General features: G+C 42.2%; 10 protein-coding genes across 29 annotated transcripts; 5 read left to right on the plus strand and 5 right to left on the minus strand.

The window, feature by feature from the left end:
• Window positions 1-31,350: 31,350 nt before the first annotated feature.
• On the minus strand, window positions 31,351-60,843 carry ATP7B (ATPase copper transporting beta). 12 transcript variants are annotated; one of them, XM_061353145.1, is made up of 22 exons: window positions 60,334-60,449; window positions 56,517-56,630; window positions 55,609-55,822; window positions 52,492-53,719; window positions 50,662-50,919; window positions 49,119-49,282; window positions 48,084-48,245; window positions 46,551-46,627; window positions 46,030-46,204; window positions 45,217-45,450; window positions 44,936-45,027; window positions 44,676-44,803; window positions 43,383-43,537; window positions 43,037-43,171; window positions 42,120-42,314; window positions 40,383-40,565; window positions 38,329-38,527; window positions 36,864-37,010; window positions 35,415-35,557; window positions 34,385-34,588; window positions 34,157-34,274; window positions 32,713-33,397 (listed from the first exon to the last, which is right to left on the minus strand). In XM_061353145.1, the coding sequence occupies exons 2-22, from the start codon at window positions 56,585-56,587 to the stop codon at window positions 33,258-33,260; spliced, it is 4,422 nt and encodes a 1,473-aa protein (XP_061209129.1). In that variant the 5' UTR covers window positions 56,588-56,630; window positions 60,334-60,449; the 3' UTR covers window positions 32,713-33,257. The 12 variants fall into 12 exon arrangements, with proteins under 12 accessions (XP_061209138.1, XP_061209139.1, XP_061209133.1 ...); XM_061353144.1 differs by lacking the exon at window positions 60,334-60,449 and adding an exon at window positions 59,917-60,305; XM_061353146.1 differs by lacking the exon at window positions 60,334-60,449 and adding an exon at window positions 59,917-60,304 and having other exon boundaries at window positions 32,714-33,397; window positions 50,662-50,898.
• Window positions 60,844-72,909: 12,066 nt separating this feature from the next.
• Window positions 72,910-78,682, plus strand: ALG11 (ALG11 alpha-1,2-mannosyltransferase). Its single transcript, XM_061353159.1, has 4 exons — window positions 72,910-73,027; window positions 74,321-74,554; window positions 75,232-76,163; window positions 78,292-78,682. Exons 1-4 carry the CDS (start codon window positions 72,990-72,992, stop codon window positions 78,561-78,563), a joined length of 1,476 nt encoding a protein of 491 aa, XP_061209143.1. The 5' UTR covers window positions 72,910-72,989; the 3' UTR covers window positions 78,564-78,682.
• Window positions 78,683-79,219: 537 nt separating this feature from the next.
• NEK5 (NIMA related kinase 5) lies at window positions 79,220-103,557 on the minus strand. 3 transcript variants are annotated; one of them, XM_061353158.1, is made up of 22 exons: window positions 103,374-103,557; window positions 100,771-100,867; window positions 99,651-99,748; window positions 97,945-98,028; window positions 97,767-97,837; window positions 96,988-97,074; window positions 95,831-95,885; window positions 94,169-94,369; window positions 93,997-94,078; window positions 92,299-92,432; window positions 90,799-90,998; window positions 89,482-89,548; window positions 89,052-89,171; window positions 87,669-87,752; window positions 87,466-87,570; window positions 86,316-86,396; window positions 85,440-85,508; window positions 84,519-84,663; window positions 84,185-84,316; window positions 82,737-82,874; window positions 81,136-81,250; window positions 79,220-80,723 (listed from the first exon to the last, which is right to left on the minus strand). In XM_061353158.1, exons 2-22 carry the CDS (start codon window positions 100,865-100,867, stop codon window positions 80,468-80,470), a joined length of 2,421 nt encoding a protein of 806 aa, XP_061209142.1. In that variant the 5' UTR covers window positions 103,374-103,557; the 3' UTR covers window positions 79,220-80,467. The 3 variants fall into 3 exon arrangements, with proteins under 3 accessions (XP_061209142.1, XP_061209141.1, XP_061209140.1); XM_061353157.1 differs by lacking the exon at window positions 103,374-103,557 and adding an exon at window positions 101,786-101,955 and having other exon boundaries at window positions 84,519-84,642; XM_061353156.1 differs by lacking the exon at window positions 103,374-103,557 and adding an exon at window positions 101,786-101,955.
• A 2,342-nt stretch (window positions 103,558-105,899) lies between these two features.
• Window positions 105,900-118,143, minus strand: CKAP2 (cytoskeleton associated protein 2). 2 transcript variants are annotated; one of them, XM_061353161.1, is made up of 9 exons: window positions 117,983-118,143; window positions 116,253-116,340; window positions 113,635-113,710; window positions 110,986-111,803; window positions 109,946-110,120; window positions 109,259-109,426; window positions 108,656-108,728; window positions 107,590-107,980; window positions 105,900-106,718 (listed from the first exon to the last, which is right to left on the minus strand). In XM_061353161.1, the coding sequence occupies exons 1-9, from the start codon at window positions 118,041-118,043 to the stop codon at window positions 106,484-106,486; spliced, it is 2,085 nt and encodes a 694-aa protein (XP_061209145.1). In that variant the 5' UTR covers window positions 118,044-118,143; the 3' UTR covers window positions 105,900-106,483. The 2 variants fall into 2 exon arrangements, with proteins under 2 accessions (XP_061209145.1, XP_061209144.1); XM_061353160.1 differs by having other exon boundaries at window positions 113,635-113,713.
• A 116-nt stretch (window positions 118,144-118,259) lies between these two features.
• Window positions 118,260-138,606, plus strand: VPS36 (vacuolar protein sorting 36 homolog). Its single transcript, XM_061353162.1, has 14 exons — window positions 118,260-118,453; window positions 119,715-119,783; window positions 123,456-123,526; window positions 124,558-124,672; window positions 126,092-126,181; window positions 127,482-127,568; window positions 130,736-130,768; window positions 130,879-130,956; window positions 131,361-131,495; window positions 132,435-132,500; window positions 133,032-133,096; window positions 133,539-133,623; window positions 136,319-136,395; window positions 136,478-138,606. Exons 1-14 carry the CDS (start codon window positions 118,358-118,360, stop codon window positions 136,569-136,571), a joined length of 1,161 nt encoding a protein of 386 aa, XP_061209146.1. The 5' UTR covers window positions 118,260-118,357; the 3' UTR covers window positions 136,572-138,606.
• A 10,908-nt stretch (window positions 138,607-149,514) lies between these two features.
• Window positions 149,515-177,123, plus strand: THSD1 (thrombospondin type 1 domain containing 1). The gene is made up of 5 exons (XM_061353168.1): window positions 149,515-149,780; window positions 155,828-155,967; window positions 161,202-162,167; window positions 170,758-170,916; window positions 174,816-177,123. Exons 2-5 carry the CDS (start codon window positions 155,910-155,912, stop codon window positions 176,189-176,191), a joined length of 2,559 nt encoding a protein of 852 aa, XP_061209152.1. The 5' UTR covers window positions 149,515-149,780; window positions 155,828-155,909; the 3' UTR covers window positions 176,192-177,123.
• A 2,943-nt stretch (window positions 177,124-180,066) lies between these two features.
• LOC133212115 (fibrinogen-like protein 1) lies at window positions 180,067-193,353 on the minus strand. 3 transcript variants are annotated; one of them, XM_061353173.1, is made up of 10 exons: window positions 193,151-193,353; window positions 191,439-191,677; window positions 188,391-188,449; window positions 187,358-187,439; window positions 186,766-186,976; window positions 185,530-185,689; window positions 183,911-184,008; window positions 183,745-183,833; window positions 182,798-182,988; window positions 180,067-181,062 (listed from the first exon to the last, which is right to left on the minus strand). In XM_061353173.1, exons 4-10 carry the CDS (start codon window positions 187,418-187,420, stop codon window positions 180,873-180,875), a joined length of 1,002 nt encoding a protein of 333 aa, XP_061209157.1. In that variant the 5' UTR covers window positions 187,421-187,439; window positions 188,391-188,449; window positions 191,439-191,677; window positions 193,151-193,353; the 3' UTR covers window positions 180,067-180,872. The 3 variants fall into 3 exon arrangements, with proteins under 3 accessions (XP_061209157.1, XP_061209156.1, XP_061209155.1); XM_061353172.1 differs by lacking the exons at window positions 191,439-191,677; window positions 193,151-193,353 and adding an exon at window positions 188,739-189,411; XM_061353171.1 differs by lacking the exons at window positions 191,439-191,677; window positions 193,151-193,353 and having other exon boundaries at window positions 188,391-189,411.
• A 2,663-nt stretch (window positions 193,354-196,016) lies between these two features.
• Window positions 196,017-215,695, plus strand: LOC133212110 (phosphatidylinositol 3,4,5-trisphosphate 3-phosphatase TPTE2-like). Of its 3 annotated transcripts, none has more exons than XM_061353164.1 (19): window positions 196,017-196,144; window positions 196,826-196,915; window positions 198,853-198,930; window positions 201,192-201,239; window positions 201,978-202,136; window positions 202,722-202,841; window positions 204,820-204,919; window positions 205,723-205,786; window positions 206,308-206,372; window positions 206,948-207,008; window positions 207,896-207,977; window positions 208,060-208,148; window positions 210,216-210,277; window positions 211,193-211,273; window positions 212,302-212,407; window positions 213,011-213,108; window positions 213,479-213,574; window positions 214,203-214,273; window positions 215,566-215,695. In XM_061353164.1, exons 2-19 carry the CDS (start codon window positions 196,866-196,868, stop codon window positions 215,666-215,668), a joined length of 1,533 nt encoding a protein of 510 aa, XP_061209148.1. In that variant the 5' UTR covers window positions 196,017-196,144; window positions 196,826-196,865; the 3' UTR covers window positions 215,669-215,695. The 3 variants fall into 3 exon arrangements, with proteins under 3 accessions (XP_061209148.1, XP_061209147.1, XP_061209149.1); XM_061353163.1 differs by lacking the exon at window positions 196,017-196,144 and adding an exon at window positions 196,358-196,395; XM_061353165.1 differs by lacking the exons at window positions 196,017-196,144; window positions 214,203-214,273 and adding an exon at window positions 196,358-196,395 and having other exon boundaries at window positions 215,566-215,679.
• Window positions 215,696-218,015: 2,320 nt separating this feature from the next.
• SLC25A15 (solute carrier family 25 member 15) lies at window positions 218,016-233,488 on the minus strand. Of its 2 annotated transcripts, XM_061353166.1 has the most exons (7): window positions 233,367-233,488; window positions 231,223-231,343; window positions 227,848-228,106; window positions 222,850-222,987; window positions 222,362-222,531; window positions 221,188-221,346; window positions 218,016-220,317 (listed from the first exon to the last, which is right to left on the minus strand). In XM_061353166.1, exons 2-7 carry the CDS (start codon window positions 231,275-231,277, stop codon window positions 220,193-220,195), a joined length of 906 nt encoding a protein of 301 aa, XP_061209150.1. In that variant the 5' UTR covers window positions 231,278-231,343; window positions 233,367-233,488; the 3' UTR covers window positions 218,016-220,192. The 2 variants fall into 2 exon arrangements, with proteins under 2 accessions (XP_061209150.1, XP_061209151.1); XM_061353167.1 differs by lacking the exon at window positions 233,367-233,488 and having other exon boundaries at window positions 231,223-231,346.
• A 4,556-nt stretch (window positions 233,489-238,044) lies between these two features.
• MRPS31 (mitochondrial ribosomal protein S31) lies at window positions 238,045-257,637 on the plus strand. The gene is made up of 7 exons (XM_061353169.1): window positions 238,045-238,322; window positions 240,598-240,888; window positions 241,437-241,595; window positions 246,426-246,572; window positions 249,007-249,080; window positions 252,740-252,883; window positions 257,291-257,637. Exons 1-7 carry the CDS (start codon window positions 238,060-238,062, stop codon window positions 257,500-257,502), a joined length of 1,290 nt encoding a protein of 429 aa, XP_061209153.1. The 5' UTR covers window positions 238,045-238,059; the 3' UTR covers window positions 257,503-257,637.
• The last annotated feature ends 24,737 nt before the right edge of the window (window positions 257,638-282,374 follow it).

Genomic DNA, 282,374 nt, shown 5'->3' on the forward strand with positions numbered 1-282,374 from the left:
CCTATATCTCCTAGCCCTGGATAGATGTCCAGGGTTAACTGAAGCACCTCTAGAAGCCTATTTATCAAAACAGCTCTTGTATTGGCTAGGTCTGCACTAATGTGATGTGGGGCTGGGCACCTGCATTGTGTGTGTAGATGCCCATATCACTGACAGCCTCGTTCAGTTATCTGCAGTCTGGATCACAATGCCACCTCTGTAGTCCGTGCAGACAGGAAAGGCAGGATTTGGTTAAGTTTGTGGTTATTTCTTCTGTAGGGCTGTGTCAGGAGGTATGTGCTAGAGCCCCCCATGCACAGAGAAATAACCCTCCCCTCTGTGTATCTATATATATGTATGTTTATGTAACACATTCAAATCTCTGTGTTTGGAGATGAAATCTTGCCTCATGCAGTGCCTCCCATAAATTAGGACACACCCCACTGGCTCCTGATCCCCATCACCTGCTCAAAGGGACCAGGTTGTAGCTGAGAGGTTTGAGGTGGGAGTCCAGACTCATGGGATGCTTGTGAGAGAGAAGGCTGTGAGTGATGTGATGTTTGGTTGCACGAGTGTCTCAAGTCTCACCAGATGGCACTATGCTCAAAGGTTGACTCTGGATGGCTCAGGGGAGGGCAAGGTGTCCAAGCAGGACAGGTAGAGGTGTTCATACGGAGTGTAGATACACAAGCAAGTTTCCAGGACCTCCCTTGCAAACTGCAGCTCCTGGTGCTCAATCTTAGCATGCCCAACGTGAGACTCCACTCATAAGAAAACATCAAAGCTAAGTCATGTTCCCTTCAGGTGGGGTGGGCTCCAAGTGCTTCCAGACCAGCATTTAGGGGAAGCACCATGTCCTGAGCACCATAGATGGCAATCCCATTCACAAGCTGTCCCATTCACAAGGTGTTTTCATACTATCTCATTGGGGCAGTATGTCCAAAAGACCTTTTGGGCTGAAATGGGCAGAACCTCACACAGGTTAACATGTGAGGTGCAGTGACTTAGTGACTTAGTGCTGTCAGAGCACTAGCCACAGAGCTCTGCTCACAGCCATGCCCCTTGGGGTTAATGGGTATGAGAGGTCTGAACAGAGGTCTCTGCACTGGGGACAGTGCTTGTCCCAGTAGATGGGGCCTGTCCTCCACTGCAGTGGCATGGGCCAGCTGGCTGCAACTGTGCTGTAGCTGCCTGGCCATGAAGCTGTATCCAGCGGGCCCCTGGTTGTAACCAGCCATATCCAGATGCTGGAGAAGGCTGAGAAGGAGGGGAGGGGACTGAGGAAATGCTGTGCTGAGGAGCTACAGTGATGCTGAAATACCAGTGCGTGTCTGATGTCAGACATCAGAGCGCTTACCCATCCCTGTGCTGCCCCAGCTTCCTGCACATTCCCCTCTGCAACGAGAGTTTGGTGAGAGGCTTCATTCCCTTTCCCGCATGGCACAAACCGAACAACTGTCTCAAGAGTGGTGATTCTCATTAAGGAAGAAGAAATCAATTCAAAATTCAGCAGGATCCTTAATTTGTATGGAGAAATAAAAACTGAGAAGAAGGAAAGGAAAAGAGCAGAAGAGATGGGGGCATGAAACAGAGGTGCTGGACATGTTGCTGTTAACACCACTGTTCTCTGTAGCTGCCTGTGGTTTGCTTTTTGTTTTGGTTTGAGAGTAAGTAGAAGACTGAAACAGCTAAGGTGTTAATGTATCTTGGTCCTTTTTTATTTATGCTTGGAAAAGAGAAAAGCTGCAAAGAAGATATTTTATATACCTGCTAGTGACTTCAAACAGCACAGTCAAAGCCAGTTTTAAGGGTTACCAGGTTTGATACAAGCTTCAAGTAAGGTCACCAACCATAACCCAGCACAGAAAGATGATTTCAGTGTGCTTTTGCTCTGATGCAGGATAGAACCAGATTTTTCTATTCTATTTGGTATTACTCCCTAGCCTTCAGAAAGAGTGTGCAAGTGAGGCCTGAAGTGTTGATTTGCAGGAAGTTGTATGTTCCATGCCGTTCCTTTGAATTACAGTTGGGGTTACAGGATCCTCAGATCTGAAAGACCGGAACTTGGCAATCTGAGAATTAGCTAAAAATAATTTAGGACTAGAGTTTCCATCACCTGTAGACAAATCAGTTAAGAAAGCATGTCACAATGCGGACTTACTATTGCTGGGGGATAGAAAAGGTGCGCCAAAGACAAAGCGTGACACTTTTGCTGGCTCTACTTATCTCTGTGCAGCAAGGAGATGCAAGCAGTAATTGAAAGAAGAGGTCTTTGTGCTTTTTGGAGTCTGCTGAGCTCGAACCCTTCCTGTGTATAACAGGTACCTGGCTGACCTCAGCCTAAAACCTGGGAAAATGATGTGTGGGGTTTTTTAAATCCTATCATTCTGTGTGTTCACCTTTGAGGTGTTACAGCAGAGCAACTGCTTTGGAAGATGTTCACAAGGATGGTCTCATGCGGTGGGTCACTGTCTGCAGCCTGAGGTCATTTTAGTGATCTCCTCCTGCAGTTCATTGATCACCTCAGGTCACTTACAGCCTAACAGTTAACACTTTATTTCTAGGAGATCTCGCCCATGTTTTACTGGACATTTCTTCTGCAGAATGTATTCACTGCTAATTGCTAATGCTGTTCTTTCACGTGTGCCCAGTTCATTAAGCCATGCAAGGTGCTTCTTGCTAGCAGCAACAGGAAAGGCCAAGAGAGAAGTCACAGCATCCTGCTCTGAGCAGGACAAGACAGATCTCTCCACTTAGTGTCTCCTCTTCCACACATATTTAGCACTTGCTGGTGGAAGAGAGGATGATGATAAAGTTTAAAGACGCCCATCACTTTTGCAGACTGTCTGGAACAAATCAAGGGGTTTAAGCTGGTGGGGAAGAATGCAAAGAGCTTTTTCCCTTTGCTTCACTAGACAGTGGATCAGATTCCAAGTTTTCCATCATCAGTGTGCAAATCTACTATTCGAGAACATGAATTTTAATATGTACTGAGCTTATATTTAATGAATGTAAAGCTTTGCTGGTCAGTCTTGCACGGTGACATATCAGTTATTTAATAGTTCTGAAGCCACTTCTCATCTGATCTTGGATTCTGAGCTGTGAAATAGAGGTGGTGATGCATTATTATTCTCTATTGAATGTCTGTTTAGTCTGTTTTGGCTAAATTCTCCAGGGTGGTCACTGTTCTGTTTTGTATAAGCAACACTCAGTCTGAACTCCAAGGCTGGTGGGGCCCCCATGGGTCACTGTCATGAATAATAGTAATAAAAACATGTGGTGAATGTTTTAGTAAACACTGATGACTTAAATTTATTCATCATTAGGAAAATAACAATATTGGTATTTGGTGAAAGATGGAACAGATTTTGCTAAATCTGTTTTACTATAGCAACAGTAAAGAAGAAGAAACTGAAAAAAATGGGAGAAAAGCCATTAGAAAAGACAGAGGTGTGGGGAATCTGTTTTTTTAGATGAATTTACAGGATTCAGATAGCTTAGCCTACTAAGGCAAAGGCTAAAGGCATATACTTACATATACCAGGGATATATTTACCAAGAAAATAATTACATATACAAAATAAATTCAAATTAAAAAAAAAAAAAGAGTATAAAGAGGCTATGAGATAAAAGTTGATTTCTAACCATCAGAGCAACAAGGGTCAGAAACATATTCTGTCTACAGAAAATGTCTTTTATTAATCAGGAGAACAATCAGACACTCTTCATCTGATCTTAAACAAACCAGGCTGAAAATTCTGACTATTTACAGTTTCTCTGAGCTTAAATTCATTAAATGAATCAACTGAATGTCTTGGGGGGGGGAGGGGGGTGTTTAGGTTTTTTTTTGCTGGCATTGATGTGTTTGGGGTAGGTTTGTTAAGATGATCCCTCACTATTTCTGGACATGCATGGCTGTACAGTGTAGGCAGGGCTGTGTGCAGTGGTCAGAAGGCTGCCAGGGAAAGGCCTCTCTGCACCATATTACTGCTTTTGTAAGGTGATGACACGATGGAGTAACTGTGAGAGAAGAACACTGAAACAGAGAAGTCCAGAGGGCTTTATTTTTTGCTAAAGCTGAGTCTTACAGAACGAAATTGTAACCAAAACTTGGCTTGATTCACTGGAAGGTGCCACAAGACATATGGTATATATCACATATGCAGAGCTCTGCTTAAAGTTGAGTAAGATATTTTGTGATTCTGTAACTCCTGCCATCTCATTTTCTCTCTAAAAATGCCTGCTTCCCTCAGCACTTGCAGCAATAACAGATGGGCCCTCCTGTGCGCAGTAACATTTCCAGGAACACAGATTCTCCCTTAATGATTTATCTCCACGTGGGCAGAAATTAAAGCCTTTGGACAGGTGAGGAAATCTGGCCAGACAGATGCGGCATTGGTCAGAAAGTGATTGCTGCTATTTAGTGACAGATGAAGGACCACTGGGGCAGAGTACTTAGAGACCTGCTTTGAAGACCCTGCTCATTGGTGCATAGCGGAAATGGCAGTGTCACCAAAGAGCAAAGCCTTTCCTCTCTGGGACAGCACACACACACACGCACATACAAGTTTAACTGTTGCCATTTAATGGGTGGCATCTAATGATATATGTAGGGCATAGACTCAAGTCCCACCTCTGCTGGACTTCTTGTCTGGGAATCCCATCCAAATTGCAGGCACCAAAATGATGCTGCTCAGACATCCCACCTCTCATTAAGGCCAATGGAGAGTTGCTCAGGACAGCCAGTGGGGTCTGTGGTGGGATTCAAGTCACTGTAAAGTAGCACATGCCTTTGGCCAGATGAATTGCTCTCCAGACATTGCTGGCATGTAGACAGCAGCACTCGGACACCTACATGCAGTATGAACCTGAACTGCACCCCCGTCTCATGACTTCGAAGGTTGTTACTGGCAGGAGTGATGTTGAAAGCACTTTTGAATGAAATCCATCTTCACATTTTACCAGGAAATTTGTATTGAATTGCAAAAGATGGGGAATTGAAAGCTTTGACCTCTTTGGCAAGAGAATTTACTTTGTGAGGAGGAAAGAGGCTATTGAAGAAAATCAGAAGAGAAAGAAATAATATATCCTGCTGCTGCAACTCCATGGATTAGTGGAAAGAGCTGGAATGCCAAATTTATACCCAAAGGTTTCACCATATCAGTGCTGCACACAGTGTTTATTGTGCTGTTTGCTGCAGTTACATCACAAAAACTTCTTGTGTTTTCCTTAACATTCAGAAAGCACTTGACTAAGTAGTATTATTTCCATCACCAGTGTTTTACAGCTATAGTGTCACATAGGGAGCTATAACAGGAACATACAGCACGTAAAAACATTCTGGAAAGAAGAAACAGCCCCTGGAGGCAGGGAACCAAACTGAGAGAAGGAAAAACCTTTCTACAACCCAAGGCAAAACCTTTCTACAAACCCATTTGCAAAGAGGGAAATATCTCATCTGAGAACAGGAGGCTTCCCTGAGCAGGAAGACGTTCCTGCTGAATGGGATTGTATCTATCTGAACTATTCCTATTTAAAAAAAAAAGAATAATTTCTGAACTTCAGACAAAAACATCAGAGCCATCCCACAAGGAAGAAGTGTTTTGGTAGAAGCTGCTTCTAGCTATAGCACTGTGACCTTTGAAGGGCTGAAAAAGCCTTGAAACACAAAAAGCTGGAACAGATTTCCAAGGGTTATCTCCTACCAGTCATGGTGCTTTTTAATGTTGGTTTCTCCTACATTCTTCTCAAAGTATCTCATTCTTTCTGCCTGTCCTCACCTGCTAGCTGGGTAGTTGTTTTTGTCATCAAGCAAGCTGGGTTGCTGAGGTGAATTTGTATCAAGGCCTCACAAACAGAGGTAGCTGCGACAGAGCTCTACAACCAAACAGAAATCAAGCAACCTTCTCTAAATTTTAATACAATTTCAACAGAAAAAAAGAGACAACTTTGTCTGTCAGTAAAGCACCTCTTTCACATCCTGCAGTGTCAGTGGCTAACTTGCACTAATGTATTTCCAGTGTATATAATTAAACTCTTCCACAGTAGAATTTTGACTGACCAAAATTTCAAAGACTAGGAAAATAAATCCATGTTAAAATACCTATTATAAAGACAGGCCTGATTTTCAAATACAGTCATCCACCACTTGATTTTGATGGCTTTAGTAGGAGCATCCCATTTAAAAGTCAAGCACCTCTTCTAAAGCAAGCTTTCAGGTAGATCTAGGATCACAGATTCACTTCTGAAAACCATCTGGTCTTGGCTGTACCTGTGCTCAGCTTTAGCTCCATCACTTGCACAACACAAGATGCAGTAGCACTTACCTTGAGTGCCAAATTTAGGCATGCAATCGTAACAACATAATTTAAGCGTCTGCCTGATATTTAGTGTAAGGACTATTCATGTCTTTCAGACAGTTTCCCTAAACCAGGAGGGGGGCTGGTGAGGGTGGTATAACCCACAGACCGGTGTTCTTCAGAAACAACCAGCATGAAAATGAAACAAAGCACCAGTTGTGGCTCATACTCGGCCAGCAGCCCAGAGACTCCTTCCCGCGTCACTTGACTTTCAGTCAATGGTTTCAGACTTCATGAAGTTGTATCACTGCAGGTGACCAATGGATCACAGTCACCAGTGGGTATCAGAGACCCAGCTGCCATAAGGACTGCACTTCTTTAAGTATTGCATGTCTCTGTCACAGAGTTTTACAGATGCTGACTTTTCCAGTAGCATGACCACAATTACTAGATGGCTTTGGGTTTGGTTTTTTCTGATGGTAAGAAATGGTAAAGAGCAAGAATACCAAGAATTGTACCAAGCAAAGACACAATTTTTTCAATTTCATTTTATGTCTATACATAAGACCTTACTCTAGTAAGAGAACAGACCTAAACCGACATCAGTCTTGTTAGCCATTAGCTCTGCACTCTTAGACATATCTGCAGAAACCCAATGACTATTATTTTGATGACAGTTGAAAGAGTATTTGCTGACTTGTGGAACAAAATGATACAATTTAGTCATTTTCTGTGAGCTAGTAATGATGTTCTAATTGAAAAACATACTCTGGTATAATTATCCTACATCTTTATAAGCCTGCCACAGGAGCGCGGTAAAAGAACAAATGGGAATATTTTTACTGTGCCATGTGAGAGAGGCTCTCAAAGTTTTATTTGTACCACTTGATGCACGTTCAGCAGACAGAAGACTCATAAAAGCAAAATGAGTTTCTGATTTGGTGTGGTAACCTCTTGAGGCAGGATCCAGAGGAAGCTTTAGCCACATAAATCAGAGACAGGCTTGAGGTGGGACTCAAAGTATGGGTGCCCTGTGCCCTGGTATACAGTGGGATATCTCCCCCCACTTCCACCTGCAACACACACAAAAAAAGACCTCAAAGATCATTAGTCCAATCCCCCTGCCGGAGCAGGAACACCTAGATAAGGTTACACAGGAAGTGTCCAGGCGGGTTTGAATCTCCAGAGAAGGAGACTCCACAACCTCCTGGGCAGCCTGTTCCATGTCACCTCACTAGAAGTTTCTTCCAAGTTTAATGGAACCTTGTGTTCCAGTTTGTACCCATTCCCTTGTCCTACATTGTTTGCCACTGAGAAGAGCCTGGCTCCATCCTCGTGACACTCCCCCTTTATATATTTATATACACTAATAAGGTCACCCCTCAATCTCCTCTTCTCCAAACTATAGAGACCCAGCTCCCTCAGTCTTTCCTCATAAGGGAGATGCTGCACTCCCTTAATCATCTTAGTTGCCCTTGTCTCCTCAAAGTCTCCTATGTGTTATCTTCTGCCAGACCATCTGCAGATAGGTTATATATTCATGAGTGTCTCAAGTGCCCATCCTGTCACTGTGCCCTGAAGGCATCACGCAGGAACGGGACCCTCCCTGCTCTCTCCTTCCTCAGGCAGAGCAGAACAATGTTGCCATTAGCAGCATCGCATTCGCAAAAGCCCCTGGGGCCTCTCCCGACTACAGCAAGGGATGGATGGGCAAGCTCATAATATATTAATAATCAAGAGGGTTTTACTTATAAGACAACCTGCTCCCTGCTGTGGAGCTGGAGGCACTGTGTAATAAGTCATAATAAAACTAATAAAACTGTATAAATAAGTAACCAGCTTTAATCCTAGCTGTGGAATTACCAGGTAGATTAGTGAACAGAAAATTAGCTTCTTGTTTTCATTGCTCAAGATTTGCATGATCCTGGAAGCTGTACACTTCTGGGGAGGATCTGTGAAGGGTCAGGAGGCTCAGCCAAGGCTCAGAGGTGAGAGTGCCTCGAGCACCAGGGGAAAAAGGGCAGAGTTTGTCCTCAGATTGGGACCTGCTGACTGGGGCTGGTGGAAGCAGTACGGTGCCAAAGGCTGGTCCTGGCAGAGCCGCTCTCCAAACCAGCAGCACCCAGAGTCACAGTGGGAAATGACTTAGGGAAATGCTGTCCTTTGCCCTGCGTGGCACAGGCTGACATTCAGGTGCCGTTGCAGTTCATGCTGGCTGAGTCCTGGGCAAGGGTTTTCTGGTTTTCTGGCCACTTCAACAGGAGTCATTGGAAAAGCCATGAGAAAGTGAGGGCTTCCTGGATGAGAAGGTAATCTGACTCTGCAGTTTCTGTCAACTCAGTCAGTGCCAAATAAGGCACTGATAAATTAACCCCTCAGATCCCCCATTTTTAAGAGTGACACTTAACATTCCTGACTCTTAGTGAGACAACTGGTGCTGTCCCACCAGGTTTGGGCTTTGACTTCCCATTTTACTTCCTGTTGCTCTTGGAAGCATGAGGGCATTTACCTGCTTGGGTGAGCCCCCTGCATCCACTGTGTGTCTGAAAGGAGCTTTGACATCAGCCTTGCTGATATGGGCAGAAGATGGGGAAAGAAGTGGGAAGGATTACAGAAGTCAGCAGCATGTGGGAAAAGATGCATGATAGAGGGAAAGTTGGCAGCAAGTCCCTCAGCAAGGGACTAATTAAACTTAGCAGTGTGTGTATATATGTGTGTGTGTGTGTGTGTGTGTGTGAAGAGCAATGGAGGGCTCACACAGGGACTGGGATTATTCTTCACCTGCTGAGCTCCCATTGTGGGTGCAGTTACGGGAGCTTCTAACAGAAAATCCTTGATAAGTGCAGTGCAACAGGAGGTCAATATTCAGCAGTATTTTCTGGAAGCACGGAGCTGGTTCCCTGTGCTGAGCTGGGCCACAGGAGCTGCAGATTTTCTCCCATCTTGTGGAACTGAGCTCAGATGCATCACGTTTTTCAAGCCTGACCTGTAAAGGCTGGTCTAGAGGCAGATCTACATTTGACCCTCTGAACCATCCAGGCGTGTGGGGGGAGAGGAGCGATAGTGAGAAGCATTCATCTGAGTCAAACCAGGCACTGAATTTTTCTGTGGTATGCTAGCATTAGTAACTCATTCTCCTTCAAGACAGGATTTTAACATTGAAAAGGCTCAAGGACACAATGTAAGAAGCCTTTACAATTGCTGTTGAAGAGTCTGATGACTTCTGCAACTGTCAGGCATACTAGGCTGTCACTCAAGCCTGTCACTCAAATTCAGTCCTTTGTGATCTGCTCTAGGATAAGGCTGCCTGTCCTGTTTAATTTCGCTCAAGTGAAATTATGTACCATGTCTTTCCTAAAAACCTCCATGAATATTCATTGCTCAGTGAATAACCAGCCCATAAAAAAAGCCAGATGATTCAGCCAGGGTAGGAATGCTTTGCAACCTCTGTTATCATTATTCTATTATTACCATGTAAGCCAGAGATGAAAATGACCTATTAGACCATTCAGTGCAATTTCCTGCAAATTCAGGACTCTTACGCATTAGAGCTTTACCATTAGATGCTAAAGAGAAAAGAACCTTTCAGAAAATAACAGTATGCAAAAAGCAGTTGTCACTTACTATATTTTAATGTCAAAAAGCCAATAATTTATCCCAGTTATTCAAATCCATATGTCAAATTAACATCCTTTTAAACTAAAATTAGGTGCTCTTTCTCTTTCAAAGAACTTGAAGCACATGAAATGCTCTTAGGAGAGCTCCTAGTGTTTTCTTCTTTCACAGCAGAGCAGAACAGTGTTTCCCTGGTGAGAGTGCCGTCAGTATAATACAACTGTGAAATGTAAAGCATTACACGATGCAGCACAGAGGAGCCAGAAATTTAGCCAGAGAAATGCCTGTACCAATATGGGTTTAGACTGTTGGCAGCTCCCTTGAAAATACTCCATTCACTTAATAGCTTCATAATGGTCCCTGCTTGGGTGCACTGCTGGAGAGACACCACATGCAAAAGGGCTGGTGGGAGATTGGAGGGCACCTGCTCTGCATCCAGCAGCTCTGAACCAAGGATGAATTCCAGTGACAAAGCAAGTCTCTGCGAACTCTCTGGAGTGGTAAAGTAACAAGGAGAACAAATAAACTGCTGTAAGGAAAAGCTGGGTTACATTTATCACTTCTGCAACATGCACATGGTGGCTTTCAACACATGAAATTCAGAGTGAAAAAATACATAAATACGTCTACTGGAAAAGCAGGTCTGCTGATCTGGTGTAGGTTGGCTGTTGAGACCAGGAAACAATAGGGCATCATTGAAGAATTACAGGGTTTTGAAGCATGTATTCACCTGGAGTTGGAAGACCTAAAGAAGCTGCTAAGACCATGTGTGCCTCAAAAGCAGCCATAGCTGTAACACTTTGTGCAAACACTCCTCTGAGCTGTTCTGATTAATTCCCAGCACTGTTGCTGCACAACCATCACCTTCTATCTAGGGCTTTACTTATATTGGGGTTTTTTTGTGATGTCTGAGGTGAATCTCTCTAACTGCAGTTTTGAACTATCTGTAGTCCTATCCACAGTGGAGACGGTGAATAACTCTTCCATTTGCCACATGGTTGTCTATCTGAAGCTCCACATTATCTTTAACCAAGTCTCCCTAGACTACTCCACCCCAACTCCTTTTAGCGTCCTTCACTGGCCGAGTGCTTTAGGTATCTGAGGGCTTCCGTCCTCCCTCCTGGTCCCCCTTAAAAAGACTGAAAAATCAGGGTAATTTGCAGCATCCAGCCACAATCCCTGAAGATGCTGGAAGTCCAGGTTGCAGTACTTGTTTCTCAAAAGAGATTTAGCCAGGAGTGAGGCAGTTGAGCCCTTCAGAGACTAAGTATCAGTGCTGAACTGCACTGTCGTTGCCTGTGTGTCCTTCTGCAGACCAATGCCACCACAAGAGCTCTGTTCTGTGCCCAAGAATGTCTCAGCCCCATGTGCATGGAAAGCAAACGTGGAACTTAGTGGCACAAAGTCAAGCAGAACAGGCACCGATGCAGCTTTATACCACAATCAAACTTCCTGTGGCTGCTAGTCAAATAAAGAAGCATTAAAGCAGAACAATTAGTGTAATTTCAGGGTAAACACAGGGATAAAACCCAAACACAGGGAAACGTGGTGAACCTGAACAAACGTTATATGTTGGCAGTGCAATTAATTTAAAGTCAATGAGGTGTGTGTGCTCAGTAAGGTTTTGAAGGCTGAGCAAGTCCTGCACAGAGTGATCTGACAAAGGCACACAGAAATCTGATGGACTGGCTGTGCCGCACACCCAGAGATTCCCCGCTTTCTGCTGCAGGCAATGCACTCCTTGCACTCCTTCCCTGGGCAAAAACATGGACAACATTACAGAAAATGTGTGTTAAGGCAGAAGGGTCCCGCTTTATCCATAGTGAAAGGCAGCCCTGGGCTCAGGCAGAAGCCAGTGAAGATGCCAATCAATCTGATATCCATATTTCTAGGTGATACTTAGGAGTCTTTTCTCTCCAAGTTTCTGCTCAAGCAACTCACAGCAGGCTATTTGCTGGTCAAGGCCACAACAAAGGTGGAAATTATGGACTGCAGCTTTGTACTAGAAACACCTAACAGCCCAAAGCCCAGTGTGTCTTACACTTGCAAGTGTAAGTAGCAACTCCCCCACAGAGCAATAAAGAGATCGAGTCAGTCATGCCAAATCAGCATGAACATTTGAGTGGGAGAAAGAATTAGCTCCTGAGCTCACCTGCACGTATTTAAAATGCAGTATCGTCATTGGAGAGTATTCCCAGCACAGCTGTGGAGCTAACTCGTGGGAGAGGCAGAACATGGAAAATGGTAGAGTCATTTAAATCAACTAAACATGTCTACATGTGTCATAAACCGGAATGGTAAGAGTGACAGGAGGAAATCTAATTTACTCAGTATATGTATGTATATGTATGTGTGTGTATATATAGCTGTAATTTCCTGTTCTGTGTGTCAGTCATTGCATAGGAGGCATGTCAAGAAGCTGGGAGGCAGGACTGTGACTCATGGAAATTGGAGGCGTGGACAGCATGCAGTACAAATGCCAATGCTGCTGCTGTTCTCCCAGGAAGTATGGCTGAATTCTTGAGAAGTTAGTGCAGAGGGTTCTGTGGAAATTGAAGAAGGACATAGAATCTGTGGCTGAAAATATCAGATGGGGGAAAAACAACCACACTTTCACCCGTCAGAGGTTAACGTCTAATGAGGGTCAAAGGAGAGAGGAACCACAAAGAAACTGTATTTTTAAAACAATTCTAGAGTCATATCAATCCACTAGACCAGGTTGCTCCAAGCCCTGTCCAGCCTGGCCTTGAACACTGCCAGGGATGGGGCAGCCACAGCTTCTCTGGGCAGCCTGTGCCAGGGCCTCACCACCCTCGCAGGAAATAACTTCTTCCAAATATCTAACCTGAATCTACTTTCAGTTTAAACCCATCCCCCCTTGTCCTGTCACTACGTGGTCTTAGAAAAAGTCCCTCTTGAGATTTCTTGTAGGACCCTTTAGGCACTGGAAGCTGCTCTAAGGTCTCCCCAAAGCCTTCTCTTCTCCAGGCTGAGCAAGCCCAACCAATAGTGCTGAAAATCAATCTGTTTCTCCCTTTCTCTCTCTGTCTCTGCCTTTCTTTCTTTCTTTCTCTTTCTTTCTTCCTTCCTTCCTTCCTTCCTTCCTTCCTTCCTTCCTTCCTTCCTTCCTTTCTTTCTTCCTTTCTTTCTTTTTCTTTCTTTCTTTCTTTCTTTCTTTTTTTTTCTTTCCATTTTCTCATGTTTATTGATTAACCAGCAGCATGATCTGCAGAAAGGGAGGGAATTCCGGATTGTTGACATTTGGTGATTTGGTGGAAGATTTTGGTCCTGATCCAGCAATTCGTTCACTCTGTGCTGTCCCTCAGAGTACCTGAAATGTTTCAAAGTCCCATAGAAACGCATATTTAGAATGAAAAGAGGGATTCCGCTATCATGGTTCACAGGCAGTATGAGAAGCAGGCAAGGGGAGCACTCAGATGGTGAAGTTGAGCACAAGCTGACAGGGTTGATGATGTGGGCTTTTGTCAAAATAAAATGCAGATTTGTGGCTGGGATCTTCAGAAACCCTGGTGGCAGTGCTGGAGTTGTGAAGATAAGCACAGCTTGTATTTTGGATCTTCGGGTTTGCAACACAGGACACAGGACCACCAAGCAAGCAACCAGCTTGGCTGCAAATTGTCCTCTTTTTGTGATATCCATGTGTGTGCCAGGGCATGTGTATGTACACACTGACACGTACTGAGAGAGAAAAGGTGGCCAGGAACCGGTCAGTGTGTGCAGTGCAGGCAGAACACTGTGCCCCTGCCCTAGCCATCCCCTGCACTGCCTCTGCTATTAGAAACGTTGCTTCAATCACTAACAGCAGGAGCCGTGCAGTAACAGGCTTACCACAGTGTTAATGCTGTGGAAGCAGGTGACCTCACCGTGGGGTTGTGAGAACATACTTCTTATGCCATCACCTGCATCAGCATCTCGTGCCTTGCCATGCTGCTTAAGAATGGGATGGGAAAATTAATCAAAGAGCATACATCTTTGGTCTGAATGAAAACACAACTGTCCACCCTCCACATTTTTTAACATGAATGAAAGCGTCATGATGTTGTTATCCCTCAGCACAGCTTTCTCAGTGCTTTGGCGTGGGAGCTTTGCAAGCAGAATTACTGTTGTTATTATTATTATTATGATTCTTCATGTGAAAGCCATGAGCTAGCCTGAGAACACCGACATAGAAATTGGGTTAAAAAGCTGTTATTTGGCTGCTCACCCTGCCAGTAAATTTCCCATTTGTGCATGGGTTTTCTTCCCTGTTCTTCCAGATCATTCCGAGTGTTTGTGGCCTGACAGCTGTACTGCAGGTGGGAGGGAAGACTGTGAACCAAAGTAGCATCTTGCTGCAAGCACAGCGGGTGCCTCTTTTGTGAACATGCTCTCTCCCTGCTGACTCACAAAAAGCAGCTTTCTCTGCAGACTCTGTTGCAATTTCAAGCTGCAGCCCAAACATGTGAAGTCCCACTGAAGAGAAAGGGATACATCCCCTGGTTGCTACTTACCTGCCATATATGCACTTAATTTTTGAAGTGACCTACACTGGCTTTACATCGTATCACAGCACACAACATCTTCTTCTCAGTGGCACTAAGATTTGAACCTATGCAATTAGCAGGAATGTTTGATTTAAAAAGCCAGCACAAACAGCAGCCTGATGGGAAGTCATTAACACTGGAATAATTGAGAGGTGAAGAAGCGATTCTATGACCTGACCCTTTGCGCTGATCAACTGGGGAGCAGCGTTTCCTTGGGAGCAGATGCAATCAAGGACTGATAGAGGTGGAACTGATTAATTGGGCAGATATCGCTTGAAGCACCCAAGGATGAAGAGAGGGAATTTGTGTAAACTGATATTCTTTCTAATGAAGGCATAAATAACAGAGCCTCAAAGCATCCCTCCACAGGGAACCATCAGCCCTGCAGCAGCCTGCTGAAACGCAGCAGCAGCAGGGTTCTTTGCACTTCTGTGGTACTTCTATACTTATGTGGTATACATATATGGTGTGTGGTACTTCCTATTCAGAGTGTGCCATTTACCCCACAATTCTCTCAAGAGCTGTGCAGAGGATGTTGTTGCCATTTTAAAGAAGAGGACACAAACAGAGGCTGAGAGGTTAAGGATGAAAAAGGACTTTGTGGCAAATCCAGGAAATAGAACTCCTTTGAGATCTCCACCCCATCCGTGACACCAGCTGCCAACAGCACTTAAAACACCCACTGATACCTTTTTATAAAGCCTGGTGACAACTGAGCATCCTATACAATACCACTGGCTCTTACAGCTCCTGGCACATGTATCTCTGTGATAGATAAAAATTGGTGCTTTTTACTTTTGACCCACCCTGTTAGCTGACATTTATCAATCGGGAACTTACAGTGTATCACAGGTGAATAGGTTCCACCTCCCTCCTTAGTCTCATGCTTAGACATTAATTATGGTATATACTTAATTTCCATTTAAACAGGCCAGTTTCTTGCTAATTCAGCTTTTTCATGAGACTGGATCAGTTTTTCAACACCTGGAATTTTCTCTTGCCAGGATGCCAGTTAACTGCAGCCCACACTGGAGTCATGGTCCATGGCTTCCCCTGAGGAGTCTTTTGCAGAGCCCTGCTTTCCAGAGCACAGATCTCTTGATCCTGAGGGAGTAGTGATGCTTTCCTCCTGCAGGCCCAGCTCTGGAGAGGACTGTAGGGTTTTTCATGTGCATCCATGGCTGGGTGGGTTCGGGGTGGTGAGGAGCAGCTCCTGGTGCTTTTGTTCAGGTCTCCACACTTAACTTGCCCCACGGAACATACAAGTAATCTGCTACTCACCTCTTGGGTTGTGTTCCAGGTGGTCTTAATTGTCATTTCAAGACCCCAGCCCTTGCACTCAATCTGCACTATAAACCTTAGGTCTGGACTGAGGTCCAGAGCTTTAACCGTTGATGTTCAGGCACCAGTGTGGTTAATGTCACTGTGCATGAAACTCCTGCACATGTCCACAGGTCTCTGGGTTGGGGTGGCCTGTCTGACAGCAAATGGCTCTCAGAGGCATTTTGGAGGCATTTCTTAGGGCATGACCATGGTCACCTTCTCCACTCCTTGGATGCAGTCACAGTGGAGGTCACAGAAACAGCAGTAAGAGCAAAGCAGTGCTGTACAAACCTCTTAAACGTGACACAGTGATTTCCGATTTCCAGGCTCATGTCTGACCAAGTGATAACCCCTGACTTCAGACACCTGCACACCATTAAACCATACACTTAACACGTTCACACACGACGTGCTCATGTACTTACTGCCAGCAACGGGGCCAACGTCTCTTGTGACAACCGTGGCAAGAGGAATGCTATTTTTAACCCCATTACTGTTGATAGCACACTGTTGATTCCCATGTTATGGGAAACCTGTGGGCTGGACTCCCTCCAGAACAGCTCAGTCGTCAGGCAGAGGGCTGTGCTCCAGCAGCAGGATAATCTGCTCGCACCCCTCTGAGACCCACTTTGGCAGCAGGAGCCACCAGCTTCGCCCCTCTGGGCCCCCTGCTATACCTTGTGTCCTGTCCCTGTCCCATCTCCTCCCCTTGCTGGAGCTGCCCAGCCTAGCTCAATCCCAACCTTCCTCCTCTATGCATAGCAGGCTGCCTGGAGGCAGTGACAGGTTATCATACAACCTATAGATACATGCTTTGAGAAACAGAGATAAAAAAACAACAAAATGAAGCAGGCAGAAGTACTGGCTGGAAAGGGAGGACACTAGAAGAAAAACCCAAACGAGTGGCAGCTGCGGTCAGCACAACCCTCTTCACTGTGTGCCTATTTCTCACTGAATAACAAACAACAGTGACAAAAACATGTGATGTTTCATTGCTAGAATGGCTTATATTTTAGGTAGAGATGTTGGACTCCTCAGTTTGATGCTGGCATGTGAAATTATCAGCTTGCATCCTCGAGAACAGAGACAATAACTGGTATGGCACACATTGTCAGTGCTCCTTATATTTAGACTCTTGTAGGCGTTTGTAGTCATTTCAAAGCGCCTTGATGATTTTTCCTGTGTTTTCCCAGCAGGAATGAAGCTTGCTTCCTGCCCTGGGGTATAATAACCAGTGGGAAAAAAAAAATGACCAAGTGACTGTGTTTTCCCCCCAAGTCGGGGCAGGTTCTGCAGCCACAAGAGCAATTCTGAAGCTGCACAGCCGTTTCTTCTGCTTTCTCTCTGAAGGGCTTTGTGATATCAGCCAGAAATACTCTGCTCATTTTACCATGCTCTCAAGCAGGGACGTGCTCCTCAGGGGTTGCAGGAAGATTTCACTCTCAGATGTTGAGGCAGGAGCTGGTTTACTCCCTTGCATTCCTTGAAGGCGTGATGTCCCTGGGACAGCATCGATTGAACTCAGGTGCTTTCATTTCACTGAATAAGAAAACCTGTGAAATAATGCTTTTAGTGGGTAGCAGGCTCACAGCTCCTGTGAGATCTGTGCTGGGTGGTTCAGGGAATGATGCTGGTCTTCCACAGGACTGTGTCAGGGCTGAGCCAAACTCTGAAGGGACTGAGGAGCCGTGTGAGAGCTGGAGTGTGTAATCACACCCACAATCAGATTCAGACCTGTCTGACACATACGCTTTGAAAAGTGCTTTTCACTCAAAGGTCTCTAAAATCTGGATGAAATTTCTAGCACCATCTCCTGCAGTGCTTGGATGCTTTTTGTGGCCTGAATTTGGGCTCCTTTAATGGGACGGGGTGAGTGTTCAGAGATACAGAGGGAAAAAACAATTCATCTTTTAATAGAGTCAACCAATTCTTAGACCAAACATGCGCGCCTGGCTGTTCATGCACATTGTCCATATTTATTTTTGGCTGGTGCATAGAGAGCCCTGGGCTTTAAGAAGATGGTATTGGAAGACAGTAGAGCAAGATTTCAGGTGCCTAAATTGGCCTGTACAGAGCAGCTGGCACTACCAAGATGGAAACATGTATGTGCACAGGGTTACAAGCACAGCATTTTCACTGCATTGTAATTTGATGGCTCCAAAAGGTGTGGTGGGATGATTTAACTCTAATCAACACTCCCCAGCCTGTCAGTCCACCTCATTTTTGGCTCTCTTGGGAGAGAGGACTGCCAGCAATATGGTTCTGCTCACTTCTGTCAAAGTGGTTTTACTGATATGAATTAAATGTGCCGTGTGATGCTTGGAAAGGGCTTGGACATTGTCTGTATTGGGTTTGGGTGGCAAAGTTTTGGTAGCAAGGAGGTTACAGGGGTGGCTTCTGTGGGAAGCTGCTAGAAGCTTCCCCATATCTGATAGAGCCAGTGCCAGCTGTCTCCAACATGGACCCAATGCTGGGCAAGGCCAAGCCCATCAATACAGTGGTACCACCTCTGGGATAACTGATTTAAGAAGGGGGAAGAAATCTGTGCAACAACCTGCAGTGGGAGAGAGGAGTGAGAATATGTGAGAGAAATAACCTGCAGACACCCAGGGCAATGCAGAAGGAGGGCAGGAGGTGCTCCAGAGCAGAGATTGCCCTGCATGCCATAGTGAAATTAAAAAGGTCTGTGAACTCCTGAGGGGCACAGATGTAGCAGTTGCCACTACCACAAAATTCAGGCATGAGCAGTATTCCCTGGTTTAAGTGTTCAGCATTTCCTGGCTTCCAGAAATCTAGTTTTAACCACTAGCCCTTTCCAAGTCTTCAGATGTTTGAAGTATGTGACCATGAACACAATGTACCAGAGAAAAACTCAGTTCCCCTTTACCCAAGTTCTGCTGCAGGGTTTTGCTCTGCGTGCCATCCCAACAGCCATTTCCAAGAGACTGGAAGTGCCTTTTAGGTTACTGTACTGTGAAAATCCTCCCACACTAAAGGATCACTTCCGTAACTGTGAGGGATGTCAAACACCACAACCAGCTCCACTGTATGCCCACAAAAAGAAAAGCCAGCACAAAGCAGGCAAAGAAGGAAGCATCCACACAAAATCACGCTACCGTTGTGCAGTACCAGGTCCCTGCTCCCAGTGGCCACATCAGTGTCAAGGCTGGCATGAGTCACGGCCATGCAAGGACATTGAACACAAGAAACACAAGAAGCTCATTATGGAATCTGAGTATCCAGTATTGCATTTACAATCAAAGATAGAGATCATCTGTAGCGTGATTTTTCTCTCATTATCCAGGGTCAGCCAGAAGAAAACAGCAATGAGAGACAAAATCACCCTCTTGCTGCTTTTAAACATCAGCCACAGCCCCCCAAGGAGCTGGAGAAGCAGAGCTCTCTTTATTAAACTGTAAATTGCTGGTGCCATCTCTAAGGGATGACATTGGACTGTTTACATTCCACTATATTAGATTGGCATTGTCCTTCTCTTTTTTTCACCCAGTTTGACTAAAGAGCTGGATCTGGACTGCTTGTACCAGTTAAAGTCTTCAGCACACGAGGAGAATGTCCAACCAGCCATGCTCACCTGTCTCTCTATGATAAGGTATCGCTGCAGAGGTGGGATCCCTTCCCTACCCCAAAACACTCTCTAGAAACCAGGCTGGAAGCTGGTTACTACCCTAACTAGTACTGCTAGCTTCTGCTGTTGTTGAAGAGTTCATAGATGTTTTTGTTTGTAGTGAGGGGCAAGAGGCAAGTGCTTACAAGTACTTACTGTGTGGGAAGGTCCAGATGGCAAAATACTACATCAGCTATAAAGCCTCAGGAGCAACATGGCTATCCCATAACACAGTTAACAATACAGTGGAACTGGGATCTTACATTTTATGGGTTTTCTCAAATACCTGAGAATAGTAACTATGGGCACAGAGAGAGATTCTAGCAGGGTTTAGACGTGACCTTAACCCACTGTTTTTTTCTCATTATTATATTCATTCTTAAAAAGGACTTCTAGAGGATTTCAGGAATACTTAAGTGTTTTCAACACATGCACCATCTGCCTGTGGAAGTCTGCAGCAGGCATCCTGCTGTTCTGGCCATGCTATCTCAAGATGATGCCATCCCAGAGTTTTCTAGTGGGAAAGACCAGGGGAAGAGATCATTCAAAAAGGGAAAAGCTGTGTAAACACTTTCTAAAGCAAAGTGCGTGGTTGCCTAGAAAAAACATTTCTTTGCTATGCTGGTGAGTGTTAAAAGAAAGCTTGCACTGCTCATCATGGCAGTGTCACCTCATGCTCCTCTACATTGTGGTGGTCAAAGCCCAAGCCCTTCTGGGCTCTGTAACAAGGATGCACCTGGGTGATGTGGCAGAGAGTGGGCTGAACTGTACTGTTTAAAGGCAACCAGCACAGTCGGGCAACCCTTAAGTAATGCCTGGGAATCCAGATGAAGACTGAGGGGCTGCACACTCCTCCTGGTGGGAGAAGCATGGCTAAGCTCCACGATCACCAAGCTTTCAGGAAGCAGATGTCTCTGCTAGAAGTGTGAAGCCTCCAAGCATGCTGGAAAGAGCAGAGACAAGCAGGTCTGTGTCACTTGGGTGCTCCCTCCCACCACTGTGGTCTCTTAACACATTACTCTTTCTCATTAGGTCTTTCTTAGCAATGAAGTGACGTAGAGGAAAGCTGGTAAATGTTGGTTGACATTCATGACCTTTTGTCAGTTCTCAGCTTCTGGAGGCAGGGAAAAGCAGCACATTCTTGGATGGCGACAGGAGTGGCTTTGGGAAATGCTTATTCCCAACAGTGCCACACGGTCCCAGGCACAGGACCAGCCATGATAACAACAGCACATCTGATGTGAACAGAAAAACATGATGTCCACATGAGCTTTTGTGGCTGAAACAGATTCCCCTGCTTTCTGAGGCCATGGGGAATGTTGGCTCCAGCTTCTGCATGTAGCCAAACCAATCTCATTGAGCAGAATAGCCATCTCCCACCTCCCTGGTAACTGCTTTTGTGGTAAATAAATTTGGGGCTGAATAACACCGATAAGGATAGCTTTCCTCAATTAATTATCTTCAAAATGAGCTGGGATTCAGCCAAATGTTGAAGTCAGAGGGAAACTGGAGCTGGGCCATGAAGCAATGGAAATGCTTTATCAGCACTTTAAGAGCTGTATCATTTTCTTCACGAAACCAGATGGATACATCTTTCTGCAGCCATTTGCAGTCACTTCTCACACCTGAGCTCTCTATTCCTTCTGCAATTGGTATCACCTAAATCCTGCAATGGTCTTTTAAACAGAAACTAATACAAGATGAAAAACCGCCATGCAGTAGGAAAGCCTGAGCCAGAACTTGAAAATATTAATAGAGTGAATGAGAAATAGCTTGTTTAGTCTGAAATAACTTGCTTTGTTGGAAAATAAGATGGGGAGAAAGGCAAAATGGAAAGAAACACATGCAAGAGGGACTGCCTAATATTTTTTAAGCACCAGATAGAAAAAGAGATGTAGGGGCATCACTAATGACCGGTTGCCAACTAGGTGTAATACCATTTATCACCACTCTCCGGGCTCTGCCATTCAGCCATTTTTTAACCCAGCAGAGTCCTCCTATGCAGGCCATGAGCTGCAAGTTTCTCCAGGAAAACACTGTGGGAGACAGTGTTAAATGCTTTACTGAAGTTCAAATAGACAATGTCTACAGTCTTTACAGGTGGAGAACAGGTTGGGAAGGTATGCCATGTAGATGCTCATGTATCCCAAAAGTCTATGAGGTTGTTCCAGAAATAAGTCCCATTGTCCGACTGAAACTGGATGACATCTTCCAATGCCATCCCAAGTTTCTAGGCAGAAAAAGAAACCATGTGGGAAAGACCCAGGCGTATGTCAGCCACCATTGCATGTCTGGGAGTAATATACCTGAGTCCTGCTCTTCTGAACAGCACACACTAGTCCACTTCAACCTTAGCAGGGTGAAGAAAGGGGAGATGGATCTGAAGTCAGTGCATGGTGACCCAGGCCACGGTCTCAGCACCACGCGGAACTGAAAAAATAAACATGACCCTGTGATCTGCTAAAAGTGCCCATCACGCACTGGTGATGGTGGAATCCACCTGGAGAGGCAGCACAGGGGCTTTTTCTCTGTTGTTAAAACAAGAGAGGTGGTATAAGACCCTGGTGACTTAGGCCTGGTTTCTCCCGACTCTGCCCTTGAGCTGCTGTGTGTGTGGCCTGTTCTGCTTCCACACACGAATACCAAAGCACGTTACATATGAGACACAGCTGAACCTGCAGGGGAAGATGAGAAACAGAGAAGTCAAGTACTGGCATAAGTGGCAAATTTAAATGACCTATGTGCATTCTCTTGCCAGGCCAATGGCTTAAGCTTGGAGTGGCCTTATTAAGTAAATGGAAAGATAATTTCCAATAGGAGACTCTCAGCTGAGAAGAAACCATGGTCATCAAAGAACCAAACTCTGTAAACAGGAACCTTGGGATCAATAGAAAGGCAGGAAGAAAACAAAGAGAAGGACTAATGTTCTCTCAGAGCAACAGAGGATAAATTGGGATAGCAGCTGATGCAGGGGAAGCAGCTGTCAGGGGAAATGTGCTAGCACTTCCTAGTTATTGCTTTGGTACTGCCCTGTATGCAAGTGATGGTGGCAAGAGCTGGAATTGCCTGGAATATCATGGCTTGCTTTGTGCCCCAGTGCCTGTCTGAACAACTCACCAGAATAAAGGGAATATATCATTTGATGTGGTTTGCCATTTCTGTCTGGTTTTTTTGGTTCTTGGATGTTAAAAGCCCTTTTTTTGCTGAAACCAGCATATGTGTTGCAAAATGTTGTGCCATTCACAGCACCAAATCTATGTGTGCACAGCACAGTTCATGAAAGGGGAAGAGTGTTAATAATGGTAAAATTCTCAGTACACCTACTGACATTTCTAAACATGTTTTAATTAAAGAAGTAAGCAGAAGAAGAGTATTCAGAGGAAGCACTGTCATCAACTCCGATGGGTAAATGTGACACACGGATAATACACACACCTTGGCAGAGCTTGTAACCTGCTCTTTTCATTACTCTTCAAGTATCTTATTATAGGGTTTTCCAACGTGTCTCTTTTCTGACTTATACAAGATGCTGAACGCGAGCTGGTGAGACTGGAGAGGGGGAAGAAGTTGTTGGGAAAACAGTCATATGTGTCTGATTCAGAGACCAGTCACCTGTCTGCTGGTGAGTTATGGTTTTGGTCATTTGTTTTTACAAAACTAGAAGTGAGTTCTTTTAAATTCCATTGTAATTTTGTTTGTTTTTTCACAAACAAGCCAAGCAATCAGGAGAATAGCGGAAGATGGTGGTGAAGAGACAGGGATGAAATGTAAAACATTTCGGACCTTGATGGCGTCAGAAACCACTCAGGTCACTTCACCTGTGCCTCAGCTCAGCCTCTTGTAAGATGCCATCAATGCTTTCCTTGTGGAAGTGGCTTAATGTTTTAATCACCTTTATCTCAGGGTTTGCATTTAATAAATGGTCAGGGAGTTAAGTAACAACATCAGTGACAGTGTTATCAAATCAGTGGTGCACTTTTCTGTAGAATTTGGCACTTTTCAAAGGAGGAAAATAGAGAGGCTGCTTTGAGCTCAGCCTTGATTCACCTTTGTCCTCAGCTCTCCCTCTCATCAATGCTGTAGAGGCCCTGCCTGATCTGGGCTAAGATCCCAGACTGAAAATCTCTGAGCAAAGCTGCTTTGCTTGTTACTTTGAAGATCTCTCAAGAGCAAGGCTCTTTTTCTGCTGCCTTATATTTGTTCAACATGCTTATTATTTAATCAAGAGGGTCTTTTTCTACATCTTAGCATACTCAGAAGTGTGCTCCCATTTCCTCCCTTCACTTTAAGCACATGGAGTTATTGCTGTAGTCATTAACTTGTTAATGGCTTCTGCAGGACAAGGAACTTCATCTGCCACCTCTTTCACTGAGGAGGTGCTGTGTGGAACCTGCCTTGGGCTTGAAGGTCTTGGGGTACTCCCAACTCATACCCCAGCACCCCTCTGAGTGGCTGAGGCTTCCTACACTCTGGGATCCCCCAGCAAAGTGCCATGGTGGTCTGAAAATCTGGGTGCCTCCTCCCTACAAAAGCAACTCTCACACCCCAGTTTCTCCCTCTGTTCATTACAGGTCCTGGTGAGCAGCTCCTACCGTGTAAGATACCTGTGTGCCTTGCAGATATTTCCTCTCCCTGAAGTTTCTATTTCTCACCTTACGCAATAGCACCATATAAACCCATATTTTATGGCCCACAGACCATATAAGTCATACTTTCCTGGCTACAGAGCTGTCATCCACCACAGTAGTCACGAGTGAGAATCACACCCTGTTTTCAGGATAGACAGGAGTTGCCTCATGTCCCCAGCCCTGCCAGTGAGGCCAGACCAGGCTACAGCAAACCTGCATGGAGGAGAGAAACGCGTTACGGCAAAATAGCTCTGCCCAGAGCATCCCTCAGTGAGTGCTGCTGTGGGAGCTTACACCTACCACCCGCCGCCGGCTTTCTCAGCCCACCCATCCCAGTGGTGAGTACCTACACTGTCATGGTTTGAGCTCAGCCGGCAACCCAGAACCACACAGCCCTCGCCCACTCCCCCTTCCTCCTCTCCCCACTCCCGGAGGGATGAGGAGGAGAATTGAAAGAGCATCACTCCCATGGGTTGAGATAAGAACAGTCCAGTAACTAAGGTATAACACAAACCACTGCTGCTACCACCAATAATAATAATGATAAGGGAAATAACAAGGGAAGAGAATACAACCGCTCACCACCCACTGACCAATACCCAGCCCAACCAAGCAGTGAACTCACCCTTCCAGATAACTGCCCCCAGTTGCTATACCAGGCATGACATGCTGTGGTATGGAATACCCCTCTGGCTAGTTTAGGTCAGGTGTCCTGTCTCTGCTTCCTCCCGGCTTCCCCTCCTCCCTGGCAGAGCATGAGACTCAGAAAGTCCTTGGTCAGAGTAAACATTACTGAGCAACAACTAAAAACATCGGTGTTATCAGCACTGTTCCCAGGCTGAAAGTCAAAAACACAGCACTGCACCAGCTACTAAGAAGGAGAAAAATGACTGCTACTGCTGAACCCAGGACACACAACAAGAGAGTGCAGGCCTCTCCCACCAAAACTTCCCTTTCAGCACTTCCTGCGAGCTAAGGGTACACACTTTCTCACTGCAACATGGCCTTGGCCAGTGCGGTGTTAGCCAGGTCACCTTTACAGACAAAATCTGCCTTTGCCACGGGTGTGAAGCAAGCAGCACACTACCCAAAAGCGTTGTCTACCTCCCCTCCTCCCTAAGATGGTGGTACACTTAATGAGCTACATGGTCTGTAAACAAAGCAATCAAACAGCAGCTTCTGAGTAAGTTCCTTGTGGCACGAATATATTGGCAGGTGTATGTGTTTTTTTTAATCCTCTTGCCATAGTGAGAGGATAAAATTCCCAACACAAACAGCAACTCTGCAGCAAGAATCTGACATAATTACAGTAATTATATTGTCTCCCCACTCTCTTGTATATCAGTGACAGTGTGTATTTAATGAGCTCTTTTGTGTTCAGCAGGTTGCTCCCAGCCACTCAGATTTGCAACTGCAATGCAGAGCTATCTTAAAATAACACTAACACCTTTTTTGGGGGACACAGTGGGTCTGTTGGAGCAGGATCTGACTCTGCACATCCCTTCTGGTACCACTGGAAAGCACAGGTAGGCTTCAGAGAAAGCCCCTGTACAGGTCTGATTTGCCCTGGTGAGTAAAATGTTGTCAGTTCTGCCCGACTGAGCTGGATGTGGTCAACGTGAGCACTGTCAGGACACAACTTGCTTGTAGCCTTGTGTCTCAGCCCACAGTGGTTTATATTGTACAGTCTAATTCCATGCCCTGTAGGAAAGCCAAGGTTTTCTTTGTCTCTTCACAGTAACCAAATACTTTTGCAGCCCGTGGATGTTCAGAAAACAATCAGCTTTGCCCATGCAGAGGCACCTCTGGAGGCACAACAGGACACGTATGGCAGTGTCTATGCTCTCTGTGCATGGAGCGTGCACCTGGCCTGGGCTGCTCAACACATCCCACACATCCTAATCAATAGAGAGGTCATGGGGATGTGACACATCTGGGCCATCTAAAATTCATCATTCTTCTGCAAAGTGCCTGCTACATTTTCACTCCAGGGGCAGAGTTTATTGGAAGGTGTCCACGCCATCGCAGGGGAGTTGGAACTAGATGATCTTTAAGGTCCCTTCCAACCCAAACCACTCTGTGATTTATCATGTCTATCACTGGGAGCACATGATGAAGCAATCCCCTACCTGGCAGGAAAGCCAGCACAGACTCATGCACTACAACATTTGCACCTGATCTTCACTGCAAACTCAGAAGACCTGTGCCTCCCTGGCTGAGACCCTTGGCTGTGTTCCTTGCTTCAGCCCCATAAACTGTCCTGCTGACAAGCAGGGACTTTGTAAGCCAGCTCTAAAAACAGAAAATGTGTGACACAAGAGGACCACACCACTCCTTTGTACCCAGTGCCCTCCCACATGAGGCTTCCCCCAGCCTTTCCCAGCAGAAGGCTTGGCACAGCTTGGCAGGGACATGCTGGGTACCCCATGGGGCCTGATTAAACCCACAGGCTTGAGTGTGGATGAACAGACCCATGACTAAACCCAATTAAAATCAGCACAGAGTGGCCACTCGATCTGCCTCCTTGCTGCCAGCCCACACCATGTGTGTGCTATACATCTGCCCCTCTGCACTCTCTGCTGCCTGCTGGGCAAGCAGAAAAGCCTCAGAGCTGCAGAACAGCTGGGAATGACAAGCTTTGCTGTGCAGTCCCCTTGTGTTTGCTCACAGACAGAGGAGATCTTGCCTTCCACCTGCCACACATCCCAGGGTGCCTCCATTAGCCCTCACTCTAATGCTGTAAGGGTAGAACAGAGGTGAAGAGCTTAGGGGACATGGACACGCAGCCAGCTGTTCCTGAAAAACAGGAATATCTAAAAAATAATTAGAGAAACAGAGAGAAAAATTATAATTTTAAAGCAATTTGCTTTAAGAAAAAGTGCCACAAACCATCCTCTACCAAAGTAACAGCATGGGTCATCCCACTGATCATTGATCCCCAAAAGCACTGGTCCCGAGCTTCACCTAATGGGTGTCCCAAGGCCTTGCATTGCCTGGAGACTGCTCCTTTTCATCAGCGGGTATCACCTCACAGCTCCTCATCTGCCAGGGACTGCAGCACCAGGGGAAACTTGAGAAATCGTCCTTCTGTGCATGAAGATAAACAACTGGTGAAATCAGATCACTGCATGGAAAGCCTGTGGATGGGCCATAGTTACCTGCAAAGCCTGGGTGCTTCTAGCTCAAGACAAGGAGAGGCATTAATCTGCCTCCTCCTGTGTTTGTGCCTGTCTGAGGCATGCGAGCAGGATGCTTTAAGCTTCACCACTTCTTCTTTTGTTGTGATTCTCAAATGATTTCCCACTGAAAACCAACACGCTTGCTGTTGGCAAGTAGAGGAAATTCAATACGACACGTCTATGTTATCCGATTTCCCATCCCTGTACACTGTTGTATAATTTCACCACCTACTCATTTGTTTTCTTCACACACAGGTGCACTTAGAGAAAATATAATCCATGGAAGAATATTTAGCTAGAGAAAGGTTGTAATCAGCTTTGACAGAAATCAGACAGTTGAAATGCTTTAAAATGTGGTAAGGGAGGAGGAAATGAAATGGAATAATTTCTTTCCCATGAACTTCAGGCACCAAAAAATTTTATGGCAAAACTACAGCATAAGAATGAAAAACTTCACAGGAAACACTGCTCCTGAGCTATTGTACTAAAATAACATGAAAGTCAAAGATCAGATTCATTAGACGTCTTCTCTGTTGTTCCTCCAGCCCGTTTACTGGACCTGGCTGAGAAGCACCAGTAACAGGCTGAGAAGCACCAGTAACAGGCCAGCACCTGGCTCTGCCAGGGGCTCTGCAGGCAGATGGACCTGGTGAAGACAAGTCCATAATTACGTGATGCAGAAATGCAGACTCTGTCCTCCATTTCATATGCCACACCAATGAATCAGCTCAAGCTTAACAAGAGCACATGGTCACAAGTCTTATGAGGAACATCTGAGGAAACTGGGGTTGTTTAGTCTGTAGAAGAGAAGGCTCAGGGAGGACCTTATTGCTTTCTACAGCTACCTGAAAGGAGAATGAAATGAGGAAGTGTCTGGTCTCTTCTCCCAAGTAACAAGTGATAGGACAAGAGGTAACAGCCTCAAGCTGCACCAAGGGAGGTTTAGATTGAATAATAGGAAAAAATTCTTCACAGAGAGGGTTGTCAGGCATTGGAACAGACTGCCCAGGGAAGTGGTGGAATCATCGTCCCTGGAAGTGTTCAAAAACTGTGTAGATGAGGCCCTCAGTGACATGGTTTAGTGGTGGACTTGGCAGTCCTGGGGTAAAGGTTGAACTTCAGGATCTTAAAGGTCTTTTCCAACCTAGCTGAGTCCATGATTTCTATGTTTCAAAGTGTCAGGACTAGCACTTATATTTCTTTTTTTTTAACTATGTGTAGCTGTTCTAACTACCATATAGGCATTTATGCACATTTCACAGCAGTTTACAACCTAAGACAGTATGCAAATACAGTTAGGAAATCTTAACATATTTTCCAGTTCATTTCAGGATGTTAAACAAAGTCAAATCCAATCTTTCTTCCACTCCTTTGGCACCTCTTTGGAGCAGGACAGTGTGATCAGTCCTCTAATTCAGTAGTTTCACAGTTCATAGTATGTTCACAGAAGCAAGAGAAAGCCAGGCTGGAGAGGTCAGGAGATTGTCCAGGTGAGCAGCCAGGCAGGATTCACCTCTGGCCTAACACATTGTCATCAGATATGTGTCTGTTTGCCGTGTGCTTCTGAAGAGCCTCCTTTTCAATCTCTTCCAGCACTCCACAATCTTTCCTGTTACAGGGTTCCTCCCTAGTGACTAATCTAAATCTTCTTTGATTCAATAAGCCTATTATTTCTTGTTCTAGCCACCACAAACATAAGAGACACTGGAAAGATGAAAGGAATCAATTGTGCTCTTTGTGTTTGGAGACTTGTACTTCAAGTATTCTGTAGGCAAACCTACTCAAACTCCTTCCATTTATCTTCTTATGTTTCTCATTTTCATGTACTTAAGTGCTCTGGTTTTCTAGATTTCTGTTAAATCTCATTGCTCTTCTCTGAACTGTTGCCAGTTTTTCCAGACAAGCATGACATACAGAACTAGACCTGATACTCCAGTTGATGCCTCCCCAGATCTGAACAGAAAGAGGTATTTCATGTTCTGTGGGTGATACAGTTTTTGTAGATCTCACTCATTGTTTCTGTTCATTTTGCAGCATCACTATCTGGTTAGAATGGGTCACAAAATGAATGCCAGCCAACTATTCGACCTTTTTCTGCCAAGCTTTAATTCCTCCCTTTCCTGTTTTGCAAAGTTTGTCAGTTCTGTCCAATACCTCAAGACAGATTTTGAATCCTAAGTCAAAAATCAGGATTATCTATTTGCAGTCTCACCTACCCCAACATACAGTACAGGACTGTTTATTTTTCCTTGCTATATCTCCTGCCTGAAATAAATTACAAAGCAGTCACAAAATCTCTCTTGTACATGTACCCTGCATTCCAACAGTCACTGCTTCTGCTTTCCTTTTTGCTGCTGCTTTCTTTTTTTGCTATACCCCTCCAAAAACAGAAAAGCAAAGACATAGTGTTATTTTCTTATTTGTTTGTTTTAAAAAAAATAACAGTATTTTTACTGTGAGCACTGGTAAGACATAAAACAGTGAAACAGTAGACCATCTTCCCCACAGGGACAGGTATAGGCACCTATGGCATACTTGAAGTGTGTGTGCTGTGAAAGTAATCTCTACACATATAAAGAGATTTTACAGTTTTAAAACTGATTTGTAATTATATTTAAATAGTGCTGTTGAAGTTTGCTATGGAGACCTCAAATATACCATGAGGAAGAGAGAATAGGAAGACCTGCCAAATGCTCCAAGCACAGTTCTTTTCCTCTCTGACTTGTTTTTCATTTTTACATTAGGAAGAGCACAATTTGAACCCGTGTTGCAAACAGCTCTATCTTTAAATCAATGAAAATAAGTGTTTATTTCACATTGTTTAGCATAGTAATTCCTCTTTTTTCATTTTTTTAGATTAGATTATAAAACTCTGGTCTGCTTAATTCAGAGTCCCACAGCTGAGCAAAGCGGCACCCTGGGACTAGATTCAGGGCACCAAAGCCACTGATTCCTATTGTCCTAACTCTGAAAAGTGTTAAGGGATGAAACTGACATTCACAGTGATAAAGTTACTGCAAGCTTTGGTAAATATGCTAAAGTGAAAACAGGGCTGTTCAGCACCTTAATTTCTTATTAAACTAGAGCAAAGAGGGAAATTAAAACAAATTCAAAACATTAATACAGATTTACATTAAAATTCAAGCTATTACAAATCTTCTTAGTTTAAGTCCTTCTGTCATCAGAAAAGGTTATTTATATAATAGCAAATAGAAGTCCCACATTTTAAGGCCCTTTGTCCACCATTACCATTTAAACATTTGTCTCCCTTTTAAGCAAACTGGGGTTAACTTATGCAATAAACCCACTCCATTCAGCCATGTTTGGGTGACATGGTTTAGTGGGATAAATTCTTCACTCTGTCAGAGGGAAGAGACAGACAACTGCCCAATTCTCAGGAGCTTCATGGGGTCCTTCAAAGTATCCACAGGAAAATGATATGCTAATTTGGATAAGGAATTTTGTGGACTTCAATAGGAAAGGAAAAGTTTCTGGTGACTTAAAGAAATTTGTCCCAAACAGGTTTATCTGTAAACATAGTAATAACTCATAGAAGATATCTTGTGCAACAATAGGGGAAAGAAAAAAAAGAGCTTGCATGGAGCAAAAGAGAAAATCCAGGAGAGCAGAGGGAATGACAGAACAAGTTCAGAAATGAAAATGTGCATCAAACAGATGCAATACTTGAAAACACATGAAAATCTTTGAAAGAGACATTTCAGAACGTTATAGTCAGTGAAACACTGAAGCATTTTCAGTCCAAGGAGATGCACATAAATCCTAAAGACAAAGTGCTCTCACAGTGATGTGACTAGTTAGGATTCAGTGAAAAAATACAGCTTCCTACCAGAGAGCCACTTATGACGTGTCTGTTTTCATTTAGACACAGAAATTATTATTTGGCAGCTCTGAAAATATTTTTGCTTCAGGTGCTCTTGAAATAATAAAGTTAGAAAGAACGAAAAGTATGAGATCTGCTGCCCAGCAAACACCAAAGTCCAGAAGAAAGAAACTCTTTTAGACCCTGAAAATTACAATTTTACATTATTTCACTAATTGCTGTGTGCAAAGGAGCCAGTTCATTATAGAGCCACAGATCTTTTCTGTGATTAGAAATAACTGGTGACTTGAAAAAAAATCCACAATCCAACATTGAGCTGAGCAGCAATTGTTTTATGAGCTGAATGAATGACTTCATTTGAAGTCTGGAAGCTCTTGGTGAAATAAATTAGTCCCTGCCATCACTAGTGGGGAGGAATGTTTCCTCCTGTACTAAGAATACAGTGCTTCAGATGTACTGTTCTTCATCTCTTCCATTAATGAGCAATGACCACTTGTCCCCCTCTTCCTCAACAAACCCATTATGTTTCGGCAGCTTGTCTGCCGTCAAGGAAGAGAGAGATACTTGGCTAATCTCATCCCAAGGAGCTGGTCTGGATGAATCCCTCCTCCTATCATCCATTCCAATATGAACACTGATTTGGGAAGGAGTAAGTGGCTTCATGTGGCCTTGAGCTTGTGCTTCATAACTTTCCGTGTCTGGCTTCTTATAACTAAGAAGAGAAAGAGAAAACATATTTACTACCAAACGATGAATGTGTAGACGTGTCTTCACATCAGAACAAATCAGAAACTTCTGATAACCCAAATGTTACTTGCACTTCAGACACAATGTTAATGGCTAAAAGTACCGGTCATACAGCATTAAGACATTTCAACAGTAGAAGAGAGGGACTTTCAAAGTGAGATTCTTTAAGACTTTTTATGAGTTTGCTGAATTATGAAAGGGCTCATAGTAGACAATTGCAGAGGAATGGATTCAATAACCCAAAATCACTTTCCGATTCAATGTATTCTAGGTCAAAAAAAGCCCAGCAATGACAAGTATGCACAGCCTTCTTCACATACATGTATTATCTTGCTCTTTGGAATCTGAAGCTGTGTTCAGCTGATACAAAGCTTCAAAAAAGATTATTGTCCCACAGAGTATACTGTAATACAGCTTCCATAAGCCTGAAGCCAAATATGTTTTGGGGGGTTCTCAATATCTGAACACAGTGGATATTTAATGTAATCAGCACAAAATCAAAAGATCATTAATCCCTTCCATGAAATTTCTCATCCTTTGCATAATTACACACAGAAAAACTTCAGGATTAAAATCCTGTAGTGGTAAGGCTGATTCTGCAAACAGACATGAGTATGTATGTAGATTTTATTCTAGATAGCCATCTCATTGAGCATTTGCAGGATCAGAAACATGATGAAGCAACAGATTTTCTATATTAGTTTATACTATACTACACTACACTATACAGAGGATGCCAGCTACCGTAGAAATAGTTGGAGGCTTGGACTAATTTCAGACACTGTGAAAAGTCTTTTTTTTTAAAGGTGGCTACTCACAAAGCTGTTAAAAACAGATTCACTGTAACTGCAACCAAAATGGGCACCCAAAAAATGTAGCATAAAAAAATTACTAGAATTGCTAAGAAATTTTTTTTATAGTTGAGAAACTGTGTCCCTTCCAAAAATACAGAGCAAGATACTTTATCTGTAGCAAGCTGCAAAAGAATAAATACACTGCTTCTCTCTCAGGTGTGGTGTCCCTGCCCATGGCAGGGGGGCTGGAACTAGATGATCTTAAGGTCCTTTCCAACCCCAACTATTCTATGATTCTTTCTCTCTGGCTAGATTAAATAGACCAAAAAAAAAAAAAATCAGGTACAAATCTAAAACACATCTAATGGTACATTATGGAGAACTATCTTTTAAATTATTTTTTTCACTTGATACTCGCAGCAAAAGCAGTGCTGATCATTATTGCACTTCCTATTGAACTAGATTTCCAACACAGTTGTCCGCATGGCATCTGGTGACACTTTTAGCTGCTAGTTAAGGAATGCTCAGTACTGTCTTAGTCCAGGTGTGTTCATAACAGTGACACCCATCTCTTTTGGAGCCAAGGATTAGAAATTACAACCCCAAGCTAAAAGACTGTCACATACTCATATGCAGTCAAAGCCCAAAATAACATTTCACTTGAGGCTCAGCAACAGTGCCGCCTATGGTGTCCCAGTTGATGAGTATAAGAGAACTTGCCATTTCAGCTGCAGGGAAGACAGCACGACAGACACAGAAGAAGCTGCCATTGCAGCTGATCCCATCCAAGGCTGAAGCACAAGGCCAATAGGCATGAACACACCTAGCGAAAAAACATATGGACATGAGTCAGAACCGCCTGTCTCAATACAGACATTTCTGTCCATGCATATCCTAGATCAGCAATTCTACAACATGACTTGCTGAGACCTCCATAAACACAACTGGATTGATATACATATATTCACTTATTTTTAAATATGTCCCTTTCACTGCAGAGGATGACCTTTGCACCAATTCAGCTACAAGACAGGGGCCACAAGGCAAGACTATTTGTCCCTTCCAGCTATTCTGCGCATAGGAAACAAAGCAAAAGCAATAGAAAGACAAGGTAAACGCCCAGGCAAAGCAGGGAGAAGTTAGTCATAAAGAAAAAGAACTCTTGAAGTAAGATTTAAGGATGAATTTGGAGCATACTTAACAGAAGCAGAGAGAATGCAAGTAGTGGGAGAGAAAATGTGTGATTTGGGGCCAATAAAAGAGGAAGCACTAGAAGTGGAATGGTACCTCTGGTTAGAGCTGTGTTTGAATATACAGAAACTAATCCCCAAGTACTGCTGTGTGAAATAAAAGCATGCTTTTAATTTCATCATGTAAGAATTTATTCCCAAGAGTTTACAACTTGTTTTTTTCCAAAACATGTTAAAAAAAAAAAAGTGGTTTTTTTTTTTTTTGGCTTCCTGACAAGGTTTAAATACTCTAGGATTCTCTTTGGTTCTTTGAACAGGAAATCCTGCGAGAGGCACCACAGAACTCAACAGTGCTTCTGTCTTTAATAAACTGAGCTCTGGCAGTCACATACCTGCTGCTATGGGTATTCCAAGCAGATTATAAATTAAGGCGAGAACCAGATTTATTCGTATTCTCCGAACTGTTCTCTTTGATAAGTGAATACTGGCAACTACATCCAGCAAGTCATTCTGCAAGACAGAAGAGCATTGAAAGTTTTCAACATGCAATCTTCCAAATACCAAATCATATATAAGAGTGTCAGTAATAAAAAAGTACAAGCCAAGACTGTAGTGCTCACTCGAATAAGAACAACATCAGCTGCTTCAATTGCAACATCAGTGCCTGTTCCAATTGCAATTCCAACATCGGCCCTGGCTAGTGCAGGAGAATCATTGACTCCATCACCAACCATTGCAACCTTCACCCTCCCATTTTGGAGCTCCTGGACCTTTGCAACCTTGTGAGAAGGAAGAACCTCAGCAAAGACTTTTTTGATCCCAACCTATGTATAAAGAAAGAAACAAAGAAAGAAAGTTGGTGATATGCTTCCATGCTGGAATGAATGTTCTGTTTGAAGGGAAAATGAAGATCAACCAGAGTAATTGTGGTGGAGACAACACTTGCAAGCTACAGGGAAAGCTTAAGAACAACATGCCTTTGGCATAAAAAAAGGACTGATTACACCCCCCTCCATCTTTACTGCAGACATGCTGGCAAACCATACTCTGCTATTAGTGTCATGCCCCACAAGGCATGTAGAAGTAGAGCTTCAGGCTCTACAGCCCTGGCAATAAAGGTTTAATGGTTAGAATAGCCAGTTTTCAGCTACACATGCTGCTTAATGCACCAAAAATTTTCAGTGAAATCACAGAATCATAGAATCATTTAGGTTGGAAAAGACCTTTAAGACCAAAAAGTCCAACCCTTAAGCTGGCAGTGCGAAATCCATCACTAAACCCTGTGCCCAAGTGCCCCATTTACACAACTTTTAAATATCTCCATGGGTGGAGACTCTGCAACTTCCCTGCGCAGCCTCTTCCAATACTCGATGACCCTTTCAGTGAAGAAATTGATCCTAATATCTAATCTAAACCTCCCGTGGCACAACTTGAGACCATTTCCTCTTGTTTTATTTTCTGTTTCTTGGGAGAAGAGATCAACACCCACCTTGCTGCAACCTCCTTTCAGGTAGATGTAGAGAACAATATTTCCCCCTGAGTTACTTCTCCAAATTCACCAAGGTGAACAGAGTTTTAGAAAGTCACCATGTTTTGTTTTGGGTTTTTGCTTTTTGGTTGTTTTTTTTTTCAACACAGAGAAGCAAATACCTGAGTAGCAATGGCTTTTGCAGTTTTCCTGTTGTCCCCCGTTATCAGCACCACATCTATTCCCATGTTTTTCAGTGTGTGCACAGCAAGTGCTGCCTCCTGCTTGACAGTGTCTGCTATTGCAATCATTCCACACAACGTGCCTGCATAAAGAAATGTCCTCTATCAGAGAGAACTGTGGAGGCAAAGTGACAGCAAAAGAACAGGACTTCCCCTCCATCTATCACACCGTGGCATCTTGTCAAATAACACATTCTGGGCAATACTGACACTCATAAGCCTAAAAAACTGTCTACAGTTTTATAGGTTATGAACTCTTTCTTGCACACACATGCATACTTTGTCATTTATCTCTTTCAGATCAAACAGCAAACAAATGTGATACCTGGGCACAGGGAAGAAGGGGAGGAGGGTATCCTTTAAGCGTGCCTGCCTAGCTTTCATGATATAGACAAATACAATAGTGGGCCAGAGAAAGTTCTCATATCTGTGCCCAGGTCAGATGTTGAAGCCACTCCTCCAGGAGGAAGAATATAGAGTATCTGCTTTTATGTCCCCTAATCTTTCAGGGTTGAATCTCTATTATAATTAATTACTTTCCCACACAAGTGTTGTATCTGCCTTCCAATGCATTGATTCAATCGTGCATCCACATTTCCTTTATATGGCTTACAAACTCTCACATTGTTTTATCACTGCATGTTACATTTCAAAAGTAAGCACTTAACTAAGTTTTGTACCCCATATCTCTATTTGCTGTCAATAGCAGCAATAGGAACACCAGCTGTATACCAGGGCCCTTATTTCCATGTTAAGAGGACTTTATTTTGCTGGCCTACTAAGGGAGCCCAGGCAGAGGACATGCAAATGCTTCTCAAAATTGCTCTCTAGGCGCATCAGGAGTATTTATTCAGTAGTTGGATCAGAGGCCCCATTTCCAGATCACAGATGCACTGACAATCTATCATCATTACTGTGGTGTCTCATAGTAAGGTATTGTCTGGGATCTCTTTCTGCTTAGCACAGAACCCCTCTGGCAAAACTCATTTAGTCTAATCTATTATACCTGAATGATGTAATGAGTCATAATGTTTAGTCATGAAACGTTTTGAAATCAGTGATGCAATAGGTTGGCCTGTGATCCTAAGTGATGTCAAGTTAGGGTGGGACATGGCACTGCTTTTCTGAGCAACAGTCCTAGGCACCAGGAGATTCATAAAATAAAATTTAAAAAATTTTAAACTACCCAAAAAAATCTTATAAACACTGTTCTGAGGTGAAAGCTTCTTTTAAGAACACCTTGATACTTGGCAGTTCAGAAGCAGTTCTGCACTAAAAGATTAGTAATTTCTTGACACTAAGCATCAATGAATTGCTCCAGTTTGTTTTTATCCATTCCATGGTAGGATTAACTGTTGTTAGTAAGTCACACCAAAGAAAAGCAGTTACCATCTATAGCCACTAGTACGGCAGTCTGTCCTTTTGTTTCATGATCTGTCATTGCATCATCTATGTCATTTGCAATATGCATGCCATTGCGTCGCATCCACTCACGATTCCCAATCAACACTGAGTATGTGTGAGAAGCTGATGGACCTTTGTGCACAGACAGAAAACAAAATGAGAAACTCAAAAACAGTGAACACAAGCCAGAGATGTTTGAGGATGACAATGTCAGGGTGCATTAGCTAGGAAAACCTCTTCTTCAGGGGTTCTTTTGTGTGCCAGATTGGCATGGTCACACCCTGGACACAAACAGAATTAGTCTTGTTCAAGTGCTGCTATCATGGCCAAACAGAAACGCATGGGCACTACCTGAGACAGCCTCACAAAACTTTTCTCCCTCAAGCCTCAGTCTGTACCTGTTTATACACAGAACTGCATCATGAACTTAATGGAAGTATTTGCGTTTGCCAGTTGGCGTTTTTTTTCTGAGTAAGTGCAGTATTCATGTTTTGTAAAGGCCATGCTGCTTTGTTCTCACAACTAATGGCTTCTTTCAAATATAAAGGCTATTTCTGGTGAGAAAAATGTAGTTTTGCTCTAACAAAGAATGAAACTATACATAGGGCACCTCATTATGAATTCAATCCAACTTCACAAGAGCTGTATGAAGCAGGTGAGAAAATATTACATTAACACCATTCACAAATGGCAGAGTTCTGATGATTAAAGTTCTTATTTCATTTAATTCTTCTAATAGCTTTCTCAAAAAGGTCAGGAGAGCCACAGCTTTCTGAAGAGAACTGATGAGCTTCTTAAGGAAGGCTTTAAATACTTTTCCTTTCCCTCCTACACTACAAAAGTGGCTTCCACAGAGCTTGAAACAAACCCAAATGTATTGGCTTAATCAAAGCCATGAGGCACTGAAACTCAGTTTTCAGATAAATCATGCTTCATTGTGCATCTGCTGAAAAGATTATTATTTTTTTAATTAAGTGCCTTGAGAGATATATGAACAGAAAACAAAAGGTCCAAGTTAATATGGAACTAAAGGGTAGGATATAAAAAGTTGCAGTAAGATATATGCTAAATATATGCTAGAAGTAACTGCTATAAATGGGGAGATAATGCTAATTGGCCAACTTAGCTCTCTGCTGGACAATTCTTCTATCCAAAAGGAACACTGCTGAGTATGCCTTGGGCCTTTGTATTGTATGGACTTTTTGAGTACCTGTCATTGTAGCATCTAAATTCTTATTTCGGTTTCTGAATTGCAGAGAGATTCAGAGTAGGGGAAAGAGAGCTTTGATTTTTGTTAAGGCCCATTTTTGTGCCATGTTCTTTGTCTCTTTCTGCCATAAATCCACCTGTCTGTTGTTCCTAGCCCTATGGGATTGTTTTACAGTTGTCAGCACTGTTGATTGACTAGCTCTCACACTGTGACTGGCAGCCACTTTGGTGGCAGACATACCATGTGATTCTGAGAGCATGACCAGCATATTATCTCCCAGAGGAGCACTGCTGTCCCCACTCCTGTTAGCGTCCAGCTTATCGAGACCCTCCTCGGCCATATCCAGGACAGCCTCCACACCTCCGACCTTGCAGCTGATGCCACAGCCTGGGACTGCCTGGAAGTCGGTGCAGTACCCCAAGCTCTGAGTACCAAGCTCCTGCAGATGTAACCAGAGGTCATAATCAGTCTGTGCTACCCACGTGGGGTACAAATATTAGATAACCCCTGCTGAAAAGAGGCCTCATTTGTCCTCTTGACAATGACTGACTGACTGTAAAGCAGTATGAAGTATCCAGTAGCACAGAAGTTAAAATAAGGATGTTCTGGACATGGTGTGGTTTAGATTTCTAGAAAGCGGCAGCCATGCAGATCACATCCAGGTCTCAGCCCTAGCACCAGCAAACTATAAAGGGCAGCTTTTCCTCATAGCTGAAAGATGAAGTAGTTACACTGGGGGTTCATGGCCTCACACAAGACTAGGAAGTAAAGACAAACACTGTAACCATACAGCCACACAGCTTCTCAAGAGGTGTAACTTCTAATTAACCTAACATACAACTGGCTGTGGGGGATCAGGCCTTTTATATAAGGGCAACAATACAGCAGAAAAACTGTATCATATTCCTAGAGTAATCTGTCTGGATGATAAAGGAACTAGGTCTTTCTGCTGAGTTTAGAGAGAAGCCAGTGAGAACCTTCAAGATGAGAAAAGGGATTACCAGGATCCTATGAATTACCAAAAGAATGAAAAAAAATCATAGAATCATAGAATGGTTTGTGTTGGAAGGAACCTCAAAGACCACCCAGTTCCAACCCCCCTGCCACGGGCAGCAGCACTTTCCACTAGACCAGGTTGTTAAAAGCCCCATCCAGCCTGGCCTTGAATGCTTCCATATATGGGGCAGCCACCATTTCCTTGGGCAACCTGTGCCATCACCTCACCACCCTCACAGTGAAGAATTTTCTCCTAATGTCTAATCTAAATATCCCCTCTTTCAGTTTACAGCCATTATAAAGCTTAAAGCCAAAATATTCATTTATAAACAAGTTATTCTGGGTTGTCTCTGAAAGCTGGAAATACAACTCTGGAAGCTGGAATTTCAGTGATCTTCTTACAACACAGGGATGATAAGGCAGGTGCTAAGAATATTAGCAAACATTGTAATGCTGAGCAGCCTGCAACTCATATAAGCCATGACCCAGTAATAACTGGTGCATGGGATGACTACAGAAGTGTCAGCATACTAAGACAAATTTGAAAACAGAAAATGTAAAATATGAGAAAGGCAACTGAAACATTACCCATATTCTCTTCTTCCTGTTGTTAACTTCTAAATTTTATCACTGAAAGATGTATCACTAGTAAGTTTGATATGTTCTTGCCCATAAATTTTTCCATAAATCAATTAATGACGTGTCTTTGCAAACCAAAATTTTCTATTTAAACCACGCTTCCTATTTTGGTTACTATTTGTGCTTTCATTCTTCCTGAAACATTTGAGGAACACATGCAATATATAAATGACCTTTGAGGATTTGCAAAATTTGCAAAGACTGGAGTAATCTACTAATTCATTTGTGAAACTCACAAGTATCAGTTTAATAGGGAGGATTTAAGGCTTTTTGCCTAATCTATCCAGATAAGCAACCGACTAATAAAAGTGACTAGTCGGGTAACATGAAATGTCACCACACAAATTTGCTTCACGGTGCTGTTTTAAGCGTAAGTATCCCTCCTGCACATACATATTCCACAGTCCTTATTTCCCTACTGGTTCAGGAAAAATGTTGTAAGATCTTGTTTGAGAACTCCACAGCATTATCAGAAAAGCAAAGCTTAGAATATGCTTTCTGCTATTGTCCAGACTAAGATGCACAATCATAAAATCTCCCAGTTTTCCAGTCTGTTACTATTCAGGCAGGCCTGTCCCTCTGGGACTTGCTCATTTTATACAACATTGCTGCATTTGCACAGATGCCTTCAGGCCTTAGTGAATTGGAAAGGTAAGTACCTCTTTGCAGTATTTAGTAACTGCCACTCCTAGAGGATGCTCGCTGCTGGCTTCTGCAGTGCCAACCACTGCCAGTACCTTCTTCAGAGAGAGCACAGCTGTGTCTCCTAGCAAAAGCACCCTCGTGACTTTAGGAACTCCACAGGTGATGGTCCCAGTTTTATCAAACATTATAGTCTTGATCTGCAAGAAATAAAAAAAAATAGGAGTTACTGCCTAAGTCCTGCAAGCATGGAGATGCTCATATGCTTTAGGCACATAGGCACAGGCAAAACCTTAATAATCACTGGATTATACCCACATCAAGACAGGATAAACCTGCAAAAGTAGGGATTCGTGTATGTACCTGGAACTATCTGTACAGTAGGTCTCCTTATGCTTTCTTATTCAATCCCCAAACAGTGATTTCACCAAAGCTACAGCATCATCCTGTACCTATGCCAGGATCTCAGACAACACTTATTACAGGACTTGTACTGTCCTCTGTGTGAGCATGTATGTATCTACATGCAGGATTCACATAATCTGCCTTAATCACTTTTACGACAAGGTAGATGATCAAAGGAGGGCTTTTACAAGTACTGTTCTAAACAATTAACAATAGCACTGGGAAGAGAGGACTCATTAATTTATTTGGTAATAGAGCAGGTGGGAAGAGTGCAAGAAGCTGCAACAAGTTCTGGAAACAACAATCTAACCAAAATCAACCTTGTAATATTCACCAAATTCAGCAATCCCTTCTTGTTAGCCAGCTGAAGGGGTCTTGACAATCGGGAATGAACCAAACAACACAGTACCAAATACAGTGAAACCCAAAGCTAAAGTCAATTCTAACCCTGAAGATAACACAGTACAGAGAAACACACAAACCAGAAAACAAAGTAGTCACTAATTCTATTCCCAGTTATTCCAACCCACCAACTTTGCATAATCCAACAGTTCACCTGATATTCCAAGCCCTGATCCTAGTCTTGCTTAGATGCAAAAGGTAGAAGGTCATGACACTAATCAGCAGTCAGTTTTTGCTTGAGTTTTTTTTTCTCCAGAGAGTTGGGAAAACTTCTGGTCTGTGCTTTATAATGTCCAGCAAGAACAAGAATTACCATACTGTTTAACTTATTCTTAATATCCTTTTCAGTTCAAGGATATTGCTGTTTTCTGTGTGTCTAATCCAGCCTACCATAACATGGTTTAAACACATATTCTTTTGACTGGCTGTGGACATGTCAAACCCGTTCCTCCTTCAATCTCCCCATCTTTTCATCAGTTTCCTTCCTTTGAAGGGCTTTTTCTAACTCCTTTCTATCTTTTTTCTCTGTTCTAAACCAACTTCAAATCATTCAGTTTTTCTCTCACATCCTACGTTTTAAACTGCTGATCATGAACAATATACATTTCATGACAGCCCTCTGAGGAAAGAAGGAGAACACTGGATTAATATTGGGCTCTTTTGCAGAAGAGGTAAAGAGAGTGCAAAATGCAGAAACTTCTGTGATCATGCAGAAGATTAGCAGCCTCACTGTCATGAGATTACAGGAACTGCTGGCTCTCAGCATTTTGCTACGACTGCTTTGAAGAAAGAAGGTCAGATCTGCCTTCTTTCCCCTCATGAGCAGCAGCCAATAGAAAAGAATCGACATTCTTTAGTCTTTTTCTAGACCAGCAGGATTTTCTAGGAAATCCTTGCTGTGTAGCAACAACTGGGTGAGCTGCAAAAGTATAGAATGAACTATTAACCTTGTGTGCCATTTCCAGGGGTTTTCCACCTTTGATGAGGATACCATTCTGTGCAGCAACGCCTGTGCCCACCATCACAGCTGTGGGGGTAGCCAAGCCTAAAGAACACGGGCATGCAATGCTCAGCACAGTGATTGAGGTTTGAAACGCAAACCTCAGTATTAGTTCAGCTTTTGAAACATCTTTGTTCTGATTCTGCAAGAGAGAAGGGGCAGGGGGGAAGAAAGAGATGTATGATTGCTGATAGAAGACCACAGTTGTACAATGAATCATAGTCATTTCAAAAAACACATCTGCATGGAAACCTCCAGAAGAGGAAAGCAATATGTTATTGTTACTGTAACAGTACAAAAAGTTCAATGTTATGAATTGTTTATGGCAATATTTTCTATATGGTTTGCTGCTCAAGCACACTTATGTTTGACTCTGCTCTTGGGCTTCTGGGTGAAAAAATAACTTTCCCTTATAGCTTAATAAAGGACAACCCTATTTCTGGGTACACAGATTCCCCCAGTTCCTGAGCATAGCAAACACACATCCTAAAGATAACAGAAGCTCATCTTTCTAAAGCCAAACCCACTGTCTGCAATCAGGAATAAGGATGTCCAAAAAAATTTAGGCACGATAGAAATGGCTCAGCTCCTTGCAATGCAGCTATAGATAATGTTTAGTCCACAAAGACTGCCAGTAATTTCAGTTTGTAGATACCACATGCAGAACTAAGGGGTAAATGAAAAGATATATTTATACCTGCAGACAGATTTTTATTAGTGTAATTATTTGCTCTGTGTAGAAAACACCATATTGTATAAAAGTATTTACCAAATTGCAACATCAAACCCTACACACAGAAGGTATGTTAATTACACTGGAAGATATTCTAACACCCAAATTCATCTCTTACTGAAATCACTTACAGGAAAATATTTTTGAATAACATCAAAATTTATAAACCCAATTGTGATCCATACTATCAATGTCACTGTTGAAATGATGATGATAAATGGTACAAAATATCCACTAAACTTGTCTGCCAGTTGTTGGATGGGTGCCTATGAGAAAGAAAAAAATAGATATTTGCATGTTTATGGTCAAAACACATAAATGTGCAAAGTTCGTGAAGATGTCTGATTTATAGTCTATCTCATTCTTTTTTGAATTCTGGAGAAACACATAGTTTGCTGAACAAGTAAATATAGCAAAATATAGAATCTTTTTCTCATTTTATCAAAACCTATGAATAAAGTTTTCTTTTATTTTTACCTTTGACATTTGAGCTTCTTCCACTAATTTCACAATCTGTGCCAGAGTGGTATCATTACCAACATGAGTTGCATTAACAAGAACTGAGCCATGTGCATTTATAGAACCAGCAATCACTGTGCTCCCAGGCTTTTTAGTGACTGGCATAGCTTCCCCTAGAAAGAAAACATAAAATAAATAAACAAATGCTTCTAATAACAGTGAATATAGTCCATTAGGCCACAGCTCATCGTATGCTAGCAAAATCCGTATGCTAAGCAATAATGATTAGAAAACTTGTATTATCTGTCTCTACCTAGTCAAGACATGTTAAGTGGTGTAATACTTTTATAAACATTTTTCTAGGTTTGCTTCCAAAGAAAATGCTGTTTCTTTGGTCCTAACTCTCCTGTTCATCACCCCTTAAAAGGGCTAGGAGCAAATTGGTTGTAAAAGGAACTTCTAGGAATTTCTCCAGGTAATGCTTTGCATAGCCATGGGTAGTGGAAATAAAGTTGTAAATCTGTCTTTATTTCTACCACCCTCAGTTTTCAAAGACTAGAAAAGTTGTCTTTGTGGCAAAGCTCCTCTTCTCACACTGCTTCTCAAAAAAAAAAAAAAAAAGAAAAAAAAAAGCTCTATGCAATCTTTATTTTCTTCATTTTTTGGGTTAGTGATAATGACTGGTTCTCTTAAACTAAGGGTGTTCTTGCTCACCAAGCAAAGTAAATACGTAACTAAAACAAGTAACCAATACCAATGTAAAGTTTTCATATCCTTTACTTATTTATGAGAATTGAACAATGCAGTTAATCCTTATTACATTTATAAAATGAAATGAAAATTTCAGAGGCTGTGAAAAAGTCCCAGGACCTTTAATGAGCATCATGTTATGAGGCTTTCTTTCCATCTCTTTGCAGTGGGAGAAGTCCTGTTCAGTGCCCATGCATACACCCCCCGACATCTCAGCAATATTTCCCCATCACCCTTTAGAAGTTATTTGTGAGAAGGTACCATCTCTACAAACACATTCCAGTGGAAATTCCTACAAGATCTTTGGAATAATGACAATAGTATTTAGACTCTACTCATCTAATCAGTAAGTTATTAAAAGTAACAAAACTGAACAGAAATTCCTCAGTTTTTTAGGCTGTGCGCAGACACAGATTTGCCTTCAAGCTCACAAATGCTGGGCGCAGCATCCATTAAGGTGGGAGGTTATGCACACACCAGCTTTTGGGTTGTGTCTGCTCTATTTTCTTGTAAGAAAGAATTCTAGAGCATTCCACTTTTTTGTGTAAGTGTGGAAGTTACCAGTAATGAGAGACTCATCTGCCATAGAAGTGCCTTCAATGACCTTTCCATCCACTGGGAACTTTCCACCAGGAACAACCTTTACGATATCACCCCTTTGAACCAGTTCTACAGCTACCTGCTCCTCCCTACAAAAGACACAAGTAGAACAGGCAGATTATTAACCCATCAAAAAAATAATAATGCTTTCACACTGACTACATCAAGCCTAGTCTTTGCACCAAGGCAGGCTGAAGCGGTTTTGTTTCACAAATATATACCTGATGATAGAGTGATCAGGTCCAAGAGTCACCACAGTGGCTTCTGTGGCTTGAAGAGATATAAGTTTAGCAAGAGCTTCTGAGGTCCTACTCTAAGAAAGAGAGATGAATGTTTAAGATATATTGAGATATATAAATGCTGATGCCTAATTAACAAAATGAATTCTAAATGACCTTGTATAATACAAGCTACAGCAGAAACATCTGACTCAAAATTCCTCTGAAGAGTTTTGTTCTACTCTCATCATAAATACACAGTAATTAATGTGAAGCTGAGTTACCTTTGCTATGTGTTCCAGCCATCTCCCAAGGGCAATGAATACAAACAGCATCGGAGGAGTGTCAAAGAAAGTGATGGGGCTTTTCTCTGCTTTTTCTACTATTGCTACCATGAGGATAACACAGGAATACACATAGGCAGTCGTTGTGGCTAGTACGATGAGCACATCCATATTGGCCATCTTGTGCTTCAGTGACTTGTAAGCTTGTATGTAAAAATACCACCCACCAAGAAACTGTTGGTGCAAGCATGGACAGATTCGTATTTAGATCACAGCAGTGAAAACAAAGAGTACATAATACTGTCTACTGCAGCATTATAAACACATAGTAGGTAAGGAAAAGCATTGCTGTCCCATGCAAATTTTGTATTGACATAACTTCAGTTATCTACTAGCAGACTGACTCCATTGTCACCCTTTCACTTGCCCTTCCTTGTTCTTAAAACAGCTCTGCCAGTTAAATGTCATCCTTTCCCTTAGCAATGCAAGGTAAACAAGGCACTGAAGTTGAAGGTATTTTCCTACAGCTACCAAATTAGTTTGCAGCTGATCAGGTATTTCTTCATTTTAATATTCATAATCTTCATCTTCCCCACTTGGATAATTATCTGATGCAACTTTGTCAGAAGTAAATACTGCAAGCTATTACAGAATGGATGATTTGCAGAAAAGCGCCACTTCGTTCTGCATAGGTGGTACAGATAAGACAGCAGGCCTAATCCACTAAACCCTTCCAGTCTCGTTTTTATCACATCAGATTACATAAATAGGAGATTAATAGAAAGTAAACCCCTATGAAGTCTGTGGACATACCTGAACAAAAGTGCACAGGACAAAGAAGAGAAGATTTAAAACAGATAATCCAGGAATGATGTTCTGTTCCAGCACCATAGACCCATGGTGCTCACCATTAGGTATTATCATATAAATCATTAGGATTAAGACCGGGATACCAAACAGCAGGCTGCACAAGAAAGATTTCCTCCACCTGAAAAGTAGAAGCTGTAAATGCCTGGTTGTCATACACCTCACAATACCAAGGCCTATGCCAACACTATGCTTGCTGTGCCAAACATGGAGTATTAGTAATGTACTAACAGCTTCAGGATATATGGGAAAGAACCAACATTTTGAGACAGTTTCAAGTGTCTGTTATATGTTTAACTGTATAGACTTCTATCAGTTAAAAACCAAAACTAATGAAAGTAACAAAAGTACTTGAACCAAGTAGCAAATAGTAAAATTAAATAAGCTAAATTAACTGGGAAGGGAGAGGGAGTTACAGAAGATGATCTATACACGTTCATTAATGAGAGAGAAAGAGAAATACTTACTGCTGGATTTCCTTTTTATGATCTAGGTTATGTGCATTTGGAACTCTTCTAGCCACAGAAGCATGAAAGCCAATTTCCTTTTTATTGAAAGGGGAGGGAAGATGAGTTAGTTTTGATTAAATTACCCATATTACTTATCACACGCTTAAATGATCCTACTTTTAGAAGAAATGTCAGAAAGGGACACTATTTTGTATTTAATAAATTCCAACTTCTTATTTTTAGATCCTCCCAACATAAGAGGATATTTCAGACAGTACTCAAAATGTGGACTGCAAAGGCTTTTCGATACCTATACATAAACACAGTGTATAGATGCAGTGAATGTCGCAGGTTTCTTAGGCATAGGAACCTCCTACTGACAGCTGGAGTTTCACTGCCCTCCTCCTCCAGGGAAATTTATGACCTTTCATCTCCACCGGAAAACTATGAGAGACTGGAAAAACCACAAAGGAAGGTAAAAGTATACAAGCCACGGGGCTAGTCAATCTTGTGAGCATCTCCTTAACACTGCAGTTGAGTAGGCCAACCTGAAGTTGAACATCAGAGTGGATAGAATTTGTTTAAACCTGTAAAACAACAAACTACAAGGCAAAGCATCCCCAAAACAAATAAAAGCAAATAGCCAGTTTTGACAGATGCTTCAATGTGTTATGGCAGTAGAATCATGCTCCCTCTCCCTAACCCCCACAAAAACCCCAAAGCATACTTGCAAGAATGATACATTTGAACTTCATACCTGCACCATGAGATGCTCCTGCGACAAAATACACTTTAGAGAACTACTTTGCCAGCCTAAACAGTCTAATAGTTAATATTTTAACCACTGCTGCCCCACCAATTCTGTGTCTAAGGGGCTTTTTCCTGCGTAAATACTCTAGAACACAAATGGCAATTTCTGCTGTCCACCTGACTACTCAATCGCATGTTCCTCACACACATGCACTCTTCTGGTGGGACAGAGAAAGAAAAAATTTTGTCCACAACTTGGCCATGGTAATGACAGATTTTGTGATCTGTCCGTTAAGCCAGGATTCTTTTCGTTTAGTGGCTGTATCACAAGTTCTTTCAGTTTAAAAAGTTCTCCTCTGAACTGCTGTGGGAATAAATGCCAATGAAAACAGATGTGTAATACTTGTGGTATGAGCTGTTGTAAAACTCCTTTTACAGCCTCTTTCACTGGCAAGAGAAAGTAGTATTTTTTTCTGAAGTATCAACACTTCACTGAAATGACAGGGAATCAGACACACATGAGTTTATACACAGAATTGCAAAGAATGAATATATGACACTTTTACCAGATATAGATAAGAAAGGTTTGGTTTTGCAGTTTTAAGGGTGTGTTTTCAGAGCAACAACCTGGGTGACTATGCACTATGGTGGAGCACAGCTGCTTCACCACAACAGCATAAAAACATATGGCAATAACTGTCATCTGCAAAAGTCAGTGAAACTTCTCAAATATCAACTGCTTTGTTTCCTTTTTAACTTCACCTTACAACTGTTCTTACATAAAACATTTCTAAAGCCTACCTTAATTATTTTTATAATATCTCGAGGTCCAGTAATCTCAGGATCAAATTGGATGTGAGCTTTGCATGTGGCAAGTGCAACTGAGGCGTATAATATGCCATTTGTTCTCATGAGTTTGGATTCAATATTGTGAACACAAGAAGCACAAGTCATCCCTGTAATCTAAAGAAAAGACAAATTGAGGTACAGTTAGCAGTCCCCAACATTCGTCCAATATTTGTGGATGAATATAAGACTCACCCTCCTGGTGTCACAAAGGTACTACTCAAGCTCTGCTGGTACTGACCCAAGCCCTCAGCATGAAGATTTTTATAGAGCTGTCTTAAATGAAACAATGCTGAGAACATAACTATACACTTTTATCACAAAATTCTGGAAGCAGCAGTTATAGTCACAGCTGTATATTTGTGTAGCAGCACTTGTACACTGCATTAACTGTTACAGTATTGCTAATATAGTTCTGTCAGCAACAATATTAACATTACCAAAATCAAACTCTGCATGTGTGACTTTCTTGCTTACTTAAATTTTCTTGTGGCTTCAATAACACATGTTCCTACTTTCTTCTCTGTTAGCACAACTGTTGACTGTTGCTGTCTTTGAGTAGGTGTGTGTCAGAGACTAAAAATAGACTTTTGAAGGATCTGTCCTTCGTATAAGCAATTTACTAATTTTACCCAAAGTACTCAGACCTCTATACAAAGCCCCAGGTATTATTAACACATATTTGGTGCTACATTCTCAGTTGCTCAGAGTCTGTAGTGTTGACTGAAGTGCCTTCACAGAAAAGTTCAATTTCATTTCTCTTTTCTATGGAAAGCCTATTCAGTACATACAACTGTCACTTTTCATTTCAACACCTTTGGACAGGTTCTTCCAAGACAAATTGATTTTGTCTTTTCAGCAATTAAGAAAAAACAGTGTCACCAGCCAGACTGATCTGCTGTAGCCACAACTCCTTAACCAGAAGCATTTGCAAGAAAATTATTTTTCCAGACCAAACCCAACACATAATTTCAAATATGCATGACTTACTAGAAGCTCCACATTCCCTTCTGTTTCTGCATGATCTTCTATGACAGTAGCACCAAAACCCAAATTCTGGATCAGCTGTGCTATTTCAGGAGGCTGTATCAGTTCTGGCTTGTATTTTATCTCTGCTTTACCTGCCATCAGTGCTACCAACACTGAAACAATCCCTGCAGTGGCAATAATAAAAAATATTAGATAATGTAGCTCCTTTGAGAGGAAAAAAATAAAACATTACCAGTAAATGTCAGCGAGGGCTGTAACAACTTAACAGATGTTATAAGCCTAATGATTTCTCTCTGCCTCCTTCTAGTGTTGTTCCCTAGTCACAACAGCAATTTTTTCCTTGAGATCCAGGCACACTGCAGCTCCCTTCAGCAATGAGAACAGCAACAGTTACACACAGAGGGAGGTGAGCTTTGCTATGATCTAATGAGAAAAAAAAGAAGATGTACAGAAACAACCTTTACACTCATTGCTGCAAGCTCTACCCTGGACTCTCTAAGTTTGGAAAGCCCTAAACAAACCCCACAGCACAATGCTAGGCCTTTATTTATTTTTCCCTTTGAGTCGTTTTTTCATCTTCTTTTTGGGTTTTGGTTTGGCTTTCTTTTGTTTGTTTTTTTTTCTGTTTATCTGGGGGGTTTGGTGGGGGGGGTGTTTGGTTTTTTTGTTTGTTTTTTTTAATAAATCAATACACATAAATCTACATTTAGAATTGAAAAGTGAAACATAAAAATCACAGGCAAAAACAACAGTTCTGGAGTGCTAATGGTTTCTTAGATTTTTAAATCAAGGCAGTGAGACCAGCACTGGGAGACTGAGGGAACAGTAATCAATAAGCAAAATCCTCCAAAGGCATCCCCACACAAATTAAATCAGACATTGCTGGGGCTCATCTGTTCATCTTCTATATGGCCAGAGGAAAGGCAGCTTCAGTGTGCAGACTTCTAACCTAATAAGCTTTGCTGTGCCTAGGTTAATATAATTACCCAGGCACTGGAGCCGTACATTTGCTTATATCTGCTTTTGCAAATGTGACCTGAAGGGTAAGTTTCACATCACAAACATGCCAGAGCTCTCAATAGCTCTGGAAGAGATGGATTGATTTGTAAAGCAATAAAGCCCTGAAAACTAAATGAGAACCATTTTCATGCCTTGAGCCTTAGTTGAAATTTTTATCACATTGCAGCAACTTACTGTTACAGTACAACTATGCCCATTGGGTTCGCACACCAGTGCAGTAGGACAGTTAAACAGTGATACAGTTACATTAGTCCTAAAAGAGAACATTAAGCCTATTTAACCTTCAGATGTTGTACCACAGACTCTTCCATTAATCACATGGAATACCTTTTCCATCCTATAGTCCCTTACAGACTCATTATTGTCATAGAATCATAGAATGCTTTGGGTCAGAAGTGACATTAAAGATAATGTAGTTCCACCCCCTTGCTATGGGCAGGGACACCTTCCACTAGACAAGGTTGCTCAAGGCCCCATCCAACCTGGCCATCAATTAAGATTACAGGAAACTGAAATTTATTACCATCTTGTTTCTGCAAATTCCTCTCAATGGTAGACACACAGGATGCACAGGTCATGCCCGTGATTTGTAAAAAACACTTCGCAGCTGTCGCTCCACTGGGCTGGTTTGGCTCATCAGGATGTGGTCTATCTGGAGCAGCATCTGAGGAACAGCCTTGGAGAGGAGGATCTGGAGCTTGAGGCTGCACAGCAGCTTTGCTGGTGTCAGGCTGGTGCTTATGTTCTCCAGTGGCAGTATCTTGAATAAATGCACAATACACTGAACAAGCACTATTTACAGTGAGATTGGGTGATGCAAAATTACAAACAGGTCACATTTATCAATCAAGCAAAGTCTCTTGGTTGTTTGAAAGGTTACATAGTAATCTTGGTCTCTTCATGGAAACAATACATCTATGTAACAATATATTCACCAGTAGCACTTGCATGACCATTTAACTCTACAGTACCAGTTTTCCACTTCAGATGGCAAATGATTCCCTCCAATTTCAATGCCTAGACCTGACAGACACCTCCACTCAACAAAGATATACTGCTATCTAGAGGGTCCTTATCCAGCACAGAGAATGCAGTCCAGTCATATCCCTTCTGTCCCTGTTGTCGTCTGTACACAACATGTAGCACTTCATCTCAAACAAGGAAAAGGACAAGTTTCTCAACATGTTTCTCTTTATGGCACAATATTTACACTGCAAGTACTGCTAAATGAGTAGTGGAAGGATTTGCAGCACCCAGATGACCTCAACACATACAGGTCTGTTGCACTAATTTTTGTTCTTTACCAGATACTAAACAGACACCCAAAAACTCCAGCTGTGTCCACAAACTGCCTCCCTTTAGCAGAGGTTTGTATAAAGCAGCAAGAGCTGCTTCTGAACACATTAAACACAGGGGATCCCCTCCTTTTCCACAGATAAATCAGGTTCCACCAACAAATTATAAACCAAACAAATCATAATGAAAGACCACATATGGGTTCCTCCTCCTATGTAGTAGTACCACAGATTCAGAGGGATTGGACTCATGAGAAAAGCAAACAGGATGTGATCTACTGTGATCAAACTAAATCATTCTAGGTAAAGTACACCAGTATCTGAAAGCAAATCTGTTGAGGTGAAGCAGATAAATATTGCCACATCTGAAATTCACTAAAGAGGAGATTGTGCACCATAGCAAGTTCTTAAATATTGAGCACATATACAAAACATACAAACCATCCTGCAGCTACACGCTACACGTGTCACAGCTACATGTGGAAGCACCTGCTCCCACCAAAGAGTACCTGTATCTTGCTACTAACATCACTTAAAGTAAGGCTTAGTAAAGTAAGGCTAGTAAAAATAATAAATAAAGGTCAATGGATTCTGTCTTTCCACATTTTAAAATAATAATATGAACTTGTATACAGAAAAAAGGTGATTTTAAATTAAAGGGATTTCAATAAGTTTGTGAGGTTTAGTATTTTAGAAATGAAATGAACATAAATGAAAACATTTGGTTTGATGTATCTACTTACAGCAGCCTGTAGACATAAGAGGAAACCTCCTCCCTTATCTCCTGATAAGGGGATCAGCTATTTAAAGATCTTGTACCAACTTTCAAACCTTTGGGTTCATAATTTAACTCAACTTTTCCACCAGCCAGTACAGTTATTAAGGGCTGAAATAAGGTACACCACAACTGAACTCTCTCTCCCTTGCTAAGTGAGGTCTGATCAGGTCAGTCCCTTAGAAAAGACAATGCCAAGAGTTTCTCTCCAGAAGAGAATCTCAACACGGGTGTCTCATGGCCCGGCTTGGCACGCTACCCATGGAAGAAAGAACACTGTTACCTGTCAGTACAGAAGCATCAAACCCCATGTCTTCTATGGCAACTCTTAACTCTTCTCCGTTAGTGACAGATGGATCATAATGTATGGTCCCAGTTCTGCCAGCTAAAGAAACTGCTATACATTGAACTCCTTGTCTCTGTGATATGATCCCTTCTATGGACTGTACGCAAGAATTGCAGGTCATGCCATCAATCCTAATGACAGCCGTGCATGTCGTGTCCTGCAGTGGCTCTCTGAAAAGATCGTGTTGGGAAGCAGGTGATGGAGATGCTCCTTTATTTGTTTCTGAACCATTAAGGAGGCATACTTTAAAGTTTCCAGGTGGAAGGGATTCAATAGCTTGCTGCAAAGCTGGCAGGGTAATTAAATTTGGGCTATACTGTACCACAGCATGTTTATGCTCCAACGACACTTTAATACTTTGTATGCCAGGAATATTAGATATGTTTCCTTCGATGTTTCTGACACAGGAGTTGCAGTGCATGCCTTCTACCTGTAGAGCCACTGTAGCTGTGCTACTCATCTTGGTGAACCGTGGATCTACTCCATTGCTCTCAAGACTTGCTGGTGTCTCTTTGGGGTTTGCATTCTGCAAGCGCTCAAGATCGAGGACACCCAGCTTCAAAGGGGCCGATTTACTTTTGATGGTGCAGTCATACCCCAGGTTACTTATATGACTCTTGAGGTCATCAGGCTGAATGATGTAAGGATAGTACACAATAATAGCTTCCTGGTTACCAAGTGACACCTTGATTTTTGCCACACCGTGCAGCTTCCTAATCTTTCCTTCAATGTTGGTGGCACAGGACTGGCATGTCATGCCTTCTACCCGAAGCTTAACTACTGCTTCCTTCAAGCATGACAAATTTACAGTTGCTGTTGTCGACCTCTCTTCTGCTATGTTGGCATCAAAGCCCATATCCTGAATTTCTTTGCAAATCTGCTCAGGACTTATGTCTGACTGCAGATACTTTATTACAGCATTGTTCTGTTCAAGGGAGACTTTAATACTCACAATGCCCTTCACCTTGGAAATTCGGCCTTCTATAGACTGCACACATGATTGGCAAGTCATTCCCACAACATTGACTGCCACAGTGTGTTCTTGGGAAGATGAAGAGGGCCCAGTTTCAAAGCTGTCCTCATAGCCCATGTTGTCAAAAGCAAAACTGTGTTTCATTGTAGGCTCCAGCTCACAGCCAGGGGGAGAATCAGTGGTGGACAAAGCCTAAGGAACAAGAGGCAAAATAAAATATCGTGAGCCCTGTGAAAGCAGCAATATTCTGCATGTGCTTTCAAGTCAGGCTATACCACCAAAAAGCTTCACAATGTTAACTTACACTTTGAATATATTACCACTGATCTATGCCTACAATGATGAATCACATCTCCAATGATTCTCTTGAGCAGCAATTTAAAAAAATATTCACCTGGGACATAAAAGCAAAATTATCTCAGTATTTCCACCCCAATGCAATTATTTAAAACCTGAGCTTTCTGCAGCCACAGGGCACTTTCACTATCTAGCCTGAGCCCTGCTCTCCAAGGGCGCATTGGCACAAAGGGTCACAGCAGGAAGTGGGCTGATCGTCTGTCCACAAATGTCAGAAGCTGGCTCAGTCTGGCCAACCTGCTGCTGCAGGAGTTCAAACCAAACCAAACCGAACTGCCTACAGAAAACAGAATCAAGGATCTCCCAAAAGCCTGAAACAAGCTGGCACAGGGAGGACCTGTTGCCTGATATGTGAAGAGCTGTCTGCATGCAGATCTTCGAAGTTAAAATCTGTATCCGACAAAGATTTTAAGACAAAGAACAATATTCAGATACTTCCACCATGGTTTAGTTTAATCTACCTCCTTGTGAGGCACCTAAGGAAGACCATATATGAAGATACAAGAACTCACTGATGTGATCGAAGACTCATTTTCAGGATGTAGTGACCAGTACTGAAGTAGATCAGTCACAAGTGGACTATCTCTCAGTGAGATCATGGGCTCTGCCTTATTGGCTCTCTACAGTTTAATGCACTCAATTTAATTCAAAATGAATTATTAAATAAAAAAAGGTAAGTTATAAAGGCAATGCTTCTTACAGAATAGGTAATTGAAGCCCAGAAGCTGTTGCCTAAGGAAATTGTTAGCACAAAGTGATGAGAAAGATTGAGAAGGGGATGGACAAGTCCCACATTGTCAGATTTCGTGGAAAGACCATCAAAATTCATGTCTGTGACTTAAGTAGCTTTAATTACTAAAAATTCAAATGCAGGCTACTACGACAAATCTGTTCTCTTGCCTGCAAAGCCAGGGGCTCTCCAGCATTCAGTAAAGCACCTGATGCTGGGAATTATTGCAGGGAGGGGCAGGAGAAGGGAGCCACTAGATCATTCTCAGTACCACAAATCTTGTTCCTACCACTGACAAGAAAACTCCCTCCTTAGTACCACAGAGCAGATGAGAAGTATTTAGGCTGCTTATTAACACTAGGCTGTACCCAGTTCATTTGCTGCAGTATTCAAAATTCATTAACTTGATTTTGTTTCATGCTTGGAGAGCTTGAGAATAATGAGGTCTGGGGTCATGACCAAAATGGTAAAACATTAAGACAAATTTGCTTTCAGCCTTCTCTGTATTGTACTTATTAAAACAGGAGGAATGAGAAACTTCAGTTCTTCAGCATTACAGTGCAGCTCCTCATTATCCCAAACAGGAGCTCCCCCTGCACTCCCCTCTTTGCTCCCTCCATCTCCACTGAACCTCAAGGTTTTGGGGATGCTGGGGAAGAAGTCATGAGAATGTTTTGGCCCTGACATTCCCTTTTACCTCCCCTTCCAACAGGCCTGGCAGCACCCAGGGCATGTATTGCTCTCCTTGCACTTCCCTTCCCAGAAGCTGCTGAAATCCCCAACACACAGGAAAATGCACAGCCAGCCCCTCCTTTCAAAACAAAACTTAAACAGTTCATTGGACGCCCCTGCAAATACAGTTCCCTGCTTAAGCACACACAAAGACAACCACATGCCTATTTCCTCCTATTCATGCCTTTCCACAGTTTAAAATAATAATATGGCCTTGAGTATAGGAAAGAAGCTCATCTGATAAATGAAAACAGTCTCTCACCCACCCATTTTGCTTGTGGTGGCCAGCTCTTTTTATCACAAACACCCAGTAAAGAAAACCTTTGCATGGGATTTCCAGGAGCTTATCCTGCATATTTACTTTAACTCGTGTAACAAAAGCCTTCTGCACTCTTTGGCAAAACAGAGCATGGGAGAGGAGCAAGACGAACATCCTCCACTCTCCTACTCCACTCCACCATGTTTCTGGCAGCCACCTGGAGATGAAACCCAGGAACCATTACAAGCCTTATGTCCTCCACTGCATTCCTCCACTCCTACACCCAGCCATCTCAGTTTTCCCATGTACCCAGTGACATAAAAGCAATTCAAATTAAATGTATAAAAGGATTAAAGGGTATTTTTCATCCTCCACTCTCTTGAAAAACATAAAAGCAATGACTGATTCTACTACTTCAATGCATTATAAGCCACAGAAACATCAAAACCTGGCATCACTTTATATTTTGGCTAAACAGCTATCCAAACATTCAGGATAGTTGGCAAAAATATTTTCTTTGTTACTTGACCAAACCAGATGTTTATGCTCTGTAGGAAAAAAATCCTTGCACACGAATTTTTAAATGACAAGGAGAAAATAGAGGGGATGTGGATATATTAAAAAGAAAAACACTTACTTCCCTTAAACACACACCGCCCCCCCCAAAAAAAAAGCCCCAAATGCCAAATCATTGAGAATCTACCTTCCAGAAAACACAGAAACGTGCACAGGTTCAAATACAGTGTTTGCAAAGCCTTTAGTATTGCTTAACAGCTTTAAAAAAAAAAAAAAGAAAAAAAAAGGCACAGATACATCTATGTGAATTTTCTAGAAGGGGTGTTGCTACACTAGATCAGAGCAAAACAGCAGGTTCATGTGAAGACACAAAGATGAAACATGCAGAAATGCACCCATAATTTGCCTCAGGGCACATGGCAGGTGTCAGAAAAGGGTTTCCTGATAGCAGCGAACACCCACACATAAAATGGTATCAATGAAGCTGTATAGGAATTGAGGGACACCATCTGCAAGAGGATCAGAGAAGCAATTGCCTTCAAAAAATGCCGAAAAAATGTGCCTGGAATTCCCAGGAATTACCCCTCCTGCTTGCTTCTGCCTAAATAGAAATCCCAATGAAATAATGAAAATGCATCTGACTCTTCATCCATAAGGGAGTGCAAAAGAACCAGATACATTTACCAACTATTTGTCTCACACACAAAAGGAGGCCTGCTTACTTTGAAGGGCAGGTGTACTCCAAATCTGTTTGCTCTACCAGTCCCACACGTATTTCTACAGTGACTATACAAAAACTATGTAAATAATGAAAGCATGACATTATGACAATTCTTTTCCTCCCTTGCTCTGCACGTAAAAGTTGCAACTGAACACACACAGCAGAGTGAGGCTCTAGTCTGAAAGCTACGAATTCCTGTGGAAAGCAGTGTTATGGAGCCCATTTAAACAATGTAAAATTAAAAAAAAAAAAAAGAAGGAAATTGATAAGAAACACACTGACATAGAAGCAGTGGTAGCTGGAGAGAGCTTTAAAGGAAGCACCAGAGTAGGATCAAAAACATTTGCATCTACAGAAGACAGCTCTGAACCAGACCCAAGGTGAGCAGTAACTGAAACTGCTGATGTGCATGAACATGGAACCTGAAGCTCAGCTCCCCGTATGGGAATTTCAGAGCATGAAGAAACAGCATGAGGAACCCTTGATGTCCCACGTAGGAGCTGGAGCACTCATGCCTGCCTTGGGGCAAAGCAGGGCTTGAAGAAGCAGAAAGGGGCAGAGGATCCTGCTTGCCATCCTGACTACCTCCAGCCAGCATGAGGGAGATCATTCAACAGGATTGTGCCCTGGGGCTGGACTAATTTTCTGGAAAGCGTTGAGGTGGAGCAGGGCAGGGAAAGACTGCTGGATTGGGAGCACCAAGGCCTGAGCCCCAGCTTGGCACGCAGCTCTTGGCATTACAGCATCCAGAGCTCGGCAGCAGGTCTGGTTGGAAAGTTGGTCATGGTCCATGGCCTGTGCAACTGGTCAACAAAACCACCCCACTGAGTGCTGCCCTCAAAGGCCTAGTGCCCCACTTTCCCCACAGATGGGCTATTTCTTCTGGGTACTCCCATTCAGAAGTGTAAAGGCTGAGAGTTTAACAGCAGTGAGGGAATACAGAATAAATGCAAGAAAAGCAACTGAAAATAAAAAACAAAACAAAACAAAACCAAAAACCAAACGAAAACCCAAAAACAAAGAAGAAGAAACTCCTGCACTGGGCAAGACCCTCATGTGAACACATGGTGACTGGTGTCTTGATGATGGATGGAACACCATGGCTGTCAAGTCAACAAGGTTGGTGCCCTCCTTGGCTTCATGCCCCAGCCATCAGTTGCCTCTGGCTGAGTCCCCATGCTGCCTCCACCCCTGTGCTCCACGGTCACCTCACAGAGTGGCTTGCCACCAGGAAAGCCATCCCTCTCCCCCTGAAGGGGTGCAGCCACCTCCAGAATACCAGTGTAACACTCTTGGCCTCTGCAGCTGAAAGCTGAGGCTGAGGCAGGCACACCCCACAGCTCCCAGAGCATCACCCACATGGAGATCCTACACAGCTGCTGTGCCCCTCTGGTGGTCCACCAAGGCTTTCCCCCAGAGCTGGCTCTGCTGCTCTCCACCTCCTTCACCTGGCCTACAGGGTTGCCAAATTTAACTTCCTGAAATTCAAGCACCAGACTCCTCACCATGATGCCAGGCAGTCAACTAGCGAGGAGGCAGGGCCCAGCCCATTCATAGAATCATAGGATAGCACCTTCCCCTCTTCCTCTCCCCATCTGCTCATCCAAGAATGCCAATCCCACTGAATCTCATGCCCAGTATCTCCAGTGATTTTGGGCTGCTCTTCTCCCTTTACCTCTGCAGACTGAAACCAGCTATCGCCCTCTCACCTTCAAGCACTGCCAAAGATTTGTCTTACCTGTGTCACTGTTTTACCTTTCTTGCTTTGTTCTTTCACAACCCACTGATTCATGGCTTTGGATTCAGGCAGGCAGTAACACACAACTGAAAAGCCACACACTATTAATTAAATGCTTCAGATGCTTTCCCAGTTTGTTATGGGCGGCCAGTGAACAACAAAATGAGGACAGAGCAGACTCAGGAACATCAAAGGTCTCAAGTCTTCACTTTCATACCTGTACTTCTGAGTGGGCAGAAATTCAACCCTCATCCTCCTTGACAAATTTCTGTGCAGCTTGTGAATCCATCTTGTTAGCTCATAATGTTTAAACATATTAAATCTTAACTGGTTATTCTTCCTTCCCTCTTCACCCATGTTTAGTGAAGATTAACAAGTGTCAGTAGCTACTATTTTCAGTAACTACTTGCAACACAACTTGTTATTTTTCAAACAGTTGCTGAGTTTTGAATGAGGGAAAAACCACCCTCTCCACCTGGATATTGAGATTCAATGAAAACATTACTTTAAAGCAGTCTTTATGTGCTTTTGTTTTCAAAATATTACATTAGTTCCCTAATGTTTCTGCCAAGTGACTGCTATTCCATGTCTAAGAACAAGTTTCCCTAACAGTACAGATGCTGGGGAAATATTTATGCATTTGCAGGTACTTTTAGTGAAATGAAACCTACACCATAGTTTAACACACCTTAGAGACCTTAACGGGTACTTTCAAATTGTAAACCAAGCTCACTTTACTGGGAAAGGAGAAAACCTTGTTGTAAATGGATTATTTCCTATTTAGAATTAAAACAGAACACTTCACGATATTCAGGATGACTCCAATACAAGCAAAATGCATATCCCAGTGAACTGAACACAGAAGAGAGATCCTTTGATAGGAAGAAGTAATTTATGTCATGATTGTTTTCTAGCAAACATTTATAATATAAGTAACTCAAGTCAGAAAAAGCTTTCAGCTACATTTGGTCTGTCCTGGCTGTTATTTTATTCCAGTCTGACAGTAATTATTTAAGCTATTCTAAGCATATGCAGTTTCAAAGGACACAAAATTTGTTCAGAGAGTTTCTTTTCCTTAAATGTTCACAATATTCACTGATTCAAACTACACTGTTGTCATTTACAGGTCTTTCAAATAACAAAACCTCTTTTAAAAATAATAAATCTCATCATATTTTTATCCACACTGATCTTTCTAAGCCTCTTCACAAAACTTAATCTCCAAAAATACCATAGTTATATACACCAATGAATTTAAAAAAAAACAAAGATGTTGCCACAAATGTATTATCAAGAACTTCCACTAGCATCCACTTAGTAGCTATGAACTACTTACCTATGGTTAGGACCTTTTAATGTTTCTGCAACTTCTGTTATTCCAGAGAATATCTGGTATGAGCTGCTGTCAAACTACTCAAGCAATTGCAGTTCAAAAGGAGAAATACTAATAGGTTTCCTTACTAAGAATGCCTAGGCTATATTATTAGAGGTGGAGCTGAAAAAAAATGCTCATTAATTACTACAGCATAACCCATCATTAACATCTGCTTTCAAAGGTTACTTTCTGAGGACTTTGCATTTGTGTACTGCTTCTTTTGGGGCAGGCATCCATGCTGGGGATTGAGACAATTTAGATAAAGAAGGCTTAACCTCCTTTAATATACAATCTGCATCCAACATGCTCTGTTTTAAATTCTCCAGCTCAGAAACACTTCTTTCCTCCCAACACACACACACACACCAGCTCACTGACCTGTCTTTCAACTGCATTGACTTCTGGCATTCCCATGGAGTAACTCTGCAAAACTTTCTCTTCTTTCTGCAAGTTACTGCTTGCTTTTATCGGAGATCCTGTCTTGGACTTTTCACCAATAATCAGTAGTTCAGGCACATCATGAGCTGCCTGCCGCTTCCGAATAGACACCAGGGTTATGTTTTTGTTGTTCAAAGTAGCTAAGCAGGACAGTTCCCTTTTCATTTTATTGTCCAGATTTCTCTCCATTATCTTTCTGGACTTTAAATATTGCAGCCCCAAAGGAAAGTTTTACAAGAGTGGTTATTCAGTGTCTTATCAGCCCCACTTCTTTCAGCTACATTTACAAGGGCTTGAAGAGTTCTGCCAGTCTAATCAACATGCTCATTAGGCATTCATCATGAAATCCCAGATGTAACCTGTGATCCCTGTGTACACTGCTTGCTGCACTCAGCCACCTGCTCTTCCTGCCAGTTTAAATGCTTCCCACCAATTGGCATCCCTCGTGCTTACCAAACTGCGTTCTGCACTGTTAATCTTTGCACACGGCATAGCAGCAAGCTCAGCCAAGGCTGCCTTTCACAAGCTAGTCAAACATGACCTGTGTGCACCAGTGCATAATTAACTCAGCCAGCCAGGCATTAGTTCCTTGTGGCCATGTGCATAATCACAGCTCCTACAAAGGGCAATGCTATTCCATATCCTTCTATGAAACTACCAGGGATTTCTTGGATAAAATGTGGCCCATTCTAACACTGAAAACATGCCTATGATTATATCATTAGATATGGTTCCTAGATCAAAGTTCTTTCACTCATTTAGGGCATGAGAATATTCATTCTTTGTTTCAAGGGGATGGGGGGGGGGGGTGTGAAAGAATAAGTACAATATTTGTACTTTTTGAAAACTGCCTCTTTACCATCAGCAAGCTTTATTAAAAAACAAACAACATTAAACCAGCAATTAGTGCCAGAAAGTAAAGAAAAAAGAAGATATTCCCCTTGGCAAATTCAGTTCCCCTTAAAACCTCTGGGCGATTACAGGAACATCTAGTTCAGACAGCCATACACAGGATGGGTACAGCTACCAGTAGTGCCTAGAGCCAAGCTTGAATATATTTCTCTACTATTGCCCACAGCAAATTTGCAGTGCTGTGCTAACCTGGTGAACACATCTCTAGTTCCCTAAGCTCACAGTAGCACAGCCCACTCCCGAAGACACCTGTGAACAGGGGCACCCAAAGAACCGATATAATACAGCTGATGTATCAGCAGTTCACATCATCCCTGGCTGTGCAGTGACCTCACTGCAAAGGCAAGCCTTAAAATTATTGGTTTGCATTTAATCAGAATCTCTTGGGTTTGTCCCAGAATTTAGTCCTATGCGGAGGTTAGCATACAGGGTAAAATCTGAGGGAATCAATGACAAACACTCCACCTGTCTGGCAGGACAAATTCAGATTCTTTTTACTTCCAAAAGCAGTACATCCCTCACACCCCTGCCACAAACACAGTAGTCCAGAAAGCCACCATGCAGGACATTGGCATCCTACCTTGTTTTCCTGCCATAACTTAGCCACAAGGATGAATCCTCAGCTCTGCTCACACCATCCAGTTCTTGACTCCACTTCAGAGTCAGGAACATCTTTGGAAAAATAAGGTCTTCTGCCAGTGAAGCAAACCTCAAAATACTGTTGTAGCACTATTTTGCATCATTATCTTAGTATACATGAGTGGTGATAGCATTACACTTTAAAAAAGGGTTATTTTGAAAGCATTTTGAGAAATGGCCCTTCTAAAGAGCATTGCTACAAAGAGTAAAACATCTGTTTGTTTTGTATATATCAATGAAACTCACTAGAAACACACCTGTCTTCAGCTGGAACACTCTTCTGTAAAACAAAACTGTGTTAAAGATGAAATATCTTCATTAATTACTGGTTTTGAAACAAGCAACTGAAAATCATATAATTTAGCTCACATGAAAATATTTCACTACAGTATCTTTAAATACTAAAGCTACAACTACATACTAAATAGATATGTATATATCAAGTTAAAAACTATTTTCTATCTTTCTAAAACAAAATCTGATCCCAAACCAAAGCTAGTCAGCTCTGCATCCTAATTCCTAGTAATGGAAATTTCAAACTCTAGATCATCTTAGGGAAAAGAACTTCCAGTTTCTGGCCAGCCCTAAAATCTATGCCTGATCCACACATCTCTGACAGTACCGTTACTATTAAAAATATCTCAAACCCTACCTAGCACATTTCTACAAGTAACTAGTATTCATTAAATTATTCTGTGATGAAACATACTGCAAAAACAAGTTAGCATTTTTTCTTCTTCATTTCAGGTTCACCAGCAAAGGTCAGATTGGGCTGACAGAATAAAGAGTTATTTAGTAAGCATCTTCTCTACAATCCCCTTCAAACATCATCCTTTTTTTTTTTTCCTTCCAACTTCTGAATAACTCTGAGGTAAAAATCTGTTTGCTTCCAAAAGCAGTGGAGATAAGTTCCTATTTAGTGCCCATAGTCCTTTGCCTTTGGTAGAGCCCAAAAAAACCATTTGGAGGTAGACAAGAAATATACAAGGTTCTGCTTTTAATACGTTCAGTCTTACAAGATACTTACCCACATTAAAAGAATTATTTGGCTGGGAAAGAAGTTTGCTATAGTTCTTCATATGAAAGGGGCACAAGATATATTTCAACCAGTCTAGCTGATCTGAAAAACCTAGTTTAGTTGCAGGTTCAAGCAGAGCTATATGGCAATAGCAAATGAAACCTGTGCAGCTCACCAAATTACAAGCAGCCCTTGGAGAAGAGGTACCATTCACAAAGTAGAAACCACTGAGCAACTTATAAAACTGAACCATTTCTATTTAACCTTAGTACACCAGACTGAAAGCTCAGAGATCCTGCCCCATTCCAACAACTCCACAACTCTCTCATGGTTCAGGAGGAAGTTCAGGAAGGGACCTGATGTTGGCGGCACCTCAAGGGTGGCTATGTCTGTCAGGGCAGTGAGGCAGCTGTTGGGATTTAACAGCTTGCAATCACCTGGTGCTGAACTCTGACAGACTGCTACTGTTTTCCAAATTATTTTCCCCATTCTAGCTCAATTAATTGCCCCTTAGAGTTAACAGAGTTAATGCTAATTGTGTAACCTGCTAACTGGGGGAGAGCAGTTTAGTTAGGGCCTGTTGCCCTAAGTTAAGACAATGTTGCCTGTCTGATAAAATAATATCATTCTCTGGGTCAAGGTTAGATTTTGCACAGCTTAGTTTTGCCAGGAGGAAATCACTCAGGTTGGGTAACCCACCCAACCTGAGATTTAGGCGGCAAATAGCAAATATGCCCGCTGCTTCTGCAGCTTTTAGCATACGGCAGAGATGCTTGCATTTCCATATGAGAAAATGAAGAACATCCCAAGAAAATTAAACCCCTTTGACTTAAAGTGTCCAGAGATGGTAAAACACAAGGTTTCCTCTTTATATTGCCAGCTAATATCAGAGAATATTATAAACACACAAGAACTTTGTGTTTTCAGATTGTTTTTTTTCTGGATGCATTCATTCCTGGCTTTATAGGATGCTCTGGCCTGAACTTAATCCCTCTGGCTCCTATTTTAAGATGCCCAGAGGAAGCATCTTAGAATAGCCTTAATAATACCTTGAAAGATGAGTCACTTGGGTTCCAGGGAAAAACTGAGGCCTGGAAGTAAGAGGGTCATATTGCCTTAATCTGACAGACAGACAAGAGGAACTGATTCTGATAGTGCACATCGCATCAATGCAAAGAGCGATGTAGCAGCATCACTCTACAAATCCAGTCTGCCTTTGAATGTTAACTGTTTTCCTGTTCTCCTCCTCAGATATAATTTTAAACCACTGAAATACAATGAACCTTGAGGCATACGAATAATGATAGGCTAAACCCCCAGCAATTTCACATTTGTCAGGATTTTGAGTTCTTTTTAATTTGTCTTCAGGATGCAGTCAGATAAAAGTTTTGAATTTTTCTCCCCCATCAAAACAGTTAGATTAACTTTGGGTTTTATGCATATAACGTGACTGCTGGAACTGGAGCTTCAAGAAGAGAAGGGGGGGCAGTGAGGGAAAGCAAAAGGGGTGTGTTGCAAAGCTCCTAGTAACATCACAAACAGTGCTGGTAACTCACAGTTATCAAGAAATTGTTAACAGCATTGCTTGGGCAGGAATCCGTGAAAAACCCAGCCCTTGTGTGAACAACTATTTCTCCTCTTTAAGCCATAAGTAGCTAGTAAAGGTATGCACTTTTTCTTCAAGCAAATCTCTGTCCTTGCTCAGCAGTCAGTTTTCAGTCTTGCTAAGCAACACAAGCCTCACATTTTCCCTACCAAGTCAATTAGCTGCAGCTGAAAGTTCAGTGAAAGATTGGCAAGATTCATGGTACATAACTACCAGCCTGAATTCTCCTAATTAACTGACATACTTCTTACATAACATAAAATAAAATAACTTTGTACCATCAAAGAGGCAACAAAACTGTCTCTACCTACATTTTCCCTAGTTTTGAGCCATGAAATCAGGAAGATAACTCTTTGGCTACAGTCGTAAGAAAACAGGCAGCTATCAGATACACAAGAATTTCTACATCATGAGTGGTATATATATATTTCTTTTAAGAGATTAAAAAGCATGAATATTATTTCTTACACTATAAGAAAATAGGAAACTGTGCAGAACTGAAATACAAGGAATCAAATTCCTACCTGCCACAAATAATATTGCTTCAAATCAAACAGTTCAGACTTTGGCTTCAGTTTTTCAGGAAGCAGCCTCAATCTTCTCTAAATATTTAAAAAAGCTTTGTTTGCTCTACACCAGCACAACCCAGCAGAATATCTCTTTTGTAATAGGGTCCCCAAATGCATACTAATTCTTTTTCATTCCACAGCTTCTAATATGATTTCAGATTGTGTGGACTTGGTACTTTGCTTTCAGTAGTGTGGATTTCATTATGACCCTTTCTCTTATCTGTCTATTTATACTGCAGGAATCTGTTGTGAAGAGCCTGTAAACTACCAAGCTCATCATAATACTACAGGAAGAGGCACACCTTTTGGGTCAGGGTTTAAGTGCAAAGAACAATTGCAGTCTGCATGATTAATTTGTGTCCAGGTCTCAGTAACATTCATTCACCTAGCAGGGGCAGAGGAACAGCAGAACTCATCAGGCAGCGCCAAAATGAAACCAGTATTTTCAATTTTGTGTTTCCAAAGCAGGTTTCTGCTATTGTCTACGATTTGCTCTTGCTCAGAGCTGGGTTTTGGCTTGTAAGTTTGAGCAGAAGCTTTTTTGAATTCCATACAGAGAAAAAAGACCCATATTTTATCCATCTAGACTGCCATATTTCAAATATAACTTGAGAATAAGTAATATTACAGAAGTAACTTTTTAAAGATGAATTTTAGAGGGCAAAAATACCTACTACTTGTGAATTGTATCAGTTGCTGTTAAAGATCATAGCTTTTGTCACCTACATTTGTTACCCACATTTAGAAATAAGACTCAAATTCTCAGTTCCAGTTTTATTTTGCAACTTCCTCAGTATTTGTTGTGACATTTTAAAAATACATTTTACACTTGTTTTGAATAAATAAAGTGCGAAGTTTCTGAACTGTGATTTAAGTAAATGGGAAGACTGATATTTTTTTCCCTCAAGTAAGCAGCCATTTAGTATGCAGAATGCAAACAAGCAGCAGACTCTAAGATGCCCTGCCAAATCTACAGATCAGGAATGTAAGCCTATGTCTTAAGTGACCTCCACATATTACAGATAACCTCTAAACTGTCCTTCACTCTAGAGTCCACACCATTTAGATACACTGCTAGTTCCTTGCCAGCACGTGTTTCAAATCATTCTTGTGGTCATGTTTGACAGCCAGAGATTTAATTTTGATGAGCCACTTGACACTATGTAAGTACCATAAAGCACATCATGTTTATAAGCATGCCAAAAAAGAAAAATCATCAAAAAAAATGTAACTCCGATTTAAGCAAGTATTTCTGGTTCTATGACCAGTGCTTAATCCCAAATTAAACTGCTCGGCCTCTGAATATAAGGTTGTGTAATCCCATTTAATTTATACACACCACAGTTGCCTTCAATTCAAGAAAAACAGACAAAACAGTAACTGGTGTTTGCATTAGAGATGCCATATCTAAAATACAAACATAGTGCCTTTGTTAGGACAGGCTAGCTATGTGAAGGCAAGCCCAAATTCAATTCCTTTCAACTGAAGCTTTGCTGTTCCCAGTTGGCGGAGATCCAAACTGTAACATACGTGAGCTGCTGTTTAGCTAACTGATATTTTTACACAAATCCCATTAGTTACTTGCTTTTTAGGACTAGGATCTATTACAGTACTGCCCTGCCCAGGTCTAATATCTCTCATGAGCTTACATTCAACCCTCAAGCAAGATGCACAGTCAGAGAGGTGCCGGTTTCTATCAGCAGACAAAACATATTTGCAAGTGACCATGAAAATGCATCAAGTTTGCCTGGATAGAGCTGTACTGATTCACTACAGAGGCTTACAGAAACTAAGCAGAAAGATTAAAAATAGAGATTAAAACATATTTGCAGTTTGTTTGTTGGTGGTTGGTTTTGTTGTTTTTTTTCTGCTGGAATACTCTGGAGACATTCAAAAACCCCCTGGACATGTTCCTGTGTAACCTGCTCTAGGTGGCCCTGCCTTGGCAGGGGGATTGGACCAGATGATCTCCAGAGGTCCCTTCCAACCCTAATGATTCTGTGATAACAATTCCCTATTACTTCAAATAACACCTGCAGCCTGCAACAAGTACTGGGGAAGAATTCAGGTGGAAATGTCAGAATTAAAGTGACAGTCAAGAGAAGAAAGTATCAACACAGGAAAATCTGCTACTAATTTTACACAATCTCTTCCATATGAACAGATGCTCCAAAAAACATCTAAGCGAAAAGGCAATACAGAGTAAAGCTCTTTCTGTTTACAAGCATCTTTATCTGAAATATTTAACATCTGAATTGAAACACACAGCTAAAATCCTGCTTTCAAATGCAGATGGGTTTTCTTGGGTTGTTTTCTGTGGCATGCATACCAGCTCATCAAACATAAACTCATTGTAAAAATAGTGTTTGCTTATTGCATGAGCATACAGGAGAAACTGGAGACATTTAATACCTAGAGTTCATGGGAACCTGCAGTTCTGAGAAAAAGCAAATACAAAAAAAGCTTTCCAACAGTGAAATGGGTTTTTTTTTCAGCTGCTGGAAATTCTGCCATTTCCACAGTTCACCCCAGTTTGCTCTCCAGACAAAGAGTTTCTTCCAAGGACATGTTTAGTCAAAGCCGATGCATTCTGCAGCTCAGTATAAAAGAAGATAATCATCCTGAGAGTTGCTGAGCAACCTCCTGAGATTTCAGAATTCAGGCTCAGTTCATTTATCATTCCCTCCTGGTACTTCTGCTTTTTGACAAAAAGAGGCAGGGCAACAGGGAACTACTTTTAAGCAGCCCTAGTTCACCCCCCAGAGGAGAACCTTCGATTGAATCTACCCCAGGGGAAAATCACCAACCCTTCAAGCTTTCTTCATCCCCTGAATAGAAAAAAGTCAGAGGAGGTGATGAGGCACAGCATCTGTATTTCTCATGTCTGGAGTAGCCAAACCATCTCCTCCAATAATCGTAACTCCCTTCTGTTCTGCTTCACAGCCAGTTTCTGGCTCCTTTCTCTTTCCTGATCAGTGTCACGATGTGAGCACAGAATGCTCAATCGTGCTTCATCCTGGACTCATGTGAAACAATTTGGATTTTCATCCAAATAGCATCTCCCTCACTGTCTTAAATATGCAAAGAGAAGCACGCACAAACACATGGTCAAAAATGCACCTTGAACAAGTTAGTGCAAGGTGTTTCCTTTTCAGTATGTGAACCCTTTGAAGTCTGACGATGAAGGTACCTAACTCAATAAAAATTTCACACTGTGAAGTTTTGCAGCTTCCTGAACAGTTTCATAGTTGATTTAAACATACGTTAAGGTATTACTGTGAAAGAGGTAGCCTTTCATGACCCCCTTCATGTTCTAGCTAGGTGCAAATGGTAACAAAGACATTAGTATCTGCGTAAGGGAGAAAGAAAAGCAGGAAGAGTCTGGGTCTGCTATCACAGATTCTCAAAAATAGCCCTCAGCCCCTCAAGAATCCCTGACTTCCAGCTGGAAAAGCTGGGATTTAAGGTGAGTCTATGTGTTATTTTGCAAGCTCAGCAATGTTATCGGTAGGGCTACATCATTTTTCATCTCATTTTTGCCTCTGCTGCATGTCCTTCAGTCTACCTAAACAATGGCAGACATGACTTTTCTTGCTGATGCCTGTTTAGGAGAACTGACAGAAGAGTCAATGCGAGGTTAAAACACTGGGATGATCTATAGGATTAAACTCCAACAGTGGAACTGGTTTTCCTACATGGTCCTTGCCCAACTGGACAGTTTGTGTGAAAATAATCTGTTAATCAAAAAAATCAAACTTATATCGCCTGGTGATACAAATAAACGTGGTTTATAGGAGCTCTTGCAAAAATACTGTGTAGGTCAAAGCTGCTTAATTATTTATTGCTTCTGTCAAACAAAAAAAAAGGGCAGCTTTTGCTCACAGCTACTTGGTGTGAGCACCCATCACTAGAACATCTAGCTCAAAAGTAAAACTGACTGCTAAATTTTACTAGAATTGTTTATATTTAGCAACTCAATATTACAACATATCAGTGCAAACAAGCCCATAGTGTTTTGTCCTAGAAATATTAGTGCCACAAATTATTTCAAATACTTGGTTTTTGCTTCACAAATATTAAGCACAGAATCAGTGCAACTTTATTTCTGTCTCCTGTTACTACGCAGTAATATTTAACAGCCTATCATAAGACGTGCAAAAAGGAAAAACTTACTGTGTATGTGAATGATTTAAGATTCCTTCTGCTAAAAACAGTCCCAGGCATTTTGGTAGGTAAGACAGCAGCCCTGAATGAGAGACTGCTACACAATGCATGTTTCTGAAAAAAATGAACCAACTCTACAAGAAAGTATGAAAGACCACATGACTGTCATATGAATACCCTTACACAATATTAATCCAGTTTCTTTGTGTTATTACTTGCCAGTGGGTTTATCTTACCAAGTTACTCATACATGGAGTACACAGCAAGAATGAAAGTTACAAATATATACTTTAAAACTGTCTCAAATGCCTTACAGGCTTGCGGAGAACTTACTCTGCTATTTGTTCTGAATACTCCTGACTTCAGAAGTCCTGTTTGATTTTTCTTCAGAGTAAGGACCTTAAGAAGAAAGCAATTAAAGCAGGTCAAAAATGCTTACAGAGGCAGCAAGAGATTAAAAACTTGGTAGATCTCTGAGAAGGTGAAATCAAAGCCAACGTCATGACAAGACTAGTTTAATTTCATTGGCATGTCAGCCACATGTCATTTCTACAGACAAGGCTTTTCATAGCATTCTCACTGCTGGAGTGGGAACACCAGAGACAGCTCAGCCCTGCTCTTGCTGAAATTCTTGCCGATATCCTAGATGCATGCACATGATATCATCTGCTACATATGCATTCAGGTGGAGAACTTGTTAAGTGGTCACAAGTCAATTAGTCTGTGCTGGACATTCGCACATTAAAGGCATCCCTTGCAGCCCGTAAGGCTGTCAGCAACACTGTTTTCATACTGCTCACGTCAGACACTGAATACCCTGTCATTAAAAAAGAGTTAACAAAAGAACTATGAATGTATGAATATGTTTGTGTTTTAATTACCACTAGAGGGACTAACTAAAAATAAAACAACTATGGTGATCAAGGTACTGGAGCATCTCTCCTATGGGGAAAGGCTGAGAAAGCTGGGACCATTCAGCCCAGAGAAGGCTCAGGGAGGATCTCATTCTGAAGTGAGGGTGCAAAGGACATGGAGCTGAGCTCTATCAGTGGTGCCTAGTGGCAGGACCAGAGGCAATTGGCACGAACTGAAACACAGGAAGTTCCCTCTGAACATCAGGAAACACTTTTTCACTGTGGGAGTGACTAAGCACTGGCACAGGTTGTCCAGGGGGGTGGAGTCTCCATCCTTGGAGGTGCTCAGAAGCAGTCTGGATATGGTCCTGGGCAGCCAGCTGTAGATAACGCAGCTTGGGCAGGGAGGTTAGAAAAGATGCCCTCAAGAGGTCCCTGCCAACCTCAACCCTTCTGTGATTCTGTGAACTGTAGGTGATTAGAAATGAGAAAACTAGTTGATACTTCCACCATCGTGCAGCTTTCTCCGTACAAGCAGCAAGTGAAACTCAAAAAACAGGTCAGTAGGTGTCTTCCTCACTAATTACTCTTCTTGCTTCCTGGAACTCTTCACCATTACTTAATTCTCATCTTAATTAAGCCATGACTAGCCTGCTGACAGGTTAGCTTCATGAGCTAAGGAAGATCCTGCAGCTTCATAAATAAACTTCACCTAACATTCATACTTTCCAAGGGAGTAGCCATAAGCACCTTTTCAAGTCAGTGGGCAGGCACACAAATTTCATTGTCTAAAATAGACCAGATTTCTTGTTCCCTAGAAGAACTGTGCCTCCTCTCTGAACCCAGGCAATTATCTTCAAATATTGACACTATGAGAGAGGTGATTTGAGTTGAGAGATGTGAATCCAGTGAAGATCTCTTCTGCAAACATCCCACATGCTTCTCAGGAAACTGCTCTGTTGGGGAACATAAAAAAGATTAGGGGAGAGAAACCAATGTGAGTGGCACTCTGTTTATGAGAGCTGTTGATTCAGAAACAAAATGCTAGGTCATACTTGCTGAACCTCCAAACAGAACACTTCCGATTTACCTACTTACCAAAAGGCAGAGATGCCCTGGTAAAAACTACAGACAGTGGTATTTAGGACAGTTTAAATAAAAACACCAGTCAAATAACCAATAAAACTCTAACTTTGAGGGCCTGACACATTTCCAGTTTGATTCCCATAGGGTGAGTCTTCATAAATGGCAAACTCGATCCGGGCAGGTCAGAATCAAATAGCCATTACTTAAGCTGAACTCTCCTGGACTTCGCTCCTCTGCTTCAGGCCATAGCAATGGCCAAACAAACTACAATTCAGCAGTCTCCAACCAGCACTGTTCTGACAAAGAAGACACAAGGTGACCTTCATAACCATCCCTAGCAGCTTCAAGACCTCAAAATGCTCGGGTGGCTATGACATGAAAGAGATCACACTGACCTCAAAGAGGCTGAAAGGATGACAGGTTCTGGAAAGCTCCTGTTCAAAGAAACAGGACTTGAAATGCCCGCAGATTTTGGACAAGTTAAATTTTGCAGAGACTGGAGACTGAGTTATATGGATCAAATTTGTCACATTGAGCATTTCAGTGGTTTAAAATGGAGAATGTGGTGAGAGGAAAAAAGCATCTAGCAATATGACAGGAGATCAGAAACGTTTTGGCCAGTTCTGCCTAAACGCCTCGTCACTTATAGTCTGGTAGTTTCACTAAACATGTCCCAGAGCAGGATGAGCTACTTACATTGTTCCATGGGAAGCTATTTTAGAATTACAAAGCCTTGCTGCTTACTGACACATCATTAGTAGCATTTTTAAAACCAGCACTGTTCAGTCTTATCTCTATACTAATCCTCCGATTCAGCCTATATTCCAAATTAAGACAAATCAGGAGACAAAGTGTATTAGATAGAGACAGCCTGGACATCCTCCAGTGGAAACTGTCCCCCGTGAGTGTGTTCATGGGGATCCTTTCAGGGCCAGCAGCAAGTGCAGGGTTATTTTGGACATCCTGTCCTGGGCACCGCAGCGTTGAAGTGCGCACATCGGCAGAGAGCAGACAGGAACCTCTCTGTAAAGAGGGATTCAGTTACAAGCAGGAGACTGGGGCAGAGCTGGAAGACAGGACATCGAATACCATCCTCTTATGTCCGGTATTTAAAGACAAATTCTGCACGTGGTGAGTGCCGCGCTGCCTCCTCACCTACCGCACCGTGTACCCCCTGCGGCAGGGCTGCCCTGCCCCCGTCGGGCTCCGAGCCCTGCCTGGGGCTCCGGGGAAGGCGATGGACCCTGAGAACAAGAAGAGGACGAGGAGGAGCAGCAGCAAGAGGAGATGATGGCCAGAGCCGGGGTGCGACAGGGAGAGGGAGACGGGGGCAGCCATGAGGGGTGAAGGAAGATCGTGAGGGGAGATCGTGCGGGGATATGAGGAGTAGCCATGATAGGTGAGGGGCGGCCATAAGGCGTGAGGGACCATGAGGAAAGATCAGTTTGCCCTCAGTGACATGGTTTAGCGGTGGACTTGATCCTAAACGCGTTTTCCGACCTGGCTGATTCTATGGCGACAGCTCCACTCCCGCCCGCCAGGGGGCGCTGATAGCCCGCGTCAGACACGGCCACGCCCCACTCGCCGCTCCCGCCCACCCGCCAGGACCGTCCCGCCCCTTAGCCTTGTCCCTTTTCCCTCCCCTCCGTCTGTCTCCCGAGAGAACCAATGAGAGGGCGCCAGTGCCCGGCTGGTCCCGCCTCCGCCCGGCTGGTCCCGCCTCTTCCGGCGTGGTGGTGCTGTCCAAGATGGTGGCGGGTGGGCTGTGTCTGTGCGGGCTGATCAGGTACTGGGGGCGCGTGTGGCCGCCTATGGTGTGGCGCTGCGCGGCGCGTCCTGCCCTGCCCTGCCCTGCCCTGCCCTGCCCTGCCCTGCCAGCGGAGAGGGAGGGCAGAAGGACACCTCGCTCCTCCGCGGCCCCTGCCAGGCCGCAGCCGCGCTCCCCCAGCCCCCCGAGCCTGCCCCATGCCCTCACATCAGGAGAGCAGGGCGAAGTGGGACGGGTCCCTGCCTGGCTCTGCAGCCGGGCTCGGATGGGTTAATGTGCTTTTCCGCTGCTTCATGGCGAGAATGAGAGCGTTCTCTTACGTGTCAGGTGTGACGCGGGGCCCGCCGTGGGCAACTCCTTCAGGGTCGAGTAAATTAACTTTGTTATAACGCGTAGCACTGCGTCCGGAACCAGGTGCTGTGGCGCGCTGTAAACGGAGACTCCTGTGAGAGACGTCCCGTTCCTGGATTAGGAGAGCTGTGCAGGGAGGTAGTGGTGAGCAAAGGGAGTACCCATGTCAGTATCTCAGATAACCCAAAACACGGGTCTCTACAGACAGAAACTGCTCAGAGCTTTTTTGACAGTTGACATACCTCTTCAAATCCCAGGAAAATGGAAAATACAGGCTCTGGACCTCATAGCAGCCTTCCAGTATCTGAGGGGGGCCTATAGGGATGCTGGGGTATAAGGAAGAAATTCTTTACTGTTAGGGTGGTGAGGCACTGGAATGGGTTGCCCAGAGAAGTTGTGAATGCTCCGTCCGTGGCAGTGTTCAAGGCCAGGTTGGACAAGAGCCTTGGGTGACATGGTTTAGTGTGAGGCATCCCTGCCCATGGCAGGGGAGTTGGAACTGGATGATCATAAGGTCCTTTCCAGTCCAAACCACTCTATGATTCTGTGCACTGCAGGCTGGCCTGAGTAACTGCACCAAGGCAACTCAAAAACGAAGGCCAAACAGGAGCTTGGACTGAAAAAAACTTACAAATCTTTCTAATTGTGTTGTGCCAGATTGCTAAGGGCAACCTGTACAGTGTCCAAAGCACATGGAGATAGATACAGATATATGACATGAATAAACAGTAAAAACATTGTAGTTAACTGTAGGAAAAAAAAAAAATCTGTTTCTAAGCAATGTAGAATATTTTTTTTCCATAATTGCTGAAATGATGCATAAATAATTGATTTCTGAGTTTAGAACTGAAGAACTTGTTGAACTCCATGTAGCTCTACCTGTCAGCCTCTGTTTCTCAGTTTCATACACAGTATTTCTTTAAAGCAATTTTATAGTTTAAAATTTCCGGCTTGTTTCAGATTGCTGTGCTCATTGTTAATCCCTGCGTTATTTCTAAGTGGAATCTTATGTGTCTGCGTGGTGGTTCTACTGTGGGGAATACGGTTCTGGATACAGCAAAGGAAGAAACAGCTCACCTCAGCAGGAAGAGACGGGAAGCGGCAATTGCTGGTTGCCTTTTTTCACCCCTATTGCAATGCAGGTGGCGGAGGGGAGAGAGTCCTGTGGTGTGCCATAAGGACACTCCAGAAAAAGTAAGCATGTATGTTTATCAGGTACCATATTATTCTGACATACTGATGGTGTTATTTTTGCACATTTTGGCATTTTACATATTGAAGTAGGTATCATTAGTCTACCTGTCCTACATTTTATTTACATCCAAGTTTCACCCGGTTGCACCACTTCATCCTTTTACCCAGATCTTTCCTGCTGGGGCATCTCTCACTTCTCTCTCTCCCTGGGAGAACCACTCCTTCATCATCCGTTTTCCAGTACTGGTGTGGAACATTGTATAGGCATAGCTCATAGCTTATACTTGCCTCTTGGTGCAGGAGGCAAAATGTTTTAATATGTGAATTGAATGTAACATTGGCACACACATTGGCTTGCAGAGTCTCACGCATTTTACTCGTGCACTAAACAGACATCTAGTGTGGGGCAATGCATTCTTAAGTCTGTAGAATAATGCTCAACTCCTTTTATGTTTTTACTAAAAATAACTATTCTCCAAGTCCTCAGCCATATATTTTTCTGCAGATTAGAAAAATCCCATGGAAATATAAGGAAAAGTGTAATTTAGTTAAAATAATTTCAGAGCTAGGCCAGTCCTTTGTTTTCACATACTTCTTGAGTAATTTTGAAAGGATATTTTACTTTCATGCTAAAAAATGTGAAGAGTGTACGAAATTCTTTTCCTTTACTGTTGCAGGTACAGAAATGTGACGTGTGTGGTTTACACTGGTGATAGAGGTGTCACTGGAGAAGAAATAGTAGAAGGTGCTTTCAGAAGATTCAGTATTAAATTGACTCACCCCGTGAAGTTTGTGTTTCTAGAAAAACGCTACCTTTTGGAAGCTTCTCTTTACCCTCACTTCACTTTGCTGGGACAAAGTTTAGGATCAGTGTTTCTCGGCTGGGAAGCTCTGCTAAAGTGTGTTCCTGATATTTATATTGACTCAATGGGTTATGCCTTCACCCTTCCCCTCTTTAAATACTTAGGTGGTTGCCACATTGGGTGCTATGTCCATTACCCCACTATCAGCACCGATATGCTCTCTGTCGTTAGGAATCAGGATACTAGATTTAACAATGCAGCTTTCATTACAAACAGCCCTCTTTTCAGCAGATTTAAACTTGTCTACTACTACTTCTTTGCTTTCATGTATGGATTGGTCGGGTCCTGCAGTGATGTGATAATGGTTAATTCTTCTTGGACACTAAATCATATCCTTTCCCTCTGGAAAGCTGCGGCTTGCACTAGCATTGTGTATCCACCATGCGATGTTCAGACCTTCCTGGATATTCCACTGGAAGCGGAAAAGAGCACCTGTGAATATTCCATTGTTTCCATTGGCCAGTTCAGGCCTGAAAAAGATCATCCTTTGCAAATCAGAGCCTTCGCTAAATTGCTAAAAGAGAAGAGACTGGGGCAGCAGTCATCATTGAAACTTGTCTTAATTGGAGGCTGTCGTAACCAGCAAGATGAAGAGCGTGTAGATAACCTTAAAGATCTTTGTGAAGAGCTGGGAGTTAGTAACAATGTGACATTCAGAATAAACATTCCCTTTGAGGAGCTAAAGAGACATCTGGCAGAGGCCACCATTGGCCTGCATACAATGTGGAATGAGCACTTCGGGATCGGTCAGTATCTTTCATCAGTGTTCAGCCATTTATCCCAGCTGGGGACACAGTTGGGGAGGGCTTCAGTTCATGATTAAGGCTTCTCAGTGTAGGTGTCTTAAGTGTAGAGGCCTGTGTACCAAGCAGGTGGTCAGCTCCTGGGCTTGTCAGAGGCATCCTAGCTGAAGTAAAGCCTACAGGACGAATTCAGATGAGTAACCACTAGGTGCTACTGTAGCACAAGCTGAAGGCTGTAAATGTAGTAGATTCTTACTTATGGGCAAGCTCTAGGAGCCTGAACAGGGAGGGAATCCCATCTGTGCTGCCCAGGATGTCCTGCCTCAACTGCAGCTATCAGTCTGCGAAGTCAGGTCACCCTCTGGTCCTGAGTTAGGTTTGTCAGACTTCTGTACCCAGCAGAGCCTCAAAAGGCAGTGGGTGCTTCTGTTTTACCGCCTTAGATTGTGCCCTGTTAGCTCCACTGTCTTCAGGGAGAGCTTAGACACAGTTCACGTGCAGACATACATCCATGTGTGGAGATTTTAATTGTGTTTCACCTGTCTCAACTGCCATATGAAATGCCTAATTTATGTCATGGAGCTCTAGCTGCTGTTTCAGAGCTGTGAGTCTCCCATATATCCTGTCTTTTATTTGTAAGCCCCATATAGATGCTACCATGCAGCCTTGGTTATCTCATTGCACTAGGCACCTGTGCTAAGGTAGGTAAATCAACTCCTTAAATCAGTCACTGTAACATGAAGCAGAACACCAAAGAGGAGCTGGCACATCGTTTACAGTGTGCTGTCTTACAGCAGAAAGTTATTTGGCTCAGTTTACTGGGATTGGTTGAGTCCTGACCTTGAAAGGGAATGCAAGATTGCCCATCTGCCATAAATCTACAAGAGGGGAAGTTAGCAAACTAGCAGCTGGATACTGTACTTGCCTATAATATGACTAAACTGCAGTTAATGTCACCAGACTTTTATTAGAGTACAAGTTAAGTATCAGGAGTAGTAGTTTATAGCAACTTGGTATAAGAAAATGTACTCTGAAGTACCTCTTAGCAGCACCTCCAAAAAAATGGAAATAATGGTTTCTCATATTTCCCCCAAAAAAACAGTTTAAGTAAATTTAAAAGAGTGTTAGAATCACACTGTGATTTTTGCATTCCAACATGATTTCACCTTCACCTCCACTGGCTTTTTTCCTGTAAAAAACATGTTCTAAAACTTTGGGGCATTATTTATAGTTGGTGATTTTTGAGCTAGGGGGTACTTCTTAAAAATCAAATCAGACCTGGGAAGAACCAGCAACTAAAGTGATTTCTGAGGTATGTTCTGGAGCCATGGAGGAGAGTTGAAGTTGACATGCACGTTATACGCTATTCTAATCCCACTGCGTTTGAGGAAAACTTGCTGTCAGATTTCCATTTCATTAAAACTTCTTGCATCAAAAATACAGATTTTTACAAACGTAACATCTTCTACAAGTTTGTTGTGCTGAGTTGTCAAAGGCTGTAAACTTTTGTTAATCTGCAAAATACTGAATTTCTAAATGTCATCTGATTGAGATGTGCAGTCAGCTTTTCTCTCAGTATCCAAGTGCTAAAGTTCTTCAGTGTGAATGAGATGATGAATACAGTTATGATCAGCTCTGATTTTTAATTGTTTTTTTTGCAGCTGCCACCATGTCATGAAGTTGAAACAACAATCACCAGTTAAAACCACTGCCACCAGTGTTGCAGCATTCTGTCACAGCAGGACAGAACTATGCAGGGTTCAGTCACAGAGCTACCTTCCATGTTTATCTACCTTTGTTTCAATATCTAGCTTTTTTTCTTCTCCCCGCTCTTTATACTGGTGATAAAATATCTTGGATGAGATGTTACAGAACCACAACTTAATTATATCCGATTTCTAATTTCAGTTTTGTGTGCTTAAGAGAAACATGTTTCAGTCCTTAGGACTGAAAAACTTCAGTATGTGTTTTTGTTACAAGACCACTGACTCTGTGTTTTTCAAATTGCTCTAGAACAGCACCCTACAGTAACTTACAATTCTGGGTGAATTTAAGGTGGTTTCCAGTGCCTTACAGAAAGGCAGAGTCCGTGACGTGCACATTCATATCAAGTGTTCTGTGTCTTTTACAGGAGTCGTTGAATGTATGGCAGCTGGCACAGTTATCCTGGCTCACAACTCTGGAGGCCCCAAGTTAGATATTGTGGTACCCTTTGAAGGACACATAACAGGCTTCCTAGCAGAAAATGAGGACAGTTATGCTGAAAGGATGGCTCATATCCTCTCTTTGTCTCCTGAAAAAAGGTTAGAGATCAGAGAAAATGCCCGTCGCTCTGTGCACAGGTTTTCTGACCAGCATTTTGAAGAAACATTCCTGTTATCCGTGGAGCCACTATTTAAATAAATGTCTATGGATAAAACTGTATGTGAGTAAAATTAACTTTTTATATTTGACTAGGTGTTACCTGTAAATATGTCCATGACCCCTTCATCCTGTTCAATAAAGAGATTTGGTTTTCTTTCTGTCAGAGTATCTGCTTTATGTAATAGATTTTTCTTTCACTGGGAAGGAAATGCTCCTGGAAATTCTCTGTTGACTACATGACAGTATGGTGCACTGCAAAACCCGTTAAGTTTCCTTGTAGCAGGACTACATCTCTTAAGTTCTCTTATTTATTGAATACTTGCAGTCTCCACTCATTTCATGGCTCTTCTCCCACAGTCACACTTTTTAAAGTCAGCACTCCTGCTGGATGGCTTTTTTATCTAGAAGACTCCTTTCCCAGGATCTGCAGCACATTTTCAATTTGCTGTCCCCCATTGTGTGGCAAACTCTATTATGTGGGATTTTAATTGTGACTGTGGAGATTTCATTACCTACAGTGATTCCTTTAGGTTAATCATATGGTGGGTTTGCTAACTTGCTTTTTAATAAGTGGCCCTTCATGCTATGACACTTAATGGTATTTTTCCAGCCCTACTCTGCTGAAAGGTTTGTTTTCTGTTTCTAGGGAACAGAATGGTCTAGATTAGAGGGCATAATTAAATGCTACACAAACATGAATGTTAAAGCCCTAAGCTACTGTTTATTATAAAACGGAATGCTGTGCAAAAAATGTTAAGAAATTGGACATCTGCTTTTGTATCAGAAATGAAAAAAACATAGAGTCCTTTTCTGAGCCATTGAAGCAGTATATTTTAGCAAACTAAGAAAAGCTTTGTTGTCTCCCTGAGACTTGCACATACCCTGCATTTCTCTTTCCCCTGGAGTAACTGATCACACGTTTCCTGTGTTGCATTATCTGCTATTGGGTAGGAAGGCTCTACAGAGGGATCTGGACAGACCGGATCCATGGGCTGTGGCCAATGGGATAAGGTTCAACAAGGCAAAGTGCTGGGTCCTGTACTTAGGCTACAACAACCCCATGCAATGCTCCAGGCTTGGGGAAGAGTGGCTGGAAAGCTGCTCAGTGGAAAAGGACCTTCAGGTGCTGACTGATGACCACTGAGCATGAGCAGCTAGTGCCCAGGCAGCCAAGAAGGTCAACAGCATCCTGGCCTGTATCATAAATAGTGTGGCCAGCAGGGCCAGGTCAGTGATTACCCCCCTCCCCAAAATGATTCTGCAAGTCTATGAAAAAGCTACGGAAATTATACTTTAGAATGTGGTTTTCCTTCTTTTTGTGCTTTGTCTGGATTATATGAAATTTTGTATATGAAAAGATAAGGTGGGAAGAACCTACTGTCCCATATTTTCATAGGAACTGGGTAATGCACAAGTCTCAGGGTGCTAATAAACCCGTTAACTGCTACTGTATAAAACTGCTGAGCAGTTGGTGATACTTATGTACAGTCAGTACCATGTAAACGAAATTATAGATTACAAAACTGTATTGGCAGTACAGAGAGATTATGAAAAGCTAGAAGAGCTTCTTAAAATAACTTGATTGAGCTGGGGAAATACAGTATACTGACTAGGAGATTTTCTTACATGATACAAAAATGAGAGTATGCAATCAGGAATTTGCTCAAGCAAGTGTTGACGGAGATGTCCCAGGAAGTTTAGAACAGATGAAAATGCATTTCAGTCTGGAAGAGGATTTTTCAACATTTAGACACCTGAAAAGTAGCCTGATTTTTTTTCCTTTTAAACAAATAGTAACAATCTTCTATTAACTTTAATTGAGCATTTAGCACTGTTGAAAAGCAGCTGATTTACTTGGCATTTAATATCTGCTATCCTTAAATTTTGTCACTGATGTGGCTAAAATTTCAAGCAAGTTTTGAAAGAGTAACAGTGCCAGTGTTCTAGGTAGTGCTGGCTTCCTGCTTGCCTTTTTCATTATGTATGTCAACACTAAGTGACCCATGATTATTTTCTAAATCATCATCATCAGATCCTCCAAGTAGTTTGTGAGGTAAACTCATCTTTTCTTCATCTGCTTGATCTTTATTTACTGAAAGAATGGAAGATTCCATGTTTCTCTCTGCTGGAGAAGCTGCCACTTTTTCCGGAGATTCCTGCAGCTCGTGTCTGAGTTCATCTTCAGAATCTTCAAAATTTCTGTAAAGTAAACCAAGATAATTCTATGAATTCAATATATCTTTGTTACAAAGCTTTCTCCTTTTGAGGCCTTTCAGTTATCTTTTAAACACTTTATAAAGACCCTACAAGCGACACATATAATGTGAATGTTTCTTCTTTCTGTGAGATTGTTTACCTGTCTTTGTAAGATGGGAGAACATGAGCTGCAAAGCTACATTAATACTTCTGCATAGCATTTTTAATGACAACCTTAGCATGTCACATAATCATTTATAGAATTAAAAGTTAAATTAGCAGAGTCTGTAAAATAAGTAAGTCTTACTCATGTATGAAATTAAAACAACAGAAGAAAAGCTTTAGGCAATGCAATTTGTCATTTCATTAAAACTGTTCAGTTACATGAATTTTTCTTCTGATGAGCTTGACTTACGTGTCTTCATCATCTGATCTTGGCTCAAGTCGGTCTTCATCAATAGTAATAGCAGAGTACGGTTCTGAATCATCTTCCTTGTTTTCTTTCAGAGGCAACATAGTTAACCTCCCTTCTGGAGAGGAAGAGAAACATTCATATGTGTATTGGCTACCTATAAAAGTGTATGTAAAGTAATAGCAAATAGGTAACTGCTTGAATGTTTTTGTTGTTCAAATCACAATAATGTAAATACCAGGCTTCTGTTATTCTTGATCACACTTTTTAGTTAGTGGTTTGTAACTTCTGCTTAGTGGAACCTGGTGTGTTTGGTAGACCATAACCATGGAACCATAAAAGTTAAGTAAGAAAGGCAATCAGATGTTGGTATGTTTAAGTTCCCAACACAGGGATCTGCATTGTCAGTGGAAAACTTAGGGGAGTACTGCTTGGGAAAAACCGAAAATCATAGTTGAATGTAGTTATGGTTACCTAAAAATGCTCACTTTCAGAGACTGAAGGGCAACCCTACCCTGAAGGTGGGACAACAGTGCTAAGAGTTGTTTCAGTATAAAGACTAATTTCTGTGTGTGATCCAACAGAAATCTGTCAGTCTGGGTAACACTGTACTCCACAATGTCAGCCTGAGTAGCAGGGCAGAACTCGGTTTGAGAGAGTGCTGTGTTTGAATAAATCTAACTGATAAAAGCAACAGCAGTTTGTTTCTGTTTTTAATTTATAAGCAATAAAGCTAGTCCTAGGAGAGGAATTTAGCTGGCACGTTTAGCTGGTTTAGCCTTCAGAATAGTGCAGTTTTGTAAGAGCTTGTTATGCTATGAGAAGATGTATGTGAGGCATAATTAGCAGGAGAGTGCTAACTACACAGTTGCAAATGAAAGGTATTTCTCATGATCCATTAAAATTGTTGAAACTTGGCATGTTCGGCTGCCTTAAAAGTCCCATCATGCAATTACATATTCAAGTAGATTGGCAACTATGCATAAAACCATAATGTCTGGTTACATTTACAGTGTCTTTCTGTGGAAAATATTCTAGGATTTTTAGCTAACAACTTTGATGCAAAGTAAATGTCATTTTTAAACCAATCTGCTACTTTGGGAAAGTGCATTGTAGTGTGAGTTCAAATCTGTTTTAGTGTCAGCTGTATCAGCATGGACCACCTTGTAAAGTAAGACATCACTGTAGTTTCAGTCACCATATACTACAGTTTACAGCTCTTCTACAGAAATACATGTATTTGTATAAATGTTTTTTACAGGCTTCTTCAACCTTAACCTTAACAGTTGCAGGGGCTAGATCCTGATTTGTGGTACCTGCCAACATGCCAGCTGTAGTAGCTCACCTCTGTCTACCCAAGCAAATAAAAGAATTACATATGAAAGTAATAACTAGTAAGTACGGCTTGTCCTTTTCCCTGCTACTGAAAACAGTGACATCCTGAAAGAGGCCTTTCTCTGCTACAGGACTGAGCAGTGGCTGCAGGGACAGGCTGCCTTTGTTCTACTTAGCCAACTGCTTCTCATCACAGACCATCTGCCAGTGGTAGAAGAAATAACACAGTAAAGTAAAACTTGCAAAACTTACAGTAACAAACATCCTACCTGTTTCTTCTCCAAGGTGCATGAAGGAATCATTAGATAGCTCTGCTTTGACTAATATGTTCAGGAGTGTCCCTGCTGGTGTTCGTTTCCATTGCTTCCTGTTTCGTGGGATGTCTTCAGGCAGAACAGCATGGTCTGCTGAAGAATAGCAAGGTTCTCAGGTCACTAAAGCATGAATGTAGCTTGATACTGTCTTCTGTCAGGTTCACACTTTCTAGTTTTGACACTAATTTCTTCCCCTTGGGTAATGCTGAAACCTAGGGTTTGCAGTTTTTTTAGCTTTATGGAATACTCCTGTATTTGATCTGATTAATACTGTAGAGAAAAAATAGTTGGGACTATTTAGCCCAAAAAATTTTTAACGTCAGTTTTAATGTTCAAGTAACTGCTTATTAAGCCTGGAATAGACAGACCTAAGTCATTGAGCAGTCCTTGCTCTCAAACTTGTTGGCTTCCTGGGGCTGAAAAAGCTTCTCTTTTTGCCTAAGACAGAATGAACAAGAAGTGGCATATTAACAATAAGATGGGGAAAGACTTTTTAGCAGGGCCTGTTACAATAGGACAAGGGGTAAATGAGGGGAGATTCATTCTTTACAATAAGGATGGTAAAATACTGGCACAGGTTGCCCAGAGAGGTGATGGATGCACCATCCCTGAAGACACTCAAGGTCAGGTTGGATGTGGTTCTGGGCAATCTCATCTAGATGAAGATGTCCCTGTTCATTGCAGTGGGGTTGGACTAGATGACATTTGAAGGTCCCTTCCAGCCCAGACTATTCTATGATTCTAATATTCTGCTTTGTCTTCACTGTATGTGTAAACTCCTCAGATTATTTCTGTGTATCTGGGGTTCTGGGAGAATGCTAAATGCTGAAAGAGCTCCTTGGTTGCAGCAAACAGTCACTAGAGATGCCTGGCTGCCTGAGAAGATATGCACTGGTACTGTAAGAAACCTGCTGTCAGCCTCTTCTGAAATGGAGCATCCCCACAGTCTCAGCTGTGTGAGCATGCACCTGGGGCTGTGTGGCAACACTAGTTTAGAGTAGCCGTATTAATAGGAGAGTGGGAAAACAGAACTCCATCACATCCTGGGACAGCTTTGGCAGCTGGCTGCCCTAATTCTTGTGTGTCAACTCAAGGCCTGAGGAAGTTGCACAGACTGGCTTTTTTAGCTGTTGTTACCCAGCCCACAGAGTGATTCATTAAATTCAGACCTTTTAATATGTATGAGCAGCACAACATGATTGCGATATTAGACAGACGGGAAAATGACAACTGCATTCTATGGTTTAACACATACAATAACTTCAGTTGTTATGAAGTCCTACAATTAAAAGCTTGCCAGATCATGTGAATATTCTGGTATGGAATTGTTTTGGCCAAGGTCTTTAAGTAGCCTGGCTGAATTTGAGCAGCTCCCTACTTTCTGAAAACCAAAACTTTCTTACCAAGTTCATTTGCAGCCATAGCAGGTAATACAGATGTGACATCAGCATCGGCTAAAAAATTCATTGGTGTCTGAGGGGCTCCAGCTTGCCAATGTTTTCTGTTTTCTTTCCTATCATCTGTGTCTTTGTACTCTTATGGGAATTAAAAAAAGGAGGCAAAGTTATTTCTTTTTAAATAGATTTAAGTGTAATTATAATAGTGTGTGGTATCAAGAAACAGCTCATCAGATAAAGTTGCTGTTTATCTGATAAATTCTATAGCTTAAGTTACTGAATTTACCTAACTTCTATATAATTTTTCAGGATAGTCATGGTTGTATTCACCAAGGAATACCTGTTTGGTATGCAGAGAGTTCTTCCAAAGCTCTTTCCACATGATCCTCATAAACTTCCACCAAGTTCTCCTTAAGATTCTCACCATCCACAAAAGTTAAAGTCTGACCGAGTTTATCTGGTACCTGAAAAAACAATAAGTTACTCTGGAAAGAGAAAACACGTAGAGTACATTAATCACTTTTCACTTTACTGTGCGTGCCAGCTATCCTCATGTATGCAGAGGAAATATGTGTAATAAAAAGTGAACCAGCAGAACTCAAAAGTCATGTTGTGATTTGTGTATCAGAAGGCTGCACAGGACTGAAGAGATGTGAAACCACAGAATGCCAAATAGTGCTTTAGAAATTAAGAATATACATACTAGAAAGAAATTGTATTTTTGACATTGCTAGTACAAATACTTAATTCTAATACACTAATAAAAATCTTCATAGGCAGCTATTACATGTCAATCAGCCACAAATGCCATTTTAATAAATTAAATCCATAATGTCTGTGGTCTCACTTCCACGTTTTCTAAATACCATCTGGTTCATCACAATATTATTCTAGCTATGTGACACAGTACTAGTGGAAAGAAACAGAAGTATATTAAAACAATTTACAAATTAAATTTGGCATTTGCAGACTAACTGAATTTTTAGATGAGTTCTTCCCCTAAAGGCCAGTTTACAAAATTTAAATATCTGCACTCTTTCATCTTTTACCATATGAAAGATTGACCCAGATATCATACAATTTTCTTCTAAGCAATTATCCTCTTGAGCAAGGTCAGATCTATGCAATATGTCAACAAATCCTCCATAGGAAGCTTCATTGTAATGAAAGAAGAAGATGAAAGTAATAGAAACAAAATCTAGATCATGGAGCTACTGTTGTGGTTTCAGATTACTAATGTAAATCCTTTGAATATAACTACCTCTGCTTCTTGAACGCTGTCCTCTTCAGGAACACATACATCTAAATTAATTTCAAACTTTACTCCTCCCTAAAGAAAAATCACACACTTAAGTAATTTATTTTATTAAATAAAAACATTTAAATAAATGTACACAACTTGTATGGGAGTACGAACTTGAAAAGTTATTCTTGTATTGAAAATAACTTTTATTTAACAATATTTTTCTTCTATTTAACAAGATCAGAGTAGAACAAACTGGACAAAAGGAGACTTCTGTATAGTTTATGGCTATTTTCAAAGGATTGCGCCCACTTTTGATTTAAAGGAAAGGTGTCCTTGATAATCATTTAATTCAAATCCTTGCAATAAACAGCAGTTGGTTCTTAGAGCTGGTTCTCAATGAGTATTAAAATTTGAATACTGTACTGCTTCTCTGCAATATTTCACAAAAGACCTTTAGTCCACTTCACAATGATCTTTTGGTCAGAAACCTTCCTGGTATCTTATGTGCATTTCTATTAAATTCCCATCCCCTTCTAGAATTTAAAAAGCACTATAGAGAATAATGTTTTATAACAAAATGTTAGAAATTTAGCATACTGACTTTGACTAAACTTGAGTTCCCATATACTACTAGTGGAGTTTGGTATAAAGATGAGAGGTAGCGATTGATTACTGTCTGGGGGTATCTAAAGGGAGCCTCCCTCAAATTATGAGAAAATCTCATTTATTTTTTTGATTCTATCTTCTCATACAAACTTTAAACAAACAGTAGACCCCTCCGATTGACTCTCAGATAACTTGATTTCCAGAGCTACCGTGATAACACAGTCATTTGAAATGTACAGACATAAGAAGAAAATGGAAAAAAAATACAGCAGTAAGGATGGATACCTTTGTGTTGTGTTTCTTTTCTAAGATTTTTTGGTCTTGCCTATCCTGGAGTCTGACTTGTTTGAAGTTTTTCTCCATGTCCTGGAAGGAGAAAAAAAGCCCAACTTTAAAATGCACTCTTTGGCACCAGAATATGTGTATACCGTGTGAAAAAAAGACTTGTGCAAGTCATAAATTTAGTCACTGATTCCCTTGTACATATATTTGTAAGAATATTCCATTCTTTGTCAATTCTGGCTTATCTGGCAAAAATAAAAATAGGCCACCTTGCAAAAAGTGTAAAACTGATATATTAGAAACCTGTGTTTGGACAATACAGTACTGTGTCAAGAAATAAATGCTACATCTTTTATTTTTTATGACCATATTCAAAATGACTCAGGCTGAACAGTGCAGTCATCCTACACCATGTAAGGCAAATCTTGACTGAAGAATCCTGATAGCTAGATCAGAGCTGCCTTCTCTTCAGATTAGACTGGGAATTTGCACACTGAGATTAATTTGCATCAATTCAGACTTTTATTCATTTCACTTGAAGAGAAGAGGACTTCTTGTTGCAGAAGGGCATGTGTCTGCAAACATCATCTCGTGTTCACAATGCCGGTATTGCAAAGTGAAAGTGGAACAACTCTGAAACTCCATTCCAGTAGCTGCTTTGGTAGTATTTGATGAGAAAGAAATGAAGGAGTACTGTAGCTGGAGAGCTTTCATTCTGCCTCTTCCTCTTGCTTCCCCCCAATTTTTTGTTTAAGTAAGGACTCCACATAAAACTGGATTCTAACTTTGGACATGGACTGTCATGAAGTGCTATATTTTCTGCACAGAATTCTTGTAGAGGTTTGCACTGTGAGTGGCTTCTTCTAAAGTTCACTCAGAGAATAAGGAAAAGAAAAATACCACAAAAAGAAATCAAGTAAAATTACATCCTAACATTTACAGATGAAAAATAATTACCAGAACAACTCAGGACTCAGCCAAAAAAACTTTCCAAGCTACTCGTGAAGGGAACCTAGGGAGACTTTCCCACACGGTGCAAATATCAGGTGAGATTTGAGCTTTACCAGTCTCCAGATTTGTCACAGAGAGTGAATCAAAGACCTTTAAGGACTTGCACAAAAAATCTGTTTAGACTAGGAAATAGTACCTATACCTGAAGAGATTCTTTTCCTGTTCCAGCTGCATCCTCAATTTCAGACTGGTCCTCAGCTTTCCCTTGCCTCACAAGATAAGTTTTATCTTGTATTTTTCGATTCTCCTAGGGAACATTTTTACAAAATTTTAATTTCTAATTAAGTGTACTGGCTTAAAATAGAAAAAGGAAGTACGAGTGTGTGTATGTTTGAGCTCTGTTACCTGGTGCACTCCTGCTCTAACTCTGAAATCTTTTATACCACGGTGGTATTCTTCTCGAATTCTCTGCAATTGTTTCAGGTACTCCTGTTATAAAACAGTGAGGTAGAACACATGTATTAGAAATACATAGAGAAATAACAGTAGCTAAACAAAATATTCTATGAATAGCACACTCTGTATGTATGAGAAAAAGGGATGTACCCTTTCCTGCCAATTTTAAAGACTCCTTGCTACTTCATATTAGAGGACATTTTTGAGTTATAACTTTTCCAGAGTTTAACCTTTTTGAAGCTTTTCAGACTGTATCTTTCTATCTTAACTGTAGAATTATATCTAAACCAGCTAATTCCAAGATTAACCTAAGGACTGCCTGATGCTAAGGCTGCAATTCAGAAAGAGAGGACGGGAAATCAGAAGAACAAAAAAATTATGTAGCACATTTTGTATTGCAACCTGCTCCCCAAAATGAAATAAAACCTGGAAATCTTTTATTCTAGAAGCTTCAACATTCATATAGATGCTCCTTCCTTTTTGCTTTGTTGCAAAACCTTCAAATTTGGCCAAAATATCATTTCTGTGTTAAGTACATCTCAGTTTATGAAGAGTCATAACATAGCGTTTTATGAGAGTCTATCCCAATTTGCTCATCTTACAATTGGACTAATCTGTAAAATTTCTTCGTTTTTTTTGGCATGTTTAGTACAGACTTTGCTGAACTAAACAGCAATAGTTGCTGAGGAATGTGTACATGATGAGTATATTGCTGTTCCAAAGTCTGACCATTATGTACAAGTTATTATGTTCACCCTTATTTTGGCATTTTTTAATAAATCAAACAGAAAGATTAAAAGTATTTATGTGTGTTCATGTAAGAAAGAAGTGTCAGTTTGTTTTCTCTGTCACCCAAAAGCAAAACCAGGAAAGCATATAGCTTCTGTATATAATAATCTCCCAAAGTTACAATATGCCAGCAAAGCAGTATGCATCACATGGTATTATATCACATTCTAAATGTCATCGTATGACTTATGAACAACGAATATACATACATGAATAATGCATGCATGACTATTTTATCTGATACGTAAATGTGAGGCTCTATTGTCCTCCAGCAATAGAGGACCTGTTTTCCTCTGTTCAGTGACATATCTCCTCTGATCTCAGTCAAAGTGAAACTAAAAACAAGGCCATGGTTTATGTAATTATTATGGACATCAACTTTTGTGCTTGTCTTTGGTAGTTTATGCAAGATGGAACCAGATGAAAACAGCTTACATTATCCTAGTGTTCAGATGGAAAAGAATCAGATCTGACATATAGAACGCTACTGTCAAGGAGTGTAAGAGGACATCTTTAAGCAGCTAAGGAAGATATTTCATTTACCTGTTCTTTCATTTCTTTCTTTCTAGATATGTCCTGCTGATGGTTTTTGAGATGTTCTTTCTTTACTTTCTGCTGCTCTATTTGGTCATGATACACGTCAGCAGAGGATGGTCGCAGTCCCTGTGGATGTACAAATATATCCCAGTGCAAAGGACTTTCTTCACTGCTCACTCAATTCAGCCTCCCTCTCCCACTGGAGTGAAGTAAGTCAAGTGTGTATTTTTTGAAAGAAAAAGTTACAGTAGAATTTTATATTGCTGCATTTTTCTATTAGAAGACGAAACCTCAATATGAGCATTGTGGAGCAGATCAGTGAGTTCGCTAGAGCAGAACTTTCTACCTGTCAGTATTACAGTCTGCTGTTAGAAATCCATCTTTTGGATTTTCATTCCTTTTACAGATTTTATTCTATGATTCAGTATTTACTTACCAGCTGTTTTTCCACTTTAATCTTGTACTGTTGAGCTTCAAGACGCCTTTGAAGATATTCTGCAGGCCTGAGAGATGTTCATATACATTTTATTTCACAGACTCACTATCTTCTGCACAAATAATTCTCTATAGGTTCTATCACATACAAAAAAAAAAACCCAGACCTCTCTTTGAACTACAAATATGGATAAAATATGGATAAATATGGGTAAATATGGCACAGCAGTAAAATCAGAAAAAGTAAACATCCATTTCAGGCATTCCCCTTCCTATGACTTCAGTTACATTTGCCTTCTGAAGAGTGCAAAGTTGTTCTCCACCTTTTATTGATAGATGGTATGTGAAAGTGTTAACGAAAATAAAGGTGGTGTTCCTGATCCTCAAAATAAGTGAAAACTGTCACAGTGGAAGTTGTATATTCAACTTTTCTATTTCTTTCTCCCCTGTTTTGTGGTTACTAAATATTTACTTTTTTTTTTTTTTTAATACAATAACCCGCAGTCACTTGTAAGCCCCCTGATTTATTTGGTTTATTTCCTATCTTCAGAATCCATTTGTGCTCCAGAAGACTTTGCCCTTAAATAAGGCACTAGAAAACTCAGCTCAGACAAGACGTTCTAAAGCTTAACAGAAACATTCTAAATACTGTTGTCATTGAATGAAAACTAATGATTTGGCCAACCTTAAAAGAAGTATCCAAAAGTGGGCAGTATTAAAGGTACTTTACCTTCCTTTCTCAAGGTTTTCAAAACTCATCCAGACCAATGGCCAATCTTGGAATGAACGGGCTATCTCAAATTTAATAAAGTACCTTTACTTTGTAAGAGAAAGGCTTTGGAGTAAACAAACTGCTAGAGAAAGGGACATTATATCTGAAACTGAAATATAAGCTCTGCAGGGAAAAAAACAACAACATTTTCATGGCCTGCATTTCACTCTGTTCCCTCAAGTGGAGAATTGCTTGTGGTCTTTATATTGATCTGATCCCCCTGGGAAAGACAGTGTTTATCCTTAGTATAATTAGAAAGTCTACAAAAAGCCTGTGCTTTACTTCTCACATAACAAAATGCTGAGATTGGGGAGATATTTTGGTAATGAATGTCAAACATCAGGACAATATATTCAGATGGCACGTCTGGATACGCAGAAACAGTAGTTATGTTGTTGCGCAATTAACCTTATTTAAGAAAAATAACGAAGACTACGAAAGAAGGAATTATACTGGTTGATCCATGTCCAGTGTTACCTAATCAGGAAGGCTGGTAACTGAAAACATGCATGACAGCTCACCACTAATAAACAGAGAAAAGTTTACCAGTCAAGTGGTGGTGGTGGAGTTGCAATGTGTCCTTTTACTTTGTAATATTCCTCAACTCTTTGGCTGATACGAGAAAGCTCATAAGGTGCATTAGCTTTCCTCTGCAAGTTGTCAAGCTTATCATAGTAATGACCATAATGGCCATGTGCTCTAGTACTTTCTGGCTCCTCTGCCATCTTAAATCTGGAGGTCTGTGGCTGAAAGTATAATTGAGCATGTTAATTTACCTGCCTTCATTTGCATCATTACAAGCTTGAATTAACTTCCTGCCCTCCCCAGTGTAAGTTGCACAGTAATACACACTGGTACAGTACAGTTAGTGTAAGTTTTTCCAAATCCTTTCACATATAAACCAGAAACTTCCTAACTTTTCAGGGCTTTATATAATCTTACGATTGTCATTCCCTTCTCCCCTGTTCCATCAACTCCTGTCATTAAGCAGCAGCCCATACTGTTGTTAGAGTCAATCAACTTTTTACTCTGTAGTGTCATTGCCCCAGAGTCACTTCATTGTTCTGAAGCCTAAAGCACTGAATTTATTTCAGGGAATCTCATTTTTATATGTGAGAGCAAGGGGAACCTGGGATGTAGTTTGGGGCAGTGTATGCATTGATTGGTGCTTTCAGGGGATGCAGTTTGGGGCAGTGTATGCATTGATTGCTGCTTTCAGGGGAGCACTGTGGTACTCCACCATCTCTTTCATTATATGCCTGTGGGAGCTTGCCTTTCATTTCTCAACATCCTTACTGTGAGAAAACATCCCTGTGTTTCCACTGTCTTTTCTATTTGCCATAGGAACAAAGGAGAGAAGGTGCCACTGAATGATATAAGCATGGTAAGGCATTCACAAATATTTCCATGGTAGAAACACTATACGGTGTATGACAAAAATGCTGAATTTTGCTTATTTTCTTAAATAAAATAAAAAAAATCTAAGTATCCCATCCATAGATGATAAATACAGTAACTATTCCTCCCTGCTTTCCCTTTTAGAAACACTAAAACCAGGCTTACCTACCCATGGTACAGTCCAGATTACAGTAGAATATAAATTCCTATCTTTGTAAGAAAATTTTCCACTGGCAGTAATGTTCCCAAGGAAGAGGTAACCTCAAGAAGTGTTTATCATATCCCTTATTGAAATAAGTTTTACAGGATGGCATCCAGAAGTATGGCAACTCCAAGCAATAGGGAGTACAAATCAGGCCATCCGAATAAATGTAAAAGGATTGAGAGGACTGAGAACTATGACCAGTGGAGCAGGTGCCCTGGTGACTCAGGCCATGGAAAAGTCTGGGGCACTAAATGCCTTTTTTGCCTCAGTCTTTACTAGCAAGACTGGCCTCCAGGAATTTCAGGCTGCTGTGACCAGGGTGGGGAGTCTGAAGCAAGGAAGTTGTACCCTTGGTGTAGAAGTATCAGATTAGAGAATACATAAGCAAATTGCCCTGCCTTCTGAAGATGATTAACTATTATGAGAATGTAGATGCACAGTACCTGAAAAATAGGCTGTTGCCCTCTTGAAGGAGTTTTCAATTCATTTCTCTGAAATAATTCCTGTTTCTTGACAGGCACCACCATTCCAGATTCTGGAGAAACTTGGTCCTGGGCTCTCCTTTTTTGAAGTGTATCTGTTTTTTAACAATGAAATATGAAAAAGTTACATTTTTTCTTCTCTATATGATTAGTGATTATGTAGTTGCAAAACATAGTAATGTGCATACACACAACAGGTTGGGCTAATAAGCTGTCCTTTCACCATCATCACTATGATCATCATGCTTCACACCTCCTAGGAATCCTGCCTTTCATTCTTAGAATGACAGGCTTTTGAAAGCATTATGATTTGTCACACTCATGTGAAGTGTATCTTATTGACTAGTTCTGCAAAGCACAATGAATAAAAAGGAGACATCTATAAACTAAACTGCTGATTTCATGCTAGTGCCAAGAACAGAAAACAGGTCTGATTCATTGGAGGCTAGGTGACTACCTGCTTAGGCATTCCCTTTCTAAACCTTGGTACTCTACAAATCATTAGACAATGTTACAGTACTTGTGAAATTTGGAAAGAAAGGATGAAAAGTGAAAAATTCACCTTATGAGTTCCCCATGTAGGAGAATACAATTACACACCATTCCCGTTTGGTCAGTCAGTATTCTGCGAATACTTAAGCTGCAGTAAGGAAAAATAGTGTCTCTGCTAGCATGAAGTCATTTCTAACCAAGGTTTAAAACTTTCCTCAGTAATGACTGTGAGAGTATCATGTCTGGGAGATAAAATATATACAAATTATGAGTAGTATAGAACCATAGATATTTTTTAAAATTACTGATTTAGATGTCCAGGTGCCTCTGTCCAAATTGAATTAGTCCTCAAGGCAGATAAATCTTAACTGAAAATAAGCTGCAAAATAACACGGGTTGCTACACTACAAAAGAACTTCTTTTTTTGGAGGGGGAGGAGGGGAAAGTCCATAGTGTAGTTAAGTAACTACAAAGGTTTATTTTCACAAATCTCTTTGAACTGCTTTGACATCCAAAGATAAATTTAAGGAATAATTATGACATACTGAAGAATATAAAATTAGGAAAAGTTCATGCTCCCAGAACTATGCCAGATGTTCAGCAGTTCATACAGAGTTAGAATTTAGTCTCATTCATGTTTTCTAAGAATGTACATACATAATTTGGTCTATCAATGAGCACTAAATCCAAACACAGTTAATTGTCCCTCGCAATTTAATCTAATTTATAATATTTTGTAAAATATTTTTATTATTTTGTAAAAACATGTTTTGCACAGATTTTTGCATTTTTGCACATAGCTTGGTAAAATTAAGTCAGGGTATTTTTCATGTGACAGACCTAAAGTGCATCTAGACCAAATCCTCTCAGTTTTGTAAATTTTATTCTCAAAATAATTAAGGCTAATGTTTCAGCACTTTCCCACAGCAGCTTTTCTAGCTGAAAGCTGCTAATGAGTTAGTCTTAAAGCTGTCTTTTTCTGAACAGGACAGCAATGCACTGTCTGGTGTGTTTCTGCTCTTGCACTTCTCTTTTTATTTTTAAGTTTGTGCAAAAGTCTTGTATCCAAATATGCAATAAAGACTACTGGAAAAAGTTATAGCCATCACATGCATCATAACTAAGAAATGCTAGTGTAGAATTAATGTTAAATAATACTATCATTACCTTGTATCAGCTTGGCTCCAGACTGTGATGACGAAGGCCATTTTCTATATATCACAGTGTGACTGAGTTCTTCCTGTATTAGCTATGAGAAAAAAGGTATCTGATTGATAGAACTGTTTATACTTCTTTGATGCAGAGTGTTCCCTCAGCAAGCAGCAGTAGAGGCACTTACCTCAGGGGGCAAATATCTGAGAATGAGCTTCTGCAAGAAGGGCTTCCTTAGAATAGAATTAATAGACGGTCGATCTCTTGGAGATACTTTAAACAACTGGGAAATTAATATCCTCAGATCATACGAATAGTTCGGAGACACTGGGTGAAAATGGCCTCTGCAAATCTTCAGCACCAGCTGGTGCAAACTATTGCCTTCAAACTTAATCAATGAAAACAGTAAAAAGAGGACAGAAGTACTGTTGGTTGAAAATGATGGACTAGACACTTGAACTTGAAAAAAAGGTACTTGCTGACAGAAGACCTGTGCCATGCAATCTCCTCACAATTTTTTCTTAACTATAGTTTGCTGTGTAAAATTAATATATACACTATCTGATTGTATTTTCTGATTACATTCTCCTTGTTTCAATTGCACAACTTAGAAGGTCCAATGGCTTTTGGACCTGGAAAAGTTTTATTCCTACTTTGCTGTCATACAAGAACAGAGAAGCAATTTTTCCAGAATGAAACAAGTTTTATTTTACTAAAACCTGTCAACAGAGACCTGCATACATAGCCTTCACCTTCAACCACACATAGCGTTCACCTTCAAAACCTCCCTCTGCTTCTGCATTCTGTGTTCTCCCAGGCACTAATCCTGACTTTTAGCAACTGAAGCCGCTCAGATAGATAAATCAGTGCTCTGAATTCAGCAGATCTCCTTGTAGGTCAGCAAAAATAATTTTCAAAGCAAATTCTCATTTGATTGACATAACTGTTTTGAAGGAAGTGTAGCCAAAATTTGCCTTAGCTTCACTTGCATTTCCTGTCTACATCAGCATCTGGTCCCTGCCTTCAAATAAATGGGCAGCAATACAGAATAAACAACCTAATATTTGTAAGAGTAACATTAGTGTTTTCTCACTTTGTGAAATCTGAAATTTTCTTCAACAGTACTCCCTTGCTCTCAGCTCAGCACAACTGCTCTCCCTATTAGTACTGCTCTTCCTTCAACATCCAAGCTCAGTAAATCATCAGCTTCTGCTTCGTGGAGGACTGACCCTTTTCCTGTTGTTGGGATTAGTCTTCACTGTGTTTCCTTCTCCACATAATACTCATAGGCTGAGAATTATCTGAGCATCAGATCAGGCTAAGGAAAACACAGCTTCCTAAAAATACTATGTCAGTTATATTCTTACATGTACGTGCTTCCAAGGAAAACAATATGTTTAGGAAAATATTTCTGGGGACACAAACTGCTTTCTGGGGTAATACAGGTTTCAAACTCTTTAATACATATAGACTGCTAATTTTAAATAAAAGTAAGTGAAATTATATGCTGAAAGCCTAACCTTGAAGTATGGCTTTAGTTCTTTTTATTGTTCATCTGCCTTTTGAAAGATGTTAGTATTTATTGAAATACTAAATATATATTTGATGTGTGTGTACACACATACATATATGCAAGTTGCAGAAATGCAGTGCAATGCTTTGTACTTTAATATGCACAAAACAGACACACTGTGAAAAATTAAGCACTAGCAGTCATTCTTTAATATCAATAAATAAGCTGAAAGAAAGCCTAGCAGCTGACTATGAATACTACTATTACTATAGTTTTTCTAGGCTGCCCAATATCTGTTTTAATAATATGATAATGATCTGAATCTATGATACTTACAGGATGCTTCAGTGCACATAGCTCATAAAGCACACAGCCAAGAGACCAAATATCTCTGTGAATAAAAAGGAATTAAAGTTTCAAGGAAAAGACTATAATATTTCCATACACGTAATCAGTGCCTCTTCTCAGCTCTCAAATTTTATTAACTTTATTCCATCAGAGATTAATAGTCGTGCAAATTCTAATTTTGCTTAAGATGCACTGAAAAGGACAACTGGACATTTCTTTTTAACTGTGGTACCAATGATCCTATGATACCTAACTAGGTATTGCCGTTACCACTGGAAAAGGCACATGATGTAAAGAATGCCTGCTTCATATTCCTAGCAGGATGAAGGGCAAAGCTATCTCTAGATGAGCTCCTAGTTAAGGAGACAATAAGGGAGTAAACTTGTGAGAACAGCAATTAGAGCTGAGATGCTAGTCTTGGCTCCAGAACATTTGGTGTTCACCACATCCCCACACACAGAGAAAAGGGTGTAGCTAATCAGCTCCTGACTTTTCAGTGTTTCTCATCTGGTATTTTGTGTTAAGCCTGAGGAAGCCTTTAAAATTCTCAGACATATTTGTCTTTCCTGCAAGTAGCTACTGTTGAGTTCCAGAATTGCCAACCTAGCAGCTTTCCTTCTAGTGTACTTTTATAAATCACAAGTAAGTGTACCAAAAATTCATAACCTTGGAACTAAAAAAATCCATACTTGCATTGGTCACTACATGTTGGAAACACAGAAGGAAATTCAGTATTTGATGGAGAACCAGATAAAGCAAAGGAAAAAAAATAAACTACTTTACATTTCACATCACTACTAACAAGGAGTATTAAAAGAGAATTAGATTTAAGCTTAAAGTACAAGTAATTTTATAAAAACAAAAAATATATTTATGTTAAGTCTTTAGATGAATCGTAGCAGATTCGTGATTATTCTAGACACTGTGAGTTAAAATATTGCTGACAGTGTTGTACAATATAACACAGTTATTGTATATGGTTGATGCACCTAAATATTGTACACAGTAATACAAAACTTCACAAGGGTGACACGTGAAATTCCCAGTGCCCTGCAAAATACTGATTTAAACCATGACATTGCTAAAATAAGTTATCTTGTGCCTGCATGCCCTCATGCATAAGCACATGAAGGAAAGAGACTTACGTTTTATTGTTGTATGGTTGATTTTCACAGATCTCAGGTGACAGGTAATAGGGGGTCCCTACACAGGTATGAGCAAACTCTGTAGTGCTAATGAAACACAAAGAACAAAAAAGTTTATACACGGAATACATCCTATACCTAACAAAAGTCTAGTTGCTAGAATCATAGAATAGTTAGGGTTGGAAAAGACCTTAAGATCATCTAGTTCCAACCCCCCTGCCATGGGCAGGGACACCTACCCTAGACCATGTCACCCAAGGCTCTGTCCAACCTGACTTTGAACACCGCCAGGGATGGAGCATTTACCACTTCTTTGGGCAACCCACTTCAGTGCCTCACCTCACTCACAATAAAGAACTTCCTCCTTATATCTAACCTAAAATTCCCCTGTTTAAACCCACTGCCTGTTGTCCTATCGCTACAGGCCCTGATGAAGAGTCCCTTCCCAGCATCCTTGTAGACCCCCTTCAGATATTGGAAGTCTGCTATGAGGTCTCCACACAGCCTTCTCTTCTCCAGGCTGAAGAGCCCAAACTTTCTCAGCCTCTCTTCATATGGGAGGTGCTCCAGCCCCCTTAGTGTCGTACTAGGCTAGACACATCTCTTATTTCGTGGCATGTGTTAGCATAACAGAAAAATCATAGTGTGAGACATTTTGTATCCCAGACCTTTTGAACAAGCCCAATCCACAAGCAATTTGCATGCTCAGATTACACTCAGACTACTCATAACCAGCCCTACCTAGTGTAGGTCACACACTAATTGAAAAAGGTGCTTACCTGTTCAACTGTCTTGCTATGCCAAAGTCCCCAAGCTTTGCTACCTTTCCATTATTGCTAAGAAAAACATTCTGAAAAAAAACCCAAAACTCACATGTGAAAATTAAACATGGCAGAGCTTCTTAAGCATATTTTTTTCAAGACAAAAAGTACGACCTCTCAGTACCAGTTTTACTACCTGTGCTTTTATATCTCTGTGTAAAATCTTCTTGTCGTGAATATGCTTCAAACCCAAAGAGATCTGCACAAACCAACTCAGAATCTGGAGTGAAAGTTAAAGGGAAAAGATACCTATAAATTCGTGTGAATTTAACGTCCAATAGGGCATCTTACTGAAATACATGAAAAAGATACTATAAAATCTAAAATATGTACAGCATATACATGTGAAATAGTAAAAATAATATTTTTACAATTAATGCCATAGACTTTTCCTTTCCTTTTTTAGTGTTATCACAAAACTAAACAGAAAGAGATACCTGTTCCACTTTCACCACCCCCATCAGGTTTTCACTGGCTGTGACAGGACAAGTACTTGAACAAAGACTCACATCAAAGAACAGAAAGAATACTAGACCTTTATTTAGAAATGAGTGAGTTCAAATAACAACTAAGACAGAATTGAGAAATGTCTTCTTAATCCACAGTGGCGGAAGTCATACCACCCAGTTATCACATTTGTACACTTACTGAATGTGGTTCACTAAAAAACAGTGAGTGGTGACTGAAGGGAGCTATGAACATACCTGTATACTAAGTAAGCACAAAGGTTTATCCTTTGTTGTTGACACAGTACAGCTCTTAAACATATATTTAACTTTAAATATACACGTGTTTTATTTCACAAGGGCCTTTGGACTTAATTTAGAAACAAAATTACAATGTGATTATATCCTTCTCTATTTAGGAAAATTGATGGTCATGAAAGACTTTGATTCAAGTAATAATCTTCTGTTCAGTAATGCTTCTCATTAAGCGTATGATTTCCTGAATAGGGAAGATGCCACAAATGAGACTTTCTTAAGCATACACTTGAAAATATGAAGATATTTTAATGACATAATGTTATATTGGGCAATTTGCTTTCCTTTCTTAATTAGCAAATGCTATCTTTAGTTTCTATAATCTGATTTTATGTCTGTTCTTCATTTGCGTTTCTTTGAACATATATTATCTCATTGTCGAGGGCATTGTGTGTATTGGTTTTCTCTTGTGCTTTCATGATCTGTAGTTTTGTCCTATCTATTTTCTCTCACGTTCTTCCTACCTCTAGTGTGACTCCCAATAGGATCTTAAAATTCATTATTACTGAAGTAATTCACTTCCAATTGTCTTCTACAGTAAGGAGTTCCTCTTTTACAATTGAAGCAAAAAGAAAAGTCACAATACTACTTCCTTTTTTTTTTTCCACTTCTGTGCTTTAGAGTATATTTCCACTAACAGACTGGATACTATTTATGTAGTTTCTACATACATTTTCATTATGGCTGCAAAAGTAGAAAACTATGCATGATTAAATAACCTCAGAATTCAGTACACTAAGTCAAATACATAAGAGAAAATTTCCTTCAGAAAGCTATGCTACCATTTAAAAGAAAGTCTTTATGGCTTATTAAGTATACTACAAAGAAAAAGTGCAGCCACAATGGAAGGAGCAGTGAGAGGAAAAGGGGATAAAAATGTCACCAAAATTATAGTAATGAATTAACTTAAGGTCTTAAAGTAGTATAAAAAGCAAGCTGTAAAATTCCATTAAAATTACCAGTTTCTTTAAAGCGTTCAGTTATTTTAACAGGCCAGAAAAGAAACAGTAGCTAGTACTGGGTAAATCAAACCATGTGTTTTACATAGTAAGTCCTTTCCTCTAAAGAGAAGTTCTTTTACCTGGTCCTCGTCAAACAGCACTCCATGCTGCATATTTATCCGTGTCATTAAGTCTCCACCATCACAGTATTCCATCACAATATAAAGCTTGTTCTTTTCTGAAAGGAAAAGTATAATTTTTCCTTTATTACTCATTAATACAGCAATAAATTATTTTTATTTTATATGGTACTTGTTTCAAACAGGAGTAGCTAATCTTCTATCTACTCCTCTCTTTCAAAGAGTAAATGAGAAAAAATGGATACTTCCAGTGAAGCTTGATGCAAAAACTAAGATACAAATATATGTTTAAATGGAGACTTACCAAAATATTAAATACATGCGAAAACCTCCAAGAGACCACACTGATAGACAGATATTCTTACAGGCAATGCTTAGCATAATGCCTCATAGTTGGGATTGTTCCCCAATAATTACTAAGTATAGAGTTAGGCTTAGGGGAAAGGTTAAAAGCAGACAGTGTCCAAACAGTAGAAATAAACAACAGGGACCATTTTATATGGAAAATCACCCTATTCTTACCACTCTGAGATCCAGAAAACCACCAGATTTATGTGTCCCTTCAAAAATTTACAGTCCTGATCACAGAAAACAATCTGAACACAAACCATAACATTAATTACATAAGGCATTGCTTATGACAGTCATCAGCAAGAAAAATAAATACAGGGAAATAGCTCTTATGGAGAACAGACTTTGTTCCGTCTCTTTCAGTCCTGAAGAATTGTGTATCCTTGAGTGATACCTCAAAATATTGCTCAAGAAAACAGGCCAACAGGACTTATTTCTTGCTATACTCAAAAGCTCTCTTCTTTTATTGAATCTCCCAAAAAAATTCTCATTAAATTCTGGAGTCCTATGACGATCAAGACTAAAGTTCAACTTAAACTATGCAGACACTGCAGGATGTAGCGTTTATGCCATGATACCTTAGGTCCCCCGCACACACAAGAAAAGGGCAAGCAATGACTGAATTTGATACCTCATGGTCATTTTTAGGACTTGGAAACTGTCCCCAATGGTAAGCAAGAGGCTGAATATAGGCTTAAGTTTGGGCAAAATTAGGAAGGTTGGTTTCGCTCCTTTAATCACAAATCTAACAAAAATTTTAAGAATAAACCTTGAAAAGAAGCATAGAAGGTTACAATATTTGCATGCTTCATCTTGGCCAGAAGAATAACTTCCTTCTGAGAGGCTTCTTTTTCTTTCACAGGCATCTGCAAAGAATTAATAAACTACATGCTAGCAATGATATATTTAACTCTTTTCAAAAACAGTTACATTGTTATCAAACCATTTCCATAAATACAAAAAGACAGTGTACCAAGGTGATGCAAAAGCAGGTGTATGCTTCGAAATATATTGAAAGGAGCAAAATCAAGCCAAATTATGACATTATACAAGCAGGCAAATATCTACATTTCAACTTTTTATACAAATGCTATTGCTAAGCCAGCTGATGGATAGAGTTCAACCCTGAAGTTGAACTTCCTTTAAGTACTTGAAGAATAAGGATCTAGATGATTGTATTTCTAGTATGGGTGTTGTCAAAAGAACAAAAAAAAAAAAAAATTATTCATTTTACTGGTGTTACAAGTTTCTGTAACATTTCGGGCAAACTTTGCCCTGTTATGTTAAAAGGAAAACTTCTATTTGGTTCATCGTGATCACATTTTCATTAATATAACTTCTTAAAAATTCACGTCTCTCAGTATCCATCCATCAAAATGTCCTCTTATATTTATAATAAGTTTCTTACCCTCAGAAAATTAAAAGGTTTAGGTAAATGTATCACAGGATTGTGATTTGTTATTTCAGTGGCAATAGTTTCATTGCAGTTGAATCCTTTACAATAAAATCTGAATTAGATAGTGTCTGGCATTGAACATAGAGAAAAGTGTTTGAAAGAACAAAAATGAAGTAAAAAGTAAACACAATATCAAAACATGTATTTTGTCTATGCTTGTAAAATCCTTATATTAGCACAGAGTACAGTCTTCAGAAAGTTTAACTCTATATTATGAAGACAGAACTACAAAGGAGATAAAACATAACCCAAATTCATACCCCTGCTGAATGCAATTAACACAATCAGGTAAATAACTGCTGTTACCATCCAGGGTTTGTTGTTTTACCTTAGTTAAATTGATCTCTTTAATAACACACTGCTCATTATCCACTTTTACTTTTGCCAAGAATATTTTGCCAAAAGATCCTTCTCCAATTTTTTTAATGATTTCATATTTATCCATGATGTCTTCACCTTAAAGCAGTGGCTAAAATGAAGAAGTCCCCAAATTAGTATTGTACAATTAGTGCTCTAACGTTCGTTTGTGCTGTTGAAATAGACACTACCTTTAAAACTGTCATTTTATCACTGTCTTTTATATTTTATCACATTTTTATTACTGCTACTGATCCTTCCTAAAAATGGCATCTCCTGGAAGTCTGCAAATTATTGTGGATCTGAACTTTCCTTAAGCAGCAAGTTTATGAGTGTCTCATAAAGAGAAGCTTGAAGCTTAGTTTTAGGTACACCCTAAAGTTAAAACATGAGGCAGTAGAAAGTACTATGTGAAGATTATATGGTTTTGGGACTCATTATTTTCTGAAGTTAACAATACTGTAGAGTTGTTCTTTTAATGAAGGAAAAAATTAAGTAATGTGCTATTTCATGTTGATTCAGTTGAAACTGATGTGATCTAATGTTGGCAGTAAGATAAACAGCCACTGCATTCTGCAGACCACAGCCAAACGCAGCTGGGCACCAGGAGTCCTCTAGAAGCCTATGACAGAAATTACAATGTCACTGGGTACCTGCAACATACCCATACGCAAACCTACGCAGCTAAACATAAGCAAACACTTTAAACTGTTCTTATTGGTTGGCCTGAGTTTTAGAAAGGGAGGTTTGCTAAGATCTAGGCTTTTCCTGGCAGGAAGGCCAGGCAACCTCGGGAGCCTGTGCAGGCCCTAACAGGTGGTTTCTGAGGATCACTTCGGGGTGCTGGCAGGGTGACCCCCAGGCAGTTACAGTTTAGGTGTTTGGGTCCAAGCCAGCTCCTGTTCGCAGTCGCCGGTGAGAAGCAGCACATCGGCATAGCTTTGTCCCTCACCCGCCCGGCTGCCCGCAGTACGGCAAGGAGGCAAGGCCAGGCCCCGGGCGCGGTGATGGGGCTCGACAGACGTCACCCGCCGAGGTGATGGTGGAGGCAGCCACCGCCTCCTTCGCAGCGGGACCTACACGCGAATGGTGGTGTACAACCTCCTGCTCTGGAGATGCGGGACAGGCACCGCGGGTGGCCGGGGAGGGGAATCCACGGGGAATACCGCCGTGCTCGCCGCGCTGGGGAATCGCACTCTGCCGCTCTGCCGCTCTCCCGCCCTGGCTGTGGTGCCGTCGCCATGGCGACGAGCCGCGCCAGGCGGGCTGGCCTTGTCTGGGCCTCCCTTACTTGTGTCCCTGCCCGGCTCCGGGGGTCGCGGTACCTGCCTGCGCTCGGCCGCGTCCGGGACCCCAACGCCCGGAGGAGAGGCGCCCGGACCCTCGCACCCCCGACGGAGGCTGGCGTTTGGAGCGGCGCAGCGGCGGGGAGGAAGAGGAGCGCTATTTCCCTCAGGCAAACCGCAACCACCTCCCTGCTTCGAGTGGCCAGCAACAGGAGTTGGATGTCCCAAAAGAAAAGCCCGACTGCCTTGAATGCTCGGCGGAGCCTCGCTTACCAACCTACGTGTAACAACCGATTTTCCTAAATCCAGTCTGTCCTGGCGGTGACAGTAACTGGTAAATGATCTCTCCCTGTCCTTATCTCGACCCACGACCCTTTCATTGCATTTTCTCTCCTCTGTCCAGCCGAGGAAGGGAATGATAGAGCATCTTTGGTGGGCACCTGACGTCCACCCACCGCGATGTGGTTTTCCAGTACACAGTCACAAAGAAAAACTTCAGATATTCCCATAGTGCTGCATTATCTCTTTGAAATAGAAGGGGGCAATCAGAACAGCACTATTGGCACTAACATTTCTGCAGTTCTCTTACCAACTCCAAATACATTTGATATCTAGATTTACTTAGTTATTAGCAAGTGTTCTAGGTTAAAAAGTTGTCTATGCATTTTACACCCTCAGTTTTGTGATACAGAAAAGACTGAAATAATTTAATAACCACAACTACTAACAACAATAATTTAGATTACAAATACTGACAAGCCTAACTTCACTTACTGTAGGTAAATCTGAGCATTCAGTCACTGTGTTTCAATAACATTTTCAGAATGGCAACATGTTTTGAAAAATATACTCAATATAGCTGAGCCAGTCTGTGCTATAATGTATGTACCCATAGGTGATATCTGGGGCACTGTGACTTTATTTTCCTCACCTGAAATCTCACAAGGACTCTAAAAGCTAGAATTATGCCCAGACTAGATTGTTTCCACAACAGCCTGTTGAAAATGTGTCCCTGAAGCAAGAAAATGCATTAATTTTTTGCAGTGTCCCAAACCATAGAAAAACAGGAGATGGTTTTCAGTGGGTTTTGTTTTTGACAAAACTATAAGGTAGTCCACTTTGGAACTAAACTGAATATGGAAAGCATCAAAATGTTACACGGCAGGGTTTTCTTGTGCACTTCCCACCAATCTGAATACAGATGACAGCTGATTTAGTAGGCTGATCTATGGATTAGCATACTAATGATTTTCCGTATGAACTTTTCTATAATACAGAACATTCTAAATTACTAAAACACTAATACTGCACTTATATTTGGATACTTACCATATTTTCTATTTGAGCTTCCACCAGCCACAACATGGCGTGATACATTAAAGAACAGGTTCAAGAGTTAATACCTTTAGCAGACATTTGTGGTAAATTGGTACTGCAGAGGTATGACAGCACCACTGAACCAAGCAGTAAAAATTATGTGAAAGCTTCTTCCTGCTTCTGTCAACATAGCTCATTTTGGTGTAGCTAAATTTTGGTGTAGCTAAATTTATTCAGAAGAATCTAACATTTTCTATAAAAATTAAATTATGAAAATAACTTGCTTCACCATATTCTGAGAAGGAAAACACTGTCCTATTTAACATATATGAAACACCTAAAAGTTTTGATTATTTTAAAATTAAAAAGTTTAATTCCAGCACAAACCTTAAGACTTAAAATGTATGTACTGCAGCTTTGCAGTGTACTCATGTTGGAATATAATATATACTCTTCAAGTTTTCTTCCATACATGATTGATATTAGATTTTAAAATAATTAAGACCTGAACTTTCTGGCTGTATTTAAGATCTTACAATTCCTACTCATTTTGTCATTCCTTATATCACCAAACAAGTTGCTGACTTACCCTTTGGTATTGCTGCCTTGCCTTCATGTTTTGGGTATTCCATACAACAGCATGTCAAGCCTAGTATATAAACTGGAGGGAGCTACCTGGAAGGGACTGATCACTGCTCAGGTCTGGCTGGGTATCGATCAGCAGGTGGTGAGCAATTGTACTGTGCTTCACTTGTGTTTATTGGTTTTATACTTTCCCCTTTCAGTTGCATATTCTCACCCCCTATTATTTCCCTTATTATTTATAGTATTATATTATACTTTAGTTATTAAACTACTCTTAGCCCATGGGTTTTACATTTTTTCAATTCTCCTCCCCATCCCACCCAGCGAGAAGGGCTGAGCAGCTCTGTGTTATTGAGTTACCAGCTGAGTTTAAATCACAAACCCTGGTCAGCACATGAACCAGAAAATGCAGCACTTAAATCTTCCACAACAGAGAACGAGAAGGCCCTGCTTAGACCATGTGCTGAATTGGACACATTCAATGTGTGACTCATTTTAGTACTGCAAATGGATGCTTCGGCTAGCATGTCAGTGATCAGGATTCTTAAAGTGCAATAGTAAACTTTGTTTTCTTGTCAGATGCATCCTGTTATGTGCAAAGAGCTTGTTCCTTCTGCAAATAGAATATTCTAGCTAGCCGTAAGGCTGAGATCTGTTTAACACTGAAATCTGAATACTCAGCTAGGATTTAAGCTACAGTTCATGTAAATGCAGCATACTGAAGTTATGAAACACTCCGCATCTGCAGAACATGAAAAATTTCACATTCTGCTCTGACAGTTCATTTAAGAACAGACTAAAATAATGTTCAAAATTCCAGTCTCAGGCCTATATATAGCTATATTCTATAGCCTTTAGTTTCCAGCCTGAAGCCCATAAATAAAGAACAAATACAACTCAGTTGATTAGTTTAATAAGTCTACCATATTACAGACTAATTTAAAACCAATGTTAGAACAGTCACATAGTAATTAGTGTATCAGACCTTAGCTAAGCAATACAACAGTTTCAATTTAGTGTACACCTTACTAGCTGGTTTCAGTTTTCAAAACTAAATGTTGTAGCAGACGTTACCCTATTGGAATGACTATGTTATTGTTGTTTTTGAAGCTAAAAGTTAGACCATGCAATCCTAAAATATTTATAGAAATTGCAATAGGGAAACAGTAGGTATTAGCAATATACTACGACCTGTTATGTGAAGTGTTATGCCTAGTCCTTAATTCAGTATTTAATGAATCATATTTAACATGAAGACACTGATGTTTATGAGTACTAAACCAGACCAGATTTGCCAAGATTTTGAAGAGGCAGAAACTTGTAAATTCAAAAGTTTTGTAACTCCGGCAGTATAATTCAATCCTAAGTTATCTATGCAAGTTTTAGGTAGCTCCTCTCAAAGCTGCTAAAAACAAACACCCCCCCCACCTCTTCTTAAAAAGGATCAATCTTTAACCCCCATGTAGCATTAATGCTACTTTTTACTCTACTTCAGCACTTGTCTTTTCAATCACATTGCTCTCTTTGTGGACAAATGCAATAGCTTTTGATTCCAGTTCTCCCAGCTGTTCAAATGAAGAGACACATGGATCTTGATCTTTAGCTGTATCTGACAGCTTGCACATCTTCTCTCGAATGCGCTGAGAATATCGCAGAGGGGTTACAATTTTCAGGTCTTTAGCACTGGCATCATTTTCCTCATGGTGCATCTTCACACTTGGGAAAAGAAGAAAAGAAATCATCACTGAACATAGGCACACCGTCATATAAACTACTTCTGTAGCATCTAGCAGGTGCTAACAAACAGCAAATCGTGATTCCATTTAGCTCGTTTCCATAGCCAAAGGAAACAGGCTCTTTCCCAGTCATACAGTTAAAACAGATATACAACTCTTCTTGGGAAAAATATTTTCAGGGAAACTTCCTGAAATGAGTTTCAAAAGGAAGAATGCCTCCTATTCCGCCAGGGGGAAACTATTCTTCCTGCTATGAGGGACAGCAGACAGCTAACGGAAGTCCATCTATAGCAGATGCCCAAGCTGAGCACAACTTTAAGTCTTCAATCTTAGAAGAAACTTTGTGGCAAAAAAGGAATTTAAATATCATCTGTTTTGTCCTGAGATTACTACCAAGATTTTTACCCCAAGATACAATTAAGAATCATTACAGGACAGTTACATCTTGTTCATTTCCATGCTATATGACATATAACCACATCTGCATTTGAACAGGGGAGGACTAGAGTCACCTTTATTTTTACCTATCTTAGTGTAGAACTGCTACTGCCATGTTGCCTCTAGGAGGGGATTCTAATACTGGAATTTATGTCTCTGCCACAGAGGTTGGATTATTCTATAGTGAGGCATTCAAATAGCAAATTAGCTTGAATAAGGAGGAATTTATTTTTAAAAAAGGCTTCTCCCTGAAGGAAGAAGAAACAATCTTAAAAAAAACACCCCAAACCCTTAAATTCTTGAAAGCTTTTAACCAGGTGTTCATAGATGCAGTGCCTCCCTGTTTCAAGAGGACAAAGTGCCTGTTACCCCAAACACTGATAATTTTCCATAGTGACCTGAAGTAATCTTACCTTTTCAAGTACGGAGTGGTAGGTGGATTGCATCTCATTATAGAAGATGTGTCATTCTCCTTCTCAGGAGTATTAACTGCTTGGACTATATCTTTTACCTTATCCTCATGCTTCTCTTCTGCTTCAGATTTTCCTTTCTTTTTCGCACGTTCTTTAGTCTTGTGCTTTTTAGTCTTTTTTGACAAGATCTCTTCCCTTGGTTTCAAGTCTAAATCCATTTCTTTTTTGTTCACTTCACTGCTAATCTCTGTTTTCCTGTCATCACTCTCTGCTTTTTGGCCATCATCAGAGCAGATATCCTTGCAGGCCTCCTGAACCTGCTCTACAGATGGATTTGGTTCCTTGCTGACTTCCACTGCCTTACTTAAATGAAGGTCTATCACAGTTCCCCCTAAAATTGAAATGTTGAAGAAGTACAGCTGTGATTAGTTACAACTAAAGAGAAATTAATGTTTTAGAGATCTACAAAATCTTAAAGCTCTACATGAGAATGAAAGTTAAGTATGCTTTGAGTCGGAGCCACAGCAATGTAAGTTACTAATAATGCAACCTGAGTACATCCTGATGAGTCATTCTCAGCACAGCAGGTCTGAACAAGTATTTCAGTCAGTTTCTGTTATTAAATGCTTGTCAGGTTATGTTATATTCAACAGGAATGTACATAGCTACTTTGCCTCCAAAATCAGAACATATGCCACCTTTAACTGACACTATGACATAACAAACATGCATCTGCTAGTGAAGTTTACATGTCAAACCAGCAACTGATATTTAGCTCACAAAAATGTTTTATTTACTTTTGATTATCAGGCTAAGATGGGCAGAAACATTGCTTTGATAGAATTTAAGCAGAAAGTTTGAATATGAAAGCATCTCCGCTAATCTTTTTAACATGCTTGCAATTGAAAAGGATTGGTCAATGTTGTTTTCAAAGACAAGTAAATATAAAATATCACAGAAGTGTCCATGAAATAGAATACACTATAAGCACAAACAGTTTCAACAGATACCTTGTGTTAGCTTTGTCATGCCAAACATTTAACTAGAATGGATTACTTGGACTTACCATCCTCAGACTTAAAAAGGCTTTTGTTACTTTTCATAATTTCTATTAGTGTGCTTCGCAGTTCATCTTTAGGCTGGGAAAAAAAGTGGTATTGTTTTAGGAAAAAATACCTCCAAAATGAAACATAATTTCAACTTTCTTGGTGTAACAGGTATTACAGGAAAAGCTGTATAGACCATATGATATCCGTGTTACAAACCCTATTTAATGCTGTTTAGACACGAGTTGGAACAAAAGTGATCCCTATATTTTCTGTATTGGGTGCACTACGGCTGTATTCAATGCCCTGAAATCTTTCTGGTAATAAAGTATAGAATTAAGCCCATCAATGTAAAATTAAGTTCTGTTCTGGGTTTCTAGTGATACTGGAACTCTTCTAGGTCATACGGTATTTTGATGATCCTAAACCTTTCTCCTTGAAAGTAGTAAGTATTTACAGCGGTTACAGAGCAAACTAAATCTGATTTTTTATGTTCAACTAGGTCACATGGCTCTTCTTCTAAAATGAAAGGATTTACTAAAATCAGAAATAGCTGTATTTTATATACCACACTTCTATGCATTTATATTCATTAATCTCAAAGTTCAAGACAAGCTGCTCACCACTGCTCCTGCCAAAATGGCTTCCTCATAGACAGCAATAAGCTTTTCAAGAGGACCCATCTGTTCAAGACGCATACAGCAGATCCAGTACTTTGCAAGCTTTTTAGCCTCAGGAATGCTCTGCGTTAGACATTCCAGCATGGCACGTACTTCATCACCTTGACATTCCTAAAGTCAACACAAGAGCAGAGATTTAAATGCAATGAACATTTTGAAGTGCTCTATTTTAGCTGGTTTTGAGCTAGAGAACAAGTATTTTTTTCTTTCTTTGACAGAAGAATTCTCATTTGTAAGGATTCACCAGTTCTTCCAAATGAGAATTATTTGTACACTATTGTAAGTAGAAGGGATTGTAGAATGCGTAGACATCTTCAGAACTACTTAAACCAGTCTTTTTCAGATGTCCAGGCAAGTTTCTGCAAATGCAAACTTGGTTTAAATTATTTACTTCATAGGTACTCTCATATTACAGCTTTTGTACTTTATTATGTTACCATATTGCCTGATCTTATTGGGTAGTTCAGCAAGTTGCTGAAGCTTACATGAGATCTAATGTCTTTAGGTGTCAGCAAAAAGCTATGATATTGCTTAACTTGAGGAACAGTTAGTCTTCTGTATCTGATTCAGAGGTCCAGCATGCCAGTAGACCTTACATGACTGGAACTTGGTAGGTGAGGGACTGAATACCTGTTCAGTTAACTGCAGACATTCTGAGAGAGTCTTGTTGACCTTTTCATTGTGTAATACATGCTCTAGAGAATCACCAGATTCTTCGCTTTTAAATTGGGGTCCCAGAAGCACATGTATCGGAGGTCTCCTCATCACTTTTCCTCTAGATGTTCTCCATTCATCCAGGCGAGCTCTGCATATAAGAATATTATTAGCTGAAGTGACAGATGTTTTATCATTTTTTACATTGACTGACACTAACTAGGATTAAGTTATACAAAGATGTACTTTCCAGATAGTCCTTGAGTCCTCCCCCTTTAATCGTAAAAGGAATACAGCTACCATTTATACCTGCATGGAAATTTCAGAACCATGCATATTGCTATCTGCTTTAGGTATCTATCAGGTCAGAACATTTTAATCTCTCTCTTTTCAGCACCAACAAAAGACTTAGGATACAGACCCTTTTCTTCAAGGGAGGATAAAAAAAAGCTTCCGATTTATTTATCTGTGCCACCTCTCCTCCCTAATCCACTTCAAATCAGAGTAACTCAAAAGTATCTCTAAAGAGACAGAGCATGGGGAGCCCAGAACAACCTCATCACATAGCTTTTAAACAGGGAAACTGATGTATAAATGTAATTTGGTCTTCATACACATTTTAGCCCTGTCCCTCTAGACCACCAGTTTTTAGTAAATGCGACTTTCTACAAGGAGCTCTATTATATTAATTTTGGATCATGAATCTTCACCCCATCATCTAAGTTGCATTCAACCAAGCTGAAAAATGTCATTGCCAAGTGCTCTCCCTCAGTCCCTAAATATGCTCTACATACATTTTCTATTTATAACCATGCAGGACAAGCTGTAAGCCTGAAGAGCTGCTGCAAGAAGTCTGAATCCTGGTTTCTCAATACTAAGTCTACAGTTTTAGTTTGCTGCCCTTGGGCATCAATTCTTTTATTTTTCACTGCATTTACAGCAAGAAATAGATCAAAATAGATATTCTTGAAAAGAAAGTCTAGATACCTCCTAAGATCAAGCTATGACAGTGTTACCTTCTCTCTTCTGCTGACTCTTTCAACAGAACAGATGTTCTGTTGCCATTAGTTTTAGAATTCTGCCCTGACTTTGTAGCAGGAGCAACAGAAACTAGTTTTGCTGAAACTCTCAGTCTTGCATCTTCACAATAAACTCCACAGTTCTTCACTCCTAATAATCTGCAGTCAGAATTGCTAGAAGCAGCTTTCAGCGGCTGTGGTCCCCTTCCACCATTCATTTTCTGGACTGTTCCTTTCTTTGGCACTACAGCAGATGTCAGTTGCCTTTTCTTCAGACCAGACTGGAAGTTCATAGCAGCTTTGTCAGATGGGTTGCTCTGGACAGGGAGGACACCATTCGGTTTTACAGAATTACGGCTGTTTGTGGCTTTGCTGTTCTTCAGAGCTACACTACAGGTGCTCATGGACAAAGAACTCGCTGCTGGTTTGGCAGAAGGAAGCAGCTTCTTGTCTGGCAAAGAACTCTTTCCCACGTCACTTTTTGGTGCTTTTCGGAAGGAGTTTATCTTGGACTGGATAACTTTGCCACGATATGTACCAAGGACTGGTTTCTTTGGTAGGCTGACACTTGAACTCTGTTTTTCTGCCAGCAATCGTTTCTCTTTTATGCTCTTTATTTTCAAGAAGCACTTGGTAAGTGACATATTCTGAGATTTTATTTCAGTAACTTCAGACTTGGAAGTATGTTCTTCAGGAATATAGTTTGCCCCCAGTTTGGAATTTGCCAATGTGACTGTGGAAGAGTTAAAAATGTTTTTTTCTGAGGGTTCGCTTGATTGGTCCCATGACAGTTCATTAGCATTCTCTTTATTTTCCTGAAATCAAAAGCATATCCATGGACATGTTAGAAGTACATTCATGCTGCATGTTATTTGTTTCCAAAGAGATTTTCACTCATTTACAGGACTAAAGTGATTAACTGTAAATGCCACTTTGCCACTAAGTGTCTAAAAGGTAGTGTATATATACTTAATAGAATATTTGTTAACTATTATTGCAGAATTCACATTTAAAAAAAACTTAAGAAGGCCTAATCTGAGGGCTATATTCTTCCTATAAAAACAAAACTCTCTAAATGGGTACTGTCTTTTAACTGCCAAAATCACCTTCTAAGGAGTCAAAGTAGAAATTTGCTTTGGGCCGCATATAGTCAAAAGTAGTATTCTCAGCCTGCATAGCCCATCACTTAATGGCAGCACCACTCTACTGTTTACTGTAGGTAGACTTATAAATAAGGTGTGTATATATAGATATGTGTATGTGTATATATAAATATAAGGTGAATAAAACCTTCAGTTAGGGCATTAAGATATTACAAGAGCAAGAAGTTTTCTCACTAATGAGCTGTAGGATGCCATACTTATGAATACTCATGAATTTTATACAGCCTTACTACTTCCTGAAACTCTCAACTCTATGTTCTTATCATAACCCTAGCCCAGAGGCCATGAGAAGTGGAACCTTGGCTTTTCCTCTAAAGAGGATGTTCTACAGCAACCAATTCAGCATTATCCAAGTAGCAGCTGAAAGATCCAAAAAAGCATGGGGGAAAAAAAAAAGAATGACACATGGAAGAAGACTGCAGAAGCTGATACTATTCTCCTGTAAGGAAGATGCCCTCAAACTGTAAGAAAATTACACCACATCTTATTTCCTGGTCTGCATTTAGGCTTAGAAGTTAGATTTGACTAAGCCAATAACTAAAGCTTAAGTACAAAAGCTGTTATTCCAGGAAGCAATGTAGTTTAACTCCGCTTAAAAATCACATCAGCTATTAAAACAGACCGAAGTGTCTCCCTTCAGGAGATCTCTAAAATTCCTTTGAAGTTAAGGTGTTTTGCTTTCTTCCTCACATGACTTCAGGTCTCCCAGTGTTTTAGAACCCAGACTCAAATCCATCTAACATGAACACAGGTTTTGTGTTTTGGTTTGGTTTTTTTTTTGTTTGGGTTTTTTTTGTTGGGGGGGTGTTTTTTATTGTTGTTTTGGTTTTTTTGTTTTGGTTTTTTTGCCCCCTCTGCCACCTTTCCTTGAAAGCAGGTCTGGAGAAGAATCTGTATTTTGTTACTTCTAAGCAGCACAACCATGTTTATCTTAACTCTGGAAAAGTAACACGGAATGATAGAGGGAAAGTATTCCTTTCAACTCTGATTAGGTATTAGTGTCTATGTCTGATTACACTACATTTGCCAGCATTACAGCTGAACCACCAGAGTCAACAGCTTTGTTAGGCTGCGCTCTTACCCCTAAGTAACAGAGTACAACAAAATTTCTACTCTGACAGAAAACCTTGCTCATTTTTTAAATAACTTCCTCAAAAACTGAAAATACATGCAAAAAGCTCTGAGAGTCTCAATAAAAGTTGTTAAAATTTAGTCATATTTCAGCAATAATGGTATCCTCCTTAACCCTTTTTCAGCCAGGTGCAAACTGAGTATCAGTATAACCCACTGCATACAGTAATGAAACAGCTCTCTAAAAAGCATGTAATAAGCAGTCCTTGACTAAAGCTTAAACAAACTGCACCTCTGCACCTGCAAATTATATGCGCTGGAAATCATATAGCAAAAATACAGTTTAAGCAAGTGGAATGTTATAGCCACAGAAAGAGTACCATCAGTATTGGAGTATCAGTCAAAAACTTACCATTTCTGTCTTTGGAGATGTTGAGAGCTGTATTTTGTCTTGCAGTATATTGCTAGTTGCTCTCCTTGTTCTGCTACTGCTTAGGGGAAAAGCAAACAAAACAAAACAAAACAAAGACATCTTAAATCACCCTGCAGTGTAACAAATGAATGTATCTTTAGAGTGAGTTCACATGGTCCAGTGTGGCAGTCTGCAGGCGAAATCATACTGACGCGTTTCTGTTCAGCTTGTATTTTTCCTCCAGAAAAAAAATGAATGCTTAAGCAATCACTGATCAGGGCCCAGGCTGAAAAACATCCTTTCTTACACCATAAAAGAGCTGGCTAACAACGGGAAGGAAAAGAGAACAAAATTTACTGCAGGTGTCATTCTCATGTTTAAGGATGAGCACCTACCTGTCTGGCCTGGTGCATCTGCTAAAGAAGGTCAAGTTTCAAAATACTGCAGTTGAGGGGGAAGGAAGAAAAGCAAAAGGAGTTGAAGCTCAGCTACTGCATCATCAGAAGCCAGGCCATTTGAGGCAAGTCTGAACAATGATACATAGTTCCTACCACACTGACAGGTTCCAAAACCTGCAGTCAGGCACCAGAGCTGGCACCAGACTACTCAGTGAGCAGCAAAACCACCAAGACCAGTATCATCTCCTAGCAACTATGAAAATGTATTGACAGCTCAGAAGAAAAACACCTCAGTTTAAAGTTACAAATCCATATTTTTTCTCAAATGTTTCGTGATGCATTATATGAAACATGTCTCTGGAATGTGGATCTCTGCTGGAAGAGATGTTCAAAACACTTTCTGTTAATTCGTGCTGCACTACACACCTAGAATCATAGAACGGTTTGGGTCGGAAGGGACCTTAAAGATCATCTGGTTCCAAACCCCGTGATGTGGGCAGGGACACCTTCCACTAGACCAGGTTGCTCAAAGCCCCTAGATCCTGTGGTCATACAGAGTGTACTCATGCTATTCAACTATAATAATCCATGCAAGCATAGAGAGCAGTGATCAGCCCATCCTCAAGTAAGCTTCTGCTAGGTCTGAGCTCTGAGTAGAGCTCCATGTATCACTAGGCCAACCTGCTTGCACATAGCCAGGTCTTGTTTTCGGTACATCTGAGCTGGGCCAAGGAAAGGCATTTACCAATGAGCAGTTTGATTGCATTGATTCTGTCAAGGAAGAATCACAAGAATCTTTTAAGAATAATAAATCTAGCATTTCTTTGTATTAGTTGATTTTATTGTTCTACACTTTCCCTGCCACATTGCAATACTTTTTAAAAAAAAACACATCTGCCTCTCTAATCTGTGTTTGGAAACTATGATGCTTTCTTAATTCACCAGTCTGAGTTAACACGAATACTCCTCCCTTGGAGCACTGTGTACAGTTCTGGTGTCCTCAACATAAGAAGGACATGGAACTGTTAGAACAAGTCCAGAGGAGGGACACGAGGATGATCAAGGGACTGGAGCACCTCCTGTATGAAGACAGGCTAAGAAAGCTGGGGCTGTTCAGCCTGGAGAAGAGAAGGCTGTGTGGAGAGCTCATAGCAGCCTTCCAGTATCTGAAGGGAGGCTATAGGGATGCTGGGAGGGACTATATGTTAGGGACTGTAGTGCCAGGGCAAGGGGCAAAGGGTTAAAACTTGAACAGGGGAAAATTAGATTGGATATAAGGAAGAAGTTCTTTACTGTTAGGGTGGTGAGGCACTGGAATGGGTTGTCCAGGGAAGTTGTGAATGCTCCATCCCTGGCAGTGTTCAAGGCCAGGTTGGACAGAGCTTTGGGTGACATGGTTTGGTGTGAGGCGCCCCTGCCCATGGAAGGGGGGTTGGATCTAGATGATCTTAAGGTCCTTTCCAACCCTAACTATTCTATGATTCTATGTGACTGAAAATTAACATTCCAGTTAGCAACTGTATCTTTTCATCAGATGATATTCTGCAAGACAGCCAAATTGAACATGAAGGTACATTAGTGAAAGTAAGGATAATTAGTGACTTTGAAACACTGCAAAAAGCAGTCTGCATACCATGTCACCAGAGAATACATGCTACAGGAGCTGATCAGAAGTTACAGAATCATAGAACTGTTTAGCTTGTAAAAGACCTTTAAAATCATTGAGCCCAACCGCTAACATAGCGCTGCCAAGCCCACCAGTAAACCATATCCCTAAATGCCACATATACACATATTTTAAATACCTCCAGGGATGGTGACTCAATCACTTCCCTGGGCAGCCTGGTCCAGTGCTTGACAACCCTTTTGAAGATATTTTTGAGAATTATCCAATCTGAACCTCCCCCCGTGCAACTTGAGGCAGTGTCCTCTCACTTGTTATAGAAGCAAATAGCAAAGTAGCATCTGAAAGAAAAGCTCTCCATATGAAAAGTCTCTGGAGGAACAGATTATATACTTCATTAATTGCATCTATTATGCATTTGATTAAAAACTTTTAGTATTTGCTGACAATAAAAGGACTTCAGGAAATCCATGCTGTCACCAGTCTCATCACATCATCTCACCTTTTGGTTGAGGTTCTCTGCAAGAACTATCTGTGCCTTTCCCACCAACCATGGACCTTTTTTAAAGGAATGTAAATTATAGTAGAAGTACTACCTGATGGATGCTTCGTTTTCTTGAATGGGCACACCAGAAAAGGTCTTTTTTCTAGACAGGTATTCTTCGACTTTTTTCCGTCTTTGTACTAGTGTGTTTAAAAAAAGAAAAATAAAGATTTACTACATTTTCTGTTATATTAGCAATACCAAATTTTGTCTCTCAGAAAAGGAAATGTAATTAGAAACATGTCAAGAAACAATGAAATATAGACACTGTGGATAAAGAAAATGTAATATTCACATCTTATGATGTCTTACACATTCTCTCATTTCTTAGGAAAGGCTATTCAAGGAGTGGTTGAATGTAATTTCACAGCTATATGAGATGGTTGGTTTGATGCATTAAGGTAAAAGAAATTGTCATAGGAAGAAGTCCAGGCTCACTCTTCTACCTTCTGGATGCCTGACCAGTATTTCACACATTGTTGGTTCAGCAAGCACACTTTGCTTGCAATGAAGGCATAGCACACGTGAAAAACACCATGCACTTGAATCTGACTATTGCAAAATCATTTGCTTCTCTTCCACCGTGATCTTGGCATCTGCACAAATGTTGAACCAACAGCAGTATTAGTAACAGCAGGAAATGATACTGAAAAGGTCCGAAGCCAGCTGTCACTTTCAGAGAGTGATTCCAGAACAGGATACTTTCTCATGTTTTCAGTGGCTGACTGCATGCTAGAGACTTACATCTTTCGTAAGACTATACTGTTGTTCTTTTTCAGAGAACATTCCTTATTCATGTAGGGAGTTAGTGACCTTGGCTTGCTGGAAGCAGCTGGGATAAGACGGCCCTGCCACCCAAAGCAAACTCAAGCATGTACAGAACCAGTCTAAACAGTTAAAACTCCGAATCTCAACAGTTTCATATGCAGTAGGGTGTGAGAGCAAGAAGTTAGAGCATTATCTTTGACTCAGAACAATAATTACTTTATGGTATTCAGGAACTCATGGCATTGCACCATCCTCCAACATAGGCAGGCTCACTCAGCCGTGGAAGTCTCCAATGAACTCACATATAAACCCCAACTTCTGCCTTCTAAGCAGGCAGAGGTCGCTGTTTGAATCTCTATGCATGTGTTCATTATCTTTCATGTTTTGTCCAAGCCCACGCTGCATGAAGCCCTAGAGGGTGCATGCATGGCCTGCTTCTGAAGAGGTGCACACCAGAGGGGTACCTACTAAGAGACGCTGCAGAGCAGCAATCTCAGTGTGCATCCTAGAGCCTGCTAGGCACCTTCTGCTTCTGAAATTCGAGGCCTGCGGAGTCCAAATAGCAAAGCCCCGTCAAAGCAATTAAGCTTGTTGAACTTGCAGAAGCGAAACCGGTCAGAAAATAACGAACAGACGAGTACAGGTGTATGTCGGAGCATTTGCATGTTTCAGTAGGATGCTCTTAGATTAAGACGTGCCTTTTATCGTGAAGAAGGCTTTCGCTCCAGAAGCCCTGACTGGGGGCGAGCATTGGCCCCTGCCCTGCAAAAGGTTGGGGTCTCATAGCCTCGGTCGCACCGGTCAGCTCTAAGACCACGATCGCGATGGCCGCTACCAAGGCCTATCCGGTCTCCGACTCTTCCTGAGGCGCACGCCCTCTCCTCCCTCTCACCGCAGAAAGTGGCCAGCTGCCCTCTCCCACCGGTTCCCGCCGCGAACTCACCCAGCGCTACTCGGAGCAGCAACGCGGGACAGCTGCACCCCGCGGGGCTCAGTGCCCACCCTCAGCCTTACCTCGGTAGAGCGGATCGGACCTGCGGCTGTCCGGCAGCCAGGGCACTGAACGCGCAGCCATCACCACCTGATATAAAGCCGGTCGTTGCGAGGCCGTTTGAATCTACCGCTGCGCCGCGCCTCCCGACTGGGCAGGCCGCGGGGCTTGAACTGGCCAATGGAGAGCGAGGAAGGGGCAAACCGACAGGGCGCGTGCGGCTGTGACCGTTGGGCGGGTACTCCTGCCGCGGCGGGAAGATGGCGGCGCGCCCTCAGGCCGCCGTTAGGGGGCGCGGTGCGGCCGAGGATGGGGCCTGCTGTGACCGCGGCTGCGGGCGGGGAGCGTCGGCCGCGGCCTGCCTCTACCGAGAGTGAGGGAGGGGAAGGGGCTGCGACATGGACAGGTTCTCGTGGACCAGCGGGTTGCTGGAGCTGGGGGAGACGCTGGTGGTGCAGCAGCGCGGCGTGCGCCTCTACGACGGGGAGGAGAAGGTGACGGGAGCGGTCCTGCTCGGGGCCCCACGGCCCTGCTCGGCCCAGCGAGCAGGGGGAGGGGGGAAAACGGCACGGCAGTGGACGCTGGCCAAGGCGGGCGGCGGTGGGGGACGTGGCTGCGGGTAGTATGCGGGGGGGGGGACACGGGACGAGACGAGGCGTGCGAGGGGGCTCGGGCTGCAGGCGGAGAATCCGTCAGCGCTGAGAGAGCGCAGTACTGATTGCTCCGGGGTCCGGCCCTGTGAGAGGACTGTTAGGGAGGTGATCCAGGCTTTGTGGCTGAGAAAGGGCTCGCGCGGTGTGTGCCACACGGGGGCAGGGCTGGGCGTGTGTAGCTGGTGACACTGTCATGGTGTCCCCTCTGTGGGCTGTCACTTCCCGGGTCAGGGCTGAGCACTTTTTGGCTTTGATGTCATGTATACGTGTCATACAGTTCACACCTGAGTCATCCCGGTAGCTGTAAAATGCTGTCTAGCTCTGGTCCTGAAGGGTACTCTCTTGCATCGTTGGATGGTGTACTGGGGCATATAGTCCAGCTTTACCTGAAAACGTGGGACCAGATAATCATTGAGGTCTCTTGCAATCTGGTATTCTATGATTCTACCAATATCCGAGCCTACCCCCTTACTGCTTTGCTTCACTGCTGTACTGAACTCTTGATCTCTTATTTTTATCACATGGCACTAGTTGCATGCCCTCATAAAAAGCTGCCTCAGGTTTTGCAAGTAGGAAGCAATTTGCTAACGCACATTTCTCACATACTGATTGCTGTCTGATAAATAAAGAATTTTTAAACAGTAAAACGGACACAAGCAATACTCGTGTGATAGATAGGCGGGAAGATTTCAGACTGCATAGCATCTGCATAGTGTAGGTGGCTCTGCTTTTTTGTATACCTTTCACTTTCTTTGTCAACACATAGTGTTCCAAAGCCATTAGCCCTGTTTAAAACATATTTAAGAATGTTTGTATATCTTGCACATATGGAGGGAGGATCCTTCAGGATATCCTAGGGGAAAAATTTATATAGTTGAAAAAGGAAGTTTGTGTATATGCGTCTAGTCTTTTTATACTAATTTCTCCATTGTTTCCTAAACTTGATTTATTGTGTTTTCTGAAAAAAAAGAGAGTGCTCTCAAAATATTGGCTTGTTGCATCTGATTGCTGTGTTGTGGTAATGTGTAATGTTTTCAAGATGAGTATTTATGCAGTTTACTGGTTAAATTTGTTGTTGATATGTTTAATTTTTCCTGTTTAGGTGAAATTTGATAGTGGAATATTACTTCTTAGCACACACAGGCTACTCTGGAGGGACCAGAAGAATCATGTAAGTCCTGCTTTTGTCTCTTTTTATGCTATTCAATTGTAAATGCCATAATAAATAACAGGTAGTTTGCCACTGAAGAGACTGCACATGGAGAGGAGGTTCTTCTTCCCTTTGTGTTTTGTATTAGAAGTACAGTCCATTTTTTGACTCATAGTAGAAAGAAAGTTATGTACAGGAATGATCTTTCACCCAATTCTGCTTTAATAAAATATTAAAGAGATGAGGAGGGATGGGAATGAATCATACAAATTTTACTTTTTTGAGGAGCAGAAATAGAACAAAAGACTCTGCTCTCATGCAATTCCTTGTCTCAGTTTTACCTTCCCAACTGCCTGTTCCTGCGCTGAACCATTCCTTCAAGAAGCCACAACATCTGCCTGTACTGCTATGGAGAACTGACTCAGAGCTCAGGTGACAGTTAGAACTACAGTGTAGTAATACTGATGCTGAATGCTTTGTATGATCAAGCCACAGACTGAGATTGCAGGCTGACATTGAAGACAACAAACACATGCAAAGCTCTAAGTAGACTGTGACAGCATGCACCATTTCACAGCTGCAGTTAAGGAGAAGTCCTAATCTGAACCAGGTTTGATTATGTTTGTTCTGGACATAGTATTTTAGAAACTTAGGCCTGCAAGCCAAAGTTTAGACAGAGCATGTTCAGATGACAGGTTTTTAAAGGCAAATTATATTCCAGTGGGCTAGTTTCACGCAAGGATAGCTCAAGCACATCTCATACCCAAAAGCCTCTCCCTACCAAATACCACATCCTTGCTCCAGAGCAGGGAACTACTTAGAGCCTTCTGAAGGTAAAGTCACTGAGGGTGTTCTTAATTTGGCAAAGCTGTAGATTTTTTTTTCTTTACAGATTGTTTGCAGGAACAGCAGAACTATTTTTAGTACAAATTTTTCAATATGTTTTGAGAGCTGGTCCCAGGGTGAGGTTATTGTTAAACAAGGTGGGGTTGATTGTCCAGACCACGACCTATTCTCTGTAAACTAACTTTTTGGTTTAGGTACTGTCAGTGTGAGATTACTTATCTGTGCATCTCTTTTTGAGAGGTGGGCATGTACTGCAACATGCACTGCTTCTAATATTCTGTCTCGGACATTTGCTTGCTTGGAGTAACGTTAAGCACTATGGTTTCAGCAAGTCTTACAACTGTTCATATCCCTGTTCTCTCCTTCCCAACAAAAGGATGACATTTGTCTCTTTTTCCTGACCTCTCATCTTGCTCCTAGGCCACATGGTTTCTTGTACTCTTCCCAGGTAATTGAATTTGCTAAATCAACAGAGAAGAATCTTTGAGAATAAGAAAAATAGTTTCAGGTTTCAGCAAAGATTTTGACAAGTTCCAGGCTTGATTAACAAACAGGGCAGAAATATATGTCCAGGATGTTGGCAGAAATTACCCAGTTCTCATCAGGTACAAATGTAGGTCACTGGTGTGGTAAATCAGGCTGCTTCTTTTTCAGGCTCTTAGGCCTGAAACATGGGTAGCACAGTGCCCTTATATTTTCATGCTGAGTTGTTGACTAATTTCGGCTGATACAACATCAGCCTTATAAACCTTACCTAGCATACCTAGAATAAACCTGTAGAGAGAGTTCTTTTTTTTTTGTGTCAGCAGACTTGAGTAATAAATGGGGCACTTGTCATTAGGTTAACATAGCAAACCATTTTACAGAGCCAAACAGCTGTGTTTTATGGCTGCTGTTGTTACATACCACCTGCAGTTGAACAGTATAAAAAATACAGAGATTTGCAGAGGAAAAAAAAAAAAAAAGGTAAATCTTGCACGTTTGTTACATAGCTATGTCTGTACAACATTTTAAGTGATAAAATCATGCATAATGTGAGCATGAGACATGAGGAAAAAATCCCAAACAAATTAACTCACAGCATTTTTAACACACCTCTCTTTTTGTATCGCTTCTCTCACCAGAAAGAGGCGATTCTAAGACACTGTGTTTGCAATAAGTTCAAAACTTTCTAGCTGTGAACTAAATGAATCAATCAGTTTGACAGTGTACATATTATATATAGTTGGACTCTTTTGACATGTTCAAAACCTTTTTCTAACAGAAGTATCATTTTGCCTGTGTTTAAAGGTCCAGAACTATGTGAGCATTTTGCCGAGCAGTAACTGTTTTCTGTAATGGCTGTAGAATCTAGAGCCACAGAAGAATCTAGATAGCTTGTATTAAGAGGTTTTGTAACAGGAAGTGCAACCCATGTTCTTTCCCAATGACAGATTTACTCGTTAGTTAGTCTCTGCATATCTACTTTGCTAATCTCCAATTTAATGAGTATTTAATTGTTCCGTGCAAAGAGGAACAATTTTTGTAGTAGGGATTGAGAGGGCCCTATAATGGTGTTCATTACAGCTTGGTGTTAGGCACACCTTCTTGGCAGATGGAAGAGAGAGGTTCCGAGAGGGAGCGCAACTTACGCTTCCTGTATCATGGGTGACTGTCAGTCACCAAGCTGTGTTGCAGAAGATGATGTTCACCAAAGGATATTCACCAAAACAAGACCAGGCACCTAATTAGGTGCTTTGTTGAATCACCCCCCTGAGCAATTTCTGTCTCAAGCATATAGAAAAGGTTTAGCCTATTCTCCCAAAGATGGTACAGTGTTGTTTCTTTGTCTGCTTTGTTTTGTCTAAAGCACAGTCCAGTAAATGTGTGCTGAGATGCATCAAGTACTGGATTAAGTCAGTAGGTGTGGGATAGGTGGAGAAATTCCTCTTCCATTCGGAGGATAGTCTAGCTGTTTAAATGTTCAACAAAAGCACAAAAGACTGGTGCTTTTAGATATTATTTTAGCTCCCAAAGTAATACCAATGCAAAAAATGTTAAGAACCCATAAGTATTGTGCATTCAGGAATAAACTGCAGTAGTGTGGAAATTTTAGTGTGGAAGTTTTGAACTTAGATACCAAAGACTTGTTAAATTCCTGAGTCCTTCTATGAATCTAGCCTGAGGTGTTAAAACTAGGCAGGATATGTCTTCAGAGTCATAGAATCATAGAATAGTTAGGGTTGGAAAGGACCTTAAGATCATCCAGTTCCAACACCCCTGCCATGGGCAGGGACACCTCCCACTAAACCATGTCACCCAAGACTCTGTCCAACCTGGCCTTGAACACCTCCAGGGATGGAGCATTCACAACTTCCCTGGGCAACCCATTCCAGTGCCTCACCACCCTCACAGTAAAGAACTTCTTCCTTATATCCAGTCTAAACTTCCCCTGTTTAAGTTTGAGCCCATTGCCCCTTGTCCTATCACTACAGTCCCTAGTGAAGAGTCCCTCCCCAGCATCCCTATAGCCTCCCTTCAGATACTGGAAGGCTGCTATGAGGTCTCCACACAGCCTTCTCTTCTCCAGGCTGAACAGCCCCAACTTTCTCAGCCTGTCTTCATATGGGAGGTGCTCCAGTCCCCGATCATCCTTGTGACCCTCCTCTGGGCTTGTTCCAACAGTTCCATGTCGTTTTTATGCTGAGGACACCAGAACTGCACACAGTACTCCAAGTGAGGTCTCACGAGAGCAGAGTAGAGAGGCAGGACCATCTCCTTCGACCTGCTGGTCACGCTCCTTTTGATGCAGCCCAGGATACGGTTGACTTTCTTTAATTTCATTTGTGTTTGCATTGATTATTCCAGGAGTGTTGCATTGCTGTACCTCTGTCTCAGGTCGTCTTTATTGAAGAGCAAGCGGCTGGGATAGGAAAAAGGTAAGGTCATTGTCTTTTTCAGATTGGTAGTTTGCAAATGCATGTTATGTGAGGTACCCAAGATTATATATTAATTCATGGTAGGTTCCATTTGCAATCAAAGTTTCCAGACTGACAGCTATAAGGACCTTCTTGCCTCACTTGAGGTCAAATGTGTAAGAGAGTCATGACGAAAGTGTATCTGATGTGATCTGTTAAATAAGTGGCCTGTAATCGCTAAACAAGGATGTGTTCTAGGTTTCACAAGAAAAAGAGAAAAAAAAAATAATGCAGATATACATATGTGGTTGACAGCTGCTTGCAGCCTACAGAATGGGTGAGGTAATATCTGAGGGTTTCCAGAAGAAATCAGGTAATTCGCTAATCCTAGAAAAGTCAAGCAAATAAAGACCCTTGAAGAAGTATCAGTAAAATGAAATGGGAATGGTGGACTTAACAGTTGTGCTGTGATAGCAGTCTGTTATGTTCCTAAAAAAATGTTATCTCAAGGTTTGTTTTGGTGGTAGGTGTCATTTTAGACTGTTACTTGCATGCATGTTACCTTTGAATGTTGGTTTTGGACAAATTGACATACAGTGTTTGCAAGTGGGATACAAGTGGGATAGATTAAATGTAATACTGAGACCTTGTGTTTTCCTGTGACAGAGATACTGTATTTTGGCAGTAGTTACTGCAAGTCAAAAGCCAACTCAAATACTAGTTTTTATCATAGCTAAAAGGCTTTTCAGAATTTGTTACTTGAAATGTACAAATTTGTTAAATTTATTTTTTTTTTTAGGAATTGATGGTGGGTACTTTTTAAATTTTTGAGATGTTTCAGAGGTTATAGTAGTTTTCATGCAAGAACTATAATACTGAGTCAAAATACGTAAATGTTAATGCACAGACATAAAGCATTATTGATGTACTTCAGCGCCTATGTGAGATAAAGTTAATAGAAGTTTTGATTAAATAGTCAACTTTGATCATAGAAATTTTTTTTTAGATATTACAGAAAGTTGCCACTTGTCTTTCCTTGAACTTTTTCTTAGTGCTAAAATAGTGGTTCATCTTCATCCTGCTTCTTCAAACAAAGAGCCTGGTCCATTCCAAAGCAGCAAATATTCCTACATCAAACTTTCTTTCAAAGAACATGGGCAGATTGAGGTAAGTTTTGTACCAAGCCCAGCACATCATATCTTTGAACACGCTTTTCTCCTCTTGCTGTGTTAGTGATAATTTTCCATGATCTTTCCATGTTTACCTTTGAGGTGGAGCTTTTTTAATACATCCTTTTTGAACACAAATGTTATGAAGCTTCAGGGTTTTATACTTTGATTAAATCACACACATAGAGTTCTAGAAATGGTAAGAAGCATTATTAGGCTTTTTTCTTATGTTAGTACTTTTAATACAATTTTATTCTTCTTTTTAAAATCTTTTAAATTGACCACAGGATTTTCCAGAACGACATTTCCAAAATCTGTTAAATGTTTAACAGAGTAAAAGATGTTTCTTCGTACTTAATGCTTTACTGAACAGGAATCATGCAACATACTCCTAATCATCACTGTAATTTAGTGCTGAACACTTTCTGTTGCCTCAGAGCTTTGTTTCATTTTATGCTTTACAAATCTTTAATTTATTTTTATCTACACTGAATCTCAAAGGCTTTGAGCAGTCTGGAAAAAAAACATGATCTGTTTTTAAAAGAAGTCTTATCCTAAAAATTGTGAAGAAATCACAGTCTGTAAATAAATTTCGCAGTATATGATCCTCACTTGAATAGACTGAGAACTTTAACTTTGATATCAGATTTTCAACTTGGAATTACTTATAAATGCCTTATAAATGCAAGTGCTTGATTAGCCTCATTCATTGCTTTGTGAGCAGTTTTCAGTTTAGGACGAGCGTAGATTTATGCTTTGTTATAATTGTTTAGGTGTTTTGCCTAATTGTAACCTTGTTTATTTTCATGTTGATGTTCAGGTCTGAAAATCAAACATACAATGCTTACTGGTTCCCCAGCATATCAGTTACACTCCAGATCTTTTCTTTATAAATTTGGAATGCTTTCCTGTGAACTCTAACCATAAGAAGGGAATAGGTTTTCTTTCTGGATTTTGGTCAGTGGGATACACTTACTATTAACTAATTAACTAATGCCACATTCTGTTATTAGCAGTAAACAAATAAGTCCAATTGATCTGTGTGGTTTTCTTTATACTGCTGAATTAACGAATCAGTAGTAGTTGTGTTGTTCAGCTTCCCTTCCATTTAAAAACCTGCCCTTAAGCAAACCTTGACATTTTTAACTTTAGCATGTTTTGGAACATTTTTGAATATCTGAAGAAAAATATTTCACAATAGAAGTACTTAAGCAAGTGTAACATGGCTCCTCCACTAAGGCATGTATTTTTGAAGACTGGACATTAAGAATTTCCAGATAATGAATGTTGTACTGTGGAGGGGTAGGTGCTTTGTCTTACAGTGAAATTTATTTAGTCTACCACCAAGATAATAGAAATATCCAGAGGTACTCCACACAGTTTATGAAACTGAGTTGTCACTCTTTAATGCTTGCAGTTCTATAGACGATTATCTGAAGAAATGACACAAAGGAGATGGGAGAGCATGCCTACTGGTCAGACCCTTCAAGTTAACAAGGATCCACAGGTATTTGCAGAGCTTCTGAGCAGAATCTGTATGTAATCTGTTGGTTCCACTTCTTGTTGTCCTCTTATACTGCAGCTGGCATGTCTCTGTAACCAACATCATGGGTACAAGTGGAAATTCAGCTTTACTTTGCCTGCTTCTTCACTGGAACAGATTAGTTCTTCCTTTGCATTTTTCACCTGATAGAGAAGGTTTTACCCTCTCTTTCTTGAGTGTGTTTAGACTTGAATGAGATCATTTTTTTAAGTGTAGTGACACACATACACACACAGTTATGCCAATATTATATATATATTTGCATACAGTTTTATTCAGCATGAGAGGTCTAATGAAGCTGAAAGATTTTTGGTTTTAATTGTGATTTATGTTTTATTTTTTGTGGCTGGAAGTCAAATATACAACATGTAACTTTTATATAACTCTCTAGAATCTATTTAATTCTTTGTATTCTAAATGGACAGTGGTTACGGACAATCTCTGCCATGTTAGATTGCCTTCTTTATCTGTCTTTATACTTCTAGGTTATAAACTGTGATAAACATGTAGATGTTGTTTCATGTAGTACTACATGAACGAAGTAATGGTTTAAAGATTGTTTAATGACTAATCACATATGTCCTCTGTAAATGAAGTACCTATAAACTTTGCTGCATTTGGACTCACAGGGAAGCCTGTGTCAAGAATCACTTAATGAGAATGCCTTGCCTCCTGTTCTTATTATTAAGCCATAGCAAATCGTTAACAGTAATGGTAAGCTTTGCAGTCAGAGGTCTGTGGGATGGCACCACTGTAACTTAGGTACCAGCCTTTCTAAAACGTATTTGGCATCAAGTGAAAGGTTCACCATCACTTCCATTCTGATACCTCTCAGCAATGTAAATTACACTGTACTTAGCATCATGTTTATGGCTGTTTTTTCAGGATAGATTTCTTGAGGCAATCGTGTTTAGATATGTATTTCCACAGGTCTTGTATGGATGTTCATATGGACTCAGAAGCTTTACTTGAGATGAACTGTGATGCTCAGTCTGGATCAGGCTATTAAGCATCTTCATATTAATAGCTTCAATATAATCTATTATCTGTCTACTACAGCAAATTCATACATGTTTTACACTTACTGTGTGTTTTTTTGCACTGGTTTAAAAAATATTTCACAAAATATATGAAATATTATATACATAATACTAGCTCTTTGGGGGAACATTTCCTGTCTTATAATGTAAGGTTTTTCACAGAGAGACGGATGACAAAACTTAGCATTTCCTATTTTTATTCCTTTCATTATTTTCTTTTGCAGGCAGGAAGAATAAGGGCTGTAGGAATTGTAGGGATTGAAAGGAAATTGGAGGAAAAGAGAAAAGAGACTGACAAAAACATTTCCGAGGTAAATACACTGAAGTTTCAAGGTCAAACACCTGTCTGAACCATATACATTCATTCACGTTTTCTTTTAGGGGCAACTGAGACTATTTGTTGTTTCTTTTGGGAAATCTGAATTGTTTAAGAGTGTATAGTTTACAGTTATTTACCTTGTTTAACTGGCTTTTCACTATATGTAAAGATATTTCATTTAAACAGTTCCTTTCAAGAAGGCTGTTCTTTGAAACTAACTGTGTGTATTTGTAAAATTGGTTTTGGTAGAATTAGAAATCTGAGTTCAGTAACTTTTCATCAAGAAAAACAGGACACAAAGGCATGTGCAGAAAGAGGCTATTACAAGTTTGGAGGTTTTTTTATAGCTAATTTTGGTTTCAGTTGAAAACTTAATATCTGTTAAGAAAAATATGCTGATCCAAGTGTCTGCACGTAACTGTGGTGATGTTAGGTTTTAATATTATATATATTCAGGTTTTAAATGTTAGGTTTAGTCTTATAGTTACTGTAACCTGTTCTACAGTCCAGGCATCAGCAAGATCTTACAAGTGTCTTTGTGAAACACCTGGGCTAGGTGGAGCCATCCTTTTCTCCAGAAAGAGCACAGTAGTTGAATTCCAGATACCAGTACTGATGGACAATAGGCACTTAATTTCTTAATACATACCAGAGAGCAGTATCTTCAAAAATAGGCTGGTTCTGTCTTGGTAGTAGAGATTGATGCAGAAACACTCATAACTGCATGCAACAGGTTCATTTTCATGGCAAAGCTTCATGGGTTTCAGTATGCCAGAATGAAAAAGGCATTCACTGATCTGGTACGTAAGAAAATCATAGCACCTTTGCAGGCTGTGTGCTGTTTCAGATACTGGTAGCATTAAACTTTTTTCTTTCTGTTTATGAGGAATGTAATGAATGAAGTTCTGTGTGTAATTCAAAAGGTATTGTAGTTACATGCATGTGTATATAGTTCAAAAGGTATTGTCTGGTTATTTTTTCCTTTAGTAGCTTTGTCAGAAAGTAAAAGAAATCCATTTATATGTGTTGTATGAACAGAGGAAAACCATGACTTGTAAAACCCTGCCTTCCTCCAGCTTTAAATGTTATAAATGACTTAATTTAAAAAATGGTGCCCTGGCTTCCAGGAAAAGGCTTCCTGCATCTGCTGTTCACTGCTGATAAGAATCCAGTTCTTTAGCCTTTTGTTTATCTGAGGAAGTTCCTGTTAGGTGTGTGCACATTCCCCTTTGTTTCCAGGCCTGCCCTCGGTGAGTCAGGCAGAGGAGGAGTTAGACACAGCATGCTGTTTATTTAGCTAAATCAAGGGCTCTTTTGATGAGTGATGTTTTCATGCAGGTTATAGAGATTAGAAATAAGCTGAAAAAGCCTTGTTGGAAAACATTTTGTTGATACCTTATATAAGTACAGTAGAAGGACTTTGTTTTACATTAGAGATGGGGAACTATAGTAAATGATGGAATTTGGTAGATTAGGAAGTAAGAAAAAAAGTTCCAAAGAGAGCTTTTGTTCTAATAGCGGTAGGTTATTGTTATACAGTGGTACATTTTCTGTTCTCACGTTGGACCTAGGCTTGTCCCACTTAATTTTGGATACCTAGTTTAGGTGCCAAGTGTTAAGAGGCTAAACTTCTCCAGTTAGTGGATAAACAGTGGCATCACTGGGAGGGGGGGTTCAGATGAAAATCAACCTTATACATTCTTGGAAGCATCTCCCTTTCTTCTTTGTATGTTAAGTCTCAGACCAATAAGCTACTAAGTAAGGCACCTAAATATAGATGGGAACAATTGGGTCTTCCTGCACAAACTCTGCTAAAGTGTGTCTTTCCAGTAGGGATCAGACAGAATAAGTTAGGAATCTGATAGAAGCAATGGCAGGAAGCTGTAGGCAAGATGTATCTCTGGTCATTCGACATACTCTAACTTCTTTACTTGTGGCTGGAGGAGTTGGGTGCTGCTGTTGGGCAGACTTTAGCAGAAGAGGTTCAGTAATCACTCCCACTTGGGCATGTTGTCATGTATTTGAGAGAAGTGGGTGAGAAGGCTAAATTTGTGTTGCTGAGTTTGTGAGGAAGCTGCTTTTTAATGTAGTTGCTAACTCTTCTTTTTTTCTTAACATGAATTTTTTAATGCTAGTTGGTTTTCATTACTAAAACTTTTGAATTTCAGTATACCTTCAGCTTGTTCTTAAAGTATGTTGTATTTAAGCCAAAAAATGCCTTTTGTGACTTGTAGAATTGTTGCATTTGAGACCATAGGGTTTTACTAAGCTTAATAGACTTGATATATGGTCAATGGTGGGTGTCCAGTTCATTGAATTTAATTATTTTTATTTTTTTTTTCGTGGAAGGAGAAGTTTTCTTAGGTTAGAAAAAAGTTGTTTTGTATAAATAATTTTCCCTTGCTCTGGGAGGCATTTTGGTTTTAGATCCGACAACTAGAGTTTTCAGAGGATGTTTTTCATCTAGTTTTTATTGTAATTTATTTAAATCTGATGTTTGTCTCATGGACCTTATTTAATTCATTTTTGAACTGTTTTTTTTGTTTATCGTGGTAGCACCACTGCCCAAGTGTATGGCCCTTTTAAATGAAGAGATGTTGCTACACATTTTCAGAGGTGTTGTCTCTTCAGTTAAGCATGCATACATGTTAAAGCATATACCCTCTTCCTCGCCCATTTGAAATTACCGTTTCTTACTAATTTAGTAACATCTACTGATGAGAGGAAAATTATCTTGTCAGGAGGAGTAGTTCTGTAGCTGGCTTTCTGCTGGCCAGAAACAATAGATCTCCCTGAGTGAGGGTTAACTGTTGGAAGAAAACCTACCACCACCATCAAGAAACCTTCCCCAACTTTAGGAGAGCATAATAAACTCGGACAGTTTAATCTTTTCTGGGCCTCTGTTACTGTTGTTCCTTCCTATCATATGGACTTCATATTGAACTATGGAAAGCGTGTGATTGTTTGCTTCTTCTCTGCATTCTTTGCTGTTTATGGATTGTATAATTTTGATGTTAAAACCTGATATACACAGACATATCAAGCAATTATATATAATATTTACGAATAGCTTGGATAGGTGGACACGGGCAGCTCACTGTATCCATGAAGCTGAATGTTGTAATTATACTGATTTGCATTGTCTGCTTTTCATTTCAGGCTTTTGAGGATCTCAGCAAACTAATGGAGAAGGTATGGTATACGTCACTTACCGAAGTAGGCTTATGCTCGTTTTCTCAGTTTTAAGCATGCTTTTCACTGTCGTGCTGAAAGTTGACTTACTGATATTTCTTTCTTAATAGGCTAAGGAGATGGTGGAGTTATCCAAGTCAATAGCTAATAAGATTAAAGAAAAACAAGGTGATATCACTGAGGATGAGGTAAATTAAGTTTGTTTTTAAAGTCAACAGAAGTGTTCCTATGCAAAGCAAAAAGCTATCCATTTAATACATGTAATGTTAATAAAGAGCACTTCATGATTGGGGTTTTTTTGTGATTTAATTCTACATAAAAGGTATTTACTTGTTTAGTGTTAGCTTGTCTTTTGACCCCTTTTAAAAGTAAAGATTTTATTGCCTTTGTGTAAATTTTTGTATTTTTGAGCTCTGCTGGTCAAGAAGAAATTGTATTAAGTCTTGCCTTCTCTTTGCTAGTAATTGGCTTATTGGTAGTAAAAGGAATGTATTTATTCATTAAAACTGTCTGATAGTAATAAAATCAAAGACTTTTAAAAACCAGAATCATTCACTAGGTGATATACTTTTAAACTTATTTGTTTGTTTAGACTATCAGGTTCAAGTCGTATCTACTGAGTATGGGTATAGCTAATCCAGTTACTAGGGAGACATATGGATCTGGTACACAGTACCACATGCAATTGGCAAAGCAACTGGCTGGAATACTGCAGACACCGTTGGAGGTAAAGTACCTAATATTGCACCAGCATTTTCCATGTGTTGCTAAATTTTGATAGAAATGTTTCGACTGTAGTCCTGTGCCTCTTTTTAAAGCACCAGATTTAGCAGCACAGCTTCATATTCAGTGTTTATGAAAGGAATATATATCCTCTTTCAGAATAAAAAAGCTTAAATGTAAGTAAAAATTTTTCTTTGGAGCAATGGAAACTCAAGTTCTAATTTGCAAAATATCAGTGATATTCAGAAAATCATACTAGCAGTCCTTCTTCTATTTGAACAGCCCTGATTTCATCCATTGCTGCAGAATATTACTTTTATAAAGAAACAGTGAAACAACACTGACTTGGAAAATAGAAGTAGTCAGTCTTTAAACTCCTTAAAAATCACACATTTTGCAAATGTAGCGCAGAGTTATTACATAGATTACCCCACCTTAGTAATATCTCATGTTTTAATTGATCTGAGGCTATTACAGAATTCAGGAGTCTCACCAAAAAGTTAGATTTCATGTTGCGATTTACAGGGCTATATGTCTGCTAAAAAGCATGGATGTTACAGTATTCTTGCGAAAGCTGTGTGCTACCTACTGTGATGAGAACAGAAAACTGAGTGTGTCTGAAAAGTAAAAAACAGGAAATTGATTGATTGATTTAATATATTGAAATTCCTTATTCCTGAGATTTATTCTTTGCTTTAAAACCAAAGTAATTCACATTCTTTGGGTATAGTATCAGTGGTTTGCATTTAAAAATTATTACAGGAAAATGTATCATAAAAAACTTACCTCATACAGCAGAAATAAATAGTATCGCCTGGGTAGGTTTTTTTCATTAAGGCCATCAATAAGCTCCTCTGTTTTACCTGTTCAGTCAAATGCAATTTGAGATACTGGGTTTATGAGATTAATGCTATTTCTCTTACCAGTCTTGTGCTTAACACAGGAGCGAGGAGGGATCATGTCACTTACAGAAGTGTACTGTCTGGTAAATCGTGCACGAGGATTAGAGGTGAGAAATTGGGTTTATTAAATATTTCATAAAGTACACTTCAGTAATTAGTTAATTAAAGAAAAAGGGTCAAAGTGTTCCCTACCAGTTGGTCACACTACCTGCCTACAGCATGAAGTGATCAGCCCTTTATTAAACTTAGGGTTTTTTTACCTTTTTCCCTTCTCCTACTTCCATGTAATGTTTATGTGTCCTCTGGAAATTGTTATAATGTATGCTACTTTTTGTAATACCATATAAAAGGGAAAATCCATCTTTATTGTGAAAGAAAACTGGAAGGATGAAGAAAACTAAATAGATCAATTTTTTCTGTGAACAGGGCAAGAAGGATTATTACAGAACATGTAGTAAGGAAACAGAAAAGAGCATAGAAGCCAAGAAAATAGACTGCACAATACAAAGAAAGAAAACTAACAGTATTGTGTAGCCTGGTCTGTTTTATAGCTGTAGCTACTAAAAGTGTTTGGTTTGATGTTATGGTGTATACTTGAAATGCAGTCTGTGAATAAGTATGTTTTACTATTTTAATAGTTGCTGTCACCAGAAGATTTAGTAAATGCTTGTAAGATGCTGGAGTCACTGAAACTACCACTAAGGTAAAGCTTTACAGATGTATTTATACAACATGGCACTCTTCAAGGCAGACTATGGTGTTTCGACGAGTTAGTTTACCTGCAGTAGATTTTTTTATCTTTTTAAGTAAAGTTATGCTTTGCTGAAAGAATGCTCCAACATATGCTCTACATTAAAATATGAATTTTTAACCATGGTTTACTTTGCTAGGTAGGCAATTTTTTTTTCACTGTCAATACAGTTTTTTCAGACTGGGACAAGTGTTTACTAAGCAAATGTCATGCTCTTTTCAGTCTCTGCAGATTTTTTGAAGATACTTTTAATGTTAAGTTTATTTTACAGAGGGTTTTTTTTGTGTTTGTTTTCCTTTTGTAATGTGGTTATAGATGTGGGTGCATTAGAAATGTGACCATAGGTGATGTGAGCAGGGATTTTAGTTACTTTGACTCTCTCTTTGGATTTTAGGCTTCGGATATTTGACAGTGGTGTGATGGTGATTGAACTCCAGTCTCATAATGAAGAGGAAATGGTAGCTTCTGCTTTAGAGACAGTAAGTGTCCTTCATTTCCTTCAGTGTTCTGACCATGCTGGGGAAATTTAAAGACATTAGGTATAAGACCTTAAGGTAAAGGATTTCCTTTTGAGGTTTCGAAATACAAAATATTCCACTTTCAAATCTAACAGTAATACTAAAATAGCGCTTTTCATTTTCAAAGTGCTGTGCAGGCAATAATCTGAAGTCATTGCTTTCTCCTCAAGGGATAAGTCATTTTTCCATCTCTTTTCAAACTTCCTTAACCTTCGGCCTTCCTCTAAATCTTTTGTGCTGTAGGATGAATCCATGGCATGTATTAAGCACTTAATTTAACAGAAGTGGACTTCAGACTGTACACAGTATGCTTGTAGGCAGTGAAAGTAGCTCTTAATTCTTATTTAGTTTGGGTTTATTTCATAAAAGAGCACACTGTATGTGTAACACCTTGTACTGAGTTTGCTGCTGTGAAGAGCATTCGGAGAGTAGCACGTATATAACTAAGCTTAAGGAAAAAAATAGTATAAATTGCTTGGTGAGGTAAACCTTTGTGATCTTGCTACCTCTGAACTCTTTTAAAGTCCTGCATTTGTCCATTAGTCCATTATCTGTGAACTAATGGACATATTGTCCATTAGTCCATCCATAAAGTCCATTATTTGATGCATTTTCCTGTGTCTTTTACAGTGGGATATATTTTTTTTGTTTTTCGTAAAGCTGAGTAAGGGCTGATTCAGTGTATCCAAAGTTAAACATCAAAGTCAAAACCGACTTTGACTTGGACAGTTGAGGTAAAACAGAGCTATCACAGACACTTTTTCACGGTACGTGGGGTAGACTCTTCAGTGTGTTTTGCATAATTGTTACCATATAGCTTTCTTTCGTCAAAAATATTTTTAGATGAGAGAAAAGTATGTAGCTGTCTAAAAGATTCCATCCTAAATTATCAAAACTGAAATCTTTCAATGTATGTTAGACCTTTCAGTTTATTTTCTTATATTGACAGTAAAACACTTAAACCATTTTAGTTGCTTTTTCTGATTATTTTTGGTTTATAATTAATTTGTTGCCTTCAGTAAGAGTGCTTATCTCTTTGAAAGGAAAGGAAAAACTCTTTCTTTATAACAAATGAGGTCAACAGCAAAAAGCAACAGATGGTGGATTTATTACCGAAGTGCCTTTTTTATTTTCATAATATGAAACTGTGACTCCGTAGCAAAATGTAAGGGAGAGGCTTTGAGTGAGGAAGGCTAGCCTATAAGAGAAGATCAGACTTGTTGCCAAAAGCACCCAGTGCTTAATGTATCATGTACAGTAACATGAAACTTCTGAAAAGAAATGAAGTCACAGGCTTTCAGACAGGAGAGAGGTTTTGAGCAGCTGGTGAAGACAGGAGGTCAGAGGAACCCAAAGTCACCCTTAACAAGAGTAGTGGTTTAGGAATATATGCATATTAAATTGTATAGCTGACTTCCATTACCCAGATGTGATCACATAGCTTCATAATGTCTCAAGTTAGGACTAATTTAATCTGAGTTTCTGTAAAAAGACTATTGCTGAGAATGATGCAGAATAGACTCCTCCCCACCAAGTTAGATGGGAAGCAGGAAATGGCAACTTCATCTGGATTTACAAGTCTGATTGAATCTGGAGAAATGGAGAAATGGAAGAATTCTTGATTTGTAGGGTAACAAAACATGTTTATCTGTGAAATTCAATGTAGTAGCAGTAAGACTAGACTTCATACCTAGTATTTTAATACTGCCTGTGCAATGTTTGTGGCTTTAAACTGAAAAAAAAGGTTGAATTAGATGAGATATTAAGTTATTTACTGTGAGGGTGGTGAGGCCCTGGCACAGGCTACCCAGAGAAGCTGTGGCTGCCCCATCCCTGGCAGTGTTCAAGGGCGGGTTGTACAGGGCTTTGAGCAGCCTCGTCTAGTGGAAGGTGGCACTGCCCATGGCAGGAGGGGTTGGAACTGGGTGATCTTTAAGGTCCCTTCCAACCCAAACCATTCTGTGATTTTAGCATGCATTAACTATCCTGGCTGAAACAATGGTGCCAAAGTTTTGAGTCCCAGGACTGAAAAAAACAGTTACCTTTTGTGTCAACTGAATGTGATGGTGGACTCTTACTGTGCCCTGTAGTGTGCTGTAATATCAGGTGGAGTACTGAGGTTTGGTCATTTTTCTATAGGCAGCAGGAATATTTTAAATCCCATGAAACTCAAAATTCTGCACTTCCATCTGGGATGACTTAAATTTCTGCATCAGTGATCTGCCCTGGATAGGTCTTTTATTTCTCATTTAGGCTTTACTGTTTGCAGAATCACTTAGTATAGTTCGGCTGTGTAAATACTGGCTGTGACAGTACACTGCTGTCTGAGCTATTCAGGTTTTTCCATTCATTTTGTCCCAAGGTATCTTAAAAAATCATTTGAGTTTTTTGTGATATATTTTTTTACAGGTTTAACTCTTTTCTACTTTCTTTTTTTATACTTGGCAATTTTCCCAGGACACAAGAAGAGGTATTTGTAAAGGGAAATACTCATAATTATTTGTACTTTTTAAAAATGCAAACAAACTGCTTATCTCCACAAGCGATTTGCTTACCAGTTCATCACTGCACAAGGCTAGACCTGATTGAGGAGCTGAGAGAACTTGACTGTTCTTTCAATGCCAGTTTGTTTATCTGTGTATTTGTTTTTTAACAGGTATCTGAAAAGGGTTCTCTCACAGCTGATGAGTTTGCTAAGCTGGTGGGGATGTCTGTTCTCTTAGCCAAAGAAAGGTCGGTAATAATTGCTGTGTTTAGTACCTTCACTACTGTGTGTCCTCCAGTAATACAGCCCGTCTTCTTTTGCTTTCTCTAGGCTGCTTCTTGCTGAAAAGATGGGCCATCTTTGCAGAGACGATTCAGTGGAAGGCTTGAGATTCTACCCCAATTTATTTCTGACACAAAGCTAATGCAGTTTGTGTACAATTTGTTGTGTGACGGTTTAGGAAGTGAGCAGAGGGCAGAACCCTTCCAACAACTGACCTTACATTTGTTATTTGGTTACTCAACTGCAACAGTGATGAACATTGCCATGCTTTGCAGTTCTCAGGTATTTCATGTGCTGAATCCTCTTACGTGGAGCTGAAAGGAAATAGGAATCACTCAATCAGAAGCATGTGGATTGTCTTGAGCCAGCTAGCTCAAGTTTCATTTGATGTGTTCTGTAGTTTCTCATTAAGGGAAGTCAGATTAAGATTTCACACAAGTGAAAAGAATATACCTGTAGTCTGCCATGAGGGTTAGCACCCAAAAGACAGGTTTCTGCATACCCTAGTTTGTTTATGTCTAGAGCAACAAATCAGACAGATGTACCCATAGTGATAAGAAAAGTGACTTCGATGTGTACTGAGGTATAAGAAACAAACCTAGTATAGAATAACCCCTTCTCCCTGAAGTGATGAGCAGTTTTCTAAAAGGACCTTGGGGTTCTTGTACTTTGAGACAGAAGGAACCTGCTGATGGACAGATTAACCTATGTTATGTGAATCTAGAAAACACAGTGTTTGTTTTGTCATGTTTTATGCTAATAGCTCAGATAGAAGCATTGTTAGCACGGACTTCCTCCCTTCTCTTCCCTTGCCATCTTCCTTCCTGGCTCATTATGGTGCACTTCGGTGCCCTTTGTCTTCTCTTTACATAGTGGAGCAAAGTAGCCTCCTGTTGTTCTACTAGACTCCATTCTTTAATGTGCTTGGGTTTTATTTTTTGCTTGTATTGAAAGATCATTTGTTTGTTTCATCAGCCTGTATCTGTTTTGGAGAGACAGTTGGCTTCCTTATATATGAAAATTAATATACTTTGAAGGGAGGAAGAAGACTATCACCCTGTGTGTAATAGTCATGAGGTATTGGTATTCCTCACCCTGTGTTCACACTGAATGCAATTTGATAGTCTCAGTTTTCATAACTCCAGTGGAGTTGTTACATTACTTGAAGATCTGTTGTCATGGTAATAACGGTAAGTGGATGTTCACTATCCACGTCACTTACATTTTTGGCATTTTGAAGTGACCAGCTTTAGTAAATAACAAAATTAATGCAGGCTGTGGGCAAGATGGCACGTAGATAACTGCACTGTGGTCACAATGGCCAAATCGATACTACAAAAAAAGGAGGAGAAAGGCTTTTAAGAGCCTGCACATCCTTTCAGGACTACTTCAGTGTTACCATAGCTTAGACAAGGATTAAGAGCCTGCCAATGAGGAGTTCAGTGCAGAGATCCCTTCAGTGATGATGACTTTGGGTTATAGGATGCTCATTTATATCCAGGGAATTGTGTCCTCCTACCCTTGTCACAAGCAAATGTTTATGTAGTTTTCCTTTAGGGCAGTTTTCCTCTGTTTTATGGAGGTGCTAAAACTAAGGTATTTGACAAAATTGAAGGAACCAGTTCCACACTGTTCTTACTGTGTTAGCCACCTAGTATCATCTCCTCAAGAGCCTTATGGCTTGCTGCTTTTCTTCATCCTCTCCACAACCCACAGAAGAGACCTATGTGAGGTACCCCAGGCATCACACATCTGTGAAGGGACTGAAAAGTGAGAAATTCAGAAGAAAAAAGCTGGTTTGTGACAACTGTTTCTTTTGCCTGATACCCAAACTTGTAGAGGGAGACCAGTGGTTTATGGGCCTGAACTTCTCCCCACAAGGGGGCATGTCTTCTGTAGAAAGAAAAAAAACAGAAAGGAGATGCCAAGAGAAAGCTCCCAGCCTCTGTTGCTCCAACCCTGAGCGTTTCATTATCTTAATTAAGCAATAACAATACAGCCTATTTAGAATGATGATACTTTCTCCAGCTTTTCTTTCCCAAGTTTTGTCTTTAACTTTTTTTTTCTACAGGGAAGAAATCTGAGAGGTAAATTGTATAGCTGGTTTAGAATTTAAGTATATACATGTGAGAAAATGACTACTAGAAAGTAATAAAAATGAAAAGATTTTTCTTAAATAGACTGCTCTGTTGGTTTTTTTCATTCTAAATATTTTGGGGAACTTTAAAATCTTTACACATCAAAATCTTGTGGTTGTGTGGGGCAGGTTTTTAAAGCAGGTCATGTTTTTGCTGCCTCATTTTGTACCTAAAAGGGTACAAGATAGTTTTGATTTCAAATTAAAAGGCAGCATTAAATGTAATTAGAATCCTCCGGTTCTGTTGCTGAGCAGCCTGCGACCCATCCCAGCCAAAATCACAAAGCCACTGATGTCTACACAAGCACAAGTTTCACAAGGGAACCAGTCTGAGTGAGCCAAGCATGTCTCCTGTGCTAATACTCGAAAGGTGTTTGACACATGTTTTCCCAGCTGGAAGACAACAGCAATCCTATCTGTGATACCATACTGAGAGCCCGTTGTTTGGCAAACAAACGGAATGACATGTTTATGGATGTGTGGTACCTCACACTGAAGCTGTCATTGCCAAGACCTGTTTCCGTTGGTACTACCCACAAAAAAAATCTGTTGACCATCTCAAAGCAAGATTAAAGGAGAGAGGAAAAAAAGAAGTTGCCATTCACAGACCATTCTAGTTAAATACAAAAGGTGTCTATATGAACCTTTCATGTTTCGATTATTCCTAGAATATTTGTATTATTATATCTGAAAATTATCTCCTTTTGCCAGGGCTGCCCAATTACACAGTCCTTTGAAGAGAGGTTTGTAACAAATGTCTGTTCAAAAAGTACTTGTTTGGGGTTTTTTTATGGAGCAATCTTAGATGATGATTACATTTTTCATGTGAAAACACAAGCCTTCTTACATCTCTGATAGGAAAAGAGCGCTGCCTAGGAATCATGTAGAATAGTTTGGGTTGGAAAGGACCTTAAGGTCATCTAGTTCCAACCCCCCTGCCATGGGCAGGGTTCTATACATCTTTCCCATTTCTCCTTTGCATGTGTTCTCAGGAAAAATGGTATTCAGCCTGTGGAAACATGGATCTAATCTGACCCATATTTCTGAAGCTCAAGCTTTTTTATTTCCTCTGCAAGATATGTATGTCTGTATGTGTAGTTGGAAGTCTTCAGAAGTGTATCTTTCATAATTGTTACTGGCTGCATATAGATTAAACTCTTCAATGCTCAGTTCTTTTAACCAAACTTTGACAGTTTGTCCAAGGGGCCTGACTGTGCTGCTTGTAAGATCAGTGAAGTGTTGTCACCAAATTCACAAGAACAGCAGTGGGAGACAGTGGGAGCCTGTTGCTGACAGTTGAAGTTCCTGCTTCCTTAAGCCCAGGAGGCTCATTTGCAACTGGGAAGTTCTTTCAAAATATCCACTGAAAAGGCAGGCATGGCTGATTCAAAATCATTTGTGGATTTGATTGGCAATCACTGCTTTCTTTCAGAGGAACCCCTCTCCAGTGGCTTGGGGTTGTTTTTGTTTGGTTGGTTTTTGAACTAGATTCACAAATCTGTCAATTACATTGCTTCTCCTATTCTAGCTGCTCCTGTTTCATCCTAATTCTCATGCTTCAGGCATCCACATAAAATACAAGGCCCTCTAGTTCCAGGTCATCTTCTGCTGGGAAGACTTCAACTATTTTCTATTTTCCCAAGAATGAGCTGCGTACTCATGCTGAGAAGATACTCTGTGCATGTCTGTTGGCAACACTGGTCTTCATTTTAAGGAAAAACTCCAATACTTTCTGGAGCAGAGGCCCAAGTGTCAGCCTGCCCAGCAGGCATGAGAGTCATTTTGCTTTGTGGTTGAGAATTAAAGTATTACTCAAATACTAAAAAACACCCAAAACAAACCAAACACCAAAACACAAAAAACTGCAGGAGTGAGAGAGGAGACCAGAACACCCCGTAGCCTGCCAGTCAGCACAGAGTAGTGAGAAGTAGATCTGACAGAAATCACCCTGTTTCATACCCCTGCTGCAGAACAAAGATGAGCTAGGATCATAGGTCTCCTGCTTTCCCACTGAAATGCCATGATTTCAAATTCCCACTGATGAAAGAGCAGACTAAACCCTGCTCTGCCATGCTCAGCAATGATGAGCAGCAAGTTCTAGGCTGGAATAGTCATAGCATCTCTGTGAATCCAGTCCTGCTCTGACCATGAGGCTCAGATTAGACATTCTGCATTGTTCTGTTCAATTCAAAGTATTTTATGTACTTGGAGGGTTTTACTTGGCTGATGATGAATTATCATAGAATCACAAAATGATTTGGGTTGGAAGAAACCTTAAAGATCATCTAGTTCCAACCCCCTGCCATGGGCAGTCACCTTTCAGTAGACCAGGTTGCTCAAACCCCCAAAATCATTAAAATTAGCTCAGGGAGTAAGTAAAGGGAGGGACTGATATAATCTAAATGCTGTTGCACTGTATTTTTTAAAGTCAAAAGTCAAATAAAGTGGTGCTCCTGTGTTCTTTGCCTCATACATGCAGAACACTCCCAGAAACTCAAAGGCAGGAGTTGTTATTTTCTTTTAACCAAACAATTAGCAGGAGGATACATGCTGTGTGAAGTACTTTCTTTTTGCAAAGAACAACAAAGGCATGGCATAAATTTGTGTCTGTTGCTGGTACGGCATTCGTACTGTGGCTATTTAATGATTCACTTCATGTAGGTAGAATTCTTTTCAAATGTTGCCTAAATTTAACAGTATTTGACACGGTGCATGAGAAACGGCTGTTCTTCCAGACAGACTCAGCAGTTGTGTGTGTGTGTGGTGTAATTCCCCCGAGTTTCACTTCACATTGGATGGAGAATTTGAGGTGTGTCCTTAAATTGCAAAGATACTGTGGTTTGATCCACCCATTAAATGCGAATGGGAAGACTCCCACCAACCTCAAACCCAACCTTTGTTGTAATTATCTAACACTGACTAGTTAACAGCTCTGAAAGTGGCTGCAGTGGGTATGGCACAGCTCTGACAGCACAAAGAAAGAGCTTAAAAGATGTTAGGGAACCAGATCACAAAATGTTTTGGCCTCATTAGTGGAAGTACCAAACTAGGCACAACTGTTGCAAAGGGACTGTTTTTGATCTTTCTGCATTCCTATTGTTGTTTCCACAGTGTTTTGGGAAAGCCTGAGATAAGGGTAATTTTTTTCCGCTAGGACTATGATCTATTTATAGCTTACAAGGCCAGATGAGACTACTATGACCATCTCGCTTGACCTTTCGGGTAACAGAAGCTGTAGGACTTCCCTTACTTCATTTGTGTTTGAAGTAGAACTCCTCTTGTCGGAACAACAAGAGACTGCAACTGCAGGGAAATCCCACCGCAGCTCTGGGCAAATTATTCCAATGACTATTACCTGTTGTAAAAATGTTTTCAGTTTATGTCATCATAGTTTGCTTAGCTTTAGCTTCTAGTTGCTGGACCTTATATTTAAGAAGTCCCCTATTACAGGTGACTTCCCTTCATGCCAGGTGTCCTGAAATGTAACTATTTCTTGAACAGATAAATCATTTGGAGTTCTGCCCACCACACTGTTCTGTTTTCTGCTCTTCACAGAGTTATGCATTTTTATCTCATAACCTTAAATTCTAAACAGCAGCACTGGACCAAAAAAAGCTATTGTAAAAGTATTGGTTGCAGAGCTAATTTGTGTCCCTGGCTTTATACTTGCAGTCTTCACATACAGACTCCATGCCACACTATTGAACATGTGCTTGAACCTATGTCTGTGCTCCGTCCACTCCCCATCCACACAGCTTAGACACAGATACCACTTAGATCATAGAGTTGGTTAGGTTGGAAAAGACCCTTAAGATCCGGTCAAACCCAGCACTGGTATGCCCATCACTAAACCATGTCCCTGAATGCCACATCTACATGTCTTTTAAGTACACCCAGGGATGATGATTTCAACACTTCCCTGGACAGCCTGTTCCAGTGTTCGACAACCCTTTTGGTGAAGAAATTTTTCCAGTCTGAACCTTCCCTGGTGCAATTTGAGGCCCTCTTCTCTTGTCCTATTTCCACTGAACTCTCATTCCTGTGGGCATCTTAACAAAGAGGGAAAGTGGGATTTGAGGGTGGTCTCCTGTAAACCTGCACTAGGCTAAGTGCACTGCAGCCTGGCTTCCCAGTGGGTGTCCAAAGCATGGTATAAATACTGCAAGGCTGAGGCACAGTGGAGTTATTAGCCAACAGTGTTGATGCAGGGGCTCAGGGCTTAGGATTAAGTTGCCCTGTAGCTTTCCCAGCAACTTCCAGATGCTTTCCTTCCAATTTGCTTCCTCAGGCGTTGTTCTTTGTGCTATAGTTTGTGTGACTATTTCTCATAGTTACAAATTAATTTTACCTGATCATCTCTTTATTTTGACAAGATATCAAGAGTAGCTACTCTCTCCCCAATTTTTCTACAAGTTTTGTGTTTCCTCATAGCAACTTGGTCATACTTCTTGTGCTTGGTCATAATACTTTCAGGTGGGATATTGGCAAAACTTGTAAAAGTAAGGTGACATCCTTCCCAGCTCAAAATCTGTGCACAGCAGCACGAACTAACTGATGTGACAGTGGGAGCTCAAACTACCTAACAGCTCAGTATGATCTCCAGATCTTTGTAAAGTAATGAGTATCCAGGAGGGAGCTGCACATCCTGTACAGCATGTCCTGCAGTCTTTGTTTCTAGGTATGTAATTTTATGGGATCTATATTAAAATACGTATTGTTTGCTAAAGCCCAGCTTACTCAGAGAGTGCTCTGTGATCTGTCTTCAGGACTTACCATTCTTCCAACTTGTGTTATCTGAAATCTTGAGCAGTGAGGATGTTACATCTTCTTTTAGGTCTCCAATAAAAGTTTTAAATTGCTGACACCTAATCCATGCTTAAATCTTTAAGTAAATGTGTCCTGCATGAAGATGACACATTAAAAGGACATTTTGAGACCAATTAGTCAACATTTAATCCTTTTAATGCATGCTGGGCTAAATTGGCAGAAGTGTCCCTGCTGGAAACGTCAGGGGTTAGCAAACCAAATGTTCTGTGGAAATGTAAAGTATTATTACATTAGCATTGCTACCTTTACTTACCAAACTTGAGACTTTATCTAAAACACATTTCTTACCAACCTTCCACCCACCAGGGGACCAACCCTTGTCAAGTGGTGATGGTGCTCTCCCTTTTTATTATCAGCTTGTCCATCCCTGTGTCTGGAATCGGGGAAGGCTGACAGTCTCATCAGCCCAGGCTTCTCTCACTTTACATACCAATAACCCTTCCCACAGACAAGCATTCATCCACTGGTCGGAAACCTCCACAGCATTTCCAGACTGACTGACTGGAAAAACAGTATTACAATTTGATGGATGTGAGTTTATCCAGAGCTGCTGATTCTAAGTTGTTTAAACGGAGCTGCTCTTATTTTCCATCCTCAGGCTTGCACTGGAACAGAAAGTATTCTGTTACCCACCCATAATATGGCTCTATCATCTGCTTTGCACCCCAAAGCAGAACAGAGATATTATTGAACATCTGTGTTTCTTTTGCATTCCAATTGACAAGTCAAATATGTCACATAGCAGTAGACTGGCAGAATAGCTGCCACTCTTGTTTCAAATATATGTCAAAATCAGAAAAACCCTTATCACTCAACATCAATGACTGCAGATCTTCTCTTAAGTTCTTCACCAGTTTTATTTCTACCAATTCCTGACAATTTTACTTTTTTTCCACTTATGTTTATTAATTTAGATGTCTTTTATAGTTAAATTATCAGTATTCTTGTCAGTTCTCCAGTCAAGATTGTAGGTTTTTCAGCCAGTGCAACCTTTTTTCCTTTTTTGATAGCATAAGAAATGCTCTTGAACGATGCAGAGGTATCATTTCTAAAAGGACACATTTTAGTTTCTCCTTGTTTCCAGCTTTCAGAAGCTTCCCCCTAAAGCACCAAATATTTATATGACTGTTTTGACCCTCACCTTTTTCATCGCAGATGGCTAGCTTGTATCCCAGCCAGCACTACGTTGGGGGTTTCACAATTAATTCTTCTCTGCAGTGCTGATGAGGGCAAATAGAGATTTCTCCTGCTTGCACAGTTTTCTTTCTGAGTCAGGATATTATTACTGCTCCTGTTAGGAAACTTGAGGTCATTTTAATATCAGCAAGAGGAGACTTTTAACATATATTGCACAGATATAAATCACACACAGTGTCACATCTCTCCCCCCTATGCAGAGCAGAGAGGGAATTCGGTAGCCAGCCATTCTGCTCTCACACCTGGTGGTCTGTGGACAATATGCGCTACTACACGATCTTGGGTTTATGCCAATGGGAAAAAAAAGACATTTTCTTCCCAATTCAGCTATGCTAGCAGACAGGAGAGAGCCACAAAGCAGCACATCACCTTATGCCCACTGAAAACCACCAACACAGCCAATATGGTGGTGCTCATCAGATAAATACCCTTAATTTGCTTCAGGAAATATCAGGCAGATCAGCTTCATCTCATGGCTGGAGCTGGGACAAAGCTTCAGAGAGACCTTTGTGGGGTACCTTAAAGCACCTTTCCAGTACTTAAAGGGGACCTACAAGAAAGCTAGAGATGGACTTTTTACAAGGGCATGTAGAGACAGGACAAGGGGAAATGCCTTTGGATTGAAAGAGTGTGGATTTAGATTAGATATTAGGAAGAAGTTCTTTACTGAGAGGGTGGAGAAGCACTGGAACAGGTTCCCCAGAGAAGCTGTGGCTGCCCCATCCTTGGCAGCATCCAAGGCCAGGTTGGATGGGGCTTGGAGCAGTCTGGTCTAGTGGAAGGTGTCCCTGCCCATGGCAGGGAGGTTGGAACTGGATGAGCTTTAAGGTCCTTCCAACCCAAACCATTCTGTGATTCTATGATTTAACATGGCTGTTCTGGCCTGATTATGCAGGGCACAGCTGCCCACACCGTCAGACGCTGCCCATCACTACGTGTACAATTGCTTTCTGCAGAGCTGGCAGCAGCTGCGAAACAGGTATTCCCATTTTCAGGGGCCAAGATGATTTTCCCTGCCTGACCTTCCTGTCACGGCTGCCGTTATCATTTCAGCCATGCAGCCACCTTAGCACAGTGGCTAACAGGGTCTGTGCTCAGGTAGGATCCATCTGCATGCTCCCACTTGTTCATCACACTGTGCTGGTGCTATAGATCTGCAATTAAAGGTCACCCTTTGTATCCTTTGGTGTCCAAATTAATTTTGCTCTCAGTGTTGTGGTTGTGGGCTAAATGAGTATTCGTCTGCTTCCTCTTTCTCCTGTCCCTTCTGTTATTAGTTTCTCACTCTCCAGGGAGACCAACTTCAATGGCCAGGAACCCAGCATTTCATCTGCCGCTAGCCAGATGCCTCACAGACCAGCTCCTCTGAGGTATTTTAATAAAAAATATGTTCATGATGAAATTTGGATGGCATGTTAACAAAGACAGATCCTAGTCCTTAGCATCACAGCAGGTGTGTTATGTGCAAACATAATCCAGTGTGTTCAAAGGGTTTAATAATGTAGCTTTGTGTATTTATCTCATGCTCATCCTCCTGTTATGTGGGGTCTTTTCAATTCCTGTCATGTAATCATAGGGGTGACTTGTGTTTTTTAATCAGTATTTTTTGGACTCTGTCCCCTGTTGGAAGTGTCGACACAAAGGCGAGATGGGTCTAAAAGGCAGCACAGGGGTGTGTGCAGTGACCTGAGCTGCAGTCTCCGTTTTGTTTCTGACTTTACAATTTCAGCATAATCTCAGCAAATCAGTTTACACTGGTGGAAAATTAAGACAAAACATTTTTCATCAGGATCAGGGAAAAAAAGACCAAAGATCCCTCATAACTCATAAAACACTCTAAGGCCACCAGATCAAAGGCAGTATAGTAAGTGCAAAATACTGCGATATGAGTAAAATATCTTACCACATGTTCCAGACTCTCTCCTGCTGTGTGGATTTCTTTACTTTCCCCACTGCATTGCTGGAGGAATGACTTTTTTTTTTTTTTCCCTTAGTGACTGAAACTTTAAGAAGTTGTGCTCATAGAGGGAAAAAAGCCTGGCAGTGCACTCACCAAAATAGGATTTTTCAGATGTCAAACGCAGGCAGAGAGACTGGACTTTCAGGCCTGGGACTTCAGCAGAGGTTTTGGAGCAGGGAGCTATTCGCCACACAATTTCTCTGCTCCGAATTTCCCATCATCTGTAATCTCCTTACAATATTATTTTATCACGACACATGACTTATTACCTGTTTCACCCAAAACCAATCCCAGTACCATGGCACATCCACTGTGTCAGCTGGCACCTCACATGATCCTTGTGAAACAAGCTCCTGACATGACTTAGCACCTGTGTGTCTGTGTACCTCCATGGTGGCACTGCCTGGAGCTGAATCCTTGCTGCCAAACGAGTCACACAGACCAAGACCAAGCATGGGAAGCTCCCTGGCATTCAAAGGAAGGGCTGAGCTACATCTCCGTGAGATCATATAGCTGCAAGTGGCTGATGACAAAATGCAGTGACCTTCACTTACTAGATTGGACACACACACACATGTGTATCCCTTCACTTCCAAAAAGCCAAGCAAACATCTTACAGACACAAAAAGATGAGTTAAAAAAACTGTGCATGCCTCCGTTAAAACAAAACAGACTTCCAGTACCTAAAGAGGGGCTACAAGAAATCTGGAGAGGGGCTTTCTACAGGGTGGTAACTGGATAAGGGGAATGGCTTTAAACTTAAAGAGGGGAGATTTAAATCAGATATAAGGAATAAATTCTTCCCTGTGAGGGTTGTGGGGCACTGGAACAGGGTGCCCAAAGGAGCTGTGGCTGCCCCATCCCTGGAAGCGTTCCAGGCCAGGTTGAGCAGGGCTTGGAGCAACCTGGTCTAGTGGAAGGTGTCCCTGCCCATGGCAGGGAGTTGATCTTTAAGGTTCCTTCCCACCCAAGCCATTCTGTGATTCTATGATAATATTAGGAATCTGGTTGTTCAAATGAAAATGTTTTAAAACAGCCTGGAATATCTTTGTGAGACATCAATACTCCACTTTTTGCTGTCCAGAATAGAGTCTGAGTTCCTCAGCAAGTGTTTATCTTTCTTTCCGGAAGGTTTTTGATGGTGCTCCAGATGGCAGCGTGCCTGCGAGGCTTTAGCCACAGCAGACCCAGGCTAGCATACGGAAAAGGGTTTTAGCACAGGTTGATCAGAGCCAAGTGACAGTGGGAAGGCTGGGGACAACAGGGGGCTAGGGCAGACCACAACCCTAATTGACTGCTCAGGCTCAGTGGGGCAGGAATACTTGTGTGGAAGTTGTATTTTCTTGGTCATCTGTATCATACAAGTTAACCAGGAACAACGTTTCAGTTTGGTTTTAATTTGAACACTAATAGTCAACAATTACTTCCTCTTGGGCCTCCACCTCATGCCCACGCTTGCTCTAGATGGATTAGGGAAAGCAGGAAGATGCATTACACATAGTACCGGCTGACTTCAATGCCCCTTGAAATCCTTTTGTGGCTTTGTGGGTGCATGGGTATCCGTCAGTCTGTATTTAAATCACAGACTACATGTCAGGGAAATGAATTTAACCACAGTTTGAGATAAATGGGTGAGTCTGTTGCATAAAAACAGATGGAAAGGGGTTGTTTTTTTCTTTTTTCCAAGAAGTCTTTCTGCAAAAGGATAGTTTTTTCCTGTCACAACAGTCCCTGAATGTTATCCACACACACTGGACATGACAAATACCCATGCATACATGACCTCTGGGGCTGCAGACGGGCACCTTAAGGAGCTGGTGCTGCTCTTTGCTGTTGATGCTTGTATAATGCCCCATCTTCACTGCTGCAAGTTGGCTCAGGCAAGTGGCCTCCTGTTTGCCTGCTGCTCTGTTCATGAGACAACAACCAACACCAACACCTGGCTCAACATCAGTGTGCAAGCTCATGTGTGGATGGATGCTTTTACCAGCACGCAGCAGGATTTTGTGGTGAGAACTCTCTACTGGCCATAAAGGAAGCTTGTGGAGAGGTGTAAAAGGTGGAGATCACCATGCACCTCTGGAGAAACAGCAGCTTGGGCAGGTTTGAAGGTCTGGCCTGCCTCTCCAGTGTTGCCTCAATTCACACCATGGATCTCCAGCTTCTTCACAGAATTGCATTATCATAGAATCACAGAATGGTTTGGGTTGGAAGGGACCTTAAAGCTCATCCAGTTCCAACCCCCCTGCCATGGGCAGGGACACCTTCCACTAGACCAGATTGCTCCAAGCTCTGTCCAACCTGGCCTTGAACACTGCCAGGGATGGGGCAGCCACAGCTCCTCTGGGCAACCTGTGCCAGCACCTCACCAACCTCAGTGTAAAGAACATATTCCTAATATCTAATCTAAGTCTCCCCTCTTCCGGTATAAAGCCATTCCCCCTTGTTCCATCACCCCACACCCTTGTGAGAAGTCCCTCTCCTTATTTCTTGTTGGCCCCTGTAGCACCGGAAGCTGCTCTAAGGTATCCCCAGAGTTCTTTCTTCTCCGGGCTGAACAAGCCCAGCTCTCTCAGCCTGTCTTCACAGGAGAGGTTCTCCAGCCCCCTGCTCAGCTTTGTGACCTTTCTCTGACTCACTCCAGCAGTTCCACGTCCCTCTTGTGCTGGGAGAGTCCATGACTTCTCACCCCGGGGCCACACAAACCGCACCGCGCCACTTAAAGCACTGCTGGAGGCCGGGGTACGGCGGAGCCTCCACGGGGGCTGGCCGGGAGCCGCCGGTTCTGCGGGTGACCCCAGCGCCTCCCTCCCTCACCGGGCTGCCCCGCGCCCCTGCGGGCCCATGTCCCACCGGGACCACCACATCCCGGCGGCGGCCGGGGGAGAGCAGCCCGGAGGGGCGGGGCGGGGCGGGGCAGGGCTGGGCAGGGCAGGGCAGGGCTGGGCAGCGCCTACCCGGGCCTCGCCGCCAGGGGCGCGGGCTCCCCTCGCACGGCGCCCGCCACCGCCCCGCGCCCCGCTGACAGCCGCCCTGACAGCCGCGCGGGGCCGCGCTGCGCCGCCATTTAACCCTCCCCCCGCCGCCGGAGGTGAGTGAGTGAATAGCACTCGCCTGTCCAGGGGCAGCCCCGGCGGCGTTTCCTCCGCTTGAAGGATCCCGTTCAGCCCCGTCCCGCCGGCGGCGCCGGTGTGGCGGCCGCTCCGCCCGCGCAGGGCAGCGGCGTGGAGGTGAGCGCGGGGAGGGCGGAGGGGAATCGAGTGCCCGCGGCCCGGCCGCAGCTTCCCCGGGCGGCGGGGCGAGGATCCCGGGCCTGGGTGAGGAGCCGTCCGGCCGCGGGGGACGAGGGGCTGGAGCCGCGGGGCTCGGGGGGCTGTGGGGCGTGCGGCGGCAGGGAGCGCAGCCGGCGCAGGCAGGGCACAGCCCGTGGGTCGCTGTGAGGGGTGCCGGCGGGACCGCGGCGGGGTGGCCGTGAGGCTCGGTACCGGGCTGCTTACAGACAGTGTGAGGACAGGTCCCGGCTGTGGATCTGTCCTCCGCCGAGGCGGTCCCCGAGAGGCAGGGACCGTCTCGCTTGGCAGCCCGGGTGCTGTGGCACTCCGAAGTGCAGGTAGCATTGGCACCTAGAGTAGTTGCAGTGGGTTTGTCGCTCCGAGTCTGTGGTAAGTACCATTAATTTTAGAGTGTTTCCAGTACGTTTAGTGATTTCGGCTTGTATATACGAGTCGCTAGACGAGATGAAACCATGCGGGTATACGACAAAATCAGTTGAGACAGCTTCCCGGTTCTCTTTTCAGTCCTGATACTTTGTGATATTTCAGATCTGTTTCTCAAATGTATTTCTGATTATTTCATCTGTGCAGTGTACATTCACCATTCTGTGGTCTTTAAGATAACCCCACTAACGGGAATTCCAGAAACAGTGAACAACATACGTATTTAAACAAAATATCTAAAGGGGAAAGGAAAGAACGGATGACTGCATTCCAACCCTTATGCCATAAGGGAATGATCTAATATATTTAATTATTTGCATTCATTATTTATTATTGCTTGGACACCTTCCCAAATCTCCTATGCTTAATAAACTTATTTTCACTGTACATTTTCCAAAGTAAATCTCACCCTTATATGCAGTGTACTGTAGTCCTTAGGTTTCAAGGACAGATGTTGCTGGCCAGCTAGCTCTTGAATTGCTGAATTGATATCAAAAGGAGCTGAGAAATCCCAGAATTTTGTGAGACCTGACCCCAAATGCTGATGAAAATAGGCTTTACTGGGAAATTATTGGGTTTCCTCTTGCACACAGAGGATCTGATGCTGTCGGTTTCAGCCTAGTGAATTTAGATATATAATTTTAATAAAGCCATTATCTGATAACAATGTAAAATTGCCTGATGTGTAAATAAGAATAAAGGATGCCTTTGAGGATGTCGGCTCTAAGCCCCCTGCTGTGGCAGGCATCACATACAGACTTTTATTGCTAAACTCGGTATCTTCTGGCAGTGGCGTATTTGTGGCCCTGAGCACTCTGAGTGGTCAGCAGTGATTAGATTCTGATAAAATGTGATGCACACCTGAGGTGCTCTCTTCAATGTGAAAGGGGGAGGATTATATGGGAAGCTCTGAAATTCCCAGCAGGTGGTAACACTTCAATAGCTGCCTAATCCCATCGCAATAAGCAAATGCTGGTTGAAAATAATTAATCTCTTTCCTGCCACACAGATAAATTATCTTAAATTTGCGGAAACATTGCAGATGAACATTTCTTTTTGCTGTTTGGCATCGCTCAAGTGAAATGTAGGGAGGGTTTAGGGATTTTCAGGCTTTTCCATCTCTAGCCTATTTTACTGTCAGCCTCATGCATAGCCAGAATTGTGCAAATTCAGTTTGCAAATGTGACTGTAAAATGTTTACTAATGGACAGCTATTAAGAAAACTGGTTTTCAGCTGGGATTTTTTTTTTCCTTTACATTCCAGCAACATTTTGCTTACTTTAAATTTCAATAAATAACTATTTTTTTGACAGCATCACTCCAGACCAGGGCTGGTTACTGGGGTAGGTGCAGCTGATTGGGCAGGAGGCAGGCTGGATCCCAAAGGATCAGTCCTCAACCTGACCCCTGCACTTACTCCTTCCCTGATCCCTTCTCCTGCCTTGCCATTATATGTGCCACAGGTCATGTTGGGGAGTTCTGTGCTGTGGCTTGTCCCCTGGAGCTGTGGGGTCTGGGAGTCAAGAAGGGAGCAAGGCTGTGCTGGGAGGAGAGTTGAGCAAGGACAGGCCTTTTCCTGATTCCTGAAGGAGAATGGAGCTAGGGCAAGGAAGGGCTTGGCTCTTGCCAGGGATTTGCAAAGAGGACTGAGGGTACCAGTGGCGTGGGCAAAATATGAGATCCATCAGTGGCATTTGCCTGTGAATGAGGCTCCAGAGCGCAGAGGTCTTGAGTGCTGTGAGTTTGTGTTCTCATTAAACTCGCTGCTTGTGGTGGAGTAGCTGATTCATTCCTGATGGCCCTTTCTTAACTGCAGGTCTCATTTGCCTCTCATCTCCCTTATGAGGGGGGAGTAGCTAGCTGTTCAATGCTATACTGTTGCAGCTGATGAAGCTGGTAACTGGTTAGCTGTGCTAAATCAGCAGGTGACAGCGCTTGGAAGGGTGGCTGGTTTGTGAAATGTCATGTCTGCTCTGTGGCCTTGGATGCTGCTGCAAAAAGTACTGGGAGTCATAAATCCACTTGGCTTGTGCTTTGTTGTTGCTTCGGTGGGTGGTTTGTTTTGTTTGTAAAACCAAAATACTTTCATTTTACTGACGTAGAGAAATAGTGACGTTATTTAAATAGATTAATATATGTGACTCTGCTAGTATCTATAACCTATTCTGTTACTTCATTTGCAAAAAGTACTGTAAATGAAATTGTCAAGTTTGGTTCTTGCCCAGTTCCTGACACTGTGGTGCCTGTAAAGCTTGCAGTTCATGGTGGATTTGCTCATACAAGGTAGTGAGGTACTGTTTCCAGAAGAGAGCTACAACACAGGAAAACTAAGTGGTGTGACCAAGACTGCACAGGAAAATCTGTTGCAGAGCAGGGACTTGGAAGTTTTCCTGTGTCATTTGCTTCACACACAAGCCTCTTGGTCTTCATTTCCAAGGCGTTTTATGGCTTATCCCCTCCTCATCTGTCATTTCTAATTCCCTTTGGAGAGGAAGCTTTCCACTTCCAATCAGCCCATTACACCGTCTCTTGAAAGAAGAAAGCATCTTTTTATGTTGCTGTGCTTCTGCTGCGTCTCACACAATAAAGCCTCAGTTCATGACTGTCCACGAGAGCAATAAATTAAAAAAGCCAATTATTCAAAGTCTGATAGCCTTCTCTGGTCAATCATTTTTCATCTCGCTAAGTTAATGAATTTGAGGCAGAAGTTTTGAATAGAGCAGAAGCCATTTAAGCTGTACTGTCTGCCTTGAAAAGCAAAACTTTATGTATGGAAAGTAGAAGAATAATAGAGCAGAGAGCAGGAGGCAAAGATGTGGAGAGTTCTGAAGACCTAAGAATGAGAAGAAATCTAGAAAGAAGTTGGCTTAGGGAGGACTAAGAGAGGGGAGAAATCTGAACCAAGCTTAGAAGTCAGTGTAAGGACTGGCCAGACCTGAGGTGAGATGAAAAGAGGGGAAATTGAAGGAGGGAAGAGGAACAAACCTGCAGGGAAGGAGAGGTGAAGGGGTGTGTGCAGAAATATTACGCCAGAAACGGGGCAGCAGTTCTTGCATTCAAAACTGCTATTAGAATTGGGCTAGCAAAGGTGCAAAAGCTCAGGGAGGCTTTGTGGAGGCACGTTAATCAGAGCTTTGTTCAAAGACAGGGCTGTGTTGCAGCTACTGAAGTAGCTGTATGTGAGGTGGGAGGGCTCCCTCTGCAATGCAGGGATGGCAGAGGCTGGTGGAGGGTGAAGTGGCCCTGGGCTAGGCTTCCAGAGGTACCTGATCTCACTAATTGGAAGTTAGTTTTGGTACTGGTTCAAATACTCCAGTTCTAGCCTGGGTGTTGCCTGCAGTGCTCGCCGAAGTCCTTTTCCCAAGCAAGCCAAGATAACACAGAGAGAAGGAGGTTTTAGCCTGACAAATGATCGACATTACCAAAACACCCAAGGGCCCTGGTGCTGGGCTCTGTCTGCAGGCTTGGTTAGAAAGAGTCTCTGTCCTGAAAAGCCTGTATTATAAATACGGACTGGGAGAGATGGGGTGGGAAAGAGGGGAGCAGATTAATGCTGCAGTCTGCTGACATGGTATGTCTGGCCACAGCAGGAGTCGGAACAGGAGTCAGGTCTCTTGTGTCTCCCTGTCTCATGAACCATGCTGCTTTTCCCTTGGTCGGGCTGATGTGCAACTTAAGATGTAAGGCAACTATCTCAAGAGTACTCTCCCACACAGGCTTTTTTCTTTCTTCCCGGGGATTTATTCTCCCATCCATAGCTTCGTTTCCTCTCTGCAATGTGTCACTCATTAGACTGAGATTAGGATTATTTGAATTTCACCTGTCAGTGTGTGACGCTCTGAAAGAAGTATTTGTAAAAATCATTTGAAAAAATACGCAGCTGGGAAGGTTGAAATGGAAAGGACCCATTAAATCATCCAGCACAATCATGGTTGTGGCCCACAAAGCATTTTTCCCCTCCTTATTTCAGGGCAGCGTACAGCAATGCTACATAACTTGTGTCATTTTTCTTGAGCGGTTATGCTAGAGGGCAAGGCATCTATCACAATTATTCTCTTTTTAAAATCAATCTGCTTTTATTTCCTTCGACCACTTTGATTCTTTGCTTTGACTAACTGATGAGTGATTAGTAGCGACACAGGACAGGAACGCTGTGCCTGCCGCCAGTACCCTGGGAGGCAGGCTGGTTTGCCACCACCCTCTGCTAGCAGCCCGCCCTGTCTTGAGGCATAAGATTTGTCTTCCTGTAATTTGTGGCATATCAAGTGAAATTCTGGGTGGTGGCGGTATCACTGTCCCTATCTAATGCTTTTTGGAGCCTTGTCAAGTTCCTGGACCGGATGATGATTATTCCCTTCGGATACGTACAGCTATTATTGTAATGGGCTTCTACTGAGCAAAGCCATGCTGTTAGTCTTTTCTTAGAAATTATTATCTCCAGCCACTTGGAACAGGGAACAGTTTAAAAAGCTTTCAAATAACACGTCTGCTGTCTTTTAGTTCTACAAGTCTAGAAAAGTTATTGTTGAGATCTTTCATTTGTGATTCCTAAAGACAGCTTTGCCATACCTGGTTCCTACACTTTGCCTTTATGCTGTGCAGTTTTGTTTGCTTCTAACTCCTGTGTGCTCCAGTGCCAGGTTTTTCTCATAAAATTAGGTTGTAAACTCAATGGAACAAGAACTTTCTTGCATGTTTGCGTGATGATGAGCAAAGTAGGACTGACTTGCTGCTGCTCCTGTGCAATACAAAAGAGCAATTCTTGTATTTTGAGAATGGTTCCCCTGAGGTAGATCTTCTCTTTTAGATTCTCTCCTATTTCTGTTTCTGAAGCAAACTATTGGTTTTGCTGCTACCATTGTGCTTCCAACCTGTTTTATATGATTGTTATGAGACCCATAAAAATTAGTTTAAAGCACATGGACATAAAATCATGAAATTTGCCAAAAAGAACTCCTTTTTTTTTTTTTTTTTTTTTTGCTTTACTAAGGCTGCAGAGAATAAAAACTTAAAAAATGATGGAAGAAAAAGTGGTAGTTAGCACCTTCTCCATCCAGTCAGTCTGAATGACATAGAAGGTAGTTATAGATAACTAAATACATTACTGAATAATAGGGCAGTTTGAGGACCAAAATGGTCGTTTCCTAAGTCTCTCACATGCTTGAAAGCAGTTGACAGTGATAGGAATTCTGTAGCAGCAATAAATCTCCAATATCTGTATGTGGTGAAGTCAGAGTTACATTTTGTGTAAAATAATTTGCTATCAGGAGTCTTGATCTTAAAATAAGACATGCACAGCAGCAGTTTCTGCAGTGCAAAGATAAACTGTGATCTGTCTTTGTTACTCTGGCCCAGGAGCCGACATTTCTGGAGGGAAAATTTATTGTACAGTGAATTATAGTTGTGCTTATTCAAATTCATTGATACAGTATTAGTAACTGTTAAGTAAATGGAAGAGAAGTGTTATGTAATAGCCTGGGTTTTCTGCTTATTGGTGGGATGTCTTCTTTCATGTATTTTACAAAGCAAAGTCAATACAGCTATAATTTGTAAACTTGCAGGTGGTGTTGGAAAAAAGTGCCTGCACTTTGGAGCTGAAGAAGGACATGAGGAGTAAAAGGACCTGGGATCTCACTGGTCAGAATGAAACAGATGTTGAAAGATTTTTCAAATCTATTCTTAGTAGTGCTCTGTGACTATGGTGAGTATTACAGCTACCAAGGGAAAACTGTGAGATGAGTATTCACAAAGTGGGTTTGGATGGTACTGTTTCCAGGTATTGGCTGAAATCAGATTTCACAGAAGCCACTGCTGATATGCACAGAATATAGTCTAGATTATATGAACTGTGTAAACTGGTCCTTTAGTTCAGAGTGGCAGGAACCTTTCCTGCTCTGAATTTGCTCAGAGAAATAAACGAGATAAATGAACAGATTTCTGTGGGCGCTGCTGAGGAACTGGCTGTGTTAGAAGCAGGAACTGGAACTCTGCTCTCTTGTAAGAATCATATTTTGTAATCTTTAATGAATATTGTGGAAGACAGATCTTGTAGGTATCCATACCAGGTTGGGTGGAACTGTGCCACACACCTTCCCATTTCTCTCCATTAACTGTAAAATGAGCCTGTGATGGTCTGCTGAGATGTAAGCATCTACAGTGCAGGCAACCTCCTATGACTGAATGAGTCCCCATCTGATGGAACTAAGCTGCCATTTAAAGAACTTCTGAGAACAACAGAGGTTTCTTTCCTCTGACTGTATAAAAATAAAGGGATGGTATTTGTACTCATTCAATTTTAGTAATGTAAAATTAGGCAGCTAGTCAAGAGGCAATCAGTTTCATTTGAGTAGTCCATACATAAGTCAGCATATCTTGAATGCAGCTCTAACCCATCTGCAGTCTGAGATGTATGGAATGAAAAATCACCTCCTTCTCACCATCAGCTGCCAAGGAGGGAGATCAGACACCTTAAGTTCAAGTTAGATAACTAAGATATCTGCAAGCTGAGGGACATCATATTCATGGTGCCTTGTCTTTTTCAATAATGCTCTAAGTAGGAAGTAGATTTGCAAAAGGAATTAATTCCTTATTGCACAGTGAACGAGAAAATTCGAAAATGGGACTCAATTCCTAAATAATAGATATATTTTTGAAAATCACATTCCTAATTTAAAAGAAGGCATTGTTCTGACAGCCACAGTACATTGTCAAACCATGCCAAAGAATTAAGCCGTGCACTGTAGAAATGTCTACAGCATTAAAAAATAAAGGAAAAAGGATTGTTTAGTCCCCATTTATGAATGAACTGTGGTAGCAGGTAGTTCACACACCAAAAGGCTGAAGAGGTCTTACATAGGAGAGAAATTGACCAGAAATGTGTGCAGTTCTCCTTGCAGAAGTGAGAAAAATCTGATTATAGGTATTGACTCAATCCTAATTATGGCGCTCATGCCTCTGTGCTTGCTGCCTTTACTCTCTGGAACAAGGGATCACTAGAAGGTTAAAGAAGCTAGAATTGCCATATTTTAGGTGAGCTAAATTCCAGTAAAGGTGGAAAAATGTTTTGGCTTTCAGTGCCTTTTCTTCTTTTAATAAGACAAAGTTAACTAGCCAGGCTGGGAACACTGTACTGAGTGGGGAACACAGTGAGGTTAAGTATTAAATTAACATAACCCAAGAAGTGAGGTGAATGTCCACTAGTGAGCCAGTCCTGTGAACATTCAAGACTATTTGACTCAGAGGAAAAAGCTATTATTCCTGAACTTTATAGAGCGTGGTGCAGTAAGTAATTAAAAGGTGCAGTTAAAGAGCTAAATCTCTGCTGCAAATTTTAGGTGTATCATCTTTTGCCTTATTTCCAGTTAAAGAGTAGTCCATAGTTCAGAAAATTACTTCCAGACAGTTCTGCATATACACGTCTTTGAGTATCGCACGTGTGCAGTTTTTAGATAACTATTTCACTCATGCACTTTTCTGTTTCAGACCAAGACTATTTTTTAAATGATCCAGCATGCACTGGAAAATTACTGTAATGCTAAAATACCCCTAACACACAACAAAACAGAATTCTCATTTCTGATCAGTTTTTCTGATGTGTTTGTTCTTAGCTCTGTCCTATTAGTGGCTGACAAGCCAACAGCACAACCCAAGTTGGCTTAAACACAATTAAAAATAAATAAATATCATAGTAGCATGCTCCAGTAATTTTTCTTGCTCTTCAGTGAGAACAAAGATTTTCCTTTTGATCTTTCTAAGCGTGAGTTCTTGCAAAGACTCCTCTGGCAGGTTGTTGGCACCACAGCCAGGCTCCATTCAATAGCAGACCATTGTAATGACAACCAAAAATATACAGATGCATTGAAAGCTACCCGTGACTGGCTGTCCAAACAACTGGAACCGAGTTTTGGCATGTGGCACAGTCATGCACTCAGAGTGGGCTGGAGGGCAGCTGAAGGAACTTGTGGTGAAAGCTCACTACTTCTGACTAGTGCCTTTTGGAGCATCATGAAAAACTGCTATAGGGCTGTCCAGGAGTGCCAAGTTCTTGTGTTGTTAACCAAAGATGGGGAAAAGATGCTGTGAACTGGGGTGCACCAGACAGAGCTCTGCAGTGCTGCAACAACATCCTCACTTCCCATTGATAATCATGAGGGTTGATGGGAGCTGGCCTCTTCAGTCCTCCTGCACATGTACACGGTAGTGTTACTTCAAACCCGAGGTATTCCATATAAAAAAATGTAAGAGAGTTAAGAAAGTTTAAAAGAGAGCAAGGGCAGTGGAGAAATAGATACAAACACTGATACTTTTCATTACTATCCCTTGAATATTTTTGCTGTAAACTTAAAGCTTGAATTTGAAATTTTTCATTAGGGTTTTTTTGCCATGGTCTGTTTTCTTTTTCTCCCTATAATATTTTGGCTAAGTTGAATCCAGATGATTCCTTTGTAGAAAAATAGATAATTTTGCCCATGTTCAAAGAAACAAAGCCCCAGCAACTTGGAACCATTTCACTGGGAAACACAGCTGTGAGAACTTCATGCTTGTTACAGTGCTCACAGTGGCCTTTCTGCTGTCCTTATGAAGATTTGCCCAGACTTGGTCCAGTTGTAAGTCCTTGCAGGTGAGTTAGTGGTGAAGTTATCTGAAGAACTAAGCATGCCCCAACTTCTGCTGCCTCCTCTTGCCAGCCCCATTCAATACCGTGTACTGCAGCCAGGGCAGCAGAGTTCCCCCATATTTGTAATATTGGGCACTAGAGCTGCTTATCCTGTGATCTCTGCTGTCATGTTAGCAGTGAGCAAGAAAATTCTGGAATTAAGGAATAGCAAAAGTTAGAAGAGCCATAAGACAAGGAGACAAAGGCAGGAGTCTGGAGAACTGTGGTAATGGTAATGGAGTTAGGTTAGTACCCAAGAGATAGTGACAGTAGGTGATGGTAGGAGCAGGACTGGAAAATACGGACAGGCACAGATGACAAAACCAAAACATGAAGAGCAAGGCAGATGTGTTGCTGATCTATTCATAGAGTGCCATTTTCCACAGGCATTTAGGGTCTGTTTCCTTCTTTCTGAGTGTTCGAGTTGAGATCAGGTTTGCTGGGGTGCCATGTGCTCACTACAACTGGGACCAAGTGGGATCCTGCTTTGGATGCTTCTGAAGGATCATTGTATTTGAAATCAGGTCCTAACTTTATCAGGGCATTCACAGTTAGTTGACACTTAGCAGTTTTCACCTTTGTGCCTGTGCCTTGGTTCCTAACACACAAAACAAGAGTAGGCATCCTCTCATCATTGAAAGGGTAAACTCATTTACATTTCTAATGCGTGAATATACTATGATAAATGCACAATAAAAGAGTCTGTGAGGGAAATGCATTATCAGGATGGGGTTTGGATGGTGAGCAGTCAATGATACATGGGACCACCCATGGAAGAATGAGAACAAAAGAGCCCTCTGGTAAGGAGCACCATCCATGTGCCAAAAGCAGCGTCATCTTGGGGAAATGCAAATTAAAGATGGAGTTACAGTGCATATATGTAAGACCGTATGCATGATTTATATGTGTAAGGCTGTGCCTGCCACTTTCATTTGGACTTCATGGATGTGGTTGGAGTTGGTTATTTGAAGGATGTGTTATAGCTGGTGGAGAGTAATGGGCTCTTTTAGTGCACACTGTACCTCACTCAGATGTAAATGTCTGTAGCTGGTCAGATCAATTTCTTCCTGAAAAATTTTCCCTGCTGACAAGAAAATGAATCCAAGGTGACTAACTCAAATTGAAGCTTAAAGTGGTAGGCGTCTAATATTATGTGAGATGAGTCCTGCTACTCCTGACTGCTGAGTGCTTGCCTTGGCATTTGCAGTGTTTTTCCAGCAAAGCTCTGTGAGGTAATCTTAAGACGTGTGTAACAGATTTAACAAGTCAAAGTATTGTTAGTTGATACTACTTAAGAAAGGATTGCTTTAACTGAGTTTTTACACTTCCATAGGATGTTCCATCCAAGATTCAGAAGCCTTTTCCCAGACAATTAATTAAAGAAGTCACACAGCACATTCTGTATATGGAATGGGTATGTGCAGCTCCCATTTTTCAGATAAGCTTTCTGCGTCTGAAATCTCTTTTAAGTTTCAAGCAACACAGGAAAGCTAGCTGAGCTGAGAAGGGAAGTGTGATCTTCCCAATGCATTGCTTTAGATATAATCTATCCCCACTAGTTATGGCACATCTCGGTATAATTTGGCAACTTGCACAAACACGGTCATGCAAGAAGTGCATGTAGAAAAAAACTGTGCCATTTATAATGAAATGATGTAATTTAGACATGTTGCACCACATCTGAGACAAGAAAAGTGCTGCAGTCACGATCCCTGTTATTTTCAGCTCTCTCACTCAAGTGGCTCCGATGCAAATGAGCAAAATGAAAGATTCATGAGACAGAGGAAGAGGGAGGCTTCAAAAAGCATCATGCAGACTTCTGTATTTAATTTGGGGGACATTTTTCATGTTTCTGTCTTAAGACACTGCCATCCTTTTTCTGCTAAGTTATACCTAAAGAAAGTGGAACAACAGCTGGCCACTGTGGACTTTAAGAATCGGTAAGTGAAAGAAGTTGAGAAGTCTGAGAAACTATCCCGATAAGTGAATTTTTCTGTGACTCTTCTGGGTTGTTCAGAGGTTTGTGGGTTTTTTAACCTTGTTTTTAACCTTCCTGAGCATGTTACTGCAGTGGACTCTGAGCTGCAGCAAACCACATCCCTGGACAAAGGAGAAGTGGTTTTAACTGCTATACCTAGGGCCTTCTTTTGTGGGCGTGTGTGTGAATTGATTCATTTTAAAGTGCCTGAGAACCATTTCTAAAATATCCACTTTATAAATCTTTGTTTTCTTCCATAAAGTAGATAAACAATCAGTTGTCTCTTTGGTTCTCCTTTCAGTTCTTGGGGAAGTGCAGTATCTCCTGTTGGAGCGTCCAGGTCATGTAGCCTTTAGCAGTGACACAGTGTCTGTGGAATATCAGTACTCTGGTGGTGGTAATGTGACAGCAGAGCATCTGTCCATCCTGTTGCTGGATGCCAGCACCAACAAGATAATTGCAAGAAAACAGCTTCCAGCAAATCAGTCCCAGGGGAAAGTAGAATTTGAGTGTTTCCATTTCAAGAGTGCTGGGGACTTCTTGTTCAAAATGGTCTCTTCCAGCGATAACAGCAGTGTTGCCCAGTGGAGCAGAAGCAGGATGTCCACCCTCCATGTGGAATGGCCTGTATTTCACATTGATTTGAACAAGAGCTCAGAGGTGCTTGGGAGCTCCCTTCAGGTTGGACTTTTTACAAACGAGCAGCTGTGTGCCATGAACGAGACAGTGGTTTCACTGGATGTGATATTCACCAGCACCCTTGATGAATTCGGAAGAGTAAGCTCTGATGAGACTCTGGGTATTAGAACTAGCAAAGAAATCCCGCTCTCTAGGTCCCAGTGGGTAGAGTTTGATTGCCCACCTGTTAGTCAAGAAATATACATTGCTGTGTTACTGAGATCATTAGAAACCCATTCCATCATTGCCTCCATAGGACCTATAGATCTCCTCCACAAATTTGGGTACAGACTGGTTGTGGCACCAGAAGCAACATGCAAAACTTTGGTTCAGGTCTTCGTAGTGTCTCCACCATGCACTTCTATCAGCGGAAAAATTGTCGTCTATAAAGAGGCTCTCAAGCATCCTACTCAAAGAACAACCTGGCTCTATGAAAACACTCTTCACCCAGGAGACAACAGGACAGAATTTAACTGCACTTTATTTGATGTGGGGAAGAACAAATACTGCTTTGACCTCTTTAATTTCTCAAACCGAAGCCTTTTCCCAACAAGAGTTAAGGAGTGCATGATGATCCAAAGGAATATGGGTTTGTACTGATGTTTGTCCTCTTTTAGCCAAAATCAGCACTCTTCCCAGCCAACATGGGTGATGATAAATAGGTTTAATTGTGGTGTCACCTGTTGGATAGCTACTTTTTGGGTCTCTTACACCAAACAAGTGGTGTAAATGTCATATGCAGTGGGAATGAGATAGAGTAGACTGTTACGTAGAGGCATACACAAGGACATTTGGTTCCAAATGTTACTGAAGTAGCTTAAAACTGCACTAAGTTAACACTAAGTACCAACCCAAACCATTTGGGGGATTCTGAATGATGGATCTTTCTAGTCCAGGCAAAACTGAAACTTGACCCTCTCAGTGGGAGACACTAAAGGCAGGATTAGTCTTACCTACATAAAAATGTCTAAAAGCCAAGGGTCCAGCACTGAGTAGTTGTCTAGCTTGTTAGTCAAGAGGGATTGGGTGATTCAAAGGTTATAGAAGACAAATGGGCTGAATCCTTACCTGTGTGTCTTTTTCTGTAGCCCATTTGCTGTAGGAGTTCAGAGTCCTACCTGTTAGGTACACAACTTTTGGTGAATCAGTATTTGGTCACAATGAAAGACACTGTTGTGTCACTTGGACAGGTGTCAGGCTTTTCAAGGAGACTGAGCACGTGTCTCTGCAGACCAGGGTGCATTTTCTGACCCATCAGGCCACTAACATCATGGGTCACATTTGTATAGCTAAACTTTTCTTCCCAGGAAATATTAGAATCATACAAACTGCCAACTAGGAGCAGTCAGTGGTTCATATAGTACTTTGGGCCATGACCACACATGGTCTGGGAGAGGGCTGCTTGACAGAAGCTAGGACTGTGTCCAGCAGTGTTAGTGTGATCATACAATCACAAGACAGAGCTTGAGCCCATTCCTCAGCCCTGTTTAAGGAACCATCTACACATTCTATTTCTATCTATGCATCTTATGCAGCTGTAGCTTCAGAGGTGGCAGTCCATGCTTCAGCAGAATCTAGAAATCACAGTTGCATGGCAGAAGAAGCAGATGAGCCAAATGTCCTTCTCATCCTTTGTTTGTGCATGGCAGCCACGGTGACGGAGGGGCTGTGTGTGCATTAGGGGATTGGGTTGGGTTAGGTTGTGTTGCCTACATCCTGGAACAGAAGAGTAAATGTTCTCATGTAGAGCAGGCTTGTATCCATAGGTAATATATTAGTCTTTCCCATCTTCACACTTCAAAGAGTTTGTGTTGAAAGGTTTGAGATTTACACCATTTTATACACCTCCCCACCCTGGTCTCCCTGAAAAGGAAGTACAAAAAAAACCCCAAACCCAGTCATTGAATTTCATGGGCAGGTATCTGAGTGGGATCAGCAGGAGACTGGGAGTGTAGGACATGCTCCATAGCACACAGTCCAGACACAGTCTATCTTAATTAGGTTCTTAGTATCATATGCTCTTACATAAATTCTTAAACTGCTAGCCGTTTAATTAACACTTTGTACTAAAAATGACCTCTCTTTTCACCACATGCCAAACTCTGAATGTAGTTCTTCTCTTCATCTTAACTTCCCATCTGCATTATCTGTTGGCACTCTTTTCCTTTGGCATACGAAAGTCTATCTAAAACTGAAAGCATATTTTCTTAGTGGAGATAATTCTCAAGGAAAAAGGAAAAGAGATTTCTAATTCTTTCTCTGTGCTTGGGTGGTATGTTACACTGATGTGATCTCGATAATTACCCCCGCAGATAAATACCTAGGATATGACATAGATACATTTCCGTGCCCAGTATTTAACTGTTTTAATTGATGAGATCCACCTTAAGTGATGACTTCCTGCAATCTGCTTTGTTTTCTTGAGTTCCTCAATATCACGATCCTTACAACTACAGTCGAAAGAATCAGGCTACGCCTGTGAAGAACAGAGTTAAGTCAACATCTGCCAAGTTAAAAGTGTCACATCTATAAAGCCGATGAAAGCGAAACCATGTTGCATAGCCGTAAATAAAATGTCAACCTGAAATTAATTAGGTGCAGCACATCTGACTGGCCCTGTGTCTGTGAGACTTCAAAGCCCACAGGCAGTGTTTGCAAGGAGCATGGTGTTCTGGGAGGGGTGCATCTGCCTGAAGCCACAACAGGCAGAGTGAACCTGGGCTGCCTGCAATGGCCGTCTGCCTCCTGGCTGGTTTGGCAAACCCTCTCCTGAGCCCTCACCTTGCAGCAGGGCACTGAGAGATGGAGTGCACAGACCCAGGCCCCAATAGCTGCGTAACACTTGTAGCTGCTGCACAACAGGCACTGCTCCTCAAGTCACTTATTTTCTGCTTTGGACTTCTTGAACTAAGTTGGTTTAAGACAAGGAGAGGTGATAAATCCTCTAGTCTGGGCTCCTAGACAACATGGGCTATCACTTTTCATCTAGTTGCCCTGGCACTGAGCCCTGCAGCTAGGCTTTGCATTTGACTGCCAGTTACCCTCCAGAGAGTTACCCAGTCTTTTGTTGAAGAGACCTCTCTGGTAATTTCTCTCAGTACCGTGCTCTGATTTTACTTTATTTTTCTAAAAAAAAGATAAACTCTGTTTCATAACTAAAGCTCATTTAGCTTCAGTTAGCTTACTCTGTTGCTCTCTGCTAGACGAGGCAGCTGTTTCCTATCCACTGTCTTCCCCCTGCAAAGGCATTTGCACATCCAGATCATTTCAGTCCTTCCAGATTATCTCCATATTCTTTTTAATAAACTGAAAAAGTTTGAGTCTTTAATTGAAAGGCATTTTGTTTGGGATTTGATGACTTTTCTGACTCTCTTTGGCTCCATTTCCATTATTTTTACCACTTCTTTTTATTTGACAACAGGGGTATGAGCTTTGGGTGCTGTGTTCAGAAGTCCTCCTCACTGATGCTGCTTGAGCAGAACCACTATCCTTACCCACACCTCTGTTTTCATTCCATCAATTGCATTAGCTGATTTTGCTGCAATTTTTACCCTGTAAGCTCCTGTTGAGCTGTTTTCGTGTATGACCTTTTAGTATGTAGTCCACCATCCTGCAGGTACAATTTGTATTCCTTCTTCCTACATTTTGTAATGCTTGGGTTACCCTAACATGCAAGTACCATACATTGCTTCATACATCTGCACTGTCTGCTTATGTCATCACAGGAGTGACATATTCTCAGTAATGGTTTTATCTTTGTTTTCATGTCAACTAGGCAGGCATTGTACAGCACTGAGCCTTTTATTAATCCCTTTGGAACCTATCCAGGGACATTTACACTGGATGATGGTTTTCTGTTGACAACTGCATATCAAATCTGTCACTCAGCCAGTTCTTACTTCATTTAGCATATGCTCTGTTATTACGAAGCAGAGACACCATCTTATAAAAGGTCAAAGCACCTAATCATTGTCTTCATCCAAACCACAGAGGATGAGAAAAAATATTATTTTGCCACACCCATTATCCATAGATCAGGCATCAGTTATATTCCTGACCCTTTGGCAATCCTGCTCCTTACTTCTTATCGCAGCCAGGTTTAGTACAGCCTGTGGAACAGGAATCTGACTTGCGTCTGGAGTAGTAAGAATGTTCCCAGTGGCCCCGAGTGGGCCAGGGCAGCAGCTTCAGAATGAGTGTTGCAAAAATGCTTGTGCTATGTAAGACTATGAATAGATCTATTAAAGGTGGGCTGTGAGCCAGCACTTGTGCAGCTTTTTGTAGACTCCCAGCTGGAGAACCTGTGAAAAAATAACAGTGAGATGCGAGTCACTTCATTTGTGTCAGTGGAGTGCTAGCTGTTTCACACAGGTGACTTAGGGAGGGTCATGCAGCTAACTATTTCTCTGTGTTTGACTGTCTTATTTGAATGTCTGAGGTAGGAAGCTCATCTTACCCATCAACAGATGCATTGCAGGCTCATTGTTTCCAGTGCTTTATCCTGTGCTTTGCTTATGTGGATTTTAAGTGTCCCCAGCAGCGAAACTTCTGCACTCCTTAGAAGGATGTTCCATGTCCTAGCCTGTATCCCAGTTGAAACATATGGGATGAGACTGATAAAATTAATCAGTGATGCTACCACACAGAAACAGGCATATTTTCTTCATATTTCTGGTTGTAATTAACTTAATTTTACAGTTCTTTGTTATACTCCAGAGACCGTTTTCAACTTTGGTGTGAAGTCTTTCACAGTTGCCAACAGCAGAGATGAATTTGTTCATCCGACCTTTGCTGTCAAAAAAAAGCCCTACTGGGAGCTCAGCAGCGCATAAGAAGTACAGTTGTTGCCTGCAGGAGGAAAGAGGAAGGTAGGGGAAGACCTTCTGAAGGGAAAAGTGGTCAGTAAGGGAGGATAGGAGTAACTGGAGTATCTAGAGGTTAGGCAGGGACACACAACTTCCATCAAATACTTGCTCCCTGAATAAGACTATGAATCAGACCTGCCTATCCGTAGGAAGATCTGGGAAACAATTAACTGTATTGCCTGAATCTGCACCTGGCTTGCATTTATTTTGGAACAGGCAGATGCAGGGGACGTGCATATGCCAGGGCTGGTTTGTACCCCACCTCCTGTGTTACTGAATACTTCTCCACATGCCCAGCATTTTAAGAATAAATTGGGTGTTACAGACCTGGGATAGCTCTTGGCTTCTGAAAAAAAGTTTAGGCTGTGCCTCCACAATTCTTAAAGACACCTGTTTGTGGGGAAAAGATTGCAATATGCACAGGCAGAGTCTAGGTTTTCTTCCTTTAAAGGGATCCTCATCCTTTTGTTGTCCAACTTAGTAACCTGTTGGAGCATGCCACCATTTCAGTGCACCCAGGCTTCATTTCCATGGAAACAGAGAAACATGGAATGAATGGGTGAGAAGGGTGTTTTCCCAGGTCTCATCCAAACAGCAGTACAATGTGTGTACACCCATGCTCAGGACCTAAAAGGTGATCTCAGCTTCCACAAATACTCTGCAGTGCCCCGGGCTAGTGTAGCTGTTCACATGAGCCTGTAAACCATCAGTGGGTTTGTCCCATATTACTGGTCTTGTTGAAGCGTTTAGGACTATCCTGTGTCAGACTGGAAGGATGATGCTGAGCATCCCTCGCTGACTGCACTGTTGTATAGCACTGCATGCTCAAAGTCTTACAAACACAAAAATTTGCGGGGAGATGGTTATATAGAGCAGCAATTAGCACAGTTAATTGCATTTATCTTTCATGTTGGCAGATCTGCCAACTATCATCTACGTCAAACTAACTCATCAGTTCGAGGTCTTCACGTTGATAATTGATTCCTCAATTCTGTGTGAAAAAATTCACACTTCTTAGAGCTGGTTTGCAGTGCATACCTTCTGGTTTCCCCCTGTTTGTCTTAAATGGAAGTTAATCATTTCATTTCCTTGGGGGAGAATAAAGTATGCTTCATTTTCTTTTACATTCTGGTAATTGCAGGAGGTTGCAGAGCAAGTCATAGGAGTTTAAATCTCCGGTCTTCCATGGGAGCTGGAGCATTTCCTGCTCTCTGCTGGTTAGGGCCCGTACTCTTAGCCTTAAAGGTATGGATGCCACGTATTTATTCTAAGGAACTCTTTTGCCCTCAGTTGATGGCAAAGTCAGTGAAAAGTGCCCTGGAGCAATGGGCACATTGTAGGTTTAACATCAAGATTATAAAATTACTCATCCTGAATGTTCTTGTACATTGAAGCCCACAGGTATCAATGCGGAAGCTGCCGAGCACCCTCCACTGTCGCCAGTATTAGCACTGGAGGCAACTAGAACCTTTTTGGGTCTGGCTTTATATCTGACTGTAATTAACAGAAGTTTAAATGAGCAGGGAATATGGAGATAGAGAAATTATGACAGGGACTCACCAAGCTGCTCACATAAAGTAGTCTGTGAGGAGGTAGGTGCTTCTCCACCTAGCCTTCCTCCCTCTACCAGTGATTAGGGACACTGCAAGAATCTTTCATGATACTGGTATGAAGAAGAGTGTCATGAGATCCCCAATACTGTGATACCATCAAGTCTTTTTCAGGAGGGATCAGTGAGCCACTGACTGACTAATGATGATGGTAATTTTCTCTTGCTGCCCTCACTAATATCTCTGCTCACTAGCTGATGTGATTTTGCAACTGTCCAGAGTTTGCATCTTTGCGAGACTTCTTACTCCAACAAACTTTCTCAGTCCCCTCCTCCTTGGCACCCTCTGACTCCCTTTCCTCCTGACACCACACACCATCCAGTCTTCATAGAATCGTAGAATGATTTGGGTTGGAAAGGATCTTAAGATCATCCAGTTCTAATTGTTCTGCCATGGGCAGGGACACCTCACACCAGACCAGGTTGCTGCTTAAAGCCCCATCCAACCTGGTCTTGAACACTGCCGGGATGAGACACGCACAACTTCCCCGTGGCTGCCTGTTCCAGTGGCTCACCACCCTCACAGTGAAGAATTTCTTCCTTATATCTGACCTAATTCTCCCCTGTTTAAGTTTGAGAGTCTTTAACAAACTTTCAAGTTAGAGAGACTTAACCAGAGTTGTGCGCCATTTCACACTTTCCTGGGAACTGGGGTGGCTGCAAACTGGAGGAGTGAGAACTCAGCCTGCCTTTGAGCTCCTCTCCCCTGTTGTAGCAGCTCTCCAGCTCCAGAGACAGAAGGGTGAAAGCCGAGAGGTGCTCACAGAACACAAAGTGAAAGACAGCCTGAGATCACAGGTATCACAATGCTGTGGTAAAGCCAGTGGCAAATAGGCAGGATGGTCACTTGGCATTGTGGGGGCTTAAAACTGCAGCACCCCCGGGGTGTCTCACTGTGCCCATCTCTACCCTGCGTCAGGCAAGGCAGATGCACTGCAACATGCATGCACACAGATGTGCGTGAGTATGTGCCTATACACGCTTTACAGCCTTGGCTGACAGCACAGGGGTAAGCTCAAAACCTCTGGGTGCTATCCTGCAGCGCAGGCGAGTACCTGCACACAGGAGAGCAGCCCCGCTGGTTCTGTTAAGCTCGTTGTGTTGATGTAACTCAGACTGGCATGTTCACAAAAATCTGTAGGACAGGGCCCAAAGCAGGTAACATTTCGTGTTTGTTAAAGCACAGCTGTATTTATTTTTGTTAGAGACTTTTAATAACTCACTATGAACAATCCAGCAACCAATATAACAAGGGTCTACAAGGATGCTGGGAAGGGGCTCTTCGTTGGGGACTGTAGTGATAGGACAAGGGGTAATGGGCTCAAACTTAAACAGGGGAAGTTTAGACTGGATATAAGGAAGAAGTTCTTTACTGTTAGGGTGGTGAGGCACTGGAATGGGTTGCCGAAGGAAGTTGTGAATGCTCTGTCCCTGGCAGTGTTCAGGGCCGGGTTGGACAGAGCCTTGGGTGACATGGTTTAGTGTGAGGTGTCCCTGCCCATGGCAGGGGGGTTGGAACTAGATTATATTAAGGTCCTTTCCAACCCAAACCATTCTATGATTCTATTCTATGATTTTATGAAATCATAAAGCCATTTCCAACAATGTCTAGTTCTTTGACATAGTAACTTTGTCCCTGATCAGGAGCTGAGGGGCATCGTAGCAGCAAAGCAACTGTGTCATAAAATTAAAGATCATGACCAGTGCTGACAGAAGCAACACTATAAATTATTTGAAAGATCAGACTTTAACAAACCTAATCTAGGTTTTTAAATTCTTTTCTATTCAGCTGATTTTCAACTTTATCTGTGAGTGACAAAATGGAATTAAGATGTCTATTGTTTTTCTTTCTGTTACAATATAGGAGGATCCCCAGGGTTTTTGTTCTTTAAGATTGTACCTGGGCTTGTGCATTAGTCTGGAATTGAAAGCTGTGGTCCTGCTTCAGTATCACAGCTGTCAAATACAGGCAGGAGCGGTCCCTTTCTCTCTCAGGGTTCTTGCTGCTGTAAAGTTTGAGTGTTGAACACCGGATAAGGATGTTGTCTAAGCAAAAGAGGGATTTCATTACGCATTAAAACCTGATAATGTTTGAGGTAGTATTAGAACTTGCCTCCACTTAAAATAAATAAATGAACCAGCAAAATTTCATCTCGAGTTATTGCCAAACCATAAGCAATAAAGCAACAGAGACCTGGAAGCTGTCAGGTGAATGATTCAGTAACACGTCTGTGTGCTGAGAAGATAATAGAGAAAAACCAATATTGCCATTTCATTAGGCCTTGTAGATTTATCCTCCTTTCACAATCGCATAAATCAGGAGTAACTACACTTAAGTCAATGAAGTTATCCTGCTGTAAAAGCACTATTTGTCAGGCGGGAATTGGATGAATACATAAATTACTAACCCATTCCAAAGATTTGTGGATTAATTTCCATTTGCTGAGGTTCCAGGCAGAACATGCCTGCCAGTTGGCTGACCACTGTGTTGTTGGCTGGCACTGGAACGGATAAAGGAAAACAAGGAGTGAGAGTTTCCCCAGACTGTAATGGATCAGGAGCAGGTCCCTGGATGCTGCTTGCTCTTTTGGTGTTGTTTGGTTATTTACTGCTGTTTCTCTTAAATGAGAGAAGACAAATGGGTGTGTCTTTAAAGACAACGATGCAGATGTATTCCTCATTGCTGTGAGCTTGTGTATTTGCAGACACGTGGAGCCTGTGGCAGCCCTGGAGCCCCTGCAGTGTCACCTGCGGGGACGGCGTCCGGGAGCGCTTCCGAGAGTGCATCACCTCCTCATCAGCCAAATCAAGCTGTGCTGGATCACCCAGTGAGACCTCCTTGTGTTCCCTGGAGGAGTGTTTGTGTAAGTATCATCTCTGCTGTCCTATTCCCTGTGGTTGCATATCTGCCCTAGCAAAAGAAAAGGGCCTGTTATTAGGACTTTGTAAAATGGAATGATTCTGGGGGGGTGTCACATTCCTGTGGTTGATGGAGTAAAGCAGGAGTCTACATGCGTTTGTGGGGCAGCTGGAGACAGGTCTCCAAGGCATAAGATTTTGGTATTCTGTGGGTGCCATGGAAGGGGTTTAAAATCTCCAGCGTGGCCAGGGAATGAAGAAAGACTAAAGGAGAGATCTTGGGGCTAGCAAAACATAGAATCATAGAATGGTTTGGGTTGGAAGGGACCTTAAAGGTCATCTATTTCCAACTCCCTGGGAACCAGGGATGGGGAATAGAAGGTGCCCAGAGGCTGTCCAGGCTCCTATTCTCTTAGGCTGTAATTTAACAGATACTTGAAACTATTACAAAGTGATCAATGCCTTACCTCTTGCTTTGGCTGCTTCCACGCACTTCCTTGTGCTGGCAAAAGTGTAATGTGGAGTACTGGAATGGAACCAGCCAAAAATTGGGAAGTTTGGGGGTGTGGGTAAGCTGTTGCCATGCTTGTGCCACTGAAAAGGGAAGGACAGCAGAGGGGGAGAATGTGTAGCTGGAGCAGGAAGGGAGCAGGACTACTTTTTAAATGGAGGTGTTGGCTTGAACCAGCTTCAAGGTGTTGAATGAAGGCCTCAGAATTGTACAGGCAGGCCTGGAATGTGTTGTGGAGCACTGTAAGAAATGGGTTGTATTGACCAAAAGGTTGGGTGAAGGGAAAATATTAAAAATGATATTCCATGAAGCCAGGTATTGCATTTTGTCAGTGTTTGTGCAGCACGTAGGGTATTTTAACAGCTTGTTGTTAAAGCGTCTGATGTTTTTAATGACTGGAAAATGCTGGCCATGTGGGTTTGCTTATTTTGTAAATCTGCAAGTGTAAGCAGAGAAGAACAACTCAGATGTTTAGGGTCCCAGCTTAAAACTAATGCCCTGATCTAGACTGGTTGTCTTCTCTGTGGCAAACCCTGTTATGCTGGTGTGAGCAGTAATGCCAGCAGAGAAACACAGTGAAGTAGTTGGTGTTTTCCTAAAGCTGATGCTGAACTATGCTGTTCCATGCTTGTGTTACCTGCGGGAGGGGTATGTCTGTAAGTACAGTACTTGGCTTGGCTCCTCTCTGGCTAGCTTCACCCCACTCCTCTGGATCCCAGAGAGCAGTTCTGGTGCACAGAGTTCCCTGAGGGGGGGTCCATCCATGTGGAGCATGTCCTGGACACATGGTTTGTGTATGCACCTTGGCTTTACATGCACAGAGGTGACTGGCCTCTCTGGTGCTTCTCGGAGGTGTCACTCTTTCCGTGCATGTGTACAACTATGTAAGGCATATGGTGGTTTTCAGAGAGGTCACCAATCCCGTGCATACCCAGTGCACATGCCTGTGGCAGTCTGGTGGGAGTTATATTATCTGACAGCACTTAGAAGGTCTGGAAAATCCTCTAATTCCACCTAGGTCTCTGTGTTAATAAAAAAGGTTATCTATATATTTTTTATATAGGAAACAGATGCACAGGAGGCCTGCATCTGCACCCATTGCCGTGGGATCATCTGAAGGAATTCCCTCACTTCTCTCTTGCACATGGTTTCTAATCCTCCTGTTCCCACATCAGGCAGCTTCCTTTACAGAATCACCTACAAGATTTCATCTCATTGAATCTTAGACTGCTCAGGAAGTGACTTGATGCTGTGATCTTGCAGTGTTCATCTGCTGCTTGTTCTCCAGCTGAGAGTGTCACCTTCCCACCCCCAGACTGTCTGCACCTTTCTGGAGCAGGCAAGCCTCTTTTTCAGCATAACTAATGTTTGAAGTTATTAGTCCAGCAGATGGAGCAAATAGCTGAATAAATGAAACCAGCACACAGTCCAGGGGCAGAGGTACCTGAGGTGGAGAGAGAGCAAACCTAAGGGACTAAGTCCTGTTTTGAACCTCGCTGTTAGCTTTATATTCCAAACAATACAGCACAGTGTCTTGAAACTCTTTAAAATAAAGTCTTTAAAAAATAACTGTAAGCAAACAGGACTGGGAAGAGGATGAGCAATGAATGAATTGCTTTGCTGCAGTAGTACTGAACAGAGCAGGTGCTGGTCCTACCTTCTTTGCTGAGGTCAGCGTGCTCACTTCCTGCTCAGGCCCCCAGAACAGTAGTGCTCGGTGCTCCGGCACAGTGACATTGGGCTGGATGAAAGTTTTAGAAATCTCCCAGTAAAGATCCAGCAGGCATTGGTCATGTTCTTTGAGATGATGCTGGGCTCTCAAGAGTGACATGAAGGTCAAAGTGGATCCAGTAGCAGGATTTTTCAGAGCATGGGGCTGTCAGGTAGACCTGAGGCAAAGAAATGTATCTGCCCAACCAAGCACTCTGCATGTCTGTTATCATAGCAGCCTGAGATCTTCTGGCCTGTGTTCATCAGTTTATTTGTACATTGTGCACACCCTCCCAATACCAGCTTTCTGTTGAATGAGTGTCCTTTTGAATTACGGGAAGAACACGGTATTTTGCGGGCACGTTTCCTATGCCTGGACAGTAACAGTGGTGCAGGCATCTGCCAAGTTTTACAACAGACTTTCTTTCACTCTGATGTAAGGCTTTGGGTTCTGGATAAAACTAGAGGCAGGGGCAGGGTTGTTAACTGGTTCAGTGTGAGCTCACAGCTTTATGGCCAGCTCTTGTCAACTACATCTGTGCAGCCTTATCCTCCAACAGCATTGTCATAGCCTTACAGTGCTGATGTTGGGCCATAAGAAATTGGGGAGTGCTAACACACACTGGAATTAGCTGCTGGACCAGTTCATCCACTTTCAACCATGCTCAGGGCTGCCCCTAAAATGGTAGGGACCTCATCCAAAAAGAAGAATTATTAATCTGTCCTTGGTTCAGCCATCTCTAATGTGGTGCAATGCACAGGTGAGAGGTTTAAATAGGGCTGTGGAAAGATCTCTGATGTTCACATTACAGGTTAAAATCATAGAATATCTCAAGCTGGAAGGAACCCATATACATCATCGAGTCCAACTCCCTGCTCCTTTCTGGACTACCTAAAACTAAACTATATGACTAAAGCTTTGTCCAGATGCTCCTTAAACTTTTAAAAGGCTTAGTGCTGTGACTGCTTTCCCAGGGAGACTGTTCCAGAGACTGACCACTCTCTCAGTGAGGAAAGGCCTGCAGGGTGTTCCTCCCTGTTTGAAAGCCCATCTGCGGTCCACAACAGAAGAGTGTCAGTACTAGAATGCCAGGGGCAACAGAGCCTTCTCAACTAGGAGCCTGGGGTGTCAGGGGAAGGTTCCAGCCTCTGCAGCTGTGACACAAGGCAGTGGTAGAAGAAGCATGCTCAGAGGACTGCTGAGAAAGTTATGCTGCCCCTGCTGAAGCTGCCTCTGTGCTCTTCAAACTCACTGCAGTTCTCACTCCTCTTAAGCTCTCATAAAAGTAATTTTAAAGTGATACTGAAGTACTAGCCTGGGTTGGCTTATTTTATGGTACTTTTCACCAGGGGATCTTAATGTACTTCACAAAGGAGGGCAAATAGGGTTACCCATTTTATACCTATTTAGGAGTGCCTTATGGAAATGTCAGAACAGGCAGAAGTAATGATGACATTTAAAAGTTCTGTGGGAGCCTTGATTTAAAGTAAGTAGATCTGTTCCTGCCAGCGTGAAGTCATCGGTAATAAGTCATCTCCAATGAGCAAATTTTAATGGCAGACAACTTCCTGTACTGTGTTAACTGGTTATTTTTAATTTGCTGTAAGGTATCCATCCTAAAATACCAAAATGCTGATGACAGTGCAGCTCTGATTGATAGACATGTGTGCTCTTTGTTACAGCTATGAAGCCTCCCACCCCACCTTCTGTCCAGCCAGGAGAGGACCAGAAAGCAAATAACATAGTGACCATCACAGGTATCTCCCTGTGCTTGTTCATCATCTTTGCCACTGTTCTCATCACCCTCTGGAGGAAGCTCTGCAGAGCTCAGAAGTGCAGCACCGCCGTGCGCCGAAACTCCATCCATTCCCCTGGCTTCCGGAAGAACTCCGACGAGGAGAACATCTGCCAAGGCAACAAGCAGCGGGACAGCTTTGCTGAAGGAGGGGATGCCCCTGTTAACATTCCTCTGACCTACAGGCGAAGCCTCCAGTTTGCCCAAGAAGATGATGCCTCTGGAAGTGAGAACTTCCAGCCGAACGCCCAAAAAATTATCCCTCCAATCTTCAGCTACCGCTTGGCACAGCAGCAGCTGAAGGAGATGAAGAAGAAGGGCCTGACTGAGACCACCAAGGTGTACCATGTCTCTCAGAATCCCCTCACAGACACGGTTGTTGGTGCTACCACGATGCTTCCACTGAGTGGAGAAAACCAAGAGGAGGCAGCAGCAAACAAATTTAGGATCAAATCTCCATTTCTGGAACAGCCAGCCAGTCAGCCCAAATTCCTGGGGGAAGGCTCTCACCCTAGGCTGGATTTTCCATTCTCACAGGCCAATGCTGCAATGAGCCCTACCCAAACCTTGGTAAGAAGAGCTCATTTCAAGCACCAGGATAACAGAGGGGACTTGCTGGAGAGGGGCTGCCACAGAAACCCGCAGTTCAGAAGAACAGCCAGTTTCCATGAGACTAAAAAGGCCAAGCCTTTCAGAGAGAGAAGCATGTCCACCCTTACCCCCCGACAGACTCCTCTCTGCAACTCCAGGACCAGGACATGGGACCAGGGTTTGGAGGACAGGATGCGGCCAAAATCGAGGAACACTAATCCAACTGGTGAAAAGCTGGATCAGCCCCACAGCGCTGTGCCAGGATGTGAACCACAGGGCCATGGCACAAAGTGCCACCACAGGGCAGGGCTGCTGGCGAAGAAGCTGGACTTGGTCACTGACCACCAGCCTGCCGGTCAGGAGAAGGCAGCTGATAAGCCTGAGCCCAGCCGAAGCAAACGGGGCCCTTCACCTAACCCCAGAGGCACATGGCGGAAGGAAACAGGCTCAGCTGGCAAGGATAATTCCCAGAGAGTCCCAAGTATAAGCCCTGCCCAGTACCGAAGGGACAAGTGCCAGAGCTTCCCCTTGGATCCTGAGTTTGCCTTTTATGATAATACTACTTTTGGCTTAACGGAGGCAGAGCAGCAGATGATCGACCTCCCTGGGTATTTTGGCTCCAATGAAGAGGATGAAACAAGTACTTTAAGCATCGAGAAGCTGGTGATCTGAGAGACTCATTGCTGCCCTGCAGAAGGGGCATGAGTGGGAGAGGATCTGCAGGACCTGTTGGCTTGTGGTGGAAGGAGCAGTGGGAATTGTTACCCCCACAGAGAGCAGGAAGGAGTAATGCCCTGAGTCTGGCTTATGGGAATACATTCCTTTCTAATTACTGGAAAGTGCTTCCATATCATTATTTTTGTATGTATGTGTGTACAGTTCACACAAAGTACCCCTGGAAAGCATGTGTTAGTGGAGGCATGACACAGAAATAGCCAATAGTTTTTACTGCATAAAGCAGTCATGTTTGGTGCATCATATGTGATAGATGCCACTGATCTGGCCTTTCTCACCTTGCGGACCATGTACTAGTAGATAATAATGCCCTAAAGCATCCATTGTCAGTATCCTCAACCATCTGTCCTAATTGGTGAATCCTTGCCCATTTAGAAAACACAAACCTCAAGTTGTGAGCAATTTCCATAACTTTTATGGTTGTCACTATTGAAGTGTGCCGATTCATCGCAATTGCTCTAGTAAGTCATATGGGTGGTGTTTATTTTAGCTGCTTGCATGAAAGTGCAAACAATTGATGCTGAATACTTGGAGTGAATTTAAAACTGAGGGGGCATTTCTCACCCTTCAAGGTTTTGATACTTTCCTTCTGTCAATATTTATACTACAAAATCAGTGATGTACAGATATATGCAGGAAATGAGTAGAAGAGGCATGCTACTGGGAGGGCAAAGAAAATGGATGATCAGATTTAGAGTCCTCACAGAAATGTTACTTGCAGCATCTAAGCACCTCTAAAAGACAATGAGAACTGTTGAATCACCCACCCTTTCCATAAGCATCTTTGCCTTTATTAAGCTTTTCAGAATGTAAATACATTGACAATAATACTGCTACAGCAAGCTCAGAATAAATTATGAGCAAAACCAGCGAATAACAAATTTATTTAATGAATACCTGGTTTGTGAGCAGAAACTAAAACTGGCTTGACAACTTTTGGTGCTTCCCAGAGAATCCTATGGTGAAGCACAAAAGCTACTTTGGGTGTTTGATTTTGTCGGGCTTTAAAACCAGAGATCACAAATTGACAATTACACACTGCTGCAAGTATTCAGAGCTGGGTTGAAACCCCAGTTAACAACAGAGACAGAGCTCAGGCCAGCAAGAATGACTCAGAGACTTTGCTTGCCATTTGTTAGGATAACCATCTCTTCAGGGAGTTTGCAAAGACCAGGGAAATGCGATTGGGCAAAACCAAGCAAAGATGAGATGCTGCCCATGGAGGATGGAATGAGAGAAGGTAGGTTCGGGCAGAGGGCTGTCTTAACTCTCCTAGAAGGAGCCCAACCTGACGTGGGCCTTTAAGCCCTCTGTGAGTGTGAAGGAACACTTACCACATGCTCAGTTTTCTGGCAGTAGGCTGCTGTTTTTCTTAAAACTGCCTTTCTGAGCAGGATAGCTTTCCCAACCCCACACTTCTGTTTTTCTCCACACCAACAGTTTTAAAGGAAGAGCAGCATCACTGTGTGTTAGCCAGTTACCGACAGCACCCCACATTTCATGTCCAAAGCATGCCGAGGTAACCTCGCAGGCACACAGTGATGGTCTTGCTGTGACAGCCTCGGGGGAGCAAGGCTTGCAGCATTTGGCTGCCAGAATCAAACCCTGCTGTCTGAATGGCCTTTCTGATGGGTAATGTTTTGCAGCTGCTGTTGCAGCCCTGGGTCTGACTCGCAGGATGCTGTGAGCTCCCTCTTTCCCAAGAGCTGGGCTAGCATACTGCATTGTTGACATTCAGCCCTTTGGCACAGTGTGGTGTTAGTACCTGCTCTGTATTGCCATAAGCTGTCAGCTTGAAATGCTGTTTAAAGCATTTGAGAGCATGTCCACACTTGAAGAGCGATCCACAGCTAATCAAATGTAACAAGTCTTCAAAGTGACTTAAATGAGCTGGAAATCAGACCTCTGAAGCAATTGCTGCTCAGGTTACTTACCACCTCTGTACTAAGGTAAAGCCTGCCATGTGAAGCACATTCACCCTGAAGCAGTGAGGTGTCAGCAGGGCTGCAATATCTGTTTACAGATTTGGTGAGCCCTCTCAGCACGGGAGACCTTGGAGAAAAGGGAGATCAAATGTACAGCACAGCCACACTGCACAAGCATTCCCCTGACCTTCAGTGGGAGTGATGTGAGCCTGGCGGTAGCCCTCAGATCAAATAAGTACTAGCTAGTGGCATTTTACCCTGCCTACTGAGATAAAGGGGGTTCTGAAACACTTCCTGGGGTTTGCTGTGGGAGTTGCGGGGTCCTGCACAAAGCCCTGTGACCTGTGTCTCTGAGAGGGTTACCTGCACCGCAGGAGGGCAGAGGAGGGGAAGCATTGTTCCAAGCCAGATGCCGCTTCCTGCAACCTTGTCTTACTGTTGAGCTGCATTCAGAACAGCTACTGTAATGCATTGCATGTACTTAGGTGCATCTTACATCTAAGACAGCAAGGCAGACCCCTTTCCTCCCAGCTTGTCAGGTCTGGACCCCTTTTATCTCTTTTCCTTTCTCTTAGAGATAACACCATTGATGCTGGCTGAAGGCAGCTCAACTGTAATGCCTGCCTCTCTGTACTGACGCAGAGGGAAACAAGCTCTGTACTCTAGACTGCTCATTGCTCCTTCACTGGGGAACTGGACCGGGTAGCAGTTATCTGTCTCAGCCCTGTTGACTTTATTTTCAGCTTGGTATTTCTGTTATTGATAGCTCCATTATCAGATGGGTTATTGGCTGCTCAATGAACTGTCAAACCACTAATACTGTCTCTTTGGTGCTGTAGTTGATTTCCAGCATGCAGAATCGTGCATCACCGGTCTGCAGTCTGTATCCTGCTTCCATAGCCCCTCTACCGAAGAACAGGATTGAGTATCATCTGCCAGAAGGCATTAATTTATTTCACTCATATTTCTCTGCCTAGACAAAGATTGTCCTTGCTGCCCTCAGCACTGCATCAGTGGCCACATGGCTGTGAAGTGTGCAAAGGGATTCCTCATGTTCCTAACACGGAGTTACAACCTTGCACTAAGATTTTAGCATAGTATAAAATACAGAAGCAGTGATCAAAAAGTAAATAGTTCACAGCCCTTTCTTCACAAGGCAACCTCATTTCAGAGAGGGAGGTGCAAGTTTTGTTCCGTGTGGGTAGGTGGGAAGAAGGTTTTAGGATCACTGCTCCCTGGAGTGCTGGCCCATTGCTCTCCAGTGTTCATGTCTGCAACCACTGGGATTTCTAAGAAGAAGTGAAAACGGAGTTTACCTTTTCATAAAGCAGAGGAACCAAGCCAAGTTACGATACTGAACCTTCACATGTCTCTGCATTGTCTCCAGGACAACTTGAGCCCTGGAAATTAAACTTACCTTGCAGAGACTCTCAGCTACCCAGGACAGCAGGTGTCAAAGCACCAGAGCCAACACCAAAAGAAAGCATTTCTCATATTATGAGCTTTCTCAAGATTTTAATAATCCAAATTTCTGTTCAAGTTCCTACTGTTGAAAATGAGATACGAAGTGTTAAGACCTACTCAGATGGTTTTATTTCACCCTCTATGGATATATAATACAAATTGCAATATGTATGGATCTAAAAGCAAGTAAATGGAAAAGAACAATCAGTTTAAAAAAAATATTATAATTCAGAAAAAGAAATAGGCTCATTTTACCACATGGTAGGTAACTGATTTGCATCAAGCGGATATTACTGTTCACTGTAACTGTTGTTATTAAAAACGTGTGGAAAATAAATTTTCAGTATCCAATTTGTGTTGCTCTTTCATTTCACTCCACTGATACATGGAAAGCAGTGGGCCTTATGGTTCAACCACTTCCACTTTCACATTCCCCTTCATTAACTCAAAGTTAGTGGTAAATTGCATGAGAACATACAAATGAATCGTGACTGTGTTTTATGAACTCCTGAGAGTGTCTATGCTTATCTTAAATTCAGCAAAATCTGCCTCATTTTAATCTGGGGCTTAAATCTGATTGGCAGCATTGTCTTTGCATTAATATGTTGCGGTGTGCTGCAGAAGTGGATCTGCAGCGCAAAGCACTTGGCAACCAAACCCAGCACCCACACTATCTGTGTTGTGGGGATTTCCTTTGAAGTAGCCTTAGTCTGGATTCACATTAGCAGTTGTAGCATGTCACTGCCTTGGCTTCACACTCTCCGGGAGTGTTCTGCAACTGAAGTGTGGCATTTGGGGACCATAGACACAGCTGTTGAAACTCCTGATCCACTAATGTAGGTAGACCAGATGAAGTTCAGTTCCCTATCACCTTGTTGTTTGTTATGTTCTCGTAACTGAAGCACTGGTGGTTAAAATCAGGATGAGAAGGATTGGGCCCTTCAGGAGTACAGATAGCTAAAAGAACATTCTTAATCATTCAAGGTCCAGGGAGCTTTTCTAAAACACTCTCCAATGAGTGCTGAAAATTGCTGCATTTAGTCCATGACTAGATCCGTATGTTTTCTGTCAAATTATTGTCTGGCTGTGCTCAAACAACTCACAATGTTAGCTTCAGCAACTCCAGTTCTCACAGTGCAGGTTTGGCGGTTGGCAGGAGCAGAGGGCTGGCTGTTAACTTGTACAATTCCCTTCAGCCTGTACTTCTTTCCTTTCCAAAGCAGCAGGTTTCAGCTGCCCTGGCTGTTCTCACCATCTCCACTCTCGCTGTCAACAAAGAATGGAGCCCTGATTTTCATGGCAGAGTATTTTAGTGAGTACCACACCCCATGCCACGTAGACCAAACCAAGCCATCATCATGGGATCCATTGTACCTTCCTGTTCTGTAGTACCGGCCATTGAGGTTCACAGCATGGCACCTTGTAATGATGTAAGAGGGGGGAAAAGGGAGATGAAGTTTAGTGTGGGAAGATACTGCACCATTCCAGTGAAGTACAATTTTCACACAACATAGATTTAGAAATAACCAGGGTGGGATTTGTTGACAGATTCAGACACCTAGATATATCTGTCTCTACTGAACTCCTACAGTAGCCTATGGAGATCTGATTAATGCATTTACTGGAATGCAGAGAAGTATGTGGGTCATCTCAAAGTAGACACCTACATTGCTCAGATAATTCAACATGTGGACTCCTTCAAGTGTATTAACTAGGGACAGGATCCAGCTGCCTAAACAGAGAAGTGGAGAGCCATTTGGTAGGCTCTAGCTGAAGTGTAGGCAGCTATGTATTGGCACCTAAAAATGTAGATGCCTTTTGATAAAGGTAAAACCCACTATTGATACACATTTTTGTAGCTCCACTGTTTTCCAGTTGTATGTGATGAGAGGCAGTCAAAGAAGAGGCACATCCTGCCCTAAAGCAGAGGAAAACTGAGCACAGTGTGTCCATGCTCCCAGGACTGATCAACCCAAGTCCCTGTCTGTCAATGTGTGGGGTGTGCCCAACTAGCAAATACATCACCAGGATTCTTGAAGGGTAGCTCATGCCCTAGACATGCTCCACAATAATGTCCTATGTACTTGCTTCACCTTGCAGTGACCACAGTTTCTTTCTTGGGATATGACCCAAAGCACCTTAAAGAATTTTAATGGGGCTGTTTTCCCTTCTAGGTCATTCCTCCGTATGCATTTATACAATCATAGAACAGTTAGGGTTGGAAAGGACCTTAAGATCATCTAGTTCCAACCCCCCTGCCATGGGCAGAGACACCTCACACTAAACCGTGCCATCCAAGACTCTGTCCAGCCTGGCCTTGAACACCGCCAGGGATGGAGCATTCACAACTTCCCTGGGCAACCCATTCCAGTGCCTCACCACCCTTACAGGAAAGAATTTCCTTATATCTGATCTAAACTTCCCCTGTGTAAGTTTTAACCCGTTACCCCTTGTCCTATCTCTACAGTCCCTAATGAAAAGTCCCTCCCCAGCATCCATGTAGCCCTCCTTCAGATACTGGAAGGCTGCTATGAGGTCTCCACGCAGCCTTCTCTTCTCCAGGCTGAACAGTCCCAACTTTCTCAACCTATCTTCATTCGCGGCCCTCCTCTGGACTTGTTCCAACAGTTCCATGTCCTTTTCATGTTGAGGACACCAGAACTGCACACAATACCCCAAATGAGGTCTCACAAGAGCAGAGTAGAGGGGCAGGATCACCTCCTTTGACCTGCTGGTCATGCTCCTTTTGATGCAGCCCAGGATACGGTTGGCTTTCTGGGCTGCAAGCGCACACTGAAGCCGGCTCATGTTCATTTTCTCATCAACCAACACCCCCAAGTCCTTCTCCACAGGCCTGCTCTGAATCTCTTCTCTGCCCAACCTGTAGCTGTGCCTGGCATTGCTCCAACATTTATTCTGACCTTTTTTTCTGAAAATCAATGGCCCGGTTTCTTACAGTGAAAGCAGCTTATCTGCTTTGCTTCATAATGGAAGAAGCAGATTGCTTTCCCTTGAGGATCTGTAGGTGTCAACACAGGTTTGGTTCTGTGAGATGGCAAGATCACATAGCAACCTCCAGCTGTGTAAGGCTGGCAAGTCCTCTTGGCTACAACCACACCCTATGCATCCAAGAGGAATCGACTGCTTTCCTTACCTGTTAAACCACCAGCCGCCCTTGTTCTCAGATGCACAGTTGCCTGCCAGGAATCGATCATGATCCTTGTCAGATGTGGTGAACTGCATCCCTCTGTGTGAAGCTGACCACTGATCTTCAAAATTGCTGCCCCCAGACAGAGCATCACCAGCGTTACCAGAGTAGGTGCCAAACCATAACCTGTAGTTGTCCTGCAATAATATGTGAAATATGTCTTTGATATCAGCTCCTTCTGCCCTTCCTCCCATTTCTGAGATCAAATTTGCTTTGGCCATTGTATCCACTGTGAAAGGCATGGCTGTAGAAGCCAAGGGTGACTTCTGGTCCCGTGCTTTAGTGATCCTAGTATAGCTCAAGGCAGGATTTAAACTTCTAGAAGGGATTGCTGATTACTGCTGCTGCTACAAAAGGCTTCAGGGTTTATTGTCTTTCAACAGCTATTTGAAAACTAAACATACTGGAAGGCTCTTCCTAGCTCATCAAGAGCAACTTGGCAGGAAACCATGCCAAGCAGTTGCCTTCACAAACTGATCAGTTGTTCAGCTAGAATAACTCCTAGGATGTAGGAGAACCAGGTTCAGTTTCCTTGCAGGGTTTCAAACCTGTATCTCCTCCCTCACAGAAGACTCCTAACCATAAGGCTGAAGGCAAACACATGTGGGAATCCCTGTGCACTGCGGTAGAGAGATGGTAAGAGAGCACATGCACATGATCCTGTCTTGGATCTTGGCTTGGGCACTCAGCAGTGTGAGGAAGAAGTCCCAGGCTTATGCTCCTGCTCCCAGGGCTGTTTGTCAGTCAGCCCAACCAGGAACCCCAGGGAACCAAAGCAGGTGAGTTTTGCAGAGTTGCAATTACAACCCTGATACTGAAATCTGATGCTTCATGTGCAGATGCCCCACCCTCACAGACAAAACAAGCAAATCACCACGCTCTCCATTTCGTACCTGCTCATTTGCAAGCTGGAAATTTTCATAGACTGCATAACGTCTTTCCCCATGCCAGTCCATCAGGTCAATCTTTAATGAGCTCTCTCCTAAACACAAAGAGATGTCATGTTAGAACTATCTCATGCAGATTGGAAAGAAATCTACGGAGGGATAATACTTGCACCTCTAGTGAGCAGGTCATAGATGTGGTCATTGCCCAGCCAGTATTCGTCATTCCTGCCCTGGAATTTCCCAAATCCCAGTTTGTAATCATCCCATTTCCTGCAGTGAGATACAAATACCAGTTTCACCATGTGAGGGAGCTAGACAGTGTGTGACACTTGGCTGTGGAAATGGGTAAAACTTCAGCTGTACCTCTAGACACTGTTTTCTACAAGTATCTGATTCATTTCAAGCTGAGCTGAGATTTGTCTCTCTGCCTTAGAATTAAATACAACTTGCAGCTAGCTTCTGCTAAACCTGTGCACACATATATTGGGATCAAACCTTCATATTGCCAGATGCCATGTTTGCAGAATGAGGTTGTCAGTTAGATGGAAAGGGAAAGCAGCAGCTGTCATACTGGTCTTCAGCAAAGCATGGGATATTGTTCTTCAGCAAGCCATAATTGAAATGCACTCCTGGCTGGAAATGAATGTTGCACTCTAAAATATGCTGCATTCCTGGATGTATGATGTGGTATGGTGAAGAATCAGAAATTGAATAGAAGCTGCAAACAAAAGCCTCCAGATGGAGTTAAAAACAAAATATCTGGGTTTGTTTTGTGTTGTGTTCCATTTAAATCTACTTTTGATTCATTGACCGCTCCTACCTCTGCTTTTCCACATGATCACCATTTGAATGTGGTAACTTGTCCTTCAAAGATAGATACTTTTCATCAGCATTCTCTGCCTTCATCTTTCTAAGAGAAATCTCCTGCTGTTACTTTCCCCCCATCATTCTCTTAAAAATCTCTGTTATTTATGTATTATTTTAAATATTCACGTATACTTCTGTGTATCATCATTTCCAGTTTTACTAACCTCATGTTTATTCCCTCTCTCATGTTACTGGGGATATTAACTCTGCCTGACCTTCATACTAGTCAGTGCTTCGCTTCAGGTTGTTTTCCCTTCACCTGTGTTGAGAGCGGAACTACCATGGCTAGATAGCTACCATGCTCTAGGCAAGCCAGCTTAAAGCCAGTTGAGATGCTTTGCAATGGACTGCACTCACCATAAGAGACACCAGACATACCCTGAAGCTGTGTGTGCTATGATAATGAATTAATCTGCATGATGATACTTCTTCTTAACTGTGCTACCAGAGCATCTCTCCTTGTGGAGATTTCCACGTGAAAGCTACCTCCCTGGGATTTTGCATAGAGAAAGGACAATCTGGACCAGCCGTCTGGCATCTTTTTGAATGATTTGAATAAGAAAACATGTTACACCATGCTGAACAAAACATCCTGATGTGAGAATATGTTCAACAGGTATCAGTTTGTGTGCTGGCAGCAGGTACCTGCCCATTTGGAGCCTTCAACAGTCCCCATTAATGATAAAACCAATATACACACACGTATACACTTACTCAGATACAGAGAAGTCATGGAAAAGGCATTATAGGTCCATTTTGAGAATGGCCTCCTACTACCTGTATATACCACTAGATTGTCCTAATGCAAAGAGTTATCATAGCTGAGTATAGTCTTGCACATACTGCTGCTAAGACAGGGTTTGCCAGCCAGAAGGATGGGGTGGAAGCTGTAGGTGTGACTGTGAGCCCTTTTGATGCACCCACCTGTTGAAGTTCTCTTTGCCATTACTGCGCCGCTGGATGACGGTCCAGCCCCCGCCATCGGACATGTCACAGTACACCAGGAACGGCTCTCGGTCTGCCCTGGGCCTGATCCGGTAGTAGCCGTTTTTGGTGTTCTTCCGATCATACACGGCAGAGCAATCTGGGCAGAATGGTACCAGCTTGTTAAACAGGGCAGGGCGAAGCAAAGGGGTACGTGCAGCCCAGAGCGGACATCGCTGAAAGGCTGCCTGGGGCAAGGACAATTGGCAGCCTGTGTATAGCCCTGCAAGCCCTGCAGAGCCAAAGCAAATTGTTCAGTAAGGTAAGAGCATTGCTGGTTGCAAACTGCTGGGCCTGGCAAAGAGCAGCAAGGTTTGAGAGCCTTTACAGCTATGCCCTCTGAGGGAGTCATTCCCAAATCTTCACTGAGACATGAGATGGCTGCAGTGCAGGCTGGAGCTGTGGAATAGGAGAGATGCAGGACCAGGACTGGCTCTGTCAGACTTTGTAGGGAAGCTGATTTGCACTTGGAATGTAACCTCAGCTGTACTTCAGATTGATCAAGGTCCACGATTTCTAAAACAAGAGGCTAAGCTCCTGTGACCAGCTGTACCAGGGCTGTATCAGGAGAGTTCCTTTCAGGACCCCCGTGCTTCACACTTTCAATGTAATGCCCATGAAGGACAAAATCTTGGTCATAGGCCATGATTCCAGTTCTCAAAGTGACACCAAAGAACAGAGTTTGCACAGCTGCTACTGCATCACAGAAGTGATGGAGGAACTGAGCAATGGGGAGGCTCGGCTCCTCCAAAGAGGTTTCAGTGCCTGCAGTTGAGCCAGGTCCTCTGGGCTCCAGTAAGTCACTCAAGGAAATGGACTCTTCAAGAGCAGGACCCATCTCTCCCTAGATATCTAAAGTAGGTCTCACAGCAAACATCTGAGAGGTGCCTGTCCAGCTCTGCACCAGGGTCCCAAACCCAGCTGCAGGTGTACCTGGGTGGTAGATGCCTAAAGCTGCCCAACTCACTCTGGCCCCAGGAGATGTCTGTTGGTACCAAGGCCACCACTGTTGGCCAATCTGCCCTTCTCTTCCCATGTATCTCAGTTTTAAAACACAGTGCACTTTAGAAATGTTAAAACTTTTAGCAGAAATAAAATATGACACATGGGGCACTGCAGGGAGAAACAAACACCATGATGAGCTGAAATTTCCACACACACTACTGCAGGCTGTACCTTGGTCGTAGACTATCAAATTTCCACTGGTTGTGGGTAAAAGCGTCTGATGCTGCATGCTCCTGTTGCCTGAGAACAGCCCACTGCTTGTTCTATGGTAAGTGTTCTCCAGGATGTCCTTCAGTTGTAGTTCATATAAGAAAAGCAAGTCTTGAAGCTGTTTTGACCTTTGCCTTAATTTATTGTTGTCTAGGAAGCAGATATCTTTTTCCTACGGAGGAAATAAAAGAAACACACACACACACACATACCCCATTTCAGTCAGTGGTAGGAACAGGGAGGCAAGAGAGAGCAGTACCTGTCTCCTGTTGACTCTACCATGTCACACTGCCCCTGTGGATCAAAATGAGTTGATGGTGGTCTTCTAAGATACAGCAATCTTGCACAGCAAGGGCTGTTGAATTGAACCCAATGGAAAAGGGTTTTTCTACAATGACCCTTTTGCTGCACAAAGCATCCCAGAATATGACCAGATACACAGAAAATTACTTTGGACAAAAATAGTATGTTTCAACGCCCATTTAATGAACTCAAAGGGGTTTGTACATAAGCCATTGAGAGGTTGTACAGACACTAGGTAAAAGATACACACCGAAAACCTGGGTGCGGGTGAGCCAAAGCTGACCAGCAGAAGGAGCAGCAACCAGGGCATCATCACACTCACTTTTTATCACCTGAAAATAAGCATTGACAGGCTGCAGGGGAGGTTTCTTTGGTTCCTCTCACAACTTATTCCCCCCTCACAATCATGTTAATTCCCCAGGAAATGCTGCAGGATTTGTTAAAGAGGTTGCTTGAAACTACAGGCAGTACAAACCCGGGGGAAAGATGTGTGTCTGAGAAAAGCTGAAGCACCAGTGCGGTGTGCTGACAGCCACTGGAGTTCAGTGGAAGAGATCTCTGCTGCCAACCTGCCCCAGCATACAGATGGGGCTTCCGTCAAGAGAGTCTCAGCTAGAAAAAACACAGAGTTACTGCCACTGGAAACGTTCAGCTGAGCAGGAGTGATCAGCACAGATTGCTCGCAGGGTGCTTTAAGAAACAATGAAAATCAGAAAGAGTTCAAAAGAATCTGAAAAATAGGCTAAAACTGACTCCCCCGCTGCACATCTGGAAGTGCTGCAAAAACTTGGCTACCCAGCTCTTTGCTTTAAGCAGCGATGTGCTTTGTTTCAGCTACGGCTCTATTAGCATCCCCAGGGCGGCTGAGGCTAGGGCTGCTTCCAGAGCCAGCAAAGCTGTTTCCACAGGGGAGCCATCTGCCGGGTTGGGCAGGCGGGGCCCAAAGCAAGCCGAGAGAAGCAGCATCCCATGGAGGGCACCTATAAAAGATGTCATGCAGGTGTGTGCCCCAGAACACAGCACTTTTTCAGCTCACAGAGGAGTTCAGGGTGACAGCAGGGACCTCTCAGCCTGTGATGCTGGTGCTGTTCATCCACACCGCCACACAGCCATGCCGGTGGCTACAGCACAGAACTGGGCTCCACATAAGGCATGTGGGTGGAGGTAAAAAGCCAGGAGGAAGGATGGGTTTGAGCAATGGCTCCTGGAAACCAGACAGCACAGACCGAAGGAAAAGAAAGCAGCTTCATCTACACCTTTATCAACACACGAAATGCACATACCTGTAACTTGCCTTCCCTCCAGACCTCCTCCTGATAAGATTATCTCCCTTAAAAGTCAACTGCAAAAGAAAGTGATCATAAACCTGGCTGCATCTCTAGAGGCTGATGAGATTTTCCTCCTCAGATGGCCCACGCCAGGGCTGCGGATGAAGAATGTCTCACAGCACTAGGCAGTTCACAGAAAAGATACTTGCAATTCCTTGTGTGACAGTTACCCAAAGCCCAGGTTGTCTGTTGTTACCCAATACTTATCCTGCTGCTTCCCAGTGAGGATAACTGCCAGTGAGGTTTCTATCAGCAGTGCTCTCCAAAGGAGAGGGGCTCTGCGGGTTGCGTACCATTACCCACCTTATTTGACTAGGAAGCTCAACCAAGACTGACTACTTTAAGTGTTTATATGAATCACTCAGACTAATGCTCCCTGTGGGAGTTTTATGTCATGTTTAATACAGCCAGGCTCATTTCACGAAGTCCTGCAAGGTGGAAAGAACACAGCTTTTGTGTTTAACATTCCTTTTGTGGTTTATTCTGGTTTATATGTAAAAGTAGAGCACAGCTGTAATGCCAAAGGAGCTGCTAATCTGAAGCAAGAAGCAAACGAGGGGGTATTAAGCAAGATTTGCTATTTGACTGAAGTCTCAGGAGGTTTGCAGTTGTGTAACTCTCCTCTGAGCTGGATGATCAGATTCGCTAGTTAACACAAACAAGGGCATTTGTGAAAGAGAGAAATAAAAAACCCTGAACAAACAGATGGGTGCCTCCTTTTGCATTATGGTCAAGGAATTACAGATTATTTTAAAGAAGACAGCAGAAATGTTCCACTTTACAGAGCTGTGTTCAGAGGATAGACTGTGAGGACAAAAGACAAGGCATATAAGCCCATAGTTAAACTCTGTGTTACTCTCCAGGAAAGCAGGACTGTCCAGCTATTACAAAGTACAGCTATGCTGTTTATTTCTTAAACACTGCATTCTTCTTCTCCCGTAAGAACACTGACCCATTTCACTGCCAAAGGATTATGAAAACAGTGCTTTCCTCCTCACTTGTTCTCTACACCCAGTTTTAGGCTGGTTTGGCAGCTGTGAAATTATATGCATGAAACATTTCCTCATGAAACTCAACCCTTTGCTCTGCCCCTTTGGCCAGGGGCTGCAGCCAACAGCAGGGTGCTGGGGTATGGTGCACCTGGGCACAGGGGGCTGTACAACCTCCCCTGGGCTCCTCCACAGCAGCATCTCTTTCCCAGCTGGAGGCAGCCATCACTTACGATGCTGTGCCCCAGTTCATGCTCTTGCCTACATGGTCAACAGCCTCCTCAGCCTGTGAGCACCTCCTGCTCCCAGATGAGATCCGCAACAGGCCTCATTCTGTGAATGGCAGCCACTCCATCCACGTAATGGAGTCACGGTGTGGGAAGCATTGTCAGCCCTGTGGCTGCCTGCAGGGCTGTATGGCTGTGGAGCACCAGGCCCCACGTCTTGGAGTTGTAGAGGTGCCTAGGTAGGAGGGGCAGTGAGCTGCAGTCCTGGTGGGACTCACGTGTGTATGTGACGTGACTACAGCTTCGCAGGAACAGGACTCAAATTCCAGCCCTCCTTCAGGGACTTCTCTAACGCCTCTCACAGACGTCTGCAGCACTCTTACACACTCTCTATGACTCCACCAGTGTTAGCCTTACCAGTGTTTGCATGTGAAAAAACCAGTCAGCTGGAACGTGCTTCTTGCACATCTGCTTCACAATGAACTTATTTTCCCAGGCTAGATGAAGCTTTAGGAATATCTGAAGCACAAGAGAGGGGTTGCCATGAAGCTGTGTTCACATGAGGTGGGTTTAGCAGGAGGGTGTGTTCATGTACTGCTCCACTGGCCTGGAGCTAAAATAATCAAGTCATCATAAAGAATGTTGCACATTGTGATCACTGATGTTGTTTTCTCACAGATGCTGAAATCCCTAGGCAATGCGACTGCAAATACTCCTTTTTTTTCCTGGAATACACACGCTTCACACATATTCTGCAGTGCAAATTCCTGTTCAGTTACTTGGAAGGAGATCAAATTCCCTCTTAAGATACTCAGTGATCTTGTCAGCAAATAATAACAATTTCATTAACCAAAAACCTCCCCACCCTCCTCCACCCTCCTTCCAGCAAAAGTACGTAGGTGCTGAATAACAGTCGTGAAAAAACTATTACTCACACATTAAATGCAGAGCGAGCACAGGAAGAATGCAAACTGATGGATAAATGTGAATGAGGAGAGTGGCTCTGTGGCAGCTCTTGGTACTCCTTCAGTCACAGGGCACTGGGCTCCCCCAGAAAGAATAGGTGGGGATAAAGCCATGACCATGACATATGATGGACATTCACTCCCTGAGAGCCAAGTGGAACTGCAGCTGGATGACAGTGGTGGCATCTCAAAACTCTTCAAAGACACATCTGGAATACTGTGTTCAGTTCTGGGGTCCTCACTACACGAAAGACAAGGAGCTACTGGAGAGGTCCAGTGGAGGGCCACAAGGATGTTCAAGGGTCTGGAGCATCTCTGTTATGAGTAGAGATTATGGGAGCTGCACCTGTTTAATTTAGAGAAGAGCAGACTGAGGAGTGATCTCATTAATGCATACAAATATCTCAAAGGTGGGTGCCAGGACAGTACCAGATTCTTTCCAGTGGTGCCCAGTGACAGGACGAGGAGCAATAGCCATAAACTAAACCACAAGGAGTTTCACCTCAATATGAGGAAGAAACTCTTTACATTAAGGGTGGCAGAGCACTGGAACAGGATGCCCAGGGGGGCTGTGGTGTCTCCCTCTCTGGAGACATTCAAAACCCACCTGGCCAAGTTCCTGTGTAAGTGACCCTGACCTGGCAGGGTAACTGGACAAGATGATCTCCAGAGGTCCCTTCCAACCCTAATGATTCGGCGATTCTGAGACCAGTTCCTCATTTTTTGTTCTTAAAAGGAGCAGGGACTAAATGAGGTGGACTGCTTCAGACTCCAAAGCAGTTAGAGACCTGAGGTTTCTAAAGCAAGAGTTTGACTGCCTACCTGTGGTCCAGGAAAATGCAGAGTAGCCTGAAGCTAGCTCCAAGCAAAACAGCTCATTTGCACTGAATCCAGGTGCTTTATGCATTTGCCATTGTTTTTATACTTTTCTATCATGTCCCACCTTCCATGAACATCCTGCTCGCTGAGCTCCATTTTAGGCACTGCAAATCTGGAGGTACAAGGGGTTCACAGGCTCTTGATACCTGAGCTACTAAACATCTTCTGTAGGAACCTGGCTGCTAGATTTTTTAAGACAAAGTTAATGTATGAGGTCTGAAACAATTTTTTTTTTTTAATCTAATAATAAAGGGTTTCATCCAAAGTAAGATAAATGTAAAAGATTGGGATGACATCAGCCACCAAGTTTCAATCTACCAAATAACCGAAACCAGCATATGTGCATTAAAAGTCTGTGGTTTGTGAGCAAGGAGTAACCACAGAAATGTGTGTACAAAGAAGGAGCAACGGCAGACCATGAAACACACTAGATCTGAATGTTTTGATAATGTTCAAAGAGCAAAGACATAATTCAGTCTAACTAATGAGTCTGCATGCAGCCTGTGAGTATCTAATGGGTTGACACAACAAATGTAATGAGTTTGGAAGATCCTGAGGGCAAGCACAGGTCCCCTGGACCTCACATCAGGAATAGCTGTACCAAACGGAATTAGTCACAAAGCCAGAGGGAGTATGTGGATTATCTGCATGATCTTCTACCTACCTCAGGTCAGAGAACTCCCTGACTTAATTCAGTCCCATTTGAATGAGAGCATCTCTTTGAGAAAAAGATATTCTGGTGTAAAATATTCAGTGCTTAAAAACCAGCCATCACCTTAGCATGCTCTTTCACTGCTTAATCACCCACATTGTTAATTATTATTGTTTTTTGCCTTAAATCTAAATCTGCCAAGTCTCATCTTGCAGCTCTTTAATCTCATGATGCTTTACTCTGCAAAGGGGAAGAGCCCTCTGCTGCCAAATGTCTTTTTCCATGCTCAAGGGTAGGTCCAAGCTCTGTGCCTGCCCCAGCTGGGAACCCAAGCCTTCGTTACCTGCTTTGGCTGCAGGGGGAAAGCCAGCAGGGTCATGGAGCAAGGGGTTACATGGAGCTTGTCCTGGGAAAGGCTGGGCACCATGGCACAAGTACATCCCAAGGGAAGAGCCCTAGTGGGCAGGGAACTTGGCTGGCGTGGAGAGGTAGGGCAAAACCAAGCTTTTCTCCTGAGGTGATCCCATTCAGAGTTGTTAAATGCAGAACACATACATAGAGGTGCTATAAGATGTGGGTGGTGTTTGGCAGGGTGTAGTGGAGGTGGTCTCACTAGGCTTGTTGAGGGCCCCCAGGGACTGCAGTACTCTTCTGCCTAGATTCAGGATCCCAATCCAGCCTAAGGAGGACACTAGCAGGCAAGATTTGTGGTGAGGACAGTCCAGGGCATGCACAGGAGCAGAACTGTAGGTCCTGGAGGATCTCTGCAGCCCAGCAGAGTGATGTTTGATCAAATTAATTGTCTCTAATGTTAGGCAGCTGCTGAGAAAGTATCTTTCTAGATCTAAATTTCAAAGTTTTAAGACTGCTTACACCCCTTTTGGGGCACCTAGAGTTTTTCTGAGATCCAGCCCTGAGCAACTGTGATTAAGTCACTCCTTGTCTTTTTCTTTTTTTCAGAAGACAGGCAGCTTTGGGTGCATTTCATAGACTTTTAACTCACATGATGATTCTTCCCTCTTTCTTCTGGAATTGTGGTTGCCAGGACTGGAGACCTGAGAGCAGATAGGAGCCAAGTAAAGAGATCAAGCAGTATTTCCAACCCAACATCTTTCCTGTCTGTGGATCAAAGGATCTTGTTACTCCTTTTGTCACAGCCACATCTCACAGTCATCTGTGTCTGGCTGATCCCCACCACTACCCCAGGATTTTTCAGAGTTACCTGTCTTCATGACACAGTTGCTGATGCTCCAGGCCTGTCCTGCCTGCAGTCAGGATGATTGTGATTCACAACATGAGAAGTTAGTCCAGAAGTGCTTGCAAGCTGTTTGACATGGATACGCATATGCCTTGCACGTGGCAGGTGCCTTGCAGTGACAGTTAGTGGGACTGTAAGTAGACCAATGGTTTTTTAAAAGCTATTGCATGGTCCTTTAGGTACCAAGGGCTGAAAAGCACCATCCTGAGGTCCTTGTTCTGAGACTGACAGTGGGCGTATGGAAAAGCACGTTGCTCGCTCATCTGAACTCACCAGATGTTACAATTTACCCTGTGCTACACAGCCGTGCTTCTGACTGACCACTTTCCCAACTGCTGTGTCCGCTGCAGACTTCATCACATGGGATTTTAGCCAGGGCATAGTTTTAAACAACAGAAATCAACACAACATTAAGCACCGTAAGACAACACCCAATCCCTGCAGAACCTCTCTGGAAAGAAATTGCTTATGGATGGTTCCCCTTTCAGCTATTTTAAGACTAGTATGCTGGGTTTTCACCAATATGAACCAAATTGAGTTTATATTCTTCTACCTTTTTAATCAAAGTGATTTTCTAGCCAGGCAGTTGCTTACAGAGGCAACAAAATACTTTTGTCAGTAAAACTTGCAGTCTTGGTTTAGAAATATTAATCAGTTTGATAGGAATTCTGTTTCCTAATCCCATGATGATTAGCATTAATTATTGTTATTACTAAGACCCCTTAATACTTTATTAGTTGAAACCTCTGTCTACTCTGCTCTCATTTCAGCTGGGAGCAAAGCCAAGATGACAGATCTACCAGCATCAGGTCATCTGACCTTTTAATATTGGCAGAAAATTGATTTCCCCTCCCCACTCATCTGCATATTTTTGCTATCCCAAGAGTTAATAAAAATAAAACTACTTTTCTTGGCTATTTCTCTTAAGAGTTTCAGACATAAATGAGCCATACCTATCGATTTTAAAAACCTGTCAAGTGAAGAGATTCTGTTTACCACCCTCTCTGTTATTTTTGGAATGTAAAGTATGTTCATCACCCCTCTGAGATATGCATACTTCATCCTACTCTCTATCCAGTATGTAACTGGATTACTTACTGAACATTTCAATCTCTTCTGCATTTTGTTGACAATTCTGCTACTTCACACTGCTGAATAATTATCACGGGATCAGAACTGGATTCTGATGGCTCTTTAAATGTCAGTATCATGAGTTACCCAGCAAAACATAATGAAAATGACTGATAAGTCTTGAATTAAAAAAAACCAAAAAACAAAAACAACAGAATATTTAATGCTTTTATTTTATTTTTAGCTTTATGAACCTTGGATCTTGTCCTATGCTGTTCTCCACCACCTGAGAGCTAGAAATTCGGTTTTATTACTTAAAAAAAAAAAAAAGTGGTGTTTTTTAGTCAACTGAGTCCAGAAATTAGGGTTTTAAGAAAATAGAGTAACCAGCTGGCAAATTTTCTACAGCATCACCAATACTGTAAGATTAGCAACATGAAAGGCACAGTTACAGTGTTATCATTGGCAATGAAGCATCTATCTGTTTGAGGAATAATGGGAAGAACTGGTTTTCCTTTCTAAGTACAGCCTCTAGCAAGCTGGTTCATTTACAGCCCTGGCATTCAGTCCAACCTGGAAGCCTCCTGCCCCTCCTGTGACTTGTTACAAATTGTTCTGTGAAAAGTTTGCTTCTGTATCCCAAATGCTTTCACACCTTGGTGCTTTCAGAGCCCAGGACAGGGGAAACGAGACTTCTGTGTTTCTACAGTCTTCTCCAATATGGCCCTTCTGTTTAGTCTGCTGCACCAAAATGCTCCCTATTCTCATCATTCACCTGAAAGATTTTATTTCTTTTGGGCAACGGGCAGCCGGAAAGGTTCCTGCCACCGGTTAACCACATCTATCCCTGTCCAAGCTCCAGCAGCCTCGGCAGCACCCCCAAAAGCTCGCTTTGAGCTCCCTCTGCTGCCGACCGTTCAGCAGAAAACCTTTCCAGTGCGGTCGTGGCCCCAGCAGCAACACTTGTCTGTGATCTTCCTGCTCGGGGATTGCTTGTCACTTGGCTGTTGACAGGCGATGAGGAAGACGTGAAGCCCCTGCAGTGATTATCACGCTGTAATCTGTCCCGCAGGCCCCATTCTGCAGGCATCAATGTTCAGTGTTAGGTGCCTGTCCTGGATGGAGCAGTCGCTGTCACTGGCCGTGGTGGCCGAGCTGACCCACAGCCCACCTGCACCGCCCTGTCCCGATCGCCGCCACGCCACGGGAAATGCATTAAGAAGCATCAAGGCGCGGCAGCAAAGGCGGGCTGGAGGCCTCCTCGCTCCCGCGGGCCTGTGCGGGCCGGGGCCGGCGGGACCCCGGAGGGGAGTGCAGGCAGGCCCTGGCCCGGCTGCTGGCCCGGTGGACCCCGAGAAACACCAGGTGCCGCGGCCTGCGAGGTGACGGGCGGTGCCGGGAGCGGCGGCGGCCGTCGCCACGGCAGCCGGGGGGCCCGGCCCCGGCCCAGGTGCAGCCGTGCCGCGCCGCCGGCCATTTAGCCTCAGTCGGTAGGGCTGTGGTTGTGTTCGCACTCCGCTGCCTGGCCTCTGCGGGTGAGTGGGGCTGTGCGGCCCGGCGGAGGCGGGAGGGTCGGGGAACAGCCCGCAGGAAGTTTAGCGCAACTTTCCGCTGAGTGCGCGGAGCGCCGGGGGCGGGTGTCCGGGTTCGGCTTTGAGCGGCGCTGAGGTGAGGGGAGAGAGGGCTTCAGCCGGCTGGGACAGCGCGGGCTGTCCCTCTGTGGAGCCGCAGGTTCCGTGTGGGGGCCGCTGGGCCGGGGCCCGGCGTGAGGGAAGCGGTGCTGCTGGCCTGCCGGTGCCGGCCCCGCTCTGGGTTGCGGCCACGCTGCTGGGGGGACAGCACCCGCCGCAGTGAGAGCCGCTTCCCACCCTGGGGCTGTGAGGCTCTGCCCGAGAAATGCCTGCCGCCCGGCGAGGCGGGTCTGAAGGAAGGGAGAGGCATTCGGACCAAGTGCGGGCCTCCCTCCCGGGGAGGTGATGTATGCGGGGGCTTTTGGACCCGCTCCCCGGGGCTTCCAGTCCGCGCTTGGCGGAGCAGCCTGGGGCTGCACCTTTCTCGGAGGTGCCAGCTGCGGCTCTTCCGTGTTTCACAGCTTGAAACAGTGAGAAATGTCTCATAGTGAGGTAAAGATGCTGTTTTAAAGTTGTCACTGTGGTATGTTAGGTATAGTAAAAAAGCCCTTCATCACACCGCTTAGTGCACTGATTCTCAGTAACTTTATAAAGACTGCTTTGTCAACGGGGGTGGAGGGAATAGTTGAAAATTAAGCAGTTTGTCTGCTGGTAACATGACTATGTGCTGTAGGATGCTGGTATTTACTGTTTTTTGTATGGATCTCCCTTTAACTAGATGTACGTCTGTTAAGACCAGCAGAGCAGCAACAGGAAAAATGACAGCTGTGAGGTATGAACAAGGGGCAGAGCTGACAGAAGCATCCAGGTGAGCGAAATGAACTGTACCAATGTGTGGGTTTGGGATTGAAGTATGCTGTGTGTGGTCCCCTACCTTGAGTTTCTTAGTACTTTAAATGTAACAAAAATAATGATGGAGTGCTTGAGGTTTATATAGCATATAGTGTTTGTGTTCTCCCACCACAATGCTGTTGTTTGAGAGGAGTCATATCCTTGAAATACACTGCTCTGATTGACTTCTTGAGGTAGTCAGAAAGTACAGAGCACCCAGCTTAATCATGGGATTAAAGCTCACTCACTTCTAGCACCCAGAAACACTGTTAAAGTCTCGTATAGAGCAAGATGCTCTTGTTCTGCTCTCCCTGAAAGCCTCAAGTCTGAGTTCCCTTTAGCTGTGAACAGTCAGAAAAGCTTATGCTTTGATGGAGAGTGTGTGGGGTAGAAACAAGTTATTCTAGTATATCTTTTTTTTCCTCTTCCACCTGATTGTCAAAGACTGGATATAGTAGCTTGTGGTGGAGAGCTTGTTCCATCTTGGACAAGAAGTGGATGTAGAGTGCTTAGCAAAAACAACCTCCCACTGAGGAAAGCATTATCTAGGACTGAATTCTTGTGTGAGAGCACCATGGAAGCAGCATGCTTGGACTTTGCTCCTGTTTTCTTTTGTGTTAAAGATTGGCTTCCTAGCCCAAACCACTAATGTTTTAATCATAGTAGAGGATAAGAAGGTGGCTTTTGGTGAACTTCATATGTCTATAAGGATAAGCAAGTGACTTGCAGCAAACTAGCTGTAGTAGCTGTTCATTGAATGGAACCTACCAAGTAACTGTCCCATAAGAATAGCTGGGAAACAAAGCTGAGTGGTCATACATCACTAGAGCTTTGCTTCAGTTCTAGGAACAAAAGGAAGATACTAGCATCTGGAGATGCTGGAGCTGAAAAATGAGCCTTAAATGCCAAAATTCTTGGGGTGGAGTCTTTTCTCTGTTCTGCCCGATATTGAGTGCAGCTGGTGAATCATCAGTACTGGTTGCTGAAACTGCATGCTGGTGCATGGGTCCATTGCAGAGGATGAAGATTACTTGGGTCTTCTGAGTTGTTACACCAGTGCTTCACATTAATGCTAGGTTGCCTCAGAATGGCATGGAAACATCCATGTTGAGTGTGTGTATGTAGTTGCTGCTGCCCAAGAAGCAATGATGCCAGAGACAGAGCCACAGCAAACACTGTGACTGTGCTATTATACAGCATAGTATTTCTCTGGAGGAGGGTTAATTAGAAACTCCTGGATTTGGATGTTACTTTCTCTGAGGATATTTTGTGGCTTTCAGAGCTTCTCAGGTGGCTGAACAAAAGCCTAATCTAAAGAGATGCTTTTAAGGAAGTTAGGGCAAGCAGCCACTACCACCAAAAAGTGCTGTTCTAGCACTAGCTCAGCTGCTGCTCTGGTCTTCCAGTTTCCGGTCTGGTATCCTGCTCTGCACAAAAACATCTCTGTGCTATGGCTTTTCCTGGTGAAAACATCCGTTCTCTGAACAAGTAGTGTACTGTAATAGCATTAATGTAATTTGGACTCTTGGAAGCAACTTTGCATATATATATATATATATTTATGTATATGTATGTTTCCTTCCAGAGTCTGGATTGTTAAATCCTCAGCAGGCTCTTTTATGCTGAACTTGAAAACCCTTAATCCTGTTGCTGAACACATATGTTCCCTTCCGCCCCTGAAAGAAACTTCTGCAAGATAGATTGCTAATGGGAGCTAGGTCAGTACAAGCCAAAAGGTTCTGCTGTTCCTATGTAGAAGTATTTCTTCCACTGGTATTATACCAGTACTCTGGCCCAGTCTGCTCCGCACTGCTTAGCTGACAGTTAATATTCTTTTCTCTGGAGCAATGAAGGATAGCAATATGTAAAGTTGACTTCCCTATCAGTATGTGACTTGTGTTATTCCTTTGCCAGCTCTCCAACAGCAGAAGAGCCCACAGTAAAGATTGATGATGGCCATGATGAGGATAATGGACCAGACAGCTGTTCCAAGTAAGCTAATAATATACTAAATGCCTAGTGTATCCCTAAAGTGGAAATTGTTGAGCCAGAGTAAGCAGGCAGGTGGCTTGCTGAAGTAGTGATAAGCCCAGTGAATCACTTGGTATTGACATTTGCTTTAGTATATAATAAAGACAAGTAAGTTCAGAAGCTTCTTTATGCCTCTAGAGATGAAAGCCCAACCTATGAGCTACCTACAAGTCCATCATATTATGGAGAATGGGGAGTCCAAACTACTTTAAGCTTTCCCAGAAGAATGATTTTTGGGAGAGCACAGAAGAACAAATGCTGGCAAGAAAATAAGATGAATGAGTATCTGAGGTGAATAAGCATCATGCCCTCAAGACAAAAATGTCTGAACTTACTAGTGGTTAACTCTGTTCTTGAAGTAGTTATTTTCTAGTGGTGTTTAGCTCTCGTCACCAGATTACTAACTCCTATAACATGCTTAGTTGAATCACTGACGTATATTGACTTGTTTCTCTGTGCAGCTCAAGAACAGTAAGACGAAGCCTGTTATCTCAGGTCTTCAGTGTGACGATGTGTCTGTAGAATTTGGGAGTTGACATTTACAAATGTGTTTTACAAAGACCTTTAGCTAAGTATGTGAGCAAATGTGCTACATTCTCAACTGATGCAAGATGTTTGCAGGCCAAATTGGAATGATGTGTATGTATTTAAGTCTTTAGTGCACCTAATAAAGGTACCTGTCCTTAGGCTGTGTAATTTGGAGTCTAGGAGTACCTGTTGTGTTTGCATTGCAGGATTGACTGGGAAAAGAGACCAACAAACTGCTAGCACTGCAATAATTACACTTCCTCAGATATTAGACATTCATAAATGCAAGGAGAGCCCCCTGTATACTAGGTTGCCTTCAAGCTAAGACTTGTTACTGCATCCTTGACTTTCGTGGGAAAAGTGTGTACCAATATATCCTCCTTAAGGATGCAGGTGTTTGCTGGTTAGACCTTGAACCTAATAATGAGAGGCGTGGGTTAATTTGGTAAGGCCAGCAATATGCTTCCTCATCACTTCAGAGATACCTAGCCTTCTCTTAAATGGAGGCGTTAATGCCCAAAGTGAAATGCAATGCTCAAGTTACCCCAGAGGAAAAAAGTACCTTGGACAGGGTCACTGGGGTGCAATATGCATTACTGAGCTGACAAAGGCTTCCTGTAACAGTGGTATCTGTAATGGTGGGGAGAGGAAATGTAGTAGCTGTATATAACAGGGAGGATAAGATAGATATGCAAACAAAAGTATCTGCTGGTACTTTCTGTCAGTATGTCAGAACTTCTGGTAGGTTCTGTTGTTAGTGGTATACTTGGACAAAGTGTTTTCTTTTAAGTGTCTAAGAAAAGACTCTGTACTTACAGTAGTTAAGTAATCTTGGGATTACTTAACAGACTGGTAATCTGTTTTTCAAACTGTCCGAGCGTGGCATTTGCAGGTAGCTGCTTCAACCTTAGTTCTTGGTGTAGCCTAAGGAGACTTTCAGCTACTGAGACAATTACACAAAGGCCTAGTTTTAAACCAGAAGGCTTAAAGCACACCAAAAAAGCAACACATGATAATCTGTAACTGGAAACAGAGGTGGAACCCTACTAGGGCTGGAGATAACTCTCAGTGTTGCAAGAATTTAGCTTCAGCTCATTTTCTTAAAAGGCACTAAAGACCTCAATCTGAAAGCCATACTGGTATTTTCTTCTAATGGTAGAAGAGGTATTTTTCTTCCTGTATACCAGGAGCACTGAAGCAGTACTGGATCTATTAACAAGTGCAGCTTTTTCCAGGCCTAGGGGGAAAAAAAAGAAATGTCTGATATGATAAGCTAATGTCTTGAACAAGATGACACGTTAAGAGTTGTTTATCCTTTAATCTTCCTCTGGACCAATAGCTGTTGTATAAGCCCACTTCTTAAGGCCCAGTTATAAGCTTTAAGCCAGACTTTCAGTGTCATTGGAATTATGACACTGAGTAGTGTTATGCATAAGTGCCTACTATTAGGCTTTTAGGGGCTGATGAGTACTGATGAGCACTTTTTCTATGAAGTGGTCAAAGCATTGCTTTCAAGTACTGTCTTAACCTATATTCTTCATGAATAAAACTGGATAATCTACTTTTAAAGAAGTTACTTCTATACAGAATTCTAAACTGAAAAGAATATGAACAGAAGAATGTAACAGTGCTTTTGTGGCTAACATCAATAGCAAAATGTCACTTGACTTGATGCAACTTCTCTTCTCTTGCAGTGCACTTAGGAGAAAAATTTCGCCATTTGTGATGTCATTTGGATTCAGGTAAAAGCTCATGCCCGTGATGATATGGGCAAGACAAAATCAGTCCTTATTTCTGGTGTGAGAAATCAGAAAGTTCCTTGAATGACAGTGGCTCCAGCCTTCTCTGTATGAAAAGTACTGAATCCTATCGCCCCCAGAAAGGATGACTTGAGAAAAGTACTTTGACTGGGAAAGAAGCCTTAAACAGCTAGGGCTATGTTCTCCAACTGGAGCTGGAAGTCAGAACTGTAAATGCCGTTGACCTGGATAAAAGCTTTTTAATGACTTACTCCAGGCTGTGACAGCCTTTGAACAACCAGCTGGTCCGTTGTATGCAATCTAGGTGCTGGAACAAGGTAAGCTGTTACAGTCAGTATAGTCCCTTAAAAGTAATTGTCTTTATCATGACTATAGTAAGTTAGGAGTGTGAGAGGAAAGTGAGTAAGCTGGAAGACAGCACTGACACTTGTGTGCCTTAAAGTATTCAGATCTTCAGCACTTCTAGGTAGCTGTGGAATTATAGGTAAATAAATACAGCTGAGTCTGGGTTAAATATACAGTTCCACATGGATTATATACTCTATGCAGACAACTTAAATGCAGTTGGAATCCTGCTTATATAAGCATGCTTCAATCCCATATATAAAAATACATGCTTTGCTGGAACAGGTTAAACAAGAATCCGGGCTTGTGCTTTTTGGTCAAATGTCAGCAATTCATTCCTACCTCTTGAGCTCACTAGTATCTTTCTTTTTGCAGAGTATTTGGAGTTGTGCTTATCATTGTGGACATTATAGTTGTAATTCTGGATCTGGCTATTGGTGAGAAGAAGGGTGTTAGAGAGATTCTTGAAGGTGTTTCCCTGGCAATAGCACTCTTCTTCCTCATTGACGTTCTCCTGAGAGTGTTTGTTGAAGGGTAAGATGTGAGCAAATGTTGAGTTAGTGTGGCAAGTCCTCAAGCTAGTAAGAAAGCAGTTTCCAGCTTGGTCTGCAAACATGGATGTTCTGTAGGCTAATTTTCTGATCATAGACAATGACCCCATCTCTTCTTGGTTGTGTGTGTTGTCTGTTACCCTTCTATAGAATAACCATAGAATCATAGAATAGTTAGGGTTGGAAAGGACCTTAAGATCATTAAGTTCCAACCCCCCTGCCATGGTCAGGGACACCTCACACTAAACCATGTCACCCAAGACTGTCCAACCTGGCCTTGAACACTGCCAGAGATGGAGCATTCACAACTTCCCTGGTCAACCCATTCTAGTGTAATAATCTGTAAAATGTTTGGGGTATAAGTAAGCACTTCAATTCTATCAGCTTTGCTATGACTGACATGTGTAGACTAGGTGTATGATTATTTTCTTAGTGAGTCTTCAGTGCTCAGTATCAAGAACTACTTCAGGTCTCTAGCAGTACCTACGTGTAGGTGATTCTCTTCCTGAAGATGTATTTCAGTATTTGTTATCCATATGGACATCTCTCTAAAACTCTTTTGTTTCAGCTTCAGGAACTATTTCCGGTCCAAACTGAATATTTTGGATGCATTCATAGTGGTGGGCACTCTGTTAATCAATATGACATACTCCTTCTCGGGTCTTGCTGCAGCAGATCAGATACCAAGGTAAGAGTGGTATGGCAGTTGTTAAACATGAGCTTTTTTTCATAGTCTTCTAAGCATTTTCTTGGGCACCTCTAAGCTAGATGTGTGCATTCTAGATCATGAGTAGTCATAGTTTTTTGTGGTACGGACTATTGAGTAATAGAGACATCTAATTTTGGTCTGTAGTTATCCTGTACACTGTCCCCATCTCAATGGCAGAGATTATCTAAGCATATCAGTTGAGGTAGCTAAAAGTGAATAGAGAGGCCATCAAATGCTCTGATTTAAACTTTTCTTGGGGGAAGGTGTGCAGCAGTCCTGAGAGAATCTGAAGGTCAGAAACATGAGTTGGGTTATAATAGCAAATGCAACAGACAGCTGAAGGAAGATCTCCATCTAATGGGTCTTGACAGTGTGGCAACTCTTTCTATTTCTTGTTTCCTCCACCTTTTCCAAAAGCTCCATGGTAGTACATGTTGGCTTTTTCAGCCATGTCTTGGAGAGGGGAAGTAGGCTGGTTATGTGTGTAAATTAATTCAAGTAATATTTTCATCTTGTTTCTGTAGCTTGATCAGATGATAATCTGTGAGAGGAGTCCATTTGTGGATTAGATCTTCCCACCTAACACTCAAGCAGTGTCCACATAATTCAAGTAATTCCCAGTAGCCTACCTGAGATTTACCACTTTTCTTTCTTCATAGCCATTCCTCAAGAAGCAAACAGCAGTCTTAGAGCACCTGCTACATCTCAGAATGATTAGAATTTGAGCAGCTTTTATGTGGATAAGAGTATATATGTGACAAGTAAAAATTCAGTGGCAGGCCATAAAGATAACATGCCCTGATGAAAGAATATGGTCTCTTACTTCTAATCTTGTCTAGCTGGGTGTGCACTGGGGTAAGTTACCCATTTCCTTGAAGTCTGACTGATAAAGAACATCAGGGAATGAGAGCAGGGTCTAGGAGCTAATGCCTAATTGTCTAATTTCCTAAAGGGCAGAACGCAAACTGCTTTAATCTTTAAGAGATGCTTGTCAGAGATGTGGTTCAGGCTGGGGAGAGGGGCTTTGGAGTCTTCATTCCACTGTTGTTTCATCTCCTTGGCTTCCAGATTCTTGGCTGATGGCTCCAAGGGAGTTCTGTTTGAAACCAGCAGGGTTATCCTGGGCTAGGAAGAAGCTTTGAGGAAAAAAATGAAACTCTCCTCTGGGTGTCCAGGGCAGCCTTGTTTTGCTGACTTTAATCTCTCCATCAGTGGAGAGCAGGCTGTCTTTAACTGGAGGTTTGTCTCTTACTGCAGGCATTCACCAGGATTCTTGCCTAAGTGCATCAGGATCTGAAACAAGTGCATGTGCTCCTTAAAAGCATATGCTCACCTAATTCCTTCAGGATTGAATGTTAGTTTGCCATAATCCCTAAGGGTAGTGAAAGCAGCTGCCCCTGTTCAGTTGCTTCGGTAGAACCACTCACATAAGCATCTTGCCGGCTTCAAAGTTCAATGGCAGTTCAAAGTTCCTCAAACCAAATCATGTGCTCAAGTTGCTGAATGATTAAACATGGGGTTTATACTGATCTGTCCTCAGGTTTCTTAAGGCATGACCTTGTCTAGCTTCTCTTTTCAGCTATTTTCAGGTGGTTACTTATGTTTAAATATGTATCTGAACAAGCTTCAAGGAACAAGAATTTGGGGTTGACATAAGTAGTATTACAGGAATTTGTTTCTCTGCAGAGTTGCCTATGAAAGTCTGAGCAAGTAGGGATTTCCTAGTTCTGTTTCCTGGTTCCTAGTTAGCTGTTCAGAGCATGTACTCCCCCAAAAAACTCAACAACGAAACATGGTATTCTTCAAGCACAGTATTCTTTCTCCAAAATGAGCCTGAGAAGTCCTGGTTAAGCATATGAAGAAAGCTTTAAACTGTGAGGGAGCTTTTAAATAACTTTAAGCTTTGCATTTAAGTTTAGTTGTGTTAATTTTCTTTCATGGTGAATCTGTCATCTAGAATGGTCACTCTTTTCCGAGTTCTGAGGATTGTCATCTTGATAAGAATATTTCGCCTGGCTTCACAAAAGAAGCAACTTGAAGTGGTGACCAGGAGAATGGTAAGTTGGCCTCTTTCTATATCTAGGCTACTATCACTGTTTCCAGCTGTTTCTCCACATAGCCATCAGTAGCAGCAAGACTACCCACAGCCTGTTGGTCTGCAACTGAATAATAGTGCCTAAGCAGCACATCTGTTTAGTGTGGATGACAGGGTACTGGAGCTTTGCCTTCAACTTCAGCACAGCTAATCATTCTTAACTTTGCTCAAGTAAGCAGCAACTTGACCTGAAAGGCCAGCATACTGAAGTGATTGCACCATCAAGTGTCTCAATTAGTAATTTCTAACTTGTGTGGTACATAGACTGTTTTCCCTCCTATAGAGGAGGATAGGAATTTTAATGCTTCACTGCTTATTCCAGGTGAAGACAAAACATCTTAGCTGTAGAAGCCGTATCTGTTGTAAATGCCACTTATTTTTATCAGGGAACTAAAGTGGTACTTGAAGCTTTAAGTATGTCCTCTTGCTCAGAAATAAGCAGTCTTGGTTATGCTGCCCTTAACTTTGTTCTTCCTTCCCTCAACCCCCAAACACTCAAAGAGTAATGATGGATTCATAACTTCAGTATTCTTTACACTAGAATGAACTTTGATACTTCAACGTAAAAATTCTGTACGGAGCTTCTACCTGAAGCTAATATAAGAAATGTTCTTGGTTAATGCTGTGAACTTTGCTGTAGCAAAATCAGGGTCTGCTACTTGACTTGACTTCAGAGTCTAGATGGTTGGTTTAGTTGCTGGTAACAGGCATCACTTGCTGATCTCTGGCATTTCTCTGGAAGATTAACTTTTCTTTCTTTGGCAGGTCTCTGAAAACAAAAGGCGTTATATGAAAGATGGCTTTGATCTGGATCTCACTTATGTTACTGGTTTGTAGAAACAAATGAGACTTTGAAGCATGTTACATCCTGTTAAGACTAGTTACTCAGTTTAGTCTAAAACATTGCCTGTATTTCATGTAAAGCACTAATGAAAATTAAGTATGAAGTCAAACCAGGCTTACTCCTTTTCTGTGGGATTTTGAAATACGGATTCCTGACTCTGACCCTGTTCTCAAAGATTAGCCTTCCAGGAGATAGGTCATATGTGCTCTGTGTATTGATAGAAATTCTTCTGAGGCCTAGTGAACCAGAGCTGAGAAACTGATTTAATTTTTTTTTTATTCCAATTCTGTGGAGATTGATGCATAATAGTAGTTGGTGCTTTGGGGAGCATTATTGCCCTGCTCTAGCTATGCTAACTGTAGAGCAACGGCTCTTGGAAATGAGTAGGTTTTCCTTATAATTAGGGTAGGAGTAAGCAATTTCATAATGATATTGCTCTTAGTCATGTAGTTCTTACATATGGGGAGGCTTTCTCCTGTTAGTTCAGCTTGCTGTCTTTTCCACAGATCGCATTATTGCAATGTCGTTTCCATCTTCTGGGAAGCAATCTTTCTATAGGAACCCTATACAGGTAAAAATGTCTCATATACTAAGTTCACTATTTCTGAATGATTTTTTTCACTTCTGGTTTCCCACTAATTTGCATGTGGACTAGATAAGTCAATCCTAGTTCTGCTGGTTTGGCTGGTTGGAATGACTAAGTGATAGTCTCCACTGTGCTGTACTGCCTGTGTTGTAGTCTCTCAGCTGAACCTAGTGGGATGTATCTCACAGTGTGGACACCTTGGTGTTCTGAAGCTCCTGCTCTTTGGGAGTGCTTCAGAGAACCAAGTCAGTTCTGTCCTAGGCTAGTAGTAGTGTGATTGATAAGAACCATCTAATCATCTAAATGAAGATGTTTAAAAGGTCAATATAATAGCTTTTCAGAGCTATGCCAGCTGATATTGTAGAAACAAATATGTAGGGCAGAGACGATGCAGTAGTACTTCTGTTCCAGGCAAGAACCCGAGCTGTTGGGCTGGAAAGGCCTGCTGTCCAAAGGCTATTTATGAATGCAGTTGCTGACCCCACCTGCAGGCTAGTGGTTGAGGTAGCAGTGGAAATACAGAGTAGAGACCTAATAACTCTGAACTCTTGTTGCTTTAGGAAGTTGCAAGATTTTTGGACACCAAACATGCAGACCACTATAAAGTCTACAATCTCTGCAGTAAGTATACTTAGCTGCTGACTACACTGAAATACAGCTAAAACAGAAAAACATCTCTTCAAAGTATGCTGCTGACAGTAACAGATCTCTGAGAACATATAATATGTCAAAAGGACATAGCTGTCTCTAATTAACATCTGTCCTGAAAGTGGCTGTTGACTTTGAGTATCTGATGCTGTCCTGGAACCTGCAAAAGAGGTACTAGAGGCCTTGCAGTTTAGGCTTCCTTGTTTATGCTGAATAATTGCCTTAGTGTTCTAAAACATCTTATTGAAAAATGAAAGTGGAAAATTAAACCTGGGCTAAAAGTTGGGGTGATGTTGGAGAATTTCCTAACGAGGGCTTGGAAGAATGAAGTGGAGGAATAGTTAAATGCTCTTCTACTTAGAGGTGGCTAAAAATACCCCAGAAAAGTACTTCAGAAACCACTATCCTGTGGTTCCTGCTTCATAGCAGAGCTGGAAGCAGGGTATAATAAAGAAGTACTGACACTGAAGTCCTGAAAAAGCAAAATTGTCCTCTGGCCAGCAGAAGGATGGATGGGGATCACAGATGAGCCTTTAAGGTTACCACTCTAGCTGGTGGTTGCTGTGGTTGACCCTGATAGTACATCAGAACACTAACTGTCAGATACCATAATAATCCCTATAGAAAGTAATGGCTATCTGCATGTGGAGATGAATTTTATCTTAAGTGAGAGGTGTGAAACTAGAAGTTAAGCAAGCATGGCTTTAGCTAAATTACCTCATTTGTTTTCCACTTTGATCTGTCTATACTACTGCACCTTAAACACTGGCATATGCTCAGGTGAGCAGCTGTGTGTCCCAAGCCACTTTATCTGTAATCCTACTCCCCTTTGTGGCATAACTTCAGATTTTTCTTTGTAGGTGAAAAAGGCTATGATCCCAAGTACTTCCACTACAGGGTAGAAAGGATCTTTATTGATGACCACAATGTCCCAGCACTACAGTGAGTCTTGTCAAGAAATGCATATGTCATGGTAGCTCTGTGTAGGCATTTGCTTTGATCTGCTGACTTTCCTCTTATCTAGGGACATGCTGAAGTTCACTGCCAGTGTCCGTGAATGGATGAGTCAAGATGAAAAGAACATCATAGCAATTCATTGTAAAGGAGGCAAAGGTAGGACTGCTCATGTATAATTAGCGTATACTACAAATGACACCTTATTCTTACCGTGGCTTCTTTTGATATGTGGCCTTAAACCATAACATGAGATTGGTTTAAGGCACAACTTGACAAATTCTGCAGACACTGACTAGCAACAGTATAGTACCATGTGTTTAGTATTGCACAACCCCATTTCTAGATAACCCAGATTGGTTTTTAATCGAAGGTGGCATCTGATCTCTTAAAATGTTCTTCAGTAACTTCCTGCTGTCCTGGCTGCTGGGACACAAGTTCCCCAGAAAAGGCTGGGAATAGGGAGCTGCTGGAACTGATACTATCAAAAAGAGTTAAGCTTCTGCTTTGGCTCCCTGGTAGCCAGTTACCCACACTGAATATCCTGCATTGTAATATGCCTCAAGCTTTTTAATTGCTGTGGAGGAGAGGGAGGGAATTGTGGGATTGTTTAGGCTAGAAGAGATCTTTAATATCATCCAGCTGCCAAGTCCACCACTAAACCGTGTCCCCAAGTGCCACATCTACACATTGTTTAAATACCTCCGGTGATGGTGACTCCACTACTTCCCTGGGCAGCCTCTTCCAGTGCTTGACAACCCTTTTGGTGAAGGAATTTTTCCTAATATCCAGTCTAAACCTCTCCAGGCACAACTTGCTGACCAGCATTCCTGCCCAACTTTGTGGTATTTGCAAACTTAAGTGAGGGTGCACTTGATCCCTTTGTCCACATCAGTGATAAAGATATTAAACAGAACTGATGTAAAAGAAATATATATCTTTTATATCAATTGTATAAATATCTTTAAATTTCTTTTATATATCATATAAAATATGATATTAAACAGGCCCCTATACTGAGCCCTGGGGAAGCACCACTTGTGGCCAGCTGCCAGCTGTATTTAACTCCAGTCACCGACACTCTTTGGGCCTGGCCATCCAGATGTTTTTTTTTTACCCAGCACAGTATACCTGTCCAAGCCATGACCAGCCAGTTCCTGTGGGAAATGGTGTCAAAGCCTTTGCTAAAGTCTAGACAGACAACATCCACAGCCTTTCTCTCATTTGCTATAAGTGGGTCACCTTGTCATGGAAGGAGATCAGGTTAGTCAAGTAGGACCTGCCTTTCATAAACCCACACTGACTGGGACTGATGTCCTGTACATACCATATACAGAACAGGTTGTCCTGTATGAGCTGTGTGGTGGCACTCAAGATGAAATGCTCCTTAACTTCTCCCTGGGTGTTTTAGGTACTGCTGGGCCTGAAGTCAAGGTACACAGTGTTATGTGATAGGGCAATGTGATCTTGTGGGAGCAAGATAGTCGAAGTTACTGCATATGAGCTGACTTGTGGGTGCTGTCTGCTACTTGTGGTAGTCCAGGAGCTGTTGAAGTGCATAGATGGCTGTGCAAATAAACCAAACTTCCCTGCAAACATCTGCCGCATCTTTAGCCACCTGCTGTTATTACTGCAAGTACTTGGCTTAAACAAGTGGTTACTTAACATGAAGTCTTCCCCCAGTCTGAACTGTAGCTTAAAGGTTTTGCAAAACTCAATACTGAAACAACCTGCAGGCTAAAGCCAGTTTGAAGAACAAGTGTAGGGAGGGGTAACTTGAACTCTGAGCTTTTTTTGGTTTTTTAAACTCAAAGCTGAGACAGTATAGGAATGTTGTGCTAGCAGTCTTGATGCCTTCTTAGTGAGGTTGGAGGTGGAAAAGTTGGGGCAGAGAAGCAGCTCTTGACTTAAAGACTGGCAGTTGGCAATGCTATAACCTCATTTAGCAGGGTGTACTTAACACTCCCCCATTGCATGGAATATGAGATAGTGGCCAGCTTCCTAAGTGTCTCCAGTAATATTACAAAGAAATGTAGGCACTGCTTTCAAGAAACAAGTTAAAAAAATGCAGTATCTTGTCTTAACTCAATCTTTCTGGAAATACAGGCACTTGGCTACTGTCACTTAAAACTTCTGAAATGGAGAGAATGGAAGAATTTCATCTTCACAAAATCTCAAATACCTTTGAAGTCCTGTAGATCACTCTGTCTCTTATTTCTAATGCAGGGAGGACTGGAACAATGGTTTGTACCTGGCTCATAGACAGTGACCAGTTTGAGAGTGCAAAGGTAAAAAGTGGTGGGGGTTTTTTGATTCTTTTAGTATTCAGAGTTCTTTAGAATCTACTTAATTGGTGAAATGCATCAATACTTAGCAAGAGCTCCATACTGGAAAAAGGACACTGAACTGATGCTTTGTTCTTTGCTCTTTTTCAAAATAAAGCTCTTTCAAATCTTACTACTAGGTAAGTTCCTTTCTGATGAAGACTATTGTTGATCAGGAAGAATGGAGAAAGTACAATTGAACAGATACCAACTCTGAAGCATTCTTTTTGGAGGCGTAAGACATAGGTTTTCAGGCAATACCCTTCTTGAACTGTAGGTGGCTTCTGAGCATGCTCTACTAGAGATAACATGACTTTTTTTAAGAGGTCTCCAAGTAGTGTGAGGCATTAAGAATTGTCTTGACTGCCAGGGTTACAGCAAGAAGCCTTTTTGGGAAAAGGCGGTCCCAGAAAGGACAGATGCATGTGCTGTTTTAGCTTCCCACGTCCAGTATACCAATCTGGAGACATGGTCTGCAGAAGGCCCAGGTCACTCAAAGTAGCCTGGGCTGACTGTGAATCCATTTAATCATTTGTTTTTTCTCAGTTTGCTTTGTGAAGATCTGAATTAAGTTCAGCTTGATCTGCCACAGACCACTTGAATACACGTGGTTCTAAAGCAACTGCTTAGAAAGCATATTGTTCTCCTTCACTCTTTCATGGATGGCAGACTTAATGTATTTGACTTCCTAATTAGTACTTTTTTTTTATTCTAGTTAAAAGCCTCCTTCAGAAGGTACCAAAACAACTAGCACATATTTTTACTTGCACTCCCTTATTGGAATTGACTAATGGAATTCTAGTTTACTGCCCTCCCTTCAGGAAAGGGGAATGGTGGTGGGATAAATATATTAACACTTGAAGTTATCTTCTTATGTAGGAAAGTTTGGACTACTTTGGGGAGAGAAGAACTGATAGAAGCACAAGTACCAAGTTTCAAGGAGTTGAAACTCCATCCCAGGTAAGCTTCAGCAGGTCCATTAACAGTAGCCAAACCAGCATTATTTTTGCAACTGCTTATGCTATCCCCCCTCCCCTGCCTTGTTTCAGATGTAGGTTTCTACATGCTGAACTCCTGAACTTTCTGTATTTGTTCTTCAAAGGTTGGAAGACCATCTAGTGGTAGGGTTGTGCTGCATCTTCCCCTCCCTCCCTCACTTTGTCCAAGTACATCCCTTATGCCTTTCTCTGCATAATAACAAATCTGAATTATGGTATTTAAGTTAACAGAATTGGTTAGATAAGGGGAGCTTTCAGTCCAACCCCACTGTTCAAGCAGGGTGAGCTAGAGTAGGTTGCTGAGGGCTGTGTTCAGTCAGGTCTACACTACCTTCCCAGATGGGGACTCCATGCCTCTGGGCATCCTGACAGGAGCATGATCCTGTAAGACAGATGGGCTGTTATCAAGGATGCACTGAAGCCTGCAGCCTTGCCTGGGGAGGGGCTGTGGCACTGATGTGCCTGGGTGGAGAACTGCATACTATGGAGGTTGCATTTACAAGGAAATCCTAAAGTTATTACCGCAGGCCACGGTTTAGGGCTTTGCTCATTCTGATTCACTGTGTACTGTGGGGTTCAGAGGTGTGAGATGAAGCTGGTGACAGAGGTACATCAGTTGCTGGTATAAAATAGAATAGAGGTACAGCTGTCCTATAGAATGTGCTTCTGTAAAATGAAAGCGTCTTGTACATTTAAACATCCTGTCCCTTAAAAAGCTACATTTAAAATAAGCTCCTCACTTCTTGCTGAAGTACAGAATTCCTCTTGGAACATGAAGTTTAAATATTGCCTAAAATGTAGATACTGGATTTGTCTAAAAGATTGTTTGAACTGGAGAGGGGAAGGAGAGCAAATGGCTACTTTTCTCTTAGCTTTGCACTTAAGAGTTAAAAATTTAGGATTAAGTAGATCTTCTACTCTGCTTTTGCCTAGAATTAATATGTGTGGGTTACAGAAACTGCATAATTTGTCTGGGTTTTTGCATTACAGAGTAGGTATGTTGGGTATTATGAGATCCTGAAAAACAAGTATAACTTGAAACTCCCACCAGAGAGACAACTCAAAATAAAAAACCTCAAAATCCACTCTATACATGGTAAGAACTCTTGAATTTGGGCATTCCTCTGTCCTACTCCTATTACAGGCAGCTGATGTCTACTGTCTGTCTTGCAAAGACCATGATAGGAATGTAGATTTACTGGGATTTGAGAATTCCAATGGAATAGTTAAAATACAATGAAAAGCATTTTGGAATGAAATTGCCCCATGTGTTCTTTCACTTGCTGGGTGTCTGGTCCAATGGTGGTTCATATACAGCCTGCTGTTTTCTAAGGGAAATCACTTTCCAAGGGAGATTAACTCCACATATGGAACTTGATCACTACTGTTTCTGCACACATGTACTGGTAGTCTTGATAAAAGATTGTTCTAGGGGACTACTTGGTCTTGGGGACTTCACACTGATGTTCAGTTGGTGGAACCAGATTCTTCATTAGACTGTTCCTGCTTCATATCTGCTTTGAAATACAGCTTTCAGCCACTGAATCTTGAGCTACCTTTAGAATTTGAGTTCTCAAGTCTATTACAAGGTATTCTGGAAAGAAGGCAAATTGAATGGGATTTCAACTTGGTTTTCATGACCACTTATGTTTCCAGCTAATGCGTGTGCTCTGGTATAATGCAACTCTTTCTTTCCCAGGAGTTGGGAAAGGCAATGGAACTGATATGAAGGTGCAGGTGATAGTGAGGAAGCAAGTTGTACTAGAATGTATATGTGCCAGTCAAGGAAACTGCAAGGTGAGCGCTATGAAATCATGTCAGTTGAGTCACAGAAGATGAAAGCTGACTTAGAGGTCAGAAGTGTCTTCCTGTAAAAGTTGAATATTGGATGTAAAACTGTCAGATTAAATGTTGTAAATTCTGAGAGGATGAAAAAGCTAAGCTTTGCTAAATCACTATCTTACCACTACTCTCCTACAAAAGATTTCCCTAAAAGTCACTTAAATGCAAATAGCTCACTCTAAGTAGCTGAAATTGTTGTCTTTTACTATAGCACTGCTATTATATTTGTATGCCATGAATGAGTAGCAAGGTACTGCCATGAATTGGTCCCTTGTCTCTCTGCAGCCATTTTTTCATAAAACTAACACTTCATTCTGTTATCTAGATCTTCTTTGATGCTGAAAGTGACTCTGTAGTCATTGGCTTGGAGGACAGCCCTGTCATAAGTGGTGATGTGAAAGTCAGATTTGAATCACGTTCAGTAAGTGTAACAGTGTAAAGATCTTTGCTTGAGTATGAGAAAAGGCTGTGGTTTGCACTGCAGCTGGGTGCTGGCTGTGCTGTCTGGGGCAGGATCTGTGCTCCTCCCCAGTGACTCCTGCTCCTCCCCTGGCCCCACTGCAGTGAGTGGTGCAACAAAAGTTGCTACATCATCCTATGCAGGCAGGGGAGACATCTGGCTGTTCATATAGTACAACAAAGACAGGATAGTTGAGCACCTTCCACTAGACCAGGTTGCCCAGAGCCCTGTCCAGCCTGGCCTTGAACACTGCCAGGGATGGGACAGCCACATTTTCTCTGGGCAACCTGTGCCACTGCCTCATCACCTCTGTGGTGAAGAATTCTTTCCTAATATCTAATGTAAGTCTCTCTCAGTTTAAAGCAGTTCCCCTTGTCTTATCCCTACATGTTCTTGTAAAAAGTTTCCCTCCAGATTTCTTGTAGGCCTCCTTCAGAGAAAACAGTGATCTAGGTGTGATGTTGGGTTCTTCAAGTGTACTGCCCCTGGCACTTTAGCTTTGTAAACTAAACTACTGAGGATGGGTGGGTACTTGGGTACTCATGCTCTGCCAGAAAGTCCTATTGTCTAACAGAGTCTCTGTCCTTAGGATCTCCCAAAAGGCTATGATGACTGCCCATTCTTCTTCTGGTTCAACACTTCCTTTATTGAAAATAACAGGTAAGCAATCGTAGTGACTGCCTTGAGATCCTAACTTTTAGTGTCTGAATGGAGCTAAAAGTTCATAAGCACAGTACTAATAGCTGAGATAGCTGGCTTGTCCAGCCTGTTGTAGCTTCTGTGTGGGTACTGGTTTCTGACTCTCAGCTGGAACTTAAGAGCAGGCAGTTGGTACGTAGTTGCTTGCAGTGTGCCAAGTATTTTAAACATGTGATATCTGAATCAACTTAATCCATTAGACTTTCCTCAACATTCCGTTATTAATGAACTTGAATTCAAAAAGGTAATGCTAACTTTCAAACCAATGGCAACTTGGCCATTCTCTGTAGCATTGCTGCCTGAGAGGCTGGAACTCATTCAGCAACTTAGCAGGTAAACATTAAGACCAGTTAGAGGTACTGATGCTTGGGATTCCAAAGAAAGGCTCTTTGACTGCTTCTCATGCTTTTATTAGGAATGACTGTGGTTGCTCTTGTTGAGATTAGAACTCCTGGGGGTGCTCCAGCCAGTGCAAGTTGGTCTTGTCTGCCTCTCTAGGGAAGTGATGTAGAAACAGGAGGCAGAGACAGGAGATCGTTCTCTTCTGTTTACCAGACTAGCCAGATTTAGAGGAACAGCAAATTTCACATAAGGATAAATACTGTGTTATCCATAGTAGGAACAGGAAGGAAACAAGTTTAATTTAATTGATCCCATCAGAGCATGAGGAGCAATAGCCATAAGTATGTTCATAACTCCAAACCTAATTTGCTGAGCCAGCATTTCCCTTTCTGTCTAGAGAATTCTGATAGACCTAAGGTCACTAGGCCTGGTCAGAAATCAAATGGCTGTTACGGCAGTGCCATGGTATCTCAAACTCAGCCAGAGCTGATGTGCAGGTGCTATTAAGTAATAACTAGACATGAATTTGGGAAATATTAAAAGTGGAGAACATGCCTGATGAACTTGATCAGCACTGAGCTGAATCCTTGCTATTAGGAAGGTCAGTCACTCAATTCCTGCCACACGCATCCCACTGGGAGGCCTCTAGCTGAATGTGGCACACACAGATGTTACTGTAAGAGTCTTGCTTTGTGGGGCAGAGGACCCTGACCCACAAACCTGTGAAGCTGACTGTTTCTCGAGCTAGATCAGATCCAAAGCCCTGTGCAGAGGGGCATGGCTTCTGTCTGTCTGAATTAAAGATCTAGGGTTATTGTTAATATTCTAGGGCTGAGCTTGGATTTCTCTTGGCTGACAAAGGAAAACTGTGGTTTAGGCTGTAAGACGTGCTGCTGAATTTTGTCTTTCAGACTCTACCTTCCCAGGAATGAGCTGGATAACCCTCACAAGTCTAAAACTTGGAAAGTCTATAGTGAGACATTTGCTGTGGAGGTGAACTTTATTGAACCATAAGGGAAAAAAGGAGAAAAAAAAAACCTGAAAAAAGGGAAACAAGTAAAATTAATCTCTTTTCCTGGAGAATCTTGCTGCTTCAGTATACAATGAAGCAGTTATGTTTTGATGTACTTAATGTATTTCTGGGTAGATACAGCTTGTCAAATAAATTTACATGAAGTTCTGTTGTGCAGAGCAATAATACTCTGAAGAGGTACTTAGTGTCAGCTGACTGTCGTGCCAATGAGCTTTGGATCCTTTGGCGATTAGATGTTTCTACATACAGGTAATCCCTTCTTTATTAAGCTAAGACAATTGTCCTCAAGAACATTAACCTGATGGTGGGTGGAGACCAGCAGTTTGCAAGAGGCTGCTGGAAAAATCTGACACACCTTCCTTCAGGATCAGGGTTTTCCACAGGTTAGTAGAATATTGGAATCTGAAGGGAGACATTGTCTACCTGTGCCAGTAGAGGTCTTGGTACTGAACCACTTCTCATCAGAAATCCAGTGCTGTAGGGTTTTGAGAAATACTTAGCCTGGGAGCTGACTCTGGGGGTGGTTTGCTCCTCTGCTGCTCTTCCCTGCAGAGGGCTGAGATGGCCATATGCCCAAACCCTGGATCTCATCAGTTTGTGAGCACACTGTTTGTGTCTTCCTTGATGGGAAGCATGTGTTGAGCTGTTGCTTCTGTAGCTGTCTTATTGTTAGGATCCAAGAGTTACGGGGGGGAGGGACATAGCTTTCCACAGTTAATACCTAGTTAGTTAATGAAGTAAGATTTCTCTGAATCAGCTGTTGGAAGCTCTCAGAGTTGGAAGCTGCTGCTTTCAGTACTGTACTTCAAGTGTGGAGGCTTGAATGACCAACAGTATTCCACCAACTGTCTGCAGTTCTAGGTGCAGGATAGAGTGAGCCTGTGTCACATGTAGCCCAAGCTCCTTTGCAAAACAGGCCCAGCTAGAGGTGGCTCACAAACTAGTTATGTATATATCCCCCGTGTCTCCCGGCGCCGCAATAAAGAATACCTGCTTGTCAGCTTGAAAACTTTGTTGGCAAGTTTGTTCCTGGAGTTTTCTCCGAATCAATATCTCCCTAGATAGGGTTCTCACACAAGACTTTATCACTGCTTTTCCTTCCAGACTGGGATTTTGCATGTTGCAGACTGTAGCTGCTGCATCTTGTCCTGCTCTTGTGTATCTCCAGAAGAGCCTAGCTCTATCCCCTCCCATAAAGGAAGTAACTGTAGGTGGCAGCAAGAGCTCTCCTCAGCTTTGTTATGGGTGGGCAAACTCGGTCTTCACTATCCATCCTTGGCCTCTGCTTGACTTGCTTCACTATGTCACTGCTCTTCTTGTATTGGGAGCATGAAATTAGATGTGGGATTCTGTGTCTGCTCTGACAGCTGTGATAGGTATGAGCAGAGGGTCAGAACTGATTTGCTGGCTGTGGAGTCTGCTGCTACAGCTTAGCCGTTGCTGCAAAGGTTCAATTGTGCAGTGCTGTTCCCCAGACTAGTGGTGTTTAAGAGACTGCATGTGTTGCACATAAACCTGGTAAGCTGCTCCTCAAGGCCAAGGGGTGAGCTGGCAAAGTTAATGTAACCCTTATCTCTGGTTAGAGAAAAGGAAGAGATTCCTGCTTACACAGGAGTGACCACAGCTGCATCAGTAGAGGGCGATGGTGCAAGAAGGCAGCCAAGGTCTGCCTGCACTGAATGTACTAGGAGCTGGAAGAGGATGTCATTTTACTGTAGCCAGAACTGGCTGATGATTGAGTTTTTTGGCTTAGCTCAGGCAATTTGATACTGCTGTCCTAGGATGCCCTTTCTGAGAGCTTGTATGGCAGTTAAGGACAGCTGTCTTCCTGCCTGTGGAGTAAACTAATCTCTTCTTGTAGCAGCAGTGAGGGCTGAACAGCAAGTAAGGTTGCTGTTGATTCCTGTTTAAACAGGAATGAGTAACAAACTGTGTAAGGGAGATACTACATTTTTCCTGAGAGCCAAGAACCACTGCTCAGAAGATGGTAATGCTGGCAGGACTTACCCTTACAGTGTGAATCATGGCAATCTGCAATCTAAGAACTTGGAAATTGAGTTGAACCTTAATATTACAACTGACTGGTATTAACAAAGTACCAGGCCAAAAGCTAAACTAGAGGCTTTATTTTCCCTAGTAGGTTAAGGAAAATCTGCAGTTGTTTCACAGCACCTTGTTAGAGCTGTGGTTTTAAGGTCTTTTCCCATCCATTGACTGCGAAAGCACTTCGATTCGGGAAGAGTAGTGATACTGACTTCAACCTCTCTTTGCACCTCAGCAAGACAAGCTTGTTAAGCACTGTTGCACAAACAACTGTCAGGCACTCAGTTAATCAAATCAGACTTTATTCCCATGAAATCCTGTACCAATATCATGAAGTTTTTAGCAGAACAACTGATACATGTTACAGCTGAAGTAGCTGTGACCATAAAAATTACTGCTTGCATCACCTTCAAAAGAGAAACTCTCAAACTGCATGTTTATTTCAGCCACGGGCTTCTTATTGTAGGTTCAGTTCTAAATATCCTGCTTCTTTTGAAGCTTCAATTTTTGTATTAAAAACTGCAACCATGAGCTTTAAAAAATGAAAGCAAAGACAAATCTAAGAAATAGATTGAAGTATTCCACTGCTGTGGAGTCAGTCCTTGCCTTTTTGTAACTGTCAGAAGCACATACAAATGTCTAGCCAAGAGAAATAGTACAACTGGGGAAAGGGACAGTCTAGCAACTCTCTTAAAGCCTCATCTTCCTACCTGAATTATTTGAACATTTGGTATAAAGTACTGATGATGCACAGTATCATTCCCCATGTGCACCAGTCAAGCAAGGTAAATTGGTGCAGTAGACACTGAAGATTCTTCAGCCATGCCCTGCTTTAAAACTGCTTCTTCTCATGGGTGTATGAAAGGGAGATGAACAGTTCCTGCTGCACAGGAAGGCTGGAGAGGCAAGAAGAGTTTGTGGAACTGCAGCACATGCCTTTCATCAAGAAGGCTGTAACAGTGCAGTGTTATGTGAACCCTGGCTCCACTGCAAGAGGCAGCAGGTACTGAGATGCTTTCATCTGTACCTAAAGCTTTTTCCCATTTCTAGAATCTGAAAGGAGAACTGTAACATGCAGAACCAAGCTGTGGCTGTTGCCAGTCACTGACAAACTCTGGTTGCTGTGACGAGCTGCTACTCTCTGCATATCACTGATGAGTGTGGTGGGTCAAATGGCTCTGTGTTCTCCACAGGCACGGACTGACACTTAAAACCTAAAGCCATCCCTCTGTACAACTCCTCAATCCTGAATTGTATTGCTGAGACCTGCTCTGCCTTTGCAGTAGCTGCTTCTTGCAAGGCAGAGCATGCTTGTATAAAGAGCATCCTCTTTAAAAAAATTAAAGTGGCATCTAGAAATAGGTATAACATCATTTTGGGTAACGCTAACTATGTATTTCATTAAGTAGCGTGACCAAGCAGGCATGCCCCCAGGCCTGAAGGTGATAAAAGCTATCCAGTCATATGAGCTTTTTCCACTCTGCTGAATAGACACAGCAAATGGCAGGACTCCAGCCCAAGGAAATGCATGCTACACCACAGAGACCATAGCATCAGTTGCTTTTAAAAACTCAGTTCTGGCTTCCTGTTCCTCTCTGGCATCCCATCTTTCAAGCACATGGACTCATGCATGTCAAGGTGACCCAAACACAAGCTTGCACTGTTACAATTCTGTGCTCAAAGCCAGCTGCTATTTCCAGCAGTCTCCCTTAGTTTAAGTGCTCAATTCAGAGGTGCTCAGCATACTCCAGCACTTGAAAAGATTCAGAAAATAATGAAATGCTGCATGGACTCCTTAAACCCAGTAACTACATGTCTTTATCTCAAATGCAGGCAGATCTCTGACTATAAGTCAGGTAAGTACAAGGCAGGGTGTGAACACTTCCTACTTCTGTAAGCCCATTTACTTGGGCAGAGTACACAGGCAGACACCAACTGCTGTGACCTTGGAAAGTCACAGGGAAGAAGGGCAGGAGTCAAGCTGAGGGATCTGCATAAGTCAGCCATATTCACCAAGATTAGATATGACTGCTGTTCTTTCAAGTCAGACACTTGCTAGCAACAATGGGAGAATTCGCCACCACAGCACAGCCTTGGAAGCAGTGCTTTTGCTTGAACAAGTCACAGCCCACTGCTACATGTTACAGTAAACCCAACAGGAGGTCAACATAAGTCTTTTTTTTAGCACCATTACAGGTCAGGAAAATACATTATGACATGTAATGTATCTAGTGCAGAATCTGCAAGATGCAGATAGTTCTGCTGGGCCAATTCAACCAGCATGTACATATCTCTATAAAATCATCTGAATTTAAAAGATTACAAATCTTAAACTGCAGTTGAGTTCCTAAAATTAGGTCACTGATTTGGCCCTGCTCAGACCATGATGTGATCTACAGGTTTTTGATCCTTTACTTAAGTCATCCTTAAGCAGCTTTTCATTCTCCACCTGTCAGAAGGTGTCAGTAAGAATCTACTTGTTTCATCATAAGTTTCCGGCTGTACTCATAGGCAAGGAACAGTGCCCCATTGGCCAGGAATGCACGGATCATAGTTGGCTTTAGTCCAGAATACAAGGCAAGTACACCTGGAAATGAAATCGGAGCCAGTTAGCAATTTATTTACCTGCCTATCTGCATTAACTACTGCTTGTACCTTCAAAGGATACTGAAGTAACGCTTCTGCCTTGAGGGGCACACAGAGCACTGAACTCACTCGTGTAGCTGCTAACTGCAGTGTTACTGGATATTGATATGCCCAGAGCATCTAGAGTTGTAACATGAGTTTAGCCATTTAAGTGCTTATGTTTGAAGCTCATCTTAGGTATGACAGGGTCTTCAGAAGGCCACCCTGGTCACCTGAGGATATGGGTCACAGCAGCTCCACCACAGCAGGCAAAAGGGAACAGAAAGAACAGCAGGACTATGTTGAAGCTGTGCCCCAGGTCAGACTCCTGCTCTGGTGAGCATCTTCCCTAGCACCAGGGCTAGCGTTCAAGTCTTCTGAAGCGCATGGCACAGGTCTTTTCCAGAGATTAGGCGCTGAGGTAGATGCCCCACATTGCCAGTCTAGGTAGGCCTGATTTATCAAACAGCCCTCAGTCAGCCATATATTAACTTCTAGAGATGAAAAAAATTTTATTCTGAATTTGAACCAGTCCCTTCAATTTTCATGGACAGGTTTGGTCGTGGGGAATGGAGCTCATTCCTTTATCTGCTTTTAATGCCTATTGAGCTTTTGTTAGCTTTATGTGAATTGTTTCCTGAACGAAGAGGCATGGTCTCAATTTCTAGATTCCAAGCTGTCCAGACTACATAAGGCATCAGTATTTCTGCTAGTTAGAAGTGTCTCTAACACATTATAAGTGGACATTTCTTAAGCAATTTTTTTTGTGTTGGGGAGGGTATAGATTTCAATGTGCAGCCCTAGAGATGCAGTCAATATGCTGCATACTCACCTTCAGTTCTCACAACAGTTACAAACGTTCCCATAAAGCCTGTCTGTTTTCCAGCCATTGAAAGAACCTGAATTCTAGATTTGACACAGTCCACAGGATACACAGCAATCCACAGACAGCTGCCTCCAAAACCTCCACTTAGTAGCAAAGGAATAGGACCTAAAGTTAAGAAATAAGCTTTATAACCACCACAGAAATATTCACCAACATAAATATCACATTTATTTCATCTATAGAAATAGAAGAAAACCTGCTTATCAAAGGAACCAGCTTATGACAAAAGTTTCTGCTCCCCTACAAGCCTTGAAGTTAATCTTAAGCCACTGGTAAATTGCAAATCTAACTAGAAAGCTCAAAGGTTATAAGGAGTGCTTAGATTACTGGCCACGCTAAATAAGTGTAACTTGGAATTCTCTTCTGACTATTAACTAAATTAACTCTTCTCCTTTCACACTTGTAATCACTTTCGAAGGCTAACTGATGTTACTCTAAACATTTTCACACAAGGTCACTAATCACCTATACAGAGATTTATTGGTACAGTGAAGTTACTTTGTGGTGAGTCATTTTTCATAATGCAACCCTCATTTTGTGTTTCAGACCAGATATTTATTTACAACAAGAGAACGTGTGCAGCTGAAATCTTGACTGAAATTTTAACATCAAGACAAAGTATGACTGTTCAGTCTTTCAGCAGGAGACAAACCATCTTTATTCTGGCCTCTCATTTGTTCATGTCTAATTTTCAGCGTTCTCTCACTATCACTGTCATTGCATCTAATGGTCAGCACACATTTCAGCATGCACTTGAACACACTTAATATAGCTAAAGACTTCAAATTCTCTTTAAACAGCCGCCAAAATGAAATAGTTCAGAGTTGTGTTACATCAGGGTCAGATATTTAGGTAGTTTCATAGTGTTAATGTTAGCTCACTGTATTTATTCTCCATTTAAAATATTGCTCTGTTGCAAAGTGGTCACTTCAAGAATTCATTACTATATATACGCACAAAACACAGAACTCCATATTCTTGATGCCCAGTTTCCTTCATTTACATGTACTTTATAGCTGCTATGCCTCATTAGTGTATTTTCAGGGAAGATATGCTCCCCCTCTCCTTTATGTCCCCCACACAGCATGCTAAGATCCACATGGAAAAAGAGGCACCATACCTAATTCATCTTTTGATCTCCCAGAGGCAAAGAAAGTCCGGCTCAGTTCATACCCTCCAAAGAAGAAGAAATAGCCTGGGACTTCCCGCAGCAAAGTGCTCGACAGGCCACGGTAAAATCCAAGGGGACCATCCTTTTGAATAACACCTTTCACTACTGACCAAACTGTACTGATAGAGAGGTTGATCCAGTTAGTGATGTTTAATAGGCAGATAATGAGAAGGTTACAGAACAAGTGGCAACTGCAGTGACAGTTAAGGGTTAGATCCATTGCACAGACACAAGAATTCAGGTAAGACTTAGAACAAGAGCCTGCTGGGAGCCCCTCACTGGCATCCAGCTTTACCACACATGAAAAATCCCCAGGCTGCAACCCTCCCACCCACAGCTCTTGTCTGGTTAACAGTGCACTTACAAATGTGACCCTGAACCAATACACAAAAATAAGAGATACACATAAAAGGGTTTCAGAGATACTGAATACTTACTTGTGTCCCTGGATTATCTTTCCTGACAACTGCATTTCATGCATGGCCTGCAGCCGGCACTTCACCAGCTCTGTGGGACAGAGGACAAGGGTGGCAAAGGCAGAGGCGAAGGAGCCTGCAGCAGCATTCTGCAGATCACTATGAGAGAGAAATTGCTGAAGGTATTTGGGCACTGACCCTGAGTGCAGTGGAGCCACTGCACCTGCGATCAGCTCCCTGAACCTGTACTCTAAATATCAAGACAAACTGACAGAGTTTGAGGGCAAAAATCTCCAGGAAGACATCAGTTACCTGAACTAGTCAGATAAAAACCTAGCTCATTCCATCTTCATACACAGCTCTAAGACACTTGAAGATAAGCTCCAACCTTTACCCTTTTTGCTACACTTCAGTGACTGCTGCACAATAAACACTATCAAACCTTTGCCGCCTTAGATTTTTATAAATATTTCCATAGACTTGTTTTATTGGACAACTTCTTGGTACTCAAAAAGAACAATAATCACATCATACAAAGATCAGTGTTTTTAAAGTCACCTTGCTAGTATTAATACAGGTTTTCAGTGGAAGATGCTAGAAATCTGTAAGCAAGGCATAAGGGACCACTATAATATTTCTATGGATGTGCTGTCATGAAAAAAACCACGTGAATCAGAGGCAGCACAAACAAACCACACCACTGAACAAGACAGCACTGTAATCTACACTGAGTCACAGTATTAAAAAACTAGGGCTTACTTTGTGGTGAAATCATCAAGTCTGGGCTGCTAAACTGCCAGGCCTCAAAGACTCAGAATCATACTTCTTTATGAGTATGACATAGCTCTAAACAGGCCCCTACAAACACCGGTGTGCTAGACAAGACCTGCACAACAGCACAGAACAAGTGGAGCTTCTCTCTTCTTTCCTGGGGAATCAGCTGAGCCTGACCTCACTGGACACAGAAATTATTTCCATACAAAGGAGGTGTTTTCCCTGTGTCCAGCAGTTTCATACATCTGTAGTATCAGAGATTAAAGCTAACAGCTTTTTGCCTTAAAGAAGCATCACAGAACTAAAGCTGTGACATGAAGCAAAGCTTGTGAGATATTCAGATATGGCAGTGATAAGAACTGTCAAAGTGGGAGGAATCAGTAACTGCCTGCAGAGCAGCATCTGAATAATGTGCAGTAAATAAGAAACGACAACATTGATTGCACAGCCCTCTTGCAGCATGAGCTTGGCAGAACAGGGATCTGAAATGCAACCCACTAAAGCTGAAGACAAGAGAAATGCATAGTTAAAAATACAGTATGTGGCTGAGCCCTGCAGTCATAAAGTTATGAGCTAGAGCAAGGCAGTAAGGTTACACTCTGAAAAATAAGGATAAGAAAATATGGAAGGTGCCTTCTAACTATGCACTTAAGAGTGTACAGGATCCTTTGTCCTTCAGGAGAGAAAAAAAATCAGATGCTATCAGATGAAAGGAATTCTGGCACGTGTACATAAAGGAATAGATTTAGCCATAATTCAGATCTTCTCTACTTTTGCCTGTTGATGTTTAGTTCTACATACAAAAATTCAACTAGATCTACTGTTTAGGCTTTGGTCTTTAATACCATGAACCTCACTGCAGAAGTGATAAGCCCTGAATCCTGTTTTGAGTTACCTTTCAACTCACAATGCCTAATTCAGTATTTTTTCTGGATGGGAGAGTTTTGATCACACATCACAGGAGCCAGAATCCTTCCCTTACACTGCTGCTGCTTCTACCAAAGGCATTCATCTTGGTGGACTTCTTTTTCCGCCAAAGAAAATTACGTGCCGAAGATGACCAGTCACGTACTGCGAGAGTCAAACTGAGGTGAACAAGGATAAGAGTTATTCCAGTTCAGACTTCGGCACAGAATGAGGTCAGTTTGGTCAGACTAAACGGGCATTTAAAGACAAATGGATTTTAGCACTTCTCTTTCCATTTGGTTATCTCAGTTTAGACTTTAGCATGGAATTAAATGTTTGGTTGGACTAATAGATGTTAAAGATAAAAAGAATTTAGCATTTTTCTCTCCATTTGTTTTCTCTGATTCATGCAGCAGTGGCATTTATTCCCCTAACTCGAAAAAGTGTTGTTTTGTAACTGTCCTTGTAACTGTTTGCAAGGCTTCACACTCTGACCAGGGTATCCCTAAACACGGGCAGGCCAGGGAAGCTTATTTCCAAGTTGCTTAAAGCTACAACTGAAAAGTGAGCAAAACCAAACTATTATAGCTGGATTTAAGACATCTCAAACATTATAAAATAATGGGAAAGTGACAAGGAATTTCTTATATATGGGTAAGAAAAATGGTCAGGTTCACCTCAGTTTGTGACTTGACAGATTTGCTTATTCAGGCTAAGACAGTATGACAGTTTTTAAACAGCAGCGGCAATGAAGGCAATTATACTTATTAACTTGTCATGTCTTGAGGTTAGCCACCTCATCAGGGTTTCTTTCCACCCTTACAGCACACTACAAAGGCTTTCCTACTCTCCCACAATGAGTATGAATGTCCTGGACAGGCTACATGTACTCAGGGCACCACTGCAGGCCATGTCAATACAATTCTCTCACACATGCACCTTTAAGATGTCCCTACAATGATCCAAATGAAGAGATCAAGAGAACAGCACAGAGGGAGAAATCTTTCAAGTAAGCTTAAACCCTTTAAGTGTTTTGTCCTAGCACAGCCATGCTGTCACACTATTTGCTCTTCAATCAATGATGCATTAAACAGCCATCCTGGATCTGGAAAGTACCACTACCTGACCAAGGAAAGAAGGGTCAGATGTCAGAAGCACTTGCTATTACTACATACTCAAATTAACTTCCCATTCTGCATCCTACTCCAAATACATGGAGTAGTACACCTATGCATACTGTTTGAAAGCTTCCTGCGCTACCTCCCCTACATGCACCATAAACATGTTGTCTCAGTCACATCAAGAGGTGATCCTAGGACCCCTGCAAACCTGTGGTCTACCTCCCAAAAGGATCACAAAACAGTTAAGAAGCAGAGCATGCTGTTGGTAGGCCTGCTTCCTCATTTTAGTGGACAGAATAAGATAAGGGGTCTGTAAGCTCATCTAAGAAAGTGGAAACAGTTGTCTCAGCTGAGATCTCAAATTACCAGAAAACAGTGAAAAAGAATGCAAGTAGAAAGCAACTAATATAATTTGTTTCCTCATCACTTCATATTCCCTCATAGTTGGCCTCAGTCTTTAAGATACAGCATATCTCAATATGTGACAGAAGAACACCTCAATGCCACTTCAAAATATTTGTCTTGTACTTAGCTAGCTATCCATATCATGGCAGAGATCTTAAATGGAGAATTTAAGGCCTCCTCAGCTACCTCTATTTGGATACATGTGACAGAGGCAGAACACAACTATTAATAAAAAGCTAAGTGTGGGTAACCTTGCATCACTCTCTGAACGGAGTTAGGACAGTATGAGAAGTCTTTTATACATTGTGGAACAGCACAAGGATGGAGAAGGTGCAGATACTCTCAGTGCTGCACAGAAGACATACCTTGAGAAATGGGCAACAGTAAGGCACACAGACTGCTGGACCACTGACGGCTCTAGAGTGGTGCACCTGGAGAAAAGCCATCCTAGCTAGAAAGAGATGATTATTATGCCAGTGCATACATCCATGATGTGATCACACCCTAAATACCCTGCACAGCTCTGGTCTTACCCACTAGAAGCCCAGACACAGTACAATTACCAGAGTTCCAGAGAAAGACAAAGACGGCTACAGGAACATCTGTCTTACACATCGTTCTTATGAGAAGAGATTGCAGGAGCTGGGCCTGTTTAGTCTAGAGAAGAGGAGACTGAGAGGGGATCTCATTAATGCATATAAATATCTCAAAGGCAGGTGCCAGGAGGATGGCACCAGACTCTTTCCAGTGGTGCCCAGTGACAGTACAAGGAGCAATGGCCATAACTAAAATACAAGAAATTTCACTTCAACATGAGGAAGAAATTCATTACATCGAGAGTGGCAGAGCTGCCCAGGGAGGCTGTGGAGTCTCCCTCACTGGAGATATTCAAAACGTGCCCGGACACGTTCCTGAGTAACATGCTCCAAGTGGCACTGCCTTGGCAGTGGGGTTGGACTAGATGATCTCCAGAGGTTCCTTCCAACCCTAATGATTTGGTGATTCTGTGAACAGATTCAGTGCCCACTGGCTAGGAGGGCTGGGATCCTTCCATCCAGGAACATACTCAGGTAGGGAAGAGGGGCACAGAGCAATGGATAGAGGTCTGCAAGACCTCAGCATGCAGATGGTGGCTATGGATCAACGGTTACAGAACTAATGACTATCACCTGCAGAACTCTGCCAAAGCATACTGCAGATGCAAGGAACTTTCAAGAATTCTAGAGGAGACTGGATAAGTGCTCTTGTCCAGTTACTGATGGGATCATACCATGATAAATAAATCCTCTGAACTAAGAACACAGCCTGGCAGAGGACTCAGAGCATTAAACACTCCCTTCTCCTGTCGTTCTTCAGATAACCACTTATTGCCAGTGACACCATAAAACTAGACATTCGGTCTTGCCACCATTCCATTCAAGCTTTTGAAACGTAAATAAAGACAGTATTAGAAAGGTGTTCTTTCCCCTTAGTACATCCCCCTAAGAGAAGAGCCACTTCTTCCCCTGCAAAATCAGAACAGCCTAGAGATCAAGGGAATACTAACCTTCAGGTGTTGCAATGCTCAGTCCCTTTGGTTAAGAACATTCTAGGTCTTAAGTATTCCAGTTAAGTTGTGGTTTTCTAAACTAGGCAGCTGCACTGACAAGTAGATGGCTCTGTTGCAGTTAAGCACCGTATCCTAGCACAAAGCTTACTACAATGCATACTGGCAGAGGCAGGTCTAGGACATCTGTTGCACCCTGACAATACAATAGTTGCATGATTTTTTGTTTATTTATTTTAAAATGTAAAGCAGATTTTTATTACTAACCTGAGCTTTGTTTTCCTGTCTACTCCAAGAATTCTTCTCACAATCTGTTGGCAAAATCCATAGCACATGAACAGAACGGAGTTCTCCGCGATGTTGGCAACAAGTGCTGGTGTGGTTCCCTGGTAGAAGCCTCGAAACCCCACTTGCTTATAAGTTTTCACAAAACAGTCCACAAGGCCTTTGTACATGTCCGGGAATGTCTGCATCTTCACCTTTGCGGTGTCAAAGGGCTGGCCGGTCACCACGCATGCTGTCCCACCTAAGCAAGCAGTGGAAGTTAAGAGGGTGGCTGAAGGTTATCACAACTCAAACACCTACACACAAACACCATTATTAGCAAAATTATGCAGAAAAAGATGAGTTAATTCTCCACAGGAAAAGACAAGTGCACTAATTTTAGCACAATGGCAGCGATTGTCAGTGGTGGGTTTAGTTACCCGAAGAAGAAAAATCAGGCGTAAGAGCAGTAACAGCTTGATTCTCATTAAACATTTCTTTACTCAAAGCGGGCAACTAAATGAATCTGATCACTTACATAAATGGTTCTGAATTAGAGGTATTGTTCTGCAATCAAGTCACTTGTGTTAACAAGTTAAAGCAGCATTTTCCTTTTCTCATTACTGCAGTGAATCATAAAATCAGAAACCATCTGATTTTATGTTCTCTTGATAAGAAAAAAATGGAAGATTTGTAATCAAGTGAGGCAAAGATTCCTCCAGGACAACAGAATACTGCTGAGAGTGTCAAAACTGATGAAACACTGTGAATTGATAACCAAAGACTCAAGCCCTTTACTTCAAAACTCCAGATGATTTTTATGTACATTTATTCCCACATACTCGAATAAAGTGTCCAGTATAAGCTGGAAAAGGGCAAAGTTTCGTATCGTGTTATCTTTTCCAAAGTCAAGAGCCAGGTCAATATCCTGAAAACTAGAGATATTTCCATCAATTTCATCAACCACCACTTTGCCAACAGTGCAAATCTGTTCTTCCACAGATCAAACTCAACTCAGTAGTCTGCAGAAACAGCTAAAATTACACTTTTTCAGTAAGAAATACCAGTGTATGCTGACAGCAACCTATTAGAAGCCAACACCTAGCAGAAATCATATAATAGGTGTACCTTATATAGGCTTTATAGTTTTGCTTTACTAGTAAAAGAACCATCCTAGACCAAAATAACCTAAAAAAGGACAAAAGAACCAACCTAAACTAGAAGCTGATCTTTAATGAAAGCACAGTTGACCTTAAAGAGGGCAAGTTAACAAGATACTTTTTCAGCTATGAAACTGAAATAATTATCTGCAAATGCAGATACTATAAAGAAACTAAAATAGGAACAAATGTGTGAATCCAATTAAAATCAGTTATTTTTCTTCTAAGTGGGGAGAAGAAGGCTAAGCATTTGTTTAACCGGGGTTATTTTCAATGACTTTTACTCATTGCAAACACATTTGTGTCACATAGTTGTTGCTCAAGATCTAACTGCCATTAAACCTCATTCTCAATCAGATGGATCATTAAAAGCTTGAGAGCAAATCATGCAAAGAAGCACAAACAGCTTCTTGCTCTAGGACAGATAACCAAGGACAGTAGCAGCTGGCTCAGACCAGTAACATTCATAGAAGCCTCAGATGAAAAGCAGAGCTGGAAGGGCTTAGCCAATGTTATCTGCACAGAAGTCAGCTAGATGTTAATCTACAGGACAAATACTAGGTTCCTATGTGAAGGCAGATGTAAAACATTCACATGTATAAAATAACAAGTGTTGGCAGAAGCCCAAGAAATCCAGGCATGGTCTTGCGAATGCAAAGTTTAAATATTGGGAGTTGACTGTGAATAGCTGTTCCAAAAAGAGAAAGGACTCTCCTTATTGGAGGTGGCACAAGTAAACTACAGCCATGAACTTCTACCTCAAGGTGAAGACCAAGAGTCCCAGTTAATGTCTGAAATATTAAAGGAAAAAATAATTATTCTAGCCAGGAGTAAGGAATCTAAAAAATCTAAACAACAAAACCAAATAAACCAGAAAAAAAATTAGTCAACCCTGCTTGAACATTTAGAAAAATGCAGCCCTTATAGTAAGATGGGAACAGTGGAGAAAGAGTCCTACTTAATCAAAGAAGTGATCAGAGGTTGCTCAGATGCTAGGCAAAGGACTTTGACCGACAGGCAGCTAAATGATTTATTCTTGTTCAGAATGTACTTGCCCCTATATGTCATTACTTATCAGCTAGCGGAGACTGCATGCAGAGAGAAAGGTAAAACCAGGTCATGCATTTGCTGGAGGAACTACCTGTTTGCCTAGTTAAATACACTCTCTAAAGGGTGCAGACACACTCATAAAACAGAAACGAGCACTACCAATGAACATAAGCAATACAAAGCAAGTATGTGGAAATAATATGGGAAATAAATATTAGAGGAACAGTAAAGCTGTAGTTTTATTGCAGAGTAAAGTAGCAAAGAAAAAGAACAAGAACAATGATTTAGGATTACTGAAGTCAAGCTGAAAAAGGTCTGAATTCCTCCATCCTGTCTGAAGAAAGGAGAACTATACCAGAGAAGAAATCAGCATAATTAGTTCTAAGATTCTCTACTGCCAAAACCCAGGCAGACCTCAAGTGCATGCCCTGTTAGCCTGAATGTGGGCACAGAACAGTATCATCAGACAAATCTTCCCTTCCTCCTTTCCTGATAAACACTGCCAGCTTTGAAATGTCAAATAGACCCCTTTTCTTTGGTAGAGGTAAATAATTCACCCGTCAGCCACAGACATTACCAACATGGTAATGTTAATGAGACAATGAAACTGCTTCCACATTTGTGATTGTCACAAGTGGTCCAGCAAAACTTTATAGCACCGACCAGACTGAAGGGCAAGTTAGTTAAGTGAGTTCATCATCATCAGTCCTATTACTGAGCTTGCCAGCTTTTAAAGATTCACACCAGGATGTTGTCTGAGCCAGTAACTCTTCAGATAGCCTCTCTTGTCCATTTCGGTTACAGTGTTCCTGTGACAAAAGCAGCACCTCAATCCCTCACACAGTTTGAATTCATTCCAAAAGTCTACTTGTGACTGATTCTTAAACTCCTGCAAGTGTAACAACCAACACTGAAACTTAAACCTTCCTCTGTAAAACTCTTAGTCTGAAATAAGGGTTACACCTCCACTATGTGGCAGGGGTTTCACTAGGGAGCAGCAATAGTGATGCAGTTACAACACTGGCTGAGATCAACTGCTTCATCTCAATGTCCTTAAAACATGGAAAGTGAGGCTTTTTATAGCATCAGGAAACTGTTTTTACAGTTGTCAGAGGCACTGAAACTGTCCCTAAGAAATTCTGTGCAATTAAGTTTTCTCCAGCATTACCTGCAGCTCCTGCTGTGAGGTCAATAGCAGCCTGAATAGCAGAGTTGATCTTCATGCTTCACACTTATCAGTTACTTCAGAGTGAAGTCTCCCCTTTCCTGGCAGATGTGGAGGTACTTATCTCCTGAGGGAAAAGAAAGATGTAGCATACATGACTTATCACAATAACTGACAGGTAGAAGCATCACATGAATGCTTTCACTTCCACTCTTCAATTTACCTTCTTCAATGACATTTAGATGCAGAAAATGCTTGTCCCCAAGACTGAGACTTGGCATATTTGTAGTCTGACTGACTAGTCTTGCCACGTTATGCAAGTCCTCTGGAGTACCACTGCCCAGCTTCAAATTACTTGGGCTTTCTAGCTTCTAGTCTCCCTGGATGTCTCAAATGAAAGCAGAGTACCTCCAGGGAAGAATGTTGAGCATTACCTTTCTATCTCTACAACTGCCTGAAAGGAGAATGGAGAGAGGAGGTGGCTGATCTCTTTTTCCAAGTAAAAGAGTGACAGGACAAGAGGTAACAGCCTCAAGCCGCACCACAGGATACTTAGACTGGATATTAGGAAAAATTTCTTCACCGAGAGGGTGGTCAGGACTGGAACAGGCTGCGCAGGGAAGTGGTGGAATCACTGCCCCTGGAAGTGTTCAAAACAGTGAAGATGAAGCCCTCAGTGATATGGTTTAGTGATGGACTTCACAGTGCTGGGGTAGAGGTTGGGCCTGATGATCTTGAAGGTCTTTTCCAACCTAGTTGAGTCTATGCTTTCTTATAGAAACAGTATCCATCAGCTGTGTAAGGCTAGCTGGCAAGAATATTTCCCCACCCCATCTCAGCTCCCCACCTATAGAGCAAAACAGAATTGCTCTCATCATGGTGAACAGCAGCTAAGAAAACTATAAATTGAGACACATCAGGTATTTCTACGTGGCTCTCGGAAGATATGAGTAGAAAGCGAATGAATATGAACACCTAGAATTGTTTCTGGCTGTCACGTTCCCAGTGCAAGTCTCTCACACAATAGCATATTACAAATAAGAATTACACCTCAACTTTCAGGAAGGCAGCTGGAAAGAAATACAGAAATACAAGGGCAACACTTTCAAATAAACCATTCAAATTAATTCAGTTCTCAAGTTTGCAGCAAGGTGCTTTCACTGGGTGAGCAGCTAAAACAAGCTTGCTTATCTGGAGTAAGATCACTGAGTCAATGATCTCTCACTGTTCCAGAACCCTGTTTCTGAGCAAGACACTTGGCAGGTGGTGCTGTCAAAAATGTTGCATGAGTCTTTAACAAACACACAAATACACACACGATTCAGCCCCCCATTGACTTTTAAGCCTGTCTTCAAGCACAGTACATCAATTAACAGGATGTTTTTCACTCTTCTACCTACTGTAATGCTGCTTCTGAAGCCTGTTGCCTGCCAAAACGTATTCTGGGGTAATATGAACACGAAACACAAATTCCCACAGGCTAAATTAAAAGATTAAGAAAAACTAAAAATCAGACTGTATGAACCTCATCCTTTGTAGAACTTTTACACGACAAGCACAGATGTTTGCATGTAACTTCACATGTCCGGTACACGTCACATGAATCTGAACATAATGCATTAAAAAAAAATAAATCAATCACTATTCTTGTAATAAATGACACTAATGCACATACTATTCCCAAATTATCGTTACAGATGTAAGCTGTTTCACTATTGACAGCAAAGTATGCTACATGTTATTTCAAGACCATATGTTATGCTCCATGACCAAGTTACATTTCATTATCCTCATTAGTGCTCATGCAGCACTTCAGTTTTGCTTTTCATGTAAAGGCAGAAAAGAACAGATAGGTGGGGCAGCCTATGGAGGGGATCTAGCAAGCAACAATTGCCTGCATTCAGTAAAATGTACACTGCTTGCATCATGCTGAGTGCTTACCGACTTGTGCCAGCCCCCAAAGGGCGCACATGCCAAGTGACCCACACTGAAAGCCTGGCAGCAAAAGGAAAACCAGAGATGCCTACACAAACATGTACGGCTTAAAAGCCAAGAAAGTTTAGTTTCCTGATCCATAAAAGCACATTGCTGCTTTCAGAAGGTTCACAACTTAGTGAAAACTAAACCAGTATTATGTATGTACATACCTATCCTCTTTTTTTTTTTTTCCTATTTGTAGCCACACTAGCAGATAAAAAACTGCTTGTAGATACCAGCAAGGCAAAAACTGCTCTACTTCCAAAGTGAATCCAAGGCTCAGAAAGGCAACAACTGCTCTACTTCCAAAGTGAGTCCAAAACTCAAACCTGGAAACACAGCATTAGTAAATGGCACAGGTACCACCGATTCCTCCACCCTCAGCCCCAAACGTTACTCTCGGCTGACACACGCATCAAACACTAGGTGACAATCCCAGAAGGTATCGCAGCTCCTTGCTAGAGCCCACAAAGGCAGGCTACAGCTCCCCTCCCCAAGGTCACAGCAGGCCATGCCCCAGCGGCACTGCAACAGCGTGCGAACCACGCAGCTGGGCTGGTGCAAGGGGCTCTTCACTAGGCAGACCGCAGGCAAAGCTGCGGGGCAGGTTTCATCCGGAGCAGAAGGCTTGGCTGCAGGGGCAGCGATTCCTGCTCCCAGAACACCGCCCGTTCACCGCAGGAAAGCCGCGGCCTGCGCTTGCCGGGGGGATTGCAGAGGCCCGCCGCGGAAGGAGGCGGCCGAGCTCCGCACCCCCGGCCTCATGTCTCTCTAGGGAGGCTGCCCGCAGCTTTCCGGGGGAGTTCCAATACCGCTGAGCCCCAAGGCCGCGGCGCAAACTGGGCTTGCCTGCAAGCCCACAGGCGGCGGGGCTGCCCGGCTCCCGGCCACGGACCCTCCGCTCCGCGCCTTCCCGGTCCGCTCCTCCCCCCAACGGGGAGGACACAGCCGCAGCCTCCCGCTTCCCCCCACCACCACTCACCACAGAGCACACCACCGGCCCCAGCCGCCCCGCCGCCACCTCTATATAGGCGGCCGAGGGAGGCGGCGCGGCTCCCCCGCGGCCCCGGGGAAAGAGAGGGCCGGGGAGGCGCTGGGCGGGTGTCGGCCTGCGCTGCCCCCGGCGGCGGGAGGTGGCTCCGGGCGGGCGGGGAGACGCCCAGCGGCCGGTGACCCGGGTTCGGGGTGCACAGGCGGCAGCACCGCGTCCCCGCCGGAACCCCAAGGCCTGGACGGGGCGGCTGTGAGGCTCCTACCGGGGCCCAGTGGTGGCTGTGCTCGTGGCTGTGAGAGCAAGACTCGGGCGGCTGCTGCTGCTCGAATCCAGTAACACTTCCCCCCTAGAAACCCTGTTGCTGGTGAACACATCCCTGGCAGTGTTCCAAGGCCAGGTTGGATGGGGAGCTAGATATCTTTAAGGTCCTTTCTAACCCAAACCACTCTAGGATGCTGTGATGCCCTGTTTCCCAAAATACAAAATTCCTGTTAAGTTTAACACATGTATTAGAGGACCAAGCTATACAAGTTTACAACTATTTGTACTTAAATAATAAATACACAGCATTTGCAATCTCCTACAGTCTACAGTTATATGCCTGACATCTTGGATATTGACAAAAGTAAACGGTTTTTCTGCCTCTTCAGTGGGGTTGAAAAATCAAATAATTGTGGCGATACAAATAAAAGGTGTTCCTGCTCTGCCATCTGCTAAACCCCCTAGCTATATAGGTGCATAAACGACAGTGACCTGTAGCACGTTAAATTGGACATACACATTTGCAAGCAATTTGCTGCTGATCTCCAAGTGACTTTTCCTAAACTGAGATACCAGTTTTGTGCTCCTAGGTTCTTGGCAATATGAAGTGGGCATGTAGTGGCTTAAACCACTGTGATGAGGGCTAATACCACTTTCCTCAGCTAAAACTACACAGAACTCTACCTCCCTCCCCCTTACCCCTTTTCTTTTGATTAGCAATTAAGTGAAGTGCTTGCTATAAGGCTCATTGAAGCAGTGCCCAGTTGAGCGCAGCAGGACACTGTGCAGCCTGTGCAAAGCTAAATGAACTGTATTTCTAATGTGCCTCAGTGATCAGTAATACTTGAGATACTCTGCCGGACCAGGCAGTGTTTCTGGGCAGTGCTGTATGCCTGCAAGCCCTGCTGAGCTGCACATGTGTTTGCATGGATTGAGACCTCAGAGCTACGTATTTGTGCTTACATCCATGGTGTTTTCCACCAGATAAAACTGACAGCTCCTACTTTCAAATCCCAAGCCAAGAAAAAATTGTTATAAATACCAGAAAGCTGAATGTACATTTCCCCTCATCACTTTTAATTAATTGTAGGGTTCAGATTAATTTTTTTCTAGATAGCTACTTTCTTGAAATATTCTTTTTAATGGTTTAGGGCTATTATTCAAAATATGGCAATTGTTAAGGAAGAGCAAGCTAGGTTATAAATGGGTTTAGAAACAATACATTAAATTGTAAATTATTTTGACTTCAATGTAGAAATGATTGCTGAGAGGTGGTAACCAGTTAGTGGTTGGAGTTAGTTGTGCATCTCAAATGACCTGAAATACTTAAGAGATCACTGTTTAGTCTCAAAGAATTGACCTGTGTACTGACTTCCTTCTTAGCAGGACTGTTGGAAGACCCAGTTGGTGAAAAGCACTCTCATGCACTGAAGCTTGCAACTAATACGCCATTAAACTGCATGCTGCCTGCTCTTGCCGTTTGCTGCTGGAACATCAGGCCTGGAGTATTTGAGGATGTTTCTCCATAATGCCGTTCCTCGGGCAGACCACCGGTCTTGTTCTTATTTGGACCCTGTACAAAACACCGAGATGGTGAGACTACTTGAAATGTTGCCCGAGATATGTTGTAGCTGTGAAGTGCAGCACTACAATGAGCACATTGCCACCACATGGCTGTTTCTGCTGCCTGCACCCTTAGTCTACTAAGCCAAACCATACTTCCTGCGTGGAGGTGCTAGTGGACAACTTGTAGGTTAATTTCAAGCTTCCCCTCAAAATATTTAGGCAGGGCAGAAATGGGACGTGCTTGCAGAGATCTTGGTTTGTAAGTGCTCAGCAGGAATATGGAAGTGCTTTCTGGTATTGGAGGGGTCTGGCTTAGGCTATGGGTCTGATTTACAGCACAGTAAGCCACACCAGAGAGAGGTCTTTGGAGGAAGGATGCTTCTTTGCACTATGAGAATTGTTCTGCCGTGTTCTGTTTTCTGTACTTTGCACAATAAATAATTTTCCTTCGATTGCTTAATATCCTTGATAACTAGCATTTGCATGGATGAAAGTGTGATGAAAGAGTGGATTTTTAGGAGTAAGAGTAATTTGTTAGTGAAGTTACCTAGATTAAAAGATCTTTGTCTGGGAAGTATGGGACATTTGTGTATCAAAGGTAAAAAAAGGCACTTTGAAATTGCTATTGCATGCAATAGGAAAAAAAACACCGCCACCACCAACCTCCCCCCCCAAAAAAAAACAAAACACCCCAACCAAACAAAACCGAACAAATTAAAACAAATCAACAAAACCCCCCAACCTTGAAGGACAAAAAGCACACAGGCATTGAGTACTGCCACAAGTCAGACAGAGTCTGAGGAAGCTGGCCAAGAGTAGCAGTTCCCAGTTCACTGGATTTTTGTTTGCAGTTTGGTTTTAGACTGACTTGAGCCAGACCCAATATTTTCTTTGCATTTCCGGTATATCTGAAGTTCCTCTGATCCTTTTCAGCTAGATCAGGGTTCTCATTAGTATTTGTGCTCACAGCACGAAGCCATTTTCCTCTGCAACAGCTACAGGCCTCAAGGCAGATCCCCACTGTATGTTTCTGTCCCTGGGCTGGACACCCCACAACCACCATGGGCATAACCTGGAGCAGAGGCTGGAAAACCACCAGATTTCATCTCTTTGTTATTTATAAGCCCAGTTATTCTTTAGATGTGGACAGATTTTGTTCAGAAAAAAAAGAAGGTTCTCTTCCCTTTCCCTTACTGGCTTGTGCTTCCTACATATACCTCTGAGCTACGGGTTGACATCTGCCACACAGCTGGAAAGCAAGCACAAGGGCAAAAGCACAGCAGCTGTGCTGGGTGCAGAGAGGGTCTTCTGACCTTCAGAGCCAGAAGGAGATCAGGTCCCTTGGGCACCCGACCTCCTTCTGAAAATGGCAAGAAGTGAGGCAGCGAACAGGAGCTGGGTGCCAAAACACCACTGTGGAACCAGCCATGCATCAAAAGCTCTGTACAGGCTGAAACCTGTTTTACATTTAATGTTTTCAGTACCGCAAGCTTTAGAGATAGGTGAGAGACACTTGAATTAGGTGGCTGTAAAGGAATCAACCTCTGAATTTCTTAAAGCAGCTTACACTCTGACATAAAAAATCATCTGTCCTTTGGAGAGGTAACTTTGGTCTTGAGATACGATGGCAGCACAGTTCTGGATGGTGCTGTTTCATTTGTCCTCATCTGTACTGTCTAAAAAATAACTCTTTTGTGATCTTAAATCTACATACTGAAGTCTTACAAAACCGGCATGTGTGGGCCACTCCCCTGCTGGGGCAGGACTGGTGTTTCTAATGTGGATCCAGTTTAATGAGTATTCAGTGATGGAAATAACGGGAACCATCCGATGAGACACCTGAACTTAATAGACACGAATCTTTCTCGTTTTGTTTCCTCAAAATAATCGTTAAAGGTAGGTGCTTTGTAGCCCCAAAAGAAACCCTTGCATGTATCTGCTCTTGCAGCTTCCCCGAAGCTCTTGGGTGTCTTCAACCCTTACATGCCTCACAAGGGAGATTTGCTCTATGCGACTGCGGCCCCTGGCGCCGAGCGACCGGGATGGTTTTGGCAGAGCACCGGCAGCGCCGAGCCGGGCGGAACGCTGGTGTGCGGAACGCTCGGCTCAGCAGCTTTTTCCAGCCGGCGGCGCCGGGAAGAGCACGCGTGGGGACGGACCGCCGCGGTGGCAGCGGCGCGGGCACGATGTGGAGCCGTGTCCGTGGCTGGGGCGGTGCGGCCGGGGGTTCCTGCGGGCTCGCGGTGCGGCTCCTGGCCGGCCGGGAGGTGGTGGGGGTAGCGCGGCAGCAACGGAGCCCTTGCAGGTACCGTCGCCTCCCAACAGCCCTTCCTCGGCGGCGTGGGGGGCTTTGCCGGGACGGGGCCGTGTCCGCGGTAGGGCCGCGCTTCGCCCCTTGCCACTGCCTCTGGAGGGGTGGATGTGCTCGGCTACCCGGGGAAAGCCGGTCCGGTTCGCCGCAGGTGGGGCCGGGGCCACCGCGGCCTGTGCCCCGAGGGCAAGTTGTCTCCTTTGGCCTCCGCGTTGAAGGCAGGCCTCGTGTTTTTGCGGCTTAGTGCCATGACTCTGTGCCTGGACCAGGCGGGTGAGGTACGGGGGGCCCGCACGGTGTTCTCGGTGCCGCTGGGGTTAAACCCGCTCGGGCAGGAAGGAGGGCAGGCCCCAGTCCGTGCGTCCTGCTGGGGCAGTGCGCTACCGACACCGGTGGGCAGAAGTCATGGGAGAGTGAAGCCAGGAAGAGGAGAGTGGTTTGAGTTGAGTTTCTACCCTGAAAGTAGATTTAGATTAGATGTTAGGAAACGTTTTACTGTTACGGTGGTTGGCAGAAGTTGTGGCTACCCCATCCCTGAAAGTGTTCAAGGGTGGGTTGGATGGAGCTTTGAGCAACTTGGTCTAGTGGAAGGTGTCCTTGCCCATGGCAGGGGGGGTTGGAACTAAGTGATCTTTAAGGTCCCTTCCAACCCAAACCAGTCTGTAATTCTTTGTGACCTGAGCATGATTTTACACAATGTGTATCCTCAGAGCAGTACTGCCAGTTGGCAGAGGTACATCCCCAAAGCACTGGCTAAAAGTAGTATTTGGAAGTTTGATTTTATTTTTTTTTAAGATTTTAACTGCTTTTGTTATACTTTTTAAATTTTTTTTTATTTCAAAGCTCCTCAGTATTTTTAGACAAGCTGTGGATACAGTGATAGCCTCATGTATGAAAAAGCTTGGTTTCTTTTGTAGTTGTGCTTGCTTGCTTAAGTGAGGCTTCTGAGCATAAGACACAGCCAATGGTAGGTGGAATACCGTAATAGAAGCTGCAGTGTACTACTGGCTTTAAATGTTTAAGGCTTGCAGTCTTGCTGTAACAAAGATCTCTGAATGTATAAATAGCTTTAAGGAGGATGCAGCCTGAATTAATAAAAACCATGTGTTTGAAAAAGATCTGTGGAGAGCAGCTCACTGTGAAACAGCAGGACTCTGACCAGCAGTAATGTGGTTCTGAAGCTGTCGGTTCTCAGCATCAAAACTTAGGATTTAATGCTGACGATTTATTAAGTGCAGAGCAACTGAAGTAATAACATGGTGCCTGCTGAGAACAGCAGATTATTATTTTTAACAGATTATAAGTATTTATATTTTAGAATGAAATAATTATTTATTGTGTGGGGGGAGAGGTATGTAAAAATTCCTTTGGATCTATTGAAGTGCTTTATTTTGAATCAATTTTAATTTTGTGCTCTAGTAACTTGATGGTGATTTTTAAATGACAAATGAAGTAGTTGCAAATTTAAAAATTTAAACATTTAATTTAGGATGTTAAAGAGAACAGTTATTTGAATATTATGGTAGTTTTTTGAAGGGAATGCAGTTGTGTCTGTGTTGTAGCAGCATGCCAAGCAGCTCCCTGCTGTCCCTGGCTTCATGTCCTCACCTGTACCATGTTAGTTTTAGCTTCTTTACAGTGATTTGGTAACCCAGGTAAAATAGCTGTTCCAGAGGGAAAAATAACTGAAATTGCTTTTTTTGTTAGTTACTGGGTTATCTTGCAGCAGGATCCATTTCCCCACATGTCTGCACACATGCCTGGCTATTGCATTGCAGAGCATAGGGTAGGGGGATATGATTCATACTAGTACCACAAGTATGAAATAATGTGAAGCTTAATCTGTGTACAGTCTTTTTCCAGGTGGCTGAGAGTCATCTCTTTGTTGTCTCATTTTAAGAGTTTCAGTCAGTATTCTGTAGTGCTCATGAATATAAATATCAGGTACCAGTATATTCAAACTCTTAGACTGCTACCTAATGCAGAAATACTTAAAAAGTTATAAGTTCATAGATTAAACACAGTTTATTTGTGAGGAAATAAAGTTTACTTGATTTTTGTGATGAAGAAACCATAAATAGTAAGAATTTTAAATAGTGCCCTAGCCCTTCTCAGAAGTTAAAAGATACTTAACGTACTCAGTTTGCACTCGGGCCTAAGCAGTTGTAACTGATGGGGGTTTTGTAGACTTAAAAAATTCAGCCTCAGGCCTTATTTGTAACCTCTGACTTTAATTTATGTGCTTATTTAAATTTTGTATATCATCTAGCGAAATACAGAAACTCTTCAGCACAAGCAGTGTGCTTTCTACTGAGAAAGATAAATCTACCCCTGCCAAAGACAGCACCACTGAAGAGGCATCACAGAGCAAGGAGGATGCAGCAGAAACACCAAAGAAGAAACTGTTAGACATTATTGGTAACATGAAGGTAGAAGTGAGCTACAGGAGGAAACTCCAACAATTAAAAGCGCAGGAGATGAAAAAACAAGCCATAAATGAGCTGGAAAGCCCAGACAGCGAAGGTGCTGTGCTTCAGAGAACTAGAGAAGGGATCCAGCGGTAAAGTATACCAGACTTCTCTCAGCCTGTTTTATCTTCTTCTTCTTTTATTTTTTTCCCCAAATTGTTTTTTCTTTTTCATTATCTAAACCAAAATAAAGCATCAAATGCCATTTCCAAGCGTGGACAAAAATCTTGTAAGGGAGTGTGGTATACAGATGTAAATTGCATTAAATCACAGGGGAGAATCTGAACAAAAGATGGTGTGTACTTTCTACCAAAAGCAACCTTTTTCTTGCGTGAGGCTCTTGAAAGGTAGCAATAGCATCTGTGGTCTCCAAGCTTCACATCCAAGGAGCTATGCAGTGATGTAGGGGGGCCGTTTTCCCAGCTGTGAGAACAAGAGCTTGTTGGTGTCCTTTGGCAGTTGATGATTAGGACAATATAGGACAAACCTGGACGTCCCTCTGGCCACTCCCATTTGGGATAATGTGCAAGTGTAACTTACGAGTTTTTAAGACCTAAAAGTACAGAAATGTCAATTTAAATATACTAAGGCTTTCAAATTATTTTTTTTTGTATTTCCCTATCTGTTGTGTTTCTTCCAGAGGCAGGCCTTTAAATCCAGAACTGGTCGAGGCCGCTACTGCAGTTGCATCTTCCCTACCACTTGACAAGAAGCAGACAGAATCAGAACTACTTGCACAACTAAAACGACACGAAGAAACCACAGATAAGCAGAAAAAGGGAGGAATTGTTAATTTACGGTCTGTATGTTGAATTTTATTCTCAATAATGTTTGACATTCTGATTTTGCACTGTCATCTTAAAGGCGACTGGGTTCTGTCTTGGAAAGATGGTGCTAAAAGATATATTTGCAGAGGCTATCCTTGAAATTAATGATCATTGGTCTGGTTATACCAGACTCCCTAAATTTTGTCATCATTATTCTAAAATGGTTTTGCAGAAATGGAATTGTTTTCCTGCCCAGAATTATTCCTTTCTTGGACGGGCTAGCAAAATAACACTGTTTATTTTTTTTATTCCAAGCTCCTGAAATTCTCACACAATGGATGGATTTGTAGACGTTTCAGACATTCTGTCTGGACTGGTGAATTTTCATGACAGCTCTGCAGAACAGAACTAGAGCAGCTCTGTTTATAGCCCCACCCTTCCTTTCAAAACTTTCCAGTCAACCCAAGAAACTCATCTCTTGGCTTAACTCATTTCCAGTGCGGCTTTCAAACAGATGAGAAACATTTGTTTGGAAACAGAAACAGTTGGGCATACTGCTTTTTTGGATGATGGCTAAAGAGAGGATTTTCGTTACATCTTTTTTTTTTTTTTCCAGCTAGGATTCAGATAACCACATAGAAAATAAATCATTAAATCCAGGTGAAATGCTGAAGTAAAGAGAATACTGGATCCTCAGCAACATAGGAATGTGAAACCTTTATTTATGGTAGTTTGCAGCCTGAACTGCAAGCTTCTTACCTAGTTTTAATTTATTCTGTGAGTTTGTCCAAAACCATGAGTTAAGTTTGACCATGTATTATTATTATTATTTATAGGTTGCTCTAGGGATGAGTAAAAGATCTTTGTATGTTTATCAAGGTACTGCACACAGAACAGCTAACAAGCTGTTGATGTTTGTGGCTGATGTTTGCCTTTTAAGTGAGTGAAAACTAAGAGTGTGACAGATGATTGCAGACAGCTTGTGTTAGACGATTGCAAAGAGACTGGAATATATGGTGCTCAGTGAGTAACTTTGTTGAACAAAATGCATGTTCTTCAGAGTCTGGGAATGGAAAAGGGAGAAACTGCAATTTCACCTTTTAGCCTGTGTTCATGATTCCTTACTAATTGCTAATGGTGGTAGTGGAGAGCAGAATGAAAGTGTCTCCAAACTTAGGAAGTCTGTGCTATATGAGGAGGAAGTACGGGTTTAGGTAGTACATGTAGGCATCTCTAAAGGATGCACGCTGTGTGTTCACTGTTTTCATAATGTCCTTTAAGCCTGAATATAGAAGATCTCCTTGACAGAACCTTCTCTCTCCATCTGTTTTTGGACCCAGAATTAGTAGTTTAAAAGTTAGAGGTCTGGCTGCTCTATGTAAAATTTACATGTTTGTACCTTTTTGTTTGTGTGTGCAACATTACAGAAAACCTAAGAGACCCTTCCTAATGTACAAAGTATAAATAAGGGACTATTTTATATAAAGCATATGTTCATTAAGTATTAGTTACTAGAGAGGTTGTGCTATCTCTGTCACTGAGGTTTTCAGAAGAGCAGAGTACAAAAATGTCTTAACAGCTGCACTGGCTGTTGGTGGCCAGCTTAAACATTATTAGAACCTATTTCATCACCTGATAACACGTTGGAAGACTGTACTGATATTGACTGAGCTGCTGTGTGCAGTGGCTAACCTCATATGCGTCTGCATCTGTTGAAGTATATTCTTCTCTAAAAGTGGTTCATTTGCCTACTGGCATCAAGGACTTGCTGTCCTTGCCACCCTAAAGCATTTACCCAGCCGTGGTTGCTGTGAAAGAAGGAAGGTCCCCAAGGAAGTTATAATCTGAGCAAAAAAAAAATTTTCTCTTGAAAGAGTGTTTAAATTCTACAGAAATTAAGAAACTGAAGTCCCTGCAGCTGTATAGTGTCTCTATATAGTTGATTGATGGATTAAGATGTGCTATTACAATATTTTATAACATGCTTGTGGATGAGTCGCTATGGTTAGAAAAATGCATTTTACTCAACCCAAACCAGCCTTTTGGGCTGGCTAGGAATGCCATGGTTGGCTTGCTGTGGTTTTAGTTGGCAAGTTCTACTCCGTGGGACAGCTTTGTGCATGAGCTTGTTTACCCCTGGGAATGTAGATTCTTTTTTCTTTTCTCTCTCTCTTTTTCCCCCACTGTATGCTCAGAAGTTTCATTTTCTCCCTTAATAGTTACCTAACAGTTTGAAATTCTTACCAGTGAATGAGTTTTCAAGAAACACCAGTGACTTCTGGTGACTGTCATGACTGAAAACTTGGTTAATGGTAACCTTTCTGAGATAAATGTGGTACTTTCAGCTTCCTGCTTAGTGTTTAAAAATGTTGGTTTTAAAAAGCCCAGCAGCTCTCAGACTTTATGGGCATGACTTTATGCTTCAGAATACCTCAGTCTCACAAGGCACTAAAAGGCTTTTAATGCATTAGAAAGCAATTTTATTCATATATGATTGTTGTGTGCTGAATGTTATTTGACAAGCGAACACAGGTAATTTAACTTCTCATTTTTTTCCAGTAAAGGTTTTGCATTCAGTATACTGACACACTTCAAAACCCAGTATGTATTCTTCCAATACTTAAAACTATTTAAAAGTGAGACACCTTCGCAAGCAGTAGAGCTGTATAATGCTCAGCTGCGAAAGACTGGGATACTGCTATTTTGATTTATGATTCATGATAAATCATATATTGTTCAGATCTTCTAGTTTGTGCTATTTTTCTCTTCACGGGATTGTGGCATGACCTCCAGAGGTCACTGTTGCATGCAGTTGTCTCATGCCTTGTTTTGAAGACAGCATGAGGACAGCGTGTTCGCTAGGAGGGGAAAATATTAACAATACAGGAATTTATTTTCCTAAGTGTGGGATGAAGTTTCACTCAGTGGAAATTACAACAGCACTATACCAAAATAAAATCTGCAGCACTACAAGTTGAAATTTCAGCTCCCGTTTTGGGTGAAGAAGAAAAGTAATATAGAGCTTAGGCTAAAGTATATACAAAGATTATTTGGTCTCCATTTTTAGTATTGTAATTATTGGTTGGTAATCAGGAAGGAGAGGGAATGTGTGGTTGTTACAAAAGCTCTACCCCTTTGCATGTCTGGAGGGCAGAAGTATCTATGAACTTAGGGTTTTAACGTTATGGTGGAACATGAGGTAATATGTAATATCTAACAACTGAAGGTACACTGGGGTTGGAGTATGACTTTGTAATCTGATGTTTTCATTACAAAAGACATTAAAAACACCTTCGTAGTTTTAGTTAATACAGGGGCAGTTTAAACAATGGAGTAATGATTGTTGCTGCCAGACAGGTTCATATACTCGTAATGGGGTGACATTAGAACTTTCCAGGGAGAAATATGATACCATTGACTGCATGTTCTGATAGCTTGGTAGCATAGCCTGTCCAGACCTACTCTGCAAAACCACAAATAAATCAAGATCAGCTGTGAGGAGAGCTATGAGCAAGCCCGATCCCCCTGAAGCATGGGAACACTCCAGCCTTTCAAGTCACAGCTGAGTCAAGCAATTGGGCTGGGCTGCATGTGGCTGACCTTAGTAATTATCTCCCCTTGACCCTCAGAAGTGTGTCAAGCCTCTGGCCTGACACCAGCTCACTAATGCCAGTAGGCACTTAATAGAGTAATTTCTAGTGTGAGGTACACAACAGATCTGTAATTGTTTTGTCTTCAAGATTAAAATGAAAATATTTTAAACGTGTTTTCAGATGCCTTTCTTTCAGAGTAGGTTCTTGAAGAGCTATGCTGTTCTTGTTCTGCCATTGGAAACCACATCTAAGAGCAAGGATAAATCCTACAGTGTTGCTGTAGCAATTAGCTTTTACAGTTTTCCAGAAGTATTTCTTGTCAGTGAAATTTCTTTTGACTTAAACTGCCAAAACATAGTTTGGATTTCATTCAGATTTTCATAAAATGGATATTCAGTATTTTTGATTTGGCTTGTTTTTGCTTTTTTTGAGACCATATTTCTGTCTCCTATCTTGAGCACTGCAATTTTGCATGACTGCATGTTACTGGAAGCGGTTGGCAGAGAGGGTAGCTGTGAGGAAGAGTTACCAGCTTGGTCTTTACTAACCAACAGACGAACCAGTTAAGGTGATTAGGTGGTAGAGGCAGGAAGGTGGTGTGTTTTGCCCTTTGTTTTCAGAATGAGCTGCATAGAACGCTGGCTGAGATCAGAGCATTTGCTCTTCACGTACGATTTTGAGTACAGAATTACAAAGGAAGATGTGGTCTGTTAATGCTGTAATATGATTATGCAATGCAACAGATTGCAGTGGATCAGGAAAGGTGACCTACTAAGTAGGGTGGCATGATTGACCCATGTCAGCTGATGTGTGAAGATTTTGGTCTGCAGCATCACAGCTTTGTCCCTGGGCAGTGTTAGTTCGTGTCAAAAAAAAATGGTGGATTTTTACCTCCCTATTTCAGCATATTCCTTGTATCCTCAGTTACTTAAGCAAAACATACATAGTACACTGTAAATACTGGCAGATATATGATTTTTTTCTATTAGTTGGAAACAAAATTATTTCAAAGAAAGCTTTAACTGTAGATCAAGTAGGCTAAAATAGTACTTTTCATTTAATGTGTATAGAATGTAACAACTGAGGTTGTTTAAAAAGTAAGACTTGAATGTTTGATGACTTAAAAATGGGTGTATTTTGTGAGGAATGTAAAATTATGACTTAGAGGCTTATGAAGCCAATTGAGAATAGAGTTTCTGATAATACATTTGACAAACTTCCTTGTTTTGTTGATATGTTGAGTTTTTACATTCATGTTTTTAATTTCAGCAACGTTATTTCAGAAATGGCAGTTAAAAGGCAGTCCCCAGCTCAGAGAGGTGTGAGGATAGCTAGTCGCATTTCTTTGGACTTTGATGAGGATGGTCAAAGAATGAAGCCTGGAAGATTTTCACCTCAGTCTTCTGAATCTAGAAGGTATTTTTGTGAGACATCTATTTCAGTGTATCATATATAGTGAATTGTGACTTCCTGTAAAGAACAACTTGGAATGTATGCATTGAGCCATGTAGATCATGCAAAAACCTCAAAGAAGTTTCTTAACAGCTAGTCATTAGAAGAATGTAAGCTGCTTGCTGAAATGTGTCTGGGTAACTTCTGTGTTCTGGAACTACCAAACTGATAAGGTATATTAGGGAAGCATCCCTTGGGCGTCTTCAATGCTATAAGGCCAGCAAGCAGTGTTTTCTTTTCTGATGCAAAGCTTGTAGAAAGTGCAAGAGGGGCTTCTTGTAATGGAAGTTGAAGGGAAGAAGTGGAACAAAATTCTTGTCCAAACCCTCTTTTAGATACTTTGGTCTTAAACTTTTCATTCAGTTATAAGCTGTTGGTTTCAGGAGCAAGGGAACTGATTTCAGTATCAGCTGCTGAAAATGTCTATAGATGTTTTTAATCTGGGATAATTATCAGACAGAGCTGATAAGTCACATGACAGTAATTTTGTTACTACACTGTGATTCTTGACTGGTTATGAGAAATACTTTGAAGTGTTGGATTGAAAGTTCTTGAAAGCTTGAAGGTAGAAATAAAATGGTCTAAAAGTATAAACATGAAAACCTGAGCTGTTAAATGCTTGTACAGTGTGTATTATTTTATATCTTTGCCACATTTTTTGACATACTGCAAAGTCAAGTCAATTTCACTTACGTTTGAGAACATTTATTAAATTATAATATCTGAGAAGCTGTCTCGTTCTCTTTGTGTGATGAATCTGTACTGGGTATATAACTTCAGAAACAGTACCTTAAATTAGTTTTATAATGAGCAAATTGTCTCCAGTCCTGAGTTTCTTCCTGCATCCCTGAAAATCTAGTGGGTATACTTACCTGTTGATAATATGAAAATACTGGGTTAGGAAGAATATCTAAGTTTAAATGGAGTCAGTAGATTTCAATGAAATGACTGATGTTGCTTTATAATCATAGAATCATAGAATAGTTAGGGTTGGAAAGGACCTTAAGATCATCTAGTTCCACCCCCCCCAGCCATGAGCAGGGACACCTCACACTAAACCATGTCACCCAAGGCTCTGTCCAGCCTGGCCTTGAGCACCGCCAGGGATGGAGCATTCACAACTTCCTTGGGCAACCCATTCCAGTGCCTCACCACCCTTACAGTAAAAAACTTCTTCCTTATATCTAATCTAAACTTCCTCTGTTTAAGTTTTAACCCGTTACCTCTTGTCCTATCACTACAGTCCCTAATGAAGAGTCCCTCTCCAGCATCCTTGTAGGCCCCTTCAGATACTGGAAAATATATAATAGTTTGAATTAGTCACTTTTAAATAAAAGTTCTTCCAAGTCCTGCTTATATCTTTGGCCAATGATTTTGGGAGTTACACACATAGGAAAATATAATCCTAAATCAGCATTCTTTTATGGCCCTGTAATTAGATTGTTCTGCGCTGAAATAGACGTGGGGTAGTTACATCAGGATATAGCAAACACAGGTTTGCAGAAATCTATGGTAAATCCACAGATGTGAAATTTTAAGGTCAGGAAGGGCAAGTATTGCCAAAGTAACTGAATATGTAATAGCATGAAGTAGGAACTATTCAGTAGAAACCTGGAAGGTTCTGTGATTAAAACAATCATTTGTTCTGAAGTTCGGAGTGTTCTACAGTAAAGTCATTGGTTTTTCTTTGTTACTATGTATATAAAAAAAACCCTGATTACTTGTTGAACTCTGGGATTTGTAAAAACATTTCTAGCATAGGCTTATGCTAAAAATAAATTTGATTAAAAATAGGTCGTCAGAGTTTAGTATTTTTATATGCAGAAGAGAGGGCATCAGTGTGATGCTGTTTAAAGTGTACCATACAGATACACTTTTTTGCCGCGTGGCAGAAAAGGTGGCTGTGTAATCTTCCAAAAAGGCTATTTATGCCATAATGTGGGAACTGTTTGATTTAGCTGTTGCCTTTTCTCTTCCTGAATTGTGCAATATTTTTTACAGGGAAAAAACCCAAATCACCAGATTCACTTTTTAATTGCAGCTTTGTGAAATTGCTTGAGTTCTGTGTTTGATACTGTTTAGATTTGTTCAGATTCCTCAATATTTCAGTAAAAAAATGACTGCAGATGCAGTGTTTTGATTTCTGCTCATTCTTTTACACAGAAATGTTTTGGGAAGCTCTGTTACAGACGAATAACAAAGTCATAAACACTTTCTCTGGTTAAAAGCCTGAGGATTTAGTGAGAGTCACTATCTCTATTTTTTTTTTTTATTTTTTTTTTATTCTTTCCAGAGATCTGCTAGTTCATGAGAATATTTTGTGCTTTTAAATTTGTTATCTGGCAGTGTTGTGAAGTGTTGCGAAATACTAAATACCGTTTTTCTTTTTTGTTTATAGAAGTCTCAAAGTAGGAAAGAGGCTTAATATATTCACTAAGGCTTCTACAGAAACACAAAGCGCACTGAAAACAGGTTAGTGGAAATTCAGTAATGAAAAACCCAGTGAAGCCAAGTTCTGAATTTTTAAAATATCAAGAGATTCACTGTTATGAAAAAGAATTACAACCTGTGAACTTCCTGCTTTCAGACTATAAAAAAATGAATAATACTGAGTTTTGCTAAACAAAACTTCCATGCAGTGTAATAGTTAAATGTTTTCTGTACTAATCAGGATATTCTGTTACTGAATCTTCAACTAGATAGGTTGTTCAGAGCCCCATCCAACCTTAAATGTTTCCAGGGATGGGGCATCTGCCATCTCTCTGGGCAACATGTTCTGGTGTTTTGCCACCCTCATTGCAAAAAAAATACATCCTTATATCTAGTCTCAATCTACCCTCATTTAGTTTAAAACCATTACCCCTTGACCTGTCAAAACAGGCCCTACTAAGAAATTTGTCCTCACCTATCTTACAGAGCCCCTTTAAGTATTGAAAGGCCTTAATGTCTCTCTAGAGCCTTGCTTTTCTCCAGGCTGAACAACCCTGGCTCTCAGTCTTTTCCTTGTAGAACAGGTCCTCCAGCCCTCTGGCCATTTTTGTGGCCCTCATCTGGATCTGCTTCAACAGGTCCATGTCTTTCCTGTGCTGAGGACTACGGAGTTAAATACAGCACTCCAGGTGGGGTCTCACCAGAGCAGAGGGACAAAATCACCTCCCTTAACCTGCTGGCCACACTTCTTTTTGTTGAGCCAGTTGGCTTTCTGGGCTGTGAATGCACATTGCCAGTTCATATCCAGTTTTTCACCACCAGCACCCCCAGCTCCCTCTCTGCAGTGCTACTAGCAATCCCTTTATCCCCCAGTCTGTATTGGTACCAGGGGTTGCCCTGACCCAGGTGTGAGGGACCTTGCACTTGGCCTTGTTGAACCTCATGAGGTTCACATGGGCCCACTTCTTGAGCTTGTCCAGGTCCTTCTGGAGGGCATCCCTTCCCTCAGGCATGTCAAATGCACCACTCAGCTTGGTGTCATCTGCAAATTTGCTGATGATGCACTCGATCCCACTGTCTGTGTCACTGGTGAAGATATTAAGCAGTACTGGTTCCAGTGTAGGCCCCTGAGGGACACCATTTGTTGCTGATCTCCATCCAGACAATACACCATGGACCACTACTAATTCCTTGTGTACCAAATACACATGCTGAAACTCACGTTAAGATTGAAAAACTAACAGCAAAACAGGTATGACCCACCTTCATCTTCACTGAATGGTACAGCTCTGCAGGAGCATCCATAATGCCATGTGCGGGGGATAGCTTTCACACATGTAGATTTAGCTTTACTATAGTTGGGGTTTTGGCTAAGAGGGTGTGGATATATCAAGTCAGCTAAAGAATTTCTGCTCTCACTTTTCTTTCTGAACAATGAAAATGTGCATTACTAGCACTCGTCTTTAATATACTCGTTTCCCTAAGCTATTCCAAGGCCATTTAGGGGAAAAAAACCTCCACCCAAACCTGTATTCCAGTCTAGTGACTTAGAACTATATATAAAGCCGGCAGCTGCAGAAGAAGTAGTACTCCTCTCTGATATCTTAGAAAATGATACATATTTATTTCCGTTTCAAGAGTAGGACTGTTGGCTTTTGCCAGATTCTAGCTGAGTAGTTTCCTCCTTTTTTTTCACACTTGAAACTTCAGGGAGAAGTTAATTTGGTTTCTTAATTTCTTTACTAAAATGTCACATAGTGCTATTTGCATATTTTCAGGCAGCTGTGAGCTTTCTGAATGCAGCCACTTCTGTGGTGGGCTATGAAACCTTTATATTAGAATGGAATTCAGTTTGCTGCTTTTTAAGACTGTCCCTTTCCTTAAAATTGTTTCATTTTACATAGTAAGTGATGCAGTGTTTGTTTTTACCTATCTTGATAAATATGATGTGCAAGTAGCTGGTGTTTTAATTGAATCAAATCTGCTCGGAGAATTGAACCTTTCTTTTTTGCATAGCACGATGCAGACTCACTGGCACATGGTAGTCACCCTAGATAAAAAGTTGAGATACACTTTATTTTAACATAAAACTGGAATGTGCACACATTGTGTAAGAGAGCCTAACGACAACATTTTTTTTGGCATTAATCTCAAGAAACACCAGTGTGATACTTGATACCTTTATGCATTTGATTCTGTTTTGGCTCATAGTAATGGGGATAATGAGTTAAGATATTGTTTATACATAACAGAAAAGCAAGTTCTGTGTTACATGTTGAATATTTATTTTGAAAACCTGCATGTTCATGGGAAAGTAAATTGTCATCCTGACAAAAAAGTCATAACTGTTAACATATCAGTAACTGTTAACGTAAAATGTCAATATTTTTGGTTTCACAGAGGTGAAAGTACAGTGTTTATCACCTTTACTGCAAGCTTGAAAAATATTTTCTGCTCTTTTCTAATAAAAGATTTATTAGTACAGCATTATTAGAGGGTATTCTTTTAAGATGTGGACAATAATTTCATTCTGATACGGTTTCTCATGTTGTCTCCTATCTTATTCTTGCCTCCAGCCCTCAAATCAAAGTAGGCAGCTAGGGAATATAATTCTGGCAATTTCCCTGCTAAGTAAGAAATAATTTGCAGAAGTATCTTCTGATTTAAAAATGAGACCACTTTTCAGTATGTAAAAATATTGTTTGCCCTTTCATTTTGTTTTTTTCATAAGGGTGGGGGGGGAGGTTTTTTTAACTCATTTGAGTTGTAAGTCACTAAGCCAAAGATGAAATTTTATCTTAGTTTCAAATACTTGCACTTACGAGTAGTAAAATAATAGCTCATTGGCATTGATTCATGTCAAATGGACTGCAGTATTTGAATTCACATCAAGAACTCTGTTCTAAGGAGCTTAGTGTGAATTGATAACAGGGGGAGACAAGAAAACAAAGGGGATCACGACTTAGGCCAGCTGATGAGACAGCAGCCCAAGGCGCTGCCAGTGGTTCCTCCCTGTCCTCTGGTAACAGTTTGTTCCCTTCACTTCAGTGATGCGGTTCAGTCTGGGCTCATGACCAGTTCTCCTGGGCGGAGGGACAGGAACTCCTGAAGAGTAACTCTGCTGCCATATGACTACACTTTGATTAAAACAGAATTATCAGGAGAGATGCATCCCTAAAAGGATTGTCTGACTCTGGGAGAAGAGAATAGGAATTCAGGATTTCTCAAGCCCAGGAGACAAAAACTGGGACATTCACAAGTGTTGGGGAAAGAATTGTCATCAGTAGATCGAGTTGTCTACCTGAAGGAGAGTATAGTCATGGAGTACCTGAAAACTCCTGTAGTAAGCAAGATTCCTTTAGCAGAGTGCAGCAGTCAAGTTCAGAGTTTGTCATATATAGAAGTTGTGAAACACAAAAAGGAAAAAGATTATGGAAAACCTAAATTCCTGTTCTGTGTGAAAGGTCTAAAAAGAAATTGTCACCTAGGAGAGTACATTTTCATCAGGTAACTGAGACTTTAATGTACTTTTGTATCAACAGAGAATTCTCATTTGAAAAAGGTGATTCTGGCATCTAAGACAGAAAAATGTTCACAGCCGAAAGAACTAATCTCTGTGAAGGTTAATGTTAAAGGACTTAGTTTTAGCTAGTGAGAAGTCTTTAGCTTGCTGACAGATCTTTATAACATTTCTTTTTTAGTATCTGCACCAACTATCTGGGATCTGGAGTTTGCGAAGGAGGTTGCAGCAGTAACTGCACAGCCTCCCCGGAATGGTTTTGAGGAGATGATTCAGTGGACGAAAGACGGACTACTGTGGGAGTACCCAGTTGACAATGAAGCTGGTATGTGCACTGTTAACTTCTATTGTCTGTCTATATTTATCTTATTTTTTTTTTTTTGAAGAACTAGAGCTTGTTATGACCTCTGACTGTTTAAACATAGCGTTTCAGCTGTGAGTCATGCATTTGAGAGTAAACAAATACAACTTTCCAACTGTCCCAGATCAGAGCTGCTTCAGATGAACTAATTCTGGCACTCTGCAGGTGATGTCCTCCAGGTGGTTTGGCTGACTGTGCACTGGCTGCTGCCAAAAAGGGGAGAAGTTCCCTTCCTCCATCAGTCCTGGTGCTTTCAACACCAAAAGGCCATTCAAGTCTATTACATAGTACCTTTTACTATGCAACTTCTTTGAAAAAGCTGAATGGAGAATCTTAAAACTGCTGTCTGTATTTTATAATGCTGATTCTGTTCTTTGGTGTGGCTCTCAGACCAAGTGGCTAGCTGGATCCTAATCAGCTATCTGCCAGTTCCATATCTGCATTGGCTGAGTGTTAAACAGTTGCTTGCTCCCTTTGTTCTGTCTGTTTCATAAGTAGCCACAATATTAATTCATTTTGGGCATCTATCTTAACTAGACATCTTTGTGCACAGTATTTAATTTTAGTACCAGTAAAAAAAAAAGCCCTGTGTGAAGTTAAGCCAGCAGAGAGAGAGTGAATGCTAAGGAAGGGAAGAACCACTACACAGAGCAAGTGCACACTTAGGAAAAGGGACTTCATAACTTCAGGGAGGGCTTGGCTGTGTTGTTTTGGTTTGGCTTTTTTTAAAGACTTTAAGGACATCACACAGAACTACTTTAGAATGATTCAGTCACTGAAAGCAAAGCAGGTTAGTATCTGAAACTGGGAGTCTTTGAAAATCTGTCCTATACTGGGTTGCAAATTGCATAATGTGGTTCATTGTTTCTTAATGTTTCTTCTCATCCTATTTTGGCAGTTTCTTCATAGAATTTAATCACTGCTCCCAGAATTGATCAGTTCCATCATGTGGCAATCTGAGTATACTCTAGTCATGTTTTTGCAAGCTGAAAACCATTGTGGCTAATGGTTTTTCTGTTGTTGTAATGTGGCTGGAACCCTGCTGTCTGGGGCCGTAAGTTGACAAAGTGTCTTTGGCGGCCAGTGGTTTTTCTCTTGCAGCAATGCGGCCGGAACCATGCTGTCTGGGATGGGGTGCCGAATGGACAAAGAGTCTTTACATATATTTAAACAAGAGTCTTTATTGATCTGTCTACAAAAACTGGTCATGTGGAAAATTCCAGTGGAATGTTCTAAAATCTATCACCTCTGAGGCTGAAATACCAGGACAGTAAATTCCTGCTTATCAGAATGCCAGCTACAGGCTGTTAATCAGATCAGGTGTGTCAAAAGCTTGAGAACCTCACTCCAATTATATCAATGTACTATAATTTTAGTGGCTCTGAAAAAGAAATATGCCCCTTCCTGCTATTAATTTTGCGGTTTGTACCGGTCATCTCCCTCAGTAGGAGGACATGACCTCAGCTTGTTCTCTATCAATAAATGTGTGGATTTTCTTTTATGCCACAAACACGTATAAGTCTTCTCTTGAAGAAGCATGTATACTCAACTTCTAGCATTATGAAAGCCTTTAAAGTTTTAAATGAAAGAAGACTGCTTATAACTGTTTTACTTGGCTTCAGAGCATCTCTGGTGTTCTTGTTGAAATGCTTTACTGAGGTACTGTACTGTGCTTTGAGGTATCAGGGCAAGGTCAAGATTTTTTAGAACCTCTCTGGCCTTGGTGTGAGCATCTGAGAATGTGGCTAGACATACTGGCTTGCTGCAGTGGTCAGTAGCAGTCTTCCCCCACCACCCCACTGCCCTGTTGTTTGTTCCTGCCTGCATGACCTTTTACTTACCTGATGCACTTATATGCAGAAAACTGTCTTTTTTTGCTCCATCTCCCTGACCTCTGTTTAACCTTTACCAAATCAGCAAACCATTGGTATAGCTTGCATAAAATTGTTCTCACTCCTCCATTCTGCTTGCCTCTTCTGCTTCTGGTAGCTTTAGTTCTGTCCATGACTTGCCATAAAATTGTAGAATGAATCATAGAATGATTAGAGTTGGCAAGTACTTTAAGATCATCTAGTTCCAGCCCCTCTGCCATGGGCAGGGACAACTCACACTAGACTGTGTTGCCCAGGACTCTGATCAACCCGGCCTTGAACACTGCCAGGGACGGAGCTTTTATCTTTATAGCATGTTAGCAGCACTCCCTACAAGGATGGACACATGGATTTGAGATACCATCTTAAAGGCAAGGTTGGTCACGTCTTGGAAGGGTTAGTGTTTTAGCTAGAGAAATTCCCCAGACTTTCTGCGTTGTAGTATGTGGGGGATTGGAAACAGGATATTGAGAATGGGTTACTTCTTGCTTTGAGGTTGATGAAGAAAACCTTTTACTTTAGACTCCTGCCATGCATGTTCTTTCAAATTAGGTTTCTGAGGACAGTGCAAGAGAGGTTGAGGGACAGATGGTTCTTCCCATGCAGTGGAAGTTATGGCTTGCTGGGGGTGGGGGGAATCGTGTGAGCATATCTGATCTGATCAGTTCCCACCAGAGGTTTCAGCCTCTGATGCTTTGAGCAGTTGTATATTTTTTGTGATGCACACTTTACTTTTTTTTTGTGGACTGAAATACGTGAAATATGTGGTCTAACTGAAATGTTTGGACTTAACCCTTCATCCCCAAACCATGTACCATGTGTTTGAATATATTGTGTGTTTGACAGATGGGAGATGAAAATACACGCTGTAGTATTTCCTTCTGACCTACATATAAATGGTTTAATTTCTTTTGGGTTAGAGATAAAAATTGGTGAAATTATTAATGGGACATAATCTCTCCTGATACTCTGTATCCCAAAAAGAAAACCCTCTAGATGTCCAAGTTTTACTGTCAGCATTATGTAGGTTGTTGAAGTAGTGAGTTCATTGGTTTAGTTCTCTTGGATTTTCGTGACCAGCAAAAGTATGGAAATCTGGAAAAGATGTTAGCTTGTGAAAGCACCCAGCAGCATCCAGGTATGGTGAGATTCCACTGAGGAAAGTCAGTGTGGTGACATCATGAAAGGATCATTCCCCCATGTGCTCAGCACCGGTGAGGCTGCACCTTGAATCCTGTCAAGATTCTGGACAAGTTCTGGACCCCTCATTACAAGACAGATGTTGAGTTGCTGGAGGTCCAGAGAAGGGCAACAAAGCTGGTAAAATTATGCAGACTTAATGAAGACAAGCTGAGAGGCTTGTCCATCCCAGAGATGGGCATCATTTCTTCTGAAACTGTTGAAGCTCTAATGGAGGAGGAAACCTAGGACCACTATGGCTTAATTACCTCAGTTTTAGTAGTCCTGATTTAATGTTGTCAAATAATATATCCTAGCTAGTTATAAAAAACATATACACTTATGTCTGTGGTGTAGATTTGCAAGTCTTGTAATCTGAAAATTACATGTCTAATAACATACTTTAAGCTGCAAATGTCATTTACAAATTTAGGGTCAAATAAAAATTTTCACATACCTCTAACTGAAGAAAATTGCAAATCCCAGTTTTCTTCGGGTTTTTTTTGTCTCAGAATTTGGAACTGCGAAAGCAGCCAATTTACATAGGGATTTGTGGAAAACAAATTGTGTCTTTGTCATGTCTTTGGCATCATAGTGTGAACAACAGCAAGGGAAATCCACAGGACAGAGAGCAAAAATTTCCCATAGTATCTGAGCTGTGCTTGTTCAGAGATCTACAATAATCTCTTGTTCATGTGGATGCTTTCAAATGCATCATCCTTTGCTTTGGTTGCAACTTAAAAGTAGCAGCTGGTGAGCTACATAACATTTTCACATCAGCATACACTCACAGGTTCAGGAAGTGTTAGGAAAACAACTTTCTGAGCCCCTTTTGATAACAATAGGATGTTAAAACCATGACTTGGAATGAACATGGAAGTGTGTTTGCTGTTCAGTGTTAGATACTTCATGAGGTTGCCTCATTTGTTCAAGACTAGCTTGTACCTTCTGCAGAATTTAGGCAATCAGTATTTCCATAAAGCACTTATGAAGATGTCCCTGATGTAAAAGGTGGTATCCATGACGAATCAGACTCTTCCCATATTGAACAAACTAGGTTTTAGCAAGAAAATTGATATATTTTATTAATTATTCCCCCTGCTTCTGCCCTGGCATCAGCTTTCAGCAAGACTACCAGCCAGAGAATTGAGGTAGATACTGTTACAGATGAGAGCACAAAATGGGAGTAGTATGCTAGACAGGACTGCGATAATGTTGGCATGTTTTATGTGGTTTCAGATTATTTGCTAACTGTAATTCTTTTTAACTTTGTTAAATTTGCTGTTATGATAACTTTGTCGTTTTTTGTCTCTTCTCTTAGGGATGGAAGATGATGCTGAATTTCATGAACATATCTTTCTGGAGAAACACCTCAAAGACTTTCCAAAGCAAGGACCTATTCGCCACTTCATGGAACTGGTCATCTGTGGGCTTTCAAAAAACCCCCACCTCAGTGTTAAACAGAAGATTGAACATATTGAATGGTTTCACAAGTATTTTGAAGAAAAGAAGGAATATCTTAAAGACATTTGAGACTTGGGAAAGTGATTAACCTTGAACTAAAGAATCGTTACATCAAAATTGACAATTTCTTATAATGGAAATACAGAGTAATCATGTGACCTGGAAACTGTATTTTAAAGAATAAACTGAAAGGTCATACTTTCATGTGTGCATGTCCACGTATGTGTCGGTATTTTTTGACGACAAATGAAGGAACTGAAAAGTATGGCTTTTGTAGAATGTGCATTTAAAGTTTAGTTTACCAAAATTACTGTAATTTAAACACAAAACTCACCTTCTGACTGTACAAAATACTGGGTCTGACTCCAGTTCCTACACCCTTTGCACCTGGGGCATATCTTAACAGGTTTGATCCCTTTTCCCATTCTGGAAAACTTGCAATGCTTTCCTTTTTAACTGCTGATGCAGCTCTAATTTTGAAAAGCTGTTACTGAGATAGTAACAGTTTGTTTTGATAATTCATGAAATAGACTTATTTGGATGGCATTAATCCTTTCTATCCTCCTTTCACTAACTGCCTTTATTGGTTCATTTAAAAATTTTTGGTAATGAGTAAGTCATTTGAATTGAACATTTGTTAGGTTGTCTGCTTAATGAAAAGTCTATTACATTCACAAGATGTGTACACAGCATAATACTGCTGGGTTACATAAAACAATATGGGAAGTCTCTCCTACCATCCATACATCCATGACCAGCTTCCCATCAGTATTTGTTTAAAAACGGGTCTGGTTGTCAAATAATCCATGAAGTTCTGTTTCTTTAGAGCAAGCAGTTTCATGATTACTAGTGTTTGGAGCTGAGGCTTTATCTCCTTCATCTGCAGGGCTAGAAAGAGGACTTGATGTTGCTGGCAAGGAGAGTTGTCGCCTTCTGATTGCTGTCACATGATACCACTGCTGTTTTCTGTCTAGTTCTCTGATGCTGGTGAAGTAACTTCATATTTTCTAGCTGATCCTTTATTCTAATTTAATATGTGGCCCTTTGTGTCTATTAAGCAATTGCAGTATATTTTATCTCAGTCTTTAGCTAAATTTTCATCCAGAATTGCTCACTCAGTCATTGAGAATCCTGGATTACTTCTCACTTCTTAACTTTCCAGAGCATTTCCAGACTTGCATATTGTGTTCTTGTTCTCTTGCATTCAATCCAAACACTTTAGCAGCTCTTGGCCCTATAAATAAGCTCCTGTCTTTTTCTCACATTTCCTTGCTACTCAAGCAGGAAGGAGGAAGTTATGGAATGAAGGTAAAACACTGGCTTTGTAGGCAAACTAATTTTAAAAGCAGAATTGCAAGAAAGCAGATGAAAAACAAAGAGTTGGCCTCTTTTTGTGAGTTGAAATATTACTGCTGTGTTCTGCTCATCTGCAGGACGTGAGTTTGCCTGCCTGGCAAAGGGCAAGACTTGGGCAGTGGGAAGGAAAAGCAGCTTCTTGACTTCCTAGCTGTAAGAACAGCAAGGTTCAAGTCCTGTATAAATGCTCAGAGACTTGCTGGCTTTGGAAAGGAGAGTGAGAGTTATATCAAAATATCCCTATTTATTACTAGGTTAATTTTTAATTTTTGGTTCAAGGCCCAGATGTGTTTTATTTCAAAAATACTGTTCTTCCCAGATTGCTACTGAACTGTGCTGCACAGCTGGAGTTCTGCTGTATTTCAGGCCTTTTCTAAAGCAAGGTACAGTGACTTTGACTTCACCACAGGCTTTTAGAAATGGCTTCTTTGTGTATTTGCATCTAACATGTTTTGGTATGAAAGATGGGATGCTCAGAAGCTCGGCCCTTAATGGAAGAGTTTCAGAAGCGTTAGCTGTGTATGGAAGTGCTCAATTTCACAGCACTGGGAGTGAAGTCAATGTTATCATTTAAATAGATTCATTAGAAGGTCAGTACTTCGACAAGCTCTTAAAAAGAGCTCTTACTACTTAGGATCTTTGGAAAGCTGTAGTAATTCCTACTTAGATGCTTAAATATAGATTTGAGAGTTAATACTTGGCAATGGGATTTGAATAATCAAACCTAGCTGCACATACGTATGGATGCTTACTGAGACTGCTCAAGGCACATTAAGAGAGCCCAAGTGGCAGGGCTTTTATGTGTGTGGGGTTTTTGTGGTATATGCTTCTTGGTAGCAGGCTTGCAGGCATTTAAGGTGTTGCTTACAGATGAGTCACTTAGAAGCATAAAAATTACCCCTTTCCTGTTGCAGCCTAGAGGATAAAAGCTGTCTGCCACTGTTCAGAGTGCAGCCAGTGCTGCAACTAGTGATTCTCACACTGGAGTCATTCAGGCTTTTCTTATGATGGTTGGTTTTCCCCTCTTGGAACTGGTTAGTTGGTATTATGCATAACTTAACGGACTCAAGGCAAAATAGCATTTATTGTGTTCTGTGGTCTTACATTTTCTTCTCTGTTCATGAAGCTGAGGTCTTGTTAATGTGCTGCTAATGCTATCTCTGTGACACCCACACTGGAAAGTTGTCTGGCTTGAGGGGGGCGGAGCTGAAGCAGTTGATACTGCCTTGAGAAGAGCAAGAAGATGGAGCAAACTGACCTGGAGCCCTAATTGCAGTGAACCCTGTCTACATGCAACTTTTAGGTGACAGTTTTTTATCTGGGGTGGCTACAATGGATACGTAGCAGAACATCTTACTGAGCAGAGATGGCTGACTGCAAAGTTGCATGCAAAGGCACAGAGATACGCTGTTGGCCATGGTGGTAGCTGCTGGTAGCAATGTGAATGATGGGCATAGCTTCCCCAGCTGAGCTGCTACCCTGTGAACAAGTCCAAGCTCCTTTTCCTCACTTTTTCATCACACCCTTGTAGCCTCAGTTTTTCACGTGTCTGGTGCTACGGCAGTGGATCTCTGGCCATCTCAGGGGAGATGGAGGCACTGGTGCAGGTGGAAGGCCTGGCAGAGGGCAGTGACTCCGTGTTGGCAGAGTGAAGGAATAAGGGGGGGACTGAAAGGGGCCCATATAATCTGTAAAGGTGTAGTGGAGGTGCTAGTTGATGAGAAGCTGAGCATGACCCAGCAGTGTGCGCTTGCAACCCAGAAACCCAACCGTATCCTGGGCTGCATCAAAAGGAACGTAACCGGCAGGTCAAGTGAGGTGATTTTGCACCTCTACTCCTACAGACACTACACCTGCAGTACTGTGTTCAGCTCTGCAGCCCCCAACACAAGAGGGACATGGACCTGCTTGAGTGAGTTCAGAAGAGGGCCATGAAGATGATGAGAGGGCTGGAGCACCTTTCCTATGGACACAGGTGGGGAGAGTTGGGCTTGTTCAGCCTGGAGGAGAGAAGGCTCCAGGGAGACCTTAGAGCAGCTTCCAGTACCTAAAGAGGCCTACAAGAAATCTGGAGAGGAACTTTTTGCAAGGACATATAGTGACAGGACAAGGGGGAATGGCTTTAAGCTGGCAGAGGGGAGATTTAGATTAGATATTAGGAAGAAATTCTTTGAGAGTGGTGAGGCCCTGGCACAGGTTGCCCAGAGAAGCTGTGGCTGCCCCATCCCTGGCAGTGTTCAAGGTCAGGCTGGATGGCGCTATGAGCAACCTGGTCTAGTGGAAGATGTCCCTTCCTGTGGCAGGGGTGTTAGAACTGTATGATCTTTAAGGTCCTTTCCAACTCAAACCAATCTATGACTCTATGAAGCAACTGTGAATGCTTGCTCCCCAGCATGGTGTTAGGAAGAAGCTGGAGGAATGACTGGTATGGATTGGTTACAAGATTATCTGTGCTGGAATTGCAGCCCTACCAACCAGAAGAAGGATGGCCATGGCTTAATTTAAGCCTTCTGACCTGGCAGAGGAGCTTAAAGGAATGGAATGCATAGGGAGGGAAATGCTGTGTGTGTTCCTACCTGCAGGTGGTTTTTGCCTAAACCATGTGTTTTTAAATGAAGAGGAGCATTGGAGTCCTGGAGTGCTACTCAGGTCCATTTTCTTTCAGCGCCTACAGAGATAATAAAATTCCAGCATGAAAATAACTCCTCATCGGAAGCTTGTGCTTTGGGAAGCCTGAAGCATCATGGCGTTTGTGTAAGAGGAGCCATGGGTTTACTTTCATTGAGGATTTAAAAGCAAATACTCTCATTTTAGTTGGGTTTGTGACCATCACTTAGCAAAACGATGTTCATGGACAGAGAGTGATGGCTTCTGAGATTGCTGGGCCTGGTTTTCACTGTGTTCACACCTATAGTTGTTTTGAAAGTTCATCTGCCACTGAGATGTTGTGCAGGGGGACACAAGGAAGGTGTAAATCCCACCCTGCTGAGTGGCTGCTGCACTCTGGTCTCACGATCTCCACAAGATGTCAGTGTAGATTTATGGGATTAGATATAAAATCCTTGTGCTGTTCCCCCCCACCCCGGCAGATCAAAGCAAAAACTGTTTAGAGCTGCACAACAGGTCTGATTGTGCTCTGTGTCACCCATGGATGAGCAGTGTGGCAAGTGCTGGCATCCAGGGAGGGGTGTGAGTGACACCCCAAAATGGGAGCAGAGCTGCTGGCAAAAAGGGGCAACCCTTTGCTCATATCAAGGTGCCCTTAATCCCTTGGGGACAGGTTGTTTATATGTAATATGCAATATCTCACTTGTGTAATAGTGCTCTGTATCTTACTCAGAGGAAAACTGGAAGCCTGAAGTAAAACTAAAGCATCAGTTTGGGTTGCAGGAAGGAGCTGAGGGTTATTGGGTCAATTAATTGGAGAAGCTTACCTGCTGGTAGATCCAGAGCTTGCTTTGTTTCTTTACAGGCAAAATATGGTCTTGTAGTGTTGAGCAATGAGCTGTGACCCTGCAAGGAAACCAGGAGACAGCGTGCAAAGCAGGGGAGTTCACCTTGGAGGTTTTTTGCATAGCAGTCCCTGCCCATCGGAGAAAATTCTTAATGCCTTTTGAGATGGATTCAGATGGATGCCAGCAACAGAGGTGTTTTTCCATAAAAGAAGATTCTCTGAAGTGCTGGTGGTAGAGGCAGTGACCCAAGCCAGGTCACTGGAGAGTTTCCCCAGCCATATTGCTTCTCACTTTCTGAGAGTTTATTATATGGCGAGGCTTCTTTTCAGCCACAATAGTCTACTGTTAGTCTCCACTCTTCATTAGACTTCAGCATTGGCCATATGGGGCTATTAAAGGGTGAGCGGGTGGGTCCTGATGATCACTCCTTGATTCCAGTCAACAGATCAGTTTATGGATTGGAATCAGGGAATCTTGGTGTGATACTGCTATTATCGTGTTGATCTGATGATGTTGGTCTTGCCATTTTATTCCCCAAAACAGGCTGGGCTTCTCCATGCCCCTGTGCTGTCCAGCCTCTCCTGGGACTATGCTGCCCTGGGATTTGCTGGGCTAGCTGAAGTTCCCCTGGGCTGCAGCTCCCAGCTGCTCTGGCCATGGTGGGGAAAAGAGGCAGCATGGCCAGCAGCCATAGGGAGGTTTCCCAGCCAGCTTCCCTCTCTGATCCCTTGCAGCCCCTGGCACTTATCCCCATTCTCTCAATAGAAGTCAAGGGCAATGCAGCCCGTGCCCCTCTTTGCAACTGGGGCTGTGGTTACCCCCATGCACTGGGTGCTAGCCTGGTGTGGGTGGCCCTGTTCTCACTACTGTGCTGTGCGATGATTCATGTGCGAAAGCCAAGCGATGATACATCTGTGGTCCCCACCACTGCACCCTGTCACCCACGGGGGGGGGGGGCACAAGGTGACGGTATTTGTCAGCAGTGGCAGAAATAGCCACGTTTCAGATTTCACTGGGGAAGTGGGAAGGCAGGGAAGGAGTTCAAGACCCATGTGATGCTCAGCCCTGTCCACAGGCCTGCCTTGCAGCCAGCACAGAAAAACAGTGCCTCGTTTTCCTTATGGGCAAGCATTTGTCCACCTAAATCTGAGAGGATTTGCATTGTGCAGACCAGCTGGAGATGGGGATGCAAACTCCCTCTCCCCTAGGTGCATTATGTACCAGCTCACCCATGGAACAGCCAAGATGACTTTCTGGTATCAAGGGGGTCCTGAGAAGTCACTTGTGTTTTCCTGCCCTCCACACCATGGCAGTCCCTGGGTTCCACTTTAAAGAGGTATTTTTCTGCTGGCAAACAGATTTTGCCTGTTCAAGGCTGGACTCTGCCAGCATGCTTGCCCCTAGCACAGGCTTGAGATGTGCTCCTGGGCTGCCCAGGACAGGGGATGCCCTGCAAAGCCAGGCAGTTTTCAAAGATAAGGGATGATCTTCAGAGCTGACTTTTAAATCGAATGAATCCTGATGCTCAGCACACTGCAGCTGCACTGGGTAAGGGAAAAGGTGCAAACAAAACAGCCACCTAGATTTAAAGGCAAAGCTGTGAGCTGGTTCCTCAGGTTAGTGATTACCCCCTGAAATCAATGGGATTGCTCAAGCAAATTACCATCTTGGCTATAAGAAGATTTTACTGTGAATTCACCGCAAGCCTCCCTGGTGAGGTGATGTTTGCTTAGTGCTTTCCAAGGGGAAAAATGGAACTGGAGGCACATACCAAGAGTTGCTCCTTAAAACCTTAGACCCAGCTTTATTCCATTATATATATATATTAGATATGATGGCCATAACATAGCAGCAAATGCAAAATTGTTTTATAAAATTGGATTGTATAAAGCTGAATGTATAAGCCCACAAGCTGTAAGACAAAAAGGAGAAAAATAAAAGGAAAAGAAGAAAGATAAAATATAAGGAATGCTTCAAGTTTAGCCCAATTTTAAGCTAAAAATGAATGTTTTGGCAGTGTTGCTCTCAGTGTGATCAGTGGCTGTGTTTTGCTCAAAAAGGCCCTGGCATCACTAGCTTTGAAACCCTGGGAAACATTACTCTAATGAAACTATTGGAAGTTACCTTTCCCCCCCTCTCTCCTGAAAGCAACTTAATATTGCAGCTTTTTGAAAAGGGTTATTTTAGGTCAGTCACAAGGTACAGAGGCCTCAGAGTGGCAGTGCTATATCAGATTGGCGGCGATCCTGAGTGGTAATATCCAGGCCCGGATTGTGCTGGTATCACAAGGGTGTAAATTTGAGTTTCCCATTGCTCCAAAGTCAGAAGCAGCTGTCAGGCATGTGAAAGGTTGGCTGCAGTCAGATTGGTTCCTCTTGTCATCCCAAGCTATGTGATTTACTAACCGGTGGTGGAGAGGGACGGAGGCTGCCTGGAGCCACTCATGGCACCCTACAGCTGCTGTGGGTCCTGCTGGGACACAGCAGGGAGGTGCTCTGCAGAGGCCAAGTGTTCCACCTGCTGTTAATTGTCCACTTCCCACTCTAGACCTGAAACATCTCCTGCTCCTTTGTGAGGTCCTTCTGCAGATGTTTAAAAGTGACTGGCAAGCTGCATAGCTTCTGTCCTCCACCTCCATAGAGAAAGGTCCCAATCCAAGGGGCATTTGCAAGTGTGAAACCTGTGGTTGGCATGTCAGGATGGGGCCGCCTGCCTTTGGGTCCCTGCTGGAGAACACTCTGTGGCCGTGCATCTGCCAAGGCGATGTGTTGGAGGGGGTGAGCCTTCTTCCAGTCTGCATTGACTCCCCGGGTATGTATGTACCATATAAAACATAGGTTTCGTTTGAGCCTAACTGCCACCCAAGGCAGTTTTTCTGCAGTGTGATGATAATAGGACTGACCAAAACTGTAGCTTAAACACCCAACCCCGACATTTTGTTGCTGTGATCCAAGGGGCTGGGAATGGCCACCTTTCTGAAGCCTCACCCTGCTCTGGGTTGCACTGTGGTTCATTTCTGCATGGAAAAGATGGTAAAGAGTGGAGGGAGGCAGGCCTTGTGCTTTTGAAGGGACACATTTCAGTTCAGCACTGGGCAGCAAGCAAGGTGGGCTTGGGTTGGCTGATACGCAGCCTGCAGCCCCCTGGTCCCTGAGCGGCAGTGTACTTGGCTACATACGCACCGGCTCAGGGTTGTAGCTCCTGCTGTTCCTTGAGCCCTATATTTCATATAATTTTAAAAGAAACCTGGGTTTCTGTCCCAGCAGTGGTGTTACTTGGAGAAGGGGCTGCGAGAGGCTTGTGCCCGATTCTCCGTGGCTGTTGGCAATAACTTGATCTTTGTATTTTCTTCTGCAGCACATCCCCCAAATGGGTGTTCAATCAGATGCCAATGTAGGAAGCAGACAGCTTTCATCCATCTCACCACCACTGCTGAAGTATTTCAACCATACTGCACTACAGGGGGGATCCTGTATCCCTCCCTGAGCTATCCCTGCATCTCCTTTGGTTGCCAAAGCACTCTCCATAACAGAAGCAGCCTCAGGCATGGCCAGGGAGACCAAAGCTGGAGCTATTGTCTGCTCAGAGGGCTATAAGGAGTGTCCCTGCTCTTCTCCCCAGTCTCCTGGGGTGAGACCACCAGCATCACCTCCAGCCATCAGCCAGAGCTGAGCAGTGAGTACTGCAGCTTTCCCTCTTGCTTTCCCTGGGAAAAGGGCTGAGACCTGCTAACCAGATCTTCTCCTTCCTCCCACCATGTGGAAATGGGGAAGGAAAATCCTGCTCCCCTCCTCTCCTGGCCAGGATGGGAAATAGAAGCTGTATTTACTTTCCACTGCCTTGTAGCTGTGGAGAAAACGTTTAGTGAGTGGTGCAGTAACAGTACAGGGCAACTGGGGAAGGCGACCCAGGGAAACATCTGTCCCAGCTGTGTCTGTGTCAAGGGTGTTGCTGGATGTTATTTATAACATTTAATTGTTATTATTTTTACTTGTCCCAGTTCTTCCCAGCCAGAGAAGGTCCCTGAGGCCATTGCTCAGGAAAGAAATGGCGCTAAGCTGGTAAAAAAGAACTAAACTCCCATGGTTTTGTTTTACCTTGTCATAATTTTGCCATTGTCACTTGGGTGGGAGCCAGGATTTCCCATACACCTCATCTGAACAGAGGTGGGTCCAGTGGTTAGAAAGATGAGGAAGGGCAGAGTGGCATGGAGATACAGAGGTGAGTCTGGGTCAATGCATCTCAAACAAAATGAATATGAATTCAGATAACATTTTAGTGACAAGCACCAGGGGTACGTGCTGGGATGGTGGGCACTGGGGCTGTGAGAGAAGCCTGTGAACTGGGAGAGGAGGAAGCTGTCAGAGGGAGCACAGCCTCTGCCTGTTTCTGTGTGATGTGTGGAGCAGGGTGAGAGCCTCTTGGAGAAGGAAGAACAGTGCTTCCACCCAGATGGGATAGGTCTGGGTACCAGATGGGACACGCTGGTCCTACAGAAGGTTGCTTGTGGCAGCAGATCTGGAAGCAGCTCTAGGGTTATGGCTGTGGTTTATGGTGTGTGGAAATGATCATGGGCACTGAGAGAGCACCACATGCATCTGACTTGTGTGTGGCCTGAGGTTGCAGGCGCTGTGGACCCGAGATGGGAGAAGTTACTGCTGCAGGAGGAGGCAGAATTAGGCATAAAATCTGAAACATGGCAAGAAATTAGAATCCCATGGCAAGTTTCCATGCTTATTTTTTACTCTCCCTATACTTAAAAAAGAGAAGCTGTAGGACTTCGGGCCTTCCACAAGCACTTACCTTGGGCTGTTAGCTCCCTACTTTGCTGTGGTCTGGTGTAAGAGTGTTGTGTGGGATGAGCAATGCCTCTGCCCTGGCAGTGTGACCCTGCCTAGGGATAAATGACTGCAGCTGCTGTCAAGTAACTACAATAAAAATTGTCACTGTTAACACACCTCACTCTTGATTCCCATAATTAGGCCAGATAGAGCAGCTAGTAATTTGAATAGATTCTGTGGCTCCCTCAGCCTTTGCAGCAGCAGTCCCTGGTTTTAACTGGGCTATGGAAAGTACCTTTTTCTGAACCATTTACTAGACTTGCTCACACCCATAAATAGTGACACATGGTTTTACTGCACAGGAGCCAAATGTAACAAATCAACAAATAACTGGTGGTATCTGATAATCCAGGTGACACAGGTGAGTAATTGCCTAAAAACTCATAAGAAGGCACTTGAATGCTGTTGGATTTTTAAATGAACTGTGAATATCATGTTGCATGCTTTGGCTCTTTTGCTTGAATGGAGGTAAAGACTTGAGTCCAGGTCTAAGTCAGTTCAAAAGTCCCTAACAAGAGATTGTCTCCAGGAGAAATGTGCTTCACTCCCCATTAAATGGTCTGAAACACTCTTGCTGGGGACAGCTCTTGCTGTCCACACCATCCCATGCCACCCTCGAGCTCCTGAAATCCCCCATGTGAGTAAGACCCATCATTCATGGATCATGAAGTCAAAGTTAGGCAACATAACCCTCTAATCTGATATCATGGTCAGCACAAGATGTGTGGGTTATTAATTTCAACTACAGCAATTTTATTTATTTATGTATTTCTTCGAAGAAAAGCAAGCAAACAAGCCAAACATTTGGGACTTAACAATTTCCAGCAATGGAGAGTCCGCAGCATTGCTGGGTATGTTGATGCGGTGCTTAATTATGCTGATGAAGTCAACGGAGTTACTGTAAACTCAAGTTATACCAGTGTGACTGAATACCAAATTTGGCCTAGTTACCTGAAAGGAGCAGCACTTTGAAGTCTCTGTATGTCTTTAAATAAAATTATTCTCCAGCAAAAGATGCAGAAATGCAAGGCTTTTCCTCTCAAGCTTAATCTAGCAGTCAGTCAGTCAGTCTGTCTCCAGGATACCACTGGAATATTAATACCAAATCCAAATTGCACCCATGTTTAAGACAGATAATTGGACTTACTTTATACATAACTCTGTCTGTCGTCGTTAGGGCTATGTTGCTGCTGGCTGTGATAACATTTTTATCTGTTAACTTCCAAGCTGCTACGACTAACACCAGCTACTCCTGAAATGAGTCAGCTAACTTTCTTTTTAACCGTTTGTTCTGCTCCCTGAAGGTGTTATGAATGTTGTGGTATGACAGGCTGGTCGACACTCATTCCTTTAAAGCTTATGTAGCAATTTTACTGTCACAATAGGCTTTCTACAAAATGGGTTCAGAGTTTTGCAGCAGCTGGGCAAGAAACATTTCCCACTTCAGTGCGAAAAACTGAGCAAAACCAATTGTTTTGATTTATTTAAAAGGCATTTTATGATGAAAATCTGTGTTTCAACATCCTTTTTTTTTTTTTTTTTCTCCCATAGGAACAATTCGTACAGGCTATCTGAATTATCCAGAAACTGCCAAGGCAGATTTATACTTAAACTGGATTATAAGGAAATACACTGCAACAAATCATTACTAATCACAATCAATCAGTGTGATTAAAGCTCTGAAATCTCTCCTGAAGTTGCATTAATGAATGAGATATTGCATGCAAATGGCACTGCGGTTCTCGGTCCCATGTGCCTTTCATCTCCCTGCTCACCCAGCACGGGGGAAGGCTTTCCCTTGAGACAATGTCCCCATGAATAGTTTTTCCATTCTGGGTGAAATTTCCACGGGAGGACTGGGAACATTTATCTAAAAGAAAGAAGGAATGCTGTAGCATTATGCACCCTAAAAGGATGTTAACCCCTATAGACCAGTCACACCCTAACTCAGGTAAAACATTTTCAGACTAGCTAACTTATCTCTTCACATGTAAAATGTGGTATTCTTCTTAACTTCCTGTGCCTAACTGCTGGTGCTATGGTTGCTATAAATGGCCAAGAAGCTACAATTCCCCACCCCAAATGTGAACAGAAAGCTCCAGCACATATTTATCTTTTTTTGGCATACTTTACAGAAATATTTTGAAGCTTAAGAAGTCTCTTGGATTATGTTTGTTTGGTGTTTCAATAGCCTCCTGTGAAAGTGCTCACAAAGGATTATTCTTCTTTCTGGTTCATGATGATTTACTTATTCCTCCAACTCAGTGTTTGCGTTATGCTGATTATAAGGGCCATAAAACCATGGCACTGAAATACATCATTTCCAGACGCTGCTTGTTCTCTTTGCTGGGAGAAAATGAGGAATCACACCCCAGAGGATCCTTGCCAGGCAGAGGATGGAGCCTGCTCTCCTGGGGCTACAGAGTGGGGCAACAAGATCTGTGGGTGCCAGCAGCCCACCATCACCAGCGCTGGCTGGGATTGGAGGGTGATGGATGCCCCGGCTATGTTCGTGGCTGATAGCATCTGAGGGAGGCCCCATAATCCTTAATCCATCTCCTTAGGAGCCCAGGAAGGCTGAAGTAGTTGGTGGGAAGTACATGAACGTAAACCCTTCAAAGACAGAACAGAATGAGGGTTCCTCCATGCCTACTGTGCTGGCATGAACTTGGCCTGCATGACAAAAGCCTTTTACAATGTCCCTGTATTTTATCCTCATCCAAACCAGCCGAAATGAGAAAATAAATCCTAGATTACCCACCTATCCATGCCCCATGGGGGACAGACAAAAAGATCCATTGTCTTCTCCAGTCAGGAGGCAGAAGATGTGCCTACAACCATTGGTGCACATGCCTGGGAGAGCAGCAGTGTAATTGCTGAGTGGTGAGTACCAGTTTATCATGCTCTGGGATGCTTCCCCACATACACCCACTTTATATGATTCTTTTCTGTTCAGAGGGGAGATTACCTCAGCCTATAAACAGCCCTGCAGTGAGATAGCTTTCTGCAGCTCTCCTCTGTGTGGCACAGGTAATGGTGATAATGCCCAATATAAGGAAACCTGTGTACCACAGAACCTGCCCTCTGAGCTGCTTGGCTGCTGAGTGCCCAGCTGCTGCACTGCAATAAACCATGTCCACACTGCATCTGCAGCACTGAGAGCACCGTCAGCTCAGCGTGGTTTCACAGCCACTGACAGAGGCACTGCTGGGAAGAGATGTCAACCTGCTTTAGGATGCTCCCATATCCCCACATGGATGTCCTCCAAAGGCTGGGAGAGGTGATCCAGATCCAGTGCATCCTATCTCCCCAAAGGGTGTAGTTGCAAAGCAGTGCTTCTTGATGCAACTGCTTCTCAGTGACAGGAATGAGGTAGGTGTGTTTTAATGAAGAGTGGCTTTAGCTTCACTCAGTGTGGGAGGATTGCTCTGCTGTGGGTCAGCACTATGGGTGGGTTCACCCCACTCCTACACGTGGCCACTGGTCCCAGGCACTGCAGGATCTCTACTCTGGCCCTGGCCAAATGTTACCTCAAATCTCTCCTTGCTGCTGGTGCTGGTATTGGCGAAGGAGATGAGCTGCACTGATAATGGTGTCTTCTGTAGAAAATAGATAAGCAGGCATTTGAAAAGGAAGAAACGAGTGAGAGGAGAAAAAGAGCCTGTATTTCCCACAGTGTCAGGGTGCTTGGCTAAGAGGCTGAAGTGAACTGGGGCTGTTTCAAGCCAGGGTGTTTGAGGAGGACAAGTGGGCCAGCTGGTCTTGGAGGCTGATCATCTTCTTTTGTAAAAGTCAAAGGGCTGTCTTCCCAGGAGGTCTGCTTTGATTTAATACTTACCTGAAAGGGAAGCGCTTCCACAAGCACTTAATGCTTCTGTGAGCCTATAGTTCATCCCTACAAACATGTGCACAGCTCTGTATGGGCTAGAGTTTAAGCTCATGGTATATCACAAAACATTTTCTGCTTAATTTTTTTCATAGTCTTTGTAAAAATTCCCTATTTTTACCCTCAGATGTTCACTGAGTTAAATGGATGCACTTGCAGAGGGTATTCATCCCTGGCATTCATCCCAGGTTACCTGGACAAGTGCCTGAGAGCCTTCATGTTTGTTCTTACCTTCATGAGCCTTTGCTTTGTCCCATGGTATAGCTTCTCCTGGAGAAACCTGGTATAGCTTCTCCTGGAGAAACCTGACATCTGACCCTAGCATTGCTCCTCCATTTGTGTGAGCAGTTTTATGGTTTGCATGTTTGAGGCTGTGTTCTGCTTTTTTATCTGCCTGGTTCAGAAAATACTCACTGCTGAAATGTTCCTCTAATTCTGAGTTGACCACAAGATGCTGTGTTCAGCAAAAGTAGGTTTGCTCTTCAAAACCTTTCCTGCTGCCTCTTGGTGCAGCATAGCTTTGTGAATCTATGTCTCACTTCTAACAGTGAAAAGTCCCATTCATAGTCAAGCTGTTTCTGGCACTGAAATAGCTGTCTTCTGAAAAGTCTCTCCTGCCCCTCTTCAATCTTTCCTTTTAGCTGTGTGGGTTGGGCACGCTCAGCTTCTCAATGGGTACTAGAAGCCCTTGTCTGAAGACTCTTGCAAAAAGGTTTCGCTTCTGTTAGGTGAAATGATTGTTGGAGAGCCAGATGCTGCTGGTGTGTGTTTCTTTCCACGCTTTAGACAGTTTTGCATGTTGTTTTCTGTGAATATGTACTTGGTGCTTCTTGACAGTGTCACCCTGGTCCCTCAGTTTGTGTCGCCTCTCTGCACACATTGCTTTAAAGTAGTTCTTCCTACCTTCAGAAGAAGATTAAACAGAATCCCCTTGCAGTGGCCAGTGCATTCCCGGGATGCTTTGGTGCCCTGGAATCCTGGTTGCTGATGTGAGATTCCTGCACCACTGGTCACCCTGCCTCCACAACGCTCTTTGCCCTGTCTCCACTTCTGATATGAAATCAGCATTCTCTGCTGGCAGATAAGATGAGCCCTGCGGCACAGCAGCTAACGAAGACGAGTCTTTGATATAATAAGAGGTTAACAGGTGAAAGGAACAATCTGGGAGGAGGAAATCTACCTTAGCCTGTAGTACCAGCACCAGCTGACTCCATCTACAGCTTGTCCGTACAAGAATATTCTGATCTCCTAAAGGCCATTTGCAATTCTGACTATAATCCATGCAGAAGGGTCAGACTTTAAAGTCCTTGTCAATCTTCTCTCTCTTTCCACTGCCACCAGCCCATTTTCAGGTCAACATATTAATTTTTAAGTTGTCATTACGCCTACAATACTGGCATGGCATTTTGAAGTAAATTCAGTAGCAGAGGTTGAACAACACTCACAGATTACTAATTTATGTAGCTTTTATAAAAACAGAGTACAAAGATGCTTTTAAAGGACAGTCTTTTATTAATCCTATCAACACTAATTACACAGTACTAGAAAATAAAATTTTACACTTAGCTTTGAACTTATTTTACAGAAAAGAAGACGCTTGCAGTTACAAATGGAGATCTTTATGGGTAAAAAGTGATATTGTATATAGCATGGCTGCTGCCTTCTATTTCTCATCTGGAATGATGAGATTCATCTTCGTATAAAGAAAATATGCATTCTCAGTCTTCACTGCCGTTGGGCACCTGTAAGTTATCTCAATACTTAGCAATATGTGAATCTTTTCCATCTAGAATTGAAGTGATGGTGCTAGGCAACACATTGTCTTCAAACACAGAAATTGCCTCAGAAGTATCGGTTGATATTTCATGTAGATTGGATCAAGAATTTGACAGGCCTTAAAAAAATGGCATTTGATTGACAGCTGTGAAGGCAGATTACTCTTTTTTAATACTACTTTGAGGGAGGGCTTTCTCGGTCAGTGTCCTGTCAGGGCTGTGACTGTAAAGTCTGAGCCAGAGCCAAGGTGTACCAACTCTTGTTCGTTGACATGCTGATGTCTGATTTTGTGAGGGTTGGGGTTACCCTTGGAGAATGAGCATGGGCTATTGAAGCAGCTGTACATGTCTCTAAAAGCCTGAAGGAAAGGTGAGCTTTACACCAAGATGTAGGGGTGAGAAGGTAACAGGTGTCCAGGTCATCCTTGCTCCCATCACATCAAACCAGAGAACTGCTCAGCTCACCTGGCTTTCAGGCCAGGCTTTGGATAAGTGGATTTTCTGTCTGTGATTTTCTTCCTCCACTACAAATGGAGCTGAAGGTCCTTCAAGGACCTAAACATTAAGTTTCAGATGCCTGCATCATGACAGGTGAATCTTACCCACACATTGAACTGTTAAATGAAGGCTCACGCAGGCTCTTAAATGCCTGTCTCCCCAGAAGCTTTGGTCAGCACAAAAAAGACTTGAAAGTTGCTCTTCCACCTTATGACTGGGAAGATTGCAGGTACTTTCCCCTTTGCCTGGAGATATTGTTAGAAGGCAGCAGAGGCCCGTTTTACTGCCATAACAAGTTAATTAACTCCATTTTCCCCCAACGAAGCTGAGCAAAGGTTTTGTGCAAGCCACATGCACTACATTGAGAAACAGGGCTTTTCTCCCACGTTCTTGCTGTGCCCACAGTGATATGGCTGACAAAAGCTGTTATATTCTCAAGAGGAAAAAATCATACTTCTGAATTGTTTCCAACGGCCTGGGTTGCTCTTTTGGTTTCTAACTAAACTCGCTGCATTAGAAGAAATCTCCGTCACAAATTGCCTTCTTCCCTCACCAAGCCCTTGTGAATCATCCATAAGGGAAAAACATGGTGCTGCTACCGTGCTGAGTGCAGCATCTGCCAGGCTGCTCTCCTCATCTGCTGCAAGATGATGCCCAACACTGAGTGTTCAACAGCTTTCATCGGTCTTTCATATGACTTTGAAATTCTTGGCCTTTTTCCCCCCCAGTTGATTCAACCAAGATATGCCACCAAGGTTTTGCAGAAGAGGTTTCCAGAAACTTTTTCATGGCAGGGTTGCCTATGACAAGAAGTGTAAAAAGTCTCTGCAGATCGGGAAACTTACTCCGCAGTGCAATCTGTGTCGGAAAAAGTTCATTCACCACTTTTTGTGCTTGGCTCTGCCAGTGCAGATTCAACATCTCGCAGCTTCGATTCCCGCGAAGCACTCTCAAAATATTTGTCACAGGCTGCTTTTGCTTGAAACCTATGAGAGCAGAGCAAGCTGTGCAGCACAGCATGCCAGCATGCTTGTGAAGAACCCCTTGTGGGGGCCTGTCAGTGCTCTGCTTAGCATTTACCTTTGCACTTGCTCTAGCCATTTGCTTGACCTTGTGTTTACCTTCATGGCTCTTACCCACTTCCTGGCTCAGCTGCAGATCTTGTTGGCTGGCTCAGACATTGCTGCACATGCAGCAATCTGTCAGCTAGACAGTAGTGCCACTGAGGAAGAGATGTGCTGATTTCCTCTGACATTGGCACATGAATTTGATTAAAATATCAAAGAAATCATCCATTGATGTAGGTGGGTTTTAGACCCACGACTCCACAGAGGTGCTCAAATAGATGTTTTTTCTGACCACCATAAGAAAATCTTGGGGTTGCTCACGGAGGCAGTCGCTACCCATGCTGTAACAGCAGTGTTTGGGATGAAGAGTTGCGCAGTCTATGTGCCAGTGACCCACAGCCACCCATCAGGCCGTTGAGCTACTCTAACTGATGATTTCACAGCACCAGCAACCACTGAGTGTCCTTTCTCACCTGCATCTGGGTCAAGCTGAAAACTGAAGAGGGAATGGAAGTGATCTGCAGGGAATTTCTTCTGTGCTGTGTTGGGCCACAGAACACTGTTCTGTCCCTAGAGAAACAAGAAATAAGGGGAAAGGTTATAATGAAAACCTGTAATGCTGCAAAACTTCAGGAAGAGAAAGGCATATTCCTGAAAACCTGTCAGAAAAGGAAATAAAACCAGGAACTGTCCTGGTGAGTCAGAAATATTTGGACATTACTGTCTGTAAACTACAACCCTTGATAACCAGTCAGATGCTGAGAAATTCAGTGTACTCAATGGTGAGTTCTGCAATTTCCCCTCTCAGCTACCACATTTTGATAGCTTTTTAGGAACATGCTGACATCTTTTGGGGCTTCTTTGCCATTGTCCTGGCTCTTTGTTGTCTTCTCCTTTTCTTATCCTTCCCACCCTTCAGAGAGACCTCCATAAGATGACTGAATGCTGCCTTCTTCCCTCTTTCTCCTCTGTCCAAGATGCCAGATGTTCAGAACTGATTCAAGCTGGTACCCTGGAGGGTCTGAATGATGCAGGGGCCAACAGCATAAGACAAGAAGTATCAAACACAGTTATTGTCCATCGATCAGTCTAAGGGTGACCTGGAGACTGCTGGTGACAAACCAGTTCATCTCCCAGCCTTGGGCTAATGCCTCTGTAGCTTCCTTCTCCATGGCCTTGGGGCTCTGGAGAGGGTAAGTCCTTTCCTCACCTCTGTGCTTTCTGGCATGCTGAGGCATGGAGCCTGCCTGGTTTGGGGAGCTGACTTTGGATAGGTGACACGTGCTGGATTGTGGGTGTTGCCCTGGAGGAAGCTGGGTATCTGCTTCACATGATGAGTGCCTCTCTGCTGACAGAGAGTTGGGAGGAAGTATCTAGCCAGGGTCAGACTGGTGCCTGTATTTGCACTCCTGATTTAGTTCCAGTATTAAAAGAAAACCCCTACTCACTAGATACATATGAAGGAGCAGCAAAGAAAGTGCCTATTTATGGAAGCTGAGGAGAATCCACAGAGATGTGGGCTGCTGTTATTTGTCTGAATGGCACCTCCTGACTTGCTCAGGAACAACGGAGAAGGCAGCTCTGGCTGGCTGTGTTAAAGCCTTGACAACACTTTCAGCATCTAGCATTGTGTTTCTTCTTTTTCCTTATGGAATTCTTATTTTGCAGGAAGCTTGATGTGCAGAGAGGGTAATGCTTTTTGAGTCTTGTGAGAAAAGTGTTCTCTTTGCTTGTTTGCAAAGTGACTTTTCAACCACACCATGGAGATTTTACATAGAGTAAGATGAGGTGTACAAGTAGAAGAGAGGAAAAAGCTGTAAGGAAAGGTTCAGTAAAGAAAAATTATAAGAAGATACCAACTGAAAGGAAAACACATCTGACTGGTCTGGAAGAGATACAAGCAGTCCTGCTTTTCGGCACCAAGTTTTCTGTAATATAAAAATACAGTTTTGTGATGAAACTGTACAAGCCTCAAGTTTTTAACAAACTCATATATGTTAAGAATTCTTCAAAATTAATTTTGCCCCTTGTCCATTTTATTTTGACTCCTGAGTCCTTCTTAGTTGTATATCCAGACACTCAGAGGCCATCACTGCTGGGTCCTCCTGGGCAGAACGCTGGCAAGAAATGCTGAGGGTGCCTTGGCATTTATTCAGGTGGGTCAAGGAGAGGGCAGCTGGCTGCTTGATACACCACTTCATCAAGAGCTGTCAGTCCCTGGCATCCCCAAGCCTGTCAGTCAGAGCGTTGTGCCCGGCTGTTCTGGACAGAGCACTGCTGGGTGAGGGCTCCTTTGCCAACTCCAAATCTCATGACTTTTTGCAGCACTTTTGGGAACACCACAGTGCACAGTAAGTGCAGCCCGGGGGTGCTTACTCGAGACTTGTGGGTGTTGCAGGGCAGTGTCAGCCATTCCTCAGGATTAAAGGGAAAGCAAATGCTGACTAGATGATGCATAACAGAAAGGAAGGTTCAGGACCAACTTTGCAGCACACACTCAACCAGTTGAACTTCACTGCAGTGTAGACTGGGAATGCAAAATTACTTCTGACTGCACCAGAGGCGAGAGCTCTGGATCCATTCTTCTATTGAATCTCTGCAAGGTGGGGATGTGAATGTGGCCAGGGTGAGCCCTGTAGAAGACACCCATGCATACCTGCCCTGGACACTTGCGGAGGTTGCCACTTGTCCGTTAGAGCCACAGCTCTGGAATGAGTCCTTCAGTGCCACGTAAGTATTCTTGTGGGTACTCTGATACATGTTCTCCTTCTTCATACATTGCCCAAGTCTAATTTATTTCATTGTTTTGTGCTTATTTTCCTCCTTTCTATTTTTTCTTCTTCTTTCTCACTTTTTTCCCCCTTTTTGTGACTTCTTCTGGTTTCCTTATTTCACCCACCCTTTCGTTCTCTTCTTATCTCCACTCAGCCCTTCCCTTCTGACCCCTTCATTGCATTTTCTATTCTCCAGCAGCTCTGTCTCCCATCGGAGAGAATGAGGAGTCCCTGTGAGTCTGTGCCTCAATTAACTGATCCAGTTGCGGACTGAGACTTTGATTTTATTTGCTTGGTGTTCTTAGGGGATTTGGATTTTTTGTTGCAAGCTGCTTCACCAGGCAGCAGGGTTGGTAGCCACAGGTGGAGCAAAGAGTCAAAGTGGGAGGCTTTCAGGGAGCCACTGCTGATTTCTTTGCATCTGTAGCAGCATTTCTGTAAGGTGTGGGTGGACGGGTCTGGACAGCCCTGCTACTTATCCCTTTGCATCCAGTGCTTTTCTCCGCCTTCAGCCCCCTCCTAAATCTCGTTGGAGATCCCCATCTCCTTCTTGGATAAAAAGAGAAGCCACTAAGCTGTTGCCTGCCACGTGCCTTCCTACTGCTGGTCACACGTCATGAGCTCGTCTCATCCTGGTTGAGGTTCACTATTCTGGGCTTGGCAGATGCAGATGTAAAATTGAAACTGCTGGTTGCTCTTGTTATCTGTTTTCAGGGCAGTACGTGGTGTGCCTTTGCCTTTAGGTGCAACCTGCCACTGGGACCTTGCTGGTTTCAGTTTCATCAGTATATTCTCCTTGCAGACCAGGCATAAGCAAGGTTTGCATTTGCAGCACCAGATCTCAGAGACCTCTTAAACTCTTAACCAACAGGGCTGCAATGGGCAGATATTTTTATGCCTATTTTACAGAGAGGTAAAAAAGGCAGCACAGAGTTACTGTGTTTCACAGAGGAAAGAGGATATGGCTACCTGGGGTCATCGTCCTGCTGTGGACATTTAAACCATTTATATACATTACAGACCTTACCTATTGAGCATCCTCCCCAAACACTGCCTCCTGCACTGTGTTAGTCACCAGCTGCACAGGAATATGTAAAAATACTGTCTTACTATTGTTGTGTCACCATGTCTGCATCTATACAAATTTGGTGTAAAATATATATAGCAATATCATGCATATGCATTTGTGCAGCATATACATAATGCATTCATTTGTATGAAAATACAGTTGTACGCATACAGAAATATGCTTTTGAAGCATGAATTCAACAATGGAAAAAAATATTTGTTTTAAAAAGTAAGTTTTTATTATGCCACAGCCCCTCTGTTGATTCTGGCTATAAATTATTTTTCTCGTTGATGACAGGTAGCTATCAGTTTTCCAGTGAAACAAAGGAAAGGAAGATGAAGTAGTTGTCAAGCACTGCATTGTACCAAGCTGTGAATTTTCCTTCCTACAGGCTGAAGAGAAGCCACTGAATTATATTGTACCTGTCAAGCGTCCTGCTTTTAGTTTGTTGCTCAAACACAATAAAATTATTTAATATACAAAAGCTATCATGCGAAGCCAGTCAGTTTTTCCTCCAGCTATACATCAAGGAAAACAAGAAATGAAAAACGCACCTGAAAATGTTGAAACATTGATGGTAGGATGTGGGAGAATATTGTAAGAGATCATATTTACAACAAAACAGAAACCCAACACCCTGGAAAACATACACACCACTTGAACTGTGTTTACTTCCAGGCACATTGGCCTTTGCATAGGGGTGGGCCGGGTGATTCAGCTGAATCTGAAACCTGATAAACTCTTGCCTTCTGTTTTTACATCACATTTTAGTGATTGTACATGATACATTAAAACCAGATATTGCTGAACTGACACTACCTTTGGTATTTATTGTATCCATCCTGGTAAGGATTATTTCTTGGCTTTATTGTACTTCAGCCTTTCACTTATGGAGGTGTATACAGGGTGCAAGAGGGTATCTATTTAAATAGGAGGTGTTGAGCCTAGATTGGGAGAGTTGAGAGGTAAGCTTGTGTCAAATACTTTATTCAGTTTACCTTCTTCTTTTGTTCATAAAATGTGGCACCACACTGGTTCCTGGTAACTTATGCCTCATTTGAGCTCATTCAGTGAATATAGTTCTGTCCAAATGATATTAAGAGCTACACTTAGTAGGAATTTGAGACACATTAACCAGCAAAGTCCTCTTATTATTTCTTTTCTTTGACTGGAAAAGCATAGGAGTGCCTCTGACTTGAGCTCTTGAACAGGGATACTTAAAATTATGACCCTTTTAAACAGCATAACTTAGAAATGGTTTCCATGAAACCCTGCCCTCAAATCTTACATGTTTACATTTTTGCAGATGCTGAGAACAAATGAGGTATGAACAACATCAAAGGAAACTGTCCAAAAATACATAGTAAATATTTTTACTAGCTATTTTTGATGAAAAAAACATTTTATTAATGCTAACTTCTTATGTAATTGATGTAACTAAATATTTATTGCAGCATTTCTTTAAAGCCAGGGTGGTCCAACCTCAGCAGCCAGTAGGTCTGTACTGAGATTTCTCTCCTTTTCCCGATCTGGGGAGCATTTCCTGCCTCCACTCCTCGATAGCTCCCTTTTGCCCACAGATAGCTCTGGCCACTGTCTGCCACTGAAGATACTACAGAGCAATTGGGGAAGGAGGAGGTTTTAGCTGCAGGTTGTTGCTGTCCAGTTTGAGGACTCACTGTCAATTGCCAGTGGTGAAGAAGAGGAGGAAGAGGAGGAGCAGGAAGAGGAGGAGGAGGACGCAGCAGCTGCTGGAGAGCCCTGGTCACAGCAGCCCAGCTCCCTGCTGCGGGTGGTAAGGAGATGAAGGAGATGGTGTTTGGCAGCTCTCCCACCATCAGCCGTAGTTCCCCTTTCCCTCTGAGAAGGGATAAGCTGCCTGGAGGCTTTCTGGATGCTGGAACTGCACCACACTGTGTGAGGATCTGGCAGTTCCCGACTCTGAAATATGTCCAGTGAGGCAGGCAGCCAGCACAGCCAGCGTGTGGCCCTCATTTCAGTCATACAGATGTAAATCTAGAAGGGCCCTGCTGCTTCTATGGGGACCATTTGGGATTTTCCCCTTTGTGTAGCAGGAGATGGACCTGAGACAAGGCAGCTTCAACCCCTCACCGGCAAGCACCCTATCAGCTCTTTGGTGACATTAAGTTCTTGAAACCTAAGGTCTGGGTCTTGCAGACCTTCAAAGTCTGTCTCTGCCTGTGTATCCTGCGTGAGGTCCTCTGCACATTATGTGGGTTCATGGTGGCCCAATTTGTCCCCTGAAAAGTAGAACTAATTGTTTTGCCTTTCTTTTGCTGTCTCTCCACAGTGCTCAGTTAGCCTGTTAGCCTGATGCTGCGTGGCACAGCTATTTTCTTGCTGTTCAGCTCAGGAGGGCTGCAGCTCTTCTGTGGTAGGTGCTAGTGTTCAGTGGATAACAAGAAATAATGTAAAAGTTTGTGTCAGGCAGGCTGAGTGCTGCTTGTTTTGCTTGAGTAAGTGGTCCCTTGAGATTAGATTCATTCTGCCCCACTTTTGGCTTGCACTGAGTCACTGGGCACTTTTTGAGCCCCAAAATCTTGGGGGTATGATGGCAAGGGAGTCAGATATTGCACATTTTCCATGCACTATAAAATGAGATAGGTGGAATCTGCAGGCCTGAAGGTAGCTGGCTGGAAGTGAATGTGAACTACTCACAGCAAGAGCCTGGCATCCCCTTGACTGGTCAGCTCCACCATCTGGGGTGGTGAATCACCCATGGGGGGCATGCGTTTCTCTCCACTGACCACTGAATGACCCTAAGTGTGACACCCACCTCTCCCTGGGCCAGCTGGACCCCAACCTGCCTTTGGGTGCTGCTGTGCAAGGCAGGAAATGAAGGCGAGGATGAAAAAGGAGCAGGGGCATTATCACTACTGAATTGTGGTGAGGGATTACCAGGTCCATAGATTCCCTCTGTGGTTTGTGGGGTTGGTGGGGAGTGATCCCCCCTCCTAGGAGGTAACTCACAGCAGTACAGAGACTGCCTTTCTCCAGTGGGTGTGTAGGAAGCCTCAGAGCAGTTGGGAGCTCTTCAGACACTCTGAACTCCCTTAGAGGGGCATTGTGAATTCCCTGCCCACCCAGGACATGCCCAAACCCTGCTGTGTGCGGAGGCCCTCACTCACCCTGAGCAGGGAGGTGATGACTGAGATGCCACACCACCCTTCTGGTACCCAGGCTCCTTGGAAACATGGACTACAAACCAAGGTCAGTCACTTCTGAGAGACGTGAGAGGAAACTGGAGGTGCTGAACTCCCCCATCCTTCCTCAGAAAATAAGCCCTTATTCTCCCAGCTCTTATAATACCAGGTGCAAACTGGCATTTTATGGTTGCTTTTTGTTCTGTTAAAGTGTTTGTACTCCCTCAACATGCACATACATGTAAGAAAAAGCTGTACATAGAGTATGAGTGCTTTCAACTTCATGTAATCTCTAGCTGAATTTGATCAAAACCTCAGAAAATGCATTATACAGACAGTAGTAAAAAGACAGTACAGATCCTTTATTTTGGCTGCTTCAAACCCAGAATATGAATAGAAGGCTCTGCTTTATTCCAGTGATGATAAAAGGCAATCTTCAAGTCTTTAATTTGGAGAAAAAAAAAAAGAAGATACAAGTCAATGCTAAGGATGATAGGAGATATTGTATTGTAGAGGAGTGGAAAACGGGAGCAGGAGTAGGAGTAGTGAAATGAAAAGGTGGAGTGTAGGAGGAGGGCCGTGGGAGTAGAAAATGAATTGTGGTGCATCCATCAGCATTTCGGCATTGTGGGAGATGAGATAAACTTAACGCTGTCATTTGTAGATGCAGTAAAATTTCTTGTACTGAGGCACTGCTGTGCTGAGATGTTTTAGGAGGAGGAAGCCTCCCTTCAGCAACCAAATGGGTGGATTTGTTCACAGCAGCATGTCCTAAGGGTGGTCAGTGGTGTTGGGGTGTACTTGGGAGAGAGCGGCTAGAGCACATGGCTCATGTGACCCTCCTGGCATATGTGTCACCTCGTTGCTTTTACTCTAAAATTGGTTGACATGAAAGGATTCAATCCCCAAATACTTGATGGGGAGAAAAAATCCTATGAGGAAAGAAGAGGATCACGTATGGGTGGACCGGGGCCTTACAAAAGGGCTCACTCACCCAGGCAGTGACGCTGAAGTCAGAGCAGACTGCCTGGGTTACTCATCACAGGCAAGTGCACA

The sequence above is a fragment of the Neopsephotus bourkii genome, unplaced genomic scaffold (genome assembly GCF_033783945.1).
Source record: "Neopsephotus bourkii isolate Nb327-2 ecotype Australia unplaced genomic scaffold, CSIRO-AGI_Nbou_v1 NB_663, whole genome shotgun sequence".
In the NCBI taxonomy this organism is placed as follows: domain Eukaryota; kingdom Metazoa; phylum Chordata; class Aves; order Psittaciformes; family Psittacidae; genus Neopsephotus; species Neopsephotus bourkii.

Coding starts and splice junctions, on each gene's coding strand:
- NEK5 (XM_061353156.1), bottom strand. CDS start 101,902: ATGGATAAATATGAAATCATTAAAAAAATTGGAGAAGGATCTTTTGGC. Junction 92,433..93,996: donor TGGAGCCAAGCTGATACAAG/GTAATGATAGTA, acceptor GTTAAAAAACAG/ATACACTTCAAAAAAGGAGA. Junction 81,251..82,736: donor GCACCTTGGAGAAGAAACAG/GTAGGATGTTTG, acceptor CTTCCTCTCCAG/AAGGGAGGTTAACTATGTTG.
- LOC133212115 (XM_061353173.1), bottom strand. CDS start 187,420: ATGATGCCCTGGTTGCTGCTCCTTCTGCTGGTCAGCTTTGGCTCACCC. Junction 185,690..186,765: donor TTTGATAGTCTACGACCAAG/GTACAGCCTGCA, acceptor CATTCTGCCCAG/ATTGCTCTGCCGTGTATGAT. Junction 182,989..183,744: donor TCCAGCTTGCAAATGAGCAG/GTACGAAATGGA, acceptor ATATTATTGCAG/GACAACTACAGGTTATGGTT.
- SLC25A15 (XM_061353166.1), bottom strand. CDS start 231,277: ATGAAGATCAACTCTGCTATTCAGGCTGCTATTGACCTCACAGCAGGA. Junction 228,107..231,222: donor CCTCACAGCAGGAGCTGCAG/GTAATGCTGGAG, acceptor CTGCTTGCTTAG/GTGGGACAGCATGCGTGGTG. Junction 220,318..221,187: donor AACTGTTGTGAGAACTGAAG/GTGAGTATGCAG, acceptor TTTCATTTCCAG/GTGTACTTGCCTTGTATTCT.
- LOC133212110 (XM_061353163.1), top strand. CDS start 196,373: ATGCCTGCCGCCCGGCGAGGCGG. Junction 204,920..205,722: donor AAGTGGTGACCAGGAGAATG/GTAAGTTGGCCT, acceptor TTTCTTTGGCAG/GTCTCTGAAAACAAAAGGCG. Junction 210,278..211,192: donor ACCAGTTTGAGAGTGCAAAG/GTAAAAAGTGGT, acceptor CTTCTTATGTAG/GAAAGTTTGGACTACTTTGG.
- ALG11 (XM_061353159.1), top strand. CDS start 72,990: ATGGTGGCGGGTGGGCTGTGTCTGTGCGGGCTGATCAG. Junction 73,028..74,320: donor TGTCTGTGCGGGCTGATCAG/GTACTGGGGGCG, acceptor GGCTTGTTTCAG/ATTGCTGTGCTCATTGTTAA. Junction 74,555..75,231: donor ATAAGGACACTCCAGAAAAA/GTAAGCATGTAT, acceptor TTACTGTTGCAG/GTACAGAAATGTGACGTGTG.
- CKAP2 (XM_061353160.1), bottom strand. CDS start 118,043: ATGGCTGCGCGTTCAGTGCCCTGGCTGCCGGACAGCCGCAGGTCCGAT. Junction 113,714..116,252: donor GAAAACGAAGCATCCATCAG/GTAGTACTTCTA, acceptor TTTTCCCCTAAG/CAGTAGCAGAACAAGGAGAG. Junction 109,427..109,945: donor GTCTGCAGTTAACTGAACAG/GTATTCAGTCCC, acceptor TGTTGACTTTAG/GAATGTCAAGGTGATGAAGT.
- THSD1 (XM_061353168.1), top strand. CDS start 155,910: ATGAAACAGATGTTGAAAGATTTTTCAAATCTATTCTTAGTAGTGCTC. Junction 162,168..170,757: donor GATGATCCAAAGGAATATGG/GTTTGTACTGAT, acceptor GTGTATTTGCAG/ACACGTGGAGCCTGTGGCAG. Junction 170,917..174,815: donor TTCCCTGGAGGAGTGTTTGT/GTAAGTATCATC, acceptor TCTTTGTTACAG/CTATGAAGCCTCCCACCCCA.
- MRPS31 (XM_061353169.1), top strand. CDS start 238,060: ATGGTTTTGGCAGAGCACCGGCAGCGCCGAGCCGGGCGGAACGCTGGT. Junction 238,323..240,597: donor CAGCAACGGAGCCCTTGCAG/GTACCGTCGCCT, acceptor TATATCATCTAG/CGAAATACAGAAACTCTTCA. Junction 241,596..246,425: donor GGAGGAATTGTTAATTTACG/GTCTGTATGTTG, acceptor TTTTAATTTCAG/CAACGTTATTTCAGAAATGG.
- ATP7B (XM_061353154.1), bottom strand. CDS start 60,582: ATGGAGAGAAATCTGGACAATAAAATGAAAAGGGAACTGTCCTGCTTA. Junction 50,920..52,491: donor TGATGCTTCTGTACTGACAG/GTAACAGTGTTC, acceptor GTGCTTGTTCAG/TGTATTGTGCATTTATTCAA. Junction 46,205..46,550: donor CATAAAAAGGAAATCCAGCA/GTAAGTATTTCT, acceptor TCTACTTTTCAG/GTGGAGGAAATCTTTCTTGT.
- VPS36 (XM_061353162.1), top strand. CDS start 118,358: ATGGACAGGTTCTCGTGGACCAGCGGGTTGCTGGAGCTGGGGGAGACG. Junction 126,182..127,481: donor AAGTTAACAAGGATCCACAG/GTATTTGCAGAG, acceptor TTTCTTTTGCAG/GCAGGAAGAATAAGGGCTGT. Junction 133,097..133,538: donor TCACTGAAACTACCACTAAG/GTAAAGCTTTAC, acceptor TTTGGATTTTAG/GCTTCGGATATTTGACAGTG.